This window comes from Hemiscyllium ocellatum, chromosome 9 (assembly GCF_020745735.1).
Source record: "Hemiscyllium ocellatum isolate sHemOce1 chromosome 9, sHemOce1.pat.X.cur, whole genome shotgun sequence".
Lineage (NCBI taxonomy): Eukaryota > Metazoa > Chordata > Chondrichthyes > Orectolobiformes > Hemiscylliidae > Hemiscyllium > Hemiscyllium ocellatum.
The window spans coordinates 111,480,683-111,748,117 of record NC_083409.1 but is presented as its reverse complement, the minus strand read 5'-3'; the positions used below and the strand labels follow the sequence as shown (position 1 = coordinate 111,748,117).

The 267,435-nt window shown below is 45.1% G+C and overlaps 3 protein-coding genes across 8 annotated transcripts; all 3 read left to right on the top strand.

Annotated features, from left to right (window-relative positions):
- Positions 1-9,760: 9,760 nt before the first annotated feature.
- Positions 9,761-45,194, top strand: LOC132818868 (mucolipin-3-like). The gene is made up of 12 exons (XM_060830022.1): positions 9,761-9,886; positions 13,422-13,595; positions 18,727-18,880; positions 22,136-22,220; positions 22,323-22,419; positions 23,934-24,033; positions 29,242-29,354; positions 29,449-29,598; positions 38,510-38,611; positions 38,710-38,832; positions 40,731-40,937; positions 45,060-45,194. Exons 1-12 carry the CDS (start codon positions 9,797-9,799, stop codon positions 45,192-45,194), a joined length of 1,530 nt encoding a protein of 509 aa, XP_060686005.1. The 5' UTR covers positions 9,761-9,796.
- Positions 45,195-51,845: 6,651 nt separating this feature from the next.
- LOC132818867 (mucolipin-2-like) lies at positions 51,846-167,867 on the top strand. 6 transcript variants are annotated; one of them, XM_060830016.1, is made up of 16 exons: positions 51,846-51,900; positions 96,902-97,017; positions 99,985-100,201; positions 113,347-113,520; positions 119,045-119,198; positions 124,625-124,718; positions 129,236-129,332; positions 130,494-130,593; positions 140,496-140,608; positions 144,697-144,846; positions 150,156-150,257; positions 151,480-151,602; positions 154,961-155,167; positions 158,073-158,152; positions 166,123-166,206; positions 167,350-167,867. In XM_060830016.1, the coding sequence occupies exons 3-16, from the start codon at positions 99,998-100,000 to the stop codon at positions 167,387-167,389; spliced, it is 1,722 nt and encodes a 573-aa protein (XP_060685999.1). In that variant the 5' UTR covers positions 51,846-51,900; positions 96,902-97,017; positions 99,985-99,997; the 3' UTR covers positions 167,390-167,867. The 6 variants fall into 6 exon arrangements, with proteins under 6 accessions (XP_060685999.1, XP_060686004.1, XP_060686003.1 ...); XM_060830021.1 differs by lacking the exon at positions 144,697-144,846; XM_060830020.1 differs by lacking the exon at positions 166,123-166,206.
- A 16,662-nt stretch (positions 167,868-184,529) lies between these two features.
- lpar3 (lysophosphatidic acid receptor 3) lies at positions 184,530-262,340 on the top strand. Its single transcript, XM_060830650.1, has 5 exons — positions 184,530-184,895; positions 201,787-201,843; positions 205,392-205,540; positions 207,257-208,009; positions 258,182-262,340. Exons 4-5 carry the CDS (start codon positions 207,277-207,279, stop codon positions 258,496-258,498), a joined length of 1,050 nt encoding a protein of 349 aa, XP_060686633.1. The 5' UTR covers positions 184,530-184,895; positions 201,787-201,843; positions 205,392-205,540; positions 207,257-207,276; the 3' UTR covers positions 258,499-262,340.
- The last annotated feature ends 5,095 nt before the right edge of the window (positions 262,341-267,435 follow it).

Sequence of the window (267,435 nt, the reverse complement as noted above, 5' to 3'; positions counted from 1 at the left end):
TTAAATTGACAATTTATCAGAACCATTCCCACTGCACTTAGAACATACTCTTCCTTTTCCTTTTCTTCCCTGAGAAGATTCTCATCTCCTGTTTTTTTTTGCTTCCCATGGTGGGTGTGTGCAGGTGTGAGACACAGTGAAACACAACAGGTGTACAAATCTTTATTCAATTTCCACCACCAGGAAGAAAGGAAACACCCGAGTGTCCAGTGACAAGCAGCGCCCTTCACATCAAAGGGCAATGCCGTGTGATCAAACAGTGAAGGGGAGGGCAGGGGTTAAATCAAAATAAAATTGGAGGGGGTCATAAAATACTCCACTTCCTGCGGCACCCACCTCTCCCTGAACAGCTCAAGGGTGTTAGTGGACACCACGTGCTCCATCTCAGGCTCTAACGTAACCATGGAAGAGGGGCAGGCAGTCGGCCCTAACGACCCCCTCCACGGCCCCCTGCCTGGACGTGTTTATGGCCAGTTTGGTCAGGCCCAGGAGCAGACCCACCAGGAGGTCTTCAGTACAACACACTCTTTTAATCAGTTACAAGATTACAATTTTCTGGTCAACTGCAGATTTGATCCTAATTTTTTGCTGCATTCAGGTTTTACTTTTGTCAGTTATAATATCCTCAGCAAATGTCACCAGTCTGCTTAGAACTTGGCGCAAAAGCAGAATGCTGGAGAAACTCAGCAAATCTGTAAAGAGAAAAACAGAATTAACTCTGTCCGTGATTTTCCTGACCTCTCCTGAACTTTGTTTTCATTGCAGATTTCCAGCATCTGGAGTTCAGTTTTACTTACATGCTGATTCCAGTGTGTTCAGGCTGTTGGAAACAAAATACACTTTAGGCAAAATCAGCCAAATTAAACATAACTCAAAAAAAGCTCATTAAAAAAAAACAGAGGATCAAATTTAAAACTCTTTTGTCGGGGAAATAATACAGTCTAGCCTGTGCCTGGTGCTCAATGGTGTCAAAGCTCTGCAAGTACCCACTAAAAACAGGAACATAATAAAAATGTATTGATCAAACCATTGGAAGTTAACTGCCCATTTTCTGTCCTCCTGTGGACCAGCCATTATCTCACTTATCCAATAGATCTCACTTACTTCATGGTGGAATGAAGCCAGGAAAGTGAACCCAAAACTAACAGTAGACAGCAACACTATCAATTGAAAAGAAAAAGAGGAGGCAAAATGGAGTAGGCCACTCAGCCCTTCAAGCCTGCTGTGCCATTCAATATGACTATGGCTGATTATCCAAGTCTTCATCCTGTTCCTGCTTTCTCTTCACATCTTTTGGTTTCTCTAACCCCAAGAATTCTATCTACCTCCTTTGTGAAAACGGTACTTGCTTTGGCCTCAACTACTTTTTATAGCAGAGAATTCCACTGCCTCTCCATTCTCTGGGTGAAGAAACGTCTCCTCATATCAGTCTTAAATGGTCTACTCCATATTTGTAGACATCTTCCTGGGCTCCTCAGTCATAGTCATAGAAGGGGAAAACAGACCCTTTGGTCCAACTCGTCCATGTCGACCAGATATCCTAGTCACATTTGCCAGTACTTAGCCCATGTCCCTCTAAACCCTTCCTATTCACATACTCATCTAGATACCTGTTAAATGTTGTAATTGTACCAGCCTCCCATCAGGAACATCCTTCCTGCATTTACCCTGTCTAGTCCTGTTAGGAATTTATACATTTCAGTGAGACTCCCACCTCTTATTTTCACCAATAAAGAAATCCTAATTGATTCAGTACCTCTTCATGTATCAGCCCTACAGCACCTTCCATAACCACTGGACATTCTGACACACAGTCAATGAAGTATTTTTGAATTGTAGTCACTGTTGGAATGTTGTAATGAAACTCAACAAACTCCCAGAAACAGTTTAATAGTATCCAGATCATCTGTTCTTGTGATGTTGTTGGAGGGATAATTATTAGCCAGGACACCACAGAGAACTCCAATACCCTCCTTAACAGTTTGCCATCAGATCTAAAGACCCCCGAAAGCAGACAAAAAAAATTGTCTCTTTCACAGACACAGACACATCTTTTACCCAGGAATATCAGGGTCAAAAGATGCTCGAAGAAATGCCTGCAGAAGGCACTCAGTTCTGCTCAGATTTTCTCTGGGTATATATGCCTAATACAAGCTTATTATTACAAGGTGGTTAAGGATTAACCCCTAATTATTTTTAATCAACCTGTTCAGAGATGTTATTACACACCTCAGGAGTAAGTGGGACTTGAACCTGGCCCTCCCATTCCAGGGGTTGGGACATTACAACTGCATCACAAAAGGGCCTCACATAGTTTAGTATTTTTTAAATTAACCTGTTTTCTATTGAACCTGTTCAGAGATGTTTTTACACACCTCTGGAGCAGGTAGGTCTTGAAGGAGTGGCGACTCTACCATTGCTCCACAAGCGACCTGCCCATATACTTTATTAACAGGAATCATTTAATACCAAGTTCCATTAGTTTCACGCTGGTTAAACACTTTTGTTGCCTGGCTATAGAACCAACACCAGGCTGACTAACTAGTCCCAGAGGCAGCAGCTGTGCATAGTTTCCCAGTTAACCCTTTCTGTCCATCTGTCTGAAACTACAGAAGGCAGACCCTCTGATAGTGGGGTACTGTAGCTTGTGGGGTTAGACTTGAATGTACAATCCCATCCTAACTGATAGCCAAGGGAATGTTACCCCCGGATCAGGGGGCGACAGAATACTAAAGCACAATATTAAGTCATCTTCCCCAGCAGCACTCAGACCTGGTGTGTGTGTGTAGATGTATGAGAAAGAGACACATTTTTCTTGTCTGCTTTCGGGGTTCTTTAGATTTTGACATTTCCTTACCGTGTTCACTTTGGCTCTAAATAGAGGGAGCCCCACCCGCCCCAAAACCCCAATATCCTCGGGAATGACGGGGAGGTTCCAGCTCCTGCAATTTAGCAGTCGGCCTGGGGAACACATCCTGAGCTCTAGGAGATAGACAGATGTAGCGGCCAATTAACTAGGTGCAATTAACCCAAGAGGTGAGTCCACTCGGTGCCGAATGTTAGATTTCTTGCCTTTAATTAGGTAAATGAAGTGCCCCTCGTTAATCTCAGGGCGATGGTGTCATTGCAAAATTTCAAAAGTAGGGGTTGGTCACGGGGCAGTCAATGGGATGCTTTTATTTCTGTATAATATCAATGACATGGAAAACGCAGTAAGGGGACTCTCGGAGTGTGAAATGCAGTTTCTACCTGTGTACGTCTCACTCTCTGATAAAATACAAGGTTAGTTGTTTTTCTTAAATCACAATAATGTGGGGTTTTTATTTGACCTTGTAATAAAGGTTTAATATTCTGGTACAGACACCCCCTTAGTCCTTCCTGGAAGCAAGGAGTCATTTAAAAGTTATAGTTATAATCGTTCCTACAGATTAGAGTTGTAGGATTCCGCCAAAGTTGCCCCCAACATCAACAATATTTGCCTAAAATGAGCCATTGTACTGTTCTGTCAAAATAATTCCTGCAGCTGTTGACTCTTTTTTTTAAAAACCTGTCTCCGAAAGCAGTTTCCTGGAGTTAGACTGAAACCAACAGCCTGACACAATGAGGGCTGTTAGATGGGACTAGACAGAGCCCTCGGGAAAGCTGAAGTGGTATGATGTGATTTAGGTTCTGGACATTGGAACACTCCCAAGTGAGGGGAGGCAATGCCGAGTTGTATTATCGCTGGACTGTTGAACCAGAGACCCAGATAATGTTCTGGAGACCCTGGTTCAAATCCTGCTATGACACATGATGGAACTTGATTCAATAAATATCTGGAATTAAGTGTCTAGTGATGACTATGAATTCATGTCAATTGTTGGAAAAACCCACCTGGTTCACTAATGCCCTTCAGGGAAGGAAACTGCCATCTTTACCTGGCTTGACCTACATATGACCCCAGACCTACAGTTATACAATTAACTCTTTGGACCATTAAGATTGACAATAAATGCAGCCTGGTCAGCAATGCTCCTCATCTTGTGAATGAATAAAGAAAGTTTAATTCCTATTTACAGAAAGGGGTCTCTTTAAACACTCCAGCTGTGTTTACTATTCCTGGGCGATATTCTCATGTGTTATCTCTTTCATGATCAAAACAATCTTCTGGTTGATTGGACGTTAGTCGGATTAATGATCCTGAATCGAGTCATGCATTAACAAGCAGCTTTGTAAAGTTCAGGTTATTTTAATTAATTTTGTAGTTTGTTAGAACTTGCCTTCCTGTTCCATCACTCTACAAAGTCTAATGAGGGCTACCTTGCCAGTGCTTGTGTGGTTGTTACCGTGGGAATGTTTCTTTGTTGTGACGATTGCTCATTGGTGTGAGGTAATCATATCCTGGGTGGCATATGTATCTGTTTGCCTTGGCAGCAAGGAGTTTGTTACTGGGCTTAATATTTTTAACTTCATTCATGGGCTGTGGGCATCAGTAATTTATTGTCATCCCTGATTGATGGCATGCTCAGCCATTTCAGAGGGCAGTTAAGACTCGCTTGTGGGTCTGGAGTCACTTGTAGTCCAGACATAAGGACATTCAGAAATATCGAAAATGGGGGCAGGAGTAGGCCATTTGGCCCTTCTAGCCTGCTTTGCCATTCAGTAGGATCATGGCTGATCATCCAACTCAGTTCCCCCTTTCTCCCCCATACCCTTTTTTAGCTTTAATACCTAATGTCCTCCTTGAAAACATTCAATGCTTTGGTGTCTCCTCTACACACAGGGTGGTCTTCACCGGAACTGGGAGGTACCAATATCCCGAGGGCAAAATTTGCTAATGCTCTTCTGGTGTGTTTAAACTAATACAGCAGGGGAATGGGAACTGAAACTGTAGTTTGAGTTTACAGGGGGTTGAGAGTAGTGAGGTCAGAACTAAGAGTTCAAGGTTGCAAGAGGGCCCTGGCAAGCAAGAGGTTGGTTTGAAGATTACAGGAGCAGCTGGAATAAGATGGGTGAATTTGCAGCATGGGTTGGTACCTGGGACTTGGATATTGTGGCCATTTTGGAGACATGGATAGAGCCGGGACAGGAATGGATGTTTCAGTAAGAACAGAGAAGATGGTAAAAGAGGGGGAGGTGTGGCATTGTTAGTCAAGGACAGTATTATGATGGCAAGAAGGACGTTTGAGGACTCATCTAATGAGGTAGTATGGGCTAGCGTTAGAAATAGGAAAAGAGAGGTCATACCTGTTAGGAGTTTTATATAGGCCTCCGAATAGTTCTAGAGGTGTAGAGGAAAGTATAGCAAAGATGATTCTCGATAGGGGTGGGGGTGACAGAGTAGTTTTTTTTTAAAGATTATTTAGAGTGTGGAAACGGGCCCTTTGGCCCAACAAGTCCACATCGACCCGCCGAAGCGTAACCCACCCAGACCCATTCCCCTACATTTTATCCCTTCACCTAACACTACGGGCAATTTAGCACGGGCAATTTAGCACGGCCAATTCACCTAACCTGCACATCTTTGGACTGTGGGAGGAAACCGGAGCACCCCGGAGGAAATCCACACAGACACTTGGAGAATGTGCAAACTCCACACAGTCAGTTGTCTGAGGTGGGAATTAAACCTGGGTCTCTGGCGCTGTGAGGCAGCAGTGCTAACCACTGTGCCACCGTGCCGCCCACAAGTTGTTATGAGGTCTTTAACTTTCCAAATATTGACTGGGAATACTACAGCTCACTTACTTCAGGTGGGTCAGTTTTTGTTTAATGTGTGCAGGAGGGTTTCCTGACACAGTATGTAGACAGGCCAACAAGGGGTGAGGCCACATTGGATTTGGTACTGGGTAATGAACCCAGCCAGGTGTTAGATTTGGAGGTAGGTGAGCACTTTGGTGAGTGTCCACAATTCAATTATGTTTACTTTTGCAATGGAAAGAGATAGGTATATACAGAAGGGCAAGAGTTATAGCTGGGGGAAAGGCAATTGTGATGTGATTGGGCAAGATTTAGGATTCATTGAATGGGGAAGGAAACTGCAGGGGATGGACACAATTTGAAATGTGGAACTTATTCAAGGACCAGCTACAATGTGTCCTTGATAAGTTTGTACCAGTCAGGCAGGAAGAAAGTGGTTGAGGGAGGGAGCCATGGCTAATGAAAGAAGTTGAATCTCTTGTCAAGAAGAAGGAGAAGGTTTGTGTTAGGATGAGATGTGAAGGCTCAATTGAGAATTACAATCTGGCCAGGGAAGACCTAGGACTAAGAGGAGCCAGGAGAGGGCATGAGAAGTTATTGGTGGATAGGATCAAGGAAAACCCTACAGCTTTCTCTGGATATATCAGAAATACTGACTAGAGTAAGATTAGGGTTAATCAAGGATAGTTGGAAGTTGTGCGTGGAGTCAGAGGAGATTGGGGGAAAGGGCTAAATGAATATTTTTCATCAGTATTCACACTATAAAAAGACAACGTTGTCGAGGAGAATACTGAGATACAATCTACGAGACTAGATGGGATTGAGGTTCACAGTAGGGAGGTGTTACCAATCCTGGAAAGCTTGAAAATAAATAAATCCCTTGGGCTGGATGGGATTTATCCTAGAATTCTCTGGGAATCCAGGGAGGAGATTGATCTTTTCATCATTGTTGACAGGAATAATGCCAGAGACTGGAGGATAACCAATGTTGTTCCCTTGTTCGAGAGGGGGAGTAGAGACAACCCTGGAAATAATAGGCTAGTGAGCCTTACTTCGGTTGAGGGTAAAATGTTAGAAGAGGTTATAAGAGAGGATTTATAATAATTTAGAGAGGAATTAGTTGATTAGGGATAGTCAACACGATTTTGAGAAGGGTAGATCATGCCTCTCAAGCCTTGGGTTCTTTGAGAAGGTGACTAAGGAGGTGGATGAGGGTAAAGCAGTTGATGTGGTGTATATGGATTTCAGGAAGGTGCTTGATAAGGTTCCCCACAGTAGATTATTGTACACAATATGGAGACATGGGATTAAGGGTGATTTAGTTTGGATCAGAAACTGGCTAGCTGAAAGAAGACAGAGGGTGGTGGTTGATGGGAAATGTTCATCCTGGAGTTCACTTACTAGTGGTGCATCCCAAGGATTGTTTTGAGTCCACAGTTGTTTGTCACATTTATAAATGACCTGGATGAAGACAAATAAGGATGGGTTAGTAAACTTGCAGATGATATTAAGGTTGGTGGAGTTGTGGATAGTGACTAAGAATGTTACAGGTTACGTAGAGATGTAGATAAGCTGCAGGGCTGGGCTGAGAGGTGGAAAATGGAGTTTAGTGTGGAAATGTGAGGTGATACACTTTGGAAGAAGTAACAGGAATGAAGGGTACTGGCTAATAATTAGGTTCTTGGTAGTGTAGATGAGCAGAGAGATCTCGGTGTCCATGTACATAAATCTTTGAAAGTTGCCCCCCAGGTTGATAGGGTTGCTAAGAAGGCATATGGTGTGTTTGCTTTTATTGGTAGAGGGATTGAGTTTTAGAGCCACGAGGTCATGCTGCAGCTGTACAGAACTCTGGTGTGGCCGCACTTGGAGTATTGTGTACAGTTCTGGTCACCGCATTATAAGAATGGTGTGGAAGCTTTGGAGAGGATTCAGAGGAGATTTACCAGGATGCTGCCTGGTATGGAAGGAAGGTCTTATGATGAAAAGCTTAGGGACTTGTGATTGTTTTTATTAGAGAGAAGAAGGTTGTGACATGTAAGATAATCAGAGGGTTAGATAGGATGGACAGTGGGAGCCTTTTTTCTCTGGTGATGGCTCGCACAAGGAGGGGGGTAGCTTTAAATTTATGGGGTGATGAATGTTGCACAGATGTCAAAGGTAGTTTCTTTACTCAGAGTAGTAGGGACATGGAATGCCCTGCCTGCAACAGTAGTAGACTGGCCAACTTTAAGGGCATTTAAATGGCCATTGGATAGGCATATGGATGAGAATAGAATGGTGTAGGTTAGATGGGCTTCAGATTGCTTTCACAGATTGGCGCAATATCGAGGTCCGACGCACCTGTGCTGCGCTGGAATGTTCCATGTTCTAACCACTTTCTGTGGCAGAGAATTCCACAGGCTCCCCACTCTCTGGCTGAAGAAATTTTTCGTCATCTCAATCCCAAATGGCCTACCTCAGATCCTTAATGTGACCTCTTGCTCTTGACTCCCAGGTCATTAAGAAGGTGTCAAATATAGTTCTTAGACCTAAAGGGATTGAAGGGTTTTGGGAGAAAGGAGACTTGATTAGAGAGTTGAAGATGGAAGAATTCCTAGGGGGAAGTGGCTGCAATACGATAGAATTCACCCCGCAGTACGAGAGGAAGAAACTGGAAACAGATATAACTGTATTACAATGGCCAGAGCTGAGCACCACCAAACCTTCCCCTCCCCCCTCCCCGGGGTAATCTGGGAGACGAGACCGAAACATACGAAGGGGATGAAGAGGCAACCACAGCTAACAGAAGTCAGAACATAAAAACAAAAACAAAACATTTACTGTGGTGAAGATTAGTGGGAGGCCAGAGGATTGAGATGCCTTTTTTAAAAAAACCAGCATAGGATAACTAAAGAACCAAAAATGGAATAAAAATTTGAGAGTAAGCCCGCTAGTAACATAAAAGAAGCTAGCAAGAGGTAAGAGAGTGACCAGATTGGACATTAGACACTAGAAAATGAGGCTGGGGAAGTAATAATGGGGAACAAAGAAATGGCAGAGAAACTGTTTGTATCAGTTTTCAGAATGAAAGACACCAGCAGCAGTCCAGAACTTAGAGTTAGGGGTTAGAGGCAAGGTCCTGGCATTGATAGAGGATTGACTGACTGACTGGCAAAAGGCAGAGTTGGGATAAAGGGATCTTTTTCAGGATGGCAACCGGTGACTGGTGGTGTTCCACAGGGTTCAATGAGTTCCGAATTAACATTTGAGAGGTCCATTCAAAAGTCTGTAACAGTGAGGGAGAAGCTGTTCTTGAGTCTATTCACATATGTATTCAAACTTTTATACTCTCTTCCATTGGCAGAAGATATAACGGGTGGGAGGGAGGTTTCTTTCCCAATGCAGCAGGAAGTCCGTGGATGGGAAGCTAGTTTGTGTGATGGACTGGGCTGTGTTCTACAGTGTGTGGTGGATCAGCCATGATCGTATTGAATGGTGGAGTAGGCTCGAAGGGCCGAATAGCCTACTCCTCTTATTTTCTATTTTTCTCTTGCCCTACTTCCTCCTTCCCTTGATAATTTGTGCAACTTCAGCACGTGTTCTGTCAGTGGTTTGTTGTTCACGATGTTCTGACTTCCCAAAGGAAATATTACTTTAACAAAAGCAAAATTCTCCAGATTTTGGACACCTGAAAAGGTAGCAGAAAATACTGGATTTACTTGGCAACAGGTTGGCAGCACCTGTGGAGAGAGAGATGGTCAACGTCTTGGGTGGTTGATCCATTGGAGCTCAGACAAGTTAGAGAACTGATGAGTTTCTTTTTCTGCCTTTGCTTTGAATGTGCGAGAGAGAGGGGGGAGTGGTCTGTAACGTGGGAGATGATGGCAATACTTCAATTTGGGGGGATAGAAGGGGACGATGGAAAAATGCTAATGAGATGGGAAGCAAAAAGTGAGTTTGGTTGAGTCATCACTTTTTTTTTCTCTTCTTTTGCCAAGCACCTGGTATGGAGAGTCCAGAACTGATTGTCAACAATGGTTGTGAAGCATCTGACGATATTCAAGGTCGGGTGAGGAATAGTGAGCAAATGTGTGACCCTGCTGATCCTGACCAACTCCGAAGAAAGCTGAAGTTCTTCTTCATGAATCCATGCGAAAAATTTCAAGCTCGTGGTCGTAAGCCATGGAAACTGGGAGTGCAGCTCCTGAAAATAGCAATGGTTACTCTCCAGGTAAGGTCTGTTTTTGTTTTCTTTTGTAAAATGTTGATTTGTGCTTGCAAATGAATAAGTCGCCAAACTGAATGGACAACTTTCAGGATCCAGATCACTGAAAGATGTGAAAGTCTCAGTGTGGGGACAAAAGCTTTGAACTTCAATTTTTAAAAAAATTGACACAAACAGATTTGAGCTAGCAAGTAACCTTCATGCCCCGAAACCTGTCCACCATCTACAGGGACACAGGCCAGGACTGTGTGTGGAATACTCCTCACTTGCCTGGATGGGGGCAGCCCCAACAACACTTACAGAAGCTCCACATTTGATGGCACCACATCCACAAGCATCCACTCCCTCCACCAGAGATGCTCAGCAGCAGTGTATACCATCTACAAGATATGCTGCCAATTCTTCTTTGACAGCACCCTCCCAACTCATGACTTGTACCATAGAAGCACCAGGGCAGCAGATATATGGGTAACTTCAGGACTTGCAAGTCCTCCTTTGAGTCATGTACCACCCTGACTTGGAAGTGTATTTCCATTCCTTCAGTTGTTGGGTTAAAATTCTGAACATCTTGGGTGCTACCATTGATCAGAAACTGAACTGGATCAGCCATATAAATACAGTAGCTTCAAGAACAGGCCAAAGGCTTGGAATTCTGTGGTGACTAACTCTCATTCCATCCCCAAGGCCTGAACACCAACTACATATCTCTATTCAGGCATGTGTTGGATTATTGTTCACAAGGAGAGAGTGAGGACTGCAGATGCTGGAGATCATTCAAAGGGTGTGGTGCTGGAAAAGCACAGCTAAGTAGGCAACATTCAAGGAGCCGGAGAATCAACGTTTTGAGCATAAGATCTTCAATCCTGATGAAGGGCTTACTCTCAATGTCGACTCTCCTGACCGGCTGTGCTTTTCCAGCACCACACTCTTTGACTGAGTGCAGTCCACTTGCTGTAGGTTGACCCATGATGTCCTCGGAGGGATCTTCAGGAGTTTGATCTAGTAACAGTGAAGGATACATTTCCAAGTCAGGATGGTGAGTCGCTTGGAGGGAGGCTTGCAGGGGATCGTGTTCCCATGTATCTGCTGCCCTTTGGCATCAAGCCTGACTTGTTGGATCTTGTCATGACATTGAAGGTGTGGACTGTGCCTTTGCCTTTGAGAGAGTGAATGCTGTTTTGCACTGAGAGCTTACAAGTACATGTCATATGACTGACCAGCAGTCCCAGGGAGTACTGGAAAATAGAAAATATGTTAACATTTGGCTGTGAAATAGATACCTGAGTTAGTTGCTGTTCTGACAAGAATTTGAGTTTAGCCAATCAGTCAGTTTAAATTGTGCCCCAGCATACTAAAACCCAATCGAGTTTGAGTTTATTGTTTTGCCAACATTGAACCAATGAGATGATCTGATGTCGGGCGGATAAAGGAGGCAGCTGAAAATGTGTTGCTGGAAAAGCTCAGCAGGTCAGGCAGCATCCAAGGAACAGGAAATTCGACGTTTCGGGCATAAGCCCTTCATCAGGGATAAAGGAGGCAGGCAGTTTGAAAGTCGGAGACCACCTGCCATCGAGAGTGAGTGTGAATGACATTCAAAATACTCTGTCAAAAGTACCTTTCTCATATGAAACATCTTTACAGCAAAAGACTGAAAATGACCGTGGGAAATCTACAGTCAGAGGGGGAGACACATCGATGACAACAGCCACTGTGTGGTTTTGAAATTAAGTTGATGTAATTTTAATAGTGGTTTTATGGGAGCAGTATACTGTTATAGAGTGTTATAGGCAGATAACAAGCAGTTAAGGGAAAGGGGGCTTAGAGTTGTAAATAACTGTTGTTTAATGTTCACTTTTAGTGTTAAAGAATAAATTGATATTATTTTCTTTTAAATAGTGGAATTTGGGTAGTTCTCTGTCACTCATTCTTTAATAGGTTTCAAGGCGAGGTGAGTTTTTCTGGGTGTTTGGTTTAATTAGCAGAGGGTGTCGTAAAAGGGCAGACGCCATCATCTTCTCGAGGGGCAACACGAGATTGGGCAATAAATACTTAGCTAGTCAGCAAAGCTCACAACCCTAGACTTGATTTCTAAAAGAACAATTCTATCCAGGTAATGAAAGATATAGCTGGAGTCTAATCTTCACAAATATTCAGGCAAGAGCACTGCAAATAATCACTTCCAAACCCAACAGACACCTTATACTAATGCTTGTGGATCCTAATTAATTCCTGCTAGCAGTAAAATGATTTGCTCAGTTAAGGAAATAACAGATGACCAGAGTTGACTTTCCCCACTGAGCCTCCTCAATGTGCTTGCCCAACTTTGTTTGAAGTTGTTCCAGTTTTTTCAGCATTGCTCTGAACTTTGTTCTGTACATTATTGCCCATCGTTGTCTAGTGTTGACACGTTGAGAAAATTCTTACATTTTTAAAAAGTCAGGTTTTCTTGATTTATGGAAAATTAAGTGACTCTCAGGGTTGAATTAAATGGAGGGGAATGTGGTCTTGGAGGAGAATTGAAAATCTGCAAGGCAGGGTGAGCATACAACAGTGTGAGCAAATCAAGACTTCATCCTCAGCGGGAGTTTTTTATGGATTAGATTCCCCACAGTGTGGAAACAGGCCATTTCGGCCCAACAAGTCCACACCGACACTCCAAAGAGTAACTTACCCAGACCCATTTCCCTCTGACTAATGCACCTAGCACTATGGGCAATTTAGCATGGCCAATCCACCCTAACCTGCACATCTTTGCAACTGTGGGAGAAAACTGGAGCACCTGGAGGAAACCCAAACAGACATGGGGAGAATGTACAAACAACACAGTCACCCGAGGCAGGAATCGAACCCAGGTCCCTGGAACTGAGGCATTAGTGCTAACCACTGAGCAACCATGCTACTCCCATCCTGTCCTTGTGATTCTAAGCTATCAAACTCCTGTGGTGGTGGCCTTTTTCTCATTTCACAGCATGTGGGTGTCACTGTCGAAGCCAGCATTCATTCTGTCCCTAACTGCCCAGAGGCCAGTTGAAAGTCACTGATATTGATGGGTCTGAAGTCAAACTGCAGAGTTCCTGCTCCTCCTCTTAAAGGACATCAGATGGATTTTCACAACCATTAGCCATCAAACTCCAGACTTTTATTTCATTCCAATTTCACCATCTGCCACGGTGGGATTTGAGTCTATGTCCCCAGAACATTCGCCTGGGATCCTAGATTACTAGCTCAGTGATCTTACCTGTATACCACTGGATCACCCCATCCTCTCTTAGTGAAGGACTCCAGTGATTGTGACGGAAACAACAGGTCACCTCAAGGGCAGTGAATGTGAGCAGAGAATTGTCGAAGGAACTGCCTGTTGTTGTTTCACCAGAAATCCTGGCCTTGCTATTGGACAGTCGTATAATAATGTAGATTAAAAATGGTCCAGAGCTATGGACATTGATATGGGATCAGGAATTTCTTTTTAGGGGAAAAACAATTATCTTTGAGCTTATTGATAGTAATGCAATTGCTACCTTTTTGTTTTTTTTGTTTATAGTTGGTTCTGTTTGGACTGAGCAATCAAATGGTTGTGCTCTTCAAGGAGGAGAACGCCATCGCTTTTAAATATCTCTTTATTAAAAACTACGCAGATGCAACTGATAATGACAATGACTTTGCAATCTACACACAGAGTGAAGTCCATGAGTATCTCTCATTTATATTCAGTCAGGTAAGCGAGTCATTGCAATAGATCAAATGGTCCTTCACTCCATTTCATAGGGTACATGGCAAGAGGTTTTAATATGAATGAATGCAATTCTATACTACACGACTCTGTTTGCATTTCAAGACAATGGATTACTTTCGGTAGATGTTATTTCTAAAAGACCTTTCTGGAAAAGGCAAGTCGTCACATATGCCTTTTCAAACCTATCGAGACTGACCCAATGGGTTGATTAACAGAAGCAAGGGTTCAAGAAGGAGGTAGATACTGTCAGAAACAGCACTGTAGCTTTCTATTGAGCGTGTGTTTTAGTAGGTTAAGTGGTATTTCCCCAACTCTCTCTCTCAATGCGTTCAATTCCAGTCTCCCTGCTATTGGAAGGATGTTCTGAAACGATTTCAGGTTTCATAAAAGATTTACAAGGATGTTGCCAGGGTTGGAGGATTTGAGCTAAAGGGAGAGGCTGAACAGACAGTAGATTTTTTCCCTGGAGCGACAGAGGCTGATGGGTGACCTTTATAGAGGTTTATCAAATCATGAGGAGCAAGGGTAGGATGAATAGTCAAGATCTTTCTTTCCCAGGGTAGCAGAGTTCAGAACTAAAGGGTATAGTTTTAGGGTGAGAGGGGAAATATATTAAAGGAACTTCAGGGCAACTTTTTCACATGGAGGGGGATGTGTGTATGGAATGAGCTGCTGGAGGTGATGAAGGCTGGTACAATTACAGCATTTAAAAGGCATCTGAATGGGTACGTGAATGGAAAGGGTTTAGAGGGATATGGGTCAAATGCTGGCAAATGGGACGAGATTAGGTTAGGATATCTGGACAGCAGGGATGAGAGGGGTCTGTCTCTATGCTGTTACATTCGTTGGGAGAAAGGATCTCATGACACTTGGTGAAGATATGCAAAGTAGTTCTCTTGGGCCTTGGCCAAGAAGTACCCCTCTGCAAACATCGCCAGTGCCAGTGCTTCAGCATTGAGCTCCTTGCTGTTTGAGAACTTGCTGTGTGGAATTTACAAGCCATTTTTCCCTTTGATGATAACCACGACAAAGCTCCATTGTGTTTGCAGACCTTGGCACATCCTGAACTCATGCAAGGAATGACAAAAAAGCAGTTCTTTATCTGTCTTGCTGCTCTCTGATTTGTGTGGGCAGTCACCTTTCATAGTGACAAATCTGTCTTTATTTACAGGTCTGTTTCTCTTTTTTTTAAAAAAAAAACTTTTATATTTTAAAAGTTTCTGCTTAGAAGTTTTAAAATTTCCTTTCCTTAAAGATCTCCCTAATTCAATACATGCTAACTTGAGGATGCATTTTCCAGGTGTATAACAGAGTGGAACATTGGACTTTGCTAACATGACCTTGTAATAATAGCTGCTACTAGAGCAACTCGCTGTTTGAGTGACCTACAACACACGTTTTTGTCCTTCTCAAGTGTTGCAAATTATTATTGAGCTGCTGAGTAATTTTTGATTAGATTAGATTCCCTACAGTATGGAAACAGGCCCTTTGGCCCAACAAATCCACACTGACCCTCCAAAGAGTAACCCACCCAGGCCCATTTCCCTGTAACTAATGCACCTAACACTACGGGCAATTTCCCATGGCCAATTCACCTGACCTGCACATCTTCGGACTGTGGGAGGAAACCGGAGCACCTGGAGGAAACCCACACAGACACAGGGAGAGCGTGCAAACTCCACACAGACAGTCGCATGAGGCTGGAATTGAACCTGGGACCCTGGTGTTGTGAGGCAGCAGTGCTAACCACTGAGCTACTGTGCTTAAGTTATAATATTGCATAATAGCGGCGTAGTTTTCTGAATTGTGATTTTCAGAGAATGACCTGTATTTCTGGGTAATATTTTCCCCTCCTACAGGAGACCAATCAAAAGAATTTTTGAAGTTGTTGATCACCTTGGATTTTTGAGATGGTTTCAAAAAGGGAGTGAGTTTGACTGAAAAGCCAATCCCTAATATCCTGGCATTGAGCGGCCTGATCAATCCCTGTGGGTAGGAACACCCTCAGTGCTGCTAGGGAGGGAGGTCCAGGAATTTACCCAGAATATGTAATTCCAGTCTAATACAGAAAATGAAATAAAGAGGAAATGAAACATTTAGATTCAGAAATTTAAAAAAAAGGAAAAAGTTGTTTTTAGATAAAAATCCACCAGTTAAACTCTATGGAATTACATTCCACAGTAGTAGTAATTTTCAGTGAGGCAGAGTTTTTGTCACTTTAGGCTAAAATAGATAATCCCTAACATTCTGAAGCAAGTTGATTGTAAGGATTCCATGATTCTAATATGTGGAAAAAGGCCATTTGGCCCATTGAGTCTGCACTGACCCTCCTAAGAGCATTCCACCCAATCCCTGTAACCCTTCATTTCCCATGGCAAATCCACTTAGCCTGCATATTATAGGGCAACTCTAGTTTCTTTGGACTGTTGGAGGAAACCCATGCAGACACGGGGAGAATGTGCAAACTCCATATACAGTCACCCGAGGCTGGAATTGAACCAGGGTCCCTGATGCTGTGAGGCAGCAGTTCTAACGACTGAGCCACTTTGCTGCTCTTCAGCATTTTTGAAATGCTCTGAATGGTGCAGTGCAATGTTTCACGCCTGACCGCCTGTCTGCTTGCTCAGAAGGTGCTGTCCAATCTTGTATAGAGAGTGGAGAGTGGTGTTGACCCGAGTGCAAGTTTGACAACCTTGATTTTCTTCTCTCTTTTTCTATAACGAAGAGGCTGAGTACAGGGGTAGTGAAGTCTTGCTTCATTTGTATCGGGGCTTGGTTAGACTACACCGAGAGGGCTGTTGCAGGTTTGGTCTCCTTATCTCAGGGAAGATATTATTGCTGTAGTGAGAGTGCAATGATGGTTCATCAGAACTGGCTTCCAGATGACAGAACTGTCCTATGGAGAGACATCAGACAAACTGGGCCTGTATCCTCCAGAATCTCAGACAGTGAGAGATGATCTCACTGAAGCTTCCAAAAAAAAGGATAGAGAGGTGGGTGCTAGGAAAGTGTTTCCCCTGGTTGAGAGTATAGAGCCACTGGATGCCATTTAAGGGGATATCTCTAGGCCAGGGATGAGGAGGAATTGTTTAACTCCAAGGGTTGTAAGTCTTTGGAATTCTACCCCAGAGGATAGTGGAGTACCTCTGAGCATGCTGAAGGTAGAGATTGATGGGTTTCTGATTACCAATAGTGTACAGAGGTAATATGGATGGAATGGGTAAACCACATTGTAGAGTTTGATCAACCATGATTGCATTGTTGGGCTGAATGGCCTACAGCTGTTCCTATGTTCTTCGATGATACCACATTGTCTGCACATCAACAATCAGTCTTTAGTTTGGTTGATTCTTTGGACCTGGGGTCTGTCTTTGTTCTTTGGGCTTTAGAGCGACTTATTTCATAGAACAGTACACCACAGGAAGAGGCCCTTTGGCCCATGATGTTGTGCCGAACATGACACCAAGTTAAATTAATCCATTCTGCCTGTCAATATCCCTTCATTCCTTGCATGTACTAATGTAAAAGCTCCTTAAATTTCATTGTCTTTGTGTGTAGTTTTCCTGCTTCTCTGCCAGAGAATTGGCAAGAGCAACTTTTAAAGAGAAGTTGGGGGGGGAGGGGGAGGGGGGAGAGGTAGAGAGCAGTCAACATCGGACTGTCCTTCTCTGTTTGTGTTTCCCTCACAGGATCAGAGTTAAACTGCAGTCAGACCAATCAGACAGCAGTTACTATGCTGAGCCCTTCTGAACCTAGGATAAATGGTGCCAATTTGCTGAGAGTCAAGTTCCTCAAAAAGTAACATTTTAGTAAATGCATCATTTAGTTTCACTTGTTTCTCTAAGTTGGAAATGACTCTTTGCACATTCTCCCTTTTTGACAGCAGTGTTTTTGTCATTTTTCAAACCACAGTTCAAAAATACAATGATTTGGTGTCTGCCACACCTGACTGGTTTGGTAATACCATCAGCTGAGATTGACTTTGTTACAATCTTCCTTTCCATTTTGTTTATCATGTGGGTATCACTGGCAAAGGCAGCACTTGATGCTCATCCTTCATTTTCAATGGCTCACTGGGGCAGTTTCAGGGGGTAATTCAGAGTTAACCACATGGCTGTTGGTCTGGGTCACGTGTAGGCCACAACCAGCTGGGATGGCTGACTTCTTTCCTGGAAGGACATTAGGTTTACAAGGTGAGGTTTTCATGACCATCAACTTTTGTTGGATTGGACCAGCTTTTAATTCTAGATTTTTAAAAATTGAATTCCAATTTCATATCTGCTGTGGTGGGATTCAAACCTATGTCTCCAGAATATTAGCCTGGGATTCTGGATTACGATCTAGCAATCAAACCATTACTCCATCCTCTATTAGTCACTCCGTCTAACTACATTTGAGGGAGAGAGTCCTGGCTGCTTTAGCCTTTCCATTAGAGTAACTACCCACCACAGGCAGTTTGTGGTCATTATATATACACAAAAATAATGCAATGTTTTTGTCCCATCTCTAATCTCTGCTGACCCGAACTCTGACACTATGCCAAGTGTAGCATCAGTACAATTATCCAAAAGGCTTTCTGAACATTAAAGAGAAACTTAAACCTTGGTCAAAGGAAATGGAGGTTTGTTATAGTTTGGGAAAAACGCAGTGACATCACATTCCTCGAGACAATTTGAATTCGATTTCTCATCACAACTCATCCAGGGCGGCACGGTGGCTCAGTGGTTAGCACTGCTGCCTCACAGCACCAGAGACCCAGGTTCAATTCTCCCAGTGTCTGTGTGGGTTTCTTCCAGGTGCTCAGACTTCCTGTTTCAGTCAAGACGTGCAGGTTGGGGTGGATTGGCCATTCTAAGTTTCCCATAGTATCTAGTGATGTACAAATTAGGTAGATTAGCATTAGGAAATGCAGGGATAGGGTATGGTGGGGGTCTGGGTTGGAATGCTCTTTTTGGAGGGTCAGTGTGGACTGGATGGGCCAAATGGCTTCCACATTATTGGGATTCTATTGACATGTAGTGAGAATTTGCATCTCTAGCATTTAGCCTCAGTATTTCCTCTGGCTGTAAACATTAGATTCTGTCTCAAACAAATGGTATCTTTTCTTTTCTAGTATGTGCAACTACATAAGATCTCAGTTGGCAATCATGCCTATGAGAGGAGAGGGACCGATTTAACACCACTGACCGTCTGTCAGTATTTTTATAAGTGGGGTAGTGTCAGTTCTGGCAATGAGTCCTTCAACATTGACCCAAAGATTGAGACAGGTAGGTGTGTTAGAGTTTCATTCAGATGTTGCCAATGTGTTTAATATGTCTGGTTGGGAATACTTTCAAGCCCTTGTCCCCAGAATGAGAGTTCTTGGTTATAAGTTCAGTGACATTACTCCTGTCTCCCCTGTCTTTACAATGTGGGATGTCAAGAAGAGTTTTTTTAAAAAAACACAATTATTATAATACGTGCATTCCCATGGAGACTGGTCCAAAAGGGTAATTTTTAAACAAAAATGTGGAAATTCCTTTAGGATATAACAAAGAACAGTGGATGCTGGTGATTCTGAAACAAACAGCAATTATTTGAGAAACTCAGCAGGTCTGGCAGTGGAGAGAAAACAGAGTTAACACTTTGAGTCTCGTGACCTTCTGTCGAGGAACTTGAGACATTAACTCTTTTCTCTCTCTACAGACAGAGTTTGTCCAGCAATATCTACTTTGTTTTTATCAGAAGTTCCTTTAAGCCTGTTTCCAGGCCTGCATATGGGAGAACTTTTCCCAAATGTGGGGCCTGATGTTGACTGAAATTAGGCTTTGAGCCTCGTTGACTCAGTGTAAGGAAGACTGCCTCCACAGGCAACTTGTCCATATTGAAACCATAAATGTCATGTTAGAAGTAACTCAAAGGTTAATTTCAAGATGAGGAATGGGGACTTGAGAGTTGCAAAATCATACCCAGTCCACGGGACCTGCTTCTGAACTTGTTCTTTTAGTCAATGTCATGCCATAATTGTTATCTATCTAAAGCATCCATGATGCAGAGCAGCCGGTGTTGGGCTGGGGTGGACAAAGTTAAAATCATACCACACCAGGCTATAGTCCAACAGGTTAAAATCACACCATACCAGGCTATTGTCCAACAGGTTTATTTAGAAACATTCTGGTAACTGTGGAGCAGGATCATAAAACACAGAATTTATAGCAAGAGATTAGTGTCGTGCAACTGAAATGATATATTGAACAAACCTAGACTGTTAAGTCTTCCATCTTTCAAAATGGTCTTTTACTATAAATTCTGTCTTATAGTCCTGCTCCACAGCTACCTGATGAAGGAGCAGCACTCTGAAAGCTAGTGCTTCCAAATAAACCTGTTGGACTATTACCTGGTGTTGTGATTTTTAACTTTAAGGTAAGGCGGCGATTTGGGGAATAGACTCCACCCAGCGAAATGACCCTTGCAATCCTGCTCTTAGCAACACCAAAATCGGAATTGATATTCTTCACCTGTACTTTGACCCCAAACTAGAGCCATGTCGATAGCCTGCCTTTACTCTGTGGTCTACTCCTTTTCTGAAATGGAACTCCACATGAGTGAGTTAAATTGAAAGACTGTTCTCGTTAAAAGCAGGATAAGAATATCTCCATCTTCCTGCCTACTCCACATTCAGTAAGATTGTGCTTCAGAACCCATCCATCTCCGGCACTAATTTTATAGAACGACTGTGTTCCCCGTTCTCTACAGTCCAGAATTCTGAAAAGTTTGTTTTTAGATGAAGGAATCCCTCCTTATCTCAGTCCTTGGCGATGTACCCTTATTCTGGGGCCGTAAAAATCACAGAATCCCAACAGTGTGGAAAGAGGCCATTCAGCACATTTTCGTCTGCAACAAGCCTCTGAAGAGCATCCCACCCTGACCCAGCCCCGTACCCTATCCCCATGATTATCAAACCCAATCCCCTTCGCCTGCACATCCCTGGATGCAATGGGCAATCCACCTAACCTGCATATCATGGGACTGTGGGAGGAAACCCACACAGACACGGAGAATGTGCAGACTCCACACAGACAGTCACCTGAGGTTGGAATCGGACCCAGGTCCCTGGAGCTGTGAGGCAGCAGTGCTAACCACTGAGCCACCGTGTCACCCTCAGCAATAGGGCTAGAAGCTGCAGATGGGGGAAATGGCTTCTTGGCATGTTTAAGTGGAAGAATTGTTAATTAGAGCTGTTAAACTTTTATTTCTTTACTTGGTCAAATCTAGGTTCAGTTCCCAGTATATAGTTTATCCCCCTCAGCAATAAGGAACAAATGTAGGCCATTTGGCCCCCTCAAGCCTGCTTCCTCATTCGATAAGATCATGGCTGATCTGTTTATGTCTGGAGTTCCATATATTCATCTTTCCCTGATGACATTTGATTCCTTTCTCTAACAAGAATCTATTGGTGCCCACCTTCAAAAAATATTTTGTGGTACACTGTCCTGAGGCAGAGAGTTCCAAAGTCATGCAGCCTGCTGAGAGAAAACATTTCTCCTCATCTGTGCTAAAAGATGGCCCATAAAGTTTAAACAGTGCCCCCTAGTCTTGGACTGACCCACAAGAGGAACTGGCTTTCCCACATCCCCCTGGTCAAGGTTGTTAAGGATCTGATACACTTCAATCTGGTTCCCCCTCACTCTTCTAAAGCCCAGTGGAAACATATTTGGTCTGTCCAACCTTTCCTCATCAGACAACTCACTCACTCCTGGTGACTCTATAGTAAAGTAAAACAAAAAAAAATTCTAGAAATCTGAAACAAAAGCAGAGGGTGCTGGAGAAACGCAGCAGCATCTGTGGCAAGAGAAAGACTTGCATTTCAAGTCCAGAAGAATCATATTGACTCAACATTAATTCTCTTTCTCTGTCCATAGACCTGTCAGACCTGCTGAGTTTCTCCAGCAATTTGTCTTTATATCAATTTATTAACCTTCTCTGAATCACTCCATTGCATTTATACCCTTAAGTTATGGAGAATGAAACTGTACACTACATTTGAGATGTGCATGACGTGACATTCTCATGGCTGTTATAATTGAAGTTCAATCTGCCTACAGGCTTTTTATCCACTTCTCAAAAAGCAGAGAATGTTCCCTTCCATCGGCTACCCTCTCCTGTCCTGGTCCATTACTGAAAAATTGAAACAACTGCAGATGCTGTAAATCAGAAACAAAAACAGCAATTGCTGAAAAAGCTCAACAGGTCTGCCTGCATCTGTGGAGAGAAATTCGAGTTAATATTTTATGTCCAGTAACTCGAATTTCTCTCCACAGATGCTGCCAGACCTGCTGAGCTTTTCCAGCAATTTATTTTTATTTCTGGCCAACTATCTCTTTGTCAGCATAAACTAAAAAAGACGTAACTTGTAGGGGAGTAAAATATCTTTGCTTCGGGTTGTGAGATGTAATGAAGTCAATCCTTCATCAGTCGGTTTTCAAATGTTCATTTAATGTCAAAGCCTGACTGACTATGAAGTAACCCCCTCTATCCCACAGAATGCTTTGACATGGTGCCAGTGTTACCCATGTCCAGTGGACACACAACAGACACTAAGCTGAACATGACGTTGCATTTTCACAGGTGAACGACTTTACTTCTCTGACTTTTCGAATGAACTTGTGTCTCTGTAATTTTTTAAACTCTGGAGGAACTTATCTTTTGAAATTGTCCTTTGTGTGATAGGCTGGTGATGGTTCAGGTTCAGTTCACACTGAAGGCGATTAATCTACAAACAATCCGTCATCACGAGTTGCCAGACTGTTATGATTTTTCAGTTACAGTAAGTGGCTTGTCCTTTTACTCTGTTATAAACTAAAACAAAGAACGACAACTGCTGGAAATCTGAAACAGAAGCAGAAACTGCTGGAGAAACTCAGCAGGTCTGGTGGCATCTGTGGAGAGACAAACCATTAATGTTTCGAGTCCAGTGACTCCTGTTCATCTCCTCATTTATCTGTATTCTTGAGTGAAGTGGAAATTGTCCTTTAAAAGCCGGGAGTCATGTTGAGTTTAAACAATACAAAACTGAACTGAGTTTCCCCCTTTAACTTTACTGATGGGTCTAGGGCAATTCTTTTCTTGGGTGTGAGTCAAGAATTTGACCATTTGCTGAGGTCAAAGTCATATTACATGTCTCTCTCAACCTATAAATCTAGATTTGAACTCCCATCAAGAGAATACATGTCAGTTTAATGTGAAGGCTCGTTTCCACAGAAATGACTACACTAGTGAATGTCTTTGGCAGGGTGATTTTCCCCAGCCCAGCTCTGAATAAGATGATACTTTTAATGTTAACAATACATCATATGATCTAGAAGCAGAATTAGGATTAGATTAGATTACTTAGTGTGGAAACAGGTCCTTCGGCCCAACAAGTCCACGCCGAAGCGCAACCCACCAATACCCCTACATTTACCCCTTACCTAACACTATGGGCAATTTAGCATGGCCAATTCATCTGATGGGATATTCGGCCCATCAGATCTCCTCCTCCAGTCAATCATAGCTGACATGTTTCTCATTCCCCATTCTCTTGCTTTTCTCTATAACCCTCGATCCCCTTACTAATCAGAAGCCTAATCAATCTTTGTCTTAATTACACTCAATGACTTGGCCCCCACAGCCCTCTGCGGCAATGGCTTCCATCGACTAACCACCCTCCAGCTGAAGAAATTCCTCCATCTCCATTCTAAAGGGTCTTCCCTTCACTGAGGTTGTGCCCTTCGGTTCTGGTCTCTCCTAGTAGTGGAAATCTTCTCCACATCGACTGTATCCAGGCCTTTCAGTATTCTGTAAGTCTCAATGAGATTCTAAACTCCATCTAGTACAGTCCCAGAGTCCTCAACTACTCTTCATGTGACAAGCCCTTCGTCCCTGGGATCATCCTTGTTAACCTTCTCTGGACCGCCCCCAAGTCATGATCCTTGGGTTAAACCTCCACCAGTCATGTGTCTCTGATGAAAGAGTAGCCCTGTGCTCGAGTAGATCTGTACGGTGACTTTACCGTTCCTAATATTACAGACTCCATCTCAACAATACCAGGCAGGCCAGGCACAAAGCCTTCGGGTGTCAAAAAGCCTTCATTGTCTGAAGAGCTTCAATTTCATTGTAAGACATGTGGCTTTTGTCAGATTCGGCGATGTATGTGGGAGTGCATGGCATGAAGGACATTGTATAGAGGGAGCCTATAACTTAATGATCTACACAATAGCAAAGCAATACAGGGACCATTAATGAATCTATCCAGAGGAGCACTGGCCTAATCATTCAAATGTTGTTCTCTTTGTCTTGTAGATTACTTTTGACAATAAAGCACACAGTGGAAGAATGCAAATTAACTTGGACAACGATGTTTCTATTCGGGAGTGTAAACGCTGGCATGTAACTGGGGGCAGTATGTGTGTTTTCATTTACTCTCTGTTGACAAAGAATTTGTTTAATTTAGTTTAATGAGTTCTGTGTTGAAACCAGTTGCTCCAGATCCCTCTATAAAGAGTTGTAAGGGGTGGGCAGGAAAGTGTGACTGAGGCTGAGATGAAATCAGCCATGATGGTTTTAAATGGTGGAACAGACTCAAGGGGCTGAGTGGTTTCCTCCTCCTTGTTCTTTGTGTAAGGTCACTGCTGATCATTTAGTTCCCCCCTGTGACCAATGGGTATTTCTTTTAATGTTTAATCATGTCTGGGTGTAAATAATGCTGGTATTTATTGTCCATTCCTAATTGTCTTTGGGTCATGCTCTTGCAGTCCTTGTGGGTCAAAGCGCATCCGGAGTGCTGTTTAAGATCTTCTGCAGTGACTTTTGTCCAATAGAGTCATAGAGATGTACAGTATGGAAACAGACCCTTCGGTCCAACTCATCCATGCTGACCAGATATTCCAACCCAATCTAGTCCCATTTGCCAGCACTTGTCCCATATCCCTCTTAAACCCTTCCTATTCATATACCCATCCAAATGCCTTTTAAATGTTGCAATTGTACCAGCCTCCACCACTTCCTCTGGCAGCTCATTCCACACATGCACCACCCTCTGTGTGGAAAAGTTGCCCCTTGGATCTCTCTTATATCCTTCCCCTCTCACCCTAAACCTATGCCTCTCTAGTTCTGTACTCCCCCAACCCCAGGGAAAAGACCTTGTCTATTTCCCCTTATTCACACCCCTCATAATTTTCTAAAGCTCTATAAGGTCACCCCACAGCCTCCAGCGCTCCAGGGAAGACATGCTTGTAAATCTGCAGAATTCATAACAATGCTATATTTGCATTGCACCTTTAAAATGATCAGAGCTAAAGTGCTTCATAGCCATATTATAAAATATGGTCCTGAGCCACCAAACTAGATATTAAGGTTGATTCATCAAAAACTTGGTCAGAAATCTAAGTTTTGTCAAGGCTTCACTTTGGAGGGAGGTGAGACTTGAGGTTATGGCACATATTCCAGAGCATGGGGCCCAGGCAACTGAAAGAACATAAATCATGGCAGAGTAATTCAAATCAAGGATACAACGTGATGTAACTGTTGTTTTATGCATATTTAAAATGTTTGGGTTTTGAGTTTAAAAACACAAAAACACGGGATATTAAGTTAATAATTAGCTTGTAAATGTCTCTGAGGCCATGGTGATTCCTTTTTCAACTGTTTGAGAGCTACTTTGATCGTCTAATGGGTTAGACTGTTGAAGCAGCTGTAGGCCATTCAGTCTGTCAAATCTGGTCGACATTCGATGAGATTCTGGCTGATCTGATAATCCTTAACTCCACTTTCTTGCCCATGAGTACTTTTATTCATTAAAAATCCGACTCAGCTTTGAATATATTTAACAGTTTTGCTGCTACAGCCTCTGAAGTAAAGAAAAACTCCCAGATTCACTACCCTCAAAGAGAATTCCTCTTCATCTCCAAAAGCACAAATATGCTGGAGATCACAGTGGGTCAGGCAGCATCCATGGAGAGTGAGCAAGCTCAGCTTTCAAGTTTAGATGACTCTACATCAGAGCTTAACCTGCTGTGATTTGTAGCATTGTTTTTTGCTGTTTTTGGTACAGATTCCAGTTTCTGCAATAATTTGCTTTTCTTCTCTGTTTGAAATGTGATCCCTTATTCTGAGATGATGCCCTCCTAGACTCTTCCACGAGGGGAAGCTATCTCTCCACATCCACCCTGTCAAGCCCTCTCAGAATTTTGTATATTTCAATAAGGTCACCTTTCCATCAAAGCTCCATTTAGGCCCAACCCATAAGCGAATCCATCCATACTCAGGATCGGGTGTGTGCACCCTCTCTGGACTGCCTCCACTGTCAGAGTGTCATTCCTTAGACGAGATCCCAAACTAGTCACTGTATCCAGTTGTGGTCTGGTTTGTTATACTTGTTACAGTTTTAGTGAGACTTCCCTGGTTTTATGCTGCATTCATTCTGAAATAAAAGCATTTCATTTGCCTTCCCTATTCCCGGATGAATGTAGATGCTAGCTTTTTGATTGATACATAAAGAATTCCAAATCCTGTGCTGTAGCTTCCTGCAGTCTTTCTCCATTTAAATAATATTCAGCTCCTCTACCTATCCTTCTAAAATGCACAACATATTTTCCTCCATTACATTCCTCCTGCCAAGATTTTGCCTATTCATTTCATGTGTCTACATCCCTCTACAGACTTTGTCATCGCCACCACTTGCCTTTCCATTTATTTTCATATCATCATCAAACTTGGCTACAGTGCGTTTACTTTTGTCATATGAATCATTAATTTAGTTTGTAATTGAAATGGTTAGATTCCCTACAATGTGGAAACAGACCCTTCAGCTCAACAAGTCCACACCGACCCTTCGGTGCACCTAACACTATGAAAATGTGTTGCTGGTTAAAGCACAGCAGGTCGGGCAGCATCCAAGGAATAGGAAATTTGACGTTTCAGGCATAAGCCCTTCATCATTCCTGATGAAGGGCTTATGCCCGAAACGTCGAATTTCCTATTTCTTGGATGCTGCCCGACCTGCTGTGCTTTAACCAGCAACACATTTTCAGCTGTGATCTCCAGCATCTGCAGACCTCATTTTTTACCCACCTAACACTATGGGCAATTTAACATGACCAATTCACCTGACTTGCACTACTTTGGATTGTGGGAGGAAACTGGAGCACCTGGAGGAAACCCACGCAGACACGGGGGAAATACTTTGTTTATTTATCCTATCCATGCCCCTCACAGCACCAAGGACCTGGGTTTGCTTCCAAAGCTGGAAGCAAACCCAGGTCCCTGGTGCTGTGAGGCAGCAGTGCTCACCACTGTGCTGCCCCCTTTAATAACTGTGGCCCCAGCACTGATTCCCTTAGCACTCTGCTAGCTACAGGTTACCAACCTCGCCATTATCCCAACAAAATTGAGGGGCATGGATAGGATAAATAGACAAAGTATTTTCCCTGGGGTGGGAGTCCAGAACTAGAGGGTATAGGTTTAGGGTGAGGGGAAAGATATAAAAGACCCAAGGGGAAACTTTTTCAAGCAGAGGGTGGTACATATATGGAATGAGCTGCCAGAGGAAGTGGTGGAGGCTGGTACAACTGCAACATTTAAAAGGCATCTGGATGGATGTATGAATAGGAAGGGTTTGGAGGGATATGGGCCGGGTGCTGGTAGGTGGGACTAGATTGGGTTGGGATATCTGGTCAGCATGGACAGGTTGGACCAAAGGATCTGTTTCCATGCTGTACATCTCTATGACTCTATGATGTCCTTTATAATAGGCTCATTTTCTCAATAACAGACATTAAGCTGACTGGCTTATAGTTACCTGTCCTTTGGCTCCTTCACTTTTTGAATAAGAGTGTTTCATCGGCAGTTTTGCAATCCTCTGGAACTTCTAGAATTTTAAGGTTGAGTAATATGGACAATTGTACTCTAGGTTTATTGCTGGAAATTTCTGGATTGGAAGTTTATTTTAGTTTAAGGGAAGCACAGAGAGACTTGTTTCAGTTTTTAAAATTGTTTTGGGCAGTTCTGTGAGCCTATGCAGCGATGTATTTATAATGCAGATTCCCTGAGAAGGGGAGAATATCATAAACTAGAATATCGTAGAATAAGGCATTAGAGATATCCCAACACTCCCAATCCTGAAAGGACTTAAACATTTATGATAACTGCAGGAATAAACTATATCAGAGGCTAGGAGTTAGTCACAGTTACCCAAACCTGTCAAGACATCTAGGGAAAGGGATTCTGGTGTGAGTACTCTACTGGGAATATAGTCTTATTAAACTTGTGAAGGAATATTTTGGGATTGGTGTGATGATACTATTGCTTTATATTTAAAACACATTGAATTTGCATTCATAAAATGAATAAGCTAAGCAATTTATCTATCATTTTCTTTGATAAATTTAGTTTTATTGTGAAAACAAAACCTGCAGCAATGTTTGCTTCTGTCCAATGGAAGGCCACTGTTAAACCGAATCAAAATGCAATCTATTGTGCCAGATTTCCCTCTGGGATCTGATGTGTCCAGTAATAACAATAGATTGGACCGTGACGACAAGAAGCCCAAAGTAAATAAGTGCAGATAGCTGGGAGGGTTGTGTGGCTGAAGGAGATTCCAGAGAAGGCTGGGTTTGAGGGTCTTATGAAATTTGGCAGAGGGATGATAGGGGAATGGGCATTGGAGTGACATGCGATGCTGACAGTAGAGTTTTGGATAATCTGAAACTTTGTGGATGGTTCAAGTGGGAGAGCAGCCAGGAATATGTTGGAACAGTCACTTCTCAAGGTAAGGAGTGAGTGGCATGGGATGGAATGTTCCAGACTGGGTAAGGAAGGCAGGTTTCTTTCCCAGAAGCATGTTATTTGGGTTTTCACCAAAATACTTGTAAATGAAGTATTTGTGAATCTAGTGGATAAATCATTGGTACTTGGACAGTCCTGCCAATCTAATCTGTACTTTTAAGGTCACTTTTACGGAAAAGCTGTTGAAATCAAACTGCCGTGGTGGGTTTTGAACTTGTCTGGTTTATTAATCTAGTAATTCAGTAAGGTGACCACAATACTAGTCTAGGCAGAAGTGGGCACTAGTCTACCCCATTCATGTACAGAATGGGAAGATTGTATTTGGCAATGGATTGCGACAGCGCTGTGATGCATCTCAAACCTCAATCTCCCAAATCCCTCTGCTCTTCAAAAACAACTACTTTCACTGGCCGCAAAAATACTGGCTGTGTTTTGTTTCAGCCAGAATATAATGCCTGGCACTTGTTGAGATTCCGATTCTGAATGGGGCATTATAGAATCACGGAACTATAAAGGATGGGAAAGAGTAACCCTATTACTCTTTGTGGGGAGGGGGGAAGAGGGTGAGGAGAGAAACAAAACTAAATAAACAAATGATGGAGGGGATGGGGCAAACTCTACAATGTTCCAATCTCTCCTAACATAACTATTTTGCCATCAACCGTGCTCATTGTAAGATGCACACCTGTCCACTAGATGGAGTGTCAGACCTGCTATCCATCAACAGTTGTTGGTATAAAATGTCTTCGAATTGATGGCTGGCATTTAGCTGTGATTTGCTTTGGTAATTTTTAAATTTAAATTTGCATTTCTCTCTTTCTCCAAGTACAAAGGAACACTCACTACATGATGGTCTTTGATGCCCTTATTGTTGTGATTTGTTTGAGCTCGTTAATTCTCTGCACCCGATCTGTTATCAATGGGATAAAGCTGCAGAATGTACGTATGGGACTGAATAAGGAGAGATTTGTTTCCTTGTAGTTCTGCTGGAAAACGTGCTCCTCAGTAACTACAGCTGCTTCTTACCCTTCAGGAGTTTGTTGACTTCTTCTTGCTCCACTACAATAAGAACGTGGCGTGGTCTGACCGCATGGAGTTTGTCAATGGCTGGTACATCCTGATCATCATTAGTGATTTGCTGACCATCATTGGATCTGTCCTAAAAATGGAAATTGAGGCTAAGGTAAGGGACAAGGATCCAGCCTGATATTTGAACTTGAGAAGTGATTTTGGGTCATTTTGTCCCTGCTTTACCAATCAATATAGTCCTTGATGCTGATCAAACCTACATCCACTTCCCTGTCTATTGTGCATGGGCTGCAGGACCCTGGAGCAGTTTTGTGATAATGTTATAGAGCTGCACATCATGAAGTATAAATAACACAATGTGGGTGGAGTTGGCTTTGTTTTAAGAGCACATGGCTGTGAACATCTGGAAATAGATCAGTCCTTGCCAAATGTAATTAAAAATCACAGCTTGGTACGCAAATGATGAATATTGTAGTATTTAGCTTTAATGCTCATTAAATAACGAGACTTTGAAATCTAAACCTGAAAACAATTCTTGATTTTTGTCTCTTCCTCCACACTTCTGTCTTTGGACTTGATCAGTGTGACATCCGACCCCACAATCAGACCAGCCACTTCCTATAATTCCTTTGGAGATTGAAGACTATGCTGTTTCTGGACAGAGAGAACAATGGGATGCAGACAATCGCAGATATTCACTGCCCTTTTGGATGCAGAAATTTTAACCTTGTTCTGGTCCTAAACGATCAGCCATGTATCCAGCCAGGCTCCTCTATTAAGACTAGAACATGTAGGAGCAGAAGTAGACCATTCGGCCCATTGAGTCTGCCCTGCCCTTTCAATGAGATCGTTGTTGACCTGATAATCCTCAACTCCACTTTCCTGCCTTTTTCCCCATAACCCTTCGTTCTCTTCCTGATTAAACATCTGTCCTTCAGCCTTGAACATACTTAATGTCCCAGCCTCAACAGCACTCTGTGCTAAAGAATTCCACAAATTCAGCAATCTCAGGACAAATTCCTCCTCATCTCTTTGATTGACAACTGCTTATTCACTCTGACCCTTTAAGGAATCTAATCTGCTGTCCTGACCTGGTCTGACCCATAGCAATGGAGTTGACTTTCTTGAGGGGTACATCAGGTTCCAAGAGATCGAATGCGTTAGGGGACTCTCTAGCCTGAGGCACAGACAGATGTTTCTGTGGCCGGTAGCAAAAAATCAGAATGGTGTTGCCTCCCTGTTGCCAGGATCTAGGATGTCTCCGAGACCGTGCAGAATGCTCAAGGGGGAGCGGGATCAGCAAGAAGTCATTGTCCACATTGGAACTAATGACACAGGAAGGGGAAAGGTTGAGATTCTGAATGGAGAATATAGAGTTAGGCAGGAATTTAAAAAATCCTTGAAGGTGGTAATATCTGGATTACTCCCGGTGCTGTGAGTGAATGAGGTTAGGAATAGGAGGATAGAGCAGATGAATGCATGGCTGAGGAGCTGGTGAGTGGGAGAAGGATTCACATTTTTGGATAATTGGAAGCTGTTTTGGGATAGAAGTGACCTGTACAAGAAGAACGGATTGCACCTGAATTGGAAGGGGACTAATATACTGGCAGGGAGATTTGCTAGAGCTGCTCAGGATTTAAACTAGTAAAGTGGAGGGGTGGGACACAGGGAGATGGTGAGGAAAGAGATCAATCTGAGACTGGTACAATTGAGAAAAGAAACAAGTCAAACAGTCAGGGCAGGCAGAGAACAAGGCAGGACTGATAAATTAAACTGCATTTATTTCAATGCAAGGGGCCTAACAGGGAAGGCAGATGAACTCAGGGTATGGTTAGGAACAAGGGACTGGGATATCATAGCAATTACAGAAACATGGCTCAGGGATGGACAGGACTGGCAGCTTAATGTTCCAGGATACAAACACTACAGGAAGGGAGGAAAGAACATAGAACATAGAACAATACGGCACAGAACAGGCCCTTCGGCCCACGATGTTGTGCCGAACATCTATCCTAGATTAAGAACCCATCCATGTACCTATCCAATTGCCGCTTAAAGGTCGCCAATGATTCTGACTCTACCACTCCCATGGGCAGCGCATTCCATGCCCCCACCACTCTCTGGGTAAAGAACCCACCCCTGACATCTCCCCTATACCTTTCACCCCTCACCTTAAATTTATGTCCCCTTGTAACACTCTGTTGTACCCGGGGAAAGAGTTTCGGATTGTCTACTCTATCTATTCCTCTGATCATCTTATAAACCTCTATCAAGTCACCCCTCATCCTTTGCCGTTCCAACGAGAAAAGGCCGAGAACTCTCAACCTATCCTCGTACGACCTAGTCTCCATTCCAGGCAACATCCTGGTAAATCTTCTCTGCACCCTCTCCAAAGCTTCCACGTCTTTCCTAAAGTGAGGCGACCAGAACTGCACACAGTACTCCAAATGTGGCCTAACCACATTTGGAAAGAGGAGGAGAAGTGGCATTTTTGATAAGTAATAGCATTACAGCTGTACTGAGGGAAGATATTCCCGGAAATGCAACCAGGGAAGTTATTTGAGTGGAACTGAGAAATAAGAAAGGGATGATCACCTTACTGGGATTGTATTATATACCCCCCGATAGTCAGAGGGAAATTGAGAAACAAACTTGTAAGGAGATCTCCTTTATCTGCAAGAATAATAGGGTGGTTATGGTTGGGGATTTTAACTTTCCAAACATAGACTGGGACTGCCATGGTGTTAAGGGTTTAGATGGAGAGGAATTTAAGTGTGTACAAGACCATTTTCAGTCTGTGGATGTACCTACTAGAGAAGGTATAAAACTTGACCACTCTTGGGAAATAAGGCAGGGCAAGTGACTAAGGTGTCAGTGGGGGAGCACTTTGGGGCCAATGACCATAATTCTATTGGATTTAAAATTAGTGATGGAAAAGGATAGACCAGATTGAAAAGTTGAAGTTCTAAATTGGAGAAAGGCCAATTTTGATAGTATTAGGCAAGAGCTTTCGAAAGCTGATTGGAGGTAGATGTTCGCAGGTAAAGGGATGGCTGGAAAATGGGAAGCCTTCAGAAATGAGACAACAAGAATCCAGAGAAAGTATATTCCTGTCAGGGTGAAAGGGAAGGCTGGTAGGTGTAGAGAATGCTGGATGACGAAAGAAATTGAGGGTTTGACGAAGAAAAAGAAGGAAGCATAAGTCAGGTATAGAGGAGACCGATTGAATGAATCCTTACAGTATAAAGGCAGTAGAAGTATACTTGAGAGAAATCAGGAGGGCAAAAAGGGGCCATGAGGTAACTTTCTCAAATAGAGTTAAAGAAAATCCAAAGGGTTTTTACAAATACTTTAAGGGCAGAAGGGTAACTAGGGAGAGAATAGGGCCCCTCAAAGATCAGCAAGGTGGTTTTGTGTGGAGCCGCAGGACATGGGGGCAATACTAATTGAGTATTTTGCATCAGTGTTTACTGTGGAAAAGGATATGGAAGATATAGACGTAGGGAAATAGATGGTGACACCTTGAAAAATGTCCATATTACAGAGGAGGAAGTGCTGGATATCTTGAAACACATTAAAAGTGAATAAATCCCCATGACCTGATCAGGTGTACCCTAGAACTCTGTGGGAAGCTGGGGAAGTGATTGCTGGGCCTATTACTGAGATATTTGTATCATCGATAGTCACAGGTGAGGTGCTGGAAGACTGGAAGTTGGCTAACATGGTGCCACTGTTTAAGAAGGGCAGTAAGGACAAGCCAGGGAACTATAGACTGGTGAGCCTGACATCGGTGGTGGGCAAAGTGTTGGAGAAAATCCTGAGGGACGTGTACACTTATTTGGAGAGGCAAAGACTGATCAGGGATAGTCAACATGGTTTTGTGCGTGGGAAATCATGTCTCACAAACTTGATTTTGAAGAAGTAACAAAGAGGATTGATGAGGGCAGAGCAGTAGATGTGATCTATATGGACTTCAGCAAGGTGTTTGACAAGGTTCCCCATGGGAGAATTATTAGCAAGGTTAGATCTCATGGAATACAGGGAGAACTAGCCATTTGGATCCAGAACTGGCTCAAAGGTAGAAAACAGAGGGTGGTGGTGGAGGGTTGTTTTTCAGACTGGAGGCCTGTGACCAGTGGAGTGCCACAAGGATCGTTGCTGGGTCCATTACACTTCGCCATTTACATAAATGATTTGGATGTGAGCATAAGAGGTACAGTTAGTAAGATTGCAGATGACACCAAAATTGGAGGTGTAGTGGACAGCAAAGAAGGTTACGTCAGAGTACAACAGGATCTTGACCAGATGGGCCAATGGGCTGAGAAGTGTCAGATGGAGTTTAATTTAGATAAATGCGCGGTGCTGCATTTTGGGAAAGCAAATGTGAACAGGATTTCACACTTAATGGTAAGGTTCTAGGGAGTGTTGCTGATTCATGACACGTTGGAGTGCAGGTTCATAGCTCCTTGAAAGTGGAGTCGCAGGTAGATAAGATAGTGAAGAAGGCATTTGGTATGCTTTCCTTTATTGGTCAGAGTATTGAGTACAGGAGTTGGGAGGTCATGTTGCGGCAGTACAGGACATTGGTTAGGCCACTGTTGGAATATTCAGTTGAACAGAGGGAACTATGGAGCTATGAGGGAGGAGCTGGCCAAAGTGCCATACCCTAGCGGGGATGGCAGTGGAACCACAATGGCAGGTATTTCTGGATATAATACAGAAGGTGCAGGGTCAGCTCGTTCCAAAGAGGAAGAAAGATCCTAAGGGGAGGCAAGGGTGGCCGTGGCTGACGAGGGAAGTTAAGGACTGTATAAAGATAAGAGAGAAGTAATATAACATAGCAAAGATGAATGGGAAGCTGGAGGATTGGGAAACTTTTAAAGAGCAACAGAAGATAACTAAAAAGGCAGTATGCGGAGAAAAAAATGAGGTACAAAGGTAAACTGGCCAAAAATATAAAGGAGGATAGTAAAGGTTTTTTTTAAGGTATGTGAAAAGAAACAAAATGGTTAAGACTAAAATTAGGCCCTTGAAGACACAAATGGGTGAATTTATTATGGGGAACAAGGAAATGGCAGAAGAGTTGAATAGGTACATTGGATCTGTCTTCACCGGGGAAGATGCAAGCAATCCCCCAGATGTAATTGTGGCTGAAGGACCTGAACTGAAGGGAATTTATATTAGGCAGGCGATGGTGTTGGAGAGACTGTTGGGTCTGAAGGCTGATAAGTCCCTGGGACCTGATGGTCTACATGCCTGATGGTACACCTGATGGGTACTGAAGGAGGTGGCTCTAGAAATCGTGGATGCATTGGTTATCATTTTCCAATGTTCTATCGATTCAGGATCGGTTCCTGCAGATTGGAGGGTGGCTAATGTTGTCCCACTTTTCAAGAAGGGAGGGAGAGAGAAAACCGGCAATAAAATACTGGTTTGCCTGACTTCAGTGGTGGGACAGATGCTGGAGTCAATTATTAAGGATGAAATTATGACTCATTTGGGTAGCAGTGACAGGATAGGTCAGAGTCAACACTGAAATCATGCTTGACTAATTTTTTGAGGATGTAACTATGAAGATGGACAATGGAGAGCCAGTATATGTGGTGTACATAGTCTTTCAGAAAGTCTTTGATAAGGTCCCACATAGGAGGATAGTGAGCAAACTTAGGGTGCATGGTATTGGGGACAAAGTACTGACTTGGGTTGAAAATTGGCTAGCTGACCGGAAGCAAAAAGTAGTGATAAACGGCTCCCTTTTGGAGTTGCAGGTGGTGACCAGTGGGGTACCGCAGGGATCAGTGCTGGGATGGCAGCTTTTTACAATGTACATTAATGATATAGATGAAGGTATGAAAAGTAATATCAGCAAATTTGCTGATGACACAAAGCTGGGTGGCAGGTGAAATGTGAGGAGGATGTTATGAGAATACAGGGTGACTTGGACAGGCTAGGTGAGTGGACGGATGCATGGCAGATGCAGTTTAATGTGGCTAAATGTATGATTATCCACTTTGGCAAGAACAGGAAGGCAGATTACTACCTAAATGGAATCAAGTTGGGTAAAGGGGCAGTACAGAGAGATCTGGGTGTTCTTGTACATCAGTCAATGAAAGCAAGCATGTAGGTACAGCAGGCAGTGAAGAAAGCTAATATTATGCTGGCCTTCATAACAAGAGGAATTGAGTATAGGAGCAAAGAGGTCCTTCTGCAGCTGTACAGGGCCCTGGTGAGACTGCACCTGGAGCATTGTGCGCAGTTTTGGTCTCTAAATTTGAGGCTATTCTGGCTATTGAGTGAGTGCAGCGTAGGTTCACGAGGTCAATTCCCGGAATGGTGGGACTATCATATGTTGAAAGATTGGAGCGAGTGGGCTTGTATACACTTGACTTTAGAAGGCTGAGCGAGGATCTGATCAAGACGTATAAAATTATTCATGGATAGGGCACTCTGGAGGCAGGAAGCATGGATCTGCTGATGGGTGAGTCCAGAACCAGAGGACACAGTTTAAAAATAAGGGGTAGGATATTTAGAACAGAGTTGAGGAGAAACTTCTTCACCCAGAGAGTGGTGGGTGTGTGGAAGGCTGTGGAGGCCAAGTCTCTGGATACTTTCAAGACGGAGTTGGATAGAGCTCTTAAGGATAGTGGAATCAAGAATTATGGAGATACAGCAGGAACAGTATACTGATTGAGGATGATCATCCATGATCATGATGAATGGTGGTGCTGGCTCGAAGGGCCAAATGGCCTCCTACTGCACCTATTGTCTATTGTGTGCAATTCTGGTCTCCTTCCTATTGGAAAGATGTTGTGAAACTTGAAAGATTCTGAAACGATTTACAAAGATGTTGCCATGGTTGAAGGATTTGAGCTATAGGGAGAGGTTGAATAGGCTAGGGCTGTTTTCCCTGGAGCATCAGAGGCTGAGATCATCATGAGGCGCATGGATAGGATAAATAGACAAAGTCTCTTCCCTGGGGTGGGGGAGTCCAGAACTAGAGGGCCTAGATTAGGGTAAGGGGGAAAAGGTATGAGAGAGACCTAAAGAGGCAACCTTTTCACACAGAGGGCGGTACATGTATGGAATGAGCTGCCAGAGGAAGTGGTGGAGGCTGGTACAATTGCAACATTTAAGAGACATCTGGATGGGTATATGAATAGGAAGGGTTTGGAGGGATATGGGCCGGGTGCTGGCAAGTGGGACTAGATTGGGTTGGGATATCTGGTTGGCATGGACAGGTTTGACCGAAAGGTCTGTTTCCATGTTGTACATCTGACTCTGACTTTCAATAGCACCTCAGGCCATACAGTTCAAGGCCATTCTGGGATGGACAGTAACTGCTAGCCTTTCACACAGCACCTACCTCCTGTAAAGGTCCTTTTAAAAAAAGTCTACACAGTGAAAGATGTGTGTTACTGATGCTCCTGCAGCTATGTTGAATAAATGGTGTTTTGAGGAGCCTTACTTGTAAATGCAGTGGTAAAGACTTTGAATACTTTGCTGTTATTGTTTGAAATTCGAGAGTGTGGCGCTAGAAAAGCGCAGCAGGTCAGGCAGCATCCAAGGAGCAGGAGAATCAGTGTTTTGGGCATATTCCCCTCATGAGGCTAGACTTATACCTGAAACGTTGATTCTCCTGCTCCTCGGATGCTGCCTGACCTGCTGTGCTTTTCCACATTCTCTACTTTGATCTCCAGCACCTGCAGTGCTCACTCTCTCCCTGTTTTATTGTTTGAAAGTTTGGTTCCTAAAGTGGAGGAAAAATGAATTTTGGTCTTTTTGGTCTGACTTGTTTCTTTATAAATTGTTGTAAAGTCATTTTAAGTGACAGACAGACAATAGTCTTACCAGGGCTGTGCTCTTTAGAGGGAGAGGGGGTGTGGACAGCTGCTGGTTGTTTAGCCTGAGGGTTACTATGCCTCAGGCGAGCTTGAGAAAGAGAGTGCTTCATTGTAACCTCAGCCGGAGAGGGAATATAAAATCAAACCCACTCCAGTATCCCACTGCCTTGTAAACTAGCTGTCCAACCAACTGAGCTATCTGACCCCACACCAGGAGTTATTGTTAAGGCTTTGCTCAGTTGGATTTTCAACCCAGAGAGGTGAGGTTATTGTAGCAGATGTGTTGTTAACAGCAGTCTCAGGTGAGAAGGTTAATCTTGTGTTGAGGAACTATCACTTGTCCGAGATCCTGTGCCTTGCTGTCATTGGAAATGTGACTTGACAGAGGGCTGCTACCTACCCAGATGAAGTTTGCACTACGATGTGACCCATTGTCACTCTGGTTCTTTGAAAGTCCTTTGCAATTAAATCCTCTTTCCCCTGCTCCCTGGGCATGCAGTCTGTCTTTGTCTCTTTCAGCTTAGAAATTTCTTTTATTTTCAACCAATTCCTTTTGAAAAGTCAGAATTTAATCTCCCCCTACTGTTCTTCCAGGTGTTAATTTCTAGGTCTTCATTTGCTGCATTTACAAATATATAAAACAGGAGCAGTTTTAGGTGATTTGGCTCCTTCAGCCATTTTCACAGCTGAGCTAGTTGAATTAATTGCATTTTCCTTCTCTTTCCCCCTGAACCGTAGATCTTTTGCAAATTTATTTAAAATTTGTGTCCTTTGATTAAAGATCTCCTCCCTACATTGTTGCTAACTATTTATTTTTGTTCTACAAATCCTTTCTATAATTTTTGTACACCTCTATCAAATCTTGTTCAACCTGCATCCCCCCCCTCCCTTCCCCGCCCCCCACCTCAGATTCTCACACGTGGGGTTCTCTATGGGATGTTGTTGCATTTCCCACATCAGCTATTCTGTGGAATCTTCAACATTTTTGGAAATCTCCCATGAATGGCAATTGATGGGGGAGCAATTCTTAATTTTAAAGAGAGAGGGATGTATCTTTGATAATCAAAGGTAGTGAGGAATACGGGACCACGATTGCAGTACAGACGTGAACCTGTTGAAATGTGGAATTCTTTCAAGGGGCTGAAGGGTCTTCCTCGATGTTGAACTGGATCATGGATTACTGTATGCAACACTCCAACTTTAGTGTTTTATTTCCTTTTACAGAGCTTTGCATCCTATGACATTTGCAGCATCTTATTGGGAACAGCCACATTGCTGGTTTGGGTTGGAGTCATCCGATATTTGGGCTTTTTTGAAAAGTATAATGTAAGATATGGTAAAGTTCCTCACTCTTGCTTTCGCCTGACTCTCTCTCGGTCTCTCCCATCTTCCCATTTTGATGGCCCTCTTTGTTCTTATTGCAGGTCCTTATTATAACGCTGCGAGCAGCCTTCCCCAATGTTATTCGGTTTTGTTGCTGTGCCTCTATGATTTATCTGGGTTACTGCTTCTGTGGCTGGATTGTACTTGGACCCTACCATCAAAAGGTGAGTAAAAATAGAACATAAAACATGACCGTGCTCTTGATGGTTTCACAGGTTGGAGCAACAGTCTGAAGCCCATCTATCCCACACTCTCATTTTCATCCATATGTTTATCCAATAACCATTTAAATGCCCTTAAAGTTGGCAAGTCTACTACTGTTACAGGCATGGAATTCCATGCCCTTACTACTCTGAGTAAAGAACCTGCCTCTGACATCTGTCCTAAATCTATCACCCCTCAAGTTAAAACTGTCTCCTCATGTTGGTTTTCATCATTCCAGGCAAAGGCTGCCACTGTCCACCCTATCTAATTTTCTGATCATCTTGCATGTCTGTATAAAGTCACCTCTCAACCATCTCTCTAACAAAAACAGCCTCAGTCTTTCCTCCTAAGACCTTCCTTCCATACCAGGTAACATCCTGGTAAATCTCCTCTGAACCCTTTCCAAAGCTTCCACATCCTTCCTATAATGCGGTGACCAGAACTGTACACAATACTCCAAGTGCGGATGCACCAGAGTTTTGTGCAGCTGCAGCATGACCTCGTGGCTCTGAAACTCGATCTCTTCCCCCAATAAAAATTAACACACCGTATGCCTTCCTAATTACCCTAACAATCTGGGTGGCTAATTTCAGGGATATATGTACATGGACACAGATCTCTCGAGATTAGCGTGGTGCTGAAAAAGCACAGCAGGTCAGGCAGCATCCGAGGAACAGGAAACGCAATGTTTTGGGCAAAAACCCTTCATCAGGAATGTTCATTTTTCCTGCTCCTCCTGCTGTGCTTTTCCAGCACCACTCTAAACTAGACTCTGATCTCCAGCATCTGCAGTCCTCACTTTTGCCACTGAGATCTCTGTTCATCCACACTACCATATATCTTATTTGTCCTGCACTCCGTATTCCTGTTACTACTTCCAAAGTGAATCACCTCACAATTTTCTGTATTACACTCCATTTGCCACTTCTCAGCCCAGATCTGCAGCTTATCCCCAGGTCCCCCTGCAACCTGCAATATCCTTCAACACTATCCACAACTACACTGACCTCTGTGTCATCCGCAAGTTTACTAACCCATCCTTCTTCGCCCTCATCCAGGTCACTTATAAAAATGACAAACAGCAGTGGCCCCAAAACAGATCCTTGTGGTACCCCATTGGTAACTGAAATCCAGGATGAACATTTACCATCAACCACCATCCCCTGTCTCTTTCAATGAGCCAATTTCTGATCCAAACCACTAAATCACCCTCAATCCCATGCCTCCATATTTTGTGCAATAGTCTACCGTGGGGAACCTTATCAAATGCCTTACTGAAATCCAATTACACCACAACAACCGCTTTACCCTCATCCACCTGTTTAGTCACCTTCTCTAAGAACTCAGTTTGTGAGGCACGGCCTACCCTTCACAAAACTGTATTGACTATCCCTCATCAATTTATTCCTTTCTAGATGATTATCAATCCTTTCCAACATTTTATCCACAACCAAAGTAAGGCTCACTGGTTTATCATTACCCGGGTTGTCTCTACTCCTGTTCTCGAATAAGGAGACAACATTTGCTATCCTCCAGTCTTCTGGCACTATTCCTGTAGACAATGATAACATAAAGATCACAACTAAAGTCTCAGCAATCTCCTCCCTGGCTTCCCAGAGAATACTAGGATAAATCCCATCCGGCCCTGGGGACTTTTCTATTTTCATACTTGCCGGAATTTCTAAAACTTCCTCCTCATGAACCTCAATCTGGTCCAGCCTAATAGATTGTTTAAGGATTTATGTATGTAAAAAGCCAAGACGCTGGGGCTGGCATGTTCTGACAGTGTTGTGTGGATAACTATGATCCTGCCCTGACAAACTGAGTTATTGTGTGTCTCTGGTTTCTCCCCCGACAGTTTCGATCCCTGAATATGGTTTCCGAGTGCCTCTTCTCCTTGATCAATGGGGATGACATGTTTGCCACTTTTGCGGCAATGCAGGACAAGAGCTATGTGGTCTGGGTGTTCAGTCGCATCTATCTGTCCACCTTCATCACCCTCTTCATCTACATGGTTCTAAGTCTCTTCATAGCCCTGATTACTGACACTTACGAAACTATCAAGGTAAGCAATCTTGCTGCCATTAAGTAGTGTCAGTGTCTAAATCAGCCATTCGATATCATGGGTGTCATTGGAACATGAAAGAGGCCACTTGGTCCCTTGAACTCTCCTGTTCAACAAGATCACAGCTGATCTGACTGCTCCCCGTTTCCATGTCCCCAGTAGTGCATTGCTTTTATCAGAAAGCTAGCCACCACTGCCTTTAAAAATATTCAAGAAGCTGTAGGGAGAGGCTGAGTACGCTGGGACTGTTTCCCCTGAAGTGTCGGAGGCTGAGGGGTGACCTTACAGAGATTTACAAAATCATGAGGGGTGTGGATAGGGTAAACAAAGTATCCACAAAGCAATGAATACCAGCCTGGTCTGACCAACCTCTCTTAATGACACCATCTGCCTCATGGGTCATTTACTACTCGCTGAGTGTGATTGATTGTAAATGATTCAGTAAAATTTATAAACTGTGTTTGGAGACTATATGATGCTGAGTTGTTGAATTCTGAAATCCCCTACTACAGTGACTGAATTAATAATGTCTTCAGGTTCCAATACTGCAGTTTTAGATGTTAATGTTATGGGCTAGGCCAGACCCCCTCAAAACATTTCAATAAAGTAGTCCGGGCCCTAACTTTGGCTGTTTGAAGCAGCTGTGTGGTGGATATTCCAGGAGGGATGCAGCTAGTCAAACCACTTAGTTTTAAATGAAAATAATTTATTTACAAGATTACTGAATGAAACACTAACAAAGGAGAACGGAATACAGATTAACATAACCTATCCGCACACCCAACAGATCCTCCAAATTCCTGCAACAATCCCCAGAAACACCCCTTGGCAAAAAAAGGTAAAATCAAACACTGGCTCTTCCAGGGGAGAGAGAGATGGCGGGGAGATTCAGTGTGGAACACCTTCTGTAAAGCTGTTTCTTGGACCAACAGCCTCAAAACTAACCGCTTTCAGTGACCAGCCATTCTGTTATAACCAAACCAGAGGAAAGCTGAGCTGGGAGACTGACTGACTGCTCCCCTTTCATTGTGCTATTTTTTTTTAAACTTGAAAGCCTTTTCCTGAGGCAGTATCTGTTAGCTATAATCAAACTGACCCTAAAACCCCTTTGCAACTTCTCTGGAAAGAAAAAGGCCCCAAGCATAACTTTGTTAAAGGAGTAGCACCGTCGCGTCAAATTCACTTAAAATCTAGAAAATTAAAATATTGCTGGTATCGGCATGAAATGTTGCAAGCAGTCAGATGTTATGTCACATGTTTGGAGCAGGTGGGTTTGAATTTGAGCCTCCTGGCTCAGATGTAGGGTACTACCATACACCATCAATATCCCCTCTGATATCTGTAAAGCTGTCTGTTCAATAGTTTTCCTGATTAACCAAATCATTTCCTTATTCTGAAGGATGTGAAACTTAAAACCCACTCCTTTGCTAACAGACTGACCCCTGGGGTAACAGGGCTGACCTATGAAATAAAACTGGATTGGTTAGGATTGTGTTCACTGGAGTTTAGAAGAATGAGGGGGGATCTCATATAGAAACCTGTAACATTCTCAGGGCTAGACAGGATAGACCCACAGGAATGATGTTCCCGATGACTGACTGTGAAGCCCCAGTACTAGGGGTCACAGTCTAAGGATAGAAGATGGGCCATTTAGGACTGAGATGAGAAATGTTTTCCTCCAAGGAGTGGGGAGCCTGTGGAATCTGCTGCTGAAGAAAATGGTTCAGGCCAAAACATATAAAATGCTTTCAAGAAGATGTTCAATATAGTTCTTAGATCTGAAGTGATCGGGGGAGGGGAGCAGGAACAGGGAACTGAGTTAGATGATCAGCCATGATAGTATTGAATGGTGCAGCAGGCCCAAAGGGCCGAATGGCCACCTGCTCCTGTTTTCTGTCTGTGTCCAAACAAATCAGAGCAATAAATACTTAGCTTTTCCCATGGTGCCCACATCCCAAGAATGAAGAATGCTTTGTACTGACTGCCCCCCACCCCCCACCCAGCCTTTTGCAGGGTATGGATGTCCTTGGACAATTGATATTCTACCATTTCCATTTGTTCTTGTGGTCTGAGAGTGTGAGAAGTATGTTGTGGTGTGACCTGAGCCCTTGATATCTAGGGGTTGAGTAATTGGTTCAGCCAATTCTGGAGCTGATTGGTTTGAAAAAAAATCCCCATTTGTACAGAAGTTGCTCTCCCCTGGACTGGCTGTGGAATGAAGGCGGCAGAAGCTGGGATAACTGTTAGGAATGTTTAGGATCAAGATGAGAAAATTCCTCTGAGTTGTGAATCTTTGGTATCTCTTCCTCCAAGGTTTGTGAATTCTCCCTCTTTTTAAACCTATTTAAGGCTGGGAGAGACAGAATTTTTTGGAAAATGGCAGAAATGGGAAGTAGGTGAGAAAATGGAGGTGACGATCAGCTGTGATTTTACTGGATGGCGGAGCAGGCTGGATGGTCATGTGCTGTTATTTCTTGTATCTATTATTCCCCCATAAACTCCATTTACTCCTGACCCATTGTCGTGTTCCCTGCTGTAGTAATGCTTCCTTTATCTAAATTGTTCAGACTGGAACCCAATTATAGACAAAAATGTGAAATGATATTGACTGGACCTCATTGGCTGTTAAGTGTCTGCGTGGTTTATAGATGAAATATATTTAACGATATTTTATCTATTTGTATTTTTTAAACTAACCGGTGACTTGTGCACTGCTTATGTGGCAGGGGAGGTGAATGTTCGCAAAAGCATGCGGCACGGTGGCACAGTGCCAGGGACCTGGGTTCAATTCCCGCCTCAGGCGACTGACTGACTGTGTGGAGTTTGCATATTCTCCCCGTGTCTGCGTAGGTTTCCTCCGGGTGCTCCGGTTTCCTCCCACAGTCCAAAGATGTGCAGGTCAGGCGAATTGGCCATGCTAAATTGCCCGTAGTGGTAGGTAAGGGGTAAATGTAGGGGTATGGGTGGGTTGCGCTTTGGCGGGTCGGTGTGGACTTGTTGGGCCGAAGGGCCTGTTTCCACACTGTAAGTAATCTAATCTAAAGCTGTTCTCAACTTTCCTTGTCCCCTCCAACCTTACATCTTGGACAATGAGCTGAAGGAGCTGTTTGAAGCTGTAACAGTTTTTGGTTCTGAATATTATTGGGGAGCCATTCAGGTTGGCTTTTGATTTTACATTTGATCAGAATGTCTGTCTGTAATCTCAGCAAACCATGGTGTCTCAAGCTGTCTAATTCAATTTCTGGGCAAGATGTACTGAGAGAAAGCACATTTCCTGGGTTGTAGAGTCAGTGTTATGTAGCACGGAAACAGTCCCTTTGGTCCAACTCGTCCATGCTGACCAGATATCCTAACCCATTTGCTCTTACTTGGCCCATATCCCCCTCAACCCTTCCTATTCATATACACATCCAGATGCCTTTTAAATGTTGCAATTGTACCAGCCTCCACCACTTCCTCTGGCAGTTCCATTCCATATATGCACCACACTGAAAAAGTTGCGCCTTAGGTCCCTTTTAAATTTTTCCCTTAAACCTATGCCCTCTAGTTCTGGACTTCCCCACCCCAGGGAAAAGACCTTGCCAATCACTCTATCCATGTCCCTCATGATTTTAGAAACCTCTTTTTAAAAAAAAATCACCCTTCAGCCTCCAATGCTCCAGAGAAAACAACCCCAGCCTATTCAGCCTTTCCCTATAGCTTAATCTCTCCAACTCTGACCGCCTTCTTGTAAATCTTTTCTGCACCTTTTTCACATTTCACAACATCCTTCCTATAGCAGGGAGAGCAGCATTGCACACAGTATTCCAAAAGTGGCTTAACCAATGCCCTATACAGCTGTGACAAGACCTCCCAACTCCTGTACTCAATACCCTGACCAACACAGGAAAGCATACCAAACACCACCCTCACTATCCTATCTACCTGTGACTCCACTTTCAAGGAGCTATGAACCTGCACTCCAAGGTCTCTTTGCTCAGCAACACTCCCTAGGACCTTAGGAAAGGGGAACACCTAATGGTAAGTGCAAAAGGATTGATGAGATTGTTGAACAAAATTCAATAACATGTCAAATAAGTTTGCGATTTCGATCAGCATTTGCTACTTTCCTATTTCCTTCAGCTTTACCAGCGGAACGGCTTTCCTCAGACTGACCTGCGTGTATTTATAGCTGAGTGTAAAGACCTGCCAGATTCTGGCAGGTATCGAGTGGAAACAGAGATGCCCCTCTCTCTCGCTTGCTGCTGTCGCAGGTGAGTTTGTGTCAAAAATCTGTTTGTCAGGTTGGTGTCATCATCTTGAGTGCCGTGATCTCCTTCTGAAAGGAAGATTCATCTTTTATACTTTGACAATAACTTTCCAGACACTTGAACCTTCACACTAAAGCTGATCGCTCATCTAATGTGGCTGTAATTAATTAGGTTTCTGCCAGCAAGTCAATGCTGGGTCCACTACTTTTCATCATTTTATAAAAATTTTTTTGTAGGTGAGCGTAAGAGGTATAGTTAGTAAGTTTGCAGATGACACCAAAATTGGAGGTGTAGTGGACAGTGAAGAAGGTTACCTCAGATTACAACAGGATCTGGACCAGATGGGCCAATGGGCTGAGAAGTGGCGGATGGAGTTTAATTTAGATACGTGTGAGGCTGCATTTTGGAAAAACAAATCAGAGCAGGGCTTTGACACTTCATGATAAGGTCCTGGGGAACGTTGCTGTCCAGAGAGACCTTGGAGAGCAGGTTCATAGCTCCTTGAAAGTGGAGTCACAGATAGATAGGACAGTGAAGAAGGCATTTGGTATGCTTTCCTTTTATTGGTCAGAATATTGAGTACAGGAGTTGGGAGGTCATGTTGTGGCTGTACAGGACATTGGTTAGGCCACTGTTGGAGTATTGCATGCAATTCTGGTCATTCCTATCAGAAAGATGTTGTGAAACTTGAAAGGATTCAGAAAAGATTTACAAAGATGTTGCCATGATTGGAGGATTTGAGCTACAGGGAGAGGCTGAACAGGCTGGGGCTGATTTCCCTGGAGCATCGGTGGCTGAGGGGTGACCTTTATAGAAGTTTAAAATCATGAGGGGTCTGGATTTGATAAATAGGCAAAGTCTTTTCCCTGGGGTCGGGGAGTCCAGAACTAAAGACATAGGTTTAAGGTGAGAGGGGAATGATATAAGGGACAACTTTTTCAGAGGTTGGTGTGTGTATGGAATGAGCTGCCAGAGGAAGTGGTGGAGGCTGATACTATTACAGAATTTAAAAGGCATCTGGATGGGTATAAGATTAGTAAGGATTTAGAGGGGTATGGGCCAAGCGCTGGTTGGAAGAACTAGACTAGGTTAGGATATCTGATCGGTATGGACGAGTTGGACCGAAGGATCTGTTTTCATGTTGTACATCTCTATGACTATAACAATATCTGTCCTGTCATCCTTTAGGTAAAAACAAGGACTCTATGCTACTTTCTTCCCACCCCCACCCCCTCTAATTTATCTCTCCACTCTACAGGCTCCCTGCCTCTATTCCTGATGGAGGGCTTTTGCCTGAAGTGTTGATTTCCCTGCTTCTCGGATGCTGTGCTTTTCCAGCACCACTCTAACCTAGACTCTGTCGTCTTTTAAATTGGATTTAAATGACTATATACTTTTTCAATTACTTATTTTCCTTTTTATGATTTATTAACTTTTTTCAGAAGTTCCTGCACCATTTTGAACATTAGGAATAGATGAATGTTAACTATTACATTTCTCTGAGATCTCACACTGTCTCTGTCTCCTGCTCTTAGAATTACCCTTTGAATGTCTTTTCTGACACTGCTCAACATGAGAGAGGTTACACCACCTTTTGATGCTTTTGTGTTGAGTTGGTGTCATTGGGGTTTTCTGTGGTGTGGGTTGTTCTGTAAATGCAATTGGCAAGTTTTGATGAAATGAAGATGGCATGGGAGGTTGCTGGGAGAGAGAGAGTTAGTGTTAGACATGGGTCTTGATGCACTGAGGATTCAGTCAACTTGCAAAATTGTTGGAAGGGTATGGCTTTGTTATGCTGATTGTGTGCAGGTGATTGTTTGAATGCCTCTGCCTCTGTTAAAAGATTTACTTTATGCTAAGTAAATTGACTGCATATTGTAAATCAATGGAGAATGTTTCACAATATTGAGTCTCATTAGCTCCAGTTCCAAGACTGTGGGACACAGATTTAAGATTTTGGGAACTTATTTTCCACAGTGAGTGGTGCTAACCTGATGCTTGTTTCTTTATGAAGCTGGTAGCCGTGGAGACAATGATTAGTTTCAAAAGGCAACTGGATGAGAAATTCAGGTAAATAAACTCAGGGCAATGGGGTAGAATAGGACAGAATGGGGCTGACTGCAGAAAGAGCAATCATGGGCTGAATGGCAACCTTCTGGGACGTTAAGACTATATGGCAATGCAATGTTTGGAATGTAAGAATTGTTTCGTGTGTGGTTTTCTTAGAGTTTTCTTTTCTTGAATATTTATAGGTCTGACACTGCAACATAGATGTGCAAAGGAGGCCTTTTAGCCTTTTCAGATCCGGCCTGACAAGTGGAGACTGTGGGATGCTGGTGAGAAAGGGAAAACCTGATGCTCATTTGTTTGCTCATGTTGAGCTGACCTGCTCTCGAACCGCAAGGAAACACACAACTGGATTTGCGACTGGATTTTCAGCTTTGATTAAATGATCATCTTCCCAAGACAAATATCAACTGTTGCACTTTGACATGATGTTTAACATGAGGGTTCTGTGACTGCAGATGGGGTTGTCTAACAGTACAGGTTTAGCCCGACACAAATTGTGATTGTCTTAATGCTCTCTTGCTTGTTTGATCTGAGTCTACTATAAATGTTAAGACCTTGTCATTGTTAATGTCTCTAATTTTAGGGTGAACTCTGTTAGCTAGTGTCTTTTATTAAGAAAAAAATAATTTTGCTTGGTGCAATTATCCTGGAGCTCTGATGATGGTAACTTTGTACGATTCTCAATAAGTATTGCTTCAAGGGACTCAGTGATTGTTAGCTATTGGCTTGGGGGTGGGGGAACTGTCTTTTAGTTCAACAGCTTTCTACCTAAACCCAAATATCAAATGGATTCAATCATCTGTGTTGGCAGTGAAGAGGAAAGATCCAGCAAATATTAGAATGAAAATCACAGTACTGGAGAAAATTGGGATTTGCCCAAGTGCAAGTAAAGTACAATCACTTTGCTAGTTGCAGACCTGTTGTTATACACACTGTCTTTATTTCTGTTTTCTACTGTCTTCATTGTTTTTTTTATTCATGTACAGAATTCCTGGGTTTTCTAGTGGGTTGTTGTGTGGTCCCCAAACGATGGGGGTGATGGAGAGATTTTGGAAAGTGTGAATAAGTATTGACTCCAGGTCATATTACAAACCAAAATATGACTCTGATAATAATGAGCTAATTTGGAGCCAACATTCAACTATTTTATATATTAATCAGTTGGATTCTGTGAATTGTAATATGTTTGAGGAATATTGCAAATAAATAGGATTTTGTCTATGGATGTGAAATAAATTGTTTAAGCTTTGATCTACATGCTGTTCTTTGTTTCCTTGGGAACATTTGAAAAGTTATTTCAAAGAGGTTCATTCAAATAATTTGTGGAAGTGATGGCCATCTTTTTCATTCCCAGGATGTGGGTGTTGCTGGCTGGGTCAGTGTTTGTGGCCATTCTTAATTGCCCTTGAAGGTGGTGATCAGGTGCCTTCTTGATCCGCTGGAGTCCATGTGCTGTATGGGGGCACAGTGCCATTAGGAAGCGTGTTCCAAGATTATGATGTGTTGGCCAATATTTATCCTTCAATCTCTGTTATTTATCACTGGGATTTTGCAGTGTACATTAGAACAGTGACTATGTTCTCACAGTGCCCTTTCAACCCTTTACTTATTATATAGCAAACCCTTTGATCATTCAGCTGCTATGCTAATTCTTCTACTTAACTACCTTTTGTATCCAAATAGCTACTTTCAACACATATAGCACTCTTTTTGGTTTCCTGTGTTGCAAAATGTGCTGAGTTAAATTCCTGGAGCTCCCTGTCTAATAGCATTGTGGGTGTCCTTACACCAAATGAACTAGACAACTCAAGAAGCAATGGTCTAGTGGTGTTATCTTTAGCCTGTTAATCCAGAGGCCCAGACAATGGTTTGGGGGACCTGGGTTCGAATCCTCTTACAGCAGATGGTGGAATTCGAATTCAATTTCAACATTTTAAAAAAAAAAATCTGGAATGAAGAGTCTAAAGCTGACCATGAATCAATCGTTGATTGTTGGACAAAGCCCATATGATTCACTAATGTCCTTTAGGGAAGGAAACTGCCATCCTTACCTGCCCTGGCCTACATGTGACTCCAGACCCACAGCAATGTGGTTGACTCTTTATCAGGGAGGGGCAGTAAATGCTGGCCTAGCCAGTGACACCCACATTCTAATTTTTTTCCAAAAATTCACTTGCCTTGCATGTGCACACCACAATTCACATTGGGAATTGTATTTACTTTCTATCATCAACACAATTGTTAGTCAGAGTTTAAACTTTTGCAGCAAGTCCCATTGTCCATTTTGCTATTCAGAGTGAATTATTTTGGCTTCACTGAGTGAATGAGCCCTAATTTTCAATGTGGCAATTCCTGATGTAATGTTTTCAATTCTACTTGGACATGTCCCTGAAAATATCATTACATTACTTCATATCTACAAATGTCCCATCCCAAAAATCTTCCACTGGTTCCTGTTGTGCTTCATGCATTTGCAGTCCATTGAAAATTGCATTGTGTAATTTTTTTTGCACTTGAATCTACCATAGACAAATACCAGCAGAGGGAGTCTACTGTGAAGAGACAGTGAAGGAGCCATTTTTAAAAGCTCATACAGTTCTAGTTCTCTGACCAACAAACTTCACATAATCTAATACATCCTCCAAAGCCAATTGAAAAGCTATGTTCATTATTCAGTTGGATTTTATTTGCTGCTTGTTTGGATGGCATGGTGGCTCAGTGGTTAGCATTGCTGCCTCACAGCACCAGAGTTCAGTCCCAGCCTTGGATGATGGTCTGTGTGGAGTTTGCAAACTTTCCCTGTTTCTTTATGGGTTTCATCACTGTGCTCTAGTTTCCTCCCACCATCCAAAGACATGCAGCTGGGTGGATTGGCCATGCTAAATTGCCCACCGTGTCCAAGGATATACAGGCTGACTGGGTTAGTGATGGGAAATGCAGGGTTACAGGGATTGGGAGGTGGGGTTTCAGGGTTAGAGAGGTGGATCTAGGTTTTTTTGGAGGACTTGATGGACCAACTGGCTGCTTCCATTCTGTAGAGATTCTGTGATTATTCCCATTCTTAATTTACTTTATGAATTTGTTTCTCAGAGTCATAGAGATATATAGCATGGAAACAGATCTTTTGGTCCAACCCATCCATGCCAACCAGATATCCCAAACCAATCTAGTCCCACCTGCCAGCATCTGGCCCATATCCCTCCAAACCCTTCCTATTCATATACCCATCCAAATGCCTCTTAAATGTTGCAATTGTACCAGCCTCCACCACTTACTCTGGCAGATCATTCCATACATGTACCACCCTCAGTGTGATAAAGTTGCCCCTTAGGTCTCTTTTATATCTTTCCCCTCTCACCGTAAACCTGTGCCCTCTAGTTCTGGACTCCTCGACCCCAGGGAAAAGACTTTGCCTATTTATCCTGTCCATGCCCCTCAATTTTGTAAACCTCTACAAGGTCACCCCTCAGCCTCCGATGCTCCAGGGAAAACAGCCTCCCCCTGTTCAGCCTCTCCCGATAGCTCAAATCCTCCAACCCTGGCAACATCCTTGTAAATCTTTTCTGAACCCTTTCAAGTTTCACAACATCTTTCTGATAGGAAGGAGACCAGAATTGGTTAGGCTACTTTTGGAATATTGCATGCAATGTCCTATACAGCTGCAACATGACCTCCCAACTCCTGTAACTCAATACTCTGACCAATAAAGGAAAGCATACCAAACATCATCTTTACTATCCCATCTACCTGCGACTCCAAGGTCTCTTTGTTCAGCAACATTCCCTAGGACCTTACCATTAAGTGTATAATTACTGCTAAGATTTGCTTTCCCAAAATGCAGCACCTCACATTTATCTGAACTAAACTCCATCTGCCACTCCTCAGCCCATTGGCCCATCTGGTCCAGATTCTGTTGTAATCTGAGGTAACCCTCTTCGCTGTCCACTACACCTCCAATTTTGGGGTCATCTGCAAACTTACTAACTGTACCTCTTATCCAAATCACTTATGTAAATGACAAAAAGTAGAGGATCCTGCACTGATCCTTGTGGCACTCCACTGGTCACAGGCCTCCAGTCTGAAAAACAACCCTCCACTACCACCCTCTGTCTTCTAATGAGCCAGTTCTGTATCCAAATGGCTAGTTCTCCCTGTATTCCGTGAGATCTAACCTTGCTAATCAGCCTTTAACTCAATGACCATAAAAAGGTTTTTAATTTGGTTGTCTTCGGCAATGTTTTAGAGAATGGTTAATTGCCAGAGTCCAGGAAATACAAGGGTTATTAAACCATAGATAAACCTATAAAGCGTTTGCACGTTGCAGGCCTTTCTTTGTTATAGTGATAACCATCGGTTACAACACGATTCAAACTGTTTCTGTCAGTTACCCATTGTCACTGAGCTGATCAAATCTCATCAGTTGTTGCCAAAGTCACTTCCTGTGTTTTACAGTTCAATTTTATTGATTGTTTTGCAAGATTTGCATTTAACTGAAAGTTCTTCTGCTAATCTTTGACCTTGTCCAATGAAGTTTGGGTGGTTCAGAACACCCATAATGATTTGCATTTTTTAAAATAAACTTTCTCAACCACAAACTGCAGCGTTTATGGAATCCCAAGTGACGAATTGTACCAAGATTTCAGGTTCTGAAATGGCTACTTTTCATTCTTGCGTAGTGTATTTTTGTCATGAATATTTTATTTGTTTCACTGTTTGTTTCTAAGACTTGTTAAAATTCAACTAATAAGTTTTTGACTTTTAAAACTGTAATTGTTGCCATGTTTCACTATTCTAATCTAAAGTGCGTAGGGAATGCAAGTTTCCTCAGCCAGCATGATGTCTTTTTACTGGTGTTTCAGAGCTGTGTAAACTTTCTGAAGTTTTGTTTAATTTGGAGAGAGATGTCTGGTGAAGCAACTTTGTGCCATCAACCACAGACTCACTAGATAGTCTGTAACACATTAATCAGACAGAAGATGAATATGAGCGTTTCATTTGTAGAAAAGGTACAAAGGACACGGAGAGAATCATTAATCTCTCAGCCATTAAACCCAAACTTGTGGCTCTGTTTTATCATGCTTACAAGGAAAAGCCCACCATCCAGAATGGTAATGAGAGAGAGAGTGAAAGTTGCTCTGAAAAGCAGAGTTGCAACATGAAAGGATGTTGAGAGAGCAATTTTAAAATAATCTGCATGTTAGAATTATTTTGAAGGTTAATTGCTGGGCCAAAGTTTTGAACTATTAGTCTCACAAATTGAAGCTTTTACTAATGAATGTCAGTTGAACTGTTTCCATAAATGAGAGAGATTGTTCAGGCTCCTAACCAGTGGTCACAGTGCAAATGCTCTGAAGTTCCAGAGCAATTGTACAGGCACAGCCTACCCAACTGTTTGTCATTAGACAATTCCCCCACTCCCCCATTCCAGGTACAAGGTGGACTGCTAACACAATTACATCCCTTCTTAAGGGGACCAGTACTGTATATAGTTGCACCAGTGCCCTGTATAGCCTAGAGTGGCCTTGGTCTGGTCTCCTGGTCTTGATTCTAGAGTGGTCTCCTGGCCTCCCACCTCAAGGTGAAGCCTGGCGCTGTCTGGAGTCTAGGCCAGAAGCAGACGAGAGGCTTGTCGACTGGGTTGGAAGGACTGTTATTCTGAACATTTTATTTCTTTTATTTTTCTAATTCTGAGCTGTAATGCTCAACTATTTATTTCATTTATTTTTCTAATTTCTTTATCCCCTAAGGATTTCTACTCAATCTGTACCTAGGTAACTTTGTACCGAGGATGGCTCTGTCATGTGGCAACTTGTAAACTTTTCACTACTTATTTGAGTCCATGTGACAATAAAGCTAATTCTCATTCTATAACCGAATCATAACCCCCCCCCCTCCTTTTAGTTTGTGGAAGATACACATGTTTTATTTTCCATAGCAGAAGTTTCTTAATTGTCTCTGAGTACCAGGATAGTGGTTTGATGATGATCAGACCAGCTGCAGGCCTATCGTTACTCTATGCTTAACTAGTGATACCTGAAATATTTTTGATCTCCTGCATTATGTTCAGTGCTCCTCAGTACATCGTACATTATTTATCAAAATATGTTTTCCAGTGAGTTGCCACAAATTTAATTTCTTGAGTCCTAGCATGTTGTTAAACTTACTTTTTCTTCTGTTTCCAAGACCGGGAAGGGTTGTGGTGAAAAGTTGAATAGGTGAGTGCGATGGGGAGAAGGATGATGACAGCAGGAGATTTATGGAGAGTGTATGTCCCTAAATAGCTAGTTCCTGTGCTGCAGACTTAAGAATATAAGAGGAAGGAGCAGGAATAGGCCATCTGGTCCCTCAAACCTGCTCTCCCAATCAGGAAGATCATGGCTGATCTTTTTGTTGCCTTAGCTGCATAGAACATTGTAGCACAGTACAGGCCCTTCAGCCCTTCTGTGGCACCAACCTGTGGAACCAATCTGAAGCCCATCTAATCTGCACTATTCCATTCTCATTTGTACGTCCATCTGATGACCATTTAAATGCCCTTAAAGTTGACGAGTCTACTATTGTTGCAGGCGGTGCGTTCCATGCCCCTGCTACTCTGAGTAAAGAAACTACCTCGGACATCTGTTCTATATCTATCATAGCTTTAAATTGAGGTATGTCCTTTCGTGCTAGCCATTACTATCTGAGGAAAAAGGCTCTCACTGTCCACTCTATCCAACCCTCTCATTATCTTATCTCAATTAAGTCACCTCTCAACTCTCTCTAACAAAAACAGCCTCCTATCCCTCAGCCATTTCTCATAAGACCTTCCCTCTGTACCAGGCAACATCCAAGTAAATCTCCTCTGAACCCTGTCCAATGCTTCCACATCCTTCCTATAATGTGGTGACCAAAACTGTACACAATACTCTAAGTGCGGGCGCACCAGAGTTTTGTGCAGCTGCAGCATGACCTCGTGGCTCTAAAACTCAATCCCTCTACCAATAAAAGCTAACACACCATATGCCTTCTTAACAACTATCAACCTGGGTGGCAACTGTCAGGGATCTATTTACATGGACACAAAGATCTCTCTGCTCATCTACACTACCAAGAATCTTACCATTAGCCCAGTACTCTGCATTCCTGTTGCTCCTTCCAAAGTTAACCACCTCACACTTTCCTACATTAGACACCATTTGCCACCTCTCAGCCCAGCTCTGCAGCTTATCTATGTCCCTCTGTAACCTACAACATCCTTTCACACTATCCACAACTCCATCAACCTTAGTATCATTTGCAAATTTACTAAACCATCCTTCTACGCTCTCATCATTTATAAAAATGACAAGCAGCAGTGGACTCAAAACAGATTCTTGGGTGCACCACTAGTAATTGAACTCCAGGATGAATATTTCCCCTCAACCACCACTCTATCCTCTTTCAGCTAGCCAATTTCTGATCCAATCCACTAAATCACCCTCAATCCCATGCCTCTGTATTTTGTGCAATAGCCTACCATGGGGAACCTTATCAAATGCCTTACTGAAATCCATATACACCACATCAACTGCTTTAGCCTCCTCTACCTGTTTCATTACCTTCTCAAAGAACTCAATAAGGTTTGTGAGGCATGAGCTACCCTTCATAAAACTGTTGACTATCCCTAATCAACTTATTTCTTAGAGATAGGATTTATAATCATCTACATATAACCTCTTCCAACACTTTACCCACAACTAAAGAAAGTTTCACTGATCTATAAATACCAAGGTTGTCTCTACTCCCCCTTTTTGAACAAGGGAACATTTGCTATCCTCCAGTCTTCTACTATTCTTGTAGACAATGACGACATAAAGATCAAAGCCAAAGGCTCTGCAATCTCTTCTCTGGCTCGGATCCCCCCAGGAATCCCTGAAATATGATCAGAGACATCACAAACCCTGGTACCTGGGAGGCAACACACCAATTGAGAGTGTCTCTAGTTCCCACAGAACCTCCTACCTGTCCCAGTAATTATGGAGTCCCCAATAACTAATCCTCTGCTCCTCTTCGCAACCCTCTCCTCTCTCTCCACTCTGTGTTTTGTGCAGTCCTTGCATGGTATTTTGTAAACTACATTAGTTTTGCTCATGTTGGGTATCGGCTCCTTTGTCCTAGTAAGTTGTTGTCTGAACGTGGCTATTGGTTTGTGTGCCGTTATGAGTCCTAAGGGTCGCAGTAGTCTGGCTGTCAGTTCTGAAACGCTCCTGACAAACAGGAAGACAGCTAACAATCTGCATACATGAACATCAACTAGCCACGAAACGACACGACCAGCTATCCCTAGTAGCCACACACTCAGACAACAAGCAACATGAATTCGACTGGGAAAATGCCACTATCATAGGGCAAGCCAGACAGAGAACAGCCAGGGAATTCCTAGAGGCGAGGCATGGCATTCATCCACAAACTCCATCAACAAACACATTGACCCGGAACCAATATACCAACCACTACAGCGGACAGCTGAAACTGACACCCGGAAGCGGCAAGGACAGACCACTATAAATACCGGAAGAAACATCAAAGAAGCACTTCGCAGGAGGCTCCAGAGCACTGATGATGTCTCCTAGCCAGGGGACGAAACGTTTGCAACAAAACTTCCAGCTCGGCGAACAGAACCACAACATGTGACTACCTCCTTGCAACTCCTCTCAATAACCACCCTCTGACTCCCAAATGATCTGAAATTCATCCAGTTCCAGCCCCCAATGCAGTTTTCAAGGACACTAGAGGTGTCCCTTTTTCAGCAGGGACACTAGAGGACCCTTACCTCCCACATTCTCCAAGAGGAACATTCCACCACCCTAACGGCCATTTCCACTGTTCGAAATTCCCAACAAGACTACTGAAAACAAAAAAAAAACTAGTCACCAATCCAGTGCACAAAACCTTTTGTTTGGTTCGAGGAGGATGAAGGCTGGGAGATACTACCCGGGTAGTGTTTCAGATAAAGCAACCACCATAATATAAAACCACACTTCCCCACAGTCCTGTGTCTGCTCCTGCTCAGTGTGCGCTCCACTTGTACACAAGATAAGTTTACCTTCCAGTCTGGCCTCCGGTACTCCCTGTCACTCCTCCCAATGCAACTCCCCTTACCCACCTCTCACTGTACTCCTGAATTCTTTTATTGTTCAAAAATCTTTCTTAGCTTTAAAAACATTCACTGAAAAAGCCTCAACTATTTCATTGGGCAGGGAATTCCACAGATTCACAACCCTCTGGGTGAAGAAGTTCCTTCTCAATTTAGTCCTAAATCTGCTCCCCCTAATTTTGAGGCTATGTCCTCTTGACCTAGTTTCACCCGCCAGTGGAAACATCCTGTCTGAGTTTTGAGAAGATTTGTAGCTCAGGTTGAGGTTCTGGGTGTAGATTTGCTCGCTGAGCTGCAAGGTTAATTTCCAGACATTTCATCACCATACTAGGTAACATGTTCGGCAGGAATTCCTGCTTTCTATTTATATGTTTGGGTTTCTTTGGTGATGTCATTTCCTGTGGTGATGTAATTTCCTGTTCTTTTTTCCCAGGGGGTGGTAGATGGGGTCTAACTCGATGTGGTTGTTGATAGAGTTCCAGTTGGAATGCTATGCTTCTAGGAATTCTCATGTGTGTCTCAGTTTGGCTTGTCCTAAAATGGATGTGTTGTCCCAGTCGAAGTGGTGTCTGTCCTAATCTGTATGTGATGATACAAGTGAGAGAGGGTCATTGTCGTTTTGTGACTAGTTAATATTCATGTATCCTGGTGGCTAGTTTCCTGCCTGTTTGTCCAATGTAGTGTTTGTTACAATTCTTGCACGGTATTTTGTAAATGACATTGGTTTTGCTTGTAGTCTGTATAGGGTCTTTCGAGTTCATTAGCTGCTGTTTTAGTGTGTTGGTGGGTTTGTGGGCTACCATGGATGCCAAGGGGTCTGAGTAGATTGGCAGTCATTTCCGAGATCCTCTCTACTTCTATTTTATCTATTGCCTCCATAATTTTGTAAGTTTCTATAAGATCCCCCTCATTCTTCTAAATTCCAATGAATATAATCCCAGTCTCCTCAGATTCTTCTCATAAGCCAACCTTCCCCTCAACTCCAGAATTAACTTAATGAAGCTCCTCTGTGCCCTCTCCAGTGTCAGTACACCCTTTCTTTAGCGATCATAGCACAGGACTGGGAAGTCAGAAAACCTGAGTAATGTTTTGGGGACATGGGTTTGAGTTTAGAGTGGTGCTGTAAAAACACAACAGGTCAGGTAGCATCCAAGGAGCAGACATGGGTTTGAATCCCATCATGGTAGATGGTGGATTTTAATTCAAATAAAAAGCTAACTTCAGAACTAAACATATTGTCGAATGCTGTAAAAATCCATCTGAGTCACTAATGCCTTTTTAGGGAGGGAAATTTGCTCTCCTTGCTCAACAAACACATCGGGTTAGACCCCATCTACCACCCCCTGGGAAAAAAGAACAGGAAATTACATCACCCCAGGAAATGACATCACCAAAGAAACCCAAACATATAAATAGAAAGCAGGAATTCCTGCCGAACATGTTACCTAGTATGGTGTAACTACGTGTAACTCCAGACCCAAAGCCGTGTTAATTTTTAATTGCCCTCAAGGCAAATGGAGATGGACAATAAGGGGTGACAAGAGCCAAATGTTGTTATCGCTGGACTGTTAATCCAGAGACACAGGTAATGAGTTCAAATCCTGCCATGGCAGATGGTGGAATTTGAATAAAGAATCTAAAAGTTGACCATGAGACCATTGTTGGTTGTCAGGAAAAACCCATCTGGGTCACTAATGTCCTTTAGGGAAGGAAACTGCCCTCCCTCACCTGGTCTGGCCTACATGTGACTCCTGACCCAGAGCAATGTGGGCAACTCTTAACTGCCCTCTGGGCAATTAGAGACTGGCTTACCCAGCCAGCGACACCCTCATCAAATGAATTAATTAAAAAATATGTACCGGTCCAGAATTTGAAGTTCTGTCCTTAAGCTTTTCATTTTGAGTTCTCAACTGATAACTGGGTGTCATTGCTTCTTCTCAAACCATTTTGTCATTATCCTCTTCTGGGTGACAAAGCAGTTAAGGAGGATGTTGGACCTGTACTTTTGTTGGCGTTTAATAGAATGAGAGGTGGCCTTTATTGAAAAATACAAGAACATTAGGGGGCTTGACAGGGTTGATGCAAAAAGATGGTTTTTCGGTGAGGGAGAGTCTAGGACCAGAGAGCATTATCGCAAAATAATGGGTCACCCATCTAAGACTGCAATGAGGAGGAATTTCTTCTCTGAGGGGAATGAATCTCTGGAAATCTTTACAACAGAGGGCTGTCGAGGCATGTCAGTGTATATTCAAGGTTTAGCGAGAGATTTTTAATCAGTAAGGGGAATTGGAGGTTATGGGGAAAAGGCTGAAAAGTGAAGTTGAAGATTATCAGATTAGCCATGACCTCATTGAATGACAGAAAACTCAGTGGGCTGAATGCCCTAGTGATCCTGTGTCTTACAGTGTCTCCAATTCTCATAAACTTATTGAATTATTTTCTTTAAGCTGATAAGTTCTGATGAATACAAATGGTGTATTTTTTTTAAATTCAGTCAGGGAATGTGGGTTTTACTGGCTGAGCTTCATCTTCCTTTCTTGTCATATTATCCTTGGTGTGATCATTTTCACCATTTTTCAAAACAAACGATTCTGGTATAATTTCAGTATCATCCCAAACTAAACTGACCCCTTTCGAAGAACCTGAAGCTGGGCTGAAATTGTTGATAGTGAGGTAGAAGTCTTTGTTGTTACAGAAGGATAGAAGTAGATTGGGCAGATCAATGGCAGATGGAGTTTAACCCTGAGAAATGAGTGGATGCACTTTGGAAGAAGGAACAAGACAAGGGAGTACTCAATGGATGGCAGGACACTAGGAAGCTCAGAGGGACAGAGGGTTATGATCTTTGTAAGACCATCAGAGACAGCGAGAGGCAATACCAAACTAAGCTTGAGACCCAGACCAACCACATGGACCCCCATTGTTTGTGGCAAGGTTTATATGACTACAAAGCAAAGTTGAACAGGATCACAGGCAACAGTGCACCCCTACCTGACCGGCTCAATGCACTCTACCCTCCCTCTGAACACGAGGTCAGCGAAACAATGTCACCTATTCCAACAGCCTCCGATGCACCTGTACTCACAGTCACCACCAGCACAGACGTGAGATCAGTCTTCTCGAGAACCCACGGAAAACGACTGGCCTGGATGGAGACGCTGTCCGTGCACTTGGACCTTGTGTGGATAAATTGGCGGGTGTATTTGCAGACATCTTCAACCTCTCCTCACTACAATCTGAAGTTTTCAGCTGCTTCAAGAAGACCACCATCATCCTAGTTCCAAAAATAAATCCTGCAGCGTGTCTCAGTAAATACTGCCTGGTGGCTCTGACCTCCACCGTTATGAAGTGCTTCAAGAGGTTAGTCATGGCTCACATCAACTCCAGCCTCGATCCTTTTCAATTCACCTACCCGTCAGGTCCACAACAGACAGCATCTCCCTGACCCTACACCCATCCCTGGAACATCTGGATAACCAGGATCCCTGCGTCAGGCTCCTACTTATTGTCTACAGCTCTGCCTTCAACTTCATAATTCCAAACAAATTCATCTCTAAACTCTCAGTCCTGGGTCACGAACAACCCCTCTGTAACTGGATCCACAACTTCTTGACCCATAGATGGTAATCAGTAAGAATGGGTGATGACACGTCCTCCAGCACAATCCTCAACACCAATGCAGCCTTGTGAGCATACTCCAGCCCTAACTAACTTATACACTCACCACTGTGTGGCCAGATTCCACTCCAACTCCATTCACCAGTTTGCTGATGACACCACCATTGTTACCATAGTCTTACCAGACCATATGGGCTGCTTTCTTCTAAGAGAGAAGCAACTGGTGTTGATTTAACCTAAGGGCCATGGACTACAGGCAAGGGAAGATGTTGAGAAGGAGTCCTTTATGGTAACCTCAAACTGTTGTTGGGAACTGAGCCAACACATGGCATGACACTGCTCTGTAAACCGACAATCCAGCCAACTGAGCTAAACTGACTCCCTCACCACTGACTGTAACTTGGATCTCAAACGACAATGAGACAGAATACAGGCAAGAGGCCGAGTGCTTAGCAGCATGGTGTTAAGACAGCAATCTCTCTAACATAGGCAAAACCAAAGAGCTGGTTATTGTCTACAGGAAGCAGAGTGGAGGGGACACCCTGTCTGCATCACTGGTGCTGAGGTGGTGAAGGTTAAGAGCATCATGTTCCTGGGAGTGATGATCACCAACAATCTGTCCTGGTGCATCCACGTCAATGTGAGGGTCAGAAAACACAGCAACACCTCTACTTCTCAGGAGGCTAAGGAAATGCAGCATGGCCTTCCCACCCCATACTCTCTCCCACTGGGCAAAAGATATAAATATTTGAATACACGTACGAACAGATTCAAGAAGTTTCTTTTGAACAGACTGTGATCATGGTATCTCCCTCTGCCCTTTCTGTGTGGCTGTAACACTGTATTCTGCACTTTGTTCTGCTGCTGTGGTGCACTCTATATGGTACAATCTGCCTGTATAGGACACAAAGCAACACTTTTCAATGTATCTTGGTAAATGTGACAACAAACCGGCAGACAAGGGAGGTGCGGTAGTATTTTGGCACACTGACCTTTACGCTGCTGAGGCTAAATGCCAGCTCGCGGACACCTCCTCCTACTGCCCCCTTGACCATGACCCCATCTCCCACCACCAAACCATCATCTCCCAGACCATCCATAACCTCATCACCTCAGGGGATCTCCCATCCACCGCCTCCAACCTCATAGTCCCACAACCCCGCACCACCCGTTTCTACCTCCTGCCCAAAATCCACAAACCTGACTGCCCCCCGACCCATTGTCTCAGACTGCTCCTGCCCCACCGAACTTATCTCTGCATACCTCGACCCGGTCCTGTCCCCCTTAGTCCAAAAACTCCCATCTACATTTGGGACACCACCCACGCCCTCCACCTCCTCCACGATTTTCGCTTCCCCGGTCCCCAATGCCTTATCTTCACCATGGACATCCAGTCCCTGTACACCTCCATCCCCCATCACGAAGGACTCAAAGCCCTCCGCTTCTTCCTTTCCCGCTGCACCAACCAGTACCCTTCCACTGACACCCTCCTTCGACTGACTGAACTGATCCTCACCCTGAATAATTCTCTTTCCAATCCTCCCACTTCCTCCAAACCAAAGGAGTAGCCATGGGCACCCGCATGGGCCCCAGCTATGCCTGTCTCTTCGTAGGATATGTGGAACAGTCCATCTTCCGCAGCTACACTGGCACCACCCCCCACCTTTTCCTCCGCTACATCGATGACTGTATCGGCGCTGCCTCGTGCTCCCACGAGGAGGTTGAACAGTTCATCCACTTTACCAACACTTTCCACCCCGACCTCAAATTCACCTGGACCGTCTCAGACTCCTCCCTCCCCTTCCTAGACCTGTCCATTTCTATCTCGGGCGACCGAATCAACACGGACGTTTACTATAAACCAACTGACTCCCACAGCTACCTAGACTACACCTTCTCCCACCCTGCCCCCTGTAAAAATGCCATCCCATATTCCCAATTCCTTCGTCTCTGCCGCATCTGCTCCCAGGAGGACCAGTTCCAATACCGAACAGCCCAGATAGCCTCTTCCTTCAAAGACCGCAATTTCCCCCCAGACGTGATCGACGTTGCCCTCCACCGCATCTCCTCCACTTCCCGCTCCTTCGCCCTTGAGCCCTGCCCCCCCAACCGCCACCAGGACAGAACCCCACTGGTTCTCACCTACCACCCCACCAACCTCCATATACAGCATATCATCCGCCGTTATTTCCGCCACCTCCAAACAGACCCCACCACCAGGGATATATTTCCCTCCCCTCCCCTATCAGCATTCCGAAAAGACCACTCCCTCCGTGACTCCCTTGTCAGGTCCACACCCCCCACCAACCCAACCTCCACTCCCGGCACCTTCCCCTGCAACCGCAAGAAATGCAAAACTTACACCCACACCTCCTCCCTTACTTCTCTCCAATGCCCCAAGGGATCCTTCCATATCCGCCACAAATTCACCTGCACCTCCACACACATCACTTATTGCGTCTGCTGCACCCGGTGTGGCCTCCTCTATATTGGGGAGACAGGCCGCCTACTTGCGGAACGTTTCAGAGAACACCTCCGGGACACCCGGACCAACCAACCCAACCACCCCATGGCTCAACACTTTAACTCCCCCTCCCACTCCACCGAGGACATGCAGGTCCTTGGATGACTCCATCGCCAGACCATAGTAAAACGACGGTTGGAGGAAGAGCGCCTCATCTTCCTCCTAGGAACCCTCCAACCACAAGCGATGAACTCAGATTTCTCCAGTTTCCTCATTTCCCCTCCCCCCACCTTGTCTCAATCAAATCCCTCGAACTCAGCACCGCCTTCCTAACCTGCAATCTTCTTCCTCACCACTCCGCCCCCCACCCCACTCTGGCCTATCACCCTCACCTTGATCTCCTTCCACCTATCGCATCTCCATCGCCCCTCCCCCAAGTCCCTCCTCCCTACCTTTTATCTTAGCCTGCTGGACACACTTTCCTCATTCCTGATGAAGGGCTTATGCCCGAAACGTCAATTCTCCTGTTCCTTGTTTGGTGCCTGACCTGCTGCGCTTTTCCAGCAACACATTTTCAGCAAATGTGACAACAACCAATCAATCTTGGGGTGCATGTCTACACTTCCCTGAAGGTGGAAGGGCAGGTTAATAGGATAATCTAAGGAGGCATATGGGATGCTTACTTTTATCAGTCATTGCGTACATTTATACAAGCAGGGAGATCATGTTGGAGGTGTACAGAACTTTGGTTGGGCCACAGCTGGAGTACTGTGTACAGTTCTGGGCACCACACTGTAGGAAGGATGTGATTGCAGTGGAGAGGGTGCAGAGGGGATTCACCAGGATGTTCCCCGGGATGGAACATTTCAATTATGAAGTGAATCATAGAAATCTCACAGTGTGGAAAGAGGCCATTCATCCTAACAAGTATGTAACGTGCCCCTGAAGAGCATCCTGCTCGGACCAAGCGCCACACCCTTTCCCCATCAAATCCCCTGCATTTAGTATGTCCTGTTCACCTAACCTGCACATTTTGGACCGTGGGAGAAAGCCAGAGCACTGGGAAGAAACCCAAACAGACACAGGAAGAATATGCAAACTCCTGAAGAGGTTGGATAAGCTCGGATTGTTTTCTGAAGCAGAAAAGGTTGGGTGGGGTGAGGGCGGTGGGTGGACAACCTAATAGAGGTGTTTTAGGTTATGATGGGCATGGAGGGGTTGAGTAGAAAGCAGCAGTTCCCCGTAGTTGAAGGGTCAATAACAAGGTGAGAGTGGGGAGAAGGCCTGGGAATTTTAAATGAAAAGCATGATATTTTGAAGGGATTTGAGGAAAAAAATCTTTTTTTTTACACAGAGGCTGATGGGGGACTGGAATGTGCTGCCTGGGAAATTGTAACCTTTAAAAAGAACTTGAATGCATACCTGAAATGTCATATCGTTCGTGGCTATGGACATGATGCAGGAAATTGGGGTTAGTCATGGTAGTAGTGTCTGTTTGGTGGTACAGATTTGATTGGTTGAAAGGCCTCTTCTGTCCTGTATGATTCTATAATTTGGAGTCCCGTATAGCTGTCATCATCATTGAGGATTATCATCTGATCTACTTCAACTAGTTAATCAACAAAGTAAATAACTGACATCTGACCAACTTGTTTGAATGTGGTTAAGTCACTTAATGGTTGAACAATGCAATGTTGCAGAAATGAAACACCAACATAGCCTCAAAATTACGGGGAACAGATTTAAGACTGAATTATGGAGCAATGTCTTCACCCAGAGAGTTGTGAATCTGTGGAATTCCCTGCCCAGGGAAGTGGTTGATGTTACTTCAGTAACTGTTTTAAAAACAAAGATTTTTTTTTAACAATAAAGGAATTAAGGGTTACAGTGAGAGATGGAGAAAGTGAGGACTGCAGATGCTGGAGTTTCTAGGAGAAAGTGACACATTTACAGTGAGAGATGGATTGGTGGAGGCTAGAAAAGATCTCATTGAATGGCAAAACAGGCTTGAAGGGCCAGATTGTCTATTCTGCTCGTAGTTTTTACGTTCTGTACTTATTGCTTTTAAGAGCCTTGACAAGACTTTTTCATGTGAGCTAACACACAAAAAGCATTAACGTTTGGAAACCAGCAGAAAAGTGAAGAGGTGAAAGTCATCCATTGGATGAGATGTTGAAATGGGGCCATATTTGCCCCCTTGTGTAGATGAGAGAGAATGCATGGTGTTATTTCAAGAATAAGACTGTTCTCCCTGATGTCTGCCAATATGTATCCCTCAATCGACATCATATTGTGACCAGATTTGCCTTTGAGGGATTTGTTCTGTCCTCTTTCTCTCGATATCTTGTAAACCTTGTGTCGATAGGGTCTGCTCCATTGGAAAGCCAAGTAAATAGCTTTGTGGTGTTTAATGATTAAACAAAAGAACCATGAGTGGATAGAATCAGGCTTGAAGGCCAGATTGTCTACTCCTGCTCATAGTTCTTATATTCTTTTTGCTTTTGAGAGAAGTTGAGGTTGGGGTTTTTGGAGGTGAAGCTATTAGATCTCTCTCTCTCGATCTCTCTCTCTCTCTCTCTCTCTCTCTCTCTCTCTCTCTCTCTCTCTCTCTCCTGCAAAAGGTCTTGAGTGCTCTCTACTGTTAGATTCGTTCCGTGGTGTCCCCCCTCCTGGACTGGAGAAGATGGTGAGGGAAATCTGTTTTGCTGAATTTGCCTTTGCCAAGAGTGTTTACGGAATGCTGCTCTGTTGGAACAGTTGCTGAGGTGTAATTAAATGAGTCTTGTTTGGCACAACATTGTGACCAATTGAACTGCATCTGGAATGCAGCGCCTTACACTTACCTTTCAATAAAAGTTGGGGTCTAGATTATTCCTTTTATTTATGTTATGGACCAGACCAACCTATCAAAGAGCCTGGTCATTATCGCATTGCTTTTTGTGGGAGCTTGTTCAAGATTATTTTGGCTGTCTCTCCTTAACGGTGCTGTGTGTGTCCCTACACCACAAGGGGTGCAGTCATTCAAGAAAGCAGCTCACCTCCTCCAGGACAATAAAGGATGGCCAAGGATGATGCTAATGAACAGTAAAATATTTCAAGTTGGACAATCCTCATTGCAAATAGTTTGACACAATGGATAGGGAATGAGATTGGGCATTAGGAAGTTACATAACTGGTGCCATCACCCACTCTCTCAATATTGAATCATTTTTAGGACCTACAAGATATAGGTGTAATGTACTATTTACAAGGTACACTGCAGAAATCTTCCAAGACTCTTTAGACAGCACCTTCTAAACCCTTAACCACTTCCATCGAGAAGGACAAGGGCAACAGATAGACGGGAACACCATCTATACCACCATATTTTCCAGAATTCGATAGATTCAGGATCGGTACCTGAGGATTGGAGAGTGGCTAATGTTATACCACTTTTTAAGAAAGGTGGGAGAGAGAAAGCAGGAAATATAGACCAGCTAGTCTGACCTCAGTGGTGGGAAAGATGCTGGAGTCTATTATAAAGGATGAGATTACGGCACATCTGGATAGTAGTAACAGGATAGGTCAGAGTCAGCATGGATTTATGAAGGGGAAATCGTGCTTGACTAATCTTCTGGAGTTTTTTGAGGATGTAACTCTGAAGATGGACGAGGGAGATCCAGTAGATGTAGTGTAACTGGACTTTCAGAAAGCTTTTGATAAAGTTCCACATAGGCGGTTAGTGAGTAAACTTAGGGCGCATGGTATTGGGGGCAAAGTACTAGATTGGATTGAAAATTGGTTGGCTGATAGGAAACAAAGGGTAGTGATAAACGGCTCCATTTCAGAATGGCAGGCAGTGACCAGTGGGGTACCACAGGGATCCGTGCTGGGACTGCAGCTTTTTACAATATATGTTAATGATATAGAAGATGGTATCAGCAATAACATTAGCAAATTTGCTGATGATACAAAGCTGGGTGGCAGGGTGAAATGTGATGAGGATGTTAGGAGATTACAGGGTGACCTGGACAAGTTAGGTGAGTGGGCAGATGCATGGCAGATGCAGTTTAATGTGGATAAATGTATGGTTATCCACTTTGGTGGAAAGAACAGGAAGGCAGATTACTACCTAAATGGAATCAATTTAGGTAAAGGGGCAGTACAGAGAGATCTGGGTGTTCTTGTACACCAGTCAATAAAGGCAAGCATGCAGGTACAGCAGGTAGTGAAGAAGGCTAATAGCATGCTGGCCTTCATAACAAGAGGGATTGAGTATAGAAGCAAAGAGGTGCTTCTGCAGCTATACAGGGCCCTGGTGAGACCACACCTGGAGTACTGTGTGCAGTTCTGGTCTCCAAATTCGAGGAGAGACATTCTGGCTATTGAGGGAGTGCAGCTTGGGTTCACGAAGTCAATTCCTGGAATGGCGGGACTACCTTACGCTGAAAGACTGAAGCGACTGGGCTTGTATACCCTTGAGTTTAGAAGACTGAGAGGGGATATGATTGAGACATATAAGATTATGAAAGGATTGGACACTCCGGCAGCAGGAAACATGTTTCCGCTGATGGGTGAGTGCCAAACCAGAGGACACAGCTTAAAAATATGGGGTAGACCATTTAGGACAGAGATGAGGAGAAGCTTCTTCACCCACAGAGTGGTGGCTGTGTGGAATGCTCTGCTCCAGAGGACAGTGGAGGCCCAGTCTCTGGATTCATTTAAGAAAGAGTTGGATAGAGCTCTCAAAGATAGTGGAATCAAGGATTATGGAAATAAGGCAGGAAGCGGGTACTGATTAGGAATGGGGTAAAAAATGAGGTCTGCAGATGCTGGAGATCACAGTTGAAAATGCGTTGCTGGTCAAAGCACAGCAGGTCAGGCAGCATCCAAGGAATAGGAAATTCGACGTTTCGGGCATAAGCCCTTCATCAGGAATGAGGAGAGGGTGGCAGGCAGGTTAAGATAAAAGGTAGGGAGGAGGGACTTGGGGGAGGGGCGGAGAGGTTAGGAAGAAGATTGCAGGTTAGGAGGGCGGTGCTGAGTTGAGGGAACCGACTGAGACAAGGTGGGGGGAGGGGAAATGAGGAAACTGGAGAAATCCGAGTTCATCCCTTGTGGTTGGAGGGTTCCCAGGCCCCCCCAAGGACTCAAAGCCCTCCGCTTCTTCCTTTCCCGCCGCACCAACCAGTACCCTTCCACTGACACCCTCCTTCGACTGACTGAACTGGTCCTCACCCTGAATAACTTCTCTTTTCAATCCTCCCACTTCCTCCAAACTAAAGGAGTTGCCACGGGCACCCGCATGGGCCCCAGCTATGCCTGTCTCTTCGTAGGATATGTGGAACAGTCCATCTTCCGCAACTACACTGGCACCACCCCCCCCTTTTACTCCGCTACATCGATGACTGTATCGGCGCTGCCTCGTGCTCCCACGAGGAGGTTGAACAGTTCATCAACTTTACTAACACCTTCCATCCTGACCTCAAATTCACCTGGACCGTCTCAGACTCCTCCCTCCCCTTCCTAGACCTTTCCATTTCTATCTCAGGCGACCGACTCAACACAGACATCTACTATAAACCGACTGACTCCCACAGCTACCTGGACTACACCCCCTCCCACCCTGCCCCCTGTAAAAACGCCATCCCATATTCCCAATTCTTTCGTCTCCGCCGCATCTGCTCCCAGGAGGACCAGTTCCAACACCGCACAGCCCAGATGGCCTCCTTCTTCAAGGACCGCAGATTCCCCCCAAACGTGGTCAACGATGCCCTCCACCGCATCTCCTCCACTTCCCGCTCCTCCGCCCTTGAGCCCCGCCCCTCCAACTGCCACCAAGACAGAACCCCACTGGTTCTCACCTACCACCCCACCAACACCCGTATACAGCGTATCATCCGCCGTCATTTCCGCCACCTCCAAACGGACCCCACCACCAGGGATATATTTCCCTCCCCTCCCCTATCAGCGTTCCGCAAAGACCACTCACTTCGTGACTCCCTCGTCAGGTCCACACCCCCCACCAACCCAACCTCCACTCCCGGCACCTTCCCCTGCAACCGCAGGAAATGTAAAACTTGCGCCCACACCTCCACACTCACTTCCCTCCAAGGCCCCAAGGGATCCTTCCATATCCGCCACAAGTTCACCTGTACCTCCACACACATCATCAATTGCATCCGCTGCACCCGATGTGGCCTCCTCTATATTGGGGAGACGGGCCGCTTACTTGCAGAACGCTTCAGAGAACACCTCAGGGACGCCCGGACCAACCAACCCAACCACCCCGTGGCTCAACACTTTAACTCTCCCTCCCACTCCACCGAGGACATGCAGGTCCTTGGACTCCTCCACCGGTAAAACATAACAACATGACGGTTGGAAGAAGAACGCCTCATCTTCCGCCTGGGAACCCTCCAACCACAAGAGATGAACTCGGATTTCTCCAGTTTCCTCATTTCCCCTCCCCCCACCTTGTCTCAGTCAGTTCCCTCAACTCAGCACCGCCCTCCTAACCTGCAATCTTCTTCCTAACCTCTCCGCCCCTCCCCCAAGTCCCTCCTCCCTACCTTTTATCTTAACCTGCCTGCCACCCTCTCCTCATTCCTGATGAAGGGCTTATGCCCGAAACGTCGAATTTCCTATTCCTTGGATGCTGCCTGACCTGCTGTGCTTTGACCAGCAACGCATTTTCAACTGTGATCTCCAGCATCTGCAGACCTCATTTTTTACCCCATTCCTAATCAGTACCCACTTCCTGCCTTATTTCCATAATCCTTGATTCCACTATCTTTGAGAGCTCTATCCAACTCTTTCTTAAATGAATCCAGAGACTGGGCCTCCACTGTCCTCTGGAGCAGAGCATTCCACACAGCCACCACTCTCTGGGTGAAGAAGCTTCTCCTCATCTCTGTCCTAAATGGTCTACTTCATATTTTTAAGCTGTGTCCTCTGCACCTATTGTCTATTATCCCCTGCAAGTTACCCTCCCAGCCTGACTTGGAAATATAATGCTGTTCCTTCAGTGTCGCTGGGTCAAAAGATCCTGGAATTCCCTCCTGAAGGACATTGTTGGCCAGCCTATGTTGTAAGGGGAGTTCATCTCATATCTTATTTAAAGGCAAGTATAAGTTGCTGAGTCCAGCTGTGGTTCAATTTGTCAACTACTAGGCTTTAAGTAAAACAGACTTTATTCTTACACCATAGTTAAAAAAGAAACAAAAAAATTCATTGGCATCATTTTAACTGTATTGCAATACTTAAAATATTTTATTTAACCAATAATCAACTGTTCCAATGTAGCAGCATCCCATAAACACACTCTTGGCACATGGACGACAACAGGTCAAGAAGGTAGCTCATCAACTTCTGAAAGGTAATAAATACAGGCCCTATACTGATGCTAGACCTCCATAGTGAATGAATGTGTACCAATGAGACTGAACATTATGGCTGGAGCAACATTTTGCAAGGGCAAGTTTCCATATTCCTAAACTATGCTTAGAAATGTCAGGTAGTGTTTGAGTCAAATTCCTGTTGCCCAGTCCAGATCAGTAACCAGATTCTGTATTTCTAACACTGATTAAGATTCCTTTGTAGAATTTAGGCAGCCCAAGGCCACCAGGAGAAAGTGCGGACTGGAGATCAGAGTCGAAAAGTGTGACGCTGGAAAAGCCACAGCAACTCAGGCAGCATCTGAGGAGCAGAAGAATTGACGTTTTGAACATAACCCCTTCCCGACGAAGGGCTTATGCCTGAAAGGTGATTCGTGTGCTTCTTGGATGCTGTCTGACCTGCTGTGCTTTTCCAGCACCACACGTTTCATCACTAGGCCACCATTCATTGTCCATCCCTAGTTGCCCTGGGAAAGTGATTTAGGAGTCATCTTAATATGATTTAGTGGCTTGGTTAGCTATTTCAGGATTCAATCACATTGCTCTGGCTGTCAGATTATAGTTTAGGTCAGAGTGGTGCTGGAAAAGCATAGCAGGTCAGGCAGCATCCAAGGAGCAGGAAAATCAATGTTTCAGGCAACAGCCCTTCATCAGGAAGAGAGGCAAGAAGCCTCCAGCGTGGAGAGATAAATGGGGGGGGGGGGGGGGGGGGGGTTCGGGCTGGGGAGAAGGCAGCAAAGAGTACAATAGGTGAATGGGGGTAGAGATGGAGGTGATTGGTCAGAGGGGAGGGTGGAGTGGATAGCTGGGAAGGGAGATTGGCAGGTAGGACAGGTCATGGGGACAGTGCTGAGCTGGAAGGTTGGAACTGGGGTAAGATGGGGGGAGGGTTAACGAGGAAACTGGTGAAGTCCACATTGATGGGCTGGGGTTGAAGTGTTCCGAGGCAGAAGATGAGGCATTTTTCCTCCAGGCGTTGGGTGGTGAGGGAGCGGCAGTGGAGGAGGCCCAGGACCTGCATTTCCTCATCAGAATAGGAGGGGGGGGTTGTAATGTTGGGCCACAGGGCGGTGTGGTTGATTGGTGCGGTTGTCCCGGAGATGTTCCCTAAAGCGCTCTGCTAGGAGGCGTCCAGTCTCCCCAATGTAGAGGAGACCACATCGGGAGCAACGGATGCAATAAATGATGTTGGTGGATGTGCAGGTAAAACTTTGATGGATGTGGAAGGCTCCTTTGGGGCCTTGGATGGAGGTGAGGGGGAAGGTGTGGGCACAAGATTTGTACTTCCTGCGGTGATAGGGGAAGGTGCCAGAATGGGAGGGTGGGTTGTTGGCGGGGATATGGACCTGACCAGGTAGTCACGGAGGGAACGGTCTTTGCTGAAGGTGGAAAGGGGTGGGGAGGGAAATATATTCCTGGTGATGGAGTCCGTTTGGAGGTGGCAGAAATGTTGGCTGATGATATGGTTAATGTGTCAGATTATACACACGTCAGGCCAGGCCAGGACCAGGGGCAGCAGATTTCCTAAAAACATAACTAAAGCAGATAGACTCTTCTAGAAGGAAATCCTGTGGTTGTCATGGTTACTGTTACTGAGAGATTAAAAGCAAAATACTGTGGATGCTAGAGATCTGAAATAAAATCAGACAGTGCTGGAGAAACTCAGCAACAGTGGTCAGAGAAACAGAGTCAATGATTCCTGTCTGATTATGGCCGTTCTTCAGAACTTGAAAATGATGGTTCTCAAGCTGTTGACAAAGTGGGTGGAGGAGTGACTGGAACAGATGGTGACGCTTTTTATTGCCAATTTATTTAACAAGATTTATATTCCCCATCTGCTTGGGTGGCACTTGAATTGGTTTCTGTCAATGTTAGTCCAATAATGTAGATGTAGCTACCATTCCACATAAAGAGATAGAGAGGGCGCAAGAGAGTCTCCCAGTCCAGTTGATACCAATCCATTTTCCTCTTCTTCTGCCCAAATGCATTCCCCTGAAATATAGTCTTCTTGTATATTCCTGTGTTTGACTTCATTTATTTCTCAATGTGGATTATCTGCAGGCAACTTATGAAACTTCCAGAAAGGAGTAAATCAAACAGATACAGATCTGAGTTTCAAAATCTCTTTATTCTGATGTTAATTTGTGGTCAGATGGATTCTAGTTCATTCATCGCTTTCATGAGCTAGCTCGATCTGCTCAGGTGACCACTGTTGCTGGCTTATGTCAATGTTTCTCCTTTAGTAAAACCATCTTCATCCAGAAAGGTCCTGGGTAAAAACCAGATGACAGAAGTCAAATATTGATAGTTCTTTTTACTATGATCATAATGAAAGCACAGATCTATTAAAGAAGAAGCGAAATAAATAGGAGGGAGAAAAGATTAACAGGACAAGCTAATAGGATGAGACGAAGAAGTAGGAGGAGTCTTGTGTGAAACATTACTTATGGGAGATAGTGCTGTAGTGGTAATGCCTCTGGTCTTGTAATCCAGAACCCTAGGTTAATGTTCTGCGGCATGTGTTCAAATCTCACCATGACAGGGGTGAAATTTGACTTCAATAAAATCTGGAATAAAATACTAGAGTGTTGGTGATGATAAGCCAATCAGATTCAGTGATGTCCTTTAGGCTGTCCTTACCCAGTCTGACCTACATGTGACTCCAGACCAATAACAATATCGTTAACCCTCCCACCAAATAGGGATGAGCAATAAATGTTGGCCCAGCCAGTAATGCTTACATACTGTGAATGAATAAAAAATAAACACAGGCAGATATCAGTATGACCTGTATTTGTGTTGTATACCTGTAGGTATCGTAATGTCATAGGAACATAAGTAGGAGCAGGAGTCAACCATTCAACTGGCTCCATCATTCCATAAGATTGGGGAGGAAAGTTGTCTGGTACTAGAGATTACCAGCAGATGCTCAGGCTAGTGGCTGAGTTGGGCATAAGTTCGAATCCTATTAGGGCAGAGGTTGCTTTTAAATCAAATGTATTAATTTATAGGTTGGTTAACAAATCAAGGTGTAACACTTACCCATTCACCTTGTCCTTCCTCACTGACTAACGACCCAAACACAGCTACCAGGTGAAGCAGCATTTAACTTTTGTCCTACTGCTCACAACAAGGTTTCCCATATCCAATCAGAAATTGCTGGGATTTCTTGGTCTCACCAGTGTATATGAAACCATAAATACAAAAAACAAAAGAACTATGGATGCTGGAAATCAGAAACAAAAGCAGAAATTGCTGGAAAAGCTCAGCAGAATTGGCAGCACGTGTGAAGAGAAATCAGAGTTAATGTTTCGGGTCCAGAGATCCTTCTTCGGAACTTGTTAATAGTGGTGAAAGAACTGGATCTGAAATGTTAACTTTGATTTCTCTTCACGGACGCTGCCAGGTCCACTGAATTTTTCCAGCAATTTCTGTTTTTGTTTCTGATTTTCAGCATTCACAATCGGTTTAGGGTCTGAGGGGAAAGATATAAAAGGGAGCTAAGGGGCATTCTTTTCACACAGAGGGTGGTGCATGTATGGAATGAGCTGCCAGAGGAAGTGGTGGAGACTTGTACAATTACAGCATTTTAAAAGGCATCAGATTGGGTGCATGGATAGGAAGGCTTTAGAGGGGTCTGGGCCCAGTGCTGGCAAATGGGACGAGATTAGGTTACGATATCTGGTCAGCCTTCATCCCATCCCACACTTCAGCCCTCACCCCCTCCCTTCCCTCCCACAGGAGCGATAGGATCTCCCTTGTCCTCACCTACCATCCCATCAGCATCCACATGTAAAGGATCATAAGCTGCCATTTCTGTCACCTCCAGTGAGATGCCACCACCAGACACACATTCCCCTCCCCTCCCTTGTCACCCTTCTGCAGAGACCATTCTCTCCAGGACACTCTGGTCCACTCCTCCTCCACTCCAAATATCTGCCCACATCACTCCTGGTACCCTACCATGCGGTTGCTTAATGACCCTCTATTGAATTCAATAATTTGAGGGCCTGATCACCATGTCCTTACTCCAACCCCCACCTATCAGGCCCTGTCATCAAATGGACTGCTACCATAAATAACCCCTTGTTAAACATCAATGGTTCCCACCAGCAGCTACTCATTTTCCCAGGCTGACCTTTACCTATTCCTTTGTCTGCCCAACTGTTTCTCTCTCTCTGGGCTCCATCTCCACCTTTTGTTCACTCCTTTCCCCTCTCCCACCCCTTCTTTAGCATACATTCTAACCTTTTCCTCGCTACAACCTGTTCTGAAGAGGGGTCACAAGACTCAGAACGTTAGTCTCTGTGGAGAAAAGCAGTTTTCAGACTCGCTGTGTTTCTCCAGCAATTTCTGTTCTTGTTTGATTTTTCTCCTGGGTTTGTGTGAAGCCGTGAGAGGGAATTAATTTTCAATTCCTGGAGACTGCAGTTTGATCCTGAAGTATTGGTAAGCTCGAGTGTCCCATCTCGTCGGAGAAAGTGAGGTCTGTAGTTGCTGGAGATCAGAATTGAGAGTTTGTTGCTGGAAAAGCACAGCAGGTCAGACAGCATCCAAGGAGCAGGAAAATCAGCATTTCAGGTCAGAGGCCTTCATCCGGCCTGAAACATTGATCTCCTGCTCCTCAGATACTGCCTGACCTGCTGTGCTTATCCAATCTAGTCCTCCTGTGTCTCAATGGTTGTGTAAAAACAGAGGAATTCCCACTTTTCTAACTCCCCTCCTACTGGAATCGACCTTTCCTTGCTGTGTTTATTCAGAAACTTTGTACTTGCAAAGGTGTCTGAAGGATCCTACGCACCTGTTGGCAGACATCAGTCAGGAAATGTTGGATTGTTCTGTGAAATTGTGAATCCTGAGTTGAAAGAGCGAGATACTTTTAAAACAATTAAAATCTCCAGGGAAATAGTATTGTGAAAATTATTCAACTTGGCGAGGGAATGGACCAGGTTTTGGAATGTGGGACGAGAATGGCCTTCCCGATTACTCAGCTGCCACAGGCCGTGCTAAATGGTGCCTTTCTGTGCAATAGTTTTTCCTTTGGTTCAAACCAGAAGCTGACAAGAACTAAGCTCATGCTGGATCTCATCGTGGGGCCCGAATGTTGCTGACCGAGTAGACACTTTGGTTAAAAATAAAGGAACAAAGAGAGGGCAGACTTTCGTTTGTCCAACAGCGTGAGTCTGGGGACCTCTCCCCTCTGCAGGACTTTTGGAATATTGCGTGCAATCCTGGTCTGCTTCCTATCAGAAGGATATTGTGAAACTTGAAAGGGTTCAAAAAGATTTACAAGGACGTTTTCCAGGGTTAGAGTGTTTGAGCTGTAGGGAGAGGCTGCCCAGGCTGGGACTGTTTTCTAGTAAAAAGTGAGGTCTGCAGATGCTGGCGATCAGAGATGAAAATGTGTTGCTGGTTAAAGCACAGCAGGTCAGGCAGCATCCAAGGAACAGGAAATTCGACGTTTCGGGCAAAAGCCCTTCATCAGGAATGAGGAAAGTGTGTCCAGCAGGGTAAGATAAAAGGCAGGGAGGAGGGACTTGGGGGAGGGGCGGTGGAGATGTGATAGGTGGAAGGAGGTCAAGGTGAGGGTGATAGGCCGGAGTGGGGTGGGGGCGGAGAGGTCAGGAAGAAGATTGCAGGTTAGGAGGGCGGTGCTGAGTTCGAGGGAATCGACTGAGACAAGGTGGGGGAGGGGAAATGAGGAAACTGGAGAAATCTGAGTTCATCCCTTGTGGTTGGAGGGTTCCCAAGATGAGGTGCTTTTGAGGGGTGACCTTTATAGAGGTTTATAAAATAATGAGGGGCATGGATAGGATAAATAGACAAGGTCTTTTCTCTGGGGTGGGGGAGTAGAAATGAGAGGGTGAGAGGGGAAAGATATAAAAGAGACCTAAGGGGCAATCTTTTCATGCAGAGGGTGGTACGTGTATGGAATGAGCTGCCAGAGGAAGTGGAGGAGGCTGGTACAATTATAATATTCAAAAGGCATCTGGATGGGTATATGAATAGGAAGTATTCGAGAGATACAGGCCAAATGTTGGCAAATGCAACTAGATTAATTTAGGATATCTGTTTGGCATGGATGATTTGGACCAAAGGGTCTGTTTCCGTGCTGTACATCTCGATGACTCTAATTTATGTGATTACACGTTCAGCTTTTTTCTAGACCCAACTGGTCAACACAAGTTGTGGTTATCTCTGATGTTAAGTGGTTACCATCCTTTGCCCAATGTGGATGTATAGTCAGTGGGGCTCCTGTAAATAGTGAGCACTATACCAAAGTACAAATCCTGCCCCATAGTAAACAAGAGATGACAACTTCCAATTTGACACCCATTAAAATAATGGAATGTTGAAGACGCTAAAAGTCTGTATTGACTTTTTGTTTAAGAGAAAATCATGACTGGAGAGATTTATAAAATCATGAGGGGCATGGATAGGGTATATAGACAAGGTCTCTTCCCTGGGATGGGGGAGTCCAGAACTAGAAGGCATCGGTTTAGGGGCTGAGGGGAAAGATATAAAAGGGAGCTAAGGGGCATTCTTTTCACGCAGAGTGTATGGAATGAGCTGCCAGAGGAAGTGGTGGAGACTTGTACAATTACAGCATTTTAAAAGGCATCTGGAATGGGTGCATGGATAGGAAGGCTTTAGAGGGGTCTGGGCCCAGTGCTGGCAAATGGGACGAGATTAGGTTACGATATCTGGTCAGCATGGATGAGTTGGACTGAAGGGTCTGTTTCTGTGCTGTACATCTCTATGACTTCTAAATGGAAGCAGGAGTTGCTGAATATTTTGAAGGCACAGGTGGACAGATTCATGGCCAATGAGAGAGTCAAAAATGATGGGGTGGCCAGGAATGGGGAGTTAAAGTCACAACCAGATCAATCTCAGTCTTAATGAATCGAGGGGCAATCTCAAGGGCTTAGAAGCTCTCCAGTGCAGGAGGCCACTTGGCCCTTCAGATCTGTATTGACACTCTGTAGTGCATACCACCCAAACCCAGTCCCCTGCCTTATCCTCATAACCCTGCATTTCCCTATGGCTAATCCACCGAGCCTGCACATCCTTGGACACCATGGATCAATTTATCATGGCTAATCCACCCAGGCTGCACATCCCTGGACACTATGGGACAATATACCATGGCTAATCCACCCAGCCTGCACATGAAGGCTAGTACAACTACAACATTTCAAAGACATGAGGATATGAATTTAGGTGGATTTGGGCCAAATGGGACTAGATTAATTTGGGATATCTGGTCAGTATGGACGAGTTGGACCAAAGGGACTGTTTTTGTGTGGTACATCCCTTTTGTGGTGTGTGTGTGTGTGTGTGTGTGTGTGTGTGTGTGTGTGTGTGTGTGTGTGTGTGTGTGTGTGTGTGTGTGTGAACTGCAGCATACAGAGGAAATTCATACAGACACAGGAGAATGTACAACTTTCAAACAGACAGTTGCCTGAGGTTGGAAACAAACCCAGGTCCTTGGCGCTGTGAGGCAACAGTGCTAACCACTGAGCCAAAGTGCTATCCAGAATGGCATATCCCTGCTCTTCAGTCACATGCTTGTAATGATTTAGTTGGGAATGCAGACTTTGCTTTCAATGTTGGTGTCTCTCTGGTTCGTTTGAACCATCACATTCTGATGATCTCTTAAATAAAACTGGAAGTGCTTCTTTTTTGTAACCAAAGGGTCATTGTTATTGCTCCATATAAACATGGAACAAGAGTAGACCACTCGGCCCTTCTAGCCTGTTCTGCCATTCAATGCAATCATGGCTGATCTGAATTTAATCTCAAATTTATATTGCTGCATATTTTTGATAATCTTTAATCTCCTTGGTCATCAAGAATCTTCTATTTATTGACTACAACGCCATCTTTGAAACTATAATCCCAGCCAAGCTAACCTCCAAACCCTGTGACCTGTCTCCCTGCACTGCCCTCTGCAATTTCCTGACCCACAGACCGTAATCGTGAAGATAGACAACAGCACCTCCTACATGATAATCCTCAACACCAGCACCCCACTAGACTACGTACTCAGACCCTTAGTGTACTCCCTGTACACTCACAACTGTGTAGCCTAATTTCATCTGAATGTCATCTACAAACACCCCATTGTAGGTCAGACATCAAACAACGATGCGACAGGATATAGGAAACAGAGTGCTTGGTGGCATGCTGTAAAGGTAACAATCTCTCCCTGAACATCGACAAAATGAAAGAGCTAGTCATTTACCTCAGGAAGCAAGGACATGCCTTTACCTACATCAGTGAGGTGGAGATGGTCGACAGCGTCAAGTTCTGAGGAGTGACGATCACTAATGATCTGTCCTGGCCACCCATGCTGATGCAACGGTCAAGAAGGCACAACGCTTCTTCTTCCTCAGGCAGCTCAGGAAATGTGGCATGTCTGTGAGGACCTTCACCAACTTTTACAGATGCACCATAGAAAGCATAATATCTGGATGCATCCCAGGTTGGTACGGCAACTGTTCTGCCCGGGACCATATGAAATTATAGAGAGTTGTGAATGCAGCCCAGTCCACCATGTCAGTCAACCTCCTACCCATGGACACCATCTGCACTTCTCACTGCCTCCATCAGACAGATGGCAGCCAACATCAAAGATCCCTCCCACCCCGGTTATAATCTCTTCCAACCCCTTCCTTCAGGCAGAACGTACAAAATCTTAAACACACGTACCAACAGGTTCAAGAACGGCTTCCCCACTTCTGATTAGATTTCCGAATGGATCTCTCAAGTTTCAAATCTAATGTCGATGTTACTTTTGGGGCACTTTCTTTGTAGCTGTAACATTGTATCCCTCGCTCTGTTTAGTCACCCTGTGATTTTTGTACAGTATGACCTGCCTGAACTGCACACAAAACTTTTCACTGTACCTAGGTATATGTGACAAGAATATATCAAATCAAGAATCTATCTCCCTCTGCCTTAAAAATATTTAAAGATTCGGCGTTCACTGCCTTTTCTGAAAAGGAATTCTCCAAAGACTCTCAATCCTGAGAGAAAAAAAAGTTTCCTCATCTCTGTCTTAAACAGACAGCCCCTTATTTTCAAACCCTGACTCCTCGTACTAGATTGTCCCACAACAGGTCACATCCTTTCCACATCCACCCCGTCAAGTACCCTCAGGACCTTATCTGTTCAATTGTATACCTCAGAACAGAATTGAAAAATGTGGTGCTGGAAAAGCACAGACGATCAGACAGCAGCCAAGAAGCAGGAGAGATGACATTGTGAGCATAAGCTCTTCATCAGGAATCTCAAAATGTTGACTCTCATGTTCCTCGGTTGCTGCCTGACGACGGGTGCTTTTCCACACTTTTTGACTCTGGTATCCAGCAACTGCAGTCCCCACTTTCTCCATCGCTCAAAACAGGACTTCAATATGACCGGTACCTTCATTTCAAAGCGATACAGTGTGTATTTTAGTTTCCCCGCCCAGAGTCCAGTATGATCATGGCTGATTTCAGGCTGCAACCCCATTTTGCCCATAAATACCTCCTGTACCTCATGGCCTGAAGGGCCAGAAATCTATCAGCCCCAGGTTTAAATTCAAACATCCACAATCCTTAGGGGGAGAAGGTTCAAGAATTTAACAGAAGTTTCCCTGGGTTTCTACTTCCTCCTCAAGCGTTTACCTTCAAACAGCTATTGGCCAATCGGTTTCACAAGTTCACAACAGGACTATATGAGGCAAGTCTCAAAGGACACAAACACAGACACACACTCGCGCAGAGACAAATGCAGACTCACTCAGAAACACAGACTCACTCACATACACACAAGCAGACACACACATACAAGCAGACTCACACATACACAAGCAGACACACTCACAAACACACACAAACACACACACACACACGCACAGACTCACTCAAACACAAGCAGACTCAGTCACAAACACAGACTCACTCACACATACACAAGCAGACACACACACAAGCAGACTCACTCATAAACACACTCACTCACATACACACGCAGACTCACTCACACATGTACACAAGCATCTTCTGGAGTAGTGGTGCTGGAAGAGCACAGCAGTTCAGGCAGCATCCAACGAGCAGCGAAATCGACGTTTCAGGCAAAAGCCCTTCATTTACCACATACACAAGCAGACTCACTCACAAACAGACTCACACATACACAAGCACAACCACTCACACATACACAAGCAGACTCACTAACAAACACAAGCAGACTCACACATACACAAGCAGACTCACACATACACAGACTCACTCACACATACACAGACTCACTCACACATACACAAGCAGACTCTCACAAACGCAAGCAGACTCTCACAAACCCAAGCAGACTCACACATACGCAAGCAGACTCACTCGTAAACACAGACCCACTCACACATACACAAGCAGACTCACATAAACACAAGCAGATTCACTCATAAACACAGACCCACTCACACATACACAAGCAGACGCTCACAAACACAAACAGACTCACTCACAAACACTGACCCACTCACACATACACAAGCAGACTCACAAACACAGACCCACTCACACATACACAAGCAGACTCTCACAAACACAAGCATACTCACACATACACAAGCAGACTCATACATACACAAGCAGACTCACTCACAAACACTGACCCACTCTCACATACACAAGCAGACTCACAAACATAGACTCACTCACTCATAAACACAGACCCATTCATAAACACAGACCCATTCACACATACACAAGCAGACTCTCACAAACGCAAGCAGACTCACACATACACAAGCAGACTCACTCATAAACACAGACCCACTCATAAACACAGACCCACTCATAAACACAGACTAACTCATAAACACAGACCCACTCACACATACACAAGCAGACTCTCACAAACACAAACAGACTCACTCACAAACACTGACCCACTCACACATACACAAGCACACTCACAAACACAGACCCACTCATAAACACAGACCCACTCACACATACACAAGCAGACTCACACAAACACAAGCAGACTCACTCACAAACGCAAGCAGACTCACACAAACGCAAGCAGACTCACTCATAAACACAGACCCACTCACACATACACAAGAATACTCACTCATAAACACAAGCAGACTCACATAAACAAAAGCAGACCCACTCATAAACACAGACACACTCACACATACAGAAGCAGACTCACAAACACAAACAGACTCACACATACACAGACTCACTCACATATACACAAGCAGACTCACCCACAAACACATGCAGACTCACACATAAACACAGACTCACTCATACATACACAAGCAGATTCACTCACATACACAAGCAGACTCACACATACACAGACTCACTCACACATACACAAGCAGACTTACACATACACAAGCAGACTCACTCATAAACACAGACCCACTCATACATACACAAGAATACTCACTCACAAACACAAGCAGACTCACACAAACACAAGCAGACTCTCACAAATACAAGCAGACTCGCTCATAAACACAGACTCACTCACACATACACAAGCAGACTCACTCACAACCACAAGCAGACTCACACATGCACAAGCAGACTCACACATAAACAGAGACCCACTCATAAACAGAGACCCACTCACACGTACACAAGCAGACTCTCACAAACACAAGCAGACTCGCTCATAAACACAGACCCACTCACACATACACAAGCAGACTCACACAAACACAAGCAGACTCACTCACAAACGCAAGCAGACTCACACAAACGCAAGCAGACTCACTCATAAACACAGACCCACTCACACATACACAAGAATACTCACTCATAAACACAAGCAGACTCACATAAACAAAAGCAGACCCACTCATAAACACAGACACACTCACACATACACAAGCAGACTCTCACAAACACAAGCAGACTCACACATACACAAGCAGACCCAGTCATAAACACAGACCCACTCATAAACACAGACCTACTCAAACATACACAAGCAGATTCTCACAAACACAAGCAGACTCACTCACAACCACAAGCAGATTCACAGTTACACAAGCCGACTCAATCATAAACACAGGCCCACTCACACAAACACAAGCAGACTCACACATACACAAGCAGACTCACTCACACATACACAAGCAGACCCAGTCATAAACACAGACCCACTCATAAACACAGACCTACTCAGACATACACAAGCAGACTCTCACAAACACAAGCAGACTCACTCACAACCACAAGCAGACTCACAGTTACACAAGCCGACTCACTCATAAACACAGACCCACACACATACACAAGCAGACTCTCACAAACACAACCAGACTCACTTATACACAAGCAGACTCACTCACACATACACAAGCAGACCCAGTCATAAACACAGACCCAGTCATAAACACAGACCCAGTCATAAACACAGATTCACTCACCCATACATAAGCAGACTCACTCATACACAAGCAGACTCACTCACAAACACAAGCAGACTCACTCATACACAAGCAGACTCACTCATAAACGCAGACTCACTCACACATACATAAGCAGACTCACTCATAAACACAGACCCACTCACACAAACTCAAGCAGACTCACTCAAACACAAGCAGACTCACTCACACATACACAAGCAGACTCACCCAAACACAAGCAGACTCACCCAAACACAAGCACCTTCACCCAAACACAAGCACCCTCACACACAAACACAAGCAGACTCACACAAACACAAGCAGACTCACTCACAAACACAAGCAGACTCACTCACACATATACAAGCAGACTCACTCACAAACACAGACCCACTCACACATACACAAGCAGACTCACCCAACCACAAGCAGACTCACCCAACCACAAGCACCCTCACACACAAACACAAGCAGACTCACTCACACACACAGACCCACTCACAAACACAGACCCACTCACAAACACAGACCCACTCACAAACACAGACCCACTCACACATACACACACAGACCCACTCACAAACACAAGCAGACTCACTCACACATACACAAGCAGACTCGCTCACAAACACTGACCCACTCACACAAACACAAGCAGACTCACTCACAAACACAGTTTCACTCACACATACACAGGCAGACTCACCCAACCACAAGCAGACTCACCCAACCACAAGCACCCTCACACACAAACACAAGCAGACTCACTCACACACACAGACCCACTCACAAACACAGACCCACTCACAAACACAGACCCACTCACAAACACAGACCCACTCACACATACACACACAGACCCACTCACAAACACAAGCAGACTCACTCACACATACACAAGCAGACTCGCTCACAAACACTGACCCACTCACACAAACACAAGCAGACTCACTCACAAACACAGTTTCACTCACACATACACAGGCAGACTCACACATACACAAGCAGACTCACTCACAAACACAGACCCACTCATAAACACAGACCCACTCACAAACACAGACCCACTCACAAACACAGACCCACTCACAAACACAGACCCACTCACAAACACAGACCCACTCACAAACACAGACCCACTCACACATACACAAGCAGACTCTCACAAACACAAACAGATTCACTCACAAACACTGACCCACTCACACATACACAAGCAGACTCACACAAACGCAAGCAGACTCACACAAACGCAAGCAGACTCACTCGTAAACACAGACTCACTCACACATACACAAGCAGACTCACTCATAAACACAGACCCACTCACACATACACAAGAATACTCACTCACAAACACAAGCAGACTCACAAACACACAGACCCACTCATAAACACAGACCCACTCACACATACACAAGAATACTCACTCACAAACACAAGCAGACTCACATAAACAAAAGCAGACCCACTCATAAATACAGACCCACTCATAAACACAGACTCACTCACACATACACAAGCAGACTCACACAAACACAAGCAGACTCACACAAACACAAGCAGACTCACTCACATACACATGCAGACTCACTCACATACACATGCAGACTCACCCACAAACACATGCAGACTCACCCACAAACACATGCAGACTCACACATAAACAAAGACTCACTCATACATACACAAGCAGATTCACTCATATACAAAAGCAGACTCACACATACACAGACTCACTCACACATACACAAGCAGACTCACTCACATACACATGCAGACTCACCCACAAACACATGCAGACTCACCCACAAACACATGCAGACTCACACATAAACAAAGACTCACTCATACATACACAAGCAGATTCACTCATATACAAAAGCAGACTCACACATACACAAGCAGACTCACTCATAAACACAGACCCACTCATACATACACAAGAATACTCACTCACAAACACAAGCAGACTCACACAAACACAAGCAGACTCACACAAACACAAGCAGACTCACACAAACACAAGCAGACTCGCTCATAAACACAGACTCACTCACACATACACAAGCAGACTCACTCACAACCACAAGCAGACTCACACATGCACAAGCAGACTCACACATGCACAAGCAGACTCACTCATAAACACAGACCCACTCATAAACACAGACCCACTCATAAACACAGACCCACTCATAAACACAGACCCAGTCACACATACACAAGCAGACTCTCACAAACACAAGCAGACTCACTCACAAACACAAGCAGACTCACTCATAAACACAAGCAGACTCACTCATAAACACAAGCAGACTCACTCACACATACACAAGCAGGTTCACACAAACACAAGCAGACTCACTCATAAACACAGACTCACTCATAAACACAGACTCACTCATAAACACAGACTCACTCACACATACACAAGCCGACTCACTCACACATACACAAGCAGACTCACTCATAAACACAGACTCACTCACACATACACAAGCAGACTCACTCACAACCACAAGCAGACTCACACAAACACAAACAGACTCACTCATAAACACAGACTCACTCACACATACACAAGCCGACTCACTCACACATACACAAGCAGACTCACTCATAAACACAGACTCACTCACACATACACAAGCAGACTCACACATACACAAGCAGACCCACTCATAAACACAGACCCACTCATAAACACAGACCCACTCATAAACACAGACCCACTCACACATACACAAGCAGACTCACACATACACAAGCAGACTCACTCACCCATACACAAGCCAACTCACTCACCCATACACAAGCCAACTCACTCACCCATACACAAGCCAACTCACTCATAAACACAGACCCACTCATAAACACAGACCCACTCACACATACACAAGCAGACTCCCACAAACACAAACAGACTCACTCATAAACACTCTTTCCAATCCTCCCACATCCTCCAAACTAAAGGAGTTGCCATGGGCACCCGCATGGGCCCCAGCTATGCCTGCCTCTTCATAGGATATGTGGAACAGTCCATCTTCCGCAACTACACTAGCACCACCCCCCACCTTTTCCTCCGCTACATCGATGACTGTATCGGCGCTGCCTCGTGCTCCCACGAGGAAGTTGAACAGTTCATCAACTTTACCAACACCTTCCACCCCGACCTCAAATTCACCTGGACCATCTTAGACTCCTCCCTCCCCTTCCTAGACCTTTCCATTTCTATCTCGGGCGACCGAATCAACACAGACATCTACTATACACCGACTGACTCCCACAGCTACCTAGGCTACACCTCCTCCCACCCTGCCCCCTGTAAAAACGCCATCCCATATTCCCAATTCTTTCGTCTCCGCCGCATCTGCTCCCAGGAGGACCAGTTCCAATACCGTACAGCCCAGATGGCCTCCATCTTCAAGGACTGCAGATTCCCCCCAGACGTAATCAACGATGCCCTCCACCACATCTCCTCCACTTTCCACTTCCCGCTCCTCCGCCCTTGAGCCCCGCCCCTCCAACTGCCACCAGGACAGAACCCCACTGGTTCTCACCTACAACCCCACCAACCTCCATATACAGCGTATCACCCGCCGTCATTTCCGCAACGTCCAAACTCACCCCACCACCAAGGATATATTTCCCTCCCCTCCCCTATCAGCGTTCCGCAAAGACCACTCCCTCCGTGACTCCCTCGTCAGGTCCACACCCCCCACCAACCCAACCTCCACTCCCGGCACCTTCCCTTGCAACCGCAAGAAATGCAAAACTTGCGCTCACACCTCCTCCCTTACTTCTCTCCAAGGCCCCAAGGGATCCTTCCATATCCACCACAAGTTCACCTGCACCTCCACACACATCATCTATTGCATCCGCTGCACCCGATGTGACCTTCTCTATATTGGGGAGACAAGCCGCCTACTTGCGGAACGTTTCAGAGAACACCTCTGGGACACCCGGACCAACCAACCCATGGCTCAACACTTCAATTCCCCCTCCCACTCCACCAAGAACATGCAGGTCCTTGGACTCCTCCATCGCCAGACCAAAACAACACGACGGCTGGAGGAGGAGCGCCTCATCTTCTGCCTGGGAACCCTCCAACCACAAGGGATGAACTCAGATTTCTCCAGTTTCCTCATTTCCCCTCCCCCCACCTTGTCTCAGTCGAATCCCTCGGACTCAGCACCGCCTTCCTAACCTGCAATCTCCTTCCTGACCTCTCCGCCCCCACCCCACTCAGGCCCATCACCCTCACCTTGACCTCCTTCCACCTATCGCATCTCCAACGCCCCTCCCCCAAGTCTCTCCTCCCTACCTTTTATCTTAGCCTGCTGGACACACTTTCCTCATTCCTGATGAAGGGCTTATGCCCGAAACGTCGATTCTCCTGTTCCTTGGATGCTGCCTGACCTGCTGCGCTTTTCCAGCAACACATTTTCAGCTCTGATCTCCAGCATCTGCAGACCTCACTTTCTCCTCTCATAAACACAAGCAGACTCTCACAAACACAAGCAGAATCACACATAAACACAGACCCACTCACTCATACACAAGCAGACTCACTCACTCATAAACACAGACCCACTCATAAACACAGACCCACTCATAAACACAGACCCACTCATAAACACAGACCCACTCATACATACACAAGCAGACCCACTCACAAACACAAGCAGACTCACTCACAAACACAAGCAGACTCACTCACAAACACAAGCAGACTCACTCACAACCACAAGCAGACTCACTCACAACCACAAGCAGACTCACACATACACAACCCTATTCACTCACAAACACAGACCCACTCACAAACACAGACCCACTCACAAACACAGACCCACTCACACATACACACACAGACTCAATCACAAACACTGACCCATCCTCACATACACAAGCATACTCACACAAACACAAGCAGATTCACACAAACACAAGCAGACTCACTCACAAACACAAGCAGACTCACTCACAAACACAGTTTCACTCAAACACAGACCCACTCACACATACACAAGCAGACTCACTCACAACCACAAGCAGACTCACACATACACAAGCCGACCCACTCACAAACACAGACCCACTCACAAACACAGACCCACTCACAAACACAGACCTACTCACACATACACAAGCAGACTCACACATACACAAGCAGACTCACTCACAAACACAAGCAGACTCACACAAACACAAGCAGACTCACTCATAAACACAACCAGACTCTCACATACACAAGCAGACTCACTCATAAACACAGACCCACTCACACATACACAAGCAGACTCACACAAACACAAGCAGACTCACTCATAAACACAAGCAGACTCACTCATAAACACAAGCAGACTCACTCATAAACACAGACTCACTCATAAACACAGACTCACTCACACATACACAAGCCGACTCACTCACACATACACAAGCAGACTCACTCATAAACACAGACTCACTCACACATACACAAGCAGACCCACTCATAAACACAGACCCACTCATAAACACAGACCCACTCACACATACACAAGCAGACTCACACATACACAAGCAGACTCACTCACCCATACACAAGCCAACTCACTCACCCATACACAAGCCAACTCACTCACCCATACACAGACCCACTCATAAACACAGACCCACTCATAAACACAGACCCACTCATAAACACAGACCCACTCACACATACACAAGCAGACTCACTCATAAACACTCTTTCCAATCCTCCCACTTCCTCCAAACTAAAGGAGTTGCCATGGGCACCCGCATGGGCCCCAGCTATGCCTGCCTCTTCATAGGATATGTGGAACAGTCCATCTTCCGCAACTACACTAGCACCACCCCCCACCTTTTCCTCCGCTACATCGATGACTGTTTCGGCGCTGCCTCGTGCTCCCACGAGGAAGTTGAACAGTTCATCAACTTTACCAACACCTTCCACCCCGACCTCAAATTCACCTGGACCATCTTAGACTCCTCCCTCCCCTTCCTAGACCTTTCCATTTCTATCTCGGGCGACCGAATCAACACAGACATCTACTATACACCGACTGACTCCCACAGCTACCTAGGCTACCCCTCCTCCCACCCTGCCCCCTGTAAAAACGCCATCCCATATTCCCAATTCTTTCGTCTCCGCCGCATCTGCTCCCAGGAGGACCAGTTCCAATACCGTACAGCCCAGATGGCCTCCATCTTCAAGGACTGCAGATTCCCCCCAGACGTAATCAACGATGCCCTCCACCACATCTCCTCCACTTTCCACTTCCCGCTCCTCCGCCCTTGAGCCCCGCCCCTCCAACTGCCACCAGGACAGAACCCCACTGGTTCTCACCTACAACCCCACCAACCTCCATATACAGCGTATCACCCGCCGTCATTTCCGCAACGTCCAAACTCACCCCACCACCAAGGATATATTTCCCTCCCCTCCCCTATCAGCGTTCCGCAAAGACCACTCCCTCGTCAGGTCCACACCCCCCACCAACCCAACCTCCACTCCCGGCACCTTCCCTTGCAACCGCAAGAAATGCAAAACTTGCGCTCACACCTCCTCCCTTACTTCTCTCCAAGGCCCCAAGGGATCCTTCCATATCCACCACAAGTTCACCTGCACCTCCACACACATCATCTATTGCATCCGCTGCACCCGATGTGACCTTCTCTATATTGGGGAGACAAGCCGCCTACTTGCGGAACGTTTCAGAGAACACCTCTGGGACACCCGGACCAACCAACCCATGGCTCAACACTTTAACTCTCCCTCCCACTCCACCGAGGACATGCAGGTCCTTGGACTCCTCCATCGCCAGACCAAAACAACACGACGGCTGGAGGAGGAGCGCCTCATCTTCTGCCTGGGAACCCTCCAACCACAAGGGATGAACTCAGATTTCTCCAGTTTCCTCATTTCCCCTCCCCCCACCTTGTCTCAGTCGAATCCCTCGGACTCAACACCGCCTTCCTAACCTGCAATCTCCTTCCTGACCTCTCCGCCCTCACCCCACTCCGGCCTATCACCCTCACCTTGACCTCCTTCCACCTATCGCATCTCCAACGCCCCTCCCCCAAGTCTCTCCTCCCTACCTTTTATCTTAGCCTGCTGGACACACTTTCCTCATTCCTGATGAAGGGCTTATGCCCGAAACGTCGATTCTCCTGTTCCTTGGATGCTGCCTGACCTGCTGCGCTTTTCCAGCAACACATTTTCAGCTCTGATCTCCAGCATCTGCAGACCTCACTTTCTCCTCTCATAAACACAAGCAGACTCTCACAAACACAAGCAGAATCACACATAAACACAGACCCACTCACACATACACAAGCAGACTCACTCACAAACACAAGCAGACTCACTGAAACACAAGCAGACTCACTGAAACACAAGCAGACTCACTGAAACACAAGCAGACTCACTCACTCATAACCACAGACCCACACATAAACACAGACCCACTCACTCATACACAAGCAGACTCACTCACAAACACATACCCACTCACACATACACAAGCAGACTCACAAACACAAGCAGACTCTCCCACAAACACAAGCAGACTCACTCACAAACACTGTTTCACTCAAACACAGACTCACTCACACATACACAAGCAGACTCACACAAACACAAGCAGACTCACCAACAGACTCAGCCACAAACACAAGCAGACTCACTCACACATACACAAGCAGACTCACTCACAAACACTGACCCACTCACACAAACACAAGAAGATTCACTCATAAACACAAGCAGACTCACTCACAAACACAAGCAGACTCACTCACACATACACAAGCCGACTCACTCACAAACACAAGCAGATTCACACAAACACAAGCAGACTCACTCACAAACACAAGCAGACTCACTCACAAACACAAGCAGACTCACTCACAAACATAAGCAGATTCTCACAAACACAAGCAGACTCACTCACAAACACAAGCAGACTCACTCACAAACACAAGCAGACTCACCCAAACACAAGCAGACTCACCCACAAACACAAGCAGACTCACCCAGACACAAGCAGACTCACCCAGACACAAGCAGACTCACCCAGACACAAGCAGACTCACTCTCAAACATTGACCCACTCACACACACACAAGCAGACTCACCCACAAACACAGACCCACTCATAAACACAGACCCACTCATAAACACAGACCCACTCAAACACAGACCCACTCACACTCACTCACAAACACAAGCAGACTCACTCACACATACACAAGCAGACTCACTCACACATACACAAGCAGACTCACTCACAAACACAGACCCACTCACACATACACAAGCAGATTCACACAAACACAAGCAGACTCACTCACAAACACAAGCAGACTCACCCAGACACAAGCAGACTCACTCTCAAACATTGACCCACTCACACAAACACAAGCAGACTCACTCACAAACACAAGCAGACTCACCCAGACACAAGCAGACTCACTCTCAAACATTGACCCACTCACACACACACAAGCAGACTCACCCACAAACACAGACTCACTCACAAACACAGACCCACTCATAAACACAGACCCACTCACACTCACTCACAAACACAAGCAGACTCACTCACAAACACAGACCCACTCACACATACACAAGCAGATTCACACAAACACAAGCAGACTCACCCAACCACAAGCAGACTCACCCAACCAGAAGCACCCTCACTCACACATACACAAGCAGACTCACTCTCAAACATTGACCCACTCACACACACACACAAGCAGACTCACCCACAAACACAAGCAGACTCACTCACAAACACAGACCCACTCATAAACACAGACCCACTCACAAACACAGACCCACTCACACATACACACACAGACTCACTCACAAACACAGACCCACTCACACATACACAAGCAGACTCACCCAAACATTTGCAGATTCACCCAAACACAAGCAGACTCACCCAAACACAAGCAGACTCACACACAAACACAAGCAGACTCACTCACAAACACAAGCAGACTCACTCACAAACACAAGCAGACTCACTCACAAACACAAGCAGACTCACTCACAAACACAGACCCACTCATAAACACAGACCCACTCACACATACACACACAGACTCACTCACAAACACAAGCAGACTCGCTCACAAACACTGACCCACTCACACAGTTTCACTCACACATACACAGGCAGACTCACCCACAAGCACAAGCAGACTCACTCACAAACACAGACCCACTCACACATACACAAGCAGACTCACACAAACACAAGCAGATTCATACAAACACAAGCAGACTCACTCACAAACACAAGCAGACTCACTCAAACACAAGCAGCCTCACTAATAAACGCTAGCAGACTCACTCACACATACACTAGCAGACTCACTCACAAACACAAGCAGACTCACTCACAAACACACAAGCAGACTCACTCAAACACAAGCAGCCTCACTAATAAACGCTAGCAGACTCACTCACACATACACAAGCAGACTCACTCACACATACACAAGCAGACTCACTCACAAACACAGACCCACTCACACATACACAAGCAGATTCACACAAACACAAGCAGACTCACTCACAAACACAAGCAGACTCACTCACAAACACAAGCAGACTCACTCACAAACACAAGCAGACTCACCCAGACACAAGCAGACTCACTCTCAAACATTGACCCACTCACACAAACACAAGCAGACTCACTCACAAACACAAGCAGACTCACCCAGACACAAGCAGACTCACTCTCAAACATTGACCCACTCACACACACACAAGCAGACTCACCCACAAACACAGACCCACTCATAAACACAGACCCACTCATAAACACAGACCCACTCATAAACACAGACCCACTCACACTCACTCACAAACACAAGCAGACTCACTCACAAACACAGACCCACTCACACATACACAAGCAGATTCACACAAACACAAGCAGACTCACCCAACCACAAGCAGACTCACCCAACCACAAGCACCCTCACTCACACATACACAAGCAGACTCACTCTCAAACATTGACCCACTCACACACACACACAAGCAGACTCACCCACAAACACAAGCAGACTCACTCACAAACACAGACCCACTCATAAACACAGACCCACTCACAAACACAGACCCACTCACAAACACAGACCCACTCACAAACACAGACCCACTCACACATACACACACAGACTCACTCACAAACACAGACCCACTCACACATACACAAGCAGACTCACCCAAACACAAGCAGACTCACCCAAACACAAGCAGACTCACACACAAACACAAGCAGACTCACTCACAAACACAAGCAGACTCACTCACAAACACAAGCAGACTCACTCACAAACACAGACCCACTCATAAACACAGACCCACTCACACATACACACACAGACTCACTCACAAACACAAGCAGACTCGCTCACAAACACTGACCCACTCACACAGTTTCACTCACACATACACAGGCAGACTCACCCACAAGCACAAGCAGACTCACTCACAAACACAGACCCACTCACACATACACAAGCAGACTCACACAAACACAAGCAGATTCATACAAACACAAGCAGACTCACTCACAAACACAAGCAGACTCACTCAAACACAAGCAGCCTCACTCACACATACACTAGCAGACTCACTCACAAACACAAGCAGACTCACTCACAAACACACAAGCAGACTCACTCATCCACACAAGCAGACTCACTCATACAGGAGAAAGCGAGGTCTGCAGATGCTGGAGATCAGAGTTGACAATGCGTTGCTGGAAAAGCGCAGCAGGTTAGGCAGCATCCAAGGAGCAGGAGAATCGACGATTCGGGCATAAGCCCTTCATCCAGAATGAGGAAAGTGTGTCCAGCAGGCTAAGATAAAAGGTGGGGAGGAGAGTCTTGGGGGAGGGGCGTTGGAGATGTGATAGGTGGAAGAAGGTCATGGTGAGAGTGATAGGCCGGAGTGGGGTGGGGGCGGAGAGGTCAGGAAGAAGATTGCAGGTTAGGAAGGCGGTGATGAGTTCGAGGGATTTGACTGAGACAAGGTGGGGGGAGGGGAAATGAGGAAACTGGAGAAATCTGCATTCATCCCTTGTGGTTGGAGGGTTCATCGGTGGAAGATGAGGCGCTCTTCCTCCAACCGTCGTGTTGTTATGGTCTGGCGATGGAGGAGTCCAAGGACCTGCATGTTCTTGGTGGAGTGGGAGGGGGAGTTGAAGCGTTCAGCCACGGGGTGGTTGGGTTGGTTGGTCCGGGTGTCCCAGAGGTGTTCTCTGAAACGTTCCGCAAGTAGGCAGCCTGTCTCCCCAATATAGAAGAGGCCACATCGGGTGCAGCTGATGCAGTAAATGATGTGTGTGGAGGTGCAGGTGAATTTGTGGTGGAAATGAAAGGATCCCTTGGGGCCTTGGAGAGAAGTAAGGGAGGACGTGTGGGCGCAAGCTTTGCATTTCTTGCGGTTGCAGGGGAAGGTACCGGTTGGTGGGGGGTGTGGTGATGAGGGAGTCGCGGAGGGAGTGGTCTTTCTGGAACGCTGATAGGGGAGGGGAGGGAAATATATTCCTGGTGGTGGGGTCTGTTTGGAGGTGGCAGAAATGACAGCGGACGATACGCTGTATATGGAGGTTGGTGGGGTGGTAGGTTAGGACCAGTGGGGTTTCTGTCCTGGTGGCGGTTGGAGGGGCGGGGCTCAAGGGCGGAGGAGCAGGAAGTGGAGGAGATGCGGTGGAGGGCATTGTTGATCACATCTGGGGGGAAATTGCGGTCTTTGAAGAAGGAGGCCATCTGGGTTGTGCGGTGTTGGAACTGGTCCTCCTGGGAGCAGATGCGGCGGAGACGAAGGAACTGGGAAAATGGGAATGGCGTTTTTACAGGGGGCAGGGTGGGAGGAGGAGTAGTCTAGGTAGCTGTCGGAGTCAGTCGGTTTATAGTTAATGTCTGTGTTGATTTGGTCGCCAGAGATAGAAATGGAAAGGTCTAGGAAGGGGAGGGAGGAGTCTGAGACGGTCCAGGTGAATTTGAGGTCGGGATGGAAGGTGTTGGTAAAGTGGATGAACTGTTCAACCTCCTCGTGGGAGCACGAGGCAGCGCCGATACAGTCATCGATGTAGCGAAGGAAAAGGTGGGGGGTGGTGCCAGTGTAGTTGCGGAAGATGGACTGTTCCACATATCCTACGAAGAGGCAGGCATAGCTGGAGTCCATGCGGGTGCCCATGGATACTCCTTTGGTTTGGAGGAAGTGGGAGGATTGGAAAGAGAATTATTCAGGGTGAGGACCAGTTCAGTCAGTCGAAGGAGGGTGTCAGTGGAAGGGTACTGGTTGGTACAGCAGAAAAGGAAGAAGCGGAGGGCTTTGAGTCCTTCGTGATGGGGGATGGAGGTGTACAGGGACTGGATGTCCATGGTGAAGATAAGGCGTTGGGGACCGGGGAAGCGAAAATCATGGAGGAGGTGGAGGGGGTGGGTGGTGTCCCGAACGTAGGTGTGGAGTTCTTGGAGTAAGGGGGACAGAACTGTGTCGAGGTATGCGGAGATGAGTTCGGTGGGGCAGGAGCAGGCTGAGACAATGGGTCGGGGGGCAGTCAGGTTTGTGGATTTTGGGCAGTAGGTAGAAACGGGCGGTGCGGGGTTGTGGGACTATGAGGTTGGAGGCGGTGGGTGGGAGATCCCCTGAGGTGATGAGGTTATGGATGGTCTGGGAGGTGATGGTTTGGTGGCGGGAGGTGGGGTCATGATCAAGGGGGCAGTAGGAGGAGGTGTCTGCGAGCTGGTATTTAGCCTCAGCAGTGTAAAGGTCGGTGCGTCAAACTACTACTGCGCCTCCCTTGTCTGCCGGTTTGATGGTGAGGTTGGGATTGGAGCGGAGGGAGTGGAGGGCTGCACGTTCCGAGGGTGAGAGGTTGGAGTGGGTGAGAGGGGTGGACAGGTTGAGGCGGTTAATGTCGCGGCAGCATTTGGCTTGAATCTCCTGTTCCTTGGATACTGCCTGACCAGCTGCGCTTTTCCAGCAACACATTTTCAGCGACTCACACATACACACAAGCAGACTCACTCACTCACAAACACAGACTCACACAAACACACAGGCAGACTCACACAAACACAAGCAGACTCACTCACATACACACAAGCAGACTCACTCACATACACAGACACACTCACTCATACACAAGCAGACTCACACATAAACACAGACATCGCCAGACCATAGCAACACGACGGTTTTAGGAAGAGCGCCTCATCTTCCCCCTAGAACCCTCCAACCACAAGGGATGAACTCAGATTTCTCCAGTTTCCTCATTTCCCCTCCCCCCCACCTTGTCTCAGTCCCAACCCTCGAACTCAGCACCGCCCTCCTAACCTGCAATCTTCTTCCTGACCTCCCCACCCCAACTCCGGCCTGTCACCCACACCTTGACCTCCTTCCACCTATCGCATTTCCAACGCCCCTCCCCCAAGTCCCTCCTCCCTACCTTTTATCTTAGCCTGCTGGACACACTTTCCTCATTCCTGAAGAAGGGCTCATGCTCCTTGGATGCTGCCTGACCTGCTGCGCTTTTCCAGCAACACATTTTCAGCTCTGATCTCCAGCCTCTGCAGTGCTCACTTCCTCCTAGAAAATTATGATACAGACACTGACATATGGGGGAGAGAATGGCCTGGAAGTATTGTCAGGTAGGTAAAAACAATGACTGCAGATGCTGGAAACTAGATTTTGGATTAGTGGATTAGCAGCTGCTCCTTGGATGCTGCCTGAACTTTTGTGCTCTTTCAGCACCACTAATCCAAAAAAATGGAAGTATTATCACTAGAATGTTAATCCAGAAACTCAGCTGATGTTCTGGGGCCTGGCTTCAAATCCACAGATGGTGGAATTCAAATTCAATTTTTAAAAAGATCCGGAACTATGGGCTTCATGATGATGACCATGAATCCAATGTCAATTATTGGAAAATCCCATCTGGGTCACTAATGTCCTATAGGGAGGGAAACTGCCATCCTTACCTGGTCTGGTCTACATGTGACTCCAGACCCACAGCAATGGGGTTGACTCTTAGCTGCCCTCTGGGCAATTCGGCATGGGTAATAAATGCTGGCCCAGCCAGTTAGACCCACATCCCATAAATGAATAAAAATAAACACACATAGATACTGACACACACGGATACTCACCTACAGACAGAGAGTGACATTAAAAGGTGTTCTCAGGACCTGAGCAGGTATTGTACCAGGTATTGGAGGCTGGTTATTGACGCGGATGGATTCCACATTATTTTTGGAAGGTTCCCTGCAGAATTCAGCAGCTAGCCTGAGGGAAGGGAGGGACTGATTGCTATCAGCAAACACACAAGAGTGTCCTAGCTTAGCCACCGCCCAGTGTCGGGACCGGCTCCTCTGCTGTCCCGGGGGAAGGAGAGTGAGCTTATTCTCCGTCTTCTACCTTCCCTGAGAAACTGCATCCCCACCCCACCACCCCCCAGGGAGATGGAGCACCTTCACTCAGAACCGCTTTGATGTAACTCTGTGCAAGAGAGTAGAGTAATAACCCAGACCGCTCCCCGCACCGGGGTCAATATCCGCGTCCTGAACCGTGAGTCTCTCTCTCTCTCCACAGATGCTGCTAAGGTCCTTTCGCAGTATTTTCTGTTAGTTACAGTCTGGGTGACGATAACTCCCGGAACCCAGGCTGAAGAGCCACTTAAATGATACCAAACGACCCAGGGAGTACAGGTAAGTGAGCTCAGATCATTCTGCTTGTTGTTAAAGGATTAACTCTACTGTCCTTGGTACAGCTGTTACCTTGTCTCTACCCAACAGCTCCCCTTAAGATTTAATTTTTGTTTAGTTTGTGGATTTTGGGATTTCTTTGATAACATCTAGAGGGGAGTCAGGTGGATTGTTTGCAACGTCACAGGACTGGTAATCCAGAGGTTAAATCTCTGGGTATATGTTCCCAAATCCCAGCTGGGGAATTTAAATTCAGTGAATAAATAAGTGAATTAGTTTACCAACAAACAAAATGAAATACAAGTCAAATCTCAGTCATCAGGTCCCCTTTAGGGAAGGAAATCTGTCATCTTTACTTAATCTGGCTGCCATGTGACTCAGACCCACAGGAAATGTGGCTGCCCTCTGAAATGCCTGGAATCATTCAAGGTGAGTTAGAGAGGGACAATAAACATTGTCCTTATCAGTGATACTTGCATGACCACAAAGCCTGCAGTTGGCTCAGTTTCTCAGATACCTTGAGCATGGTATAGAACGTTAGCAGTCTTCAGGTCCAACCCCTGTATCAGCTTTGCTGGTTCTTGTATAGGCTTTGCCACGTGGAGAGAGAAGTTTTTTAATGAGTCGGGGTGGGTTGGTTAAATGGGAAGATCATGACCGATGTTGGATCTCTGCAGTCTTTTCCTGCACCATCCCAACATTAATTGATGGCAACAGAATCTAGAAACCTCTGTCTTAAACAACATTGAAAGACCAAGCCTGGGAAAAGCAATGTCTGAAATACAGGTTTTCCTTCACAAAGCAAAATTGTGGAGATGAAGCGAGTCACCATTTCCATGTGTATGTTGTGTTTGGAATATATAGAAATTACAAACATTGTAATTATAAGGGAGTCATAGAAAGTCATACAGCATAGAAACAGGCCCTTCAGCCCACCATGTCTCTGCTGACCACCCAGGATATGGGCCAGGAAGGCAGATGGGATTACTTTCAATGTGATTCTGTTCGGCTTGAAGTGGTTGGACCAAAACATCCGTTTCTGTTCTGTGTGATTGTAAATTAATCTCATTTTCCTGCACCTGGTCTATTGTCTGCTATGGCCTGATATTTTAAGTACTCATCCAGATGCTTGTTAATTTTTTAGTTCTGAATTATGTAGGAAAACAACCACTGAGTCTGTTCTGCCCTTGAATGAAGTAATGGCTGGAGTTTGTGTTTTAAAGGTATCTTGCTTACCTAGACTTTAGGGGTTAGGTTATGGGGAGAGTTTACACAAATTAGGCTGTTTTCTCTCAAATTTAGATGGTTAAAGGGTGATTTGATCAAAGTCTTTAAGACATTAATCGGAGAAAAAAGGGTAGATAAAGATGAACTATTCCCACTGGTTGGGGATTTTAGAATTGGGGCATAGTCTGACAATTAGGGCCAGAGTGTTCAGGAGAGATATTAGGAAGCACTTCCACACACACAGCGTGGGAGAGGTTTCGAATGCTATTCCACAAACAGCAATGGATGCTCGATCAATTGTCAATTTTAAATCTGAGAGAGACAGTTTTTATTAAGGAATGCTATTAAGAGATATGGGCAAGTCAGGTATAGAACATAGAAAATTACAGGGCAGTACAGGCCCTTTGGCCCTCGATGTTGCACCAATCCAAGCCCACCTAACCTACACTAGCCCGCTATCCACCATATGCCTATCTAATGCATGTTTAAATGCCCATAAAGAGGGAGAGTCCACCACTGTTACTGGCAGGGCATTCCATGAATATGGAGTTAGTCCACAGATCAGCCATGGTCTCATTGAATGGTGAACAGGCTTGAGGGGCTGAATGGCCTACTCTTCCTCCGATGTTCCTTTGCTTTGGAGGGGTGAATGTATTCCATTTCTCATCCCATTAGGGGATGACATAAAACTCCAAGAGAAACCATTAGGTAATGGTTTGGAGCTTTTGATGGAAAGCAGAAGTGAAAATCCACACTTGAGAGGGATCCTTATAAGGATCAGTCTTAATTCTGATGCAGGCTGTGCTTTTTGCAGTGATGTTTAGGAGATACAAGCTGATGAGTCATGACATCCTGTAGATTATTGCAGTCACCATTTTGCAATGTTCTAGAGAATAAAATCACGTGACCATTGAGAATGCTAGTCCTGGGCAGCACGGGAGGGAGTCATAAGTATTTCTTCCTTATTTTCAAACACTTTGAAACTGAGATGGGAGGAGTCTAGAGTAAGTGAACAGAGTGGACTGTTTCTGATTTTAACATTCTGGAAAAAGAAAGCCTTTGCACAAAAGGATGGTAGAAGAGTGGAAACCTCAACCACAAATAACCTGTGATAAAACATGTGATCGATAGACTCCTTCTGCATTGTACTACACAAGGCTAAGGAACCCAGGTGGGTTGGAGGGGTTTGGACTCAGGCAATCATGTCTAATCAGTGAGGGAAGTTTCTTTCACTTGTGAGCTGTAGGTGTTGCTGGCTAGGCCAATTTTTATTGCCCAGTGGGCAATAGTCAACCACATCACTGTGGGTTTGGAGCCATGTGTAGGCCGGGCCACATCAGGATGGCAGTTTCCTTCCCTAAAGGGCATGAGTGAATCAGATGGGGTTTTACTGGTCACCACTGGTCTTCTAATTCCAGGTTTTAATTGAATTCCAATTCCACCACGACAGGGTTCGAACCTAGGTTCCTGGAACATTACCTGGGATTCCGGATTAACAGTCCCGTGATGATACCACTAGGCCGTTGCCTCCACACTCGTTAGGTATGGGGTAAAGGCAGGAAAGTGGAGTTGAGAATTGTCAGACCGGTCATGATCTCATTGAATGGCAGTGCAGACTTGATGGGCTGATTGGCCTTCTGCTGCTCCAATGTCTTATGGTCTGTTTGGGTCAAGCTCAAAGGGTCGATTGGCCTTCTTTTGTTCCTGTGTTACTGTGAGCTAAAGAGTTAATGTTCTTCGCAGGAGACCATCAGGTATGTCAGCGAATAACTTCCACCTGAACCAAGCATCGGATCTGTTCACTCGATTCCCCGGGGTGGATGTGGCAGATGAAGAGAGCCAGCTGAGGGAGGATCTCAAATATTTCTTCATGAGCCCGTGTGAAAAGTACAGAGCCAGGCGGCAACTTCCTTGGAAGCTGTGCTTGCAGATTTTGAAAATTGTCATGGTGACGACACAGGTAACGAAAACTGTAGGTGACATAAATAACCAACCCCCAACTGGGTACAAAGTAGAAAGGAAGACCACTGCATTTCTGTAGCACCTCCCCTAACCTTGGGCTGTGCTGGAGAATGCTATACAATCAATGATGTAGTATAGGAAACAGAGCAGCTGCTTTATGCACAGCAAGATCCCACAAACTGGTGTATGCTAATAAGCAGTTTTCATGATCCTGGTTAGAACTTGCATTGTCTGGGGCACCCAAGATAATTCTCCTGATTTTCTTCCAAAGTGTTGCCAGGCAGTATTTTATGCACACTTAATACAACACTGTGGCACTCTTTCAGCTTAGACCATTTCACTGAGGTCCTAAGTATGACACTTAAATACAACAGTATGCTCTTTAAAGGTGAGCATGCTGTCATATGAACACCCATGATGTTGAGAAAACCAGATTTTTTTTTTGAGCTGAAGGGTTGTATGTTCAGTTTTGAAATAGTGTTGACTGTTTATCTATGGGAGTCACCTGCCTATTCGACTACTTCCCCTCCCCCTCCCCACCTTCAAGAGTCCCCTTTCCTCATCAATTTGGAACTCCTCCAAGTTGTATTTCAGATGCCTGGTTTTAGGAAGCAGTGTTGAGGGAGTGATTCTCACTGTTGGAAGTCACTGTTCTCATACGAAGTCCCCTCCTGAGTGGAATGAGTAGCAGGGAAGCAGTCCGTGTTCAAATGGAACAAGACTCAGACAGTACCCAAGCTTGGGCTAACAAATGGTGAATAATGTTTGCACCACATTTAAACCATTTCCAATGAGAGACAATCAAACCACTGCCCCTTGACATCCAATGATGTCACCATCTCTGGATTCTGTCATTATGAACAGCCTTGGGATTACCGTTAGCAGAAGCAGAGAAATAAAGTGGCTGCGAGAGCAGGTCAGAGGCTGGGAACTCCCCTCCTGACTTCCCCAAAGCCTGTCCACTATCTGTGAGGCACAAGTCAGGAGTGTGTTGGAATACTCATCATCTTGATTTGGGAACATATCACTGTTCCTTCAGTGTCACTGGGTCAATATCCTAGAATTCCAACCCCTCTCCCCCAAGGGCAATTTGGGTCTACCTACAGCACATGGACTGCAGCGGTTCAAGAAAGTAGTTCACCCCCACCTTCTCAAGGGGCAACTGTAGATGGGCAATAAATGCCAGTGATGCCAGTGGCTTGGAGGGGAACTTGCAGGGGCTGGTGTCCCCATATCTGTTGCCCTTGTCCTTATCGATGGAAGTGGTCGTGGCTTTGGAAGATGCTTTCTGAGGATCGTTGGTGAATTTCTGCTCTGCATCTTGTAGATAGTACACACAGCTGCTGAGTATTGGAGGTGGAGGGAGTTGATGCTTGTGGATGTGGTGTCAATTACGTAGACTGCTTTGTACTGGATGGTGTCAAGTTTCTTGAGTGTTGTTTGAGCTGCACTCATCCAGGCCAGTGAGGAATTAATAAAACCGGATGTGCTGGAGAAAGTCAGCAGGTCTGGTAGCATCTGTGGAGAGAGAAGCAGAGTTAATGTTTTGAGTCTGATATGACTTCTGCAGAATTGAAAGGAGTTGGAAAATGAGAATGTTTATTATTTTGACAGAGGCGAAAGAGGAGTGAGGGAATTAGATGACTTGGAGACCCAATGCCAAAGACAAAGAGGATGCCAATTTCTATTTTAATAAAAGTGGCATTGTTAGCAAGACTGGCATTTCTTGCCCCTCTCTAGTTACCCCTGGAGGCGGTGGTGATCACTTGCCATCTTGAGCAACTGAATTGAAGTGGTTTGATGGAACTGAGTCTTATTTTGCCCCTTCAGGGGGAAGTTATGGTGTTTTAATTTTTGATACAAAGGGAATTGGAGTGCAAGAGTGAGAAATGTTAACTCCAATTGTACAGGACAGTGGTGGGAGTGGGATTTGCCACCACTGCCCATTGGTGGTACCAGGCAAGGGGCACTACCATCAATCCTCCTTCATCATTTAACTCAGTTAACAAGGTGGCTTGTTGTATTAAAGCAACAGTTACAGTTCACATTTCTGCTCAGACATATTCACTGTGGACGATTGAGGTTGGACAGAAGATATCTGCTCCTTTTGTGTACTTGTGACTGAACTGTCGCCATCCAAAGATGTGGAGGTGCCAGTGTTGGACTGGGACAGACAAAGTCAGAGGCCACATAACACCAGGCTATAGTCCAACAGGTTTATTTGAAATCACAAGCTGAAGTGACACTTTGCCCGACAAAGGAGCATTGCTCCAAATGCATGTGATTTCAAATAAACCCGGTGGATTGTAGCCTGGTATCTTGTGGCCTCTGGCTTTGTCCATCCAAAGACTGTGCAACATTGTCAGATTGGCTGAGATTAGTTCAATATCAACTCTTTCACAGCCATTACCTTATCCAGTAGTGAGGGCTATGTAGCTGAGTGTGTACTGTTCTGATCTCCTTACCTTAACGAGGAGAATTTTCCTAATGGCATGGACTGCAGGTTCAGCAATAAGGGAAATGCCCTGAGGAGGGATTGTGTGGTCTGTATTTTCTGGAAGTTAGAAGAATGCGGGATAATGTAATTGAATCCCATAATTCTTAGAAGGGGTTGACAGGATGATCAGAGAGGACATTTTCACCAACTGGGGAATCAGGAGCATAGGGTCACTGTTTGAGAATAATCGAGACACCTAGGGAGGAAGTGAAGAGAAATTAGAGAAGGAGATGGCTTAATGATGTTATCACAAGACTGGTAATCCAGAGACCTAGGTAATGTTCTGGGGACCTAGGTTCAAATCCCGAGTGCAACTTAAATTTGATAAAAACAAAATCGAAACACCATGAAGCCATCACCAATTGTTGGGCAAATCTATTTGGTTCACTAATTTCCTTTAGGAAATTACCATCTTTACCCGGTCTGGCCTACACGTAACTCCAAGCCCACAGCAATGTGGTTGACTCTTCACTCAATAAATGCTGGTCCAGTCAGCGATGCCCACATCCCGTGAACGAATTTTAAAAAAAAAATTCCTCAGGAAGGTTGTGGATTTAGAATATTTGAGACAGAAGTTGACAGAGTACTGAGGGCAAAAGGGAAGCAAGGGATGTGGGAATAATGCCGATAGGTAGACCTGAGGTGGAAGGTGAATTGTGAACTTATTGGATGGCAGAACGGCCTTGAAGGGCCGAATGGCCTGTTTATTATGTTCTTTTGTTTCATTAAGGAGTGGACTGTGATGCTGTGGGATTGGAGTCGGGGCTAGTTCAGGCGAGGGTAGGACAGTAGACTTCGATCCTGAGACCAGCAGTTGACCAGCTTCCTCCTCTGCTGAAACACTGCTTCTCCTGGAAATGGGGTGTTTGGGCTGTGAGGGAGGGGGCCGATGTCCAGGCGGGTTTTATACCTTCTGCAAATCTGGGGGAAGGCGCTGTGGGGGAGGTGAGGAAGTGTTCGGACTGATGGAGGAGTGGACCAGTGCGTCACAGAGGGACTGATCCCTGCAGAAGGCTGACATTAGTGGGGAGGGGAAGATGCTGGAGGTGATGAAAAGAGTGGAGGATGATGCTTTGAATGCAGAGGCTAGTGGGGGTAGGGGTGAGGGTGCCCCAATGTCCTGGGAAGGAGGGGAAGGGATGAGAGCAGATTGGGGGTGTGTGGGTCAGAAGACTCTACCAATCTCATTGGGGGTGGGGTGGGGAGAAAGGAGGTCACGTTTGAGGCAGTCGTGTGGTGGAGAGCACTATTGGAATAGATTCACTCTGCTCCCCCTCTGTCTACACCATTAACCTGACCATTTGCCAGCCCCTTTCAATTCTGAATATGGGTCATACTGGCGAGAAACATTAATTCTGTTTCTCTCTCCACTGTTGCTGCCAGACATGCTGAGTTTATCCAGCATTCTCTGTTTGTTTCAGATTCCCTGCATCTGCAGGATATTGCCTTTATTTGAAAATGTCTGTTAAGTTTTCTCCATCAACCATTTGTCTCAGCCTTGTCCTCTCTCCCTGACCCTGTGTCTCTCTCTTTCTCTCTTAGTCTTTCACTTTCTGTTTCTCTCTGTCTGCCTGTCTCTCTCTCTCTCTGCACCCTCGTCCCTGTCCCTACCCTACTCACTCCCTCCACCATTCTCTTTTTCACTGCCACCTGATTCCTTCACCAACTCCGTAATCTGGAGATGACCTTTGACACATCACCGAAGCAACACAATGAAAAGATCGCTGAAACTGGGACTGAGCCCACTGAGAAAAACAGGCAGAAAGAACAATGCACAGATTACGCCGTTATCTTTCAGAGAGAATTTATAGGCCAAAAACCAACTGTTGTCACCTCACCCTGCTGTCAGAGCTTTCTATTTCTCTCAGCCTTGTGTGTAACTTAAATACATTTCTGTTATTTACCTCAACTGCCTGCTGTGGTTGTGAGTTCCATATTCCCCCCACTCTGAGTAAAGATAGTATTTTTCTGAATTCCTGTGGTTTTAACTTTATGGTAATTTGTTCCTCTTTCATCCAGAAATGGCAATACTTTGTCTAAAGTTACCCTTTAATATTAAAATCCATCTTGTGGCCAGCACCTATCTTTAGCCAATAACGTAAGTCTGTGCTATCTACTAACCTGTTTTTCAATTCTGATATGATAGGCATCAGCTACTGTTTCTGCCATTATGTTGACACATACAGACATTTCTTCTATAATGTGATGCTTGTATTCTTGTGCAACCCTGCATTATAGTAAAATTGTGCTTTAGAATCTGTGCTTAAAGTGTTGGCAATGTAATTGCCTTATAGCCACCACACGTTTTAAAAGTTTGCATTTTAGATACAGTGTCCCCAATTTGTCAATCACGGAACAGGAATTGGCATTAACAAAACGTGCGTTATAATAGAACGAACTGTATTATCAATTATAATAATAATAAGTTGTCTTAGTTTAAATTGAATTAGCATACAAAGAACAGCCATGCGATAGGATCACGGCTGGTTTGATTTATATTTTATTCATTCCCATGGGATGTGGGTGTTACTGGGCTGGGCCAACATTTATTGCCCGTTCCACATTGACCATAACCTTCATGTCCCTGCCTTGTAACCCTTGCTGATGAAGAATCTGTCTCAGTCTGCCTTGAACACAAAAAGACCATGTGGCCCATGTTTCTCATCCAATCCCACCTCAATCTAACACCATGTCCTTCTCTTCCCTGCCTTTAATTAACTTCCCATTTCTAGCATCCATATTATTTGCCTCATTGGGGTTGGTTTAGCTCAGTTGGTTGGATGGTTGGTTTGTGATGCAGAGTGATGCCTACAGCATGGGTTCATTTCCCACACTAGCAGAGGATACCATACAAGACTGTCCTTTCTCAATCTCTCTGCTCGCCTGAGGCATGGTGACCCTCAGGTTAAACCGCTGCCAGTTGTCCCTGTCTAATGAGAGAACAGTTCTTTGGGCCATGCTGCTGTCATTTGCCTTGTCAAGTCCTTGCTGGTTCTAGACTCTCGCCAAACTCAGGATTTGATAATTTCGTCCCTGGAAAAGCAGGGCCAGTGCCAGCCAGGACAAGGTTATAGTCCAACGGGTTTATATCAGAGTTGAGTGTGTGGTGCTGGTAACATCCGAGGAGCAGGAGAATCGACATTTCGGGCATAAGCCCTTCATCAGGATCGGCTTATGCCCGTAATGTCGATTCTCCTGCTCCTCGGATGTTGCCTGACCTGCTGTGCTTTTCCTGCACCACTCTCTCGACTATAATCTGGTGTTGGGTGATTTTTAACTCTGTCCACCCCAGTCCAACACCACATCATAACCAAGAGAGGGGCATTGACGGATTGTGCCAAACTTGAAATAACGTGAAACAAAAACAGAAATTGCTGGAGAAACTCGCAGGTCTGGCAGCATCTGTGGAGAGAAAGCAGAGTTAACGTTATGAAACAATATGAAATAGGTCGTGATGCTGTGGAAAATCCTAACCCAGTGCTTTATCAACAACAGATTAACTGATTTTTAACATCTTTGTTTGTCATTTCCTGCTCTGTGCTGGAGGTAGAAACTGTTCTCCAAAATAGAATTAGTGTTGGTAGCTACAACGGAATCTATTGATGGAGGTTTTGTCACATGATTTACCCCAGCTGCAAACATTGGTCAGCCAATGTCTTATGGAATGCTGACTTCCTACACCAATCAGAAAGCAAAAACACTCCTTACCCTCAACAGAAACAGAAATTGCTGGAAAAGCTCAGCAGATCTGGCAACATCTGTGAAGAGAAATCAGAGTTTGGGGTCCAGAGACCGGAGTCCACTTCTGAGGAAGGGTCATTGAATCTGAAACATTAACTCGGATTTCTCTCCACAGGTGCCGCCAGACTAGCTGAGATTTTCCAGCAATTTCTGGTTTTGTTTGATTTCCAGCATCAGTAGTTCTTTCAGTTCTTGAACTGATTACTCAGTTGGGTAATACCTAATTAGGTAAAAACAATGACTACAGATGCTGGAAACCAGATTTTGGATTAGAGGTGCTGGAAAAGCACAGCAGTTCGAGGAGCAGTAAAATCAACGTTTGGGGCAAAAGCCCTTCATCAGGAATGCAGCAGAGAGCTGAAGGGTGGAGAGATAAATGACAGGAGGGTGGGGGTGGGGAGAAAGTAGCATAGATTACAATAGGTGAGTGGGGGAGGGGATGAAGGTGATAGGTCAAGAAGGAGGGTGGAGTGGTTAGGTGGAAAAGAAGATAGGCAGGTAGGACAAGTCATGGGGACAATGTTGAGCTGGAAGTTTGGAACTAGGATGAGGTGGGGGAAGGGGAAATGAGGAAACTGTTGAAGTCCACATTAATGCCCTGGGTTGAAGTGTGCCATGGCAGAAGATGAGGCATTCTTCCTCCAGGCGTAGAGTGGTGAGGGAGCAGCAGGACCTCCATGTCCTCGGCAGAGTGGGAGGGGGAGTTGAAATGTTGGGCCACAGGGTAGTGTGGTTGATTGGTGCGGGTGTCCTGGAGATGTTTCCTGAGGCACTCTGCTAGGAGGCGCCCAGTCTCCCCAATGTAGAGGGGACCGCATCGGGAGTAACGGATACAATAAATGATATTTGTGGATATGCAGGTAAAACTTTGGATGTGGAAGGCTCCTTTAGGGCCTTGGATGGAGGTGAGGGAAGAGGTGTGGGTGCAGTTTTTGCAATTCCTGCAGTGGCAGGGGAAGGTGCCAGGATGGGAGGGTGGATTGTAGGGAGTCGTGGACCTGACCAGGTGGTCACGGAGGGAACGGTCTTTGCGGAAGGTGGAAAGGGGTGGGGAGGGAAATATATCCCGGGTGGTGGGGTCCGTTTGGAGGTGGCGGAAATGTCGGTGGATGATTTGGTTTATGCGAAGGTTTTTAGGGTGGAAGGTGAGGACCAGGGGCGTTCTGTCCTTGTTACGGTTGGAGGGGTGGGGTCTGAGGGTGGAGGTGCGGGATGTGGACGAGATGCGTTGGAGGGCATCTTTAACCACGTGGGAAGGGAAATTGTGGTCTCTAAAGAAGGAGGCCATCTGGTGTGTTCTATAGAGAAACTGGTCCTCCTGGGAGCAGATATGGTGGAGGTGGAGGAATTGTGAATACGAGATGGCATTTTTGCAGGAGGTAGTGTGGGAAGAGGTGTAATCCAGATAGCTGTAGGGGTCGGTGGGTTTGTAAAAAATACCTGACTGTCAGTCAAACAGCTATTTCTCTCCACAGAAACTGTCTGACCTGCTGAGTTTCTCCAGAAATCTCTGTTTGCACCTGCAGTATTTTGCTTTTATGAGCCTTAATTTCCTCCCTTATTTATTACTGTTAAAGAGAAACATTTGGAGAAAATAGCAAATTAAAAGTGTCTTTTAGCTATCCCATGATTTTTCTCCCTTTTGATTGATTGATTTATTTATTGTCATGTGTATGGGAGTACAGTGAAAAGCTTTGTTTGTGAGCAGTGCAGGCAGATCACAGGAAGCAAGGACATACAGATTAAAAAAACTTAGAGATATTTAGGTCACATTGCTAGTGGAGGCTAGAGAGTCCGTTCATCAGTCTAATACTTGCCAGGGAGTAGCTGTTCCTGAATTTGCTGGTGCCTGCGTTCAAGCTTTTGTATCTTCTGCCTGACAGAAGAGTTTGTAGGAGAGCATTACCGTGACAACGAGCCAGAACTTTGGCCATTTTGATCAGAGCTGCCATTATTCCTTCCTTATCATTTCTTGTGGCTTTTCCACCAAGTCCTAGTAGATGTTTAATGAAATCTGGTAACTGAGGCAGAGTTAGAGGTAAGCAGCTCTTAGTCATCACTTTGCTCACACGATCCCTTCCCTAACGGTTCTTACCTATTTGTACAACCCCAGTGCTAACGAGGGCTGGCTGCAGTCTCCATGCACTGGTATTCCAGTCACTGATGTCTCTCTGTGAGAGGTATATCCTGAGAAATTTAAATCCAAATAATCAAATAATTCTCAAATGCTAAGAGAAGCTGCAAAGAGACAGGTCACGATAAAATTATTGAATCGTTCTTTTTATAAAAAAGAGCCACTTGCTTCACTATTCTCTACCTGACATCATCAGCCCCCATTCCTCTAGTCTGGTCTATAATCTACCCCAGCCTAGAGTAGAATCTACCCCCTTTACCCCAGTCTAGAGTATAATCTGACGTTTCGGGCTAAAGCCCTTCATCATCTCTCATTCCTGATGAAGGGCTTTAGCCCGAAACATCGAATTCCCTGTTCCTTGGATGCTGCCTGACCTGCGTTTTAACCAGCAACACATTTTCAGCTCTGATCTCCAGCATCTGCAGACCTCACTTTTTACTAGAGTATAATCTGACCCATTAACTCCAGTCTGGTGTGTGATCTCCCCCCTTTACCCCAGTATGGTCTATAATCTGCCCCTTTACCCCAGACTGATCTATAATCTGCCCTCTCCCATTGTCCACTCCACATGTGACTCCAGACCCATTGATATGTGAAATGACCCAGCAGGTTTTCCTGTTGTTGTCAAGCTGTTGTTTCATCATCACTTTCTTTATTAGGGATGGACAATAAACACTGGATCGTTTTCAAAACAATTCTCTATTTTGAGAAACGTAGCTAAGTCCTTATGTCCAGGGATCTGCTGCTCCCTCAATCCTCAGTCAGAGTTCAGTTTTGGTTAGTAAGCTTTAGGAAGGATATATCTACAAGGACATTCACTAGAATGATAGTGGACCAAAAGGGGTTGATGTACAAGGGCTAATTGCATGGTCTTTAGCAGGGAAATTCAACAAGTGAGAGTGTTATTTTTAAAATATTGCTGTGCCTTTTTGAGGGATAAAATCAGAAAGAACACCAAATCAAAAGGCTGTGTGTGAATGTTGCGATCATTAGAAGTTCCAAATTAGATATTGTTAAGGTATCAGGGACAATGAGATGTACCCTCCTTGCCTTTCTCTTCCCACAGTTTGTGGTGTTTGATGAAGCCTGGGCCTTCAGTGGTTGACTGGAGTTGAAGCAGAGAACTGTAATGTTTGAATTGAATGCTGTAACTTGGAAGGCTGAGTGGCCTCCTGATGCTCCGAGTGAGAGAGGAGAATTTACCAAAGCTGCTGTGGCTTGGAGAGAAAGCTGTAGGATTGGTCAGGGTGAAGGAGGAAACGGTTTGTCCCAGGAAATAGTTACATCTGAGTTTTGACGTCAGTGGTTCCTGCTGGGATTGTGTGTGTGTCCGTCCACGTGTGTGTGTCCGTCCACGTGTGTGTGTCCGTCCACGTGTATGTGTGTCTCTGCATGCATCCGTGTGGGGGTGAGTTCGCATATGTCTGTGCATGTGTGTGTACGTATGTCTGTGTCACTTCACATGCCTCAAAGTGTCTGCGTGTGTGTGTAGGGGTGGGGCAGGTTTCTCCAATCTGATGCTGCAAACCTGGCCTCACTGATTTACATTGGCTCCCTGATGGGTGATATCTTGATTATAGAACATAGAAAATAGAACACTGCAACGCAGTACAGGCCCTATAGCCCTTGATGTTGTGTCGACCTGTGAAACCAATCTGAAGCCCATCTAACCTATACTAAACCATTATCATCCATATGTTTATCCAATGACCATTTAGAAGCCTTTAATGTTGGCAAGTCTACTAATGTTGCAGGAAAGGCGTTCTATGCCCTTACTACTCTGAGTAAAAAAACTACCTCTGACATCTGTTCTATATCTACCACCCCTCAATTTAAAACTATGTTCCCTCTTGTGTGCCATCACCATCTGAGGAATAAAGTGGGTGAACTTGCAGCGTGGGTTGGTACCTGGGACTTTGATGTTGTGGCCATTTCGTGCACTTGGGTAGAGCAGGGACAGGAATTTAGATATTTCATTAAGAACAGAGAAGTAGGTAAAAGAGGGGAAGGTGTGGCATTGTTAGTCAAGGACAGTGTTACGGGGGCAGAAAGGACGCTTGAGGACTCGTCCACTGAGGTAGTTTGGGCTGAGGTTAGAAACAGAAAAGGAGAGGTCACCCTGTTGTGAGTTTTCTATCGGCCTCTGAATATTCTGGGGATGTAGAGGAAAACATACCAAAGATAATTTTGGATCGGAGTGAGAGTAACAGAGTATTGAACCTTCCAAATATTGACTGAAAATACTACAGTTTGAGTACTTTTAGATGGGTCAGTTTTTGTTCAATATGTGCAAGATGGTTTCCTGACACAGTATTTATTCCTGATGAAGGGCTCTGGCCCGAAACGTCGAATTTCCTGTTCCTTGGATGCTACCTGACCTGCTGTGCTTTAACCAGCAACATATTTTCAGCTCTGATCTCCAGCATCTGCAGACCTCACTTTTTACACAGTATTTAGACAGGCCAACAAGGGGTGAGGCCACATCAGATTTGGTACTGGGTAATGAACCCAGCCAAGTGTTAGATTTGGAGGTAGGTGAGCACTTTGGTGATAGTGACCACAATCCAGTTATGTTTACTTTAGCGATGGAAAGGGATATATACCACACGGCAAGAGTTATTGCTGGGGGAAAGGCAATTATGATGCGAATAGGTGAGATTTAGGATGCAGGGGATGGGCATAATTGAAATGTGGAGCTTATTCAAGGAACAGCTACTGCGTGTCCTTGATAAGCATGTACCTGTTAGGCAGGGAGGAAGTGGTCAAGTGAGGGAGCTGTGATTTACTAAAGAAGTTGAATCTCTTGTCAAGAGGAAGAAGGCGGCTTGTGTTAGGATGAGACGTGATGGCTCAGTTAGGGCACTTGAGAGTTGCAAGTTAGCCAGGAAAGACCTAAAGAGAGAACTAAGAAGAGGCAGGAGGGGACATGAGAAGTCGTTTGCAGATAGGATCAAGGAAAACCCTAAAGCTTTCTATCGGAATATCAGAAATAAAAGAATGGCTAGAGTAAGATTAGGGCTGATCGAGGACAGCAGTAGGAAATTGTGGGTAGAGTCCGGGGAGATGGGCGAAGCGCTAAATGAATATTTTTTGTCAGTATTCACACTGGAAAAAGATAATGTTGTTGTTGAGGAGAATACTGAGATACAAGCTACTAGACAAGACAGGACTGAGGTTCACCAGGGGGCGGTGTTAGCAATTCTGGAAATTGTGAAAATTGATAAGTCCCCAGGGCTGGATGGGATTTATCCTCGGATTCTCGGAAGCTGGGGAGGAGATTACGGAGCCTTTGGCTTTGATCTTTATGTCGTCATTGTCTACAAGAATAGTGCCAGTAGACTGCAGGATAGCAAATGTTGTTCGCTTGTTCAAGAAGGGGAGGAGAGACAATCCTGGTAATTACAGACCAGTGAGCCTTACTTCGGTTGTGAGTAAAGTGTTGGAAAGGGTTATAAGAGATAGGATTTATAATAAAAGAGAGAGGAATAGATTGATTAGGGATAGTCAACACGGTTTTGTGAAGGGTAGGTTATGCCTCACAAAGCTTATTGAGTTCTTTGAGAAGGTGACCAAACAGGTGGATGAAGGTAAAGCAGTTGATGTGGTGTATATGGATTTCAGTAAGGTGTTTGATAAGGTTCCCCATGGTAGGCTATTGTGCAAAATATGGAGGCATAAGATTGAGGGTGATTTAGTGGTTTGGATCAGAATTGGCAGTTGTAAGAAGACAGGGTGGTGGTTGATGGGAAGTATTCATCCTGGAGTTCAATTACTATTGATATACTGCAAGGATTGGTTTTTGGGGCAACTGCATTTTACAAATGACCTGGATGAGGGCGTGGACATTTGCAGATGTACTAACCAAGGTTGGTGGATAATGCTGAAGGATGTTGCAGGTTATAGGGGGACATAGATAAGCTGCAGAGCTGGGCTGAGAAGTGGCAAATGGAGTTTAATGTGGAAAAGTATGAGGTGATTCACTTTAGAAGGAGTAACAGGAATGCAGAGTACTGGGCTTCTGGTAAGATTCTTGGTAGTGTAGATGAGTAGGGATATCCCAGTGTCCATGTACATAGATCCCTGAAAGTTGCCACCCAGGTTGATAGGGTTGTTGAGAAGGTATACTCTGTGTTAGCTTTTATTGGTAGAGGGATTGAGTATTGGAACCATGAGAACATGCTGCAGCTGTACAAAACTCTGGTGCGGCCACACTTGGAGTATTGTGTACAGTTCTGGTCGCCTCGTTGTAGGAAGGATATGGAAGCATTGGAAAGGGTGCAGAGGTGTTTTCCCAGGATGTTGCATGTTATGGAGGGAAGGTCTTACAAGGAAAGGCTGAGGGACTTGAGGCTGTTTTCGTTCAAGAGAAGAAGGTTGAGAGGTGACTTAATAGAGACATATAAGATAATCAGTGGGTTAGATAGGGTGGACAAGGAGAGCCTTTTTCCTCTGATGGCTAGCATGAGGGGGCTCAGCTTTAAATTGAGGGGTGACAGATGCCAGAGGTAGTTTCTTTACTCAGAGACTAGTTGGCGTATGGAACGCACTGCCTGCATCAGTTGTAGACTCGCCAACTTTAAGGGGATTTAAATGGTCATTGGATAGACATATGGACAGGAATGGAATAGTGTAGGTTAGATGGCTTCAGATTGGTTCCACAGGTCAGCATAAAGTCGAGGGCTGAAGGGCCTGTACTGCGCTGTAATGTTCTATGTTCTAAATCCATGTGATTCTTGTCACTTTCAGTGACAAATTTTGTTCTGTCTTCCAGCTGATTCGGTTTGGGCTGAGTAACCAACTCGTTGCGTCCTTTAAAGAGGAAAATGCCATCACCTTTAAGCACCTCTTCCTGAAAGGATACCAAGGGCCAGATGAGACTGATGGCAGTTTTATCATCTACACCCAGCAAGACATTTATGATAGCATGTTTTACACTATTAACCAGGTATTTAGCTAAACTAGCTCCTTGACTTGTGTTAAACGTGAATTTGAAATTATTTGGAGGGGACAATGAAACAGTGTTTAGAACCTGATGCATTTCAATTATTTTTGTTTTGTGTTTTTTTTTTGACAAATATGTAATGCAGAAACTATAAAACTATCAGGACATGTCTAATTCCAGTTTGAACTGTCAGGATGTTGTTTAAAGTACATAATAAGGTGCCCAAATGATATCAATGGGATAAGAGATTAAAAGATTGATTGATAATTTACACTCGGGCACACACCCCACAGACACCCCCGCACCCCTCACACACAACCACACAGACACAAACCCACATCCCTATACACCCCTACACAGACACACACCCCCACACCCCACACACGCACACCCACACAGACACACCCCCACACAGACAAACCCCACACACACTCATAGATACATGCCCACACCTACCACACACCCCCACACCTCTCTCACATGCCCACACAGACCCCCCCACACACAGACCACACCCCACACAGACACACACATGCGCACACATACAAGCACACCCAGACAGACACCTTGCCCTCACACACACACACACACACACACACACACACACATATATACACACACACACACACACACACACACACACACAAACCCCACAGACGCACACACCCTCACACGTATAGACAGCCACACTCTCTGTCATAGACATACACACCCACGCAGACACACTCCCCACAACTCCCCACACGCACAGACATACATACATACATGCACCCACACCCACCCACCCACACAGACAATTCCCCCTCCCCCCCACCCACCCCCACCCCAGCACATACTTAACCACACAGATACAAACAAACCCCATGGACAGACACACCCACACACACTCCCTTACACATACAGACAGCCACACTCTCACAGTCAAACCCCCCACACGCACCGACACACATCCGCGCACACATTTCCCCACACCCCCACACAGACGCAGACACACACAATCTCTCTATACACACACACACGCACACACACACAGGCCTTTACACCCTCAGCCTCTCAAAGCTACAGAAAAATGTGTGTGCGTGTGTATAGGGGGGGGTGTGGAGAGGTGGTGTGTGTGTGGTGGGGGAGTGCAGATAAGAGTGTGTGTATGTGTATGCATACACGTGGGGTGTGTGGTCAATGCTGTGATGCAGGAGTTGAGGTTCATACCCAGTGACTGCATCCCCCCACCCTACCCTAGTGCAGAGGATATTGTGGCTATGGGCTGGTCATCTGTTATGGGCCAGGTCAGTGCAGGGCTGTGTGCAGGGCTGGTCTTAATTAGCTCCCATGGTTATAGCACGGTCAGATGGTGTTCAAACTAACGTGACAGGAGCAAGGGAGCTAGGAGAGAGCGTTAAAGAGGAGAAGTGTGGAGAGAGAGAGAGAGAGAGAGAGAGAGAAAGATAGCATGTGAGTAATAATTAGTAAAGTGTCAGGTGGCGTGGAAATAGCAAGGAAGAAGGTTTACTGTGTGTGACTGAGAGCACGGGGAGGCCTATAAATATCAGCGATGAGTAGCAGGTGCAGCTGGCCACGTGGGAATATGATGTTTAAGCAATAACAAAAACCTGGCTTTAAAAAGGCAGAACTAGGTGCTAAGAAAAGGAAAGCAAGGTGGAGGGTAGCAGTATTATCCTTAGTTGCCCTGGAGAAGGAGGGGGCGAGCTGCCGCCTTGAACCACTGCAGTCTGTGTGCTGGAGCTAGACACACAATGCATTCGGGAAGGAATTCCAGGATTTTGACCCAGCAACACTAAAGGAATGGTTATATATTTTCAAGTCAGGACGGTGAGTATTTTGGAGGTGAACTTGCAGGGGGTGGTGTACTCATGTATCTGCTGCCCTTGTCCTTCTAACTGGAAGTGGCTGTGGGTTTGGAAGGAGTGGTCTTTGGTGAGTTGTAGGGGCCAAAGTGTGTTTAGTACCTTGAGTGAGTTTTCTGATGAGGTAACTGAGAGAGTTGACGAGGGTCACATTGTTGATGTGATGTACACGAACTTCCAAAAGGTCTTCAATAGATTCTCATGTAATGGACTTGTCAGCTCAGCTGATACCTCTGGAATAAAAGAGGAAGTGGCAGCAGGGAAAGGAAACTTTGAGTGACACAGAGTTGGAACATCAATTCCCATCTTGGACAAAAGGCTAGGCTCCCAGGGGTTGGAATTGGGGGTCACTGCTTTTCTAGATCCATATTAATGATCCTGACTATGACATAAAAAGCACAATTTCAGCTGCAAACTGTGGGCAGTATTGTGACCTGTGAGGAGGTTACAGTTAGAGATCAACAGCACAGTAAAAGGCCCTTTGGCTCATCAAGTCTGTGCTAGTCAAAAGCAACCCCCTAACGATTCTAATCCCAGTCTCCAGCACTTGGCCCATAGCTGTGTTTGCCTTGGCAGTCCAAACTTGTTCAATGTGATGAGGGTTTCTGCCTCTCCCACCCTTACAGACAGAGAGTTCCAGACTCTCAACCCCATCTGGGTGGAAACGTCCTGCCTCACTAAAGGGACCTGAGGGGCAACTGTTTCATGCAGAGGTGGTGCGTATATGGAATGAGATGTCAGAGGACGTGGTGGAGGCTGGTACAATTACAATATTGAAAAGTCTATGCTGTGGAGGTGCTGAGTCAGAACTCTCTCAACACCAGGTTAGAGTCCAACAGGTTTATTTGAAATCACAACCTTTTGAAATGCTACTTGTTGGTCAGGTGATGTCACTTCACCTGATGAAGGAGCACCACTTTGAAAGCGTGTGATTTCAAATAAACCTGTAAGCTGGTGAAAGTGAGTACTGCAGATGCTGAAGATTAGAGTCAAGAATCTGGTGCTGGTAAACTACAGGTCAGGCAGCATCCCAGGAGCAGGAACATCGGCTTTTTGGTCAAAAGGATCTTTTCCAGCACCACACTCTTGACTCTAATCTCCAGCATCTGCAGCCCTCACTTTCACCGAGTTGATTTTAACCCTACTGCAATTCCTCTTCCAAGGATGCCTACCTTGAAGAAGTTCTCCTCCTCTCATTCCTGATGACAGCTTTTGCCTGAAATGTCGATTTTCCTGCTCCTTGGATGCTGCCAGATGGACTATAACCTGGTGTTGTGTGACTTAACATTTAAAAGGCATATGGATGGGTATATGAATAGGAAAGGGTTAGAGGGATACGGGGGTCGAGAGTGTAGTGCTGGAAAAGCACAGCAGATCAGACAGCATCCAAGCAGCAGGAGAATAGACATTTCAGGCATAAGCCCTTCATCAGGAATGCCCGAAAAATCAATTCTCCTGCTCCTTGGATGCTGCCTGACCTGCTGTGCTTTTCCAGCACCACATTCTTGACTCTAATCTCCAGCATCTGCAGTCCTCACTTTCTACTGAGGGATATGGGCCAAGTGCTGGCAAATGGGACTAGATTAGTTTAGGATATCTGGTTGGCATGGACGAATTGTACAGAAGGATGTGCCGCAAGGATCTGTTTTGGGGCCACTGCTGTTTATCATTTTTATAAATGACCTGGCTGAGGGCTTAGAAGGATGGGTTCATAAATTTGCTGATGACACTAAGGTTGGTGGAGTTGTGGACAGTGCTGAAGATGTTGCAGGGTACAGAGGGACATGGATTAGCTGCAGAATTGTGCTGAGAGGTGGCAAATGGAGTTTAATGTGGAAAAGTATGAGATAATTCACTATGGAAGGAGCAATAGGAATTCAGAGTACTGGGCTAATGATAGTGTAGATGAGCAGAGAGATCTGTGTCCATGTACATAGATCCCTGAAAGTTGCCACCCAGGTTGATAGGGTTGTTGAGAAAGTATACCATGTGCTAGCTTTTATTCGTGGAGGTTTTGAGTTTTGGAGCCATGAGGTTATGCTGCAGCTGTACAAAACTCTGGTGTGGCCACATTTGGAGTATTGTGAACAGTTCTGCTCACTGTACTATAGGAAGATGTGGAAGCTTTGGAAAGGATTTATTAGGATGTTGCCTGTTATGGAGGATAGGTCTTATGAGGAAAGGCTGAGGGACTTGAGGCTGTTTTTGTCGGAGAGAAGAAGGTTGAGAGGTGAATTCATTGAGACATACAAGATAATCAGAGGTTTAGATAGAGTGAAGAGGGAGAGCCTTTTTTCCTCGGTTGGTGATGGCTAGCACGAGGGGACATAGCTTTAAACTGAGGGGCAATAGATAAAGGACAGATGTCAGAGGGAATTTCTTTCCTCAGAGAGTAGTAGGGGTGTGGAACACCCTGCTGCAACTGTAGTAGCCTCGACAACATTAAGGAAATTTAAATGGTCATTGGATAAACATATGGATGATAATGAAATAGTGTAAGTTAGACAGGCTTCAGATTGATTCCGCAGGTCGGTACAACATCGAGGGCCGAAGGACCTGTACTGCACTGTAATGTTCTATTTTCTATGGTATATGTCTGTTTCCTAACTGTGTAATTCCAAGGCTCTATCTTTTCTAAATCTCATGCCCCTTACCTTAAATCTACACAGCCTGCTCATTGATTCTCCATCGAGGGGAAAAGAATGGTGATGGATTGCACTAATGCAGGAGTGTAGAATTGAAGTGGAAATCAAATCATCCATGATCCTATTGGAGCAGGCTTAATGGGCTGAATGGCCTACTGCTCTTCCTTGATCTTGAGTTAGGACACAAGATCAGCATGGGGCCGGATGGTCCACCATTCAATGGCTGGTCTGTGGCCTAACTCTATACACCTGCCTTTGGCCCCTACCCCTCAATGTCTTAGTTTAACAAAAACATATCTCTCTCAAATTTAAAATTAAACACTGATCCAGCATCCACTGCTGTTTGTGGAAGAGGGTTCCAAACATCTACCAGCCTGTGTGTGTAGCAGTGATTCCTAACATCTCTCCTGAACACTCTGGCCTGGTTTATCTTTATCTAACCTGGAGGAAAAACCCAGAGAGACGGGGAATGTGGGTGGGGTGGGTGAGGGGAGGGATAGAGATAGAGAGGAGGAGTGGAAGAGAGAGAGAGAGAGAGAGAGAAAGAGAAAGAGAGAGAGAGAGAGAAAATTGATAGTAAGCCAAGGATGGAGAAAAACTAATAAAGGGGAGAATGAGTGGGTGAAAATGGCTTGGCTGTGCTGAAAGTAGCCTGGGTGATGACAGGACCTGGGCTGTGGGGTGGGCAAAGGTCATGCTCAAAAATTACTGAACTGGATACTGAGTGTGGAGGGCTGCAGGGTTCCCAAGTGGAAAATGGTGTGATACTCTCCCAGCTTGTATTGAGCTTCACTGGAGCTCTGTAGCAAAATGTGAGACAGGATAGAAATACTGTCTCAGGAAACCTTCACTGACAATGCCAGCTTTATTGTAGGGAACATGTTGGAGTGGTCATTCTGTCAGATGGTAAGGTACCTTTAGGAAAGGTTGGAGAATGTTAAATTTTATTTTTTGTCTTAATGTTTTATACCACAATGTACATTACAAATGTTCAGTTAAGTGCATTTTCCAACCAAGTATTTGCAGCTGCAGAATATGACTGTGGGGAATTACGCCTACGATGCAGATAAAGAGAATGGGTCCACCTTGCGGATTTGTAAGCAGCTGTTTATGAAAGATACGCCGATACCCTCCAGGGACAAACTGGGAATCGACCCAAGCATCGTAACAGGTAAGGGAGATGTATTGGAATGTTCCGCGCAGAATTAAAAAGAAAGACAGGCTATTTTTCCAGAAACTCTCATGATCTGAAGGCATCCCAAAACAGTTGGGTGGCATGGTGGCTCAGTGGTTAGCACTGCTTCCTTACAACACCAGGGTCCCGGGTTCGATTCCACCCTTGGGCAACTGTCTGTGTGGAGTTTGCACATTCTCCCTGTGTCTGTGTGGGTTTCCTCCGGGTGCTCTGGTTTCCTCCCACAGTCCAAGGATGTGCAGGTTAGGTGAATTGGCCATAGTGTTCAGGGATGTGTAGGTTAGGTGTGTTAAGTCAGGGGTAAATGAAGAGTAACAGGGTAGGGGAATGTGTGTGTGTCTCTGTCTCTGTCTCTCCATTGAAAACCTAGTTTTTGAGGAGGAGCCTTGTGTGTACATGGTGTTAGATGTTGTTTGGGAATTGCTGTGTTACTCAGTAACATATGTATAAGTGCCAGCTGCTGTTTGCTAGCTGCTTGACAGATCCGTATTCTGTCATCACTGTGGCTCACTCATTTGTGATCATTTTGACTTGGTGAACAATATTACTTCAGTGTGTGAGAGAATGTTTGACTTGGTTTCTACCCTCCTCTGTGTTGGCTTAACTGATCCCTGGCTCAATGGTAGCTGGGGGACTGGGGGTGGATGGAGGGGGAAATGAGAATGGGCCAGGGATGTTGGGGGTGGTATAGTCTGAATATTTTGCCAGAGGAATATAAAAACATAGAAGATAGGAGTAGGCCATTCGTCCCCTCAAGTGTGCTCCACCAGTTGATATAATAGAGGCTGATCATCGAGGTCAAAATCCTAATTCGCCAACCCACTGCCCCATATCCCTTGATCCCTTTAGCTATTAGAGCTATATCTACCTCCTTCTTAAAAAAAAAAGTGTTTTGGTGTCGACCACTGTCTGTGGTAGTGAATTCCCCAGGCTCCCCCACTCTCTGGGTGAAGACATTTCTCCTCATCTCAGTCCTGAAAGATTTACCCCTTATCCTTAAACTGTTAATCCTGGTTCTGCACTCCTCCACCATCGGGAACATCCTTCCTGTCTTTACCCTGTCTATTCCTGTTAGAATGTTACAGGTTTCTATGAGATTCCTCTCATTCTTCTAAATTCCAGTGAATACAATCCTAACTGACTCAATCTCTCCTTGGTCCTGTCCTGTCATCCCAGGAATCAATTTGGGAAATCTTCACTGTACTCCCTCCATCCCAGAACATCCTTCCTCAGGTACGGAGACCAAAACTGCACACAATACCCCAGGAGTGCCCTCACCAAGACCCTGTACAATTGCAGCAAGACACCCCTGCTCCTGTACCCAAACCCTCTCACTAAGGAGACCAACATACAGTTTATCTTCTTCACCACCTGCTGCACTGACACACTTACCTTCAGTGACTGGTGCAGACGGACACCCAGGTCTTGTTGAACATTTCCCCCCTCTCAGCTAATCAAATAATAAACTGCCTTCCTGTTTTTACTTCCAAAATGGATGACCTCCCCTGTATCCACATTATATTGCATCTGCCATGCATTTACTCACTCCCTCAACCTGTTCAAATCACAGTGCAATATCTCTGCATCCTTCTCCCAGCTCACTCCACTCAACTTTGTGTCATCTGCAAAGTTTGATACATCACATTTTGTTCCCTCATATAAATCATTCAGATACTGTGAATAGCCGGGGTTCTGGTACAGATCCCTGCAGTAGCCAACCAGTCAACGTCTCCCATTCAGAAAAATGCCCATTTATACCCACTCTTTGTTTCCTGTCTGTCAACCAATGTCCAAACACTGGCCCCAATCCCATGTGTTTGAATTTTACACAATTGAATTTTGTGGGGACTTTGTTGAAAGCCTTCTGAAAATCCAAGTAAACCACGTCCACTGGCTCCCCTCCATCTTCAACTCTACTTGTTGCTTCCTTGAAGAATTTGGGTAGATTTGTCAAACGTGGTTTCTCTTTTATAAACTCTTGCTGGCTGTCTCTGATTTTACTGCTATTTTCTAAGTTCTCTGCAATAATGTCCTTGATAATGGACTCTAGCCTCTCGCCTCATTCCTGATGAAGGGCTTATGCTTGAAAAGTCGATTCTCCTGCTTCTCTGATGCTGCCTGACCTGCTGTGCTTTTCCACACTCTAGCCTCTTCTCCACTATTGCAATGAGATCTACAATTCCCTGTTTTCTCTCCATCTCCCTTTTTAATTAACAGAGTTACATTTGCAACCCTCTAATCTTTACAAACAGTTCCAGAGGGTAAAGAATCTCCTTAAGAGGACTACCCAACGCATCCTCTATATTTGGCGCCACTTCCTTTTGTACTTTGGAACCTAGATTTCAGGCCATGCACATTCATTGGTCTTTATGTCATTGGCGACATGGTGGCTCAATGGTGGCTCAGTGCTGCCTTGCAGCACCAAGGTCCCAGGTTCGATTCCAGCCTCAGGTAAATGTTTGTTTGTGTGGAGTTTGCGCATTCTCCCTGTGACTGTGTGGGTTTCCTCCGGTTTCCTCCCACAGTCCAAAGATGTACAGGTCAGGTGAATTGGTAATTGTAAATTGCCCGTAGTGTTAGGTGCATTAGTGAGAGGGAAATGGACTGGGTGGATTACTCTTTGGAGGGTCGGTGTGGACTTGTTGGGCCGAAGGGCCTGTTTCCACACTGTAGGGAAACTTTACTTATACCAACATCATTTCCCTATTAATACAGATTTCCTTCAGTTCCTCCCTCTCACTGAGCCCTGTGCTCCATCAGTTCTGGTACGTGTCATCCTTTGGGAAGTGAAGTCTGGATTTAGTTTGTTAGCCATTTTTTGTTCCTCTTTATAAATTCCCCCATTTCTGACTGTAAGGCGCTTATATTAGTCATCATCAATCTTTTTCTCTTTAGTACTTATAGAAACTTTCACAGTTAGTTCTTATGTTTGCCACAGGTTTACTCTCCTACTCTATTTTCTCCTTCTCAATCAACCCCTTGGTTCTCCTTCGCTGATTTCTGATTGTTCCCTGTCCTTCGCTCTGTTACTTCTTTTGGCCAATTGTTAAGATGGCAGCAGGATAGGATGTTCCGGTCAGAGTTCCTCTGCTTACCAGATGCTTTTCCTATTCCCTCTTTTTATTTCCTCTTTGTAGCTTTTCTTTTCTCCCCCGCCCCTGCCCTACCTTGAGAATGGAGTCAAAGAGTAGAGCAAGCATGGATTGGGTCCCAGGGCGGAGGGAGCGCGGGCCCGGTCCCAGGGCGGAGGGAGCGCGGGCCCGGTCCCAGGGCGGAGGGAGCGCGGGCCCGGTCCCAGGGCGGAGGGAGCGCGGGCCCGGTCCCAGGGCGGAGGGAGCGCGGGCCCGGTCCCAGGGCGGAGGGAGCGCGGGCCCGGTCCCAGGGCGGAGGGAGCGCGGGCCCGGTCCCAGGGCGGAGGGAGCGCGGGCCCGGTCCCAGGGCGGAGGGAGCGCGGGCCCGGTCCCAGGGCGGAGGGAGCGCGGGCCCGGTCCCAGGGCGGAGGGAGCGCGGGCCCGGTCCCAGGGCGGAGGGAGCGCGGGCCCGGTCCCAGGGCGGAGGGAGCGCGGGCCCGGTCCCAGGGCGGAGGGAGCGCGGGCCCGGTCCCAGGGCGGAGGGAGCGCGGGCCCGGTCCCAGGGCGGAGGGAGCGCGGGCCCGGTCCCAGGGCGGAGGGAGCGCGGGCCCGGTCCCAGGGCGGAGGGAGCGCGGGCCCGGTCCCAGGGCGGAGGGAGCGCGGGCCCGGTCCCAGGGCGGAGGGAGCGCGGGCCCGCCGAGCCCCACGGCGGAGCTGAGCGCGTATAGGCCGAGCCCCACGGCGGAGCTGAGCGCGTATAGGCCGAGCCCCACGGCGGAGCTGAGCGTGTGGCTGATTCTCAGAGTGCGGCGCCGGAGCGAGTGCTGAATGGAGGCTGGCATGGTGAGTCAGTGTGGTCTCTGCTCTGGGGCCGGAGGGCACAGGCTGGAATGTTTACTCTGTAAGATTTGTACCTAAGATGGTGCCATTAGAGGCAGCCACATAAAATCCTTTCGCTGTGCTGCCATACATGTGGAGTACATGTGACAATAAAAGGATATTCTATCCTATTCAATTTGTATGCCTCTGTTTTACATCTATTACTGTCTCTAACTTTCCTTGTAAGCCAATGTTCTCCTTGCAGTCCTGGGTCAAACAGGAATAAACCATTTTTGTTTTTCACCCATTCGCTCTTTGAATATTGCTATTGCCAGCACTCAGTCCTTCCAATCTACCATAGCCAACTCCTGCCTCATACCATTTCAGTTTCTCTTATTTAAGATTCAGGACTCTGGTCTCAGGATCAACAACCTCACTCTATCTTGATGAGGAATTCCACCCCCAAGGGATCCCCCTCAAATACATCACCGATTGTTCCTTTATCATTGTACGATACCCAGCCGAAGATGGCCTGTTGTCTGCTTGGTTCCTTAATGTATTGATCCAGAAAACCAGCCCATATACACGTAAGGAATTCCTCCCCGACTGTATCCTGACTAATTTGATTCGCCAAATCTAAATGTAGATTAAAGTCACCCATAATTCCAGATGTTCTTTACCACATGCATCTCTGATTCCCTGTTTAATGCCATTCCCAACAGCACCACAACAGTTTGGTGATGAGAACCAGCAAGTGGGAAATCGGTCTATGTAGCTGCACTGAATCTTTATTGAGTGAGCCTGGGTCAGACTGAGGATGTGTGAATGTATGAAGCTAATCTTTACAGCTTCCTTACAATCTACTCCACAATGGAGAGTGACTGACGCGCGCACACACACACACACACAATCTCTGAAACTGTAGCTCCTAATCATTTGGAGAGTTAGGAAATAATTTAACACGAAGTTGGATATGTTTCTGCCTATGTGTAGACCAAAATATTCAGTTATTCACTCGAAAGCTGTGGTTAATAAATGGATTGAATTTTACTGGTTAATTCAACCACTTGCATTGAAGAAAGGAGTCAAGTCAACTTTTCCAGGATTTTGGAATGGTTCGTTGTTCAGTCAGTGGATCTTGTCTGCCCATTAGGAATGTTGTGATCTTGTTTCCATGCAATTGTGAAGTGAAATGTTCGAGAGCGAGAGGTCATGGTTTTAGGTTTGTATGAGGTATGGTGCAGATTTAACATGGAGGTGAGGAGAAATAACTCCTCTCAAATGGTTATGAATCTGTGGGATTCACTCCCCCAGAGAGCAGTGGATGCTGGGACATTGTGAATTTGAGGAGAAGGTAGACAGATTTTTAATTAGGGACGATTTGATGGGGGCTATGGAGAGCAGGCGGGAAAATTGAGCTGATCGTAATAAAGAGAAGAACAGACTCAAGGGGCTGAATGGCCTACGCCTACTCTTCAGTACTTATGAAATTAATTGTTTGTTTCTTTCCAGAATGCATAAATATAGAATCAGATTCTGCAATAGGGGACTCCTTTAAAGAATGGAAAATGACCAATTCATCATTTTTTGACATTGAATTTTACAGGTAACTTTCTCAGCAATGGACTCGGTCATGTTTGTAGATTGTGCAGTTAGGTTTATGGCAGGCTACAGTATAGTGTATGTAATGTTGAAGTAAAAAATGAGGTCTGCAGATGCTGGAGATCACAGCTGCAAATGTGTTGCTGGTCAAAGCACAGCAGGCCAGGCAGCATCTCAGGAATAGAGAATTCGACGTTTCGAGCATAAGCCCTTCATCAGGAATAAGAGAGAGAGAGCCAAGCAGGCTGAGATAAAAGGTAGGGAGGAGGGACTAGGGGGAGGGGCGATGGAGGTGGGATAGGTGGAAGGAGGTCAAGGTGAGGGTGATAGGCCGGAGTGGGGTGGGGGCGGAGAGGTCAGGAAGAGGATTGCAGGTTAGGAGGGCGGTGCTGAGTTGAGGGAACCGACTGAGACAAGGTGGGGGGAGGGGAAATGAGGAAGCTGGAGAAATCTGAATTCATACCTTGTGGTTGGAGGGTTCCCAGGCGGAAGATGAGGCGCTCCTCCTCCAGCCGTCGTGTAGTTGTGTTCTGCCGGTGGAGGAGTCCAAGGACTTGCATGTCCTCGGTGGAGTGGGAGGGGGAGTTAAAGTGTTGAGCCACGGGGTGATTGGGTTGGTTGGTTCGGGCGGCCCAGAGGTGTTCTCTGAAGCGTTCCGCAAGTAAGCGGCCTGTCTCACCAATATAGAGGAGGCCACATCGGGTGCAGCGGATGCAATAGATGATGTGTGTGGAGGTACAGGTGAACTTGTGGCGGATATGGAAGGATCCCTTGGGGCCTTGGAGGGAAGTGAGTGTGGAGGTGTGGGTGCAAGTTTTACATTTCCTGCGGTTGCAGGGGAAGGTGCCGGGGGTGGAGGTTGGGTTGGTGGGGGGTGTGGATCTGACAAGGGAGTCACGAAGGGAGTGGTCCTTGCGGAACGCTGATAGGGGAGGGGAGGGAAATATATCCTTGGTGGTGGGGTCCGTTTGGAGGTGGCGGAAATGGCGGCGGATGATACGTTGTATGTGCAGGTTGGTGGGGTGGTAGGTGAGAACCAGTGGGGTTCTGTCTTGGTGGCGGTTGGAGGAGCGGGGCTCAAGGGTGGAGGAGCGGGAAGTGGAGGAGATGCGGTGGAGGGCATCGTCGATCACGTCTGGGGGGAATCTGCGGTCCTTGAAGAAGGAGGCCATCTGGGCTGTGCGGTGTTGGAATTGGTCCTCCTGGGAGCAGATGCGGCGGAGACGAAGGAATTGGGAATATGGGATGGCGTTTTTACAGGGGGCAGGGTGGGAGGAGGTGTAGTCCAGGTAGCTGTGGGAGTCAGTCGGTTTATAATAGATGTCTGTGTTGAGTCGGTCGCCCGAGATAGAAATGGAAAGGTCTAGGAAGGGGAGGGAGGAGTCTGAGACAGTCCAGGTGAATTTCAGGTCGGGATGGAAGGTGTTAGTAAAGTTGATGAACTGTTCAACCTCCTCGTGGGAGCACGAGGCAGCGCCGATACAGTCATCGATGTAGCGGAGGAAAAGGTGGGGGGTGGTGCCAGTGTAGTTGCGGAAGATGGACTGTTCCACATATCCTACGAAGAGGCAGGCATAGCTGGGGCCCATGCGGGTGCCCATGGCAACTCCTTTAGTTTGGAGGAAGTGGGAGGATTGAAAAGAGAAGTTATTCAGGGTGAGGACCAGTTCAGTCAGTCGAAGGAGGGTGTCAGTGGAAGGGTACTGGTTGGTGCGGCGGGAAAGGAAGAAGCGGAGGGCTTTGAGTCCTTCGTGATGGGGGATGGAGGTGTACAGGGACTGGATGTCCATAGTGAAAATAAGGCGTTGGGGACCGGGGAAGCGAAAATCCTGGAGGAGGCGGAGGGCGTGGGTGGTGTCCCGAACGTAGGTGGGGAGTTCTTGGACTAAAGGGGACAGGACCGTGTCGAGGTATTGGGAGATGAGTTCGGTGGGGCAGGAGCAGGCTGAGACAATGGGTCAAAGATCAGTCCTCAGCAGGGGCCTCACCTTCATTCCCCTACGCCCTCGGATTAATGAGTTCAACACGCGGCGAGATATTGAACAATTCTTCCGCCGCCTTCGCCTCCGTGCCTACTTTCACAACCAAGACTCCCGTCCACCCTCTGACGACCCCTTCTCCCGCCTCCAACACACCCCATCCACCTGGACACCCCGTGCTGGCCTCCTACCCGCCCTCGACCTCTTTATAGCCAACTGCCGCCGTGACATCAACCGACTCAACCTGTCCACCCCTCTCACCCACTCCAACCTCTCACTCTCAGAACGTGCAGCCCTCCACTCCCTCCGCTCCAATCCCAACCTCACCATCAAACCCGCAGACAAGGGAGGTGCGGTGGTAGTTTGGCGCACTGACCTGTACACCGCTGAAGCCAAACGCCAGCTCGCGGACGCCTCCTCTTATCGCCCCCTTGACCACGACCCCACCTCCCACCACCAAACCATCATCTCCCAGACCATCCATAACCTCATCACCTCAGGGGATCTCCCATCCACCGCCTCCAACCTCATAGTCCCACAACCCCGCACCGCCCGTTTCTACCTCCTGCCCAAAATCCACAAACCTGCCTGCCCCGGCCGACCCATTGTCTCAGCCTGCTCCTGCCCCACCGAACTCATCTCCCAATACCTCGACACGGTCCTGTCCCCTTTAGTCCAAGAACTCCCCACCTACGTTCGGGACACCACCCACGCCCTCCGCCTCCTCCAGGATTTTCGCTTCCCCGGTCCCCAACGCCTTATTTTCACTATGGACATCCAGTCCCTGTACACCTCCATCCCCCATCACGAAGGACTCAAAGCCCTCCGCTTCTTCCTTTCCCGCCGCACCAACCAGTACCCTTCCACTGACACCCTCCTTCGACTGACTGAACTGGTCCTCACCCTGAATAACTTCTCTTTTCAATCCTCCCACTTCCTCCAAACTAAAGGAGTTGCCATGGGCACCCGCATGGGCCCCAGCTATGCCTGCCTCTTCGTAGGATATGTGGAACAGTCCATCTTCCGCAACTACACTGGCACCACCCCCCACCTTTTCCTCCGCTACATCGATGACTGTATCGGCGCTGCCTCGTGCTCCCACGAGGAGGTTGAACAGTTCATCAACTTTACTAACACCTTCCATCCCGACCTGAAATTCACCTGGACTGTCTCAGACTCCTCCCTCCCCTTCCTAGACCTTTCCATTTCTATCTCGGGCGACCGACTCAACACAGACATCTATTATAAACCGACTGACTCCCACAGCTACCTGGACTACACCTCCTCCCACCCTGCCCCCTGTAAAAACGCCATCCCATATTCCCAATTCCTTCGTCTCCGCCGCATCTGCTCCCAGGAGGACCAATTCCAACACCGCACAGCCCAGATGGCCTCCTTCTTCAAGGACCGCAGATTCCCCCCAGACGTGATCGACGATGCCCTCCACCGCATCTCCTCCACTTCCCGCTCCTCCACCCTTGAGCCCCGCTCCTCCAACCGCCACCAAGACAGAACCCCACTGGTTCTCACCTACCACCCCACCAACCTGCACATACAACGTATCATCCGCCGCCATTTCCGCCACCTCCAAACGGACCCCACCACCAAGGATATATTTCCCTCCCCTCCCCTATCAGCGTTCCGCAAGGACCACTCCCTTCGTGACTCCCTTGTCAGATCCACACCCCCCACCAACCCAACCTCCACCCCCGGCACCTTCCCCTGCAACCGCAGGAAATGTAAAACTTGCACCCACACCTCCACACTCACTTCCCTCCAAGGCCCCAAGGGATCCTTCCATATCCGCCACAAGTTCACCTGTACCTCCACACACATCATCTATTGCATCCGCTGCACCCGATGTGGCCTCCTCTATATTGGTGAGACAGGCCGCTTACTTGCGGAACGCTTCAGAGAACACCTCTGGGCCGCCCGAACCAACCAACCCAATCACCCCGTGGCTCAACACTTTAACTCCCCCTCCCACTCCACCGAGGACATGCAAGTCCTTGGACTCCTCCACCGGCAGAACACAACTACACGACGGCTGGAGGAGGAGCGCCTCATCTTCCGCCTGGGAACCCTCCAACCACAAGGTATGAATTCAGATTTCTCCAGCTTCCTCATTTCCCCTCCCCCCACCTTGTCTCAGTCGGTTGCCTCAACTCAGCACCGCCCTCCTAACCTGCAATCCTCTTCCTGACCTCTCCGCCCCCACCCCACTCCGGCCTATCACCCTCACCTTGACCTCCTTCCACCTATCCCACCTCCATCGCCCCTCCCCCTAGTCCCTCCTCCCTACCTTTTATCTCAGCCTGCTTGGCTCTCTCTCTCTTATTCCTGATGAAGGGCTTATGCTCGAAACGTCGAATTCTCTATTCCTGAGATGCTGCCTGGCCTGCTGTGCTTTGACCAGCAACACATTTGCAGTATGTAATGTTGAACTCTATCTTTGGGGTGTACGTATGATGCCTGCATTTGTAACTATAAACCTTTCAGTTATGTTTGTGTCCTGAGTTATTATTTCTTTGGTTTTATTAAGGTTGATACTTATAGAAATCATCTTTAAACTGAAGGGGATAGACCTACAAACTATTCGCAACAATGAATTACCGGACTGCTATCAGTTTACAATCACTGTGAGTAATTCACCTCTTGTCATTATTTCACCTGTTGTTTGTACTTATTCACTCATGGCACATGGGCATCCTGGCTGGATCCAGTATTTATTGCCCATCCCTAGTTGCCCCCTCAGAAGATGGGGGTGAGCTGCCTTTGTAAATCGCTGCAGTCCATGTGCTTTGGGTAGACCCACAATGCCCTTAGGGAGGGAATTCCAGGATTTTGACCCAGTGACACTGAAGGAACAGAGATATTTTCCCAAATCAGAATGGTGGGTCATTGACGACTGGGATGTAACTTTGAGTTGGTGAATGTTCACAAATAAAGTGTTGATGGGTGAAGGGTGTAGCTTGTTGTTGGTTCAATAGGTGAACATTGGAGTGAAGCCCCTCAACCCTCCCCATGTTTCGAGGTTAAATACACTTCCTGACGAAACTCTGCAGCTGGTCCCAGCACAGTGTGGTGGGGGGGAGGGGGACATTGGGATAGGGGGAGAGAAGCAGAGAGCAGACATGGATACAGTACTGAGTGATAGGACACCCTCTGGCAACCTCCTGAAACCAGGAGAATAATGATTTCAGAAGAAGCAGAGGATGAAATGAGATGTAAATTTGAAAGGGAGTGGGCAGATTAAACATAAAAAAAAACAGGAGGAAAAACCAAACTGGGCAGTGATTGGACCAAATGTATCCCCTTTTTTCCTCTCTCCCTGCCCTTCCTGTCCCTCTTCCCATCACTCCTACCCCTCTTTCCACTCCCCATCTCTCTTCCCCCACATCACTCTCCACTCCCGAGTCCCTTTTACTCCCCCGTCTGTCTTTTCCCCCCCCCTTGTATTTCTCTCCCCGTCCTTCTCCATCTCTTCTCCCTCTATCCCCTCCTCATCCCTCTTCCCCTGATCCCTCTTCCTCACACCCCTGATCCCTCTCTCCACCCCCTCACTCCCTGCCCTTCCCACTACCTCTTCGTCCCTCCCATGATTTCTTCCTCCTCCCACCCTAATCCTGCCCCCGTTTCCCAGGCAGTGGAGGTGGGGGAGGGAGGTTAATTGGATAATTATTTGCTGACTTGCTTTGGACGGAGTGGAAGTGGGTGAGGTTTGGTGCCAGGTTGGTGTTGAGGAAGCTTCTGGAATGTTCGTTGTCAATAACGAGGAACTTTGGCTCTCCTGATTACAGATTACCTTTGACAACACAGCCCACAGTGGGATCATTAAAGTGAAGTTGGAGAGTGAGACCACAGTTACAGAGTGTAAAGAGTGGAAGATTTCCGGATCCCGTATGTAATTTACATTTTTACAGATGCTAAAGATTATATTTAACGTGAATGGTCAGATTCTCCAGAGTTTAAGGGCAAAGTCACTATCTGCTATCACTCAGATCAAGTCCAGGAACAATCGAAGTATTCAGAAATATAACATATGATAAAATGTTCTGGTATTCCTGCATCCCCCCTCAGCCCCATGGGATGGTCTAGTTTGTGTCTTGTTTACTGTACCCTCAGTAGACAGCCCCCATTTTTACCTTCCACACCTTCAGTCCCACCCATGTGAGATCTCTGTTTCTGTTACACCCACAATTAGCAAACCAACACCTTCTGTACCCCTCACTCTTCCCCATTCCATTAAAAAATAGTTTTAAAACCCCATCGTTTTCCAATACCTTTCGATATGAGGAAGTGTCACATTGGACTCAAAACCTTAAATCTGTTTTTCTCTGCACAGATGCTGCCAGACCTGCTGAGTTTCTCTGGAACATTCTGTTTTTATTTAGATTTCCAGCATCCACTTTTTTTTAGCTTTTATCACATGGAGATTCCTGATTTTTCTTTGAATCCTCTCTTTTTTTTTGACAAATTGGTTACATCTTTGGGTTTCGAAGGTGCTGGCTGAGGATCTTTGCTGAATTTCTGCAGTGCATCTTGTAGATAGTACCCACTGCTGCTACTGGGCGTCGGTGGTGGTGGGAGTGGATGCTTGTGGATATAGTCAAAAGGTGTGGTGCTGGAAAAGCACAGCAGGTCAGGCAGCATCTGAGGAGCAGGAGAGTTGACGTTTTGAGCATAGGCTCTCATGAAAGACTTATGCCCGAAACGTCGACTCTCCTGCTCCTCTGATGCTGCCTGACCTGCTGTGCTTTTCCAGCAATACACCCCTGACTCTGATCTCCATCATCTGCAGTCCTCACTTTCACCTAGTTTATGGATATAGTACCAATCAAGTGGGCTGCTTTGTCCTGAATAGTTGTAGTCCATGCCGAACATAATCCCAAACTAATCTAGTCCCACCTGCCTGCTCCTGGCCCATATCCCTCCAAACCTTTCCCATTCATGTGTCTATCCAAATGTCTTTTAAACACTAATTATACCCACATCCACCACTTTCTCTGGGAGGTCATTCTGTACGCAAACCACCCCCTGTGTAAAAGAAATTACCTCCTGCCTTCTTTAAATCTTTCTCCTTTCACCTTAAAAATGATCCCCCATCTTAAGGAAAAGACACTGTACCATTAAGTCAGCATTGGACTCCATATCTAAGGGAGGATTAGATTAGATTACTTAGTGTGGAAACAGGCCCTTCGGCCCAACAAGTCCACACCTACCCGCCGAAGCGCAACCCACCCATACCCCTACATTTACCCCTTACCTAACACTACGGGCAATTTAGCATGGCCAATTCACCTGACCCGCACATCTTTGGACTGTGGGAGGAAACCGGAGCACCCGAAGGAAACCCACGCAGACACGGGGAGAACGTGCAAACTCCACACAGTCAGTCGCCTGAGTCGGGAATTGAACCCGGGTCTCAGGCACTGTGAGGCATCCGTGCTAACCACTGTGCCACCGTGCTGCCCATTACCCTTCATTATTTTATAAACTTCTATCAGGTCACCTCTCAATCTCCTCGCTCCAGCCTTTCTTTATAAGTCAAACCGTCCATGCCTGGCAACATCCTGGTAAATCTCTTCTGAACCTATCCCCAGCTCGATAATATCCTTCGTATAACAGGGCAGCCAGAACCAGACACCGTATTCCAAAAGAAGCCTCCTGTACAACCTCAACATAACATCCCAACTCCTATACTCAAAGGACCGAGCAATGAAAGCAAGCGTGCCAAACAACTTTTCAACCATCCTGTCTCCATGTGATGCAGACTTCACAGAATTATGTACCTCCACCCCTAGGTCTCTCAGTTCTACAGTATTATCCAAGGCCCTACCATTAATCGGATAAGGTCTACCCTTGTTTATGCAATACTTTGCCTTTATCCAGATTGAACCCCATCTGCCATTTTTCAGACCATTGACTCATTTGATCAAGATCCCTTTGTAATCTTTGGAAACCTTGAGTGTTGGAGCGGCCCCATCCAGGCAAGTGGGGAGTATTCCATCCCACTCCTGACTTGTGCCTTGTAGGTGGTGAAAAGGCTTTGGGGAGTCAAGACAGGAGTTACTCACCACAGTATTCCTAGTTTTTGACATGCTCTTGTAGCCGCTGTGTTTATGTGCTAACTCGAACTGAGTTTCTAGTGAATGGTAACCCCCAGAATGTTGACAGTGGGGGATTCAGTGATGGTAACCCCCAGGATGTTGACAGTGGGGGATTCAGTGATGGTAACTCCCAGGATGTTGACAGTGGGGGATTCAGTGATGGTAACTCCCAGGATGTTGACAGTGGGGGATTCAGTGATGGTAACCCCCAGGATGTTGACAGTGGGGGATTCAGTGATGGTAACTCCCAGGATGTTGACAGTGGGGGATTCAGTGATGGTAACGCCATTGGATGTGAAGGGGTGATGGTCATTGGAGATGATCATTGTCCAGTATTTGTGTGCTGTGAATGTTATCTGCCCCTTGTCAGCCCAAGCAAACAGTGAAGGAGTAACTGAGAGAATCAATTACAGGGCACTGACCCAGGGCTCTGTTTTCCTGTTGTTTCTGCTGAGTGTCCCTGGGTGATGGGACTGGATTGGTCTGGATCTGCTGAAGGTAACACAATAAACAAACAGGAGACTGGAAGAACACAGCAAGCCAGGCAGCATCATGAGGTGGAGAAATCAACATTTCAGGTGTAACCCGTCTTCGGTGTTGTTCAGTGGCTGCAGATACCTGGTCATTGAACGTGTATAAACCCCAGCTCCTGACCGTAGTCAAGGCACCCCCCCACCTTCCACCCGCAGGGGACATCCTGCAGCATTGGGAGGGCAGTTACTGGAAATCTAACCCACTGAGAAACAGACCCAGCTTCATACAGGAGCAGGTCCCTGGACACTGAGCAAGTCCGACAGTGGCTCAGACACCTCAACCTTCCACTGTCAGGTCTCTAGATTCTGTCAGGGTCAGGAATCCATATCTGATTTACTGGGATCCAGTGATCCCTTAGTCCCTCCTGCCATTCTCATCCAACCCCGCTGCATCAGGGTCCATGTTGTTCTCTCTGGGTCTTTAATTCTGATGGATTCTCGAGGGATCTAGCAGTTGGATCTAGCAGTTCCTCTCCCTCAACATTGACCTTTTCAGTATTTGGGACTGTCCTCAGTGAGCCGTCATATTAAACCTTGACTCAAACAGATCCTTGAGGTTAGAGGCTGTTTGTCATTATCTTTAAATCCACATGATCAGCCTGTTGTCTGAGAGAGATTGTCCTCTGTCTGTAGCTGCAGACAGATGGTTCCCTTTCCTAATGAACATCATTCCTGATGAAGGGCTTATGCCCAAAACATCGATTTTCCTGCTCCTCGGACGCTGCCTGAAAGGCTGTGCTTTTCCAGTACCACACTCTCGACCCAGAATGTTCCAAATCTAAAGATGACGCAGTTGGACAGGACAAACCCATCAAGGGAATACACAATGAACAGTCAGACCCCAGGAAATACCAGGGATCAGAGGGACCTGGTTGTGTATGTACACTGCTCCTAGCACAGGTGGATGAAATGGTTAAGGTGGCAAATAAGGGGTAACTTGCTGTTATTTGCTGAGGCCTGTGGTTTATGAGCAAGGAGGTGGTGATGGAACTGTATAAAAACATTGGTTAGGCCACAGCGAGAGTATCGTGTGCAGTTTGAGCGTCCACATTGTCAGAGGGACGTGATAGCACTGGGGAGGGTGCAGAGGAGATTCCCAGGACGTTGCCTGGGCTGGAGAGTTTCAGTGACGGAGAGAGGTTGGACAGACTGGGCTTGTTTTCCTTAGAGCAGAGGAAACGGAGAGGGGATGTGATGGAGATGGAGAACGTGATGAGGGGCGTAGACAGGAAGAAACTTTTCCCCTTGATGGAGGAATCAATGAACAGTGGGAATAGATTTAAGGAAAAGGATGAAGGTTGGAGAGGGATGTGAGGAAAAGCTTTTTCACCCAGAGAGTGGTGGGGATCTGGAATTCCCTGCCTGTAAGGGGGTGAGAGGCAGAAAGCTTCAGTACATTGAAGAAGGATTTAGGTGGGCACTTGTGATGCCAAGAGATTTCTCCACATATGCCGAGCTTTTCCAGCAATTTCTGTTTTTGTTTCTGTTTTGTTCTATGTTCCATTTCCAGCATCTGCAATTCTCTTGGTGTTAAACTGACTGCCACATCTCTTCCAGGCATGACCACCTTGAAGATATCCTGCTCCTCTCTCCAATAGCACTTCCATTCCAATCTTTTTATCTTGTTCACTGTCATTAGTTTTGCTGAATTCCTGGTGTTAGCTAATAGTCCCCATGAGCAGCTATTCATTCCCCCAGCCTGACCTTAACGCAATCGTTTGTCTGACCAAATGATCATCTTCCTTGGAGTTCTTTCTCAGAGTGTCTCCACAGGTGCTGCCAGACCTGTTGAGTTTTTACAGCAATTTTGCTTTGAGTTCATCACTCTCTACCTCCACCTATTGTTTAATCTTTACCCACTCTCCCACCCCATCTTCTGCAAAACAAAACCTGTAGTTTCTCTTCACAGATGTTGTCAGACCTGCTGAAATGTTCCAGCAGTTTCTGGGTTTTGTTTGATTTCCAGCATCTTCAGTCCTTTTGGTCTTATTTGCTTAACATTGAATGAACTCTTCATGTCCCAGACTGATGCTTACAACTGCAATTCTAGAGAGATCCACCTGGTGGCAACATTGTTCCACATTGAATCTTTGACATTCTGTCTCTGTTTTAGTTTAATGTGAGTCAGGAGTCACGTGGGGGCAAATCAGGACAATAAAGTTGGCTCCCTTGACATTGGCTTTGATGTCAATCAATGATAGTTTCCCATCACTGAGACTTGCTTTGTATTCCAGAATTAGTTAATTGAATTTAAATTCCATGGGCTGCCGTGCTGGGGTTCGAACCCATGTCCCCAGAACGTTTACCTGGGGCTCTAGGCTCCTGGTCCAGTAGTGTTTCTTCTGTGTCACTATTTCCCCGATGATGAGAAAATAATTCCCCCAAGCTGGGTATTCTAGAATGTGGGGTCTCAATTTCAGAATTTTGGACCGAGGTGGGGAGCAATTTCCTCTCTCTCTCTCTCTCTCTCAAACTCAGTCATTAGGTGTGTTCAAGACACAGTCATAGACTCAAAGAGATGTACAGCGCAGTAACAGCCTCTTCAGTCCAAGCCCTCAATGCTGACCAGATATCCTAAATCAATCCTAGTCCCACCTGCCAACACCTGGACCATATCTCTCTAAACCCTTCCTATTCATATACCCATCCATTTAAATGTTGCAACTGCACCAGCCTCCACCACATCCTCTGGCAGCTCATTCCATACACGTACCACCCTCTGCGTGAAAAAGTTGCCCCTTAGGTCTCTTTTACATCTTCCCCCTCTCACCCTAAACCTATGCCCTCTAGTTCTAGACTTCCCCACCCCAGGGAAAAGACTTTGTCTATTTATCCTATCCATGTCCCTCATGGTCTTATAAACCTCTATAAGGTCACACTTCAGCCTCCGACGCTCCAGGGAAAACCGAGGCTGATGGATCTTTGCTCACAAAACGGAATTGAGGGATACGGGAAGGTGAAGCTGACAGGAAATTTTGCAAACGTATGAATTGGAGCAACAGCAGACCTTTCGGCCCTTTGAGTCTCGTTCAGTCTGATTGTGGTTGATCTGTTTGTGTTCTGAATCCCACATTCCCGTTTGTCCCCCTCGATCCTCCTGTCTTTAAATTATTCTGTGACTCTAATGTCTATCAGCTTCTGAGGCATAGAGTTCCAAAGTGTCTCAATCCACTGAGAGAAAAGATGTTTCTTCTCACCCCTGATCTGAAAGGGTGATCCCTGGCAATAAAACAGCATCAGGGAGATGGTGAGGAGTGCAGATGCTGGAGATCAGAGTTGAGAGTATGTTGCTGGAAAAGCACAGCCGGTCAGGCAGCATCCTAGGAGCAGGATTCCTGATGAAGTGTTTCGGCCCGAAACGTCGATTTTCCTGCTCCTCGGATGCTGCCTGACCTGCTGTGCTTTTCCAGTAACACACACTCGACTCATTAAAACAGCATCTCCTGGTTCTGGACTGACTGAGAGAGGAAACAGCCTTACCACATCCACTTGGTGGAGATCCTTCAGGATCTGATACACTTCAATCTCATTCTCCAGTGAAAACAAGCCCCAGTCTGTCCAACCTTTCCTCCTTAGACAGCCCACTCACTTCTGGAATCAATCTGGTAAATCTTACCTGAGCAACCTTCAACACCTTTACAATCTGGCCTTAAATGAAGAGACCAAAACTGCACACAGTCTTCAAGATATGAGCTCACCGATGACCTGTGTAAATGAAGCAAGACATCCTTCCTTTGACATTTTATCCCTGTTGAAATAAACCACAGTATTCCATGACCAATCTTAGTTGTTCCTGCACTAATTTCTCCAGATGCATGCACTAACATACCCAGTTCCCTCGGCATCTCACAATGTTGTTTCCTGCCGTGGTCTTACTGAGTGATATGTATGTCCCACCCCTCCACAAGATGCCCAATAATTGCCATTCTGTTTACCCTGATATAGCAACATGAAAAAGAGACTGGATTGGTTAGGACTCTGTTGGGTTCTGAGTTATATTTTTGCTGTGCAATGCTCTGATTGGAACGCATTTACAAACTCCTCAGCCAGAGGGTGCTGTTGCCCTTCACCAGACTGATCCAGGGAGTAAAATGATGAAATTGTCAGGGTGGGTTACAGGAGGGTGGTTTGTATTTCTTTCAGCATAGAGAATTGAAGGTGATTTTCATTTAAGGTGTTTAAGGTGATCCTGTGAGTCGAAAAGGTAGGTAGAGAAAGATCTATTTCCTTTCCATTGATCAAAGGTCAATCTAAATTGATATTTAGAACAAGGTATCGTGAATGCAAAATGTAGAGTTCCTCAGATCAACCACGATGTTTCTATTAGTAGGATGTGGGCATCAGTGGCTGGGCCCAGCATTTATTGCCTGTCCCTAGTTGCCACTTGAGAAGGTGGGGGTGAACTGCCTTCTTGAACTGCTGCAGTCCATGTGCTGTAGGTAGACCCACAATGCCCTTGGAATTTTGACCCAGCAAGGAAGGAACAGCAATATTGGGATGGTGAGTGGCTTGGAGGGGAACTTGCAGGGAATGTTGTTCCCATGTATCTGCTGCCCTTGTCCTTCTGAATGGAAATGGTAGTGGGTTTGGAAGGTGCTGTTTCAGGATCTTTGGTGAATTTCTGTTGTGCATCTTGTAGATAGTAGTAGCAGTGTGAACTGAGTGTCGGTGATGGAGGGAGTGGATGTAGTGCCATATATGGTCTCCATATTATTTTTAAGGGAGTGGTAATTCTCAAACTCTTTTGATCAAAACAGTGTTGAGGTTGAGGCTTGAAAATGTCAAAACTGGGAATGACGCTGTGTTTCTAAACCAAAACAGATAAATGGTCATGAAGATGCAGATTATTTGTTAATTCCTTGAGTAATAGGACAGGCTCAATGGGCTGAATGGCCTACTCCTGTTCCTGCTCTCATAACCAAGTAAAAAGGTCCTCAATGAGATCATAGGTTAGTGGTTAGAGTAAAGTCTCCCACTCGCGCTCGCTCTCAAATGGCACAGAAATTATGAAAGAGAAGATAGGAGTAGGAGTAGGCCATTCGGCCCCTCAATCCTGCCCCACCATTCAGTATGATCGTGATTGATGTTTGAGCTCAATACACCAATCCCATCTTTCACCACGTCCCATAATCCCTTTAGCCACTAGTGCTATATCAACCTCCATCTTAAAAAGAAAAGTGTTTTGGCCTCACCCTCTTGCTGTGGTAGTGAATTCCCAGGCTCCCCGTTCTCTGGGTGAAGACATTTCTCCTCATCGCTGCCCGAAATGGCCTACCTCTTATCCTGAAACCATGACCCCTAATTCTGGACTGCTCCACCATTGGAAACATCCTTCCTACCTTTACTCTGTCTAGAGTTGAAGAGTGTGGTGCTGGAAAAGCACAGCCGGTCAGGCAGCAGGAGGAGCAGGAGAATCAATGTTTCAGGCCATAGCTCTTCATCAGGAGTAAGGGGGTGGCCTAAGGGGTCTGAGAGAGAAATGGGAGGCGGGTGGGGCTGGGGGGGCAAAGGAATGCATTAGGTAGATGAAGGTGGGGGGGGGAGCGACGGTGATAGGTCGGAGGGGAAGGTGGAGTGGATAGGTGGGAAGGAAGATGGACAGGTCATGAGGGCGGTGCTATGTTGGAAGGTTGGATCTGGGATAAGGTGGGGGGAGGGGAAATGGGGAATCTGGTGAAATCCACATTGATCCCATGTGGTTGGAGGGTGCCAAGGTGGAAGATGAGGCATTCTTCCTCCAGGTGTCGGGTGGTAAGGGTTTGGCGATGGAGGAGGCCCAGGACTTGCCTGGCCTTGGTGGAGTGGGAGGGGGAATTAAAGTGTTCGGCCACAGGGCGGTGGGGTTGGTTAGTGCAGGTGACTCAGATGTTCTCTGAAACATTGCACAATTTGGCGTCCTGTCTCCCCAATGTAGAAGACACCACATGGAGAGCAACAGACACAGTAGATGAGGTGTGTGGAAGTGCAGGTAAATCTCTGCCGGATGTGGAAGGATCCTTTTGGGGCCTTGGATGGAGGTGAAGGGGGAAGTGTAGGTGCAGGTTTTTCATTCCTTGCAATCTTATGGTTTTAAGAAGCAAGAGAGCGTGGCAGTGGTCCATGGACTGGTATCCTTTCAGAGAGCAGAAAGGGGGAATTAGAAACAAACTCTTCAATCCAACTTGTCAATGCTGACCAGATAGATGAACCATATCTAGCCAACACTTGGCCCATATCCCTCCAAATCCTTCCTATTCACACACCCATCCAGATGCCTTTTTAAATGCTGTAATTGTACCAGCCTCCTCCACTTCCTCTGGCAGCTCATTCCATACATGCACCACCCTCTGTGTGAAAATGTTGCCCCTTTATCCTCCCATCTATACCCTTTAGTTTTGCACTGTCCTACTCTGGGGAAACGACTTTGTCTATTTATCCTATCCAAGCCCCTCATGATTTTATAAACCTCTATAAGGTCACCCCTCAGCCTCCAACTCTCCAGGAAAACAGCCCCAGCCTGTTCAGCCTCTCCCTGTAGCTCAGATCCTCCAACCCTGGCAACATCCTTGTCAATCTTTTCTGAACCCTTTCAGGTTTCACACCATCCTTCCTATAGCAGGGAGACCTGAATTGCACACAGTATTCCAGAAATGGCCTAACCAATGTCCTGTACAGTCACAAAATGACCTCCCAACCCCTATACTCAACGCTCTGACAAATAAGGGAAAGCATACCAAAGCTGCCTTCACTATCCTATCTACCTGTGATTTAGATTAGATTTTAGATTAGATTACCTACAGTGTGGAAACAGGCCCTTCGGCCCAACAAGTCCACACCGACCTGCCGAATCGCAACGCACCCATACCCCTTCGCCTAACACTACGGGCAATTTAGCATGGCCAATTCACTTAACCTGCACATTTTTGGACTCTGGTCAAACAGGAGGAAGTACAGGGGCAGGAGGAAGCAGAGGGGTGGGTTCCCATGCCCAAGGGGAAGGAGTGAGAATGTTGGCTGTTAGTCCTAAGTGGAGACTCTCTGGTGGGCTTTGAACTCTGTTTCTGGCCAGCAAATCTTGCCCCACGTCCACAGCATTGCTTTGAGCAGTGAACTATGCCCAGGGGAGAGTGAAATGAGCGAAAAAATCTCCGCACGTACTTATGTTGCTTTGTTCTTTCAGTCTCAAAGAACACACACTATATCCTGATCTTTGATGCCTGTGTCATATTGAGTTGCCTGATGTCACTTGTCCTGTGTACCCGATCTATTATCCTCGGTCTCCAGTTACACAAGGTATTTATACAACTGCATCTTTGAATGTGTACAGGTGACCCCGTCTGCGTTGGGAATGTCAGTCTGGAGCGTTAAGCTCCAAACCTGGTTTAAAGGTTCAGTGGTCTGACCAATCTGATCGGTAACACGGAATTATAGAATCGTACAGTACAGAAGAGGTCCTTTGACCCCGTACTGCCAAAGCTACGTTAAATCTATTAACAAACACATCAAGTTAGACTCCATCTACCACCCCTGAGAAAAAGGGGAAATGACATGACCACAGGAAATGACATCACCAACCCAAAGAAGCCCAAACATATAAATAGAAAGCAGGTATTATTAGCAGTGCTTTGCTCAGAGGCCCACTGAAGATGTTACCTAGTATGGTGAGGAAACATCTGGAAATGAACCTTCCAGCTCAGCGAGCAAACCTACATCCAGATACTCAACCTGAGCTACAAATCTTCTCAAAGCTTGCTACGTTGAATCTACATTAGTCCATCCATACATGGTCTTGAATGTTCTGACATTTCAAATGTTCATACAAGTACTTTTTAGACGTTGTGAAGGTTTCTGCCTCAGCTATGCACCAGGCAGCGCATTCCAGGTCCCCAACACCCTTCTCCTCAAGTCCCCTCTGAACCTCCTGCCTTTCACTTGAAAATTATTCCCCCTTTTGTTATCCACCGTTTGACTAAAGGGGACAACAGCTTTCGATTCACCCTGTCCATGCCCCTCCGCCATCTCTGCTCCAATGTAAATGCTCCGAGCTTATCCAGCCTCTCTCCGTGGATAGACTGCTGCATCCCACACCACATCCTGGTGAATGTCATCCTCTGCACCCCCTCCACTGTAAACCCATCCTTCCTGTTGTGTGGGGACCAGAGCTGCACACAGTAATCTAGCTGTGGCCTCAAAGTCCTGTACAGCTCCAGCACAACCTCCCTGCTTCTATAACCTATCCACATCTGGACAAGGTAAGTCCCAAATGCCACCCTGGAATCCTGACCTGTCACCTTAAAGGACATGTAGATAAACATTCCTGTATCCCTTTCTGAAACAATATTCATTATTCAATACCTTCTTACTGTTTTCATTCTGTCCCATGGTTTCAATCTCAAACATCCCTTACTGTGGAATGAAGTAGTTGATGCAGTTTGTCACAGCCATGGACCAAGCGTTGACACAAAGATCCGGCTGACTGGGAATGAGCTCCAACTCAGTACTTTAACCTGTTAGTCTGAAAAACTCAGAGTCAACAGTTGGCAGCAGCAATCCCTGGGCAATGCCACCAGGTCTGTGCCCAGTCAATGAGAGAACACTGAGTGTAACAGTGGATCAGGCCATTCAGCCCTCAGAGACTTTGCTAACACCTTCACCATGGCATCTAATGGCTCCCCGACAACCCACAGCATTTCACAGCAATAGGATGGCACGGTGGCACAGTGGTTAGCACTGCTGCCTCACAGCACCAGGGTCTCAGGTTTGATTCCAGCCTCGGGTGACTGTCTATGTGGAGTTTGCACATTCTCCCTGTGTCTGCGTGGGTTTCCTCTGGGTGCTCCGGTTTCCTCCCACAGTCCGAAGATGTGCAGGTCAGGTGAATTGGCCATGCTAAATTGCCCATAGTGTTAGGTGCATTAGTCAGAGGGGGATGGGTCTGGGTGGGTTACTCTTCAGAGGGTCAGTGTTGGTTGGGCCAAAGGGCCTGTTTCCATACTGTAGGAGATCTTAAAAAAAAAGTTTGTGAAATTTACTTGTACTGTATGAAATGTAGCAGCCAATTTATTTTTTTTATTCATTCACGGGATGAGGGTGTTACTGGCAAGGCCAGCATTTAGTCCCCATCCCTTCTTTCCTAGAGGGCAGTTAGGAGTCAACCACATTGCTGTGGGTCTGGAGTCACATGTAGGCCAGACCAGGTAAGGATGGCAGATTACCTTCCCTAAAGGGCATCAGAGAATTTGGATTTTCCAACAATTGGCAACGAACTCATGGTCATCAAGAGTCTCTTATTTCCAGATATTTTTGCAATTTTTGAGAAGATTTGTAGCTCAGGTTGTAAGTTTGCTCACTGAGCCGGCAGGTTTGTTCTCAGATGTTTCGTCACCATACTAAGTAACCTCATCAGTGAGCCTCCAGTGAAGCGCTGCTGTTCTGTCCCACTTTCTATTTATGGGTCTGGGTCTGTTTCAGCGGATGATGTCATTTCTGGTTCCTTTTCTCAGAAGTTGGTAAATGGGGTCCAAATCAATTGATGGAGTTCCAGTTTGACTGTCAGGCAGCAAGGAATTCGTGTGTGTGTGTTTGTTTAGCCTGTCCCAGGATGGATGTGTTGTCCCAGTCAAAGTGATGTCCTTCATCCCTTGTATGTAAGGATACTAGTAATAGCTGGGTCATGTCTTTTGGTGGCTAGTTGGTGTTTGTGTATCCTGAAACAAGCTAGTTTTCCAGTGTAGTGCTTGTTACAGTCCTTGCAGGGTATTTTGTAAATGATATTAGTTTTCCTGGTTGTTGGTATAGGGTCCTTTAGATTTATCACTAACTGTTTTAGTGTGTTGGTTGGTTTATGGGCCACCATGATGCCAAGGGGTCGGAGTTGTCTGGGAGTCATCTCTGAGATGTCTTTGATGTATGGTAGTGTGGCTAGAGTCTCTGGGCATGTTGTGACTTCGTTGTTTAAGAGTCGGTGGACTGTTTATCGGGTACCCGTTGTCCTTGAATACGCTGTATAAGTATTTTTCTTCTGCTCATAGTTCCTGCGTGCTGCAGTGTGTTGTGACCCATTTTAAATGTTTTGTTTTTATTGAATTCAAATTCCACGATCTGCCATGGTGGGATTGAACCCAGATTCCCTGGGTTTCTGGATTAACATTCCAGTGATAATGCCACTTGACTGTTGCCTCCCCCATTTTACTGACCGAAAGTGCTGACAAGCAGCCATTGGGTTGGCCCTGGAGAGTGTTGTTGAACAGAGATGCCTGGGGGTGCAGCTGGCTGGTTCTTTGGGAAGTAGTGTCACAGGGAGATAGGCCAGTGAAGAAGGTATTTAGCACAGTGGCCTTTGTCAGTCAGAGCATTGAGTACAGGAGTTGGGAAGTTGTGTTACAGTTGGGAAGGACACATTTGTGTATACTTCAGGGTGCCCTGTTATCGGAAGGATGTTGTGAAACTAGATGGGGTTCAAAAAACTTTCCGAGGATGTTACTGGGAGAGGGAGGATCTGAGTTATAAGGAGAGGCTGGATGGGCTTGGACTTTTTTCACTGGAATGTAGGAGCCTGAGGGGTGACCATTATAAAATCATTAGGGGCATAGATAGGGTGAATAGTCAAGATCTTAAACCAAGGATAGAGGATTCCAAAACTAGAGAGCATAGGTTTAAGGTGAGAGGGGAAGAGATGTAAAAGGGACCTGAGGGGTAACGTTTTCATGCAGAGGGTGGTGCTTATATGAAATGACCTGCCAGAAGGTGGCATGGTGGCTCAGTGGTTAGCTCTGCTACCTCACAGCACCAAGGTCCCAGGTTCGATTCCAGCCTTGGGCGACTGTGTGGAGTTTGCACATTCTCCCTGTGTCTGTGTGGGCTTCCTCCGGGTGCTCCCACAGTCCAAAGATGAGCAGGTCAGGTGAATTGGCCAAGCTAAATTGCCCGTAGTGTTCGGTGCATTAGTCAGAGGGAAATGGGTCTGGCTGGGTTACTCTTCGAAGGGTTGGAGTGGACTGGTTGGGTCAAAGGGCTTGTTTCCACACTGCAGGGAATCTAATCATCTAATCTAATCAAGAAATAATCGACGTGGGTACAATAACAGCTTTTTAAAAAAAACCCACCTGAACAGGTACATGAATAGGAAGGGTTTAGAAGGAAACGGACCTACCACAGAAAAATGGGTCTAGTTTTAGTTTGGGAAACTTGGTCAGCATGGATGGGTTAGGCTGAAGGGTCTGTTTCTGTGTTGTATGATTCTATGGTCCATTTGATTGAGGGATTAATACGGACTGGGACACAGGACTGTACAGGCATCACTTTGTAAATTCCAGATGTGATGTTAAAAAATATCACCCATGTCAGATTGACAGTGACTGTTATCATTGTTGTTATTGCAGAGATTTGTCACATTCTTTCAGAGGCGATACAACCAGAGGGTGTGTTTATCAGATCAGTTGGAGTTCCTGAATGGTTGGTATATCCTGATCATTATCAGTGACCTTTTCACTGTCACAGGCTCTATCATGAAGATGGAGATCACGTCCAAGGTATGACTTGAGGAATGCCAAACATTACATGGGAGGGAGTCACTTTTACAAATGTGCTGTCAATCCTGAGACTGAACCTGCACCTCTCCATATCCTTTATTGTGTTGTAAAATTTAGTAAACCAGACTAGTGAACAATTGCACTCTCCCTCACTCACCACCACTCACCTCACTCCTCCCTCACTCACTCTCCCTCACTCCTCCCTCACTCACCTCACTTCTCCCTCACTCACTCTCCCTCACTCACTCTCCCTCACTCCTCCCTCACTCACTCTCCCTCACTCATCCCTACTCACCTCACTTCTCCCTCACTCACTCTCCCTCTCACTCACTCTCCCTCTCACCTCACTTCTCACTCACCCTCACTCACCCTCACTCACTCACCCTCACTCACTCACCCTCACTCACTCACCCTCACTCTCCCACCCTCACTCTCCCACCCTCACTCTCCCTCCCTCACTCTCCCTCCCTCACTCACTCACCCTCCCTCCCTCTCCCTCACTCACTCACTCTCCCTCTCACCTCACTTCTCACTCACCCTCACTCCCTCACTCACTCACCCTCACTCACTCACCCTCACTCACTCACCCTCACTCTCCCACCCTCACTTCCACCCTCACTTCCACCCTCACTCTCCCACCCTCACTCTCCCACCCTCACTCTCCCACCCTCACTCTCCCACCCTCACTCACTCACCCTCCCTCACTCTCCCTCACTCACTCACTCACCCTCCCTCCCTCTCCCTCCCTCACTCACTCACCCTCCCTCCCTCTCACTCACTCACTCACTCACTCACACTCCCTCACTCACTCACTCACTCTCCCTCACTCACTCTCCCTCTCCCTTACTCCCTCGCTCCTCCCTCACTCACTCTCCCTCTCCCTTACTCCCTCGCTCCTCCCTCACTCACTCTCCCTCTCCCTCACTGACTCCCATTCACCTCAGTCCTCACTCACACTTGACATATCTGTTTTAATATCATGGCCTAAAGGTCCTTTTAAATCCCCAGTCTTTTAAACATGAAAAATTATTGTCAATTTGTGTTGGACTGTCCTGGATTGCTTTGACTGAGAGGCCATCAGACACAGCCTTGAAAATCCCAGTCATTGCTGCAGTTCCATGGCGATGTTTGTTGACTTTTCCCAACGTTTGTGATGATAAAGGACGTTATTGTAAATGGTTGGCTGAATGTTCAATGCTATAAAAGGCCTTATCTCAATGGAGGAGAATAGTGAGTTTAAATATTAATCAACAGTTTAAAGAGGTTATTAACAATAGTTATTTTCTAATGTGGTAACTGAATACTGTGAGACCAGAACATAGAGGAGTCCGTTCAGCCCATCGAGCCTGCTCTGCCATTTAATGAGATCATGGTTGATCTGATAATCCAACTTGCCTGACTTTTTACCATAATCACTGATTCCCCTTTTACATTGAAATCTGTCGGCTTTGAATATACTGAATGCCCCAGCCTCGACAGCCCTCTGTGGGAAAGAATTCCCCAGATTCACTCCCCTCTGAGAGAAGAAATTCTTCCGAGGTCATGCTGCAGTTGTACAAGACACTGGTGCGGCCATACCTGAAATAGTGCATACTGTTCTGGTCACGGCATTACAGGAAGGATGTGGGAGCTTTCGAAAGGGTGCAGAGGAGATTTTCTAGGATGTTGCCTGGTTTGGAGGGAAGGTCTTATGTGGAAAGGCTGAGGGAACCGAGGCTGTTTTTCATTAGAGAGAAGAAGGTTGGGTGGTGATTTAATCGAGATATATGAGAGGGTTAGATACGGTGGAGAGTGAGAGCTTTTTTCCTCTGATGGCGAAGGCCAACACGAGGGGTCACAGCTTTAAATTGAGGGGTGATAGATTTAGGACAGATGTCAGGGGGGAGTTTCTTTACTCAGAGTAGTAGGGGCGTGGAACGGCCTGCCTGGAACAGTGGGAGACTCGCCGATGTTAAGGACACTTAAATGGGCATTGGTCATGCATATGGGTAAAAATGGAATGGTGTAGGTTAGATGGGCATCAGATTAATTAGCACAACATCGAGGGCTGAAGGGCCTGTACTACGTTGTAACGTTCTATCTTCTATGTTCCTCACCCCTGTCTTAAATGGGTGCCCTCTTACTCTGAGATTGTTCCTTCTGATCCAAAACACTCCCACAAGGGGAAACAATCTTTCCGCATCTCCATTGTCAGGTCCCTGGTAGACTCACATTTCAATGAGGTCACTTCTTATTCTTCTCTACTGCAGTGAGCATGGGTCAAATCTACTCACCCTCTCCTCATAAGGCAGCTCCTCCATCCCTGGGATCAGCTAAGTGAACCTTCTCTGCACTGCCTCCGACGCTAGTGTATCTTTCCTTAGATAAGGGGCTCAAAACTGTTCACAATGTTCCAGCTGTTGTCTGACTAGTGTTTTGTATTGGGAGAAAGTGAGGACTGCAGATGCTGGAGATCAGAGCTGAAAAATGTGTTGCTGGAAAAGCACAGCAGGTCGACTAACAATCCAGCGATAATACCACTAGGACATTGCCTCCCATGGTTAGGACTATATTCACAGGGTTCAGAACTTGCATTCTGAAGTTAGCTTGTTGGATTCGAGATGTTAACCCTGTTTCATCACCAGAGATGCTGCAAGACATGCTGGGATTCCCAGCAGATCCTGTTTTGGTTATTTTCAGTTGGTTGTTGGTATAGCCAAGAGCATGTTTGGGGTTGTTCAGTGAGTGGTGTCCAATTGCTAAATTCGCATCTAACAATGGTCATTTGACTTGGGTTTGACAGCCACGGGCTGATTGGGATGAGCAGCACTCAGTGAGTACAGCAGCTGATTTCACATGGCAAACTCCCTCAAAGCCCGATCAGACAGCAGCTCCTCCTACTCTACCACAGAATGTGTGTTGGAACCCTGGGTTGGGGCTTGAAGACAGGACTCTGTGCTTCAGAAATTGGAGCACTAGCTGACTAGGCAATGGCTTTGCAGTAGAGTCATAGAGTCATTGAGTCATGGAGATATACAGCACGGAAACACACCCTTCGGTCCAATTCATCCACGCCGACCAGATATCCAAACCTAATCTAGTCCCACTTGCCAGTACCCAGCCCATATCCCTCCAAACCCTTCCTATTCATATACCCATCCAGATGCCTTTTAAATGTTGTAATTGTACCAGCCTCCACTACTTCCTCTGGCAGCTCATTCCATACACGTACCACCTTCTGCGTGAAAACATCGCCCCTTAGGTCTCTCTTATATCTTGCCCCTCTCACCCTAAACCTATGCCCTCTAGTTCTGGACTCACCCACTCTAGGGAAAAGACTTTGCCTATTTTCCCTATCCATGCCCTTCATAATTTTGCAGACCTCTATAAGGTCACCCCTCAACCTCTGATACTCCATGGAAAACAGCCCCAGCCTATTCAACCTCTCCCTATAGCTCAAATCCTCCAACCCTGGCAACATCCTTGTCAATCTTTTCTGAACCCTTTCAAGTTTCACAACATTCTTCCAATAGGAAGGAGACCAGAATTGCGCACACTATTCCAAAAGTGGCCGAACTAATGTCCTGTACAGCCACAACATGACCTCCCAACTCCTGTACTCAATACTCTGACCAATAAAGGAAAGCATATCAAATGTCTTCTTCACTATCCTATCTACCTGCCACTCCACTTTCAAGGAGCTATGAACCTGCACTCCAAGATCTCTTTGTTCAGCAACACTCCCTAGGACCTTACCATTAAGTGCATAAGCCCTGCTAAGATTTGCTTTCCCAAAATGCAGCACCGCACATTTATCTAAACTAAACTCCATCTGCCACTGCTCAGCCTATTGGCCCATCTGATCAAGATCCTGTTGTAATCTGAGGTAACCTCCTTTCCTGTCCACCACACCTCCGATTTTGGTATCATCTGCAAACATACTAACTGTACCTCTTATGTTCGCATCCAAACCATTTATATAAATGACAAAAAGTAGAGGACCCACCATCGATCCTTGTGGCACTCCACTGGTCACAGGCCTCCAGTCTGAGAAAGAACTCTCCAAAACTACCCTCTGTCTTCTGTCTTTGAGCCAGTTCTATATTCCATGAGATCTGACCTTGCTAACCAATCTCCCATGGGGAACCTTGTCCAATGCCTTACTGATATCTGTGTAGGTTTGCTCCCACAATACAAATCTGTGTAGGTCAGATCAGTTGGCCATGTTTAATTGCCCATCGCATTATAGATCATATCTACTAACCTTAGATCATGTCTACTGCTCTGCCCTCATTGATCCTCTTTGTTACTTCTTCAAAAACTCAATTAAGTTTGTGAGATATGATTTCCCATGCTCAAAGCCATGTTGCTTTCCAAATACATGTATATCCTGTCCCTCAGGATTCCCTCCAACAACTTGCCCATCACCGATGTCAGGCTCACTGGTCTTTAGTTCCCTGGCTTGTCCTTACCACCCTTCTTAAACAGTGGCACCACGTTTGCCAACCTCCAGTCTTCCGGCACCTCACCTGTGACTATGGATGATACAAATATCTCCACAAGTGGCCCAGCAATCACTTCTCTAGCTTCCCACAGAGTCCTCGGGGACACCTGATCAGATCCTGTGGATTTATCCACTTTTATGTATTTCAAGGCATTTTAACAAACATCCAGTTCTATATTTCTAGAAATACACCTCATTGATTTACAGTAATTTTAATTACTTTACTTTTTTTAAGATTCCTTTAATGATTTATTCTCCTGCATCCCTGGATATCTTTCTCAACTAGGGAGAAAGTGAGGACTGCAGATGCATTTAGATTAGATTTAGTTACAGTGTGGAAACAGGCCCTTCGGCCCAACAAGTCCACACCCACCCGCCGAAGCACAATCCACCCAGAACCATTCCCCTACATTTACCCCTTCACCTAACACTACGGGCAATTTCCCATGGCCAATTCACCGAATCTGCACATTTTTGGACTGAGAGGAAACCAGAGCACCCAGACACTGGGAGAATGTGCACACTCCACACAGAGAGTCGCCTAAGGTGGGCATTGAACCTGGGTCTCTGGTGCTGTGAGGCAGCAATGCTAACCACTGTGCCACCATGCCGTGGAGAGCAGAGTCGAGAGTGTGGTGCTGGAAAAGCACAGCAGGGCAGGCAGCATCCGAGAAGCAGGAGAATCAATGTTTCTGGAATCCTGTTGAGAGGCTTATGCCCGAAACGTCGATTCTTGTACTCCTCGTATGCTAACTATCTTTCTCAACTGCCCAAATGAGGTTGCATATTCTCGAGGTGTATTATCACGCAGTGTTTTTGATTTCAGAACCTAACAACGTACGACATCTGTAGCATTTTCTTGGGCACCTCTACCTTGTTCTCTTGGGTCGGAGTCATCAGATACCTGGGCTACTTCCAGAAATATAATGTAAGTGTCACCATGGAATCATGGACTGGACTCCCTGATTGGAAAGATGCTGGAAATTATGATGGTTTGGTAACATTTCACGTTTGCACTGAAATTAATCTGTGTTATCACAAAGCTGAAAATCTCCACAAACCATGTGCCATAACCGAATGGCATGGCTTCTCTTTCTCCATCAGTTGATATTTCTCGGTTTATTTAGTGGTCGGGATTTGGTGCACTTTCAGGAAATCAGTGGAAATATCACCAAAGATAATGTGCGCTCCTCAACCATGCTATTGATCTGATTTAAAATCCCTGAAAATCACTAAGTAAATCAACTCTAACTAATAACAAATAAAACACCAAAAGAACTGCAGATGCTGTAAACCAGAGAAAAACAGAAGTTGCTGGAAAAGCTCAGCAGATCTGGCAGCGTCTGTGGAGAGAGATCCGAGTTAACCTTTTGGGTATGGTGACCCTTTGACAGAACTGTTTGTTTACAACTCCTGACAGTTTTACTGGTGCATTGATCCTGAATACAAAAATGTACTGGTGTGTAGTGGTTATGTCACTGGCTGAGTAATCCAGAGGCCCAGGTTAATGCTGAGGGACAGGGGTTCAAATCTCACCATAGCCCCTGATGAATTTTATTAATCAATTAATAAATTTGGAATATAGACTGCGTGATGGCAGCCATGAACCCATTGTCAAATAAAACCCCCACATGGTTCACTAATGTCCTTCAGGGAAGGAAAGTGTTATCCTTACCTGGTCTGGCCTACATGTGACTCCAGACTCTCAGCAACCTGGTTGACTCTAATTGCCCTCTGAGCAATTAGGGATGAGCAACAAATGTTGTCCTAGCCAGCAATATGCACATCCACATCCCATGAATAAAAATAAGTAATTCCTTAATTACTTCAATAGTTTTAACTTGAAAAATCACTTAAGTAGTGCACACCTCAGGTGCTGAGCATGATTTGAAGAGGCATCCCAAGTGAGCTCATTCACAGAATCATGACATTTCGATGTTGGGAAGATTTGTGACAATCTGAGGAGTTGAGCATTGAACCAAAACATTGTGGCTAACACTTCTGGCCAAAACTCACTCACTCTTAAAATGATCCAAATTGTTATGCTGTTCCAGCCAGAAATGCAAAAACTTGACCCCAGTGACTTTCTGAAAAGTTCCGGCCAGGTATGGGATATATGCTTGGTTTAATGCTACTTTACCTGTTCACAGGTGCTCATTTTAACAATGCAAGGAGCTTTGCCCAAAGTACTGCGGTTCTGTTGCTGTGCTGGCATGATCTACCTGGGCTATATGTTCTGTGGGTGGATCGTATTGGGACCATATCATTCGAAGGTAATCGCTGCTGAAGTAACAACAGAATGAATATAAAATCTCTTCCATAGACTGAGAGGACTGCTGCTTATTTCCAGGGTGTTCTGGTTTCAGCTTTTCCCATAGAGGAGGGGAGGGAAGACAATGGCCTTGTGCTAATATCACTAGACTATTAGTCCAACCCCAGTCTATTCAGCCTCTCCCTATAGCTCAAACCCTCCGACTCTGGCAACATCCTTGTAAATCTTTTCTGAACCCTTTCAAGTTTCACAACATCCTTCCAATAGCAGGGAGACTAGAATTGAATGCGGTATTCCAAAAGTGGTCAAGCTAATGTCCTGTGCAGCCACAACGTGACCTCCCAACTCCTATACTCAGTGCATTGACCAATAAAAGCAAGCGTGCCAAATACCTTCTCCACCACCCTGTCTACCTGTGACATCACTTTCAGGGAACAATGCGCCTGCACCATTAAATCTCTTTGTTTAGCAACACTACTCAGGGCCCTACCATTAAGTCCTGCCCTGATTTGCTTTTCCAAAATGCAGCATTTCACATTTATCTAAATTAATCTCATCTCTCACTCCTCAGCCCATTGGCCCATCTGATCAATTCCCATTTTACTCTGAGGTAACCTTCTTTGCTGTCCACTACTTCACCAATTTTGGTGTCATCTGCAAACGTACTAACCACCCTTCCTATATTCACATCTAAATCGTTTATATTAATGATGAAAAACAATGGACCCACCATCGATCCTTGAGGCACTCCGCTGTTCACAGGTCTCCAGTCTGAAAAGAGAGCCTCCACCACTGCCCTCTGTCTCCTAACTTCAAGCAAATTTGTTTCCAATTGGTTAACACCCTGGATCCCATGTGATCTAATCTTGCTAACCAATCTACCTTGCAGAAACTTGTCAAATGCCTTGCTGAAATCCATATAGACAAGGTTTGCCACTCTGCCTTCATCAATCCTCTTTGTCACTACTTCAAAAAACTTAATCGAGTTAATGAGATATGATTTCCCACGCACAAAGCCATGTTGACTCTCCCTAATAAGTCCTTGCCTTTCCAAATGCATGTGAATTATGTCCCTCAGGATTCCCTCCATCAACTTGCCCACCACTGACTGAACGCTCACCTGTCTCTGCTCCCCGGCTTTTCTCTACTCCCCTTTTGTTTCTCTTCCCACCCAGCCTGTGCAATTAAACTCTTATTTGGAAGGAGTTTATAGCCTCCTTTTTCTTCCCATTGGAATGGACTGATGGGAATATATAAAGTTGCAGTGGGGGTGGAATCTGGCTGACAGAGAGCTGACTCCCCCAAATGGGTTTCACCCAGAGTAATTTCCCAGCATGGCTTTTGCTCAGATTTCAGTTTGCCATTTACAGATGTGTTGACCGACACTGACGGGTGAGATAAATAAATGGAGGTAATTTAAATTGAGCCATCACTTAGGGTGGGTGTATGGGGACTGACTGTGATACAAACATTGGAATAAGTAGCTCTCTCGGCCCTTCGATCCTGCTCCAAAATTTAATGCAATCTTGGTCGATCTGATCAATTCTCATTTCCAGCTACCCCAGTAACATTTCACCAAAAATCCTCCACCCCCACTTTCAAAATATTCCAAGCCCTGCCTTTTAAAGAAGAGATACATGACCCCCTGAGAAAATAAATCCTTCACAGGTTTTATCAGGTGATACCTGATCATGAAACAGTCACCCATAGTTCTGGATTCTCTCATAATATGAAACATCTTTGCAATATTCCATGTGTCAGAGAGATCTATCGCACTGAAATAGCCCTGCGACCCATTGTGTTTACACTGGCCAATAACAGTCACCTGACTTCTCATTCTCATTCTCCAGCACTTGGTCCATAGCCTTGGCATCACAAGTGCCCATCTAAATCCTTCTTCAATGTGCTGAGGGTTTCAGCCTCTCCCACCCTTGCAGGCAGGGAGTTCTAGATTACCCACCCAAAAGCTTTTCCTCACATGCCCCCTCAAAACCTTCTGCCCCTTCCCTTAACTGTATGCCTCACCTCCAGCCATTGATCCCCCTTCAACAAGGGAGAAGTTTCTTCCTGTTTACCCTATCAATGCCCTCATCACTTTCTCCAGCTCAATTATGTCCCCTCTCAGTCTCCTCTGTCCTAAAGTAAGCAACCCCAGTCTGTCCAATCTCTCTCCATCATTGAAACTCTTCAGCCTAGGCAATGTCCTGGTAAAACACCTCTGCTTCCTCTCCAGTATAATCACATCTCTCTGACAATGTGGGTTCTAGAACTGCACACTCTATCTGTAGCCTAACCAATATTTTATAGCATCATCCCCCCTGCTCTTCAACTCAATGTCTCAGCTAATAAAGGCATGTACCCAATGGCGTGGAAAGGCAAATACATTTGAGGACACCTCAAGATCTTCTATGTTTAATTTGAATTGCTTCTTACTGAGAGCCATAGAGTCATGCAGCACGGAAACAGACCCTCGGTCCAACCAGTCCATGCCCAACATAATCCCAAACTAAAATAGTCCCACCTGCCTACTCCTGACCCATATCCCTCCAAACCTTTCCCATTCATGTATCCATCCAAATGTCTTTTAAACATTTTAATTGTACCCACATCCATCACCTCACCAGGAAGTACATTCCACACACTAACCACTCTCTCTATATAAAAAAAAATTACCTCTTATGTCTTTTATAAATCTCTCTCCTCTTACCTTAAAAATGTGCTCCCTAGTCTTGAAATTCCCCATCTTTGGGGGAAAAGACAATTCCCATAAACTCTATCTATACCCCTCATTATTATAAACTTGGCAGGTCACCTCTCAACCTTCTACACTCCATTGAAGAACAGTCTCAGCCTATCCAGCCTTTCTTTGCAATGCAAACCTTCTGCACCCAACCACATCCTTGTAAACTCACTCATACAAACCTTGCCTGTCCATCTTTGTGAATACTCTAATCTAATTGGTTTCAAAGTCAGAGTGTGGTGCTGGAAAAGCACAGCAGGTCAGGCAACATCCGAGGAGCAGGAGAGTCGATGTTTTGAGCATAAGCTTCCTGATGAAGAGCTTATGCCTGAAACGTCGATTCTCCTGCTCCTCGGATGCTGCCTGAACTGCTGTGCTTTTCCAGCAACACACTCTTTGACTCTGATCTCTAGTATCTGTAGTCCTCACTTTCTCCTAGTCTGATTGGTTTCAGTTCACCATGTGACCAATTGTATACTTTGACAGGTGTGTACCAATCAGGATGCAGGGCAGCTAATGTATGCAAGCTCCATGACCAGTCATCCATCAAATCAAATATTTGTGATCTGCACATGTCATGTTCAAATGGCCCTCTTTGTTCTTTCCTCTCTCCTTCCAGTTTGAAAAGCTAAGCACTGTTGCTGAGTGTCTTTTTTCTCTCATCAATGGTGATGACATGTTTGCAACATTTGCTGAAATTCAGGAGAAAAGTAACTTGCTCTGGCTGTTCAGCAGAATCTACTTGTATTCCTTCATCAGCCTGTTCATCTACATGGTCCTCAGTCTCTTCATTGCCCTCATCACTGATACTTATGAAACTATTAAGGTAAGGATTAAAAATTAAACAAATAGACAGTAGCATAGTTTGTTTGTGTAAAAGTTTTTTTTTCATGTAATGTCTGCATAGTTGCAAATTCCAGAATTTATTTTTTGTCCCAAATCACTGTTGAGACATTGATGATGAAGAATTCCTTTATACATTAGGTAACATTAGGTAACCTGTACCTACTTTACTACTGGGGAGGGAGTTATACACTTTTGACCTGGGAACAGTGATATTGTTTCAATTAAGTCAGGATGGTTTCTGGCTTCAAAGGGAACTTGCAGAGGGTGGTATTCCCATGTATCTGCTGCCCTTCTTCCAGGTGGAAGTGGTTATGGGTTTGGAAGGTGCATCTTGTAGATGGTACACACTGCCGCTACTGAGCGTCAGTGGTGGATGTGGTACCAATCAAGTGGGCTGCTTTGTCCTCGATAGTGTCAAGCTTCTTGAGTGTTGTTGGAGCTGCACTAATCCAGGTGAGTGGGGATATTCCATCACAGTACTGACTTGTACCTCGTTGCTGGTGGACAGGCTTTGAGGAGTCAGGAGGCACTGTGGGTCTACCTACAGCAGGTGGACTGCAGCAGTTCAAGAAGGCAGCTCACCACCACCTTCTCAAGGGGCAACTAGGGATGGGCAATAAATGCTGGGCCCAGCCAATGACACTCTCATCCCTTGCGTGAATTAAAAAAGAAATTCCCAGCAGTGACCCACTGAATGAAAAGGCCTTCTCTCTGATCATCCTTGCTCTGTTTGTACATCACTTTAAATCCATGCCATCTTATTCTAGTTCCTATTATGAATGGGAACAGTTTCTCCTGATTTACTCGATTTTAGGTTTCTCCCTACTTACTCTATTCAGCCCGCTCATGATTTTAAAAGCCTCCATCAGATCGCCTGTCAGCCGCCTTCTCTCCAAAGAGAACAGTCCCAACTTCTTCAGTCTATCCTCATCCCTGATGTTTCTCATCCCTGGAACCATTTTTGGAAATTGTTTCTGCACTCTCTATCCAATGCATTCAGATGTTTTCTAATAATCTGGCACCAATTCCTGTACGAAATACTTCAGCTGAGGTCTAACAGAGTGTTTTAAACAACTTCAACATCACCTTCCTGCTCTTCAAACAAAGTACAGTACAGCACAGTACAGGCCCTTTGGCCCTCGATGTTGTGCCGACCTTCTATCCTACTCTAAGATCAGATTAACCCACATACACATTGTACTAACTTCCATGTGCCTATCTAAGGGTCACTTAAATGTCCCTAACGTCTCTGACTCTCCTACCACCACTGACGGTGCATTCCACACACCCACCACTCTCTGTGTAAAGAACCTTCCTCCAATCACCTTAAAATTATACCCGCTCATGATAACCATTTCCGTCCTGGGAAAAAGTCTCTGGCTATCCACTCTATTTATGCCCCTCATCATCTTGTACATCTCTATCAAGTCACCTCTCATCCTTCTTTACTTCAATGAGAAAAGCCCTAGCTCCTTCAACCTTTCTTCAGTATCCTGGTAAATCTCCTCTGCACCCTCTCTAAAGCTTCCACATCCTTCCTATAATGAGGTGACCAGAACTGCACACAATATTCCAAGTGTGATCTAACCAGGGCTCTATAGAGCTGCAGAATAACCTCACAGCTCTTGAGCTCAATCCCCCTGCTAATGAAAGCCAACACATCATATACCTTCTTAATAACCCTATCAAATTGGGTGGCAACTTTGAGGGATCTATGGGTATTGTTTCTCCACACTGCCAAGAATTCTGCCTTTCACCCTGTATTGTTGTAGGCTGTACTCCATTAATAAAACTGAGGACATTGTCTCAGAGCATCTCTCTTACAGCTCTTCCTTCATGTCATCTCTGCATCTTTTGCACATTATCTAAAATCAGTGTCTGTCTGTCACTGCACCTCCTGTGACTAAATGCACGCCATCACAAGTTTTTGTGATCTTAAACACTTCCATTTAGTCTCCTCTTAACCTTTTCTGCTGTAGGGACAATAATCTTAGCCTCTCCTGATCATTGAAACCAGTTAGGGAAGGAATTCCAGGATTTTGACCCAGAGACAGTAAAGTAACGACAATATATTTCCAAGTCAGGATGGTGAGTGGCTTGGAGGGGAACTTGGTGGTTTTCCCATGTATCTGCTGCCCTTGTCTTTCTAGATGACAGGACTGTATTTGTCGTTGCTGTTTGTGCTGTTGGTGGTCCTTCCAGTTCAGTTCTTGTGTTTAGACTCTGGGCTTGTACCCACTGGTGTTTGGAAGAGTGAGGGGTGACCTATTTGAATTGAATAAGATCCTGAATGACCTCGACAGGTGGATGTGGGAAAGATGTTCTTCGGAGTGAGTCCAACACCAGAAAAGGTTAGAGGTCACTCTTTCGGACTGAAATGAGGTGACATTTCTCTCAGCAAGTTATGAGACTTTGGAACTCTCTGCTTCAGAAGGAGGGAGATGTGGACTCGCTGGATATTTTTAAGACAGAGATTCTTGTGAGGCAGGGATTCAAGGATCTATGGGTTTAGATGGTACTTGAGGGTTGAGGGGGTTAGTTGGGAATTGTGGGGTGATGGGGTGAGATGGGAATGTAGAATTCATCACATAAACGCACCAACCATGATCTTATTGAATAGCAAAACAGTCTCGAAGCTGAAGGTTCTTTTTCAGCTCATATTTATTATGTTCATATGAGTGACTTGCTGGGCCATTAATAAGGGAATATAAGTGTCAACTGCGCTGTTGTGGATCTATCCTGGTCACATAGAGCCGACAGGGTAATGAATCCTTCTCTAGAGGATATTAACAATTCACTGCAGTCCTGTACAATTGTATTTTTTTAAAATACAAGTGACAGGGGTCATGTTTATTAACTCTTCCCTATTGGATTTCATGTTACAGAAATTTCAGCTGAATGGATTTCCACAGACAGACCTCCACATTTTCCTGAGAGTCTGCACAACGACCCCTGAACTAAGCAGGTAACAGTTAGACAAGACAGTGATTTACAGATTTGTTTGAATCAGATCCACTCAATGAATGGTGGAACCAGGAAGGTCCACCTCCCATGAATTAATAAAAAAAGTCATGGTTGTAATGTAGGTAATAAAGCAGCCGGTTTATGTATTACCAGCTCCCACAAGCAATGTTGTGGTCAGTTTGTATTCTGTTCCAGCGCATTGTTTTGGCAGCTGTGATTACCAGAAGGAGAAAAACCATTAGAACAATACCTAACACTCATGGCTTTTCAAGTTTCCTTTTCTGCCTGTTTTAACATTCAGTCTTAGGCTCAAAAACAAAGGCTATCTCCATGGAGATGGAGCTGTGAATTGTTTTCTCTGAGTTGTGAATCTGAGGAACTCTCTTCGTTTTGGGGAGAACGTGAGGGGACAGGATGATAGGGTGTTTTTAAGGTGGTGGTAGATTGACTCCCTCATTAGTTAAGAATCTATGGGGATGTGGGCACTGATGCCACAATCAGATCAAACATGATCTTGTTGAGTGGGGAGGTAGGCTTTGAGGAGTAGAATGGCCTACCCCTGGACCTAATTTGTATATGCTACCAAATATTGCTGGAAATACTCAGCAGGTCTGATAAGATTTGTGGAGAGCAAACAGTTAACGTTTTGGGTCCAGTGACCCTTCTTCAGAAATGACTCTTAAGTGCCCTGTGAAACAGCCCTGGCAAGGCATTCAGTTCAAGGGTAACTCAGGATAGTCAACAGGTGCTGGTCCTAACCGTGATGCCCATGTCCCATAAAAGATCGAGAGAAATGAGCTAGAGGTTAAATTCCAAGAAAGGAAAATCTGGGAAAAGGTTGGTGTATAAGACTGATGATGTGTGGGGTGGAAGGGGCTAAGGAGTAAACAATTTCTTGTGGTCTCCTCTACATTGAGGAGACAAAGCTCCGGCTGGGTGAACACTTTGCAGAATACCTATGTTATGACGGCAAAGGTGAGCCCGTGTTTCTGGTTACCTGCCATTTCAGCTCACCATCATGTTCCCAAGAATGACAATGCATTCATGGCCAGCTTTAACTCCATTCCAGATTTTTATTGGATTCAAATTCTCCCATCTGCCATGGTGGTATTCAAGCCCATTACCCGTGGGTTAACATTCTAACGATGATATCACTAGCTTGAGGGAACAGGTTTGAAAGTGAAAGGAAGTGTGTGAATGTGATTGGCCTGTTATACACAAATATCAATTCCAGATGGATTGGGAAAGGAGAAATAACAGAAAGGAGCTGGAAATGATCAGAGTTGGTCCAGTTTGGATTCCAGAACCAGCTTTGAAAATCCAGTCTCTGCGAATTCAGCCCTGTCCACTGGCTCTCCACAAACCGAGTCTAATTCTGAGTTGAAGAGATACTGGTCTCCTTGATTATCCTCATTGACGTTTTGATTGAATTAATCATTTTAATGCTGGTCTTCCCGTTGATCAGCTGCATACCTGGTGATTATAATTGGCAGATCTTGTTGGTTGTCTCATTACTTGAGTATTATGTGAGCTATTTTCAGGCGCTTTGTAGAATATAACATTTTAACAACAGTCAGGAGGGATGATCAGTGGGAGTGCTTTGTCCAGTTGTTAGAGTGAGTGTAGTTGTGTAGGACTTTGGTTCGGCCACATTTGGAACACTGTGTACAGTTCTGGTCGCCACATTACCAAAAGGATGTGGATGCTTTGGAGAGGGTGCAGAGGAGGGTCACCAGGATATTGCCTGGTATGGACGGCACTAGCTATGAAGCGAGGTTGAGTAGATTAAGATTATTTTCATCAGAAAGACAGAGGTTGAGGGAGGACCTGATTGAAGTCTACAAAATATAACATAGAACATCGAACAATACAGTGCAAAACAGGCCCTCGATGTTGCACCGACCTGTGAACTAATCTAAGCTCATTCCCCTACACCATTCCATCATCATCCATGTGCTTATCCAACGATTGTTTAAATCTCCCTAATGTGGCTGAGTTAACTACATTAGCAGGTAGATCATTCCACACCCTTACCACTCTCTGAGTAAAGAACCTGCCTCTGACATCTGTCTTAAATCTATCACCCCTCAATTTGTAGTTATGCCCCCTCGTACAAGCTGACATCATCATCATCCTAGGAAAAAGACTTTCACTGTCTACCCTATCTAATCCTCTAATCATCTTGTATGTCTCTATCAAATCCCCTATTGGCCTCCTTCTTTCCAATGAGAACAGACCCAAGTCTCTCAGTCTTTCCTCATAAATCTTCCCTCCAGACCAGGTAACATCCTGGTAAATCTCCTCTGCACCTTTTCCAATGCTTTCACATCCTTCCTGAAATATGGGGACCAGAACTGTATACAATATTCCAAGTGCGGCCGCCATAGCATTTTATGCAGTTGCAGCATGGCATTGCGGCTCCGGAACTCAATCCCTCTACCAATGAAACCTAACACACCGTATGCCGCCTTAACAGCACTATCCACCTGGGTGGCAACTTTCAGGGATCGACATACATGGACTCCAAGATCCCTCTGCACATCCACACTACCAAGAATCTTTCCATTGACCCAGTACTCTGCCTTCCTGTTATTCTTCCCAAAGTGCACCACCTCACATTTAGCTGGATTGAACTCCATTTGCCACCTCTCAGCCCAATTCTGCAGTTTATCCAAGTTGCCCTGCAACCTGTAACGTTCTTCCAAACTGTCCAATTCTCCACCAACTTTACTATCATTTGCAAACTTAGTAACAAGGAATTAGGGCTACGGGGAGAATGCGGGTAAGTGGAGTTGAAATGCCCATCAACCATGGGCGGCACGGTGGCACAGTGGTTAGCACTGCTGTCTCACAGCGCCTGAGACCCGGGTTCAATTCCCGACTCAGGCGACAGACTGTGTGGAGTTTGCACGTTCTCCCCGTGTCTGCGTGGGTTTCCTCCGGGTGCTCCGGTTTCCTCCCACAGTCACAAAGATGTGCGGGTCAGGTGAATTGGCCATGCTAAATTGCCCGTAGTGTTAGGGGCAGGGGTAAATGTAGGGGTATGGGTGGGTTGCGCTTCGGTGGGTCGGTGTGGACTTGTTGGGCCGAAGGGCCTGTTTCCACACTGTAAGTAATCTAACCTAATCTAAAACCATGATTGAATGGCAGAGTGGACTCGATGGGCTGAATGGCCTTACTTCCACTCCTATGTCTTATGGTCTTATGGTCTAACCCAGCCACCTGTGCCTGCATCTAAGTGATTTATAAAAATCATGAGAGGTATAGAAAGGATGGATGGCAAGAAGCTTTTTCCCCAGAGTGGGGGAGTCTATTACTAGGGATCATGAGTTCAAGCTGAGAGGGGACAAGATTAGGGGAGATATGCGTGGAAAGTTCTTTACGCAGAGGGTGGTGGGTGCCTGGAACGCATTGCCAGGGGTGATGGTAGAGACGGGCACAATAGCATCATTTAAGATGTATCTAGACAGATACATGAATGGGCAGGGAGCAGAGGAATACAGATCCTTAGAAAATAGGCGACATGTTTAGATAGAGGATCTGGATCGGCGCAAGCTTTGAGGGCCGAAGGGCCTGTTCCTGTGCTGTAATGTTCTTTGTTCTTTGAGACGTCTTACACTCTGTAAATTGACGAAGGCTGATTAAAACTCAAATTCCAGATTTTCCTTTCTTAGAATTTAAAACTCCAGTTTGTTTCTCAGTTAGAGCATCACTGTTAGAGCCAGCATTTGTTGCCCGTTCCTCATTAGCCTTGAACTGTGCCTATACCAGGGCTGTTTTGGAGAGCAGTTAAGAGCTAACCACATTGCTGTGAGTCTGGAGTCATATGTAGATCGGACCAGGTAAGGATGGCAGAGTTCCTTCCCTATAGGACATTGGGCAATCAGATGGGTTTTAGTTTTGACTTGCATACACTGGCTGGCATTTACTTCTACGCTAATGAAGGAGCCCCTAATGAGAGGAATTTGCAAGATTTTCCTCTCTCTTTATTTAGTCTGGTTGGTTGGTGTCTCTCCAGATGGTATTATGGTTGTTGTTGAGTTGGCCTGGCCTTTGTGATGCTTTATCTCAGCAGTTGGGCAGGCAGTGGACAACCTGGTCTGTTCCTGTTGCACACTCAGGCTGTTGGTGGTGGTGTAAAGCTAATGTCACTCACTGGGCTTGGAATCCAGCAGACCATGTCATTGCTGCTGGGACTGGGGTTCAAATCCCACCCCAAGTGCTGGTGGAATTCAAACTCACTGGAGAGATCTGATATTGAAAGCTCATGACCATGGAAACCGATTCAACCATAAATTTCAAAATAGAATTCTTTGTATACTGAACCGAAGGATATTTTGGAACTGATGGGAAAGGGTCAAGGAAGTCTCTTTGATAGCCTAAACAAAGAGTTAGGACAGGGTGGAATGGCCTATTTGGAGCTGTACATTTCTATAGCTGTTTGATAAAATAGCAACAAAGAAATCCAATAGTGAATTCAGGAAACAAAACCTCTTATCCAGATAGCAGTGAGATCATGGAGTTCACGACCATAAGGTAAGGCTGAGATGCATTAAAAAGGAAGGCAGATGAACACAATCAGGAGGTAGGAGAATTTGCTGATTGGTTAGAGGAAGATGGCTGAGAGGAGGCCTGGGTGGACTCATCAGCCCAGGCCCATTGGGCCGAATGGCCTGTTCTCATGCATTAGTCCGTATGGAAGACCAACACTCTCAAAGTGGGTGTAATAGCAGGGAAGATGTGAGATCAATTGACAAACGTGACCCATTAAACCTTGCTGAAACATTAAAAGTAACTCTGTATGTGAATAAACTTGCAACATTCCAGGGATGCACGGACACACAAGGAATCAAAGGGAGTGAAAAGATAAAGTATGGAACTGGACTGAGACCTCCATCTGATCAGCTGTGATCTCAATGAATGACGGAATCGGGAAGATCCACCTCCTATGAATTAATCAAAAAAGTCATGGTTATAATGTAGGAAATAGAGCAGTTGGTTTATGTATCACCAGCTCCCACAAGCAATATTGTGGGAATGAGCTTGTATTCTGTTCCAGTGATGTTGATTGAGAAATAAATATTGACCAGAGCACTAGAGTGTCTTCTTGGGATAATGGTTCTCGCATCTTTCATGTTCACCTGAGATGGAGAGTGTCTTCATTTGAAGTCTCGTCCACAAGAGCAAACCTCTGACAATGCAGCATGACCTCAGGACTGCATTGGAAGGTCGCCTGTTATGTTCCCAACTGATTTATCACTGGACAAGTCAGATTCCAAAGTTAAATCCGGCTGGATGGATCTGATTTTGTTTTCCAATCTAACACTGGTCTTTCAGTGAAACATAAGCACGCCAAGCTGCAGATTTGGTTTTAACAATAGAAAGAAGTTTGTCATTCCAAAGAAAGGTAAGTAAAATAAAACAACCCAAACTCTTTACATACCATGTACTTTAAAAGATTTTGAGCACCTGGTAAAACAATATCCCTTCACTCACAAGCACCATCACTTGCCAGTTTATTTAAATCCAGAGAAATGTATCTTCCCTATCAAATCTGTAGGGTTGATTTAACCATTTCTTCTCCGTTCTAACCTTGGTCAGGTCATTTTCAACCTGGATGAAAGCTTTCTCATCTCTGATTTTAGCTTAGAAATAAACAATCCCCAATGGGCTGAGAAGTCGCAGATGGAGTTTAATTTAGATAACTGAGCTGATGCATTTTGGAAAAGCAAACCTTAGCAGGACTTATACACTGAATGGTAATGTCCTAGGGAGTGTTGCTGAACAGAGACCTTGGGGTGCAGGGGCATAGCTCCTTGAAAGTGGAGTCACAGGTAGATAAGATGGTGAAGGCATCGTTTGGTATGCTTTCCTTTATTGGTCAGAGTATTGAGTACAGGAGTTGGGAGGTCATGCTGTGGACACTGGTTAGGCCACTGTTGGAATATTGCGTGCAATTCTGGTCTCCTTCCTATCGGAAAGATGTTGTGAAACTTGAAAGGGTTCAGAAAGATTTACAAGGCTTGTTGGCAGGGTTGGAGAATTTGAGTTATAGAGAGAGGTTGAATAGGCTGGGGCTATTTTACCTGGAACATCTAAGGCTGAGGGGTGACCTTACAGAGGTTTATAAAATCATGACGGGCATGGATAGGATAAATAGACATGGTCTTTTCTCTGTGGTTGGGGAGTCCAGAACTAGAGGGCATAGGTTTAGGGTGAAAGGGGAAAGATGTAAAAAAGACTGAAGGGGCAAATGTTTCACGCAGAGAGTGGTATGGAATGAGCTGCCAGAGGAAGTGGTGGAGGCTGGTACAATTGCAACATTAAAAAGGCATCTGGATGGGTATATGAATAGGAAGGGTTTGGAGGGATATGGGCTGGGTGCTGGCAGGTGGGACTATATTGAGTAGGATATCTGGTCGACATGGACGGGGGTTTGGACCGAAGTTGTTTCCGTGCTGTACATCTCTATGACTCTAAACCCAAAAGTGAGGTATTGATTTCAATGGTTTTTCTCTCTCCTGTCATAATATCCCTCAGCATAAACATTCCATTAACACTTTGGGAGGGATTTAATCATCTGCTGTCTGGCAGAACCAGTTTAAAATAGTTGGTCCAAAAAGATAGACCTAGTTAATTATGAATTAGTTAATAGAACTAGTTAATTCACTCAAGTGGTCAGTGTTTGGAATGTACTGTCTGACAATGTGGGAAAGGCAAATTCTTTTGTATAAATTGTTCAGTGTTCCAGATTCAAACTTATCTGTTATCCAGTATAATTGAACCATACCTTCCCTCAAAAAATGTTTCGGTATTCAGTTCTACTAGCAATGAAAAATAACATTCTATTATCTTTCCGAATTACTTGCTGTACCTGCATAATATTTCTGATTCATGCACAAGGACACCTTGTGAACTGTAACCAGTGGAGTTCTGTCGGGATTAGTGCTGGGACTGGAATTGTTTGTAATGGGTTGGAGGATGGAAGCGAATGTACTGTAACCACATTTACAGATAATACTAAAACAGGTGGCAAGGCAGTGTGTGAGAGGGATACAAACAGTTTACAGACAGATACTGATAGGTTCAGTAAGTGGGCCAATATCTGGAAAATGTGGGAAAAAGTGAAGTTATTCAATTTGGAAAGGAGAGCAAAAGAACACGGTGGCTCAGTGGTTAGCACTGCTGCCTCACAGCAACAGAGACCCAGGTTAGATTCCAGCCTTGGGCAACTGTCTGTGTGGAGTTTGCACATTCTCCCCGTGTCTGTGTGGGTTTCTCCGGGTGCTCTGGTTTCCTCCCACAGTCCAAAGAAGTGCAGGTTAGGTGGATTGGCCATACTAAATTGCCTGTAGTGTTAGGTAAAGGAGTAAATATAGGGGTTAAAAATCACAACACCAGGTTATAGTCCAACAGGTTTAATTGGAAGCACACTAGCTTTCGGAGCGACGCTCCTTCATCAGGTGATAGTGGAGGGCTCGATCGTAACACAGAATTTATAGCAAAAATTTGCAGTGTAATGTAACTGAAATTATACATTGAAAAATTGATTGTCTATTAAGCCTTTCATCTGTTAGAATACAGTGATAGTTTCACTTCTTTCTCTAACAGATGGAAGGCTTAACAGACAATCAATTTTTCAATGTATAATTTCAGTTACATTACACTGCAAACGTTTGCTATAAATTCTGTGTTACGAGTGAGCCCTCTACAATCACCTGATGAAGGAGCGTCGCTCCGAAAGCTAGTGTGCTTCCAATTAAACCTGTTGGACTATAACCTGGTGTTGTGTGATTTTTAACTTTGTACATCCCAGTCCAACACTGGCATCTCCAAATCATAAATATAGGGGAATAGGTCTGGGTGAGTTGCTCTTCGGAGGGTCGGTGTGGACTTGTTGGGCCGAAGTGCCTGTTTCTACGCTGTAAGTAATCTAATCTAATCTAATCAAACAGAATTTTCTTTAAACAGAAAAACTGCAGAAAGCTGCAACACAAAGGGACTGGAGGGGAAATTGTGCACGAAACACAGAAAGCCAGCACGCAGGGACAGCAGGTAATTGGAAAGGCTAATGGAATGTTGGCCCTTACTTCAAGAGGGTTGGAGTATAATAGTAGGGAAGTCTAACTGCGATTGTACAAGGTGCTGGTGAGATCACACCTGGAGCATGGTGAGCAGTTTTGGTCTCTTATTTAAGGAAAAATATCATTTCATTGGTGGTAGTTCAGGGAAGGTTCATTGGGATGATCCCTGGGATGGAAGGATTGTCTTATGGGCGAAGGTTAAACAGGTTAGCACTGTCCTCCCTGGAGTTTAGAAGAATGAGAGGTGACCTCATTGTAACATATCGGATTCTTAAGGGGCTTGACAGGGTCAATGCTGAGAGGATGTTTCTTCTAGAGGGAAGAGTCTCATATTTAAGGAGTGCTAATTTAAGACTTGAGAAGGAATTTCTTTTGTCAGAATGTTACAAGTCTTTGGAACTCCTTGCTGTAGTGCAAACTCCTTGTATATATTTAAGGCTAAAATAGATCAGTCGGGGAATCGAGAGTTACAGGGAAAGAGCAGGAACATGGATGTGAGGAATGTCAGACCAGCCTTGCTCCTTTTGGTTGGTGGAGCAGGCTTGAGGGGCTAAGTGGCCTTGTCCTGTTCCTATTTCCTATGATCTTGCACCGAGATCCCTTCGTACAGTTGGTTCTACTATAATATGGTAGTTCCATTCTTGTGTGATCCCATGTTATAAGAAAATCGCGTCATAGCAGCAGCAGCATTTAAACTAAAAGAGCTGGAGTTGCGTTATAACCAATACGTGCTTTAAAAGTTCACACTTTAGAAGGAGTGTCCCTAGTTCATCAATTGCGTTCCAGTGAATTTGCAGAACGATCTGTAACTCAAATCTGTATCTGGAATGCCCTGCCAGTAGCAGTGGTGGACTCTCCCTCTTTATGGGCATTTAAACGGGCATTGGATAGACATATGGAGGATAACGGGCTAGTGTAGGTTAGGTGGGCTTGGATCGGCGCAATATCGAGGGCCAAAGGGCCTGTACTGCGCTGTATTTTTCTCTGTTCTATGTTCAAAACTGCTGTATTGGTGAAACTGACCAGCAGGAGAAGGGACATTGTTTTTAACTGCCTTGCTATGGACATGACTTGCAAAAATGTATCACCTTTAACAGGAAACCTCTTTCCACAGACGCTGCAGCTCTGAGGATGATGATCAGCTGCTAATATAAACCTCGCTTTCAGTGACTCTTGGGTTTCTGAATGTTGTAGTTATTGGAGTAATGAGCCCAGTGTGCACTGCCAAAATGGCCATCCATTTAATAAAACGAATGACTGAAGCAAAGACTCCCTCTGACCAACCATAATTAGTGTCATTCAAGTGGAAAGGAAGAAAGTCACTGCGTGTATTTTTTTCTAACTGGTTGGACACTGGAAAATTTTATAATGTAGCCTCTTGGCAAGCTGTATGTGTGCTGCACAGGTACATCAGATCCCTCTCCAACTGGGCAATGCAGGCAGGCTCAGTACTTACCAATTGCAACCTGATCTTGTATTTCACTTTGTATTTACTGTACTTTTGCATTTAAAAAAACTCTATATTTGAAAGCTTGGGATTTTTCTGCAGTCTTTACATTCTGGTCTGTTTTTGTCATGACAATGTAAGATAAAAATTCTCTTCTAAAACTTCACTGGTCATTACAGAAAACATCTCATTCACATTGTTCACGTGGTCTTTCTGAATCACATCCTTTCTAAAAAAAAACAAACTGTAAAACTATGGAGCCATAAAAATGGTAATACAGATCAGAACTGACTTGATTGTAATTTGTTGAAGTACAGTTTGTCAGTGGGAGGATGATTGTTTCCCATGAAATAAAGTGGATGCTATATTTTAATTTCTTATGAGATTAAACTGTGTTAATCTGTTCACTTCTGGTGGGGTGGGAGGGGGAGGGAGGAGGTGGGGTGGGGTGGGAGGGGGAGGGGGGAGGTGAGGTGGGTTGGGGTGGACCGGGGGAGGGGGAGGAGGGGAGGAGGAGGGGGGAGAGGTGGAGTTGTGGGGGAATGTGACGTGAAGTGAAGGGGGAGGGGGAAGGGGTGATGAGTCTGCTGACCTTCCCCTACTGATCGCCAAGATGGTGGCAGTGGGGTGGGCAGTATCCAAGCTCCTGAGCCCAGGCTTATCCTCTCCATCTGCTTTTTCTTTCCTTTTTCCCTTTTCCCTTTTCCCTTCATCTTTTCTCAGTTTCTGTTTTTCTCTTCTTGCTTCAACTTGCCTATGAAAGACATAGTGGGCGGCACGGTGGCAGGTGGGCGGCACGGTGGCACAGTGGTTAGCACTGCTGTCTCACAGCGCCTGAGACCCGGGTTCAATTCCCGACTCAGGCGACTGACTGTGTGGAGTTTGCACGTTCTCCCCGTGTCTGCGTGGGTTTCCTCCGGGTGCTCCGGTTTCCTCCCACAGTCCAAAGATGTGCGGGTTAGGTGAATTGGCCATGCTAAATTGCCCGTAGTGTTAGGTAAGGGGTAAATGTAGGGGTATGGGTGGGTTGCGCTTCGGCGGGTCGGTGTGGACTTGTTGGGCCGAAGGGCCTGTTTCCACGCTGTAAGTAATCTAATCTAACATCTGTTTGGGGGAAAGGTGGCTTCGATGGCTTCTGGAGTGTGGGTGTCTTCAGAAGCAGCATGGCTACAGAGAGTGGCATTCTGGCCCTGTGGGATGGTGTGGGATGGTGTGGGATGGTGTGGGATGGTGTGGGATGGTGAAGCCTGGAGCAGGACTGCTGCAAAGGAGAAGGAAAAATTGGACTCTTTAAACTTTCTATCTTTATTTTTGTTTTACGTTAATAATGCCAATGCGCGGTGATCGTAGAAACTTTTCACTATTATATTAAATGCATGTATCATTAAGTGATTCAATCAAGTCTGTTTGGTAGGTGTAAATACACAATGATCAAAATATTGTGCATGAGGCATTCTGTCAGATTGGAACTATTGGTAAAAAAATTCCAAAGGCTTACATAGGTTGGATTTTGCTAAGCACCTAGTTCTTTGTGTCATTATTACCCATTCTCCAAATGCTGTACCACATTTTGCATTAAATCTGAACGATGTTTTCCATCCCACACCTTGCTCTACTTTGACCACTAGCCTCCCCATAAAGAAGGAAAAAGTGAGGTCTGTAGATGCTGGGGATTAGAGCTGAAAATGTGTTGCTAGAAAAGCGCAGCAGGTCAGGCAGCATCCAAGGAACAGGAGATTCGACGTTTCGGGCATACTCTTCCTGAAGAAGGGCTTATGCCCAAAATGTCGAATCTCCTGTTCCTTGGATGCTGCCTGACCTGCAGCGCTTTTCCAGCAATACCTTCTTTATAGGGATGAAAATGTATCATTTTCAACAGCAACATTTGGAAATGAGAATATTCACCTTCTAGCTTCAGCTCTCATAACCCAAAAGTAGGAATTCACAAGGGGGTACCCGCTCTGAGAGAGCTTATTTCAGCTTATTGCAAGTGGTGCAGTGATGGTGTCCCTACCTGTGAGCCAGGACGCTCCGGTTCAAGCCCCACCAGCTCTAGAGGGGGTGTCACAAAGTCAGCAGGTTGTTTGCCAAGTATCGATTCAAACTCATTGAACTTGGCACCATCTGATTGTAAAAGCTGTCTTAATTTTTCTAATCATTTATTTTTAAAACCTCTTTTGAGTAAAAACAATCCTTTATGGTTATACTAAAGCAAAATGCTTTCAGTACATTTTCAAAATGTACATTCAAGATCTTAAACTCTGGATGAAAACATTTCTCCTCATCCTGCCCCCCACCCACCCCACATCTTTTCCCAATGGTTTTGCATCAGTGGTGACTATGTATCACCCACCCACCAAAGGGATTAATTTCTTATTGTGTGCTGCGTTAAAACTTCATCCGTAACCTTCCCTGTTTCCTGGAGAACAAGTCCAAACCTTTCCCGCTCCTCTCCTAACTGATGCGAGGACACAGTGAGGACTGCAGATGCTGGAGATCAGAGTCACGAGAGTGGCGCTGGAAAAGCACAGCAGGTCAGGCAGCATCTGAGGAGCAGGAGAGTCGACGAATCAGGAAAGTGCTGATGAAGAGCTCCGGCCCAAAACGCCAACTCTCCTGCTCCTCGGATGCTGCCTGACCTGCTGTGCTTTTCCAGCACCACACTCTCGACTCCTAATTGACACTCCCTATCCTCGGTAATATTCCAGGAGAGTTCTTCTGTAGCTCAGAAATGATGAATCCCAACGCTGTCCACGATAATCCAGCTGTGACCTCACCAGTGATTTAGAAAGTTTAAGCTTTAATCTTCCTGGACATGTTTCCAAGTCCGATTAATTTAGGATATCTATTGCTGTGGACTGGTTGGACCAAAGATGTTTCCCTTCATCTGTACATCTCTAAGACTTTATTTGTATGCCTGAACACCAAGGCCTCTCTGCTCTGTTATACTTTTTCAACTTGATCCATTTCAGGACCTCTCAAAATGTATTGTTTTACACTTCTCAGTACTAAACTCCAACAGCCATGTGACCCAGGCTCTTTCAACAGTTCTTTATAATTCTTCCACTTCAACCATGTAGATCCATGGGAACACTATACCCTGCGCATTCTCTCCAAGACACTCACCATCTTGGCATGAAAATCTATTGCCATTTCTTCAGTGTGGCTGGCTCAAAATCCTGGAATTCCCTTCCTTAAGGCATTGTGGGTCTACCTACAGCACATGGACTGCAGCGGCTCAAGAAGGCAGCTCACCCCCACCTTCTCAAGACAATGGTGATGGTTAGTAAGTTAGCCAATGATACTGACATACTCAGAATTGAAGCAAACTCCTCTACCAATTTCACCATTCTGTCTATCAGTGTGTAGAGTGTAACTGTTCTGAAGACTAACTTTTTTTTAACCAGCAAACATCCGATAGTAAATTGACATAATTCAATCATACCCCGCTCTAGCGTGTGATAAACTGCTATCCTTTTACCTTTGCCTATCGTTCGTTGGTGGAGTTCTACAGGATAATGCACACAGAAAATTCCATTCCAGCCAGGTGGTTATTTTGGATAGTTGGATAATTAATTGAATATATTTTCAACATGGATACAATGGGCCAAATGGTCTTCTGTGTTATTTCATTCTACGTTTCTATGAACAGAAGCACAAGGTGATCTACTAAAGTAGAAGAAGAGTTGCCAACAGAAATGGTCCTCCAATCTCACATACCTGCATACTGATGCCAGAGAAGTCAGAGTTGTGGTGCTGGCCAGACAGCATTTGAAGAGCAACAGAGCTGATATTTTGGACAAGACTCTTCATCAGTTGTGATTTACTGTGTTTTTTTTATTCCCCTGTGCCACACATTATTGAAGGAATAATTCAGTCAATCTACCTGGTTTTAAACTTGAACACAGTCTGGCAGTTAATTATGAGTTAGCATTAATTGATGCATTCCCTGTGGCAGTGCCTCTAACAACTAGAGTCCACTTGCCAACCAAACAACACTGCTCTCATGCAATATAAATGTAATTTCTCTTTGAATTTTGTATCCTTGTGAAGTGCCCTGATGAGTGCAGAGTGAAAAGCTTTGACAAAATCTGCCTCTTTTTTTCCATAAAACTCAAGTTTTATATGACTAACCGACTATTTGTACCCTGAGAGATGTTATTCAAGATTTAACATAGAGTGAGGGTTATTTTTTAATCATTCTGGTTCTCGTCACAGCACACTACATTTCACTGGAATAAACAGGTTGGTATTAGTCAGAGTGCTGAAGGTACCAATAACACAAATTGTGAGCAATTAAACCTTTATCAATCACAATAAATTCTCAGCCAACATAGAGTCATAGAGTCCCTACAGCACAGAGACAGACCCTTTGGTCCATGCTGACCAAAATGTCCATCCACACTAACCCAATTACCCTGCAATTGGCTCATATCCTTCTAAACCTTTCCTATCCATGTATTTGTCCGAATGCCTTTTAAATGTTGTTAATGTACCCACCTCAATCACTTCCACTGGCTGCTCATTCCATTTGCGTACCACCCTGTGTGTAAAAAAAGTTGCCCCTCAGGTTCCCTTTTATTCTTTCCCCTTTAACCTTAAACTGATGCCATCTTGTCTTTTATTCCCCAACTCTGGGAAACAGACTGAGAGCACTTACCCTATCCATGCCCCTCAAGATCTTATACACCTCGATAAGGTTCCCCCCACCTCAGTGTCCTATACTCTATAGAAAAAAAGCCTAGCTTATCCAACCTCTCTTGGTGGCTCAGTGGTTAGCACTGCTGTCTCACAGCACCAGTAGACCCAGGTTTAATTCCTGCCTTGGGCTACTGTCTGTGTGGAGTTTGCATATTCTCCCTATGTCTGCGTTGGCTTCCTTCGGGTGCTCCGGTTTCCTCCCGAAACACAAAATGTGCAGATTAGGTGAATTGCCCGTAGTGTTAGGTGAAGGGGTAAATGTAGGTGAATGGGTCTGGGTGGGTTGCTTGTCGGTGTGGACTCATTGGGCCTAAAGTCCTGTTTCCATAGTGTAAGTAATCTAAATCTAACTCAGACCATTGAGTCCTGGCAACATCCTTGTAACTTTCTTCTGCACTCTTTCCAGTTTAATAACATCCTTCCTAAAGCACGGTGATCAAAACTGAACACAATACTCCAAGTGCGGCCTCACCATCATCCTATACGAACCTTCTAGCTCAGCGAGCAAACCTACATCCAGATTCTGTACAACTGCAACATAACTTCCCAACTTCTATACTCAGTGACCTGACTAATGAAGGCCAGTGTGCCAAAAGCCTCTTTCACTGCCCTGTCTACCTGGGACTCCACTTCCAGAGAACCTGAACTCTAAAGTCCCTCTGTTCCCGCCACTCCTTTAAGGCCCTACCATTCACCATGAAATTCCTATCTTGATTTGACTTTTCAGGATGGAAGACCTCACACTTATCTATACTAAACTCCATTTGCCCTTTCTCAGCCCATTTCCCCAGCTGATCAAGGTCCTGCTGCAATTTCTGATAACCTTCCTCACTGTCCACGACACCGTCTATTTTAGTGTCATCTGCAAACTTACAAATCATACCTTGGAAATTCTCATCAATCATTGATATAGATAACAAACAGTAATGGGCCCAGCACCAACCACTGAGGCACTCCACGAGTCAGACTGGAGGCCTGTGACAAACATCCTTCCACTATTACCCTCTGCTTCCTACCTTCAAGCCAATTGTGTAACCGATTTGCCAGCTGCCCCTGAGTTCCATGCACTCTAACCTTCCAGATCAGCCTACCATGTGGAACCTTATCAAAGGCCTTACTGAAATCTGTAAAGTCTATATCTACTGCCCTACCATTGTCAACCCTTCCTGTCACTTCAACAAAGAACTCAAACAAATCTGTGACGCATGATCTCCTATGCACAAAGCCATGCTGACTAATCAAACATAGAACATGACAGTGCAGTACAGACTCTTCAGCCCTCGATGGTTTCACAAGTTGGTGCAACAATCTGACGCCCGTCTATCCTACTGTAATCCATTTTCATCCATATGCCTATTCAATGACCATTTAAATGCCCTTAAAGTTGGTGAGTCGTCTACTGTTGCAGGCAGGGTGTTCCACACCCCTACTACTACACTGAGTAAAGAAACTACCTCTGACATCTGTCCTATATCTATCACTCCTCAGTTTAAAGCTATGTCCTCTCGTGCTAGCCATCATCATCTGAGCCATCCAGCTCTCACTGTCCACACAATCTAACCCTCTGATTATCTTATATGTCTCATTTAAGTCACCTCTCAACCTCCTCCTCTCCACCGAAAACAGCCTCAAGTCCCTCAGCCTTTCCTCATAAGACCTTCCCTCCATATCAGGCAACATCCTGGTAAATTTTACCAGAGCGACGAGGAGAGAAGGAGAGGTGAATCGAGGGCTGCAGGGAAGGGTGAGTTTTCCCGCATTAAAAGGGACTTACCTCGGGAGTCGGGTCTGGGATGAGCGAAGGACTTCTGGGAAGACCTATATTTATGTGTTTGCATTACCCGAAACAATACTCGGGTAGTGTCTCCCACCCATCCTCCTCCTCTAACCAAAAATCAAGGACCTGTGCGCCAGGTTGGGAAGGTAATGAGTTTATTTTTTATTACTTATTTTTTCAACAGTCTCTTTGGGAACTTTGAGTAGTGGGAATGGAGGTTAGGGCAGTTGAATGTTCCTCCTGCAGAATGTGCGAGGTAAGGGTCACCACTAGTGTCCCTGCTGATTACATCTGGGGAAGTGTACCCAACTCCAGCTCCTCAAACCGTGTTAGGGAACTGGAGCTAGAGCTGAATTTCGGATCATTCGGGAGACAGAGGGAGTTATTGAGAGGAGTCACAGGGAGGTAGTCACACCTAAAGTACAAGAAAAAGGCAGATGGGTTACAGTCAGGGGATAGAAAGGGAACCGGCAGACAGTGCAGGGATCCCTGTGGTCATTCCCCTCAATAATAAGTATACCGTTTTGGATACTGGAGGGGAGGGGGGTGGGGTTGCGATTTACCAGGAGCACAGGGCTCTGGCACAGAGTCTGTCCCTGCTGCTCAGAAGGGAACGGGGAGAGGAGCAGAGCAGTAGTCACTGGGGACTCCATAGTTAGGGGGACAGATAGAGAGACTCACAGTTGGTGTGTTGCCTCCCAGGTGCTAGAGTTCATGATGTCTCTGATCGTGTTTTTGAGATCCTTAAGGGGGAGGGGGAGCAGGCCCAAGTCGTGGTCCACATCGGCACCAACGACATAGGGAGGAAGAGAGATGGGGATTTAAGGCAGAAATTCAGGGAGCTAGGATGGAAGATTAGAGCTAGGATGAACAGAGTTGTTATCTCTGGTTTGTTGCCCGTGCCACGTGCTAGTGAGGCAAGGAATAGGGAGAGAGGGGAGTTGAACACGTAGCTACAGGGATGGTGCAGGAGGGAGGGTTTTGGATTCTTGGAGAATTGGGGCTCTTTCTGGGGTAGGTGGGACCTCTACAAGCAGGATGGTCTTCATCTGAACCAGAGGGGTACCAATATCCTGGGGGTGGGAGATTCGCTAAGGCTATAGGGGTGGGTTTAAACTAATCCAGCAGGGGGATGGGAACCGAGATTGTAGTTCGAGTATAGAAAAGGTTGAGAGTAGGGAGGTCCGAAATCAAGTTTCAGGGACTCAAATGGCACCGGTAAGCAAGAAGTTGGTTTGAAGTGTGTCTACTTCAACGCCAGGAGCATCAGGAGTGAGGTGGGTGAACATGCAGCATGGGTTGGTAACTGGGACTTCGATGTTGTGGCCATTTCGGAGACATGGATAGAGCAGGGACAGGAATGGTTGTTGCAGGTTCCAGGATTTAGATGTTTCAGTAAAAACAGAGATGATGGTAAAAGGGGATGGGGGGGGGAGGCATTGTTGGTCAAGGACAGTATTACAGTTGCAGAAAGGATGTTTGGGGACTCGTCAACTGAGGTTAGAAACAGGAAAGGAGAGGTCACTGTGTTGGGAGTTTTCTATCAGCCTCCGAATAGTTCCAGAGATGTAGAGGAAAGGATAGCAAAGATGATTCTCGATAGGAGTGAGAGAGACAGGGTAGTTGTTATCGGGGACTTTAACTTTCCAAATATTGACTGGGAATACTATAGTATGAGTACTATAGATGGGTCAGTTTTTGTCCAGTGTGTGCAGAAGGGCTTCCTGACACAGTATGTAGACAGGCCTACAAGGGACGAAGCCACATTAGATTTGGTACTGGGTAATGAGCCCGGCCAGGTGTTAGACTTGGAAGTAGGTGAGTACTTTGGCGATAGGGATCACAATTCTGTTATGTTTACTTTAGTGATAGAAAGAAATAGGTGTGTACTACTGGGCAAGAGTTACAGCTGGGGGAAAGGCAATTACGATGCGATTAGGCAAGATTTAGGAAGCATAGGATGGGGAAGGAAACTGCAGGGGATGGGCACATTAGAAATGTGGAGTTTATTCAAGGAAAAGCTCCTGTGTGTCCTAGATAAGTATGTACCTGTCAGGCAGAGAGGAAGCTGTAGAGCGCGGGAGCCATGGTTTACGAAGGAAGGGGGATCTCTGGTCAAGAGGAAGAAGAAGGCTTATGTTAGGATGAGATGTGCAGGCTCAATTAGAGCGCTTGAGGGTTACAAGGTAGCCAGGAAAGATCTAAAGAGAGAGCTCAGAAGAAACAGGAGGAGACATGAGAAGCTGTTGGTGGATAGGATCAGAGTAAACCCTAAGGCTTTCTATAGGTATTTAAGGAATAAAAGAATGACGAGAGTAAAATTAGGGCCAATCAAGGATAGTAGTGGGAAATTGTGTGCGGAGTCAGAGGAGATAGGGGAAGCACTAAATAAATATTTTTCGACAGTATTCACTCTAGAAAACGACAATGTTGTCGAGGAGAATACTGAGATACAGGCTACTAGACTAAATGGGATTGAGGTTCACAAGGAAGAGGTATTAGAAATCCTGCAGAGTGTGAAAATAGATAAGTCCCTGGGACGGATGGGATTTATCCTAGGGTCCTCTGGGAAGCGAGGGAGGAGATTGCCGAGTCTTTGGCATTAATCTTTAAATCATCATTGTCTAAAGGAATAGTGCCAGAAGACTGGAGGATAGCAAATGTGGTTCCCCTGTTCAAGAAGGGGAGTAGAGACAACCCTGGTAATTATAGACCAGTGAGCCTTACTTCAGTTGTTGGTAAAGTGTTGGAAAAGGTTATAAGAGATAGGATTTATAATCATCTCGAAAAGAATAATTTGATTAGGGATAGTCAGCACGGTTTTGTGAAGGGTAGGTCGTGCCTCACAAACCTTATTGAGTTCTTTGAGAAGGTGACCAAACAAGTAGATGAGAGTAAACCGGTTGATGTGGTTTATATGGATTTCAGCAAGGCGTTCGATAAGGTTTCCCACAGTAGGCTATTGTACAAAATACGGAGGAATGGGATTGTGGGAGATATAGCAGTTTAGATCAGTAATTGGCTAGCTGAAAGAAGACAGAGCTTGGTGGTTGATGGGAAATGTTCATCCTGGAGTCCAGATACCAGTGGTGTACTGCAAGGGTCGGTGTTGGGTCCACTGCTGTTTGTCATTTTTATAAACGCCCTGGATGAGGGCATAGAAGGGTGGGTTAGTAAATTTGCGGACGACACTAAGGTCGGTGGAATTGTGGATAGTGACGAAGGATGTTGTAGGTTATAGAGGGACATAGATAAGCTGCAGAGCTGGGCTGAGAGGTGGCAAATGAAGTTTAATGCGGACAAGTGTGAGGTGATTTATTTTGGTCAGAGTAACCGGAATGCAAAGTACTGGGCTAATGGTAAGATTGTTGTTAGTGTAGATGAGCAGAGAGATCTCGGTGTCCAGATACACAGATCCTTGAAAGTTGCCACCCAGGTTGACAGGGTTGTTAAGAAGGCATACAGTGTTTTAGCTTTTATTAATAGAGGGATCGAGTTCCGAAACCAGGAGGTTATGCTACACCTGTACAAAACTCTAGTGTGGCCGCACTTGGAGTACTGTGTACAGTTCTGGTCACCACATTATAAGAAGGATGTGGAAGCTTTGGAAAAGGTGCAGAGGAGATTTACTAGGATGTTACCTGTTATGGAGGGAAGGTCATATGAGGAAAGGCTGAGGGACTTGAGGCTGTTTTCATTAGAGAGAAGGAGGTTGAGAGGTGACTTAATAGAGACATATAAGATAATCAGGGGGTTAGATAGGGTGGACAGGGAGAGCCTTTTTCCAAGTATGGTGATGGTGAGCACGAGGGGGCATAGCTTTAAAATTGAGGGGTGATAGATATAGGACTGATGTCAGAGGTAGTTTCTTTACTCAGAGAGTAGTAAGGGTATGGAATGCTTTGCCTGCAGCGGCAGTAGATTCGTCAGCTTTAAGTACATTTAAGTCGTCATTGGACAGGCATATGGACGGACATGGAATAGTGTAGGTGGGATGGGCTTCAGTTTGGTATAACAGGTCGGCGCAACAGCGAGGGCCGAAGGGCCTGTACTGCGCTGTAATGTTTAATGTTCTATAAATCTTCTCTTAATCCTTTCAAAAGCTTCCAATTCCTTCCTATAATGCAGTGACCAGAATCTAGCTCTCAATGCCGGCAAAACCAAGGAACTCATTATTGACTTTCGGCAGGATGTTACTCATACCCCCCACCCCCTACACATTAACAGCACAGAGGGTGGAACAAGTGGAGAGTGTCAAGCTCTTGGGAGTGGTCATCCACAACAAGCTTTCTTGGACTCTTCATTTGGAAGCACTGGTTACAAAGGCCCAACAACATCTACTCTTCCTCAGGCAACTGAGAAAATTTGGCATGATGGTGAATACCCTTGCCAACATTTATAGGTGCACCATCTAGAGCATTCATCATGAATTTATCACTAGCTGGTATGGCAACTGTACCATTCAAGATCGGAGATGGTTACAGAGAGTGATGAACTTGGCCCGGACAATCAGAAAGGCCAACCTTCCATCTGTAGAATCCATCTACCAGGCCCGCTGTCGAGGAAAGGCCGCCCGCTGTCGAGGAAAGGCCGCCCGCATTCTCAAAGATCCATCCCATCCTGGCAATGTTTTTCTACAATCTCTACCACCAGCAAGATGGTACAGAAGCTTGAACACATGCACCAGCCGGTTTCAAAACAGTTTCTACCTGACTGTTGTTAGAATATTGAATGGACTCACAAACTCTTAACGTTCGCCTGTACCTGTGTTTTTGTTTTTGCTGCTGTTTACCTGTTATTTACTTATCTATGCTACTTAACTCTGTGACCTGCCTGTATTGCTCACAAGGCAAAGCTTTTTACTGTGCCTCAATACACGGGACAGGAAATTCAATTCAATTCAATTCAATTCAATTCAAATCCAATTCAAAACTGTACACAATACCCCAAGTGCAGCCGCACCAGAGTTCTGTACAGTTGCAGCATAACCTCGTGGCTCTGAAACGCAATCCCTCTACCAATAAAAACTATCACACCGTATGCCTTCCGAACAACCCTATCAATCTGGGTGGCAACTTTCAGGGATCTATGTACATGGACACCGAGATTTCTCTGCTCATCTACACTACCAAGAATCTTACCATTAGCCCAGTACTCTACATTCCTGTTACTCCTTCCAAAGTGAATCACCCACACTTTTCCGCATTAAACTCCATTTGCCACCTCTCAGTCTAGCTCTGCAGCTTAACTATGTCCATCCATAACCTACAAATCCTTCAGTGCTATCCACAACTCCACCGACCTTAGTGTCAGCTGCAAATGTGTTGCTGGTCAAAGCACAGCAAGCCAGGCAGCATCTCAGGAATAGAGAATTCGATGTTTCGAGCACAAGCCCTTCATGCTCTTATTCCTGATGAAGGGCTTGTGCTCGAAACGTCGAATTCTCTATTCCTGAGATGCTGCCTGGCCTGCTGTGCTTTGACCAGCAACACATTTGCAGCTGTGATCTCCAGCATCTGCAGACCTCATTTTTTACTCGACCTTAGTGTCATCCCAAATTTACTAACCTATTCTTCTACCCCCTCATTTGGGTCATTTACCAAAATGACAAACAGCAGTGACCCCAAAACAATCCTTGGGGTGCACCACTAGTAACTGAACTCTAGGATGAACATTTCCCATCAACCACCATCCTCTGTCTTCTTTCAGTTTGCCAATTTCTGATCCAAACCACTAAATCACCCTCAATCCCAAGCCTCTGTATTTTGTACCGTGGGGAATCTTATCAAACCCTTACTGAAATCCATATACACCACATCAACCACTTTACCCTCATCCACCTGTTTGGTCACCTTCTCAAAGAACTCAGTAAGGTTTGTCAGGCACAGCCTACTCTTCACAAAACCATGTTGACTATCCCTAATCAGCTTATTCCTTTCTAGATTATTATAAATCCTATCTCTTATAACCTTTTCCAACACGTTACCCACAATCAAAGTAAAGCTTACTGGTCTATAATTACAGGGTTGCCTAATCGCATTATAATTCCCTTTCCCCCAGTAATAACTCTTGGCCTATGTTATAAACTTATCCATTTCCCTCGCTAAAATAAACATAACCAAATTGTGGTCACTATCGCCAAAGTGCTCACCTACCTCCAAATCTAACATTTGGGTTTGGTACTGGGTAATGAACCCAGACAATGTGGCCTTGCCCCTTGTTAGCCTGTCTACATACGGGTCAGGAAACCATCCTGCACAAATTGGACAAAAACTGACCTATCAAAAGTACTCAAAATATAGTGTTTCCAATCAATATTTGAAAAGTTAGAGTACTCCAAAATGACTACCCTGTTAGTCTCGTTCCTATCCAAAATCATCTTTGCTATCCTTTCCTCTACATCTCTGGAACTATTCAGAGTTCTAAAGAAAACTCCCAACTGGGTGACCTCTCCTTTCCTGTTTCGAATCTCAGCCCATATTACCTCAGTAGACGAGTCCTTTGACATCCTTTTTGACACCATAATACTGTCCTTGACTAACAATGCCACACCTCCCTCTTGTTTACCATCTTCCCTGATCTTACTGAAACATCTCAATCCTGGAACCTGCAACAACCATTCCTGTCCCTGCTCTATCCATGTCTCTGAAATGGCCACAACATCGAAGTCCCAGGTACCAACCCATGCTGCAAGTTCACCCATCTTATTCTGGATGCTCCTGGTGTTGAAGTAGACACACTTCACACCAACTTCTTGCTTGCCCGTGAACTCTTGCAACGTTGAAACCTCAATTTGGACCTCACTGCTCTCAACCTTCTGCACACTGGAACTACAATTTAGGTTTCCAACCCCCTGCTGAATTAGTTTAAACCCTCCCGAAGAGCATTAGCAAACATCCCCCCTGGTTCAGGTGTCAACCATCCTGTTTGTAGAGGTCCCACCTAACGCAGAAAGAGCCCCAATTATCAGGAATCCAAAACGCTCCCTCCTGCACTATATCTGTAGCCACATGTTCAACTTCTCTGTCTCCCTATTCTTTACCTCGCTAACATGTGGCACAATAACAAGACATAAATAACAACTCTGATCTAGTCTGACTTCCACCCTAGCTCCCTAAATTTCTGCCTTAAATCCCCATCCCTTTTCCTACCTATGTCGTTGGTGCCTATGTGGACCATGAGTAGCGGCTGCTCCCTGTCCCCCTCAAGGATCCCGAAAACACGATCAGAGACATCACGAACCCTGGGAGGCAACACACCAACCATGAGTCTCTCTTGTTAGAGGAGGAGGATGGGTGAGAGACACTATCTAAGTAGTGTTTCAGATAACACAGTCGCCCAGATATATTACTTCACTTGCTCAGCAGTCCTGTGTCCGCTTCTGCTCAGTGTGCACTCCACCTATTCACGAGGTAAGTTTTCAAATCAATGATTCACCTTCCCGTCAGCCCCCGGTCAAGGATTCCTGATGAAGGACTTATGCCTGAAACTTTGATTCTCCTGCTCCTCGGATGCTGCCTGACCTGCTGTGCTTTTCCAGCACTACACTCTTGACTCTGATCGCCAGCATCTGTGGTCCTCACTTTCCCCTCGGCTTTTCTGTGCAGCTCTTTTTGAACAAGGCCATAATATTTGCAACCCTCCAATCTTCCAGGACTTCACCTGTGGCTAACAATGATATCAGCCTGGGACCCTGCAATCTCCTTTCTCACCTCTTGCAAGGTTCTTGTATATATCTGGTCACTACCAGGAGATTTATGCACATTCATACATTCTAACATATCTAGCACCTCCTCTACTGTGGTATGGACAGTATATCCCCAATATATCACCACTAACTTCCCAAAGTTCCCAAGTCTTCATGTTTTTCTCCACAGTAAACATAGAGGAGAAATAGTCATTGAGGATCTCGGCCATCTCCTGTGGTTCTACGCATACATGTCCATTTTGATCCTTGAGGGACCCTATTCTCTCTCTTGTTATTCTTTTCACTTTAATATGCATAAAGTACATCTTTGGCTTCACCATAATCCTCTCAGCCAAGGCTATCTCGTGCCCCCTTGCACTCTCCTGATTTCCTTCTTCGATAAACTCCTGTATTCACTGTATACCTCCAGGGATTCCCTTGATCCCAGCTGCCTGTACTTGAGCCTCAACATCTCTTGTTCTCTATTCCTGCCAACCTTGCCCTTCATCCTCACACTTGACGACAGTTGGTCCACAAAGGCTGGGATACACACAATACATTTGTGAATCGGAGTAGGGGGCAGAGTGAGGAGATGACCTCCTTGTTTGTTGGCTACCACCTCCATGTTTGGTGGATTTCCAATGCTGATTGATTGATTGGATGAACCTGGTCTTTTTATGACTCAACATTCACTTCAGCCAATGAAAGCCAATGTCTTAATGACATCTTCTGTTTCCATGTATGGTGGTGAGAAGACTGCAGGACAGCTTCAGTCAAGGTCCCTTTGACATTCTGATGGACAGGCTCTTGACCAGGAAGGGGGATCAAGGGTTAGGGGGCGAAAGCAGGAGAATGGGATTGAGAAACATACAGGCTGGGATCGATTGGAGAGCAAACACTGTTGCAGGCAGGGCAACCCTAATACTCTTGCAGTCTACTACCTGCAACAGTAGTAGACTGGCCACCTTTAAGGTCATTTACATGGTCATTGGATAAATATATTGATGAACATGGAATAGTGTAGGATACATGGGCTCCAGATTGGTTCCACAGGTCGGCACAACGTCGAGGGCTGAAGGGCCTGTACTGCGCTGGAATTTTCTATATATTCTATGATAAGCTGAATGGCCTAACCCTGCTCCTTTTTCCTGTAGTCTCTGATTCAGTTACATAATGACTTGCTTGTTAGTCCTGTTCACAATAAAGGATGGGAGCAATCAACCTGCTGGTACTGCATCAGAACTGACCCAGGCATTGTAACATCAGAACAGGATGATTCAGAACAGGCCATTCAGCCCCTCAAACTCGGTCTACCATTCAAGTAAGGTCATGGCTCTGTAATGGTCTTTCGAATGCACTGGGCAAACTCTTCTCCTGCACTGGGCTCACTCTTCTCCTGCACTAGGCTCACTCTCCCTCTGCATTGTGCACACTCTCCCCCTGCACTGGGCTCACTCTCCCTCTGCACTGGGCACACTCACCCCCTGCACTGCGCTTATTCTCCCCCTGCACTGGGCCCACTCCTCCCCTGCACTGGGCTCACTCTTCCCCTACACTGGGCCCACTCTCCCCCTGCACTGGGCTTACTCTCCCCCTGCAAAGAACGTGGAGTTAATCAGAGATACAATTGGAGAGGGAATGGGCCTTTCAGCCCTTCCTTATGGTCATGGCTGATCATTAGATTTCTGCTTTCTCCCCATCCCTTTAGCCCTAAGAACTACATCCAACTGTTTCTTGAATACATTTAATGTTTTACCCTCAACCACTTCCTGTGGCAGAGAATTCCACAGCCCCCCCCCCCCCCACTCTCAGGGGGGAGGCATTGCTACCCATCTCAGTCTGAGATCAACTTGGAGGCTGAGGGGGTGGCCTTATTGAGGTTCATAAAATCAGGAGGTGCATGGATAAGGTAAACAGACAAAGTCTTTCCCTTGGGGTGGGGGTGTACAGAACCAGGGGACATAGGTTTAAGGTGAGGGGGGGCAAGATTTAAAAGGGACCTAAAGGGGCAACTTTTTCACGCAGAGGGTGGTACGTGTATGGAATGAGCTGCCAGAGGAAGTGGTGGAGGCTGGTACAATTGCAACATTTAAAAGGCATCTGGATGGGTATGTGAATAGGAAGGGTTTGGAGGGGTATGGGCAAAGTGCTGGCAAATGGGACTGTTTCCATGTTGTACATCTCTATGACTCTGCGGCCCAGTTCTGGCCCTATTCCTAGACTGTAATCCCCGGTTCTGGACTCCGCAAGACACTGGGAACAGCCTTCCTGTGTTTACCCTGTCTCAACCTGTGAAAGGATTCATCACATGATCTTATCCGAAGATGAAGCAGGCTTGAAGGGCTGAATGGCCGACTCTTGTCCCTAAATGCTTTGTTCTCACGGTATATTTGCCCCTCAGTGTTTTGGGACTCCATCCCTCTCACTGTGCCAGTTCTTAGGCAGTTCCCAGAAGGATCCAGGCTTCAACTGAAATTCCGGGAGTGTTAACATTGCTGGTGTCGTTGGCTGTTTCCGCCCTTGCCAAGGGTCTGTCACCAGAATTGGCTGGATGTTGAAATCCAGTGCTTCACCCAAGAAACTTCAGTAGCTATTCCCAGACTTGTTTGACATGTTTCCTTTCTCTAAAGTGTCGAAACTTGCCCTGACACGCAGGGAGAAGCCACATTAATTCCCTAGCAGTGAGGGAAGGGATGGACTCAAATGTCCCCACCCAAACACACTCGCATCTTCCCTTCCCTTCGTGAGCAACCTCACCCCAGCAGTTCCTCAAAGTGGGACAGAGGTGCGCGGCCAGGTTATCCCCCTCGGACTCCCCTGGCTGCCCAGGGTTTGAAACACAACTTGTACAACTCCTGAGCTGAGGGGCACGGAGCCAGAACTTCAACTCGGGCTGTTCCACAGGAACCACCGCCAGCAACAACAACAACAAAACAAGATAACGAGGGGGTGGCGAGCGGAGCTGCAGATGCCCAGGGATCACTGAGGGTGAGACGGCAATTCCCCAGAGCCCAGTCGCAGAGGCTGCCCTTGGCGAGGCAGGAGGAGGTGAGTCAATGTGGGGTGTCCCCAGCACCTTACCCCGTCCCCGCTCTGACACCGGTTCTTCAGGTGTTGCAGATTTCCCGGGTGAGTCTACATCAGACAGTCCTCTCCCTCACCTCCTGGCCTTTCGCTGGAACTCGCTAATAAGAAAATCCCCCCAACTCCTCAGTTGTAAATAAAACTTCATTGGCCATGCTTTGGGAAGACTTGCTGTGTCAGTGGTTTTGGGTTAAATCGTGATGCTTTTTGAACGATTTCCCAGAGTGTAATGAGTTTAGGATAACGACACTTGGCTAAAAGGAATTTCGTAAAGTAAACGTTCATTTGGATAAATCTACGCCAGGCTGACAGTTTGTTAAGGTGACAGTGGCCAAATACTTGATTCCCAGCCTGATGTTTCACTTTGTAAACATTGTGTTTTAACTGGAGTTTCCCTCATGTCGAGCAAGGCTGGGTGCAGCCAATGATTTGCGAAAGGAGAGATGTGTTTGCATTGATATAGCACCTCTCACAGTCTTTCCACGCCATGGAAGCATGGCCAATGAAGTGTCCCTTTTTACTGAGGTGTTGAAATGTTGGGAAAAGTTTCAGCTGGTTTTCTTACACCTTGTCCCAGCAAACAGCAAGGACGTAAAGGAACAAATAATCTGATGTTGGGTGGTGACAACTTTTATCTAAACTCATTGAGATGTGGGCACACTTGGAAGATGTGCTTAATTGAAACAAAAATAGAAATTACTGGAGAATCTCTGGCCACAACTGTGCCCTTCTTCAGAACTTAATCACCCTCTTCAGGGATGGTATAATGTGGAGGTGCCAGTGTTGTTTTGGGATGGACAAAGTCACACACCAGGTTATAGTTCAACAGATTTATTTGAAATCACAAGCTTTCAGAGCACTGCCCCTTCATCAAGTGAAGTCAGGAATGTTAGGACGCAGTTCTGGAGCAGGTGGGACTTGGACCCAGGGACTCTGAGTTCCTGCTCAGAGATAAGGGCACAAGAACCATCTACATTTTCTCAATAAGAAAACTTGTTTTTTTAAAAAAAACCTGAAAGAACTGTGGATGCTGTAAATCAGAAACAAAACCAGAAATTGCTGGAAAAGCTCAGCAGGTCTAGCAATATCTGTGGAGAGAAATCAGAGTTAACGTTTCAGGTCCAGTGACCCTTGCTTAGAACTGGAGATAAAATACTTCTGAAGGTAAAATGCTGATTCAATCTGCAGCATCTCCACTGAGTCCATCAACACCCTTCTTGAAGCCCCTCACTCTGTGGTATCTTGAATTAAATGCCATTAATTTGTTTCCCATTTCCCTTCAGTAACGGACCTCGGAATGTTATCCTGTGTTACACAGATTCTATTTGAAGATGTTTGATCTGTACCAGAATAGTCATCCACACGTTTTCTTTTTAAAGTTGCTAACTCATTTCAAAATTTGGAGATGCCGGTGTTGGACTGGGGTGTACAAAGTTAAAAATCACACAACACCAGGTTATAGTCCAACAGGTTTAATTGGAAGCACACTAGCTTTCGGAGTGACTGATAGTCAGTATCACCTGATGTGTAACCTGGTGTTGTGTGATTTTTAACCTCATTTCAAAATGTTTGTGTTTTTACTTGTTCAGCATCTGCAGTTTTTTCTCTTTTGATCAAAACTCCATTAAAATCTACATTAATCCTGGCCACGTTCCCAGTTCAAGCAGGAACTATCCAAATGAAATCGATTTTCCTCACTGTGCTCTAGATCTGGTATGAAGTTGACTCTTTCAATAGATGTCTCTCAGTTGATAGGCTGGGAGGCCACTTTTGGGCATTTTTGGTGATTGTGTTAGCTGGGAAGTTCTTAAAGTGCCAGCCCATACAGAGAGATCCCCCATTGGTTTCCATTGCTTTCTCGTCAGCTCTCTGTCACAGCCAGGGTATACCTCACTCCAGTTGAAAATGCGTTGCTGGTTAAAGCACAGCAGGTCAGGCAGCATCCAAGGAATAGAATACCTCACTCCAACCAAATGGCCCAGGTCTTCTCTGCCTCATGGACCTTTTGAAAGATTAGACCATCAGACCATGAGACATTGGAGCAGAAATTAAGCCGTTCAACAAATCGAGTCTGCTCCAACATTCAATCATGGCTGATATGTTTCTCAACCCCATTCTCCCACTTTTGCCCCGTAACTCTTGATCCCCTTGACAATAAAGTATCTATCTCTGTCTTAAATACACTCAATGACCTGGCCTCCACAGCCTTCTGTGGCAGTGAATTGTGTAGTTAAACAAATAGGCTCATTTGCTGTGATGTCATTGTGCCTAGTGACCGGAGCAATGCTCACCTTCCCATTCACAAAGTCTTGCAAAACCCACCAGGAAATGGTTTGGAATTGCCTCGGCCGTTTCTGGGAAAGAACGGATGATGTTTGTGCATTGGCATTGACCTGTATCTAGACTGACAGAACCGTGGGATGTACAAAGGGCCAAATGGCCTCCTCCTGAGGAGGAGTGTTTTATGTTTCTACATTTGCAACACTAAGAAACAACATCTTATTACTGACCCAACAACCAAGCTCTCTAACCTTGACCTCAATCTTCGATGGGAATATGCAGCACGAAAAAGGACATTCGGCCCAACCAGTCTGTACTTGTTTATGGTCCACTCAAACCTGCTCCCATCCTCTCATGTCTAAACCAACTCCTATTACTCGCTGTTCCCTGCTCCCTCACATCTGTGTCTCACTTCCCCTTAAGTATATCGATACCATCCACATAAACTGTACTCCGTGGTCGCAGTGTTGCTTATTTGACCACTCTTTTGGTAGATGTTTTATGTTTGAATTCTGGCTTGGTTCCAAAGAAGGTTGAGGGAGTGACGTTATAGAGGTTTGTAAAATCATGAGGAGTACAGATAAGGTGAATGGCAGGTGTCTTTTTCCTAGGATGGGGGATTTCAAGACTGGGGGGGTATTTTTAAGGTGAGAGGAGAGAGTTTTAAAAAGGACACAAGTGGCAACATTTTTATAAGGAGGGTGATTTGGAACAAACTGTCAGAGGAAGTAGTGAATGCGGATACAGTTACAACGTTTAAAAGATATTTAGATAAGTGCATGAATAATATGGGCCAAGCTCAGGCAGGTGGGGCTAGTTTAGTTTGGGATTGTGGTTGGCATGGACTGGTTGGGCCGAAGGGTCTGTTTCCGTGCTGTATGACTCTATAATTGTCTTATGGAGGGCCTCTCCTTAAGTTCTTTTTCACAAGAGGAAGCATTTCCTGTATAAGTACTCTATAAAAGCGTCTCACAATTATAAAGACTGGTGTAGGATCACCCTTCATCTTTTCTCCCTCAATGGTAAAGAGCCCCAGCCTGTCAATCCTTTCCTGGTACTGACACCCTACCCTAGAAGTCTACTCTGGACCCTATTCAGTGACTTTATATCTTTAACACAATATGTTCTTGAGATCTGTGTGGCTCATATAAGTTCTAATACAGATTTAGCACAACTTTCCTGCTTTTCAATTCGATTTCACCAGAAATGAAAACAAATTCCCTTTTTTTGTGGCTTTCCTATCGTACATCTGTTAGGCTTTGGTAAATTTGGAGTCTGGCTTCCTTTTGTTCCTTCTCCAACCAGATTTGCATCTTCCAAATAGCTAGTGATCCTTGTTCCGACCAAAATGTACTCCCCCAACATCATAAGACCTAGGAGTAGGCCCTTTGGCCCATCAGACCTGCTCTGCTATTCAATGAGTTAATTGCTGATCTCATAATTCCCATTTCCCCTTTCTGTCTTACCTGCATCGTCTTTGATTCCCTCACTGATCAAAAGCCTTTCTCAGTCTTGAATATACTCAAACATCCAGCCTCTACAGCTGTCTGTGATAAAGAATTTCATTCACTGCCCTCTGAATGAAGAAATTCTTCCTCATCTCTGTTATTAATGGGTGCCCCCCCCTATTTTGAGATAATGCTTTCTGGTCCTAGACTCTCATCATATCTACCATGTCAAGTCCACTAAGAATTCTGTATGTTTCAATAAGATTGCCTCGCATTCTTCTCTCTTCCAATATGTACCAATTTGCCACCCAGGTAAATAGTGCTGTGAGGAAGGCATATGGTGTACTGGGCTTTATTGGCAGAGGAATTGAGTTCCGGAGTCCTGAGGTCATGTTGCAGTTGTATAAGACTCTGGTGCGGCCTCATCTGGAGTATTGTGTGCAGTTTTGGTCGCCATACTATAGGAAGGATGTGGAAGCTTTAGAACGAGTGCAGAGGAGGTTTACCAGGATGTTGCCTGGAATGGTAGGAAAATCTTATGAGGAAAGGCTGAGGCACTTGGGGCTGTTCTCATTGGAGAAGAGAAGGTTTAGGGGAGATCTGATAGAAGTGTATAAGATGATTAGGGGTTTAGATAGGGTAGATACTAGGAACCTTTTACCGCTAATGGAGTCAGGTGTTACTAGGGGACATAGCTTTAAATTAAGGGGTGGTAGGTATAGGACAGATGTTAGGGGTAGATTCTTCACACAGCGGGTTGTGAGTTCATGGAATGCCCTGCCCGTATCAGTGGTGAACTCTCCTTCTTTATGGTCATTTAAGCGGGCATTGGATAGGCATTTGGAAGTTATTGGGCTAGTATAGGTTAGGTAGGATTCGGTCGGCACAACATCGAGGGCCGAAGGGCCTGTACTGCGCTGTATCCTTCTATGTTCTATGTTCTATGTTCTATGTCAAGGTCTAACCTACTCAACCTCTCCTCATGGAATACTCCCTCCTTATATCTGATCAATCGAGTGAAACTTCTCTGTCTGCCTCCAATGTCAATATATCTTTGCTGAGATAAGGGGCCTGAAACTGTTCACAGTGTTCTAGCTGTGGTCAGGTCAGGGCCTTGCATAGTTTTAGCAAACCCCCTGTACTTTTATACTCTATTCCCTTTGAAGTAAAGGCCAACATTCTAGTTGCCTTCTCTGCTGAACCTGAATGTTATCTTTTTGTGATTCATTTAAGGGGATTCCCAAATCCGTCTTGTTTGCAGCTTCCTTCATTCAGCTAATATTCAGATCTATTCTTCCTATTGAACCTCATATTTTCCCACGCAATATTCTATCTGCCAAGTTTTTGCAGACTCGCTTAACCTGTCTATTTCTCTCCACAGACTGTTTGCATCATCCTCACTACTTGCCTTTTCACCTATCTTTGTGTCATCTGCAAATCTGACAATAATATATTCACTTCCTGCAACCAAGTCATTAATGTATATATATATAGTAAATAATTGTTGCCCCAGTGCTGATCTCTGTGGCATTCCATTAGTTACAATTTTCCATCCTGAAAATACTCTAGTTTCCCAACCCCTTGTCTTCTTTAACCTTTTCATTTTTTCTATACACCACAAACTTTACATTTTTAAATGTCAACATTCGGTGCCATGTCTGCCCTCCCAGGTATATAACAAAGTGAAATAGTGATGTAATGTTTCTGCAACGTCTCCCAAAGGCAATAGTCAGTGTGTAACTGAATGTGCATGTGACATGGATGATACATTCACCTGCTCCATGGGGTGAAGATGAGAACTGACCTGACGTATAATGCATCCCAGGCCTTGGAATCCAACATATTCAACTGTCCTGTTGTGGAGATCACTTTATTTCCCAACTCTCTGTCTTTGGGGTCTCAATTGTCCTCTGTTTGATTTATTAGATTGGAATACATGCAGAATTCCCTTGGTTTAAGAAAAATGTGTTTAGCAGAGCTGCATGTTTACAATAAGTTAAATCTTCATTGAGGATATCATGGTGCTTAGTGACATTTCACATCCATTGTAACATGATGCTTAGAAAAGAAATTGGGAAAATAGTTCATTTTTATCCGAAATTCCCATGGTCTAGGAAGTCTGTTTCGAGCTGGATGTAGACTTGGGAGCTGTACAGTCTCCCTCAACTTGTAAATGAAAAGGTGAAAGCTGAAGCTTAAATTGTACTTGAAGTTCACACTGAGGAGTCAATCTGAGCATCTCATTAATTATGTACTGTCGCATAACAAAAACATAGCAGATAGAAACAGAAATAGGCCATTCGGCCCTTTGAGTCGAGAGTGTGGTGCTGGAAAAGCACAGCAGGTCAGGCAGCATCCGAGGAGCAGAAGAGTCAACATTTTGGGCATAACCCTAATGAAGGGCTTTTGCCCAAAATGTTGACTCTCCTGCTGCTCAGATGCTGCCTGACCTGCTGAGCTTTTCCAGCACCACACTCTCCACTCTGATCTTCAGCATCTGCAGTTCTCACTTTCTCCTATTCAGCCCTTCGGCCCTGCTCAACATTTCAATATGATCATGAGTCAATGGGGCAGAATGTTTTCTCAAATGTCAAATATTCTGTTATAACTCAGAAGAATCTTAATGGCGTAGTGCATTAGTTCATGCATTAAAGTTGCCTTGAAGTTTTAAAAAAAACAGTATTGGCAAAGAAATTGAGATGTATGTGCACAGTAATTTATGAGAAAAGATTTTAGCATTTAGTATTTGTCCAATGACTTTAAATAGCTAATGAGCTCTTGTCAGTTTTGCAGTAAGTTTTTTAACTTGAATTAACATGGCATTGGTAATCTCAAGTTAAGTTTCTTGTTAGTGAGTAGCTGTGACTAGCAATCATGGAAGTAAACTGGAAACTTTGTGAGTCCTACTCCAACAGTGGTGCAGCTGGTAAGGATCTTAAAATCTAGGCATGCCTTAGGTTTAATCGTTTAATCATTGCTTGTTCTCTAACCTAATTTTGATCTGGGGTATTACATTTCATCTTCATGCCTCAGCATTTAAGAAATTAGAGACTTTTTTTGGCAGCTCCCAATTGTTATTCAATATCAGCAGTTTGACGTTGGTGTGAGTGGGTGAATTTTGGGATGTGACTTGATCAAGCATAACTATAACTGGCTGCCGTTCAAAAAACGTATTCATTATTCACTGCCCCCGATCACAGATGGATTTCAATTGTCTCAATCAAAGTGTATACATAAAGGACTGACATATGAGGAAAGACTGGATGGACTGGACTTGTATTTGCTGGAATTTAGAACAATGAGGGGAATATGATCTCATAGAAACATATAAAATCCTGATGGGACTGGGCAGGCTAGATGTGGGAAGAATGTTCCCGATGTTGGGGAAGTCCAGAACAAGGGATCACACTCTAAGAATAAGGGGTAAGCCATTCAGGACTGAGATGGTGAAACATTTCTTCACTCAGAGAGTTGTGAGCCTGTGGAATTCTCTCCCACAGGAAACTGTTGGGGCCAGATCATTAGATATATTCAAGTGGGAGCTAGACATGACCCTTGCAGCTAAAGGGATCATGGGATATGGGGAGAATGGGATACTGGGATTGCTTGATCAACCATAATCAGATTGAATGGTGGAGCAGGCTCGAAGAGCCGAATGGCCTACTCCTGCTCCTATGTTTCTATGTAACTCATTTGATAAATACTTGTTCATTTATAAATAAATACCTGCACTGGTCCATTTCAATCCTACGATGTGCATCATGTAACTATATTTCATGGGCATCGCAGGGGCTGGGTGGGTCAATATACTCATTGAATTCTAACTTCATTTGATCAGTTTGTTCTGAATGTTACAGTGGCCGCTTTAAGTGCTGTTTCTTTAGTTTATTTAGTCAACTGACAGTCAGTGGGGGTTGGGTTGGACAAGGAAACGATCCACGAAAAAAGAACTAGCATCATAGATTCCAAATCTAACTCAAACCCCATGTGCAGTAATGAAAATGTGTTGCTGGTTAAAGCACAGCAGGTCAGGCAGCATCCAAGGAATAGGAAATTCGACGTTTCGGGCATAAGTCCTTCATCAGGAATTGATTCCTGATGAAGGGCTTATGCCCGAAACGTCGAATTTCCTATTCCTTGGATGCTGCCTGACCTGCTGTGCTTTAACCAGCAACACATTTTCAGCTATGATCTCCAGCATCTGCAGACCTCATTTTTTACCCCATGTGCAGTAATATCATGTTTGCCCAGTACTGTGTACCTTCAGGGTCACAATCTCATTTTGCCGGAACAGTTTATAATGTAAAGCAATCCCTCACAGGCTTATTGTCTTGTAATTACTCTCACGTAACCCTGGTTCTTTAAGTGATAAATTCTTTGAGATGTTTTATACTGACATCATTCTATCATAGGAACCTGGAGGATGACTTCCGGAACATGTTGTTTTGTAGATTGCACGACATGACTCTACACTGATTTTGATTTCGGTGAACGAGATGGGCTGTTGCCCGAAACGCCTATTCTCCTGCTCCTCGGATGCTGTCTGACCTGCTGTGCTTTTCCAGCACCACTCAAATCTAGACACTGATATTGATTTGCCAACTTCATTCTGACACTAGATTTTTTAGATACAAATGGATCCTTGAAAGTGACAAATATTTATCATCCTTGGTTCTAGTATGCAGTATTTACACACTAGGCAGTGATTTGCAGGTAATAGAATAGAACCATAGAAACCCTACAGTGTGGAAACAGGCCATTTGGCCCAAAAAAGTCCACACCAACCCTCCAAAGAGTATCCCATCCAGACCCACTCCTCCACATTCCCCCTGACTAATCCACCTAACCTACACATCGCTGAACACTACGGGCAACTTAGCTTGGCCAGTTCACCTAACCTGCACATCTTTGGATTGTGGGAGAAAACCCACACAGACACAGAAAGAATGTGCAAACTCCACATAATTGCCTAAAAGTAGAATTGAACCCCAGTCCCATGAGGCAGCATTGCTAACTACTGACCCACTGTGCCATCCCCACATTTCTCATTACAGTGGTCCATACTTATGGATAGAGAATGAGCAGTGATATAGCTCTCCACTGTATACTGTTTACCAGATCTTCATGTGATCCCAAGGATAGTTTGTCTTGTTATCTGTTTGTTTGCAAGATTTTGGAAATCTTTTAGCTTTGATAATTCGGGACAAAACTAACAGTTACCGTGATATTGCTAAAATTGGGGCTATTAACTTTTGATTTCTGTTATCTGATTTTAAAACTTGAAACTTTCACGGATTAAAAGTGGTTTTATAAGGAAGAAACCACAGACTTAAAATGGCCACAATGATCACAGATTGAGCAAATTCAGGACATCAGTATGGAAATTATCTAAGTTAACCTGGGGTGGCACAGTGGCTCAATGGTTAGCATTGCTACCTCACGGCACCAGGGTCCCATGTTCAATTCCAGCCTTGGGTGACTGTCTGTGTGGAGTTTGTACATGCTCCCTGTGTCTATGTGAGGTTTCCTCCCACAGTCACAAAGATGTGCAGATCAGGTGAATGGGTAATGCTAAATTGACCCATAGTGTTAGGTCAATTAATCAGAGGAAGATGGGTCTGGGTGGGTTACTCTTCAGAGAGTTGGTTTGGGCTGAAGGGCCCGTTTCCACACTGTAGACATCTACAAAACAGGCATTCTCTCAGACTCAACTAAAACAATGCAAAGCCTTTTTAAAAAAATTAAACTGCATATTCATTATTTTCATATTTCATTAGGCACTCTCCCCTTTTTAAACTTTCTATCTGAGTTTATGCATGTTTGATAATGTGTTGCATTATTTTTCTCAAGGTTAGTAAGTAACAAAATACCTGTTTCTTTTACTCAAGGATACCTTGTAATTGACTCCTTTATTTTGAGGAGCAGCACTTTAATTAATTTAATTTAAAATCTCTATGGAGGCCAACTATTTAAGAAACATGATAAGGAAAAGCCAAGGAAGTACAGACTGGTGAACTGTAGGTCAGGGGTGGGTAAGTTGTTGAAAGGGATTGTGACCCCCTTGACTGGACCGGGAGCTGATACCAACCACGGCAAGTTTCCCAGCTTTGAGTCTGCAGTAAATGGCACCATGAGCCCTGTAGCTCAGACTGAGGGGGCACAGCACAGGAAGGGCACAGCAAGTAGGAGCAGGGAACAGCAGGGATCAGCAGAAAATAGAACACCAGAGGTGCTGTGAGCATCGTAGTGCGCTCAAGTGAGTGTGCACCTAGGAAAGCGAGTGAGGAGCCCTTAGTCCATAAGGTATATTTGGCCATTCGGCCCATCGAGTATGCTCCACCGTTCGATCATGGCTGATACGTTTCTCAACTCTGTTCCTCTGCCTTCTCCTTGTAACTCTTGATTTCCTTCCTGATGGAGATGAAACTTGGTCCAATCAATCAGCTGGGTGTCTGGCCCCAGCGTACAGAAGCAGCATTAGAATGGTAGCTTCCCGGAGAGTCCCCTGAGGGGCATCACAGAGTCACAAAAGTGAGCTGTAAGAGGATCAGAAGGAACCAGGATGGAATGGGAATGCTGGCGTGTTCCGGGCTCCAGCATCCATGGATCTGGGGTCCATGAAGCTAATGCCGATACCCTGTAACATTGGTCCCAGGTAGATAGAAATGGTGTGTGGGAGTATGGAGAAAAGACAGGAGATTGACACGAGGTAACAGAATCAATGCAGCCATTAGGGGAGGCAATGGCATAGTGGTATTATCACAGGACTGTCAACCCAGACAATGTCTGGGGACCTGGATTCAAATCCCATATCAGCAGGTAGCGGAATTTGAATTCAATAAATATCTGGTGTTACGAATCTAATGATATAGACAAAATTATTGTCAGTTGTTGGAATCTGGTCATTAAAGTTCTTTAGGAAAGGAAATCTGCCATCCTTATCTGGCTTGGCCTACATGTGATTCCAGACCCACAGCAATGTGGTTGACTCTTTACTGTCCTCTGGGCAATACAGATGGACAATAAATGCTGCTACATCCCGTGAATGAATAAAAGGAAAAAAAAAAGATGGGCTGAATGACCTCCATCAGCACTGTAACGTTTGGGTGATTCTGGGGGGTAACTAAGATGGAGGTTGAGAGGGAGCAAGCAGTGAGGCGGAGTAGTCAGGTACCTTCTAAAATACTGTGTACACTTCCAGTCCACCTTGCTATAGGAAGGATATTATTAACCTGGAGAGGGTTCAGAAAGCAATTCCCAAGATGTTGCTGGGAATGGAGGGTTTTCAGTTATAAGGATAGGCTGGGACTTTATTCATTGGAGCACAGGACTTTGAGGGGTGACTTTTTAGAGGTTTGGAGGAAGTGATGGATGCAGATGCAGTTACACCGTTTAAAAGACATTTGGATAAGTTCATGGATAGGAAAGGTTTGGAGGGATATGGGCCAGGAGCAGGCAGGTGGGACTGGATTAGTTTGGGACCACGGTCAGCATGGACTGGTTAGACTGAAGGACCTATTTCCGTGCTGTATGACTGAATGACCTTTGTTTTGGGAATTGTTGACATCTTATTTTCTTATGGAAAGATGGTAGGCTAGGAAGCAGTCAATAAACGAGATCTGTTAATGAGGATGATACCAAGCACCTGTCCCCATTAACAGGCATCTCGATGCTCCATAATGATAGTCTTGTCTCAATGTCTGGCATTCTGTTGGGGAATGCGATCGGTTTCTCCATGTCAAGAAAGGCCTTGCCTGACTTCTTATCTGAATCTCCCACATGTCTTACCATAGCCCATGTCACTCAGAACCGCTTTACCATTTTACCCATTGTCTTTCTCCAAGTTAGGTATTTTCTATCTTATTAAAGTAAAAAATGAGGTCTGCAGATGCTGGAGATCACAGCTGCAAATGTGTTGCTGGTCAAAGCACAGCAGGTTAGGCAGCATCTCAGGAATAGAGAATTCGACGTTTCGAGCATAAGCCCTTCATCAGGAATAAGAGAGAGAGAGCCAAGCCGGCTGAGATAAAAGGTAGGGAGGAGGGACTAGGGGGAGGGGCGATGGAGGTGGGATAGGTGGAAGGAGGTCAAGGTGAGGGTGATAGGCCGGAGTGGGGTGGGGGCGGAGAGGTCAGGAAGAGGATTGCAGGTTAGGAGGGCGGTGCTGAGTTGAGGGAACCGACTGAGACAAGGTGGGGGGAGGGGAAATGAGGAAGCTGGAGAAATCTGAATTCATACCTTGTGGTTGGAGGGTTCCCAGGCGGAAGATGAGGCGCTCCTCCTCCAGCCGTCGTGTAGTTGTGTTCTGCCGGTGGAGGAGTCCAAGGACCTGCATGTCCTCGGTGGAGTGGGAGGGGGAGTTAAAGTGTTGAGCCACGGGGTGATTGGGTTGGTTGGTTCGGGCAGCCCAGAGGTGTTCTCTGAAGCGTTCCGCAAGTAAGCGGCCTGTCTCACCAATATAGAGGAGGTCACATCGGGTGCAGCGGATGCAATAGATGATGTGTGTGGAGGTTCGGGCGGCCCAGAGGCGAGGTTTTCTATCTTATTACACAGCTCGGGAGCAGATGGGATTTGAACCTGTACCTCCTGGTTCCATAAAATACAGTGGCAGAATTAGGCCATTTGGCCCATCGAGTCTACTCCAACATTTGATCGTGGCATTCTCCTGCCTTCTCCCCATAACCTTTGATCTCCTTACTATCTATCTCTGTTTTAAAGACACTCAATGAGTTTGCCTCCATAACCCTCTACGGCAATGAGTTCCACCGATTAATCACTCTCTGGCTGAAGAAATTCCTCCTCATTTCAGTTCTAAAGAGTCGTCCCTTCATTCTGAGGCTGTGCCTTCAGGTCCTAGTCTGTCCTACTAATGGAAGCACCACGTCCACTCTATCCAGGCCTCTCAGTGTTCTGTAAATTTCAATCATTTTCCCTCTCAACCTTCTAAACTCCATCGAGTACAGACCCAGAATCCTCGTATGGCAAGCCCTTCATCCCTGAGATCATTCTTGTAAACCTCCTCTGGACTCCCTGTAACACCAACATATCATCCCTTAGATACAGGACCCAAAACAATTCATAATATTCCAAATGTGGTCTGACCAAGGCTTTATACAGCCTCAGCATACATCCCTGCTCTTGTATTCCAGCCCTCTTGAAATGAATGCCTTTCTAACTTCCAACTGAATCTCCATGTTAACCTTAAGGCAATTCTGAACTTTGACTCCCAACATCTTTTGTGTTTCAGATTTCCAAAGCCTTCGCACATCTAGAAAATAGCTTATACTCTACTGTTCCTGACCTCTCACTTGCCCACATCATATTCCATCAGCCATTTCTTTGCCCACTCTCCCAACCTGTCCAAATCCTTCTGCAGCCTCCCTGCTTCCTCAACACTACCTGCCCCTCCACCTATCTTTGTGTCATCTGCAAACAATGCTCTCAGTTCCTTCGTCCAGATCATTAATGTATAGGAGGTAAAGGCTCAGGGGTAGGGACACCACCACTGTACCACAAGAGCCCTCTTTCTCCATGCTATGGCTTGGAGAATAATGAGCCTCATGTGGGATGTTGATGTTCGGTCTCATAAAATCATCTGTATCATTTGTTAAAACCTCCCCTCTGGAGACAAACAGCAGGAAATATGTAATTATTCAGGGATTTATTATTATCATGTAAACTAAAGCAGACTGAAATTTTATCGCTGTGTTAGGAGGTGCATGCTTAAAATGTTTATCTTTATAAATAAAATGTTTATAAGAGGTTGTAAAGATTGGCTCCAGTTCCAGCCTTCACCACCTGGCTATCTGCAGTTATATATTTGATTGTGATTTTATAGGTTTTATATCTGCCAGCTTTCGCAACTGCAAGGGGCACTCTCAGTCTTCATGTACTTGCAGAGCCTGTCATGTGACCAACAGTGAAAGCCCAATAGCAGGGTTTGTTTTCAAATGTTTGAAATCAATTCTGTTGAAATCCTGAGATCAAGACATTCACGCTCTTCATAAGATTATGAGATTGTCAGACACAGGGGGAAAGTAGGCCATTCAGCCCGTCGAATCTGCTCCGCCATTCAATGAGATCGTGGATGAACTGATAACCCTCAACTCCACTCTCCTGCCTTTTCCCCCATAACCCCTGATTTCTTTCCTGTCTTTCTCATAGAGTCATAGCACAGAATCAGACCCTTCAGTCCAACCAGTCCATGCTGACCATTGTCCCAAACTAAACTAGTCCAACCTGTCTGCTCCAGGCCCATATCCCTTCAAACCTTTCCTTCATGTACCCATCTAAATGTCTTTTAAACATTTTAATTGTCCCCACATCCACCACTTCCTCAGGAAGTTCATTCTACACACAAACCACTCTCAGTGTGTAAAAAAATAACTCTTATGTCTTTTTAAAATCTCTCTCAGAAAAGATTTACAAGGATGTTGCCAGGGTTTGGATAATTTGAGCTATGGGGAGAGACTGAATAGGCTGGGGCTGTTTACCCTGGAGTGTTGGAGGCTGAGGGGTGACCTTATAGACGTTTATAAAATCCTAAGGGGTATGGATAGGGTAAATAGACAAGGTCTTTTCCCTGGGGTGGGGGAGTCCAGAACTAGGAGGCACAGGTTAAGAGTGAGAGGCAAACAATTTAAAATGGACTGAAGGAGCAACCTTTTCATGCAGAGGATGGCATGTGTATGGAATGAGCTGCCAAAGGAAATGATGGAGGCTGGTACAATTACAGCATTTAAAAGGCATCTGGATGGGCATATGAATAGGAAGGGTTTAGAACGATATGGGCCAAGTGTTGGGAAATGGGACTAGATTAGTTTAGAATATCTGGTTGGCATGGACGAGTTGGACCGACGACTCTGTTTCAGTGCTGTACAACTCTATGACTCTCACCTCTCAGCCTTGAATCTACTTAATGAAACAGTCTCGACAACCCCCTGTGGTGAAGCATTCATCAGAATCACTCCCCTCCGAGGGAAGAATTCCTTCTGATCCCTGTCTTCAACGTGCAACACCTTACACTGAGATAATGCGTTTTGAAGCGAGACTAACCCCCAAGGAGAAACATCTGCATCTGCATCTACACTGTGAAGTCCTCAGAGAATCCTATATGTTTCAATAATGTCTCCTCAGATTCTTCTAAACTCCAATAAGTACTCGTCAACCTCTCCTCTAACGGCAATCCCTCCACACATGGGAGCAGCCTTGTGAGCCTTGCCTGGGCTGTCTCCAATGTCAGTGTGGCTCTCCGTAGGAAAAGAAGACAAAGCTGTTCACTATATTCTGACCAGTTTCTTGTACAGTAACCGTGTGAGAGGGTCGTCCCCCTGTGAGTGTGAGGAAGCAGAGAGAAAGATGGTAGAATTTACCCTTGCAATGTACAGAAAATCCTGGAACTCCATGCTGCACTGTCAGGAGTCCTCCTTCACACTGACCACACTATCCACATTGACCACACTGACCACACTATCCACACTGACCACATTGTCCACACTGTCTGCACTGTCCGTACTGATCGCACTGACCACACTGTTCACACTGTCCACACTGTTCACACTGTCCGCACTGACCACATTGTCCACACTGACCACATTGTCCACACTGTTCACACTGTCCACACTGACCGCACTGTCCACACTGACTGTACTGACCACACTGTCCACACTGACCACATTATCCACACTGACCACATTATCCACACTGTCCACACTGTTCACACTGACCACACTGACTACACTGACTACACTATCCACACTGACCACACTGACCACACTGACTGTACTGTCCACACTATCCACACTGACCACACTGACCGTACTGACCACACTGTCCACACTGTCCGCACTGACCACATTGTCCACACTGTCCACACTGACCACACTGACCACACTGTTCACACTGTCCACACTGACTGTACTGTCCACACTGACCGCACTGTCCACACTGACCACACTGACCACACTGTCCACACTGACCACACTGACCACACTGTCCACACTGACTGTACTGTCCACACTGGCCACACTGACTACACTATCCACACTGGCCACACTGACTGTACTGACCACACTATCCACACTGACCACACTATCCACACTGACCCAGGCTGGAATCTGTGTCCAGGTTAACTCTGGCTGTGTGGTGTCTTGTGGCTGTCCATAGGGAAAAGGATGGTCCTATTCTCCAGCGACTCCTCCAGCCCCTGTCCCTCTCAGCTTTGCTCAGCGACACATCCTCGGTGATGATGTTAAGTAGCACAGACCCAGGGCGAGAAAACCCAACCAACAGCAGATGCTGGAAATCAGAAACAAAAACAGAAATCGCTTGGAAAACTCAACAGGTCTGGCAGCATCTGTGGGGAGAGATGTCAGAGTTACCGTTATGAGCACAATGACCCCTCTTCAAAAAGGCATCTTCCTGAATCGCAGTGGGTTCTCAGGAGAATCTTGCAAATTCTTCATATTGTCTACATTCCAGAAAAACAAAATAGACGAATGGACCAGATCTCGACCTTAGGAGAAAATGAGGAGTGCTGATGCTGAAGATCAGAGTCGAGAGTGTGGTGCTGGAAAAGCACAGCAGGTCAGGCAAGCATCTGAGGAGCAGGAGAATCGACGTTTCGGGCAAAAGCCCTTCATCAGGAATGACACTCCTGACGAGCTCGATCTTAACTTGTTCAACACTAACAGAGGTCTTTTGCACTGATGTATGATGACAGATTACTGAGAATAAGGTGTGTCATTGGCTGAGTTGTGTTGGTGATTGTGAGTGATTAACCTGCTGGACCCATCCTGACATCTACATTCTCTCCTCCAGTTACTGCCTTGCTGTGAAAAACTGAAGTCAGTTGACACCAAGGTATAGTCTAAAAAGTTTATTTGAAATCACAAGCTTCCAAAGCACAGCTCTGGCATCAAGTGAACCTGAGAAAAGTGCAGCACTTTAACCTGGTATTGTGTGACTTCTGACTTTGTCCACCCCAGTCCAACACTGGCACCTCCACATGTTGAAAAGCTGATCATTCCATTTTTTCAGATTTATCTGGAAACAATGTGAAATGCTGGGCTGTTTTATTATCTAAAAATCTTACAGGGATTATAACTCATTTTTAAATGTCTTTGCAGAGATGAAGAGCTCTCAATGATACGTGGAATCTTTGGGAGGAGTACTTATGGTTGCTTGTACGTGATTCCAATTTTCATGTATATTTTTGTGACATTTCAGATTGTCTTTGTGAGTATTTTCTTTCACAATCTGAGAGAGAATATAGTGCAAACCCTGCATATAATGTTCAACATCAGACAGAGATAAAGACATATTGCAGGAACGTGCACGTAGCTCCCTATCACATCTCTCACAAATATTCCAAAGAATTGCATTCCAAAAGATTTTATGATATTTGGCTGTTCTCTCTGATCTCACCCTTTCATCAGCTACATTATGTAAAGCTCTTTTGAAACAGTTCCCTTTGAAAGGCAAACGTTTTGCCATCATTCCAAACTTATTGATGTGCTGACCAGTCGTGACCCCAGAAAATGATGTGACTAAAAATGAGGTCATTCAGCCCATCTCTGAAGGAGCTTTCCCATCACTGTGGTCCTCAAAACATTTCCTTTTTGAAAGTGTATCCAATCTCTTAAATGTTACCACAGAATGTGTCTGAAATTCCTTTCAGGGAATGCATTCTGGAGCATAATAATTCAATGTGTGTAATTTACTATCCCGGGTGATCACTTTCAGCTTTCACATGAGATAATTATGATGTTAAAATTCTTGTGGTTGGGTGCAAATCTCAGAGTAGAACATGATATGAATGACCATTCCTGAGTTTGATGGTTTTGTCTTGAGAAGTGGTCCCCTCTCTTTCTAAAATTATACTGTGCGACCATGAGCATCCAAATGAGTAGGTCTTGGGTTCAAAAGTGACTCAGGCAGCATCCAAAGTGCTGCGAAATCGACGTTTCGGGCAAAAGCCCTGTGCTCTTCCAGCGCCACTGATCCAGAATCTGGTTTCCAGCATCTGCAGTCATTGTGTTTACCTCTTGGGTTCAAAAGGGCAGCCAGAAGCCAATTATCTTCAATCCTGCAGGATTTCCTGAGACAACCCAGTCCAAACCCATGACCACATCCATCCAAAAGGACAAGGGCAGCAGATACAGGGGAACACCACCCCCTGTAAGTTCTCCTCCAAGTCACCATCCTGACTTGGAAATATATTGCCGTCCCTTAATTTTTTATGGGTCAAAATCCTGGAATCCCCTCCCCGAGGGCATTGTTGGGCTACCCACAGCACATGGACTGCAGCGGTTCAAGATGGCAGCTCACCCCCACCTTCTCAAGGGCAAGTAGGACTGGGTAATAAAGCCAGTGATGCCCGTGACCCATAAGTGAATGAAACCGCTCCAGAGCTAGAGGCAGATGGCTGATGCTATACAGCCTGGCCAACTGGCTCAGTGTCACCTCAGGACCAGGGATGAAAATGTGTTGCTGGAAAAGCGCAGCAGGTCAGGCAGCATCCAGGGAGCAGGAGAATCGACATTTCTCCTGCTCCTTGGATGCTGCCTGACCTGCTGCGCTTTTCCAGCAACACATTTTCAGCTCTGATCTCCAGCATCTGCAGTCCTCACTTTCTCCTCAGGACCAGGGAGTCGGGGAATTAAAGGCAATCAGCCCCCTGAACCTAAAACCCTTCCCCGTGTCACTAACCTGGGTACTCTATGGTGCCGGGATACTGGGTTTGGGATGGGGGGGCATGGTGAGGAAGGTGCAATCAATTGGCACAACATTCCCGGGGCATTGCTAAGTGCCTTGTGGCTGGTAACTCTCACCACTGGAACATCTGCCCCCACCCACTCCCCCGGGTCTTCCACACTGCCCGATCAGCTTGTGGCCTGGTGGGCTTTCCCAGATAGACCCTCAATGCCATGATGCTGGGGGAGTTGGCATCGTCACAATAATGACGCTGGGCAAGTAATCAGGACACGAATTTGAAATCCACTGATGAGATTTGAATTCAATGCAACCTGGAATAAAGAAACCTAGCCAAATGGTGATCACTGACTTTCAAATCAAGATATTGTTTGACTCAGGGAGCTCCTAGGCGATGGTGTTTCCCACATCTTCTGCTCTTGTCCTTCTAGGTGGTGGAGGTCATGAGTTTAGAAAGTGCTGTCTAAGGAACCTTGGTGAATTACTGCAAAGCTGGTAAATACTGCCACTATGGAGTGTCAGGGAGTGAGGGAACGGAGCTTTAGGTGGTGAGGGAATGGATGCTTGTGGATGGGAAGTACTGTTCTGAATAGTGTCAAGCTCTATCGCTCAAACACACATACACCCTCACACACACACACATACACACACACACACTCACACTCACACACACTCACTCACACAGACACACACACACATTCACACACACACTCACACACACATACACACACACTCACACACACACAGACACTCTCACACACACAGACACACACACACATACACACACTCACACATACACACATACACACTCTCACACACACACACACACTTACACACACACTCACACATACACACACATTCACACACACACAGACACACACACAATCTCACACACACACACAGACACTCTCACACACACACAGACACACACACACACTCACATACACACACATACACACACACTCACACTCACACACTCACTCACACACAGACACACACACACATTCACACACACACTCACACACACATACACACACACTCACACACACTCACACACACACATTCACACACACACAGACACACACACACACTCTCATGCACACACAGCCACTCACACACAGACACACACACACATACACACACTCACACACACACATACACACTCTCACACACACACACACTTACACACACACTCACACATACACACACATTCACACACACACAGACACACACACACACACTATCTCTCACACACACACAGACACTCTCACACACACACATACACACACTCACACACACACACACTCTCACACACACATACACACACTCACATACACACACACACTCACACGCCCAGCCCCACACTCTCTCTCATTCTGTTACACACATGCTGTCTGTCTCCCAAACACACACATTCTCTCTCTCTCCATTTGTCTCACACATAAACTATATCTGTCTATCAAATACACACACTCTGTCTTTCAAATACCATGTATGCACTCTTACACCCACAATCTCTCTGTCACACACTGTCTCCTAAATACACATACACTCACATACAAACACACACGCATACACTCGCGCGCGAACACACACACACACATTCACACACACACTCACAATCCCTCTGTTCTTCTCTCTGTCACACAAACTCTCTATCTCTCAATACACACCCACACTTTATGCACTGTTTCCCAAACACACACATATCCTTCTTGTTGGAGCTGCACCCATCCAGGCAAGTGGGGAGTATTCCATCACACTCCAACATGTGTCTTGTTGATGGTGGACAGGCTTTGGGGAGTCAGGAGCGAGTTTCCCATTGCAGAACACCCAGCCCAAGACTGGCTCCTTCTTGCTGTTCCAGTTGGGTTTCTGGTCAAGGGTGACTCCACACATTGCTGGTGGTGGTGGATCCAGTGACACTGTTGAACATCAAGGAGAGATGGCCAGACTTGCTCTTGTTGAAGATAGTCATTGCCTGGAATGTGCGTACTGCATTAATTTTACTTACCTTCAGGTGGATTGGCATGGATAAAGGAAGAGAACAGAAACAACTAGAACCATAGCACTCTCGTTTTCTTTTCGAAGCCTGGATATTCTCAAACATATCAAGGGCTGATTTTACGCCTTGCCCTAGACTGACATTCACTGCAGCAACAAGGAGAGGTAAGTATGTAAATGCACTATGAAGAGGATAAAACTCTAATGTAAGTTACTTGTTCTCCCTCTTTGTTTGATGAACAAGAACCACAGGAGGGATATCCTCTAATTTCAATCACAGACATCGCCCCTGACACACCATATGCTACCCCAACCCACACCTCCATGATCCCCCACCACACACAGACAGACTCACCACCCCCACATCCAGACACATACAACCCCCCACACATAGACACATTCCCCCACCACACACAGACACATTCCCCTCCCCCCACACAAAGACACACTCCCCTCCCTCCCCCCACACACAGACACTCCCCTCAATTCCCCCCATACAGAGACACTCCCCTCCCCACACACAGATACATTCCTCCCCCCCACACAGATACACTCCCCTCCCCCCACACAGACACACTTCCCTTCACTCCCCACACAGACACACACCCTCCCCCCACACACAGACACCCCCCCTCCCTCCTCCCACACAGAGACACACTCCCCTCCCCACACACACAGACACACTCCCCTTCCCCCCCCACACAGACACACACCCTCCCCCCACACACAGACACACTCCCATCCCCACACACAGACACACTCCCCTCCCCCCACACACAGACACACTCCCCTCCCTCACACCCCACACACAGACACATTCCCGTCCCCCCACTCACAGACACACTCCTCTCCCTCCACACACAGATACATTCCCCTCCCCCTTCACACAGCCACACTCCCCTCTCTCCCCCCACACACAGACACACTCCCCTCCCACCCACACAGACATACTCCTCTCCCCACACACAGACACACTCCTCGCCCCCCACCCACAGACACACTCCTCTCCCCCCACACACAGACACATTCCCCTCCCTCCCCCACACAGACACACTGCTCTCCCCCCACACACAGACACACTCCCCCCCACATGCATAGACACCCTCCCCCTTACACACACTAACTCACTCCCATCCCCACACACAGACACACTCCCCTCCCCCCACACACAGACACACTCCCCTCCCTCACACCCCACACACAGACACATTCCCCTCCCCAATACACAGACACACTCCACTCCCTCCCCCCACACACAGACACATTCCAGTCCCCCCACTCACAGACACACTCCCCTCCCTCCACACACAGACACACTCCACTCCCTCCCTCCACACACAGACACATTCCCGTCCCCCCACTCACAGACACACTCCCCTCCCTCCACACACAGATACATTCCCTTCCCCCTTCACACAGACACACTCCCCTCTCTCACCCCACACACAGACACACTCCCCTCCCCCCACACACAGACACATTCCCCTCCCTCCCCCACACAGACACACTCCTCTCCCCCCACACACAGACACACTCCCCCCCACATGCATAGACACCCTCCCCCTTACACACACTAACTCACTCCCCTCCCCACACACTGACACACTCGCTCCCCCCTCCCCCCACCCAATACCACACTCGCACACACTCTCACTCCCTAAAAGCCTGAATGTTTCCCTGCCCTGACTGTGGCAAAGCTAGTGTAACAGTTTTGTGCTAAAGCTCAGTTGCATGTTCTCCTTGTTGTTGGCATTTAAATGGCACGAGGTTTCCGGTTTACTGAAGGGACGTTGTCTACTGCTAAATGTGTCAGACAAATTGCTGTTAGAGCTTTTCCAGCGGCCTGGATATTTATGTTATTTACATTCTCTCCTTTTACAGACATTAAGTTGGAAGGGAAGATGGTGACCTGCCACTATAACAAAACAATGAACTTTTTCTACAATCTCACAACTAGCTCAGCGGTACAGGAATGGAGCGTCCGCCATTACCTGGGTTTGGGTTTTGGTATAGTTTGCTGCCTGTTTATCTTCCTGTGTAACACCATGATTGTAATCGCCGTGATACGCAACCGTCGGTTCCATTTCCCTTTCTTCTACTTGCTCGCCAATCTTGCGTCTGCTGACATTTTTGCCAGCCTGGCGTACGTCTTCCTGATGTTTAACACGGGCCCAGTTTCGAGGACACTGACAGTGCATCGTTACCTGCTGCGTGAGGCGCTCCTGAACGTGAGCTTCTGTGCATCACTGTACAGCCTGCTGGTAATCGCCATCGAACGCTACCTCTCTGTCATCAAGATGAGACTCCACAGCAGCCTATCAAAGCGACGGGTCACTCTCCTGGTCCTGGTTATCTGGGGAACTGCGGTCTTCATGGCTACCATCCCCAACATGGGGTGGAATTGTATCTGTGACATCAGCACCTGTTCGTCACTGGCCCCCATTTACAGCAGGAGTTTCCTGATATTCTGGGCTCTATTCAACCTCTTCACGCTTGGCTTTGTTGTAATAATATATCTGCGGATTTATATCTACGTCAGAAAGAAAACCTTGAATTTGATGTCTCACACCACTGGCTCCATCAAACGCAACAAGATGCCTATGAAGCTGATAAAGACCATTGTGACAATTCTGGGTAAGTGAATGCTTCCTTCAATTGTTGGTGTCACAGCACCCTGTAATACAGTCAAAGATCAATTTGGTCCATTGTGTGAACACTTGGTCTTTGGGAAGATGAAAACTGACTATAGTCTTGTTGATAGAGAAACCAGACTTTGAATGGGCCCATTGCAATTCCTATTTCTAATCATCTGCCTCCACAGCATCTTCTCACTCCATCCCTGGATCCTACAATTTCTTTAATACCCAACCATTGACCAAGGGCAGCACGGTGGCTCAGTGGTTAGCACTGCTGCCTCACAGTGCCAGGGTCCTGGGTTTGATTCCAATCTCGGGTGACTGTCTGTGTGGAGTTTGCACGTTCTCCCTATGTCTGCTTGAGTTTCTTCTGGGTGTTCCAGTTTCCTCCCTCAGTCCAAAGATGTGTGAGTTAGGGTGAATTGATCATAGTGCCCAGAGACATGCAGGCTAGGTGCATTAGCCATAGGAAATGCAGAGTTAGTGGGGTGAGTCTAGGTGAGATGCTTTTAGGAGAGTTGGTGTGGATGGGCTAAATGCCCTGTTTCCACACAATAGGAGTTCTATGATCCTAACCTCTGTCTTGAATGTACTTCACAATGGAGAATACATGAGCTGTTTGGCATAGACAATTGGCGGCACCGCGGGTGGCTCAGTGGTTAGCGCTGCTTCACAGCGCCAGAGACCCGGGTTCAATTCCTGCCTCAGGCAAATGACTGTGTGCAGTTTGCACATTCTCCCCGTGTCTGCGTGGGTTTCCTCCAGGTGCTCCAGTTTCCTCCCACAGTCCAAAAATATGCAGGTTTGGTGAATTGGCCATGCTAAATTGCCTGTAGTGTTGGTGAAGGGGTAAATGTAGGGGAATGGGTCTGGGTGAGTGCGCTTCGGCGGGTCGGTGTGGACTTGTTGGGCCGAAGGGCCTGTTTCCACACTGTAAATAATCTAATCTTAAAAAAAAAGAAGCCAATTCATGAAATAAAAGAAACAGTATTTCCAAGATTCACAATCTTTTCAATAAAGTGTTTTTTCTCATTTTCTATTCAATGTGATGACGTTTCTTAACTTTAATTTCCATGGTCTACCTTCCCTAAGCAGGGGAAAACATTTTCACATAATCCACAATGTGAATCCCCTGAAAGGATTTGGTCTGTTTCAACTAGAATATCTCACTGATTTCTAACCTCTAGGAAATCTAGACCTGGCTTTCCAGGTGGGAGATTGTGGTACTGTCACTGGGTGAGCAAGCCAGTAACTCAAGACTAATGTTCTTGGGAATTTGGGTTCACATCCCAGTCTGGTAGATGGTGAAATACAAACAAAATGGCAGCATGGAAGGATTAGATTAGATTAGATTCCCTACAGTGTGAAACAGGCCCTTCGGCCCAACAAGTCCACACCAACCCTCCGAAAAGTAACCCATCCAGAGTCATTCTCCTTCATTTACTGGTGCAAAACCCATCTGGTTTACTAATGTCTGTCAGGGAAGGAAATCTGCCGTACTTATCTGGTCTGGACTATGTGTGACTCCAGACCCACAGCAATGTGGTTGACTCTTAACAAATCGGGTTGGGCAATAAATTTTGGCACATCCTGTCAATGCATCAAAAAATAAACCCACTCTGCTTTCATTCCAGGAACAGCATAAGGAACCTTTGCTGAACTACACATACCTGTTTGAAACATATAAGACCCTGAAGGGTCTTGACAGGTTAGATGTAGAGAGGATGTTTCCCTTGAATGGGTGGGGGCAGGGGGTGGTGGTTGATGGTCATGAGCTCATGTTTTGGGCTCACAAGATTTGAGACAGTAACAACTGCGTGAAGTTTGGACAAAATTACAGAGGTAAAAAGTGAGGTCTGCAGATGCTGGAGATCAGAGCCCTTCACTCTGGCCCGAAACGTCGAATTTCCTGTTCCTTGGATGCTGCCTAACCTGCTGTGCTTAACCAGCAACACACTTTCAGCACAAAATTACAGGAGCCATGATAAGCCCACTCCCCCATAAAACCCAACTGGATCATAAACAAGGAACCAAACCTGCTAGCCGGTCTGGGTATGGGGTGAGGCCACATGCCAGAACCAGCAGGTACCTGTCAGACCTGGATCAAGGTGAATAATCATTGCTGGCCTTACCAGCAACATCCACAAAGAACCAAAGGAGAAGCTGTGTGTGCCTTTTGTTTTATATAAAAAGTGATGTTTCGTGAGCACTATAGTTGCGTGAACATTGGGTTTGTCAGGTAAAGAGATTATTGTGTGGATTGATTGTGATTAACAATTCCGTGGCTCTGTTTTGAACCTGTTGGAACTTGTGTCTCCTCTGGGTGTGACTGTAAACATCAAGATCAACAACAGTTCAATTACATCCCATTTCACTGGGAACAGGGAGAGGCTGGAATACAATTCAGATAAACCTGGGTGGGTTGACACACTGGAATCAGCAGAAACAGTGGGCCTGGGCTGTACAAGGGGAAGAGTAACAAGCATTTCAGAAAGGGCTTAAAGTGAAGGTGTAGGTGATGGTGAAAACCAACTGAATTATCCAAATGTTGCTGACTACTCACTCATAATTCTCGGCAGGTTTTTAAAATTTTAAAAAATTCATTCACAGCATGTTGCCATCTCTGGTTAGTCCAGCATTTATTACTCATCTCTAATTGTACAGAGGGCAGTTAAGAGTCAACCACATTGCTGTGGGTCTGGAGTCACATGTACTTCATACCTGGTAAGGACAATATTTTCCTTCCCTCAAGGACATTAGTGAACCAGATTGAAAGTGGTCATCATTGGACTCTTAATCCCAGGTTTTTATTGAATCTGAATCCCACCATCTGCTGTGGTGGGATTCAAACCCAGCTCCTCAGAACGTTACCTGGGTCTCTGTATTGACAGTCCACAATAATATCACTCAGCCATAGCCTCCAATCTTACTGAAAAACCATAGTGAGATTTGAACAAGTTTGTCAATTTATTAAACTGGTTTCTGGTTTCATCAGTCCAATCAACATAACCAATACATTACAGTCCCCACAGAGACAAACTACAAGATTCCATGATACCTTTCGTAGGGATGATTTGGTGATGCGGTGTTGGACTAACGTGTACAAAGATAAAAATCACACAATACCAGGTTATAGTCCAACAGGTTTAATTGGAAGCACACTAGCTTTCAGAGCGCATTGATAGCAAAATGCATTTTCTATAAATTCTGTGTCTTACAATTGTGTCCTCCACAACCACCTGATGAAGGAGTGTCGCTCCGAAAGCTAGGGATAAAGGAATAAGTTGGACAAAAGTAGAAATTACTGGAAAAGCTCAGCATGTCTGACAGCATCTGCAGAGGGAAATCACGTTAATGTTTTGGGTCGAGAGACCAGTCCTTAGTTCTGAGGAAGGGTCTCTCGACCTGAAACGTTAACTCTGATTTCTCTGTAAAGATGCTGCCCAACCTGCTGAGCTTTTCCAGCAATTTATGTTTTTGTCTGTGATTTACAGCATCCACAGGTCTTTTATTTATCTGAATAAGTTTGACAGCTTCTTCCAAAAGGTCTGTGGCCTTATTGAGACCACATCTGGAGTCCAGTGAGTGATTTTGGACTCCTTTACTGAAGACACATTTGTTCTTGAGGGATCATAGAATTATAGAACCATACAATCATACAGTACAGAAAAGGCCCTTCAACCCATCAAGTCCACATGACTAAAAATGCATTCCCGCCTACATTAGTCCTACTTACCAGCGTTAGGCTCATAGACTTGAATGTTATATCACTTCAAGTGACCTGGGTTTGAATCCCACCACAGTAGACAGGAATTTAGCTTCAATAAAAATCTGGAATTAAGAGTCTAATGATGGCCACTTTTTCAAGTTGTGAGGTTCCTGCATCAACTCCCCTTCTAGGCAGTGCATTTTCTGGGTGGCAAAACCCCTCTAAACCCTTTGACTTTCAGTTCAAAATTACATCCCTTGTTATAATGAGGAGTACAATGAATATTCACTGAACTTGTTACAAATATTATATAAGTGGATAAAGATTAGATTCCTTACAGTATGGAAACTGGCCTTTTGGCTCAACAAGTCCAAATGACCGTCTGAAGAGTAACCCACCCACGACCCGATATTTACCCAAGACTAGTGCACCTAACACTATGGACAATTTAGCATGGCCAATTCACCTGACCTGCACATCTTTGGATTGTGCAAGGAAACCAGAGCACCCAGAGGAAACCCACGCAGACACAGGAGAATTGCAAACTCCGCTCAGACAGGTCCTCGAGGCTGGAATCAAACCCAGACCTCTAGTGCTGTGAGGCAGTGGTGCTGCTTACCACTGAGCCACCGTGCCAACCAAGAACAGCAGAAAGCAGCAGCACAGAGAGATTAAGGAGTCTTCATCCGTAAATCACAAAATCCTAGCATTCACGTTCAGCAGGTAATAAGGAAGGCAAATGGAGTGTTGGCTTTATTTCAAAGGGAATGGAGTGTAAACGTAAGACGGTTTTCCTGTGACTTTACAGGACCACAGCTAATACAGTCAATAATTTTGTGCCTGTCCCTTACCTAAGGAAAGACAGGCTGGCATTGGAAGCAGACCACTGAATGTTCTCAGTTGATCCTGGCTTTGGGAGGGACTGTCTTATGAGGAGAGGTTGAGTAGACTGGGCCAGTACTCATTGGAATATAGAAGAGATTAGATTCTGAGCGAACTTGAAGAGGTAGATGTGGAGAGGTTGTTTCCCCTTGTAGGAGAATCTAGGACCAGAGGGAATCATCTTAGAATAAGGGGACACATATTTAAGACAGAGATGAGGACGAATTCGTTCTCTCACAGGGTGGTGAATCTGTGGAGTTCTTTACCACAGAGAGCTGTGGAGGCTGAGTTATTGAGTATATACCAGGCTGAGGTAAACAGATTTTAAATGAGCAAAAGAACCAAGGAATTATGGGGAAAAGGCAGCAAAGTGGAATTGAGAATGATCAGGTCAGCCATGATCACATTGAATGGCGGAGCAGACTCGATGGGCTGAATGGCCTACTTCTACTCCTATGGCTTATGGTCTTTAATTTATTGGAATGAAGGGATTGGCCTAGGAGGACAGATGAAGCAAACTTGTCCTATATTCCTGAGAAATTAGAAAAATAAAAAGTGCGATTATGAGATAGTAATAGCAATAGACTTTAGCAATATTGTTCATCTTATAATCCAGACTTATTCACATCTGTACTTTCTCAAACCTCGTTTATACCACCATCCAACTATACTTGATCAGTCTGAAATAGGAAGCAGCCTATTCCCTTTAACACTAATCACATGGACATGACGATATTTATCCTTTTGCTGAACATTTGATATTTGGACGGCACGGTGACTCAGTGTTTGGCACTGCCTTCTCACAGCAGGTTGGATTCCTGCCTCAGGATATTGTCTGTGTGCCATTTGCACATTTTCTGGGTAGGTTTCCTCCGGGTGCTCCGGTTTCCTCCACAGTCCAAAGATGTGCAGGTCTGGTGAATTGGTCATGCTAAATTCCCATGGTGTTAGGTGTATTAGTAGGGGGTAATGGGTTTGGGTGGGTTACTCTTTGGAGGGTCGGTGTGGACTTGTTGGGCCAAACGACCTCTTTTCACACTGTAGGGAATCTAACCTAATCATTTAGGTGTACTTTCCTTATGAGAATTGAGAATGTTTCTAATCAGAAACATTTTCTGAGTTGTCAGCAGACTTGTCAGTAGATTCTGAGGGCAATCCTGTCTGACTAATTTAATTGAGTTATTTGAAAAGGTGACTAAATATATTGATGAGGATAGTCCACTGACATGGTTTCCATGGACTGCAGTTAGGCCTGTGACAGGGTCTCACAAGGAAAGGGGTCCAAAAGATGGGATCCAAGGCAAGTTGGCAGACAAGATCCAAGATTGGATCACAAACAGGAAGCAAAGGGTGATAATGGATGGCATTTTTGCAATTGGAAACCTATGACCAGACAAGATAAATCTAATTTCAGACAGAGTCGGAGTTAATTTGTATCTTGATTGATACAGTCAAAAGGTATAATGCTGGAAACACACAGCAAGTCAGGCAGAGTCCAAGGAACAGCAAAGTCGACATTATGGGCATAAGCCCTTCATCTTGATTGGCCTGGGAAATAGAACATAGAACATAGAATAATATAGCGCAAAACAGGCCCTTCGGCCCTCGATGTTGTGCCGACCTGTGAACTATTCTCAGCTCGTCCCCCTACACTATCCCAAAATCATCCATGTGCTTATCTAAGGATTGTTTAAATCTCCCTAATGTGGCTGAGGTGACTACATTAGCAGGTAGGGCATTCCACGCCCTTACCACTCTCTGAGTAAAGAACCTGCCTCTGACCTCTGTCTTAAATCTATCACCCCTCAATTTGTAGTTATACCCCCTCGTACAAGTGACATCATCATCCTAGGAAAAAGACTCTCACTATCTACCCTATCTAATCCTCTGATCATCTTGTATGTCTCTATCAAATCCCCTCTTACCCTTCTTCTTTCCAACGAGAACAGACCCAAGTCTCTCAGCCTTTCCTCATAAAACCTTCCCTCCAGACCAGGCAACATCCTGGTAAATCTCCTCTGCACCTTTTCCAATGCTACCACATTCATCACTAAATATGGGGACGAGAACTGTACACAATATTTCAAGTGTGGCCACACTAGCGTTTTGTATAGTTGCAGCATGATATTGCGTCTCCAGAACTCAATCCCCCTACGAATGAAACCTAACACACCGTACGCCTTCTTAACAGCACTATCCACCTGGGTGGCAATTTTCAGGGGTCTATGTACATGGACTCCAAAATCCCTCTGCACATCCACACTGCCATGAATCTTTCCATTGACCCAATACTCTGCCTTCCTGTTATTCTTCCCAAAGTGCATCACCTCACATTCAGCTGCATTGAACTCCATTTGCCACCTCTCAGCCCAATTCTGCAGTTTATCCAGGTGTCCCTGCAACCTGTAACATTTTTCCAAACTATCCACTACTTCACCGACTTTAGTGTCATCTGCAAATTTACTAATCCTTCCACCTATAAAAATGACAAACAGCAGTGGTCCCAAAACAGATCCTTGTGACACACCACTAGTAACCAAACTCCAGTCTGAATATTTTCCATCAATCACTACTTGCTGCCTTCTTTCAGAAAGCCAGTTTCTAATCCAAACTGCTAAATCACCCTCAATCCCATGCCTCTGAATTTTCTCCAACAACCTACCATGTGAAACCTTATCAAATGCTTTACTGAAGTCCATGTATATCACGTCAACTGCCCTACCCTCATCTACATGCTTGGTCACCTTCTCAAAAAACTCAGTGAGGTTTGTGAGACATGACTGCCCTTGACAAAACCATGTTGACTATCTGAAATCAAATTGTTGCTTGCTAGATGATTATAAATCTAATCTCATATAATCCTTTCCAAAACCTTTCCTGCAACAGAAGTAAGGCTCACTGGTCTATAATTACCTGGGTCATCTCTACTGCCCTTCTTGAACAAGGGCACAACATTTGTTGTGCAGTTCTCTGGAACTAAACCTGTAGACAATGACGATTCAAATATCAAAGTCAAAGGCTCTGCTATCTTCTCCCTAGCTTCCCAGAAAATCCTCAGGTAAATCCCATCCAGCCCAGGGGCGTGCTTACTTTCACTCCTTCTAGAATTAATAACACCTGTTGGTAACTAACCTCAATCCCTTCTTGTCTAATATCTCGTACGATATTCTTCTCTGCTACAATATTCTCCTTTTCCTGAGTGAAAACCGATGAGAAGTGCTGACAGACTGAATTATTGTTGATGTTGATTGTTGGGGAGGATGAGGGGATAGTGGGAGGGAGTAATGGTGGTTGTGGGAAATCAGCAGAACTGCATATAAACCTAACCATATAATGTCACAGGCTTATTGACTGCCATTTCACAAGACCACATTGTAATGGCCCTCATAAGGTGAATCAGCAGAATATTGCAAAGAGCATTTTCACATCATTAAAACCTTCTTAACTGCGTCATGGTTAATACAGAGCCCAGCTACATAAAATGATATGGTAATAAAATATTTCCTTCTCAGTGGAGGTGGGAATTAACTGGTTTCTTGCTTGAGTTCGTCAAGATTGCAACAGAAGTGGAATTTGCTAGAAAAGCTCAGCAGATCTGGCAGCATCTGTGGAGAGAAGGCAGAGTTTACGTTTTGGGTCCAGTGACCCTTCCTCAGAACAGATGGCGTCCGTGTGACTCCAGATCCTCAACAATGTGGTTGACTTAGGAACAGCATGAGCAAGCCACACAGTTCAAAGGCAGTTCGGGATGGACAGAAAATATCAGCTTCACCAGTGATGTCCACATCCCATGAAAATACTTAAAACAAATTTGGTCCTTAGAGTAATCATACTGACATGACTGTCTCTCAGGGCATAATGTTTGAGGGAAAAGCTCTCATTCTCAGAATGTCTATTCTTGATTTGAAACCCCACGCCAAATTTCTCGTGCTCCTATCATCATCCAATAAAGGATGTTGTGAAACTTGAAAGAGTTCAGAAAACATTTACAAAGAAGTTGCCAGGGTTGAAGGATTTAAGCTTTAGGGAGAGGCTGCTTAGACTGTTTTCCCTGGAGCATTGAAGACTGAGGGGTGACGTTATAGAGATTTACAAAATCATGAGGGGCATGGATAAAGTCAATACACTAGGTCTTTTCACTGGGGTGGGAGAGTCCAGACTAGAGAGGTTAGGTTTAGGGTGAAAGGGGAAAGATATAAAGAGGACCTAAGGGGCAACTTTTTTACACCGAGGCTGGTACGTGTCTGGAATGAGCTGCCAGAGGAAGTGGTGGAGGTTGGTACAATTACAACATTTGAAAGGCATTTGGATGAGTATGTGAGTAGGAAGGGTTTAGAGGGAATGGGCCAAGTGCTGGCAAATGGGAGTAGATTAGGAGGGCATAACCAATCAGCATGGACGAGTTGGACCGAAGGGGTCTGTTTCTGTGCTGTACATCTCTATGACTCTACTTCCACAGTCCTGATTCCATTTAATTCTTTGTTATCTGTCTTTCCCATTTCAATGACTATGGATCAGCCATGGTAACCATGGAAAATACCTTGTCTATTTACCCTTACAGCAAGGAAACAGACCCTTTGGTCCAACCAGTACACAGTGACCATTATCTCAAACTAGTCCCATCTGCCTGCACTTGATCCATATCCTCCAAACATTTTTATTCATGTACTTATTTCAAAGTCTTTTAAATATTGTAACTGTACCTGCATCCACCACTTTCTGTTAAAGGTCATTCTACGCATGAACCACTCTCTTTGTTAAAAAAATTGCCCTCATGCGTTTTTTAAATCTTTCTCCTCCCACCTAAAAATATGCCACCTAGTCCTGAAATTCTCCACCCTAGGGAAAAGCTGTTCGCTTTATCTATGGCCCTCATGATTTTGTAAACCCCTTATGCTCATCCTCGTAAATTTTTTTAACCCTCTCCAGCTTAATAATATCCTTCCGAAAGAGAGCAGAACTCCACCCAGTACTTTACAAGAGGCCTTCGCAATATCCTGTACAACTTCAACATAACATCTCAATACCTATACTCAAAGGTCTGGGTAATGAAGGCAAGCATGCTAAATGACTTTGTAACCAGCCTGTCTACGTGTGATGCAACTTTTAAGGAACTATGTACGCAGAGGCCCTGGGCCTCTCTGTCCTACAATATTACCCAAAGTCCTACTTCTAATTGTATAAGTCCTGCACCTGTTTGTTTTGCCAAAATGCAATACCTCACATTTATCCAAATTAAACCTCATCTGCCACCTTTCAGCCCATTGATCCAAACAGGATTGTTACAGCACCAAAGGAGGCCATTCAGCCCACTGTGCCTAAATTGGCTTGTTAAATGAACATCATCACCTCACGTCAACCTCTAGTTTTTCCCCCATATCCTTGCCCACTGTTTCTATTCAAACAGACCTCTAAAGTCCCTCTTGAATGCTTCAATTGAACCTGCCTTGAACACATATGCAGGCAAACATCTTAACTACTTGCATCACCCTTGCTTCATTGACACATCACTATAAACCTTTACTCTTGCTCTTGTTTAGATTAGATTACTTACAGTGTGGAAACAGGCCCTTCAGCCCAACAAGCTCACACCAACCCGCCGAAGCGCAACCCACCCATACCCCTACGTTTACCCCTGCCCCTAACACTACGGGCAATTTAGCCTGGCCAATTCACCTGACCCACATATCTTTGGACTGTGGGAGGAAACCAGAGCACCCGGAGGAAACCCACGCAGACACGGGGAGAACGTGCAAACTCCACACAGTCAGTCGCCTGAGTCGGGTATTGAACCCGCTAGCAGTGCTAACCACTGTGCCACCGTGCCGCCCATAATGATGTCTCCTTTTCTGAGCAGGAACAGTCTCTCCCTATCACTGTATCTGCTTGTGATTTTGAAAAAAACTCAATCAAATCTCCTGTTAGCTTCTCTCTGAGGAGAACAAACCCATCATTTACAATCTATCCTGATCACTGTAATCTATTATTTAATTTCTTTTTCTTTTGTACAATGTTAATAAACATCATGTTCCTGGAACCATTCCCTGCTTTTTGTCATTTCTGTAAATGATTTGGATGTGAACATAGGAGGGATGGTTAATAAGTTTCCTCATGACACCAAAATTGGAGGTGTAGTGACAACCTCAGAGAATAACAGGATCTTGATCTTGATCAGATGGGCCAATGGCTGAGCAGTGGTAGATAGGGTTTAATTTAGATAAATGTGAGGTGCTACATTTTGGAAAAGCAAATCAGAGCAGGACTTATACATTTAATGGTAAGATCATTGGAAGTGTTGCTGAACAAAGAGACCTTAGAGTGCAGATTTATAATAATTTGAAAGTGGATTCAAAGGTAGATAGGATAGTGAAGAAGGCATTTGATAGGGTTGCCTTTATTGCCTTTATGAACTCAGATTTCTCCAGTTTCCTCATTTCCCCTTCCCCCACCTTGTCTCAGTCAAATCCCTCGAACTCAGCACCACCTTCCTAACCTGCAATCTTCTTCCTAACCTCTCCGCCCCCACCCCTGCTCCAGCCTATCACCCTCACCTTGACCTCCTTCCACCTATTGCATTTCCAACGCCCGTCCCCCAAGTCCCTCCTCCCTACCTTTTATCTTAGCCTGCTGGTCACACTTTCCTCATTCCTGAAGAAGGGCTTATGCCCGAAACGTTGATTCTCCTGCTCCTTGGATGCTGCCTGACCTGCTGCGCTTTTCCAGCAACACATTTTCAGCTTTATTGGTCAGTGCATTGAGTATAGGAGTTGGGAGGTCGTGTTGCGGCTATACGGCACATTAGGCCACTTTTGATGTTTTGCATGCAGTTCTGGTCTCTAGGAAGGATGTTGTGAAACTTGAACAGGTTCAGAAAAGATTTACAAGGCTGCTGCCAGGGTTGGAGGGTTTAACCTATAGCGAGAGGCTGAATAGGCTCGGGATGTTTTCCCTGGAGCATCAGAGCCCTTATAAAATCATGAGGGGCATGGATAGAATAAATAGGCAAGGCCTTTTCCCTGGGGTAGGGGAGTCCAGAACTAGAGGGCATAGGTTGAGGGTGAGAGGGGAAAGGAACCTAAGGGGCAACTTTTTCACAAAGAGGCTGGTGCATGTATGGAATGAGCTGCCAGAGGAAGTGGTGGAGGCTGGTACAATTACAACATTTAAAAGGCACCTGGATGGGTATATGAATAGGAAGGGTTTGGAAGGATGTGGGCCAAATACTGAGATACCTAGATAGCCAAAGGGTCTGTTACCGTGCTGCACAGCTCTATGACTCTATGACTCTGAAGTCGCTTTCACCAAAGCATTCACATTTTCTTTATAACACAGGGCTCAGACAGGAACAGGCTCAAAGAGCTGAAAGACCTACTTCTGTTCCCATGTTCCTGTGTAACTATACACAATATTTCAGCTGGGGTCTAACCTTTTTTTATTGATGAAGCTCTCCAATTAGTCCCACTTTCACCTTTTTCCAAAACACTGCAAATTTAGTTCTAGTTTGGGGTGTGGGTTTGCTCGCTGAGCAGTAGATTTGATACCCAGACGTTTCATTACCTGGCTAGGTAACATCATCAGTGGTGACCTCCAAGTGAAGCAAAGCTGTTGTCTCCTGCTTTCTATTTATATCTTTTTCCAGGATGGGGTTCCTGGGGTTTGTGGTGATGTCATTTCCTGTTTGTTTTCTGAGAGGTTGATAGATGGCATCTAGATCTATGTGTTTGTTTATGGTGTTGTGGTTGGAGTACCAGGCCTCTAGGAATTCTCTGACATGTATTTGCTTAACCTGTCCCAGGATAGATGTGTTGTCCCAGTCGAAATGGTGATTTTTTTCATCCGTGTGTAAGGCTACGAGGGAGAGAAGATAGTGTCTTTTTGTGGCTAGCTGGTGTTCGTGTATTCTGGTGGCTAACTTTCTTCCTGTTTGTCCTATGTAGTGTTTGTGGCAGTCCTTGCATGGAATTTTATAGATGACGTTGGTTTTGTCCATGGGATGTACTGAGTCTTTTAAGTTTGTTAGTTTTTGTTTGAGAGTGTTGGTGGGTTTGTGTGCTACTAGGATTCCCAGGGGTCTTAGTAGTCTGGCTGTCATTTCTGAAACTTCTTTGATGTATGGTAAGGTGGTTAGGGTTTCTGGCTGTGCTTGGTCTGCTTGCTGTGGTTTGTTCTTGAGGAATCTGCGCACTGTATTTTTTGAGTATCCGTTCTTCTTGAATGCGTCATATAGGTGGTTCTCCTCTGTTTTTCGAAGTTCGTCTGTACTGCAGTGTGGTGGCTCGCTGGAATAGTGTTCTAGTTAGTTCTAGTGTTTCTCTAATTCCTTTTGAAAGTGACTATTGAATTTGCTCTAGCATATTTCAAAGTTAAAAATCACACAACACCAGGTTATGGTCCAACAGGTTTAGTTGGAAGCACATTAGCTTTTGGACCGACGCTCCTTCATCAGGTGATTGTAGAGGGCTCCATCATAACACAGAATGTATAGCAAAAATTTACAGTGTGATGTAACTGAAATTATACATTGAAAAATTGATTGTCTGTTAACTTCAATGCTGCTCAACCTGCTGAGCTTTTTCAGCAATTTCTGTTTTTGTACTTATCTATGTCTGTCTTAAATACACTCAGTGACTTCGTGTCCACAGCCCTCTGTGGCAATGAGTTCCACAGAGTCACTGCCCTCTGGCTGAAGAAATATCTCCTTGTCTCCATTCTAAAGGATCATCTGTTCACACTGAGGCTGTGCCGTCAGGTTCTAGCCTGTCCTACTGGTGGAAACATCTTCTCCACTCCCACTCTAATCCAGGTCACTCAGTATTTTATAAGATTCAATTAGATTCCCCTCATCCTTTAATCAAGTACAGACCTAGAAACAGCAACTACTCCTCAAACGACAAGCCCCTCATCTCCGGGATCATTCTTGCGAACTGCATCTGAACCCCCTCCAACGCCAGTACATCCTTCCTTCGATATGGCGTCCAAAACTGTTCACAATATTCCAAATGATGTCTGACCTGAGTCTTATACAGGCACAGCAGTACATCTCTGCTGTTGTATTCTGGCCATCTTGAAATGAATGCGAACATTGAATATACCTACCTAACCCAGGATGGAAGCTAGAGAAGTGTAGCAGCATGAGATTATCCGTGGGCTGTCATTTAGTTTGTCTCCAGCACTACATTATTTTAAATATTTTGTAATCACCTCTCTCCCTCATTTAATCAGATTGTAGGACACCCCTTTGCTTGTTATTCAGCTGTTGACACTTTACTCACACCGTCTGACACTCTTAATCACTCGCAGAGACTTATTATTCAACACTCCACTCGCACAATTTGTATGATCTTTTGATCGCCCTGCCTTTGACCTCTCTGCCTATAAACTCTGTGTCTGTGCGCTTCTCTCTCACTACACCTGACAAGGGGCTTTACTCTGAAAGTTTGTGATACCAAATAAACCTGTTGGACCATAACGTGTTGTTGTGTGATTTCTGACTTTGTCCATCCCAGTCCAACACCAGCTCTTCCACATCATGGTTTACTAGAACCCACTCCTCCAACATACTTTCAATAGTCCCCTTGCCCTTACCCCTCCCCCACATTACCTCCATGCCCACTAATAACTCTCATGTCTTCCTAAGTCCAATCATTTCTCCTCCAGTGCTAGACCCTGTATTAAGCAGTTTGTACCAATTTGTCGCAGTAAATTAAAGTTCACACATCCTCCTCTAATGCTTTTGCGATTCATTTTAAACTGGTGTCTTTAGAGTAATGTTCCGCTTGACACTGTCAAGCTCTTCAAGATTTTGAATGCAACTTTTAAAAAAGAAACCTGGGTGATGATGAATAATTCTGCAAATTCACTTTATTTTAAATGCAGTTTGGATTTCAGAGCTGTGAACAGTCAAATGTCCAAGGTGTTTCTCTCAGTATCTGGCCTGTTAACTTCCTGTAATCTTGTTTGGAATGTTTGCATTTAATTCCATGGCCAGCATTGAGTTCCTGCTAGAATGAAAAGATACGTTCATTAAAACAATTTGAGAGTTTGTGTTTCGTAATAGAGGCATGTCGTTCTGAAGATGGCTCACTTGACCCAAAATATTAACTGTTTTCTCTCCACAGATGCTGCCAGACTTGCTGAGCTTCTCCAGCAATTTCTGTTTTTATGTTGGAGAGACATATAGCTGTTGGGTTACTTTTGTGCAGGAATGATAAAAATTGGTCAGAGAGTCCTTCAGGGACATGATTGTACCCAGTATATTCCAGAGCAGGGAGCCCCCTGGAGTGATTAATAGAAACTGTTTGTATTGGGGTGCTTTGCAACACGTGGAGTAAACAATGAAGGTTGTTTTCATTTTGGAATAAATCATTGATTGAAAACCCTGAGATTGAAGTTCAGAGAAAACCTGGCTGTAGTCAGAAGCAAGTGTAATCTCTCTCTTAAAAAGGACTCATAAAACCATAGAGGCTCCTGTGGCTCTTCAGCCCAACTCATCCATACTGACCAGGCTTCCTCAACTGAACTAATCCCATTTGCCTGCGTTTGGCCTCAGTCACTCGAAACCTTTCCTTCCATGTACCTGTCCAAATGTCTTTTAAATGCAGTACTTGTACTCACCTCTGCCACTTCCTTTAGCAGCTCATTCCATACACCCACCACTCCCTGTGTGAAAAAGTTGCCCCTCAGCTACTTTTAAATCTTTCCCCTCTCACCTTAACCCTATGCCCTCTAGTTCTGGACTTCCCTTCACTGGAGAACAAGCCTTGGCTATTTACCCTATCCGTGCCTCTCATGTGTCTATAACCTCTATAAGGTCACCCCTTGCCCTCCTATGCTCCAGGGAATAAAGGTCTCAGCCTATTCAGCCTGTTCTTATAACCCCAACTTCCACTTTCAGTGACACCCTTATAAGTATATTTTTGTTAGAATTTACAGAGCAGTTAAAGGAAAAGTTATCTCAGTAGATAAGTTTAGCTTATGCAACTTTCAGACCAAGATTATTTGGTTAGAAATCTGTAGGATATGAGAAGCTGAGAAAGTCTAAGCTCTCAGTTCTTGCAAGCATTCATTTCAGAAAACTCTACAGTTCATCGAGCAGAAACTGTTAAGAATAAGTTAAGTTGAATTTAAGATTTAAGAATGAAGCTGAATTCATTTCGACTTGAATCACTGTGAAAGGGTGGTGTTGGGGGATAGGTCAAAACTTGGTTTTGCTGTGTGCTTTATGATTTTTCTAACTATGTTGTATATCTAGATGGTTTTGTTTTTTTTAGATTTTGTGTGATAAACCTCTATTCTGTTGTTAAAGATAGCCTCATGTGGCTAGTATATTAACTAGAACTTTTAAAAAGGAACAATCAAGTCAGGTTTCCTTCTGGGAGCTGACTTGTACACTAGAACCATCAGCTGGGATCATTGTAAAGTCAGAAAGTCAACAGCATGTATGTGACTGCTGATTTTCTGTCCTGTTACATGAAGGGGAATGAATCCTCCCAAGAATTGGAAGGTGGAAGGTACAGCAGTGCAGAGAGAGAGAGAGAGAGAGAGAGAGGGATATTTTTTATAAGATGATTCAAGGCTACAAGTTTTTCAAGTGAAACAAACCTCTTCATTCAGGACGTTAAGCAAGCCAAGGGTTATATTTATTTGTGATGTTCTTATTGTACAGGGTGTCCATTTGAATCAAGTTTTTCATGATAGCAATGTTACATGCACTGAGCACATTGAGTTTACCTCATGCGACTGGAGATCAATCAAGTGGAGCTCATTAACGAATGAATTCTTTTTAAAACCTGTAACCTCGTGACCACTGTTGTAGTAGATCGCAGATGAATTCAGTTGCTGTCCCTGGGAGGATTTAATATTATGACTACTGAGGTTGCTTACTCACTCAGATAATTGCTAGGTTATAATCATCTGAAGACACCACCTCTTATTGATGTGACACTCCCTTAATTACTGCTCTGACCCAGACTACATACTTAGTGGAGTGACGCAGACTTTGAACAGTGCAGAACTTTGGCAGTTGACAATTCGCCAGTTTTTGCAACAGCCCACAGAACTGACTCCCATCAAGACTCCATCCCTTTAACAACAACTTGCCTTTATGTAACAATATTGTAAAACGTCCCAAAATCTTTCATAGGTACATTAGTCAAAATGTGATTGAGCCATAGTAACATGGTCAGCCAAAGGTTCAGCCAGAAAGATAGGTTCTAAGGAGTGTCTTGAAGGAGCAGTGAGAAAGGGAACATTTAAAGAGGGATTTCCAGAGCTTAAAGGTGCGGACAAAAAATTTAAATTTGAGGTATTGTCTGAAAAGGATATGATGTAGATCAGAACTGTCAGTGTGGATTGGAGGAATGGATGAACAAGAATGAGATATGGGCAGGATCAGAGGGTGGTCAGGGCAGGACGTGCTGTGAATGGAGGCTATTCACTGTGCAAGAGTGACTCAGCAGCACCAATACTGATGAAGTTGTCTGAGTCCTAAAGGACTTTGTGTCGGCTGGATCTGTGGCAGATGGTGAGGAAACCAACAAAAGAGAACAATCTATTTGGCTTCATTCGTAACAATTTATCTGCAACAAATGCATCTTTCTATGACTGCGCTGGTGGGTCACACAAGGGGTAGTGCTACATTTTGGAAAGGCCAATCAGAGCAGAACTCATACACTAAATAGTTCAGTCCTGGGGAGTGTTGCTGAACAAAGAGACCTTGGAGTGTAGGTTCATAGTTCCTTATAAGTGGAGTCACAGGTAGACAGTTGAAAGGGGGAAGATTTAAAAGGGAACTAAGGGGCTACTTTTTCACGCAGAGGATGGTGTGTGTATGGAATGAGCTGGCAGAGGAAGTGGTGGAGGCTGGTCCAATTACAGCATTTAAAAGGCATCTGGATGGCTATATGAGTAGGAAGGGTTTAAAGGGATATGGGCCAAATACTGGCAAATGGGACTAGATTAATTTAGGATATCTGGTCGGCATGGACGAGTTGGACTGAAGGGTGTGTTTCCGTGATGTACATCTCTATGATTTTATGAGTTAGCACCGCACAGTCCATGTGGAGGCAAAACTCACTCCTCACATTGAGATATCATATATTGTTGTAGTGGTTCTGTTCGCCGAGCTGGAAGTTTTTGTTGCAAACGTTTCGTCCCCTGGCTAGGAGACATCATCAGTGCTCTGGAGCCTCCTGCGAAGCGCTTCTTTGATGTTTCTTCTGGTATTTATAGTGGTCTGTCCTTGCCGCTTCCGGGTGTCAGTTTCAGCTGTCCGCTGTAGTGGTTGGTATATTGGGTCCAGGTCGATGTGTTTGTTGATGGAGTTTGTGGATGAATGCCATGCCTCTAGGAATTCCCTGGCTGTTCTCTGTCTGGCTTGCCCTATGATGGTAGTGTTTTCCCAGTCAAATTCATGTTGCTTGTTGTCTGAGTGTGTGGCTACTAGGGATAGCTGGTCGTGTCGTTTTGTGGCTAGTTGATGTTCATGTATGCGGATTGTTTTTATATAGTGCTTTCCTTAACCATGGGTATCCCAAAAATCAGTGGTGTACTTTTTGTTGTGGAGCCACTATTTTAATGAGGAAACACTGATGAATTTATGCACAGCAAGCTACACAAAGGGCAATGTGATATTAATGAGACAATCCATGATGCTGCCTGATTTGTCTGCCTCACAGAAGATATTATATTTGCAATTAATTTTGTGAAAATTTGATTTGTAAAGGCAAAATATGATTGACACACCAACTTGTTAAAATGATTGATCAGAAAATACTCCAGTAAATTTAAAGGGGTGGCACAGTGGCTCAATGGTTAGCACTGCTGCCTCACAATGCCAGGGACTCGGGTTCAATGCCAGCCTTGAGCAACCGTCTGTGTGGAGTTTGCACATTTTCCACGTGTCTGCGTGGGTTTTCTCTGGGTGCTCCAGTTTCCTCTCACAAACCAAAGATGTGCAGGTTTGGTAGATTTGCCATGCTAAATTGCCCACAGTGTGTAGGCGAAGGAGGATTGGCCATAGGAAATGCAGGGATAGGATAGGGAGGTGGGTCTGGGTGGGATGTCCTTTGGAGCGTCAGTATGGATCAAATTGCCTGCATCCACACTGTAGGGATTCTCTGGTTACATTGATGACCAGATTAGTTCCATCTTTTAGTATGTGAAAGGCTAAAGCCTTTTTCTTATTGATGTCAACTTCTGTGAGTTTAATCTTTCACTGAGCCTCGGGTTGTAAGTAACTTGCCTCATGATGGATATTTCCTCAAACTTGGCAGTTGCTCATTATTGATCTTCACTAAGCCAGAGGCCAGCAAGTGTGATCAAGACCGTGTTAATCTACCTCTTATTGGCCTAACATGTTCCATCTGCTTGTAACGTTTGTCTTCAACTTGCAGACTCTGTCACCCTGCCATCATTGCAGCTTTGAACAGTCGAGCTGAAAGTTTTTGTGTGATTACATTAGGCATGTGTTTTCAGAAGCACCTTTTGCACTGTTCCACCTGTATGTAAAACAAGTTTGGAATGTTCCCTTGAGTGTTTATGACAGATCATGGAATTACTGATGTTTTATTCCGGGATCTCAAGTGTGTATCCACAGTCTCTCTCTGACACACCACCCCTTTGCTCACTCCCCTGAGTGGGAACGCTGAGTATTGTATTGTCTAGCTATCACCATTGTTAGCAGCTAACCCGAGAATGCAACTTTAAAAAGAAGGGTTTTGTGATTTACACATGAAAGAAGTGAAACTATCACTGTATTCTAACAGATGAAAGGCTTAACAGACAATCAATTTTTCAATGTATAATTTCAGTTACATCACACTGCAAATTTTTGCTATAAATTCTGTGTTACGATCGAGTCCTCCGCAATCACCTGATGAAGGAGCGTCGCTCCGAAAGCTAGTGTGCTTCCAATTAAACCTGTTGGACTCTAACCTGGTGTTGTGTGATTTTTAACTTTGTACACCCCAGTCCAACACCAGCACCTCCAAATCATGGGTGATATTATTGTACTATTATACTACCCTCCCATTTATTAGCACAGCACATGTGTATTGTTGAAACTTTACACATTTGTTGAAGCTTTCTGTCTTGCACTCATCAGGATACTTCACAAGAAACAGTTGTGCAAAGGAAAATCAATAGTTACACTCTTTGAGGGGAAAGTGCTGTTTCGTTTGCCAGTGTCATAGAGAGTCATAGAGTCGTAGAGTCCAACAGCATGGAGAGAGGCCCTTTGGCCCAAACTGGTCCATGCCGACCAAAATGTCTGTCCACGCTAAGCCCAAACATATAAATAGAAAGCAGGAATTATCAGCAGTGCTTTGCCTGAGGTCCACTGAAGATGTTACCTAGTAGGGTGACAAACGTCTAGAAATGAACCTTCCAGTTCAGCGAGCAAACCTACATCCAAAACGCTAAACCGATTTCCCTGCATTTGGCCTATATCCTTCTTTCCTATCCATGTGTTTGTCTAAATGCCTTTTAAATGTTGTTAATGTAACCACCTCAACCATTTCCACTAACAGCTCATTCAATATGCGTACCACCCTCTGTGTAAAAAAGTTGCCCCTCAATTTCCCTTTTATTCTTTCCCCTTTAACCTTAAACCGATGCCCTCTAGTCCTCGATTCCCCAACCCTTGGAAAAAGACTGAGTGCATCCACATGATCCATGCCTCTCATGATCTTATACACTTCTATAAGATCCCCCCTCAATCTCTGAAGCTCTAAAGAAAAAAGTCCTAGTTTGTCCAACCTCTCCACATAGCTCAGACCATTGAGTCCTGGCAACATCCTTGTAAATTTCTTCTGCACTCTTTCCAGTTTAATAACATCCTTCTTACAGCAAGGTGATTAAAATTGAACACAATACTCCAAGTGCGGCCTCACCAATGTCCTGTACAACTGCAACATAACTTCCCAACTTCTATACTCCATGCCCTGACTGATGAAGGTCAGTGTGCCAAAAACCTCCTTCACTGCCCTGTCTACCTGGGACTCCACTTTCAGAGAACCGTACATCTGAACTCCAAGGTCCCTCTGTTCCACTACACTCCTTAAGGCCCTACCATTCACCATGAAACTCCTGTCTTGATTTGACTTTCCAAAATACAAGACCTCACACCTACCTATATTAAACTCCATTTGCCATTTCTTGGCCTCTTTTCACAGCTGATCAAGGTCCTGCTGCAATTGCTGAGAACCTTCCTCTCTGTCCACGATACTTCCTATTTTAGTGTCATCAGCAAACTTATTAATCACACCTTGTACATTCTCATCCTAAGTCATTGATATAGACAACAAACATTCCTGAAGAAGGGCTTTTGCCCGAAACGTCGATTTTGCTGCACTTTGGATGCTGCCTGAATTGCTGTGCTCTTCCAGCACCACTGATCCAGAATCTGGTTTCCAGCATCTGCAATCATTGTTTTTACCTCATAGACAACAAACAGCAGTGGACTGATTGTAAAAGCATTGCAGTTTTAACAAATAATTGACCCAGACGCAGGGTATGAAGGAAGTATTTGTAGTTGACGCAAAGGTAGGTAGGAAAGTATATTGTGATGAAAACATGAGGAGCTTGCAGACAGATATAGCTAAGTTGAGTAATTGAGCAATATATAGCAGATAGAAATAACTGATGGACAATGTGATATTGTTCCCTTTGGTGGGAAGAACCAAAAAGCTAAAATGTCTTCTGATACATGAGTTACAAAATGTTAGTGCACAGGCACAACATATTAAAAAGGTTACTTGGAGGCTATCACCTATTACAGGAGGAACTGCACATAAAATTAAGGATGTTATACTTCAATTATACTTTAATGTCTTATCTGAGAAGCTGCATCCCTGACAATGTGGCACTCCCTCAGTACTGACCCTCTGACAGTGCGGTACTTCCTCAGTACTGACCCTCTGACAATGCAGCACTCCCTCAGTACTGACTCTTTGACAGTGCGGCACTCCCTCAGCACTGACTCTCCCGCAGTGCGGCACACTCTCAGTACTGACCCTCGACAGTGTGGCACTCCCTCAATCCTGTACTGACACTCTGACAGTGTGGCACTCCCTCAGCACTGACCCTCCAACAATACGGCACTCTCTCAGCACTGACCCTCTGACAGTGCAGTACTCCCTTACCACTGACCCTCTGATAGTGCAGCACTAATAATGTAGCACTCCTTCACTACTGACCCCCCAACAGTGCGGCACTCCCTCAGTACTGACCCTCTGACAGTGCGGCACTCTCTCAGCACTGACCCTCTGACAGTGTGACACTCTCTCAGCACTGACCCTCCGACAGTGCGGCACTCTCTCAGCACTGACCCTCTGACAGTGCAGCACTCCCTCAGCACTGACTTTCCGACAGCGCGGCACTCTCTCAGCACTGACCGTCCGACAGTGTGGCACTCCCTCAGCACTGACCGTTCGACAGTGCGGCGCTCTCTCATTTTACTTCTTTGACAGTGAAAAGGTTTCCCCTGGATCCTAATGTAATGAATGAGGCTAATACAGGGTGCGCACACCTTGCTATCAATGGGACCAGTGGTGTTTGAACAGGAGGATTGGTAACATGCTCAGCGTTTCACTATTCCCATGTTTTGCCCATGACTTCCCCCTCTGCCTGTTATGGAATTCGTGGGCACCTTTGAGAATGCCTGTTCTCCACCGTGGCTCCAGCAAGTAAGAAATTTCCCCAGCTCTGTGGGCTGGTGCGTTTTCTCATGGAGGTTTTGAGAATGTTCTTGAATGGGTCCTGCTGGTAACCCTGTGTCCATGATGGAACATAGAGTCGAACTTTTGTTTTGGAGTCTTCCATCAGGGTGTGGATTGGATGGAGTTGGTTGGCCCTGGCCAGTTCCTCAATACAGGGGATATGGGCCTGAGAGAGGACACCGTGCTGTTGCTGCCAATGGGTTGGCAGGATTTTGCAGTGGGCTCACTATTGTGCTCTCTGTGGAGGTTTTAGGTGTACAATGTTCACGTCTCCAGCACACCAAGGAAGCTGGTAAGACCACTGCCCTGTGGCCCATATGCTTGATGTCAAGGTTGAGGTCTTTGTCAGCAAACACTGTTCCGGTATTGGCCAAGGCAAGTGCAGGGATGTGGTGTGAAACTACATCATTGATGTCTCCTACAGGGAAGCTCCCAAGATCTGGGAATTGATAGGTGATCACAGTGGATCACTGTGGATCTCGATAATCAAAGGAATGCGTTGTGTGGTCAGAGCAGACTGGCAAGAACTTATCTTCTGGATGTTTAGCCTCATGATGGTTTGGATCTGAACACCTCAGTGTGTGCACTAATTCCTACCTGTGTTCAGTTTCGAAGATCATGGAAGTGGGGTTGTAGTGGCCTTGTCTCTGGATTGAAGGTAATACAATTAGAACAGTTCCTTCCTCATCTTTTAGAGAAGCTCTACTCCAGTGGGAAGCTCCATGTAGTTGGGATGGAGAGCTAGTGAGGAAGATGGAGATAATCTTCATGGAGATGGAGTGGAGAGCTGGTGAGGAAGATGGAGATAATCTTCATGGAGATGGGTGGAGAGCTGGTGAGGAAGTTGGAGATACACTCCCTGGAGATGAGGTGGAAAGCCGGTGAGGAAGTTGGAGATACACTCCCTGGAGATGAGGTGCAGAGCTGGTGAGGAAGATGGTGAGCAAGATACAGCCAATAGTTCTGAAGTAGGGTCCCTGGCTGAAAATATTAACTCACTTTCTCTGTCCTCAGACGCTGCTTGAGCTGTTAAGCTTCCCCAGCATTCTCCATGCTCGTTTCTTCCTTGAATTGATCCCAGTTTGTCCATGGACTGGAATCTTTGGTGGTTGTGTTGGTGAGGATCAGGACTTGCATGTTGATGACTTGGTGCAGGAGAAAGTGAGGTCTGCAGCTGCTGGAGATCAGAGCTGAAAATATGTTGCTGGAAAAGCGCAGCAGGTCAGGCAGCATCCAAGGAGCAGGAGATTCGATGTTTCGGGCATAAACCCAAAACGTCGATTCTCCTGTTCCTTGGATGCTGCCTGACCTGCTGCACTTTTCCAGCAACACATTTTCAGCGATGACTTGGTGCAGGCAGCTATACCTGAGGAGGATGTTCCAATGTCCCTCGTCTGACAGGCCTTTGTGTGGTCACAGAAGGCTGGGTATACAGGTTGCTGCTGCTGAACTTTCCTTGTTCTTGTCTTCTGGTGAAGATCCCATCCACCTGGCCTCTTAATGGACAGAATTTACATTGTGATTCCAGAAGGAGCTCTCAGTCCCTGAGCGCAGGACTTTTCCAGTGACCTTGCCTGTGGTAAACGGCAATGAGACTGCTGGGAAGTCACTGCTCACATTATAGTCTCCTTTCCTGAAGAAAGTGACCATAATGGTATCACAGTCTCTGACTCCTCTCGCCCCCAATGGATACAAGTCCTGCCTGTCCTAACTTTTATTTGGGGCAACTAGCTTATGCCAGGTTTCAATCAATCCAGTAAACCTCCTCTGTATATCCTGCAACACACTGACCTCCTTCCTTGCATATGAAATCCGGAACAGTACATAATATCCACCATGGTCTCTGTACAGTGCCCCATATAAGGAGCCTATGCTCCTTATTTTTATATTCAATTGTTCTCATAATAAATGAGAAAATTCTGTCAGCTTTCCTTTCTACAGTATTGCAAGAATGAAAAGAATGTTTTGGGAATTTTTGTATAGGTGGGAATGTTGCTCAGGATAATGAAAAAATGCAACCAACTTTAGCAATATGCTGTGGGATTCTCCTGAATGGGACTTCTATATTGATATCTATTGATTCTATATTAATATTTAATGAATATTGCTTGCTTTGCACAGCACCGTGTTGTGCCTGAAATCATGTATTGATGGCTTGAATCCAATACCTTCTGGCTCCTGCTGCCAAATGTGAAAATATCGAGACAAGCAACAGTTAACTCCAGAGACTGAGAACTTCCTCTTTGAACTAAAACCAAAGCAGTTACAATCCTCCACCACCCTCAGCTGCCTGGATCAACTTGTTCTCCCACTCAATTATCCATCCTGGAAAACCAGCTCTTCCAAACACAAGCTGTTGTGAGGCGGGTCTCTGCAAGGGATGCATGGATCATTTATTATTCCTGCTCAACAACCTGACACATGTATATTTCTCATTTCTTTTCCTGGTATCTTGATGGCTGTTCCTTGCTCTGAAAACCAAGAACATTTCACTGTCTTTGATTCTGATTTTTATCCCTTTCCCAACTTTGCATATTCCATTGTCAGATCTTCTCATCTCTTTCACAACTTCTCTGTCCTCATTTCTGGGGGTCGCTCATAGCAAGCATTCTCTCTGAGACCATGGGGTTACAGGGCTTTAAACAAAATAGGTGGGGTTGTGGGGGAGGGGAGGTGTGTGGAGGAGGGTTTAGTTTTTAGGGGAAGTTGGAAAATCTGAATTAAAGGATGAGGTACGAGTGCGGAACTCAGGACAGGTTATTAAAGTCTCCAGCACAGATACAAATAGGACAGAGTGTTTGGAAAGGGTTCACAGTCTAACTTCAATCACACTGGACAAACAAATAACAACCAGGAGAGGGACATTAATGCAGGACTGAAGGTGTTATATCTGAAGGCATGCAGTGTATGGAATGAGGAAAATAAGCTTGTTGTGCAGATCAAAATCGGAAGGCGTGACGTGGTGGGCGTCACAGAGACGTGGCTGCAAGGGGAATCAGGATTTGGAGCTCAATATTCAAGGTTATACATCACATTGAAAAGATAGGTAGGCAGGCAGAGGGGGTGGGATGGCCTTATTAGTAAGAAATGAAGCAGGGTCAGATGGTCTCGAATCTGTGTGGGTAAAATTGTGTGGGGAACTGCAAAGATAAAAAAAAACCATAGTTGCAGTTATGCACAGGCCCCCAAATAGTGCTCAGGAGCTGGGGTGCAAGTTACACCAGGAGAAGAAAAGATGTGTAGGAAAGGCAGTTACGGTGATCATGGGGATTTCAATATGCAAGCGGACTAGGAAAATCAAGTCGGTAATGCACTGCAAGAAAATAAATTTGTGGAATGTCTATGAGAATGTCTTTTCAGAGCAGCTTGTGGTGGAACCGACTTGGGAACAGGCAATACTGGATTTAGTGTTATGCAATGAAGCAGACTTGTTAAGGTGAATGAACCCTTAGGAGGCAGTGATCATAATATAATTGAATTTACTCTGCAATTTGAGACGGAGAGGATAGAATCAGAGGTAATAGTATTACAGCTGAATAAAGGCAACTGCAGAGGCATGAGGGAGGAACTGGGTAGAATCGACTGGGAGAGAAGTCTAGCAGGAAAGACAGTGGAACAGCAATGGCAGGAGTTTCAGGGAGTAATTCAGGAGACACAGCAGAGATTCATTCTGAGGAAAAAGAAGCATGGTACAGGAAGGATGAGGCAACCATGGCTGACTAGGGAAGTCAGGGATAGCATAAAAGCAAAAGAGAAAGCATGTAATGTAGCGAAGGGCAGTGGGAAACCAGAGGATTGGGAAGCTTACAAAGACCAACAGAGGGAAACAATAAAAGAAATAATGAGGATAAGCTAGCCAGTAATATAAAGAAAGACGGTAAGAGTTTCTTCAGATATATAAAGGGCAAAAGAGAGGCAAAAATAGAGATTGGGTTGCTGGAAAATGATGCTGGAGAGATAGTAATGGGGAACAAGGAAATGGCTGAGACACTGAATAATTAATTCATATCAATCTTCACCTCCCAACTTCTCAAAACATGCTGACGATCTACAAGGCACAAGTCAGAGTGTGATGGAATACTCCCCACTTGCTGGATGGGTGTATCTCCAATGACACTCAAGAAGCTCGACACCATCCAGGACATAATTGGCACCACCGATTTCCTTGCAATAGGATTCCTAGCCTTTGACCTGCTCTTATAGCCACAGTACTTATATAAGTAGTTAGGTTAGTTTCTGGTCAGTGGTAACTCCCAAAATGTTGATAGTGAGGGATTTAATGATGGTGATATGATGGAATGTTGAGAGGTGATGTTGTTGGAGATGATCATTGCTTGGCATCAATACTAAATGCCGCTTGTCAGCCCAAGCCTGGATATTGTCCAGATCTTGCTGTCTTTGAACATGGACTGCTTCAGTATCTGAGGAGTCATGAATGGTGTTGAACATTGTGCAATCATCAGTGACCATCCCCACTTCTGCCCTTATGATGGAGGGAAGGTCATTGATGAAGCAACTGAAGATGGTTTGTACTAGGACACTACCCTGAGGAACTCCTGCAAAGGTGTCCTGGAGCAGAGATTAGATTAGATTAGACTTACAGTGTGGAAACAGGCCCTTCGGCCCAACAAGTCCACACCGACCCGCCGAAGCGCAACCCACCCATACCCCTACATTTACCCCTTACCTAACACTATGGGCAATTTAGCATGGCCAATTCACCTGACCCGCACATCTTTGTGACTGTGGGAGGAAACCGGAGCACCCGGAGGAAACCCACGCAGACACGGGGAGAACATGCAAACTCCACACAGTCAGTCGCCTGAGTCGGGAATTGAACCCAGGTCTACAGGCGCTGTGAGGCAGCAGTGCTAACCACTGTGCCACCGTGCCGCCCACATGGCTGACCTCTAACAACTACAACCATCTCCCTATGTACCTGGAATGACATCCATAACTCAAAGGCATTTGCAGCACAGAAGGAGTCCATTTGACCCATTGCATCAGTGTCAGTCAACAGTCTGACTACACTAATCCCATTTTTCATCTTTTGGCCCATAGCCCTGGAGGCTATAGCAATGCAAATGAATATCTAAACACTGCTCCAATGTTTCAAGAGTTTCTGACTCAACCATCCTTTCAGGCAGTGAGTTCCAGACTCTGACTACCCGAGTGAAAATATTTATTCTCAATTCCCTCTTAGCCTTGTACCTCTTACCTTAAATCTATGGTCCCTGGTTATTGATCTCTCGACTAATGGAAAAAGATGCTTCTCTCTCCATCCTATCTATGCTCCTCATCACCTGATGCAGCTCTAACAAGTCCCCAGCTCTAGGGTAAACCATCCCAGTCTCTCCAATCTTCCCTCATAACTCTGACTCTCCAGCCCTGGCAGCATCCTGGTAAATCTCCTCTGAACCATCTACAGTGCAATCACATCTTGCTGTGATATTGATGACCAGAACTGCTTCCAGTATTCTAGTTATGGTCTAACCAGTGTTTAATACAGTTCCAGCAGAAACCCCCTGCTCTTGTATCCTACGACTCTGTAAGTATCTGATATTCCTTTTAACCCCTTATCTACCTGCCCTGCTACCTGCAGGAATCTGTCGATGTGTCTCCCTGATCTTGCATACATCCCAGGGTCCTTCCATGCACAGTGCCATCCCTTGTTAGTCCTCCCCAAGTGCACTATCTCACACTTTTCTGTCTTAAGTTTGATTTGTCTCTACTCTGCCTATCTGACCAGTCTGTTGATATCCTCCTGTAATTACAGCTATTCTCCTCACTATATACCATCCAACTAAATTTCATTTCATCCACAAACCTTTTGATCATATCCTCTATGTTTACACCCAAACCATTAATGTGCACTATACCGTCAGGGTCTGAGCCCTGAGCCTTGCTGGATCCCATTGGAAACAGGTTTCTGGTCACAGAAACATTCCTGTACTATCACCCTCTGCTTCCTGCCTCTCAACCAGTTTAGGATTCATTGTATCACTTTGTCTTGGGATTCCACAGCTCTTTACTTTCTTGACCAGTCCTGCCATGACATCTAATCTGGGAAGTATTGTGATGAAGATGAATCGGCAAGCTCTTTTATTCCTTCTGTCGCTACAAAATATTTTCAGGTCAATCCATACCTTCTGGGATCAGGGATGAATTCCTTCCACTGTGATTTAGTGGGTTATGGGATAGCTGATAAGTCCAATGCATGATTATTCTTTCTTTGCAGAACAGAATGTGTGCAGTCACGGTCAACACCAAACTCAAACCAGTTCATTATGTTAATGTGTTTATAAAAAGTCATTCACAGGATGAAGGTATCACTAGCTAGGTCAGCATTTATTGCCCATCCTTGATTACCCAGAGGACCATTGAGAGTCAACCACATTGCTGTGGGTCTGGGTTATTCCTGATGAAGGGCTTATGCTCGAAACGTCGAATTCTCTATTCCTGAGATGCTGCCTAGCCTGCTGTGCTTTGACCAGCAACACATTTGCAGCTGTGATCTCCAGCATCTGCAGACCTCATTTTTTACTCACATGTAGGCCAGACCAGGTAAGGACATTAGTGAACCTGCTGGGTTTTTCCAGACAATTGGAAATAGTCATCATTGGACTGTTCATTCCAGATTGGTTTATTGAACTTAATGTTCCACAAAATGCCATGATGGGAATCAAACCCCCAAGCCAGAACATTACGTGGATTTTTAGATGAATAGCCTTGTGATAATACCACTGGGCCATCACCTCCTCATAAATACCAAAGGCCACAGAGGGTGCTAACACACTCCTCTCTCCTTTATCAATATGTTACATAACGTTCAAAATTTCATGCAGTTTGTATACATCTCTTGTTTTCCAATTATTTACAAATCAAACTTAACTACTGCTTCCCATTCCTAAGATGATAATGTCGTCTTGAGCTGAACTTTTAGAATTTAGGAAAGGACCGTGACCCATCAGGGCCTGAGAGTGAGGAGATATTTTCTCTCCTGAGAGCTTACACTTGACCTTCTAGTAATTGTTCCCCATCATCTGACACACCTGGTCTTTATATCTAGAGGACTGGAGGAATAAGGATGCAAAAGTTATGCTTCAGTGATACAAAACCCTGGTTAGATTCCACTTGGGGCACTGTGATCAGATCTGGGCACCACACCTTAGGAAGGGTGGATTGGTCTTGGAAGGTGTACAACGTAGGCTTACAAGAATGATTCCTGCACTTCAGGGGTTAAGTTATGAGGAGGGATTATCCGAATTAGGCCTGTTTTCTATAGAATTTAGAAATTTAAGGGATGTTTTGACCAAAGTCTTCAAAATATTAACTGAAAAGACAGGGTAGATAAAGATAAACTATTCCCACTGGTTGGGGATTCCAGAACTAGGGACATTGTCTGAGAATTGGGGCCAGACTGTTCAGGAGAGACGTTTGGAAGCACGCCTACTCACAAAGGGTGGGAGATTCTCGAACTCCCTTCCACAAACAGATGTTGGGTCATTTGTTAATTGTAAAAGTGAGAAAGATATTTTTGTTAAACAAAAGCATTAAAGGATATGGGCCAAAGCCAGGCATGTGAAGGTAGGCCACAGATCAGCCATGATCTCATTGATTGGAGGGACAGGCTTGAGGGGATGAATGGCCTCCTACTGTTCCTGTATTCCAATGATCTGACTCTGACTGAGACCTGAACAGATTTCCGACACAAGGGTGGCACGATGGCTCAGTGGCTCAGTGGTTAGCACTGCTGCCTCACAGCACCACGGACGTAGGTTTGATTCCAGCCTCGGGCAACTGTCTGTGTGGAGTTTGTACATTCTCCCTTTGTCTGCGTGGGCTTCCTCCCACAATCCAAACCTGTGCAGGTCAGGCGAATTGGCCATGCTAAATTGCCCATAGTGTAGGTTATTAGTCAGAGGTGAATGTAGCAGAATGGGTCTGGGTGGGTTACTCTTCAGAGAGTCTGTGTGGACTTGTTGGGCCGAAAGGCCTATTTCCATGCAGGAGGGATTCTAATTCTAACAACTTGTATTCTGGTCGCTATTGGTATTTTACTTACATCTCAGCTATCCAGTTCATTCTCTCTTTTGCCCTTTATCATGACCTTGTCTGCCTGGATTGTGTTTCTTCAGTTGAAGGTACATCTAGCACAATGAAAACTTCATTGTAGGGGCTTGTCTTCCAAGAAACAATTCAGCTATTGTTCTACTGGTAGGAATTGTGTCACGATAAATAAATGGAATATTTGCCAGTCTGTGGTTCAGTGACATTTGGCATTTCTTCCAGTGTATCTAGCATTTGTTGAATGAGATGACACTTAACAATTTGTACAGAACACTCCACTGCTCTGCTCAAACCAGGATGCTATAGGGCAGCTCAAGTGTGTTTAATCCCATTCATCCTCAGGAAATTTGACAACTTTCTGAAACAAAACTCAGGTGCATTATCAAACACATTCCCTCTGGAAACCATTAGCAGCTTTCCAATTACTCAAAATATCTAACGCTTTGCTAGATGTTTAATTTTACAATGGCCCTTCAACCCATTTTGATTGGCTATTTGTCACAGTTACTAGGTTCTCCTTCAGTCTGTGTGAGACCACTGTGCAGCCCATGTTCCTCTATGGCTGGCCATTTCCGCAGTTACAAAGGACTCTGCTTTTCTGCCACATGATATTCTCTGTTTCACTGTGTCTGCCATACCATCCAGGTCACCAAACATAGCTTCCTGCTACACTCTTTATCAAACCCAACCTCAAATGTGGATCATGAAACATCGAAACATAAGAAGGGAGGAGCAGATGGAAGCTAATTGCAACCGCCCCTCCCCCCCTCGACCTGCTCCACTATGCAATATGATCATGGCCGATCATCGAGGTGAATATCCTAAACCTGCACCCCCAGCACGCTTCCCCTCCCCCCAGCATCACTCAATCCCTTTAGCCACAAAGTAACATCTTAAAAACACATCATGCTTCTGCCTCAGCCACTGTCTGTGGTAGTGACTCCTACAGGCTCTCTGAGTGAAGACATTTCTCCTCATCTCAGTCCTCAATGGCCTACCCCTCATCCTCAAACTGTGACCTTCGGTCCTGGGCTCCCCCACCATCGGGAACATCCTTCCTACCTTTACTCTGTCAATTCCTGTTAGAATGTTACAGGTTTCTCTGAAATCCCCTCACTTTCCTAAACTCCAATGAATACAATCTTGGCCGACTCAATCTCTTCTCATACATCAGTCCTGCCATCCCAGGAATCAGTCTGGGAAACCTTCGCTGCAGTCTCTCAACAGTAAGAACATTACATAACTGTGATTTGTACTTTTCTGGCTCCCAACATAACACAACCATTATTGGCTGGTAGTTCATTCTTAAGGATAAAAATTGGCCTGATTATTAAATCCAGTTGACCAGCCATTAACCACACAAGTTCCTTCAGAGATAGTCTACCAATGTTTGTGATCGGCAACACATCCAAATGCATCCAATACCATCAGTCTCTCCTCATGATGATCCAACCAAGCAAGAGATCTCAATGCCTTCCAACCATGCAAGAGGACAACTCGGGCGTCCAAGTTTGGCTTCAGCATCGTTAACAGGACTTTGTAACTTCCTGTCTTGAGACCTTTTGCTTTCTCAAAATAAGCTCATTTATTTTAAATGATTGGTGGCTGTTTCTCTGATATCTCCCAGGTCACACTCCAAAAGTCATATCTAAGGACAGTTTGGTAAGCGATGTCAGAGCTTAATGCTGTTAATGTCAGCAACCAAGTGAGAGTGCCCTTACTAATGGAAGCACTCACAATTCGATAATCCTCTCTCCCTTGAAATTTTCCAATATTACAATGGACGGGCAACTTTCCTTAAGAGTTATAATCATCTAGAAAGGATTAAGTTAGTCAGGGATAGTCAGCACGGGTTTGTGAAGTGTAGGTCGTGCCTCACAAACTTTATTGAGTTCTTTGAGAAGGTGACCAAACAGGTGGATGAGGGTAAAGTGATTGATGTGGTGTATATGGATTTCAGTAAGGCGTTTGATAAGGTTCCCCATGGTAGGCTATTGCAGTTAATACAGAAACATGGGATGAGGGTGATGTAGTGGCTTGGACCATAAATTGGCTGAAAGAAGACAGAGGGTGGTGGTTGATGGGAAGTGTTTATCATGGAGTTCAGTTGCTAGTGGTGTACTGCAGGCATCTGTTTTTTGGCCCACTGCTGTTTGTCATTTAAATTCAATTCAATTCATTGTCACGTGTGTGTGTGTGTGTGTGTGTGTGTGTGTGTGTGTGTGTGTGTGTGTGTGTGTGTGTGTGTGTGTGTGTGTGTGTGTGTGTCTGTGTGTGTGTGTTGGGGGGGTGCGGGTGGGAAAGCATGAGTAACATCCCACCAAAAGTCAATAATGAGTTCCTTGATTATGCTGGCATTGAGAGCTAGGTTGTTCTCAGTGCACCATTTCTCCAGGTCTTCCACCTCCCATCTGTAGTCTGCTTCGTCGCCATCTGACATTTGACTGACTATGGTGGCGTCATCAGCAAACTTGTAAATGGTATTAGTCTAGTATTTGGTGACGTAGTCAGGGTACACAGTGAGTACAGTAGGGGGCTGAGTACACATCCCTGGGGGCTCCAGTGTTGAGTGTTAGTGGTGATGAAATATTGTCCCCAATCTTCACCGACTGTGGCCTGTGGGTCAGGAAACTGAGGATCCAGTTGCAGAGAATGGGGCTTAGTCCAAGATCACTATGTCTAGTCATTAGTCTCAGGGGAATAATAGTGTTGAAGGCTGAACTGTAGTCAATGAATGGGATTCTTATGCTGCTGTTCATGGTGTCAAGGTGTTCTAGGGAGGAATGAAGGGCAAGTGATATGGCATTTGACATGGATCTGTTGGTCCGAGAGGCAAATTGGAGTGGGTCAAGATTAGTGGGAAGGCTGGAGATGATTATTGCCATGACCAACCTTTCAAAGCATTTCCTGACCACCGAGGTTAGTGCCACTCGGCGGTCAGCATTGAGACATGCTGCATGAGCCTTCTTAGGCACAGGGATGATGTTGACCCTCTTGAAACAGGCAGGGACAGTGGCCTGCTGCAGGGAGAGGTTGAAGATGTCCGAGAAGATCTCTGCCAGTTGATCTACACATGCTCTGAGTGCACGGCCTGGTACTCTGTCTGGTCCTGTAGCTTTCCTTGGAATCACATGAAGGAAAACTCTTCTGATCTCTGATGTAGTGACTGTTGGGATAGGTTCGTCAGGACTTGTCATAATAGGTGTCACCTCTCCGCCGAAATTCTGATCAAACCGAGCATAAAAGGCGTTGAGATGGTCTGGAAGGGATGTGTCATTGTCTGCTAGCTTGCACTGTCTCCTTTTAGAACCTGTGATGTCATTCAGTCCTTGCCATGGTCACTGGGTGTCTGTCTGGGTCTCTAGTTTGGATCAGTGTTGGTCCTTGACTGTCTTAATGGCTTTGTGAATGTCACACTTGGATTCCTTATATTTGAGTGGGTCTCCTGATCTGAAGGCCTCACACCAGGTTTTTAGCAGTTTCTGTATGTCCTGATTCATCCAGGGTTTCCTGTTGGGGAACAGCTGGGTTGACTGCCTCGGTGTGCAGTCCTCCACGCACTTGCTGATAAAGCTGGATGAGGGCATAGAAGGATGGGTTGGTAAATTTGCAGATGACACTAAGGTTGGTGGAGTTGTGGACAGTGCCAAAGCATGTTGTAGGTTACAGAGAGACATAGATAAGCTGCAGAGCTGGGCTGAGAGGTGGCAAATGGAGTTTAATGCAGAAAAATGTGAGGTGATTCATTTTGGAAGGAGTAACAGGAATGCAGAGTATTGGGCGGATGCTAAGATTCTTGGTAGTGTAGATGAGCAGAGAGATCTTGGTATATATGCACATTGATCCCAGAAATTTGCCACACAGGTTGACTGGGTTATTCAGAAGGCCTACGTTGTGTTAGCTTATATTAGTTGAGGGATGGAGGTTCGGAGCCATGAGGTCATGCTGCAGTTGTACAAAACTCTGATACAGCCGCACTTGAAGTATTGTGTTCCGTTCTGGTCGCCGCATTATGGGAAGGATGTGGAAACTTTGGAAAAGGTTCAGAGGAGCATTACCAGGATATTGTCTGGTGTTGAGGGAAGGTCTTATGAGGGAAGGCTGAAGGACCTGAGGCTGTTTTCGCGAGAAAGAAAAAGGCTGAGAGGTGACTTAATTAGACATATAAGATAATCAGAGAGTTGGATAAGGTGGACAGTGAGAGCCGTTTTCCTCGGATGGTGATGGCTATCATGAGGGGACATAGCTTTAAATTGAGGGGTGATAGGTATAGGACAGATGTCAGAGATAGTTTCTTTAGATTAGATTACATACAGTGTGGAAACAGGCCCTTCGGCCCAACAAGTCCACACCGACCTGCCGAAGCGCAATCCATTCCCCTACATTTTACCCCTTCACCTAACACTATGGATAATTTAGCATGGCCAATCCACCTGACCTGCACATTTTTGGACTGCGGGAGGAAACCGGAGCAAACCCACACCGACACGGGGAGAATGTACAAACTCCACACAGTCAGTCGCCTGAGGTGGGAATTGAACCCGGGTCTCTGGTACTGTGAGGCAGCAGTGCTAACCACTGTGCCACCGTGCAGCCCACCAGACTACTGTCCTAGGGCCAACCATTTTTGCTGTTTCATCAATGACTTTCCTTCCATTATAACGTCAGACTGGGAATATTTGCTGGTGTTTGTACAAAGTTCAGTACCATTCGCAATTTCTTACTCAGAGAGTAGTAGAGGTGTGGAATGCCCTGCCTGCAACAGCAGTAGACTCGCCAACTTTAGGGGCATTTAAATGGTCATTGGATAGACATATGGATGAAAATGGAATAGTGTAGGTTAGATGGACTGCAGATTGGTTTCACAGGTCAGCACAACATCAAGGGCTGAAGGGCTGTACTTCACGTAATGTTCTATGTTCTATGGTACCTTCATCAAACGAAACCAAAATAGTGCAGATGTTGGAAATCTGAAATTTAAAATGGAAAGTGCCGGACAAACATTTCACGTGGCTCAGCATCAAACATTGTCTGATATCGCTCCTGCGAAGTGCTTTGGAATTATAAAGGTGTTAGACACCTTTCCAATTTTATATAAATGTGCTGTTATTGTCATGGCACACAAAGGAAGCTGCTTCTGAATGGGAAAATGGAAAAATTAAATCACTTTGAACTGACTGTTTAGTGTGTTTTTTTAATAGTTTCAGAACTAGTCTGAAAATTTGATCTCTGCTGGGCTGCTGCTTCAAAACAGGTCCGGTGAATTTATCTGCAGTTTAAAGTTGCAATGTTATTTACCCGATAATCCTTGATGCCAACAGAAAACATATACACCTCTGACTACAGCTTTTTTTAAGCTTGTATTCCTTTGTGTTTAGATGATAATCTGATTGAGGTGTGTCAGATTTGAAAGGATTTGAAAGGGTAGATAAGACAGAACCTGTTTTGTCTGGTTGTAGGAGCCAAGAACAATGTGGTTGTGGGGGTGTAAGGGGAGAGTGACAGGGCACAGGAACCTTATTGAGAGAGAGAGAGATTGATGAACGAGAGAAAGGGCAACAAAGTGAGGAAAAAGAAACAGCAAGAGAGATAGAGAGATGGAGCGAGAGACAGCCTTATAATTTTGGGATGGTGGAGGGGGAGGGATGGGTGGGTGGGGTGGCATTTGGTTGCTACAGGAAACGTCATTTCAACATACCACCCTGGCCCTCATGTCTATCTCAGCCTTGCTGTAGTGCTCTAGTGAAGCTCAGCAGAAGCTGGAAGAACAGCACATCATTTTCCACTTGGGAAACACGCAGCCTCCGGACACAATATCGAGTTCACCAATCTTAGAACCTGAGGCACCTTCTCCCCCCTCACCACCCTCCCGGCCCCCTTCCCCCCCCCCAAACACACCCAGACACACACACACCCACCCACCCCCACCCCCCGCACACACACCCAGACACACACACACACACCCCTCTACACACCCACCCCTCCACACACACACCCCCCCACACACACCCACCCCCACCCCCCCGCACACACACACACACATCCACACACACACACACCCAGACACACACACACACCCACCCCCACCCCACCCCCACACACAACCACCCTCACCCCTCCACATACACATACTTACACACCCCCATCCCTCCACACACACACACACCCACACACACACACCCACCCCTCTACACACCCACCCACACACACCCACCCCTCCACACACACACCCACACACCCACCCCTCCACACACACACACCCACACACACACACACCCCTCCACACACCTACACACACGCCCCACCCCCTGCACACACACACCCATCCCCATCTCTCCACACACACACACACACACACCCACCCCATCCACACACATCACCAAGCACACACACACCCACCCACCCCCACCCCTCCACACACCCACCCCTCCACACACATCACCAAACACACACACAGACACCCGCACCCCTCCACACACACACACACACACACACACCCACCCCTCCATACACACCACACCCACTCCTCCACACACACCCACTCCACCCCTCCACACACACACACACACACCCCTCCACACACCCACCCCTCCACACACACACACCCACCCCTCCACACACCCACACACACACACGCCCCACCCCCCTGCACGCACACACACACACACACCCACCCCTCCACACACCCACACACACCCACCCCTCCACACACACCCCTCCACACACACACACACCCCACACATCAAGCCTTGTTATCACATGGTCTGCTATTACACACAACCCATTATTAGTTACTATCAGTCCCAATTAATAGTTATTCACTCTCCCAGCCAGGTCATTATCCACTCCTTTGTCTGTCCAACTGTTCTTCTGTCTGTTCAGGCTCTATCCCCACTTGGTGGCACAGTGGCTCAGTGGTTAGCACTGCTACCTCATAGCACTAGGGTCCCAGATTCAATTCCAGCCTCAGGTGACTGTCTGTGTTGAGTTTGCACATTCTCCCTGTGTCTGTGTGAGTTTCCTCCCACAGTCCAAAGATATTCAGGTCAGGTGAATTGGCCATGTTAAATTGCCTGTAGTGTTAGGTACATTAGTCAGAGGGAAGTGGGTTACTCTTCAGAGGGTTGGTTGGGCTGAAGGGCCTGTTTCTACACTGTAGGTAATCTAACTTACTGTTTATTCCTTATCCACTCCCCCCACCTTATCTTCTGCTCATAAGGCAACGTTTTCCTAGGTACCATCAGTCCTAAATTACAGTCACTGGATCTGAAATTTTAACTCTACTTTCACTCCACAGATGCTGCCAGACCTGCTGAGTTTCTTCAGAATTTTCTGATTTTCAGTATTCTTTTGTTTTTGTTTTAACAATAGGAAGCTCTTGTTCCTCCAAAGGGGAGTGGAAATTTGGAACTCTCTCTCCCCAAATAGCTGTTGAGACTGAGTATCGATTGAAAATTCTGCAACATCAATTGAAATAGAGGTTTATAAAATCATGAGGGGCATGGATAGGGTAAATTGACAAAATCTTTTCCCTAGGGTGGGGGACTCCAGAGCTAGAGGATATAGGGCGAGGGGACAACTTAAAAGGGACCTAAGGGGCAGAGTTTTCATGCAGAGGGTGGTCAGTGTATGGAATGAGCTGCCAGAGGAAGTGGTAGAGGCTGGTTCAATTGCACATTTAAAAGGCATCTGGAGGGATGTATGCATAGGAAGGGTTAGAGGGATATGGACCAAAGGCTGGCAAATGAGACTAGATTTATTTAGGATATCTGGTCAGCATGGACATGTTAGACTGTTTTTGTGCTGTACATCTCTATGGATCTATGATTTTATGATAGAGTTATGGTGTTAGGTAAGGGAAGGGAGTTAAGAAGGGCTGTTATGGTACAGTATAGTGTCCCGAGAACCTTTATAATTTTGGAAGATTACCTTTAGAACAGTAGATTACAGATGATCAGACGCTGGGGATCTGTTAGCTTTTAACTATTTCTTTTCTTCACACTGTTTTTACAAATAAAGATTTTCTTCAACTCCTGCCTCACACCAGACTCTTAGTTTCCTAAAAGTCCTGAGAAATTAATTGTGACCCTTTGTGAAGGCAAAATTAATTGTTAATTAACCCTTTCCATTGCACAATACCCAGTTGATGATAACGCTCTCTAGTTGTAGCACTCTAATTCTGAAGAAGGGTCGCTAGACCCAAAGGGTTATCTTTGATTTCTGTCCACAGGTGCTGCCAGGCCTGCTGAGTTTTTCCAGCAATTTCTGTTTCTGTTTCTGGTTTCCAGCATCTGCAGTTCTTTTGGCTTTTTGACCGTTAGTTGGTTCCTTAATGGATTGGTTAAAGAACCATCATGTGTATGTTTTGGAAAATCCTCCTCTGCAGTGGAGTTGCTTGCTTGGTTTGTCCAATCTCTGTGTAGGTTAAAGTCACCTACGAGTACAGTCATAAACTTATTACAGGTCTCAAATCTCCTGTTTACTGCCTTCCTGTTAGTGTTACTGTTTGGGTCCACCTTGACAACACTCACTGTTTTCTGTCCCTTTTGGTGGTTTTGATTTTCTCCCGTATATATTCCACATCAATCTTATTCATGAGTAATGTCAGTTTTCTGAGTACTATCAACCATCATCACTTTAGAACAATAGAACAAGTTATGTGAAAATTCCTGTGTCCAGTTTCCTCTTTCCGCTCTCCGCTTTTCCGAAAATGTATTAGTGACCACGGTTCAGAATTGTATGCCTTGAGGCTGCGCTGGTGCTATGGAAATGTAATTTGCTCACTATCTAAAAATAGTCTGTTGCTATTGTGGAATTTCCCCTGACACTGTGTTCAAGAGTGTACCCTTTTTGTATCATTCGGACCCATCGATTAATGAGGATTTTGGTAAATGCTGAAATATCTGTCTATAGAACAGCTTCTCAGCTGACAGATCAAACCTGTGCCCCCTATATACAGAATATTCTTCACAAAATGGCCTTTGTTCTTTAATTGTTTCCTGACCAGAAAATAAATTCCAACTTACTTCAGCAATTTTTCCAGCAATTTCTGTTTCTGTTCTCGATTATCTTTTCTATTTGATCTTGGGATGTGGATGTTGCTGGCTGTGGCAACATTTATTGCCCTTCCCTAATTGCCCTTGAACTGAGTGGTTTACTGTTGCTGCTTCTGGAGGTGAAGGTGGAGGGGATAAGAATTAACTGCATTGCTGTGGGTCTGGAGTCACGTGTACACCAGCCGAGGTAAATATGACAGGTTTCCTTCTATGAAAGACATTAGTGGACCAGGCAGCTTTTTACAATAATTGATGATGGTTACATTATCAATTCTAAGCTAGCTTTTAACTACACCATTTGTTGAATTTTAATTTCACCATTTGCCATATCCCCAGCACATTGGTCTCGCATTCTGGATGACTAACCTATGGATAGTGCCACTAGAGCATGACTTTGTCATTATTGTGGCTTGCCCCAGTGCCCCGAAATACAAAGCTTCTGGTGGTATTTGATTCTTTCGGGCTTGTAATATCAAGAAGTTGGGTTTAGTTTCACTCTAAGTTAACGATCCAGTCTAAACACTGATCCAGCCTTAATAAAAAGCATGGTAAAAACATTCCTGATGAAAGGCTTTTGCCCGAAACATTGGTTTTCCTGCTCCTCGGATGCTGCCTGACCTGCTGTGCTTTTCCAGCACCACTCTAATCTAGACCTTAATAAAAACATGAACATGCTCAGCTCATCTGGCAGGACGGGCAAAATTACAGCACTTTCCCCGTTTAGTTTCCAGGCTCCAGCCATTGCTGTGTTTTGTTTGTGCTATCTTCTTCCTCTGCAGCCCAGTATCTGAGGTGGAAATTCCTCTTTCTGGGTTGGTGCTTCCCACTGGGTTTGAGCATCTTTCCCACTGAGGTAATGGTGCCACCTAGTGACCTGCCATTGAAAACTCTTCCAGGTTTAGCCTTATCCTCCCTTACAGGATGTGGGTGTTGCTGGTCAGGCTGGCATTAGTTGCCCACTGAGAAGACAGGAATAAGAGCAATGAACTTAGAGCATGGATCAGTACTTGGAACTACCATGTTGTGTAGTTCGGAGACATGGATTTCACAGCGGCAGGAATGGTTGCTGGACATTGCATGGTTTAGATCTTTTAAAAAGAACAGGGAAGTGGGTAGAAGAGGGGGAGTAGCGTTGTTAATTAGGAGGTGCATCACAACTGCAAAAAAGGAGGTTGTTGCGGAGGGGTTGTCTACTGAGTCAGTGTGGGTAGAAGTCAGTAACAGAAAAGGAGCAGTCACTTTATTGGGTGTTTTCTATAGCCCCCCTCAATAGCAGCAGAGAAATGGAAGAACAGATTAGGCAGCAGATCTTGGAAAGTTGCAGATGTAAAGAGTTGTTTTTATGGGTGATTTCAACTTCCCCAATATTGATTGGAAATTCCTTAGTGCAGATGGTTTGGATGGTGCTGATTTTGTCAGGTGTGTCCAGGAAGGATTCCTGACTCAATATGTAGATAGGCCGACTAGGGTGGAGGCCATATTGGATTTGGTGTGAGGCAATGAGCCAGGCCAGGTGTCAGATCTCTCAGTGGGAGAGCATTTCAGTGACAGTGACCACAATTTCCTTACCTTTACCATAGTCATGGAGAGGGATGGGAACAGACAGTATGGAAAGGCATTTATTTGGTGGAGGTGAAATTATACTACTATTAGACAGGATAAATTAGGGACAATTGTTCTATGGGAAATGCACAACAGAAATGCGGAGACTGTTTAAGGAGCACTTGTTGTGAGTGTTGGATAACTGTCCCACTGAGACAGGTAAGGAATGGGAAGGTGAAGGAGCCTTGGATGACAAGAGAAGAGGAGCTTCTCATCAAGAGGAAGAAGGAAGCTTACTTAATGTTGAGGAAGCAAGGATCTGGAACAGCCTTAGAAGATTACAGGGTAGCTAGGAAAGAACTCAAAAATGGACTGAGGAGAGCTAGGAGGGGGCACAAGAAAGCCTTGGCAGGAAGGATTATTGAAAACCCAAAGGCATTCTACACTTATGTGAGGAATAAGAAAATGATCAGAGAGAGGGTAGGGCTGATCAGGGATAGCGGAGGGAACTTGTGCCTGGAGTCTGAAGAGGGAGGGGAGGCTTCAGTTTTTTTTTTGCTTCAGTATTCACTAGAGAGAGGGGCCTTGTTGCCAGTAAGAACACTGTGGACCAGCTTAAAAGGCTTGAACAGATTGATATTAAGAATGTAGATGTGCTGGATATTTTGGGTAGCATCAAGACAGATAAGTTCCCAGGGCCAGACCAGATATGTCCAAGGCTACTACGGGAAGCAAGGAATTAGATTACTGCAAATCTGGCGATGATCTTTGCATCCTCTCTTTCCATGGGTGTAGTACCGGATGATGGGAGGGAGGTGTTCCTCTGTTCAGGAAAGGGAAAAGAGAAATTCTAGGAATTACAGACCAGTCAGTCTTACGTCTGTGGTAAGCAAGGTACTGGAAACGATTCTGAGAGATAGGATTTATGACTATTTGGAAAAATATTGTTTGCTTAAAGACATTTGCTTATTGAGTTCTTTGAGGATGTGAAGAGACAAGTTGACGAAGGTGGAGCAGTGGATGTGATGTAAATGGATTTCAGTAAGGCATTTGATAAGGTTCCCCACAGCAGGCTCATTCAGAAAGTCAAGAAGTTTGGAATACAAGGAGATTTGGCTGTCTGCATACAGAATTGGCTGGCTGAAAGAAGACAGCCAGTGATAGTAAATGGAAAGTATTCTGCCTGGAGGTCAGTGACCAATAGTGTCTTGCAGGGATCTGTTCGTGGGTCTCTGCTCTTTATAATTTTTATAAATGACTTGGATAAAGAAGCGGGATAGTACGTTGCCGATGACACAGAGGTCAGTGGTGTTGTGGATCGTGTCGAGGGCTGTTGCAGGCTACAACAAGACATTAACAGGATGCTGAGCTGGGCTGAGAAGTGGCAGATGGAGTTCAACCTGGATAAATGCCAAGTGATTCATTTTGGAAGGTCAAATTTAAATGCTGAATACAGGGTTAAAGATAGGATTCTTGGCAGTGTGGAGGAACAGCGGGATCTTGGGGACAATGTCCATAAATCCCTCAAATTTGCCACCCAAGTTGACAGAGTTGTTAAGAAGGCATATGGTATGTTGGCTTTCATTAACAAGGGGAAATTGAGTTTAAGAGCCGTGAGGTTTTGCTGCAGCTCTATAACACCCTGGGTAAACCACATCTGGAATATTGTGTCCCGTGCTGGTCGCCTCATTATAAGAAGGATGTAGATGCTTTAGACAGGGTGCAGAGGAGATTTACCAGGATGTTGCCTGGATTGGAGGTCTTGTCCTATGAAGAGAGGTTGAGTGAGCTTGGACTTTTCACACTGGAGAGAAGAAGGAAGAGAGGTGATTTGACAGAGGTGTACAAGGTAATGAGAGGCACAGATAGAGCAGATAGCCAGAGACTTTTCCGCAGGGCAGAAATGGCTGTCACGAGGGGTCATAATCTTAAGGTGATTGGAGGAAGGTTTCGGGGAGATAGCAGAGGTTGATTCTTTACTCAGAGAGTGGTGGGTGTGTGGAATGCACTGTCAGGGTGGTGGTAGAGTCAGAGACATTAGGGACATTTAAACGACTGCTGGACAAGCACATGGACGGCAGGAAATTGAGGGATATGTAGGTTAGGTTGATATTAGATTCAGATAAATGGTTGGCACAACATCGAGGGACGAAGGGCTGTACTGTGCTTACTGTTCTATGTTCTGTGTTCTATGATACTCCATCACGTTGTGTGATACTATCACTGTATTAAATGGGACAGGCTTTGAAAATATTTAGCAGTTCCAGACTGGGCCTCCATGAGGCACTGTGGGCCGTCAACAGCAGCAGAGCTGTACTCCAGCACAATCTGTAACCTCATGGCCCGGCTTATCCCCCACTCACCCATTACCATCAAGCCAGGGGATCAGCCCTGGTTCAATGGAGAGTGCAGGAGGGCATGGCAGGGGCAGCATCAGGCATATCTGAAAGTGAGGTTTCAACATGGTAAAGCTACCAAGCAGGACTATTTGTGTCTAGATTAGAGTGGTGCTGGAAAAGCACAGCAGGTCAGGCATCATCCAAGGAACAGGAAAATTGACGTTTCGGATGAAGGGCTTTTGCCTGAAACGTCGATTTTCCTGCTCCTCAGATGCTGCCTGGCCTGCTGTGCTTTTCCAGCACCACTCTAATCGAGACTCTGGTTTCCAGCATCTGCAGTCCTTGTTTTTACCAGGACTACTTGTGTGCCATACAATATAATGAACAAGTGATATACACAGCTAAGCAATCCCACAACCAACAGATCAGGTCTAAGCTCTGCAGTCCTGCCACATCCAGTCATGAACGGTAATGGACAATTAAACAACTCACTGGAGGAGGAGGCTCCACAAATATCTCCATCCTCAATGATGTAGAAGCCCAGCACATGCGTGTAAAGGATAAGGCTGAAGCTTTTGCAGCAATCTTCAGTCAGGAGTGCCAAGTGGATGATCCATTTGGCCTCCTCCAGTGGTCCCCAGCATCACAGACACCAATCTCCAGCCAATTTGATTCACTTCGTGTGATATTAAAAAACGGTTGGAGACACTGGATACTGCAAAGGCAATGGGCCCTGACAATATTCAGGTAATGGCACTGAAGACTGGTGCTCCAGAACTTGCTGCTCCCCTAGCCAAGTTGTTCCAGTACAGTTACAACACTGGCACCTACCCGGCAACGTGGGAAATAGCCCAGCTACGTCCTGTACATAAAAAGCAGTTCAAATCCAACTCGGCCAATTATCGTCCCATCAGTCTACTCTTGATCATCAGTAAAGTGATGGAAGGGATCAGTAACAGTGCCATCAAACAGCACCTGCTCAGCAATAACCTGCTCAGTGACGCCCAGTTTGGGTTCCCCCAGGGCCACTCAGCTCCTGACCTCATTACAGCCTTGGGTCAAACATGGACAAAAGAGCTGAATTCCAGAGGGAAAGGGGGAGTGACAGCCCTTGACATCAAGAAACCATTTGACTGAGTGTGGCATCAAGGAGTCCTGGCAAAACTGGAATCAATGGGTATCAGGGGCAAAGTTTCTACTGGTTGGAGTTATACCTGGCATATAGGAAGATGATTGTGGTTGTTGGAGGCCAGTCATCTCAGCTCCAGGACATCTCTGGAAATGTTCCTCAGGATGGATATTTTCTGATGAAGCTGTTCAGAGATGTTATTATACACTTCAGGAGCAAGTGGAACTTGATCCTAGACTTCCTAGCTCAGAGGTAGGGACGCTGCCACTGCACCACAAGAGGCCCAAATGCTTCACAAAAGAACTAAAGGCAGTTACCAGATTTGGCAGTGAATGGTCTGATCTGAGAGTGTGGTGGAAAACCTTGGCTTATAAAAGGGATTGGACCCAAAAGGACAAAAAAATTAATCCGAGGTTTGGGAGGAGTTTTAGACTCATGCAGCTTGGTAACAGATCCTTCGGTTCAACCAGTCCATGCTGACCAAGTTTCACAAACTAAACCAATCCCACTTGCCTGTGTTTGGCCCACATCTTTCCTATTCACTTACCTGTCCAAATGTCTTTTAAATGTTGTAACTTTACTCCATCTACCACTTCCTCTGGCAGTTCATTCCACACACGAACCACCCTCTGTGTGAAAAAGTTGCATCTCAGGTCCCTTTTAAATCTTTCTCCCCTCACTTAAACCTATGTCCTCTAGTCTTGAACTCCCCCACCTTGGTGAAAAGACGTTTGCTATTTACCCTATCCATGCCACTCATGATTTATAAACCTCTTTTGGATGTAGGTTTGCTCGCTGAGTTGCAAGGTTCATTTCAGATTAATTCATTGAGCAAACCTACATTCGAAACCTCAACCTGAGCTACAAATCTTCTCAAAACTCGCTTTATAAACCTCTGTAAGGTCACCCCACAACCTTGTATGCTGCAGTGAAGTAATTCCCAGCCTCTCCTTATAACTCAAGTTCTCCAGTCCAGGCAACATCCCGGTAAATCATTTTTGCACCTCTCCAATTTAATAATATCCTTCCTCTAGCAGGGGGACCAGAAGAGGCGGTGGAGTGAGCTTTTAACAAAATTATTTTTACAGAGAGCTCTTGCAGACTCAAGTGGCTGAATGGTCACGTCATAGATTTAGTGTTTAAGGTTAATTTAGGTCATTACGCACTCTGTTTTAACACGGAGTCAATAAAGATGTTGTTTCTGTTGTTTAGCAAGTGATGCAGCATGATGTATCTTTAGAATTGTAAGCAACAAAATTATATGGTTGGAAAAAGCAGGGATAACTTGTGTAGGTCATTAGTTTTATACTAATTCTATTTATTTTGGTTTAGCAATCTAAAGGTAATTAATCCATGCTTTGGGAGAGGTGATGCAAGTATTTCTCATTTCCACAGGACAGCTGGCATTAATGAGAGACCTGGACTCCCCAGACTCACAGCCTCTACCCTCCTCTCAATTTAACTTTATGACTTGCCAATCACCATTCAAACAAGGTTTTGATATGACTGAAATGCATTGTTCCAGAGAAACCTGAGAGCATCGATTATCAATATGTTTATAATTGGTGTCTACCCTGTCTTCCTACTATTCCCTTATCTTTAATTGATTTTGTTGCCCTTTAAGTGCGTAAATTAATCAATTAGAAAACATAGATGATTTACTGGACATGGATAATAGTAAAAAAAATTGAGTTGTGAGTAAGTGCAGAGGGTATATTAGTAAAAGAAGCAATGCGGGGCCTTGCCTCAGGCTGGGACTAGCCTACGTACACCATGGTTAGTGGCTCTATTTTAGTGTTCAATAATAAATGAGGTTCCTTTCCAAAAAGAAATCAGTATCTGTCCCACCTATCTACTTTTCCCTCATCTTTGATGGCTTTTTTTGCTCTTAATTGCTTTGCATGTAAATTGCTCAATTAAAACACATGGCTGATTTACTGGGGGTAGCTTAAACATGTAACATTACTAAGGGTGATATAGTGATACTTGATTTAATTTATTGTTGTCACTTGTACTTACATACAGCGATAAGTTTTGTTGTGTGTGTAGTACGTGCAGATCATAGGGTGCTTAGACAGAGCGAAATATACAGGGTTAGGGCCACACGGGATATTAGCAAAAATGTTCAGTTATGTGTAACAGTTTCTGGATATAAATATAAGCAACGACTGTCAGAATCTGAATTAAACACTTCACCAGCACGAGGATAAATTCAGAGTGTATTAATTGAAAATGGAGTTTGAAATTGAATTAGATGACTAAGTAAAATATTTATTCTGTTTTGAAGAACTGTCACTGGACCCGTAAAGTTAACTGCTTTCTCTCCACAGATACTGCAGAGTTTCTCCAGCAATTCCTCATTTTTTAAAAACACGCTCATCATGTCCTAAGAGATAGGTGGTTGAAATTGTTTCTGGTGAAAATCCCATGTTGTGCTTTTAATTTTTTTCTTTAGAAATTTACAATAACAACTAAATTAATTTGATCTATGTTAATTCATGGCTTTGAAACAGCTTTGGTCTTAGATACAGTATTCTCATCCTGGCTTCCAAATCACTTTGTGATCTTGCTTCCCGTCCTATCTCTGTATAATCTCTTCAGATCCTACAACCCATTGAGATTTCTGAACACCGACCACCCTCATTCTCTACCCTGTGGAAGGCATTCTCTACCCTGTGCATGCTGCCCTTGGCCGAAGGTTTGGAACTCAATCCCTACACCTCTCCAGCTCTTTGCCTTTGTACCCTTCTGTCTCTTCCTTTAAGATTTACCTAAGTTGTATTTCTGTGACCAACCTTTGTGTCACCTGCCCTACTATCTCCTTAAGTACCTTGATGTGAAATTTTATCAGATCACAGTGATGTGCGAAGCACTTGAGGACATTGTGCCACATGAATGAATCATGGAATAGAATCCCAACAGTGTGGAAGCAGGCCATTTGGCCCATTGAGTCCACACTGACCATCCAAACAGCATTCCACCCAGACCCACTCCCTTACCCTATCCCTGTAAACCTGCACTTCCCATGGCTAACCCAGCTCACCTCCATATCCCTGCACACTACGGACAATTTAGCATGGCCAATCTGGCTACTCTGCACATCCTTGGACTGTGGGAGGAAACCGGAGCACCCAGAGGAAAGCCACACAGACACGGGGAGAATGTGGAAACTCCACACAGAAAGTGACCCAAGGCTGGAAGCGAACCCAGGTCCCTGGCATGGTGAGGCAGCAGTGCTAACAACTGAGCTACCATGCCACCACATGTGCTGTTGCGAGAGTGAATTGCTAGAGTCTCTCAGGCTTGGGCCATTCACCTTGAAGAAAGCTGGCAATGTCTCTGCCCAGCACTGCTTGACACACCACATCCCTGTGTAATACTGGCCCTGTTCCCGTTTAATGTTTTTGCCCTGGGTTGATGTGTGACCTGCATCCAGGGCCTCCTGCTCTTTTTTTGCAGAAATTAGCAGAAGCTCCTCATAGTGAATGAGCCCTGTAATCTGCATGACTTGAGACTGCTCCAATGCCACACTGGAGCTTTCTGCATCACAGTATTATCACAGTGCAGAAGGAAGCATGCTGGGTTAGCCATGGGAAATGCAGGTTTACAGGGAGAAGGTAAGGGTGTGGGCATGGGTGGGATGCTCTTTGGAGGGTCAGTGTGGACTCAATGGGCCATTGGCCCACCGTGACTGCACTAGCTCACTGTGCAAGTGGAATTTCAAAGGGAATAAGGTATAAAAACAGGGAGGTTTCATGTAAACTGTATGAGGCATTAGTCAATCCACAGCTGGAATACTGTGAACAGTTCTGGACACCATTAAGACTGAGATAGACAGATTCTTGATCAGTTGGGGAATCAAGGGTTGCAGGGAAAATGCTGCAAAGTGAATGTGAGGGATGTTGGATGAGCAATGATCCTATTGAATGGCAGAGTACACTTGAGGGGCATTTGGCTTGGTCTAGTTCCTATTTCTTATGGTGTTACCCAAGGAAAAAGTATACTGGCACTGGAGGTGATCCAGAGTAAGTTTACTCAACTGATCCCAGGTATGAAGGGCTGTCTTATGAGGAGAGGTTGATCATAGAATCCCTACAGTGTGGAAACAGGCCCAACAAGTCCACATCAACCTCTGAAGAATAACCCACCCAGACCCATTCCCCGACCCTATATTTACACCTGACTAATGCACCCAGCTACACATCCCTCAACACTATGGCAATCTAGCATGGCCAATTCACTTGGCCTGCACATCTCTGGATTGTAGGAGGAAACCCACTTAGACACCAGGAGAATGTGCAAACTCTACACAGACAGTCACCTGAGGCTGGAATTGAACCCAGGTCCCTGGTGCTGTGAGGCAGCAGTGCTGACCACTGAGCCACTGTGCCACCCTTACAGGTCAGGTCTGTACTCACTGGAATCTAGAAGAATGAGAGGTGACCTTATTGGGTGGGTAGATGTGACAAGGTTGTTTCTTCTTGTGGGACAGTCTAGGACCAGGCAGCATCATCTTAGAATAAGGGGTTCCACATTTCAGACAAAGGTGAGGAATTTCTTCTCTAAGAGGGTGATGAATTTGTGGACTTTTGTACACAGAGGCTGTTGGGACCGGGTCATTAAGTATATTCAAGGCTGAGGGAGACAGATTTTTAATCAGGAAGGGAATCAAGGGTTATGGGGGAAAAAGGCATGAAAGCAGAGTTGACGATGATCTCATCAGGCATGATCTGATTGAGTGACTGAGAAGACTCAATGGGCTGAATGGCCAACTTTTGCTCCTATATCTTATGGTCTTACAGATTTATTTCAGATTCCTGCCATCCACGGTATTTTGTTATTGTATTGATTGATCTTTAAGAGGCAAAGTATTAGTGACCATATAACCAAGACAGGCGTTAATTCACACTTTAGGAAGGATATGAAGATCATTGAGAGAGCACTCAGGAGAATCAATAAAGTGGTTCTGAAGATGAGGGTCTTCATCCATGGAGTGGAGAAGCAGGGTTCTACTCCATAGAGGAGAGATTCCACAGAGCTGTTCAAAAGTCTTGAAGACTTTTGACAGAGTAAATAAGGACAGGGAGGGGGATTTACAATGGGCTGCTGAAAGGGCAGTGGAAACAGGTTAATTTGTTACACTCAGAATGGAGCTGGATAAATCATTAAAAGGGAAATATTTGTAAAGAAAGAGCACGGAGAGTGGGAATAATGAGGTAGCTTTGTTTGAAAAATCAACAATTGGCAGAAGGAGATAGATAGCCTCCTTCTGGTCTGAAACATGAGGTGACCTTTTTTTTCTTTCCAATGTTCCTTCAAGGTGGTGAGGTGGTAGCGAGTGGGAGGGCTCGAGGGAGAGTTGTCTCAGGACCCTGCTGTTCACAAACCATCCTCTCCCTCCTAAAGTTAATTCTGGGAGAAGTTACATGGAAAATGTTGGATAAAGGATGGGATCTGAGGAAAACGTTTTTCACACAGAGGGCAGTAGGAATATGGAATGTGCTGCCTGAGAGGGTGGTGGAGGCAGGGACTCTCACAACATCTCTGAAGCATCTGGAAATGCTAGGGTATAGTAGGCTATGGATCAAGCACAGGTAAATGGGAATAGTGTAGTCTGATGTTCGTTGGTCGGCATAGACATGGTGGGCCAAAGGGCATGTTCCTAAGCTCTACAACTCCAAAGCACTCAAGGATATTCAAGTTCTTATGTTGTATTTCTCTTGCAGGTGCATTTGTTTTTTGCTGGACTCCTGGGCTGGTGGTGGTCCTTTTGGATGGTCTTTGCTGCTCTAGCTGCCATCTGCTGAGTGTAAAGATTTGGGTCCTTCTGCTGGCCTTGACCAACTCTCTGATGAACCCAATCATTTACTCCTACAAGGACCCAGACATGTGGCATGTGATAAAGCAAATGCTCTGTATCGCCTGTAGCAACAAGATCGAGGTGGAGCAGGATACATTGAGGTCCACCTCACACCGGCAAAGTGTCGTCTCTGAAAACACTGACTTGAGCATTAACCACTCTCAGCTGCAGGTGAAACCCTGAAACGATCCAGGCTGTGTGCAAGATTGTCTTGGTGGTTCTGAGTGTTGGAGACACCTGTCAACAGATCTCTTAGTTCACACAAAGGACAAGGGAAGCTTCGCAAGATTTTTACTGAACTTGTTTTGCAGTCACCTTTGGAATTTAGTATTGGGCTGTGGAATCTAATTCATTTTGTTGAATTAGTATCAGGAACCCGGTGGGTTCTGAGAAGTGAAAACACATTTTTTTATTTCTAAAAGGGACTTCTTAGATAAAGGTTGCACGTTTATCACTTCGCCAGCATGTTGTAACCTGAAGAGTGTTGTGACTTTATTGTCACCAGGTTTGTTCAAATGGACTGAGGCAGTATTTTACTCAATCTTTTTAGGTCTAACCTACAAAGTAGAATGCTTCTCAGACTGTTACTCTGAGGAATATTTTTGAAAATGATCCCTGGCTTCCAGCAGAAAAGCAAGGGCTAGGTGGAACACAGGACAAGTGAGGTGTTACAAGGCCATCATGACAGTGTTTACATCCAATAACCGCACACAACCCCTTTCTGATTCAAAATCCTGAATAAATACCATTGTCACCACATGGACTGTGATGGCTCAACAAAATGGTTTTATGCTAAGGGAGATTTAATACAGAGTTGAGGAGAAAATACTTCCCCCAAAGGGTCATGAATCTGTGGATTTCACTCCCCCAGAGTGTGGTGGATGCTAGTATATTGAGTAAATGTAAGGAGAAGATAGATTTTTGATTAGTAACGGGTTGAAGGGTTATGGGGAGTGGGCAGGAAAGTGGAGTTGAGGCCAAGATGAGATCAGCTGTGATCATATTAAATGGTGGAGCAAGCTCGAGGGGCTGAATGGCCTCCTCCCTGCTCCTAGCTCCTTATGCTCTTAACTTCAAACTAACCCATTTCAGGCCGAGATAAGGAGATAACCTACCTTCTCTCAGAGGGTCATGAGGCTTTGGAACTCTCTTTCTAAACAGGTGGTGGAAGCTGTTTTTGTATATTTTTTAGGCACAGTTAGATTGATTCTTGGGAGGTTGGCGACCCACCATCACGTCCTTGAGGGCCAGCTCAAGGTGGCTGATAGATGCAACTTTACCCGAGAAGGAACCCTGAGAAAAAAAATACTTTAAATGTTGATTGCTGCCTGGCTGACTCCATGCAAAATTGTAATCTCCAAGCAACGAAAGAAACCTCAAGTACTGAGCGATTATGGGATGTTTGATTGTGTTGAGTCACTCAGCCTAATGAGCTACAAAGCCTGTAACCTACTTTATATATAAAGTTCATTCACTTTGTAGTGATTATGGCAGTTTCTATGTAATTAATGATTTTAATTTTATTTCCGTGTACAAAATTAATAGCCGTAGCTTAGACTTTTTTTTCAGTCAGTTTGGGATAGCGTACAAATCCAAAGTATTTTTAAGATTTTTTTTCATTCGATTAGCAACAACTTTACCTTTTTAAACAAACAAAATCATTATCCTGTTGCCAAAAGAAGCAGATATTCAGAATGGATTAAAGACGTTTATACAGAAGGCAGGAGGGAATACAGTGTCATCTTAAAATACTCATAGGACTCATAATACAGGACTCATTTGGTCCTTATTTTGAGGGAGTTGGAGTATAAGAGTAGGGAATTCATGTTCCAACTGTATAAGGTGCTGGGGAGACCACATCTGGCGCACGATGAGCGGTTTTAGTCCTTTATTTAAGGAAATACATGTAGTTTATAAAAGGTAGTTCATAAAAGGTTCACTGGGGTGACCCCTGGTATGGAGAGAGTGTTTAAAGGAACAAGTTTGGGACTCTACTCATTGGTGTGTAAAAGAATGAGAGGTGATTTAATTGAAACATCAGATTCTTAAGGGGCTTGACAGGGTCAATGCTGAGAGGATTAATCCTCTCATGGCAGAGTCTAAGTCCAGAGGGTAATGTCTCAGAATAAAGGGGCAGCAATTTATGTCTGAGATGAGAAGGAGTTTCTTCTCTTAGAGGGTTGAGGGTCTCTGGAACTCCTTACCACTGAGAGCTGTGGGGGCAGAGTCCTTGTGTCTATTTAAAACTGAGAGAGAGATTCTTGATCAGTTGGGGAATCAAGGATCATAGGGAAAAGGCAGGAAAGTGGGTGTGAGAAATGGCCTACTCTTGTGCCTCTTTCTTATGAAGATGTGAAGTTGTGCAGGATGCTTCAGTATCCAAGAGTGCCTCCACAGCATCACTACTCCCCAAACAGGGCAGGCCCTGAACAATATAGCAGCCAGACTGGGCCTGCAGCTGATGCTGAGGGAACTGACAAGAATGAAAAAGCCATGTTACAATGTCTTCACCAATCTACCATTTGCTGATGCGTATGTCCATGACGGTATTGGTAGGAGTGAGCTGACAGTCTGTGTGAAGTTGGAGTCCCACCTTCGCACTGGGAATCTCGTCCATCATGATAGGGCAAATAGATTGAATGTTGGCTTTTATTCCAAAGGGAATGTTGCATAAAATGGCAACACAGTGGCACAGTGGTTAGCATTGCTACCTCACAGCGCCACGGACCTGGGTTCCATTCCACCCTCGGGTAACTGTCTGTGTGGAGTTCACACATTCTCCCCGTGTCTGCATGGGTTTCCTCTCACAGTCCAAAGATGTGCAGGTTAGGTGGATTGGCCATGGGAGAAATTGCCCAGAGTGTTCAGGGATGTGTAAGTTAGCTGCATTAGTCAGGGGTAAATGCAGAGTAATGGGGATTGGGTCTGAACGGGTTACTCTGCAGAGGGTTGGTGTGGACTTGATGGGTGAAATGGCTCGTTTCCATGCTGTAGAGATTCTTCTAAGGATAAAAGTAGGGAGTCTCACTAAAGCTATACGAGTCAGATCACAGCTGGAATAGTGTGAGCAGTTTTGGATTCCTTATCTAAAGCAACATATATTTACATTGGAGGCAGTCCAGAAATGGTTCATTTGGCTATTGCTGGGTGTGAAGGGATATTTTTATGAAGGAAGTTAAGGTCTGTACTCTTTGGAATTTTGTAGAATGCAGAATTGATTCTTACGGGGACAGGGTAGATGAGTGGTGCAAGCCTTGGGAGTGATGACCACACTCCCATCAAGAATACAACGATGGGATTGATTCAGTCAGATTTCCATTCAATGTAGACCACGGGCAACAGAATTGTATTCAAGCACAATCTGCACTCAGGACCCAGCAAATTACTAACTCGATTGACACCATCAAAGCGTAGGCTTAATGAACAGCGTAGATCAATATGCCAGGGGCAGCACCAGACATAACTAAAACTGAGGTTACAATTACATAGAGCTGAATTTGGTTGTCAAACAGAAGAAGTATGTGATAAACAGAGGTAAGTGATCCCACACTGAATATAAGTGGTCAGAGTTCTACAGTCCTGCCAAATCCAGTCAGGATGATGCAAGAACATTAAACTACTCACTGAAGAAGGAGGGTCCAAAAATATTCCCACCCTTAATGATGAGGGAGTTCTACACATCAGTATAAATGAAAAGGCTGAAGCATGGGCAACAATCTTCTGTCAGGATTGACAAGTGGATGATTTGACTAGGAGAAAGTGAGGACTGCAGATGCTGGAGATCATGCCTGCAAACTCAGAAAAGAATCTTAAACTGTCTGCAGAATCCAAGGAAAAGAAATTGAGAGAATGAAGTAAACACTTAAACAGTTGAGATCGGAGTGACATTTCTCTGGAGTTAACTTTCTGTAAAAGGATAGTTTTGGAAAACATTGAAACTTTGTTTTGCTCTTTGTGTTGTGCTCTTTCTAGCTGTCTTATATAACTCTTTTTGTTTAATAAACTTTTGTTCTGTTGTTAAAGAACACCTGCAGCCTCATGTGATTATCTTTCAATGATTAACCACCACAATAACTGACTATTAAAATTAACCATAAGATCTATCAAACCAGGTTTCATTCTGGGATCTGACGTGTTCCGTGTTACCATCACCTGGGATCATAACAGCAATCTAATCATAACACTAAATCTAAACCTAACTCATCAGTCTAGATTCAGTTATCAGCAAATTGATGGAGAGATCATTGACAGTGTGATCAAGAACACTTCCTCAGCAGCAACTGATGCTCAGTTGGGATTCTACTTGGCTCATTCAGCTCCTGACCTTATTACGGGACTAAACATGGACAAAAGAGCTGAACTCCAGAAGTGAGGTGAGAATTATTACCTTTGACAACAAAGCAACATTTGGCCAAATGTGGGATGGAGTAGCCCCAGCAAAATAAAACAGAGCCAATTGTATTAATGGCGGAGGAACTCTGCCATTGGGTGGACTCATACTTAGCACAAATGAAGCCATTATGGTTGTTGGAGGCTAATTATCTCAGTCCCAGGATATCACCGCAGGAGTCCCTGTGAGGAATGTGCCAGGCCCAACCATATTTAGTGTCATTAGCAAATTTGGAGATGTTACATTCGATCCTCACATCAAATCATTGACAGATTATAACAGCTGGGGACCAAGAACTGATCTTCGCATTAACAAATGACAAGTTGAGAACGACCAGCTTACTGGTACCCTCTGCTCTCTATCTAATAATGGATTCTCAGTCAAGACCAGTAGATTACCGCAATGCCATGTGATTAGATTTTCTTTACTACTCTCTTGTGTGGGACCTTCTGAAAATCCAAATATACAACAGCCACTTCCACTAACTTGGTATGTTCTGTTAGCCACATTCTGACAGGTTTGTCAAAACTTCTTCCTCTTTCATTGATCCAAATTGACCCTGCGTCATGTGATCGTAAATTCCTAAAGTATCCAGCTGTCACATCCTTTGTAATAAATGTCAGTATTTTCCCGACCTGACTACCAATGACAGGCAAACTGATCAGAGGCTCCCAATCCTCTCTCTCCCTCCTTTCTTCAATAGTGGGATGACATTTGCTACATTCCAATCTACTGGGATTGTTCCAAACAATACTCCCTCCAATTTCTTTTTCCCTGATGCACAACAGCGATGTCCAAATCTGGAAGTCAATGCATTGGCACAGCAATTATGTCAATTGGTGAAGGAGGAACCTCAGAACAGCTCAGCAGCTTATAGAATCACAGAATCCCAACATAGAGTCATAGAGATGTACAGCATGGAAACAGACCCTTCAGTCCAACCCGTCCATGCCGACCAGATATCCCAACCTAATCTAGTCCCATCTGCCAGCACCCGGCCCATATCCCTCCAAACCCTTGTATTCATATACCCATCTAAATGCCTCTTAAATGTTGCATTTGTACCAGCTTCCATTAGTTTCTCTGGCAGCTCATTCTATCACGTACCATCCTCTGAATGAAAAAGTTGCCCCTTAGATCTCTTTTATATCTTTCCCCTCTCACCCTAAACCTATGTCCTCTAGTTCTGGACTCACCGACCCCAGGGAAAAGACTGTGCCTATTTACCCTATCCATGCCCCTCATAATTTTATAAACCTCCATAAGGTCAGCCCTCAGTCTCCAACGCTCCAGGGAAAATAGCCCCAGCCTATTCAACCTCTCCCTATAGTTCAAATCTTCCAAACCTGGCAATATCCTTGTAAATCTTTTCTGAACCCTTTCAAGTTTCACAACATTTTTCCAATAGGAAGGAGACCAGAATTGCACACAATATTCCACAAGTGGTCTAACCAATGTCCTGTACAGTCGCAACATGACCTCCCAACCCCTATACTCAATACTCCGACCGATAAAGGAAAGCATACTAAGCATCTTCTTCATTATCCTATCTACCTGCGACTCCACTTTCAAGGAGCTATGAACTTGCACTCAAAGAACAAAGAAAATTTACAGCCCAGGAACATGCCCTTCGACCCTCTAAGCCTGAGCCGATCCAAATGTACTGTCTAAACCTGTCGGTCAATTTCCATACCAGGCAACATCCTTGTAAACCTTTTCTGCACCCTCTCCAAAGTGTCCACATCCTTTTGGTAATGTGGCGACCAGAACTGTACACAGTGTTCCAAATGCGGCCGAACCAGTGTCTTGTACAATGTTAACATGACTTGCCAGCTCTTATACTCAATACCCCGTCCAATGAAGGCAAGCATAATATATGCCTTCTTGACAATTCTATCCACCTGTGCAGCAACCTTCAGGATACAATGGTCCTGTAATCCCAGATCTCTCTGCTCATCAACTTTTCCCAAGGCTCTTCCATTCGTTGTATAATTCACTCTAGAATTAGACTTGCCTAAATGCATCACCTCACATTTATCTGGATTGAAAGCCATCTGTCACTTTTCTGCCCAACTCTCCAGTCTATCTATATCCTCCTGTATTCTCTGACAGTCCCTTACTCCACCAATCTTTGTGTCATCTGCAAACATGCTTATCATACCATCAGTGCCCTCTTCTAAATAATTTATGTATATTACAAATAACAATGGCCCCAACACTGACCCCTGTGGATCACCACTGATCACCTTTCTCCATTTCAAGAAACTCCCTTCAACTACTACTCTCTGTCTCCTGTTGCTCAACCAGTTCTTTATCCACCTAGCTAGGACACCCTGCACACCATGTGACTTCACTTTCTCCATTAGTTTACCATGGGGAACCTTATCAAACGCATTACTGAAATCCATGTATATGACATCAACAGCCCTTCCTTCATCTATCAACTTGGTCACTTCCTTGAAGAATTCTCTTAAGTTCTCCAAGGTCTCCAAAACTTCCAATCTTCTCTCTCCCTTTTTTTTTCAATAGTGGGATGACATTTCAATCAACTGGGATTGTTCCTTGGAGACTCCAAGGTCTCTTTGTTTAGCAACATCCCCTAGAACCTTATCATTAAGTCTATAAGTCCTGCTAAGATTTCTTTCCCAAAATGCAGCACCTTGCATTTATCTGGACTAAACTCCATCTGCCACTTATCAGCCCATTGGCCCATCTGGTCCAGATCCTGTTGTAATCTGAGGTAACCTTCTTTGCTGTCCACTACACCTCCAATTTTAGTGTCATGTGCAAACTTACTAACTATACCTTTTATGCTTAATTCCAAATCATTTATATGAATGAAAAGTAGTGGACCCAGCACCGATCCTTGTGGCACACCACTGGCCCATCAAGTCCACACCAATCCTCCGAAGAGCATCCCACCCAGACCCACCCCCTAAACTTTTCCTGAATTCCTCTTGACTAATCCACCTAACCCACACATCTTTGGACTGTGGGAGGAAACTGGAGTACCTGGAGGAAACCCACACAGACACGGGGAGAATGTGCAAACTCCACACAGGCAGCTGCCTGATGCTGGAATTGAACCCAGGTCCCTGAGGTATCAGTGTTAATAAGTCACTGTGCCTACCTTTGAAACTGGAAAGATGACTATCCAATATCTCTATAACCACCTCATGAACACTCCAGAAATGCAGATTCAAGGAGTTCATTATTTCAGTTCATTATTTTCTCCAGTTGTTAATCATTTTGTTCAGTTCCTCATTCTCACTAGTCCCTTGGCTGTCTGGTTTTTATATCTGTGAAGACAGAAACAGAAACAGATTTTCTGATTGCTGTTATTCCAGCATAGGTGGGACTTTTTCCTTGAGACTCCTGGAATTCTACAATTCTATGATTCGATGAGATCGTACAGAATCCCCATTGTAGCAAACTCTGAACAAATTCTCCAGGAAATTGAATTTTCTATTGGGAAACCTCTCCATGCATGATACTTTCTGAAAGTCTCCATAAAAATCGATGTTGGATGATTCTGATGAAATTTAATAAAATAGTTACTTCGGAAAGTTAGGCTAATGAGACTGTTTAATTGAAACTATTCCTTTCCTGAAAAATGGTTGGTCCCGAGACAAAGGATATTAAAATTATAAGAAAATTAAAATTAAAATGATGGTTATTAAAATTATTGTCCCGAAGAAGCACCACTGGACCCAAAATGTTAATTCTGCTTTCTTTCCAGGGATGCTACCAGATCTGATGAGTTTTTCCAGCAATTTCTGTTTTTTGTTTAAAATTATTATTATTTATGAAGGTTTCACTAGCTGACAGGGTGGGATTTGAACACGTCCCTACAACATTAGCCTAACCTCTCGATTAACATACATAGAGGCCTACAGAACAGTGAAGGGCCCTTCGACTTATTGTGTCTACACTGGTCAAAAACAACCACCTAAATACAGAACAACCTTGATTATCCAAACATCAATTATCAAAATATCGGATTATCTGAACAAGATCTCAAGGTCCTGTGAAAATGCTATCCATTATCCGAACAACATGTTATCTGAACTCTCAGTTATCTGGACAAAATACTCCCATCTGTCTCATTCGGATAATCGAGGTTGTTCTGTATTTTAATCCCAATTTCCAACATTTGGTCCGTAGCCTTCTATTGCAAGTAGGCATCTAAACCCTTCATCAATTTGATGAGAGTTTCTGCCTCTCCCACCCTTCCAGCCAGGGAGTTCCAGATTCCCAACACCTTCTGGGTGGGTGGAAAAGTTGTTCCTCACATCTCCTTTAACCCTCTGTCCCTTACCCTTATAGTCTGGTGACGTTGCCATTACAGCAGCATCTACAACCCACACCACTGGTACCTCCTCCTCCTTTCATTGCTGAACACAAAATGCATTTTCCCAGCTCCCTTCCATCTTGCCCCCATTAGATAGCAGGAGCAATCTGTGCTTGATGTTTTTATATTAACTGCTGAACAATAAACTGACTAATGAGGCTGGATAATTAATGTCAATCAGAGGGCAGCAGGTGCATGAGCTTTTATTCAGGCAGTAATTACAGTGCTGCAGGGTAGGTCATACAGGAAATGTGCATCATTTAGTATTTGTTGAGGACTTAAGAACACAAAGGACATTATTACCACTGTATTAGCATGGGACATCAGGGGAACAGCATAAGCTGCCCCAGGAGATGGTAACTACGATGAAATTAATATC

Bases quoted from the DNA above. Each gene is read 5' to 3' on its own strand.
- LOC132818868 (XM_060830022.1), top strand. From the start codon at position 9,797: ATGAATCCATGCGAAAAATTTCAAGCTCGTGGTCGTAAGCCATGGAAA. The intron at 22,221-22,322 runs GTGAACGACTTT...TTTGTGTGATAG, and splicing joins ATGACGTTGCATTTTCACAG to GCTGGTGATGGTTCAGGTTC. The intron at 22,420-23,933 runs GTAAGTGGCTTG...TTTGTCTTGTAG, and splicing joins GTTATGATTTTTCAGTTACA to ATTACTTTTGACAATAAAGC.
- LOC132818867 (XM_060830016.1), top strand. From the start codon at position 99,998: ATGTCAGCGAATAACTTCCACCTGAACCAAGCATCGGATCTGTTCACT. The intron at 113,521-119,044 runs GTATTTAGCTAA...TTTCCAACCAAG, and splicing joins TGTTTTACACTATTAACCAG to TATTTGCAGCTGCAGAATAT. The intron at 129,333-130,493 runs GTGAGTAATTCA...TCCTGATTACAG, and splicing joins GCTATCAGTTTACAATCACT to ATTACCTTTGACAACACAGC.
- lpar3 (XM_060830650.1), top strand. From the start codon at position 207,277: ATGGTGACCTGCCACTATAACAAAACAATGAACTTTTTCTACAATCTC. The intron at 208,010-258,181 runs GTAAGTGAATGC...TTTCTCTTGCAG, and splicing joins GACCATTGTGACAATTCTGG to GTGCATTTGTTTTTTGCTGG.